The sequence below is a fragment of the Atractosteus spatula genome, chromosome 7 (genome assembly GCF_055471065.1).
Source record: "Atractosteus spatula isolate fAtrSpa1 chromosome 7, fAtrSpa1.hap1, whole genome shotgun sequence".
Taxonomy (NCBI): domain Eukaryota; kingdom Metazoa; phylum Chordata; class Actinopteri; order Semionotiformes; family Lepisosteidae; genus Atractosteus; species Atractosteus spatula.
In genome coordinates, this window is record NC_142712.1 from 15,539,749 (window position 1) to 15,802,649 (window position 262,901).

The 262,901-nt window shown below is 39.0% G+C and overlaps 7 protein-coding genes across 17 annotated transcripts; 6 read left to right on the forward strand and 1 right to left on the reverse strand.

The window, feature by feature from the left end:
• Positions 1-8,068: 8,068 nt before the first annotated feature.
• LOC148830631 (protein furry homolog) lies at positions 8,069-110,041 on the forward strand. Of its 9 annotated transcripts, none has more exons than XM_088920577.1 (62): positions 8,069-8,388; positions 30,554-30,753; positions 39,121-39,174; positions 41,377-41,516; positions 43,256-43,346; positions 43,975-44,054; positions 44,138-44,218; positions 46,297-46,465; positions 47,027-47,119; positions 47,396-47,494; positions 50,182-50,283; positions 51,281-51,384; positions 52,904-53,012; positions 53,365-53,451; positions 54,355-54,526; positions 55,678-55,810; positions 56,085-56,192; positions 57,068-57,323; positions 57,975-58,157; positions 58,998-59,084; positions 61,303-61,562; positions 62,403-62,592; positions 62,809-62,933; positions 64,909-64,966; positions 65,129-65,220; positions 66,077-66,249; positions 66,989-67,149; positions 68,003-68,113; positions 69,531-69,685; positions 70,592-70,691; positions 71,036-71,207; positions 73,760-74,016; positions 74,229-74,375; positions 74,961-75,129; positions 76,599-76,689; positions 77,517-77,599; positions 79,252-79,402; positions 81,601-81,704; positions 82,856-83,041; positions 83,784-83,982; positions 84,521-84,642; positions 85,873-86,060; positions 87,084-87,178; positions 87,655-88,268; positions 89,296-89,393; positions 89,906-90,076; positions 90,371-90,511; positions 92,412-92,561; positions 93,500-93,661; positions 94,194-94,268; positions 94,936-95,106; positions 97,503-97,703; positions 98,543-98,686; positions 99,654-99,820; positions 100,892-101,096; positions 101,624-101,773; positions 102,180-102,278; positions 103,051-103,134; positions 105,557-105,574; positions 106,320-106,430; positions 108,142-108,344; positions 108,627-110,041. In XM_088920577.1, the coding sequence occupies exons 1-62, from the start codon at positions 8,211-8,213 to the stop codon at positions 108,883-108,885; spliced, it is 9,138 nt and encodes a 3,045-aa protein (XP_088776703.1). In that variant the 5' UTR covers positions 8,069-8,210; the 3' UTR covers positions 108,886-110,041. The 9 variants fall into 9 exon arrangements, with proteins under 9 accessions (XP_088776703.1, XP_088776704.1, XP_088776706.1 ...); XM_088920578.1 differs by having other exon boundaries at positions 87,658-88,268; XM_088920580.1 differs by having other exon boundaries at positions 77,523-77,599.
• Positions 110,042-111,310: 1,269 nt separating this feature from the next.
• zar1l (zygote arrest 1-like) lies at positions 111,311-112,925 on the reverse strand. Its single transcript, XM_088920586.1, has 4 exons — positions 112,281-112,925; positions 112,116-112,208; positions 111,961-112,035; positions 111,311-111,454 (listed from the first exon to the last, which is right to left on the reverse strand). Exons 1-4 carry the CDS (start codon positions 112,923-112,925, stop codon positions 111,311-111,313), a joined length of 957 nt encoding a protein of 318 aa, XP_088776712.1.
• Positions 112,926-114,708: 1,783 nt separating this feature from the next.
• brca2 (BRCA2 DNA repair associated) lies at positions 114,709-137,663 on the forward strand. The gene is made up of 26 exons (XM_088922463.1): positions 114,709-114,793; positions 115,895-116,161; positions 116,341-116,413; positions 116,704-116,753; positions 117,956-117,990; positions 118,332-118,443; positions 118,544-118,599; positions 118,875-118,974; positions 119,259-119,969; positions 120,935-125,998; positions 126,108-126,206; positions 127,217-127,286; positions 127,609-128,141; positions 128,886-129,073; positions 129,517-129,704; positions 130,978-131,148; positions 131,475-131,844; positions 132,410-132,565; positions 132,897-133,044; positions 133,544-133,659; positions 134,217-134,418; positions 134,602-134,768; positions 135,099-135,237; positions 135,557-135,813; positions 136,432-136,578; positions 136,999-137,663. The coding sequence occupies exons 1-26, from the start codon at positions 114,709-114,711 to the stop codon at positions 137,395-137,397; spliced, it is 9,903 nt and encodes a 3,300-aa protein (XP_088778589.1). The 3' UTR covers positions 137,398-137,663.
• Positions 137,664-138,153: 490 nt separating this feature from the next.
• On the forward strand, positions 138,154-152,962 carry LOC148830634 (uncharacterized). 2 transcript variants are annotated; one of them, XM_088922280.1, is made up of 10 exons: positions 138,154-138,243; positions 139,508-140,838; positions 141,577-141,701; positions 142,146-142,234; positions 142,400-142,476; positions 143,400-143,531; positions 148,216-149,864; positions 150,784-150,869; positions 151,184-151,227; positions 152,168-152,962. In XM_088922280.1, the coding sequence occupies exons 2-9, from the start codon at positions 139,508-139,510 to the stop codon at positions 151,211-151,213; spliced, it is 3,519 nt and encodes a 1,172-aa protein (XP_088778406.1). In that variant the 5' UTR covers positions 138,154-138,243; the 3' UTR covers positions 151,214-151,227; positions 152,168-152,962. The 2 variants fall into 2 exon arrangements, with proteins under 2 accessions (XP_088778406.1, XP_088778405.1); XM_088922279.1 differs by lacking the exon at positions 151,184-151,227.
• Positions 152,963-154,485: 1,523 nt separating this feature from the next.
• LOC148830635 (uncharacterized) lies at positions 154,486-177,610 on the forward strand. Its single transcript, XM_088922232.1, has 13 exons — positions 154,486-154,692; positions 155,339-155,466; positions 155,578-155,666; positions 158,761-158,837; positions 164,009-164,127; positions 164,238-164,326; positions 165,981-166,048; positions 170,859-170,963; positions 172,649-172,714; positions 173,704-173,828; positions 174,300-174,388; positions 175,639-175,715; positions 176,875-177,610. Exons 1-13 carry the CDS (start codon positions 154,553-154,555, stop codon positions 176,990-176,992), a joined length of 1,290 nt encoding a protein of 429 aa, XP_088778358.1. The 5' UTR covers positions 154,486-154,552; the 3' UTR covers positions 176,993-177,610.
• Positions 177,611-180,093: 2,483 nt separating this feature from the next.
• pds5b (PDS5 cohesin associated factor B) lies at positions 180,094-231,777 on the forward strand. 2 transcript variants are annotated; one of them, XM_088920834.1, is made up of 35 exons: positions 180,094-180,162; positions 202,451-202,577; positions 204,634-204,837; positions 205,002-205,088; positions 205,414-205,511; positions 205,859-205,985; positions 206,376-206,456; positions 207,642-207,782; positions 208,422-208,537; positions 209,211-209,305; positions 209,909-210,054; positions 211,442-211,593; positions 213,847-213,960; positions 214,208-214,289; positions 214,707-214,755; positions 214,849-214,988; positions 215,287-215,402; positions 215,499-215,604; positions 216,307-216,467; positions 216,863-216,986; positions 217,072-217,230; positions 217,793-217,861; positions 219,183-219,319; positions 219,807-219,930; positions 220,728-220,932; positions 221,509-221,623; positions 222,146-222,278; positions 222,554-222,673; positions 223,292-223,354; positions 224,291-224,436; positions 225,903-226,014; positions 228,844-229,277; positions 229,432-229,533; positions 230,182-230,338; positions 230,980-231,777. In XM_088920834.1, the coding sequence occupies exons 2-35, from the start codon at positions 202,470-202,472 to the stop codon at positions 231,013-231,015; spliced, it is 4,359 nt and encodes a 1,452-aa protein (XP_088776960.1). In that variant the 5' UTR covers positions 180,094-180,162; positions 202,451-202,469; the 3' UTR covers positions 231,016-231,777. The 2 variants fall into 2 exon arrangements, with proteins under 2 accessions (XP_088776960.1, XP_088776961.1); XM_088920835.1 differs by lacking the exon at positions 180,094-180,162 and adding an exon at positions 181,415-181,438.
• An 11,727-nt stretch (positions 231,778-243,504) lies between these two features.
• Positions 243,505-255,621, forward strand: kl (klotho). Its single transcript, XM_088920041.1, has 5 exons — positions 243,505-244,369; positions 246,479-246,989; positions 248,241-248,509; positions 251,797-252,916; positions 254,784-255,621. Exons 1-5 carry the CDS (start codon positions 243,647-243,649, stop codon positions 255,104-255,106), a joined length of 2,946 nt encoding a protein of 981 aa, XP_088776167.1. The 5' UTR covers positions 243,505-243,646; the 3' UTR covers positions 255,107-255,621.
• The last annotated feature ends 7,280 nt before the right edge of the window (positions 255,622-262,901 follow it).

The following is a 262,901-nucleotide window of genomic DNA, read 5'->3' on the forward strand; positions in this document are numbered from 1 at the left end:
TTTTTGACATTTACAGAAAGCATCTGAGAGGAAGGGTTTAGTTGCTATCCACTACGACAGTGAGTTTCTTCACTTTGGAAATGACAGTGCGTTCACAAAGGAAGATAATTATAATATGAAAAAAAGCAAGTGAAGGTTAAACAATTACCATAGCAACAAACCAGTGTCCCCTTCTTCTTCCACTTCATTAACTTAAGTAAAATTGGGTATCCTGCAGTTATTCAGTATTATTTTCTGACTACAGTGAAAAAAATGATTTGATAGCATGTATGTGTAAACATGATATTGTGTGATTTGATAGTTTGATATGGTGTACAGTACATGGGTTAAATGACTGTAGATCAGTACGTTTAGTTCTTAAGAGAAAGTACTGTGTGCGAAACTTTATCTAATGTAATTGAGGTCAATTTTGTGATGGCCCCTTCTTTACTCTTTGTCTAATAACACCAAATAACATTTTTAAAAAGATATGTTAGTGGTCATAAAGTATTTCTGAATAATATTGTTCTGGATTTCAAACATTAAATCATATCAGATTGTCATTTATAAACGTCAGATCTAAAGGCACAAACAACCAGGCATGTCTCAGAGCTGTAGTAACATCATAATTAAATTAGCGCAGCTCAGAAGTTCAGCTTTTAGTTGATTTTCAGATTTCTATGGACAATTGCCAGAATTAAAGGGTAAAAAACCTGGTAAGTATTATTTCATACAATGAATTTGTTTACATTCAAGTGAGAAAGAAACTTCTTATCCCATTAACCCTTCATCACAGTAACAAAAAAGGTTAATTAAAAGCTTCTATGGGTGATATATTTAATATTATTCCTATAAAATATTGATGTTTATTGATGCTAACATTACTGCAATATCTGAATACCACTTTTTCTAAAGTGTATGTTGTATTTTTGTAGCCTGCATTGCTTTAATGAATGAGGATATTTGTTACAGAGCAGAAGCTAGATTCATAGAGCAGTGAAAATAAAAAAAAAAGTTACAGGATTATCCTGTATCTGCAATGAATATGAATCTGATGAGATCTTTAATTTTATGAAAGAATATTGCTATACTCTATCATTCCAGAATTTTTTCAAGAATATGTTTGAAATCGTGTAGTTCAATCTAAAACCACCTCGCTTTCTATTTAAGGGCATGAGACATATTTTGACAAATTCAATCCAATCGCTGCTTTCAGTGCTTTTTCTCTGGGAGAATTTTATGTTCTCCAATAAAAACAAAGAAAGGAAATTAATCCTAAAATTATATTGATGTTTGTCCCAGAGCACATTTTTAAAATATATTTGTCCATATTTGATTCTACCCACTGATATGCTCTGAATTTTCATGATTCTGAGGTCTGTGTTTTCCCACTAGCTAAACAGAGAATATAGTGCACACTCCATTGAAAATAATGTGGGCAGTTTTCCCACAGTGGGCCTAAAGAGAAAGTCGAGACCTTGGACTCAGTGTGACATATTATACAATTTATATTGTTGGAATATAAATAGAAAATAAACCTTCACATGGAAACACTGGAAGACCTGGATATAAAATTGTTTGGCTGAAGGTCAGTATGTCAAGAACTGGGATCTCATGGGATATTCTACAGTAGAGGAAGAACAGCTGAAGAAGCCAGTGTGAAACTTTTAATGGTTGTTCCGTATCATCACTGGTTTAGCTCTAGTGCTGAAAGGTACAGTATTAGTGCAGGTCGTACACTAACAACAAAAGCCAGTTTTGCTTATTTTCTGTTGGTGGGTTTACGTTTGCAACAGGAGAAAACCTTATTAAGATAAGACCACTTTATTGGCCATATACAATTTCTTCTATTAGGAATTTGACTTTTTGAATACCCCAACTTGTTCTCCATGAGACACAGACACACAGGGAGAGAAGCTTGGGGTCAGAGCACAGGATCACCCATTTATATAGCACCCCTGGAGCAGCTGGGGTTAAGGGCCTTGCTCAGGTGCCCAACAGAGTAGGATTCCTCTGCCGGCCACGGGATACGAACCAGCAACCTTCCAGCCACAGGCACAGATCCTTAGCCACAGAGCCACCGCACCGCCCCACACGTTATTGATTGTTTTGTTATTATAATTGGCATTAGGACAGATTGTGCTTCAAACAAAACTTCTTGGATGGAATATTTATTTAATGGACAGAATCTCTTAATATTGATCTCTTACAGGGAGGGATATCAGGATTTCCTAAAATGTAATGCACTGAAATAACAAGTTGGTTGCTGACCGTACAAAATAATATGGCTAGTGCAAGTCTTTTATGCTGCAATTTAAGAGCGTCAATGTAAAAGTTAATGATCTTCGCTTGTTTATATAATTAAAGAAAATGTATAGGCTCTGTTTAGCTAGTGGGAAAACACAGACCTTAGAATCATAAAAATTCAGAGGAAATCAGAGGTTAGATTTAAATATGGACAAATGTATTTTAAAAATGTGCTCTGGGGCAAACAATTCATAAGATTAATCTTCAATAATATTTTAGGATTCATTTCCTTTCATTGTTTTTATTGGAGAAAATAAAATTCTCCCAGAGAAAAAGCACTGAAAGCAGCAATTAGATGGAATTTGTCAAAATATGTCTCATGCCTTTAAATGGAAAATAGGGCTGTTTTGGATTGAACTGCACAACTTCAAACATTTTCTGATTTTGAAATATGAATACAGTAGCCTATTACTGTATATAGACTATATGTTTGCAAATTGAATTTAGATGACTCAGACCATAATTCAATACTTGCAGGATTTAAGCTACATTATACATTACAAAGTCAACCTATAAATAAATCATGTTGTTCCAGTTCTTCTTTTCAAATAGAATGTCACATAGAACAAATACTGTAGTGTAGCTAAATTGGATGCTCTGCTTTCCTGAATCTTGATTAGCTTGTTTGTCATTGAATTGTTAAACACTGAACAGGAGAAACCAATCTTGAGATGTTTAAACTGTTGTCAGGGACCACAGCCTGCAGAGCTGTGCTAGAGAACAGTTCTTAAGTTTGTTAAAATCACTCATTTATTTTACAAAAGAATACAGTTTTCTTGCACTGCAGAGTGTCCTGGGCTTAATCTTAAAGTTGACATTGCATGAATATGTTCTCTTTCACACATTTGTGAGACATTGTTTTCTTCTCTGGCAGCGTTACAGTATGTTTCTTATTTGGAATCTATTCAGACCTGGAACATTAGAGGGAGCCAGTGTCTCAGAGTTGTTCACTGAAAGATGAAGAGATGAGGCCTTAACAATGGGTTAGGCCTTCCTATTATTATCTGAGGCCATTAAAATAGGCTGCTGTGCCATAGATGGAACAATCAAATTATGAGGGACTCAGAGAGCACTTTGAGGGTGATGGAACAGAGTGATTACGGTAGACTGGATGATTCATACCGGAAATGAGGATCTGTGTGCTGAATAATGACTCTGTTAAGGGCTGTAGTGTGAATTAGGTTTTGCAGATTGTAGATGTAGAATATTCTGGGCACATTTTGCACAGTACAGCAGCATAGTTGTTTACAGTGTGAGAGGACAACCTTTCTAAAATGTCTGAGGAGGGGGGGGGGATACTACACTGATTTATCTGGTACTGAGTAAATCACATTAATTTTACAAGAAATAATAGACCTTGTCCACTGTGCTGTGAGTTGTTGAAAATAAGCAAATACGTTTTCTCATAATTAATTTTCTAAAAAGTCAAAATTTTAAAATACAGCCAAAGTTATTGTTTGTCATTATATATTTCGGGGTATTATTATATGTGAGAGATTGAGCTTTATATTCAATTCTTGTTTTAATCTGCTAGGTTCACCTAGAAAATAGTTATGAGTTAAGCTATACTGTTTCTATTCATTTAGATATTCAATATAGAATATAAATATAACTAAATCAGAAGCGTTAAAACCAGAAAAGCTGTCTTTAATTATGAATGCTCATTTTTTTTACAATTTGAATATCAGATCACATTTTTTTTACCTATAGTTGTCTGAATTGGTGCCGAAATGATCTAAAAAGCAGTCAGATAAATTATTGTATTGAAATCAGTAGATGAAATGGCAACATCCTCTTCAGTTCCAATTCAATGGACTAATTAATTCCCCCTCTCTGTAAGTTTGTGACATGGCTGTTTCTTCCATTTCCAAGTTGGCCATGAAGTACGAAGGCTTGTGTTGCAAGAGGAAATTAAAACTGATGACAAAAAACATTTTTTAATGTCACCTCATTATTAACCAGAAAAATAACTTTGTTATTGCAATTGCTTGTGTTTACAACTGCAACAATGTAATAGTGATATGGAAACTTTACTGTGTTATAGCTTTAGGTAGTACCTGTATATACAGTACCTGTATATACTGTACAGTAGGTATACTACTGTTATACAGTGTATTAGTCTTAAAATGAGGCCTGATGTCTTTATTGATAACCACATTCTGCTCTCTGGCTATTTGTAAATAGGTAGGAATGCCCATTTCCTTCCCTTAAAAAAAGTAAGTTCTTTGATCTTTCTCATGGCAGAAGCTGTGTTTATTTAATATTTTCAGTTATTTGTAATTTTCCTGATGAGTTGTGTACAGTATATGCTACATCTAACTGATCTCTCACATTGTCAGCTCTTTTCTTACTAAATCCCCAGTATCATATTAGTAAAATTCCTTAAAAATAGGCTTTTGTATTGTTACACTCACAGTAATATGTACAGTTGTATAGATTTTTACATTGTTGCAGTTGTGGACTTTGATACATAATCTTGCTTTTTAAAACCTGGAAAATCCCATTTTTTAAGCAAGAACGGGACACTGGTGAATAAAGTTAAAACATGGTACCTGTGTAAGTAAAAAACAAATGAACAAACAAAGGTTCTATACCTAAAGGACAGGAGAAGAACTGTGAATGCATGTTTCAAAAAAACTTTGAAGGTGTTTACAAAGCAGTTAAATCTTTGCTTTCATTCTGGCTCCTGGTGCAAAATGAAATACAAATTGTCTGTTGGAATTCTGAGTAAACATAATGCACGGTTACAATACGAAACAATGAAATGATCAACTGATCTTGTAACTGTCAGTGTTACAAGGGTTACAAGTGTGAGTTTGTTTGTGCAGAGGGGCGGGGTGCCTTGTAATAGGTTCAGTACCAGCCCATGATGTGTAAAAACACCATCCTCTGATCATACCAGAAGAAAGTAATCAAGTAGTTAAGATGTCTACCTTGGGAAGGTGATTTTCAAAAGCAGTAAGAAGGTTCTAAATATGACATAGTAAAAATATAAAACATATAATGGACTGAGCAGGACCAGTAAAATAATAATACTTAATTAGATGACTGTCTGATCATTGCATTGAGATTATAGTTTTTTTTTACATTCGTTATAGAACATTTTTGGCATTAGATGACAACAAATACTAATGTCAGCTCACATGCACAGAAAACTGGTTCACCTGAGAGCAGTCTATGCTCTGTAGTTACCCAACAAGTTTAGATTGTTAGTGGTTGTGCAATTTATTCATTAGTGCATACTACAGATCTGTTGTCAGTGGAAAAAGCCAGTGATTCCTAAGCTTTTTTTAGCTGTTTGTTTCCTTTTGTAGTCATGTCACACATACAGCTCATCTACAAAATGCTAATAGTCTTGTCCCAAGCTACAAAGCTATAAGAGAATCTTGTATTGGTTATTGCGAAATCCCAAATTTAAGCTCTTTCTGTGTTTATGTTGTCTTCTGGGATTCAGCGTTACTTGTCTACAATTGCTGGGATATCAGTGTGCATGTTTTCTGAATTTAACATACTTTATGCTTGTGATATTTTATGTGTGTGGGGTTAAAGGCAGTGATAGTATGGAATGTTTAGACCAGATTTGACCTCTTCAGATTGCATTCAAGAATAATACACAAAACATGGTGAACAAACATCAAAGCTCTTCTGTTCCGATTTCAGAATCTAAATAGAAGTATGTAGTCTGAGAACCATCAGTGTCAGTATTTTTGGTCTGGCACTGTTTGGTACTGGTTCTAGTCTGTGCCAGTTTGAATGGGGATTCCAAACTGGGATGTAAAAGGGGGAAAATAATGGCAACTACTGTACAGTGCTACTACAAGAAGAAGGTTTTACATGCATCTGCAGTCTAGGCAAAATGCCCTTTTCTCATTTGTCATATTTCATTTACATATTAAGTTCTTATCTATGGTAGATAACGTAGCTTAAATTTATATAATAGCATTTCAAGCATCATAGTTCTGTGAATTGTGCTTAGATTTGAGAGAGTGGACTTTCTACTTGGCTCAAAATGTACAGTAGTGTTACAAAGACATGCACTAGTCTTCTGTCCTTTGAAATGAAATTTTCTTGGCAGTTTATTTGAATAAAGGCAGTCAACAGAGGTATAAAATAACCACAGAGAAACACTTAGGAATACAAATGACAGTTCAACACAGGAGAGATTTCAAATGGGGAAACAATGAAATAGGGTGTCCAGTTGGAATCACAGATAGCTGATATTAATGTGGGTTCTTATTCCAAGCTGGTTACTGGCTTAAGCAGAGCAATTTAACAGCTTCTCGCAGCTCTTGTGTAGATATACCTGTAGGACCAGCATTGGAATACATAGTCAATAGATTGAAACTGGGAACTGCTTGGATTTTGTGATTCCTGTTGTTGTTGATCCTAACATTGTCAGATGCCATTTGTTAGGTGATATAAATGCCACAATGTATCATTAAAACTAAACACTGTTTGCAGAGAAAGCTCTGACAGCTTGGTAATTCAAACTGCCATTTTGTAACACTGACAACTATTCTTCTTTATGATTTATCTCATTGTTGAAGTAGGAGTACACCCAGTGTTTCACAGTGAAGGCACCACGTTGAGGACGAAACAAGAGTGGATGGGTTGGAAAGGAGTAGACTATTTAAAATGAAGGGCAAAACCCGTGTCTGGCATGGTCAAAATTACACAATTTTACATTCCATTTCTGAGTGGTTTGTTTTCATTGAAGATTCCTTTCTCAAGCTCTTTTGAAATCAGCTTCAACATAACTCTGTTGTCCTTTAAGGCAATGAGAGTGACCCAGCAAAAGCGTCTGTCTGTTGTGATTTGTATCTCAGTTGCTCATTAAAGTTTAATCATGATTTCCTGTTTGGCGGATCAAAACTAGTGCAGAAAAGTGCTTAGCTTTTTCCTTTGTTGTTGTTGTTTTTTAGGGAGTGACCAGTCTGTCACTAGCCGCAAATTGCTCAATTTAACATACAGCACACTAACCCTTAACTGTCCAAGATCCTACAGCCTGCCAAGAAAGAATGGGAGAACATATTTCTAAAAGGCTTAAAATGTACAAAATAAGAGAAAATATCTTTTGTTTCTTAGGTCTTTGAATTATTTATAAAGTACAGGTTTCCATTTATTTTTATTCTGTTCAGAGCTATTTTAAAAAATATAAATTCTTTTATTTTAAAACCAGTAAGGCCAGTACTACGCCCTGTAGCAGATATCTCAGAATGTGTCTCCCTTAGTTCTGTTTGCAATGGTTGCTTCACTATTAGACTTAGACGATCGCCTGTATGTGAGATTATTATGTCATTGCATTGTGTTTTTTACAAGAGCGAATGGGGACGATGGAGCAAATGAAAAAAAAATGTATGTGTGTGTATGTTGGGGGATTAACGGAGAATTAGAGTGTGGGTAAATGACAATCTGGCATTCATCCTTGACACAAGTCATGCTTTTGAAAGGTCAAGCTCAGGAAGGCTCAGGCAGTTCCATACAAAAGAATGGGAGGATTTGATGCATGAGCACTGATTGTCCTCAGTAATGTTTTCCCCAGTAAAGATTAAAAGTGTCTTCCTCGGTAGGCACGCTGAATTGCCTTGTGTGGAGCTCTGCAGCAAATTGCAGCGTTTGTCTGTTTTGCTGCCTTTCTGCTCTACTCTCTCCAGCCTGCTGAAAGGAGGAGGGGCCGCTCAGTAATCCTACACCTGCCCAGTTCACGCATGTTACTGTAACTTGCTAAACTGCCCTGACAAGTGCGGTGGTTTAAACATACCAACAGGAGCAAACTCCAGACACTCACATTGCATCTGCCTGCTGGAGAGCTTCACAGAGCTGTGGGGCCGGACAGAAAGCGAAACAAAAAAAACCCCACCAAATCTGCCTCGATGCAGCAGCATTAGACAACTTGAGACTGGAATGCTTTGTGCCATTTCAAAATGTCTTTCGAGGAGAACACTTTGGACATTGCTGAGGCTGATGGGGAGCAGAACGAGGAACAAGATGGTATCGTCTTGGCTCAGATGGCCAATTTACCTGAGGGGATGCTCGCAGGGAACGATTTTAGAGGAATAGTCAGGAGGATGCGCTCTAAGAAAAGGCCTTCCATTCTTGAAGGTAGGAAAAGTTACTTGATTTGGAGGGGGGTTGATGTACAGTAGTTTGGCAGAATCTCTGCGCTAAGAACTGAAGTTGATTCAAGGTGAAACATTCTGTGCTTGACGTGAATCTTAGCAGCTTAGCTCTAGACTGGAATCAGCCTTCTCTTAGACATTTTAGCTTTTCTCTTTTCATTTTATAAAAGGCGTCAAATATTTTTCGTTCCCTCCAAACTTATTTTCTTAATTTCTTAGTTTCTGACATGCCACAGCATCTGGCTACACATGGTGGACTAACATCCCTCACAAATGGCTGTTGTCCTGAAAGTCACCAGTTTTCATTTTACCGCTTAATTCTACAATCTTATTGATTGTGTTGAGATGGATGGTGGACTTTTGGAGTCATCCTAAACTTAAATAGTGTGTAATGTTTTAGAGTTAATATAATACTGACCTCTAAATCAAGTAATACAGTGTAGCTCTGGAGTAGCCGGAGGTGTAGCAGTGATTATCTTGCTCATTACTCCAAGGAGTCAGGTTAGTGCTAGTTCCAGCTAGACTTTTAGTATTTCAGTTTGCTAAAGATTTACAGTGGTAGGCAAACATGTAAAAATGAAAGATACATAAAGATAATCCTAAAGGAGACCTGCCTTTAATGTCCTGACATACTGTACAGCACTGTATTTTCTTTTCTCTTCATAAATGAACTGGTTTTTAGTTCATTTTGCTGGTAGTTTTCCCTTGACTTCTCTGTAGCTACCCCGCAATTCACAAACTATTTGCAGCCTCAGCTCTATTTGTGCCAATGCCAGGTGCAACATATCAGATGGTACCATGGTCATAAGCATGAAAGGGTTTCACTGAAGCGTCCAGCACATTTTTTTTTTCATTTCAGCCTTCAGATGCTCTTCATATTTAAGCTTGAGCAATGCAAGCCATAAAGATAACTGTGAGAGTGCTCCGAGCTTCATGCTGATGTTTTGCAGGGATGGAAACCATTGCTATAGAGTTCTGGGGGCATGCTTCAAATTCCTTCCCTTCATCAGAGCTTGAAAATGTTTGTAATAAGCAGTTAATTTAACCATTTAATTCTTCCCCTTACGTTCCTGTCTTTAAAAAACTGAGATACTTTAAAGAGAAAGGACTGCACGCATCCACATTTCCAGTCCTTTCCTTCTGTAGAGTGGTTGATTAAATAATTGGTGAAAAAAAATGTGTGCCTGTGTATTGTTTCTGTTACTGTACTTAAAACAGTGCTCAAGTATAGAGTATAGAGGTGTTCTGTCTCTTGGTGTGATTCAGTTATTTTCATTCTGTTCATTATAAATGATAAAACATCAAACTATTTTTATTCTTAATGTTGTTGGTACTGTATATTCAAACGTACACACTGCAAAAGTGAGGATATAAGCCTCTCAAACAAAATATCTCATGGGGATATCTGCCGCTACAGCAAGTTTGGAACAACAAAGGCTCTTTCTTTCTGAAGTCTTAAGGAGACTATTGGGTAAACAATCTGATATTTAGTTTTATCACAATGATAAGGCTGACAGGAAAGCAAAAGTTTCTTTTCTCACGTTAACAAATCGTTAATGATCGGGAATAGACAGGGCATGTTTCAGCTTCCACGACTTTTTTTACTGTTGGTAACCGGCGTTCATGTGCAGACTCGATTTGCAATTTGTTGTGTTCTACCAGCCAGCTTTTAACAGCTGGCATCTGCACTCCTTTTACAGAACGTTAGGAATTCTGGAAGATTCCTGCAAAGATTATTCATGCACAACTGGCATTGCGGGAAAAGCTTTTCAAGAAGCAGGATAGGCTACTGTACGTCTGAACATAGCAACAAGTGCAGCACGGCCTTTGCATTCAAATTCAGTGTACCTTATGGGCAGTGAAGAGCAACATTTTAAGAGTATAAAAGAAAAATAGTTTAAAAAAGCTATACATTTTATGCATTTCCACATCCACGATGCCGCAGTGAATTACTGAAATAAACAGTAAAGCACCTCTGCAGTCAAAGCCACTCGAATTTCTTCATGGGAGAAGTCATGCCACAAAGTGACTCGAAATGCTGAGTAATTAGAATAATGTCTCACCATGGCCAATGAAATTTTTTGTGTGGTTTAGTTTCTAATAAATAAGAAAGCCTCATGCGCTAATGTTTTGTAATGTGGACTGCTAAGGGCGTTTTCTGCAGCTGCCCTGAACACAGATGCGAAGTTTCACACCAAACTGCAGATAAGCCAAGACAGCTGTAATATTTCTAAACTTACATTTTCTTTCGACATTTAATATCACTCTGCTGCAGATTCGGGCCAAAGGACAGAACAATTAAATAAGCCGTTAACCCTCCTCAGTCTTTGTCTGGCTAAGACTCATCGCATGCTTCCACAGTCCAATTTCAATTTTTCAGGCACTTTTTTCATTTATACAGTGCCTGTTTCATTGGACCTTGTTTATATGAAAACTACAGGATCATATATAGTGTGACATTGCTATGTTAAGATATTAAGACTTTTTGATGGTTTTAAATTTGAATTTTTCTCAGCACACTGTGAAGTATTTCTATTTTTTTGCAAACCAGATCATTTACAAATATAATTTAATTTGTCCAAACATCTGCAAGATTTAGATTTTTTGTAGAGATGATAACCTGTTGTTATTTTTTCAGTTAAGTTTTGTTTACTTTTGGAATTATGTAAACCAAGAACTGTGTAAGTTTTTAGTTTATTCCGTAGTTGTCCTGAGAAGTTCTGTACTACTTCTTGAAAACTAGGTCATTTTTTTTTCCCAGAAAAGCACAGTGACTTAGTGAATCTCAGTGTTTGGATTGGATGCAGGATTTTTTGTTTGTTTCATTGTGATTTGGATGTTAGCAGTATACAGTATAACAAAAATAAAAAAAAAAAACAACTGTTCTACTATTATTGCTAATCACGTTACACACAGCCTCTGGCTTTTTTCTGCTTTATAGTCTGCTTAATATGTCGTGCTTTAGATGAGTGTTGGATAATCAAATCATATTTGTCTGTTGCCTGACACAAATCTAAAAAAGTAGGTGCAACAGAAATATCCTTTGGTTTCAGCTTTTATAAATTTGGTTTGACGGCTTAGCATCTATGTACTGAAAGTGAAAAAGATGTTATGCTGCTGTTTCTGCTGTGCTAGAAAGTAATACAGTGAGAATCTATTGATGTGAACAACAGTACAAAAAGGATTGAAATTGCATTTAGCTTAATACGTTTAAAATGCATCTGTATAAAAAGCATCCTTTAGTTCATTACTAAGAGAAAAGACAGATGCTTTCTGCCCACCTTATTGAGGGGATACATTACATCATGTTCTGGGAAACAGTCACATCATTTTATAGTAAACACACAATTTTATAAAATTGTAAAACTTCTGATGGTCCTAACTATCAGTCAAGTAGATCTTCCTTTATATAAAATGCAACATATATCGCAGTGCCTGTACAGTGATTGAATTCAATGAAATGTTCTCATCTAATTTAAAGGATTAAAAGGTTTTGCCCATAAAAGCTTTGCATCTGTAAGATTATAATATTGATATAAAAGCATACAGTATGTTTTATTAATCCAGCTTTGATGCTGTGGAATGTTAATATATTAATATCACATTTTTGTTCCAGAACATTCATCTTGTTTACTTCTGTATACTCTCCAAATACTGGAGGGGAGATCACAAGACCTGTGATACGGGTTCTCCAGATTTTTTCTTTCCTTTGTCATTAAACCAAGTACAAAGCAAGAAGAGGCAAGGCATGTCTGCCTTTAACACCTAATTATTTAAGGGGTTTATTTAACAGTGTAATAGGCCAAGCCAGTGCAGCGGATACAAGATTTATTATATAAAAGGAAATTCATAAATCCATAATAAATTCATAACTAGGTGTTTGTAGCACTCTGCTGATTTTTGAATACCTTTGTCATTGATAAGTCTCTTAGGGTGCTCTGTAGCCCCTAAGATAAGCTTGTCTCCTAGTTTTTAAATAATGTCCGACAGTTGTCATTTTCAGGGCTACAAAGGGATGCCTTTCTTCTGACTGTGAGGCAGAGCATATATTTTGCAATCTGCAGTTCAGTTTGGTGGCAGTGTTACTGATTTGCAGCTACATCTCATCCAGTCAGTCGTCCAATAAGAGGAATTAATCCCGACGTCCTGTTTAAATACCACAGTGGTGCCTGCATCATCTGAATTTCCCTTTGGTTGAATTGGTGAAGTCATTTCCTATTTCTGCTCCTGATCCACTGTGTGGTGGGGCTGCTGCGTCGCCAGGTGTGTGCTGGTGATGAATGAAGTGAGTAACATCTTATACTGTATGTGAAACATAAGCTGCAAAATTACCGCACAGACGCAAACAATTGCTGCTAATCATTAACTAGTTTTTAGCATAAGCAGTACGCTCGTAACTTGTAATTTTATTTTTGGAATGAGCTTTTCTTCTGTTTCTACATACAATTACATATAGTCTTGGCTTCTAATAATATTTTTCCAGAGAAAGCTTGTTGTGTCATGTTTAAACACCCAATCTTCGGGGTTTTTTATTTTATGGAACTACATGTTCTCTGAGTTGGGATGTTAAGGAGTGATGTGTTGGTGCTGGGAGAAGTGGTGGTTAGCACTGCTGCCTCTTAACTCTTTGACCCTGGGTTTTTTTCCATCTCTGGAACACCTTATGTGTGGAATTTACATGATCTTCCCCCTGTTGGGTTTTCGCCAGGTGTTCTGGCTTCCTTCCACCTTTCAAAGCCAGGCTGGGTAGGTTAATCTCTCCCTGTGTACTTACAGTATGTGTGTACCCAGGGATGGACTAGTATCCTGGCTTACAGTACGTGCTTCCGTGTTACCCTGACACTTACTAGAAACAGGAGGTTTTCTAATAAAGTACAGATGGGTGATACAGTACAGTACCTTCACAGAATCAACTGTTCTCTGGGTGTGATGTTTATTTTGCCTTTATCAATGCAAACTAGTCTCCTGTGGATATGTACTGTATGGACTACTACCAGGAATAGCAGCTTTGCCTAAATATACAGTAGCTGTTGGCTTGAAAGCTCTTGCATGTTCAGGGTCCAAAGGTCAGCTATGGACTAGCTGGAGAAAATGCAGGGCAAGTGTAGATCATTTGGACTGCCCCCTGGTGAGAGTGGAATTCCTGCCTTGTTGGTCACATGGTTGAGACTTTAGCTTCCTGACCTGCTGCTTGTGTGTACCTGATTGTAATGGTTCTTAATGGCCTGCTGGAGAACTATAGCTTTGCTATCTCTGTGTACAAGAGTCCCCCAGACCACCGTTAACAAGCTATCGAATTGCAGGTAGTTAAAGCATTTGGGTTAATGCAGAAGTCAAGGCAATTGAGTGATGAAGAAGAATCAATACTTTTGATGAGATACATTTTCATGAGGAAGTATCTACTGGATATACAGTAATACACACACTATATGTACAATATGACAGGATACCCAGCTAGTGAATAGAACGAAATGTCTTAAAGGGGAACTGCAATGCTATTTGTATATTTTGGGGTTAAAAAGAATCAACATTGGCAAGTGCATTTCAAGCCACAATAAAGTTAAATGTACATAGTAACTTGTAAAACCTCCAATTTACATCACATAATAGGTGAAATTTATTTATATTGCACAGCGCCATATTGTGCGATTCAGATCGAGGCAACAAAACTTATGGTGACGTGTTGCAGCCTTATTACATTGTAAACAAGCAAACTTGTGAATATATCTCTTTTAATCCAATAGAAATATAGCTCTTAAATTTCAGATTTTAAGTATCTGTTTACCCAACAAATAATACTTGTTAACTCTGCATGCAGATCGCTTTGGAACATTTCTGCGGTGAAACGTCTGTTGCACAACCTGTACTTATCCTCTCGTTCATCGCATTACACCAGTCATTAAGGTGACTAGTGAACAGGAAGGGCTGCATCTTGTCGCAGTTAGTGGGAAGTCTCACTCTCGCCCATGGCAAGACCAAGGTTTTGTGAAAACATGGCCCCTGTACAGTACTTTCACAAAGTTCACAATTTTATGCTTAATTTGAGATTTGTAATTTTTTCCTGTACCGTCAATGAATTTATTTTGGTACCAAGATTTAATAACCGGTCTGAGAAATTGGGACTGCAGTTCCCCTTTGAACAGTTTTAACTGTAGTGCAATGCTGACATCTTCTAAAAATGATCTGGGGACGTTTTTGCAGTAATTGCATTTGTTTCTTACTTGGTGCAAGTGGATTCATTCAATAAAACAGAAATGCAAGCTTAAATGCTGGAGAAACAGACTGCAGTTTAAGTGACAGTTTGAATCAGACAGCAAGAACTCTGTAGCCTTTGTCTGGAGACTTTTCAATCAGAGAGAAAACACAGGGTTTTTGCTGGACCAATACTTTATGCAGCCGCTTGAGTGATTCTGATATCTCTATTGCAGCAGATCCAAATGCCACTGCAAAGCAGGTGTCAGCTGCTTTCTGTCTGTTGCGTACAGTGATGCAGTCCAGGACACCCAGTTTCAAATGCAACAGAAACCTACAGTAATTGCTCCCTGAGCATATTAGATATAAAGCACTATCTCAACAACTGCTTCATGTTGGTGCATTTTAAATGTGTTATGTCAGCCAAGAAATGTGAGCTGGGAGCATTGTCCACTGTAACATAAATATATGTACAATATATGTGTTTTAGGTTAGTTGTATATTTTGGCTTCTTTACATTTTGATCTTGGCAGGAATGCTGATTTTGGTTTATCTCTGATGAGGGATTTAAACATGGCTTCCCTATGATCCAGTATATAAATGTGAACCCTGTGTGGTATTTGACTGCTGTCAGGTTGGCAGTTCTATAGTGCAGTTTGGCTGTATTGTGATCAGATGACTGTAGCAGAGTTATATCCTTTGATTTCTCAAGAGCATTTAATCACTTTTCATCACTGCCTTTCACACCACATTGTGAGGCCTATATTTTCCTAGCCTGCATATGCAATAAGTGTGTCTTCTAAAAGACTAGCAGAATGAAATGCTTCAGGGAAGTAATGGAGCATCTTTGTGAGCAGAGACAGCTCATTAAAGCTGTGTCTCGGCTTTGGGGGTAAATCTCTAATTTGTTGGCTTCACTGAGAAAAGGCTTTCTGAATTCCAAAGTTTTTGACCTCAAGTTTAGCAAATGGGGCAATGTGGCGGTGCTGTGATGTGCATTGCCGCCTCACTGTCCATCTGCTATCTGCAGGGAGTTTGTATGTTCTCACTGTGTCCGCATGGGGTTTCCTACAGAGGCCCCAGGTTCCTCCCATAGTCCACAAACCTACTGGTATGTTAATTGGTATCTGGGAAAATCGACGCTAGGTGTGAATGTGTGTGCCTGTGTCTTTCTGCCCTGCGATGGACTTGTGTCCCCTCCCGGGTATATCCTGCCTTGCACCTGTTGCTTGCTGGGTTAGGCTGTGGCTCCCTTGTTATCCTGAATCAGAAGAAGTGCTCAGAAAATGGATGGATGGGTTCAGCACATTGTGTCCTAGACTCAGTTTTTGAACTCTTCAGGATGCTACCATTGGCGTTACTGTGGCTAGACTTTTAGCCTTACCTTGGCCACATATTAATAATTTTGATTTATATCGATTGCCCTGCTTGTAATTGTTGATTAACCTTGTAAACTGCTTTTGTCTGTGAATTCTTAAATAATCAATAGAATCTGTTTACAGAGACATAGCTTTTACTTTCACAGAGTATGGTGGAGCATACAGAACACAGTATAGAAAGAACAACTGCGTTCCATACATTTTTACACCTTATTTAAGGAATATTTACTTATATTCTGGATTTTCTGCGTATTGGAGTTATGTGACCTTTAATATTCATTTTGCTTTTATCCTGTAGCTTATTCTCTCAGTTACAGTGGAGCACATTGTCTGCTGTTTGATGTACAGTACAAATTAATCATTTAAGATTAAATGCAAGATTAATGCGATAAGCTTTGTACTGTATATTTGGTATCGTGTTCTCAGAAATCATGAATACTAATTTAATGACAACCAGCCCAGCAGAGATTGCTTTTTTTTACTGCAGCACAATAAAGAAATTCAAGGAGATTATGTAATGAAGTCTACGTAGCTGCCTTGAGAGGTCACCTGCATTGTCATAAGGCAGTCAGGACAGAGACTGGTGCAGTGCTTTGTGATACTGTGGAGGATGAAGTTGGTATTGTGTTGTTCTTGTGAGCCGAATGCTGAAGAGTCTCACTAATGCATCGCACTAGAGATCTGTCTTTGTTCATGGCACAGCTGGCCAAGGCAAGGCTCAGAATTTTTTTTTTATCCTCTGATTCATTTCCCAGTCACATGCTCAAAAAAAAGGCATGCTATTGTGGTTTAATGTAAGGTGTAGCAGATACACCTCAGTAACAATAGACAGAGTGTATTGTAGACAGGCAGCTGTGTGACAAAGGAGTGTGTCAAAGATTGTGTTTCTCCTTGAGGTATTTGAATAGGTGTCACCACAAAAAAATCAAATTGCCTTTTCTCTTTATGAGAATTGTGTACTCTTTAGTGCTGCTTGCTAGATTGCTAATCTTTATTTGCTAAGCTATTTGTTTTCCTGCAACAGGGATGTCAACAGTACCTGAGAGAACTTTCTTTGCAGAAGCAATGCCATTCCCTCAGAGGTGAATGATATCATCACCAGCTTGCTTGCATGTACTACTGAAACATACTTTTATTCATGTTTCCCGATAAAAAAAAATCTGCTGGAGGTTGATGAGTCAGTTAGTGTATCTAAAAAAATGATGTCATTATAAAATCCCAGTTTTTTTGGAGCTTAACAAACACTGTGAAAAGAAGATGTCATATACCAAAATCCTAAAAAAAAATGCCTCAGCTCCTGTTTTGAATGCATGAAATGTGGTGTTTACTACAGCTCTACCATCCATCAGGATGAGTACTTGAGGTAGGAGAACTGTAAATTGAAAAAAAAAGAGCGTTATTATATCTGGTGCTGCCTGCTGTTTTTTGCTGCCTTCAGTTTTTTGTTCAATACTGTACTGCATCCCCGCCTCCACAACAGCTCATGCAGAAAAAACAAGCTTGGCATAGCGTAGTGTATTTTAACGAGGCTGAGATATTTACAGTAGCAGTGGAATAACAAGGACGGGAAAAAAAGGGGAGTAAAGCTTAACAGAATGTTGTTGCTGTAAGTGCTCCCTCTCCGTGTTTCCGTCTCTCTCTCTCTTTCTCTCAAGGGACTGGGCTGAGTGATGGGCTTTTTAACGTCACTGCAAGCAGATATATGGGTGCAGCTCAGCTTTACTGCAGCATGATGCAGTTGTGTATAATTCAGCATGTTGTGCTTGGAGACAGGCTGTGAGAGGAAGGGGCAGACCACAGTGCACACACACACTGTATTCATTTGGGAAGGGGGGTGGGGGTTATCTAAATAGCAGAGAGAGACAGAACCTGTGAAATTCCTGCAACAGCAGAAAAAAAACCACCACCAACAACAACAACAACAACAACAACAACAGCAGCATATCAGCCATTCACCGGTGCCTTTCTCAGTGTGGAATCCGAGCTAGTGCCTGAGTATTTGTCAGAGTAGGTTTGTGAAATCATCCCGCGCAGCTCAGCTCCTTCTCTGATTGCTGCAGCCGAGCTGCTGGCATGCAGTGAACTTGTCAGTTCTGATCCACTTCAAGGAGCGGACCTAACACCCCATTATTCTGCTGGGGCGCGGAACCGTGAACAAGAGCATGCTTGGAGACGGAGGACCTCCTGACCAGCCCAGGCCAAAGACAAATTGCAGTGCTTATTAAGAGCCTGCATTAAGAGGATTGGTTCCTCGCCCGAGCTGGCGCGAGATATTTAAAGGGGAGCACATCGCTGCTGCTGCTGCAGGAGGGGACTGACCGCCAGGGGACCAGTACAGGGGCTCTGCAAGGCAGGGCTACCTCTTCCCTTGCTGATCCTCTCATCAGTCAGCAGTGACACCAGCACAGACGTGCGCACGCTACCTGCCTCTCGCACCGCTGGAGGAGCACAGAAGCGTCTTTGTATGCTGCAGACATGGCCAGCCAGCAAGATTCAGGCTTCTTTGAAATCAGCATCAAATCCCTGCTAAAATCCTGGAGCACTAGTGAGTAAACTGCAAGGCTCTTCAGTTCATTGGTGGCTTTTCTTTTCGTTTTTCATTTTAACATTAGCACTAAGGAAAAAATATGTTTTAAAATAAAGGAATTGATGGCCACTGCATGTGATCATTAAATTGAATTTTTTTTTTTGCTGCCGGCTGCTTCTACCTCATCCGAATGTCATAGATGTAAATAGCTCTTATTACGTGCAAAGACTGAGTAATGGGATTAGACTAAATTCGGCTTGATTACATACAGAGCACTCTGCGTAGCTGACCCTTGTGTAATACCCTATTCCAGAATCCAGTATTTCCTTTTCTGATGTTATCAGGATTAACATAGAGGGCAAAATAATAATAATAATAACATGAAAGTTAGGTGGAGAGCTGCATGGCAGGTATGATTTCTTAAGTGCACACTGTGTAGGTGACAAGAGACTGTTTGGGAATTATTTCCTGTTGGAGGACGATTGTTTTGTTTACATTTCTGTGACCTAGTGATCGTCATTGAAAATGGTGGTTTTACCTAACGAGAAGGGCAAAGAAGAAGATCTCTTTAGCTGTGGATGTGTTGAAACAACTATCTGTTTCACTGTCATTCTGTCTTTTTCCATGTGTTTATTCATTCTATGCACAAATGTATATTGCATGCCTTAAATTCATTCTCATATATATATATACAGTATATTTTACTATTTTATGGATGACTCATTTAGAAACTCAATTTAACATGTGTTTTATGCATTGTCAATGAATGATAGAACTTAATTTTAATAGCTTCTATTTAACTTACTGCGATCTTAAGAGAGTAGTACAGCACAAATGACACATGCTGATGTTAAAAGAATTGTTGCACTGCTAAAATGACAGTCCGTTGTTATGATAAAGGGAAGCACGCAGTATACAGTATTGCTTCTTGTGTATTTTCTGAACATTCATGTAGAGAACTGGAACAAATCTGTTGCTTACCATCTCTAGGAATATTTCAATTATCCATTTTCACCTTGAACTGAGATGATCTTCATTCATATTTCCCAACGGACTCAGCCTATTGAGTGATTGGATTTCTCTTTTCTGAAGCGCTTTGATGACAGTTTTCCTCACGGCCCATAGGCTCAGTGGGTGAGCTGCACAGAAAGATTAGTGTTTGTGTTTTCACCTCTCTCCCAGACAAAGGTTTAAAGTGGAATAATAGCCAAGTGCATTATGCAACACAATAGAATTAGGAATTAGTGAAGGATTTATTTTTTTTTAAATGAGGCACCTTTTCTTTTTAATATTGTTCTGTGTTTTATTCTTGTTTTATCAGTACTGAAAATACATGTTGTCAAATAAATGTAACCATCCCCATCCTCACATGACTTAGAAAATTATCTGGAATGACATTAATGGTTATTTGAAAGATCTTAAAACATTGATTGCCAGAACAGATGTACAGTTTGGTTAGATCTGTATCATTAAACTCTTATGTTAGGACAAATATAGAAACTTGTGTAGTATGAATCGCAAACCTGGTTGGAGCACTGTGATTAAGATGTTGATTTGATCGGTGGTTTGTAATGCTTTTAGATTTTTAACCGGTTTTCACATCATGCAGGTGCACTAACACCTCACGACTTAATGCCAAGTGCCATTAAGATCAAAATCTGAGTGCATCACTCAGCAACGAAATACTGTACCTGGAATAGCCCTTTCACCTTTTCGTGTACTGAGGCTGTTGATCTTAATCTCCAGATTCTATTGTGCTTGCTTCTTTCCCCGCCTGCGCCACCTCTAACTGGAAATTCAAACCCATGTGATTGTTTTTTCTTAAGACATACAGTTCCAGTCTGTTCTGTGCAGCAGTGTTAATGACTTCAGAAGTCCTGAAAACAGAGCCAGCCAATTCAGTAGTGATCCTCCCATAAACTTATACAAACAATTTATTCAGCTGAGAACATCTGGCTGTAGGCTCAAACAGTACTTCAGCTTGTGTTTTGGGTTCCACCAGTTTTCCACAAAGCAGCTTATTAAAATTGTGAAAGCTTATACTACTAAATGACTGAGGGGATAAAAATATCCTTTGCTTATATTTCAAAAGCTGCCCCTGCATAATAAATCTTTTTTTTATTTCTTTTCCTATAGATTTGGAACATAACAGAGTGAAGAGATTTCTAAAAGTTTTAGCTATAGACAAGAATATGTTTTGTTTTGGTCTGTGTTCTTCCTTGACCTTAATTTCCCCTGCTTAAGAATGCATGTAATTTATCTTTATCCCTTGTGAAATGTGGAATAAACAAAGAAACCCAGTTAAACATGTTAAAATCCGTTTGTTAAAACAGGTGAACACTGAAATTCCACCTTGTTTCTTGTGTAGTATTGAGCAGGACGTTGTTGTTTTCCCAGGGTGGTGTCATCTGTGGATGGGGGAAGACATAGACCACAAGATGTACAGGGTGTTATTCCTACAGTATTGTCCTCTAGGGAGCAGCACAGTATTCACAGGCCTTTAAGAGGGTGATGATGTAATGTTCCTTGCGCCTGAGCAAACCTCTTGTTTCCAGTGTCACATGTGGTTTCTCAGTATAATCCAGTGCCTAGTGCTGAAAGCAAGCCTGTTAGCCATCCTGCCTTCTTGACACCTACAGTCTTTGTAAACAGCTTCTCAGCTTCATTCTCACAGCAATTTGGAGTGGGTTGAGGGATGGGACAGGGAGTTGTTTCACACATTATCACACTACTTATTTCTGTCAGGATTCTCGCTCCTGACATAGATTCTTTTTCGCAAACAACCTTGAAGGAGATAGACCTGAAACTTGCTCTTAACCAAGAGTAAATGCTTCCTCTCAAAATATTGATCTGAATAAATGAAAGAAAGAATTTTAAATTTATATTCTCATGCTTAGACATCTCTTGTTTGAGACACTAAAGCAGGTCTCTGTGATTCACTACCTGGGTCGTAGTAATTGCTATTTAGCTCTTGATTATTTTAGGTTATTTTTATGTAGTAGTATGTATGTAAGTAGTATATAAGTAGAACAGGGAGTCATTGTAATCAAAAATAAGCAGGATGCTTCACAGTCCATAGATTTTAACACCATTTCAAGCCCTCATTTAATTAAACAAATGATTATTTTTCAGCTATTTTTAAGAGTTTCATGTGCAGTATCATCTGAATGATCTTAACATTTTGAAAAATGTAAAAAATGTACAGTACCTAGAACAGATCTCACGATAATAGTTGATACTAGAAAGCTGAATTCTAGCCAAAGGCAAATCATATTCAGTACTTAGAAAAATCTTTTAATAGTTTGAGCATTCTAATTGGAATGCGAACTAAAGGGAGTGAAATAAGATTTTCCTTTGATATGTGAAATAGTTGGCAAATAATCTTTTTTTGGTTATCAGGGCATCAAGCTCTTCTTTTGCGATTACAGTCACGTTTTCTGTATTGACAAGAATGGAATGTTTTAGAGTTCTGGGATCAAAGCATACAGTGAGGCTCTCTCTTTCACTTTCCCCACTCTTTTTGTTCTTAAGCAGTTTTGAGGTAGAATTCAAGTTTGTGTCTAATCAGTATTTTAACACCATGTTAAACTTGTTTTGAAAAATTCACCATTGTCCAAACACAGTGTACCTACAGTACTGATGTGTTCAGATTACTTGCTCATTTGTCCGGATTCTAACAAGGCAGAAGTGAGCGTGCATCATCATTCCTGTCATTCCTCACCGAAGGACTCGGGAATGTAAAGAATGCATGGAAATTACAGAATGTGTCACTTGTTTTATCGGAGCATCATGAGTTGGGCCATTTTGAAGGATGTAGATGCATAATTAAGTTCCAAGAGACAGAGCACATGTGCATAGTCATCCAGAATCACGTACTGTGTGATTTTTTTCAGACTTTTGTGTCTACAGTGCCAGTCATGGGAAGGAAGCAGATTTTATTGAGTTCTCAAATGGAAATGTTATTATAGCTGTTCTGTACCTGCCCACAGAACCATATTCATTTATTATTTAATAGTTTCTTGAATTTCCATAGAACTTTTCATCCCAAAGGATCTGAAAGCACTTTACATAGACAGTAGGAAGGAGAAACACTTCATCCACCACTGAAGTGCAGCACTTGCACAGGCGATGTGAGGCTGTCATTATGTGCCAGCAGCCCCACGACGCAGAAACACTGGTTTCACAAGCATCCTCAGCAATGAAATGAAGGGGAAATTTTAGGAAGGTAAGATTGTACAAACCCAAAGTACAATTTATGAGGACACTAGGATTGACATCCCTACTATTTTGAAAAGCATCATGGGATCTTGTACAATGTAGTGATCAGGACCTTTTCTTGAATTAATACCAACTAATGATGATGATGATGGTTATTATTATTATTATTCAGGTTCGTATTACATAAATTAATTTAAATTAAATTAATACAATAAATAATTTTTCTTTGAGATTAAAAAAGATAGAAAGGCCCCTCAAGATCTTTTGAACCACAACTAATTTTGTACAGCCACAGCTGGCTTGTGCAGCTTTTCTGAAAGTAAGTTATAGAGTTAAAAAAAGGGATTGCTTTTTTTTATTTTGTACAAATATTTGCTTTTCTGAATGCTTTTGCTGTGAAGGATGTGAAGGATTTTGTGAAATTGCTAAATCAGTGATTGATTAGTTGAATAATTCTGTAGTATTCTTTCTTGCGCCTTACTTTCTTGGCCTCCAAAACTAACTCACAGAAACCTCCACAACTCACACCCTGGCAGTCCTGTTGCTTATGTTTCTTAAGTATCAGAAAAGCCACTAAGGAGACGAGTCCATTCGGCCCCTCGTGCTCATTTAGTTCTGTTTCTCTGCTGTCCCATAGCCAGTACCAGTGGCTGTCCTCAATGGCTGCCTGAATTGTTTTCCACACACCTTGGGGTCAAGGGCATCAGAAGCCTTGTAGTCCATGAGTGCTTGACACTCACACACACCACTTTCACCCTGGGGATTCCCCAGCGAGCTGCACCACGTGTGCCAGGATGACATCAACGGCTTCAAAGCCGACAAAGCAGCCATTGTGCCGCTGGTTTTACTGGTGACAGACCTCCTGGGGTGTGCAGTCTTCTTCAACCTCCCTTGGAAAAGGACAGTTTAGAGAGATCTAACCTTCGTGTCTTTGGGAAGTGGGAGGAAGCCCGTGCAAAAGCTGGAAAAACATATTGGCCCCGCAGTCAGGTGCCCCAAGCTAGAACTGAACCCTGAGTCATGCTGCAGTGTAGCCTGACATTTCCTAACTCCTGTGCCTGGCTTTTCATTTCTGCGGTGCTCTTCGTGCTGTGCTTTGTGCTATTAAACCCCTAGACTGTACACAGTAGGACAGGGAGAGAATCAGTTTAAATATCTGCCTGGAATTGAAAATTAATGAGGACTTCTAAACATACAAGACCTTCAATGAAAGTAAAGCTGTCCAGCATGTGACTTGATAGAGCTGGCTTGTATTCAGCTGCAGTTCGTTCTTTCACGAAGTAAGCTTTTCATATGCATGAGAAAAAAACAAATAGCATTTTTTTTAGTAAAGTCTTGAAATCCTTATTTTTCTTGAAATCCATGTAGGGATTTTTCTACCTATAAATATTACTCTCAGTTACTCAGGTCAATATCCAATTTTAAAGAGGGTATCGAGGGATAGAATAATATAAAAGCTGCTTCTTAAACCATACAGACTTTGACTTCCCCATCACTGTGGTTATTTAAGGCTGCACTCATCTTTAATTTGAATTTTACAGGCGTGTCCCTTGTTAATGGCAGCTAATCCTTAAAGAGCTTGGAACTGCGGAGCCCTAGTCCTGCTGGGTTTATATCAAGGCAAACAATCTTAGTTTTGACCATTCGGACAAATACTACAAATAATTAACTGGTTACTCAGGTTAAATTAAATTCAGACTGTTCTACTGCACAGATCTTTAACCAAAAAACAATTTACAAAAATCCATAAATTCTAGAAATAATTGTGTCTAATGTACTCTGGTCTTTAAAAATAAGTTTAGATTTTATTAACTTATATGTAGTTAAAAATATCGAAACCATTATGGCTCTGTTGACACCTTATTTTAATGTTGCATAGTGATGCGACAAAAAGACAATAACAAGCAAAAATCAAGGGATACAGCTTTAATAAAATATGGTAAGGCAATGCAGAATATGCACAACCTTATTTTGTGATTATTAGGAAGCTGAATTCCTCATGAGCCATTTGAAGTCCAATAGTTTCACATAAAATTGTGAAACTATTCTCAATAAAAAGAAAAGGCTTTATGGGTGCTACTGCTATGAAAAAGAGGAAATGTTTTAAAGGCTGAAGTCATTTGCAATAAATATATAAAGCAACTTTCTCATTAGCCTCTAAAGATTTCTTTCCTTTTCCTTTTTAGTACTACCCAACCAGAAGTCGATTAAAGAGCAGGGCTCTTCAAAGCTCACTTTACAGTATGTTTGAGCATAAGTCTTTTCAAGTTGACTGGTTTGCACATGAAAACATTCTGAAATGTTCTGAAGTTTTTTTGGTGAGCAGTTGAAACTTTTGTTCAAACAAAAGGCCACTTTGTTGACTCATACTGTAACATTGTGCAGGTTCACAAAAAAAACACAAAAAGAGGTGTGAAGTTGCATGCCTTTGAAATATAACAGGGCACAGAGATGAGCACAGCAGGGGAACTAAATTAATTGTGGTTGTACCTGAGTTTACTTTTGAGTCCAGTACACAGTGAAGAATATCTTCAGATGGTTTTGGCACAAATCTTCCTGATCCACAGAAGAAATACAGTACTCCTGCTTTATACCGCAATCGCAGCATGAACTATTGTTATGGTACAAGGCAGAAGTAATTATTTTGACTGTTATGCTGATGGGAGCTGTGATTAGCATTTCTGGACCCTAAACTCAGGCTTATCGCCCAGGTTACTCCAGGTTACTCTAGTAAAATACTCAGCGGTTTAAAAGAGTACAAATGTAAGTCTTTGTGCAGACAGTAAATGTGTCAGTTGATTAATAATATAAGTATCCTTGCTTACGTTTCATGGTGAAATACCCACCTGTACCTGGCCTGTAATCTTTGAGAGACAGTTTTGTATTCCTGCTTTTTCCTTCTGAGAACCTCTAATTACAGATGAATGCTGCAAGGGTGTTTTATTCCCAGTCAAAAGGTTATTCTCTGACTTTTGACACCTGAGTGAATTCTAGTGTTCAGTTGTGTATTTTCATTCAGAAGTGTGGCTGCAAAGCTAGTTTGATTAGTTTTAACAGGTCAAAATGCTGTTTAGAGCATATCATAAGAGCTCATATGCTGTATCGAAGTATATACAGTACCATTCCCTCCCCACTCCATTTTTTTCCTCAGGTTTTCAGATTTTTTTTTCTTTTGGTATTAGAGTCCAGGGAACATGTTCAGCTTTCAGGACCAGGTTTAAACAAGGTTTTCAGTGAAGGTGCTGAATAATGGCTTGGTGTCCCTGTGGGAAAACCCTTGTAGCCTTTGTGCTGTGGAGGCTGAGCAAGGCGTTTGGCTGAGGGTTTTCACACTGTAATAGTGTGTCTCATGCTTGGGGTGCTCAGAGTGGTTGGGCTAATCTGTCAGTATAGTGTGTACTTGTGGATAAATATAGTACCGTAACTATGCCAGTGTGCATGTTGTACCTCGTCACACTGTGGTGCCTCAGCTAAAAATTCTTCCCTGACCTTCACTCTTGGAAGACATAGGCTGATCACAAGGCAAAGTGAGCTACGGCACCAGCCTGTTACTTTAACAGAGGTTTGCATTGGGCGTGCTTATACAAGAATGCTCAGAGCTTTCTTGCTAAGATACAAATGGATTTCCTAAAGAAACGGCTAATGGCAATTGAGGAGGAAGACCGTATGGAACAGTAGTGCTTGGGACTTATTGGATACTGTATCAAATGGAGGTTACTGCAGCCTGTTGGAGCAAGGCCAGTGTTATCAGCTTTATAAAAGGGCTGGGTAGGTACAGAGCTTGTGTTCTACACTAATCTCCCTCCTAACTGAGTGAGGGAGTTCACACTTTGGGGATTCCACAGAGGTTATATTGCAATATACTGTACCGTGGGGCTGTGAGGAACAGTGCTCTGTCTGCGCTCAATTGCTACAAATTTTGGCTAAATTCTGTAGAACAGCCCACGATGTTCTCATGTATTGCAATGTGTTTATTTTGCAAGGATGGTATTTTTGGAATTCCCTGGTCTGTTTTCTGTTGTGGAGAGTCAAATGTGAAATAAGCCGGTTTATTTTTAGATTTGTTTCTGGTATTGTTTCCAGCGTAGGCTGTTAAATTAAGAAATGATAGTAGTATGAGGAACATAAATTAACTCAGAAGGTTTTCTGCATATCTGACATTCACACAATGATGAGTTAAATGCAGTGCATGATTTGATGTTCTATTTTCTTAATTTTTAAGAACTTTGAAAGGACCAGACTTCGTTTGTGAAAGTTCCTCATCTACAACGTATGATTTAAGATCAAAGAAATTCTTGTTTTCCCGTCTCACACAGAAATAAGAACAGCAAATTAAAAGATTAAATTAAATCAATTTATAGGCCAAATTGAAAACAATAGGGTCTAGATATTTATTAGTAAACTGTCTAGGTATTTTAATGTGTCTGATGCTTTTAAATTACACTGAGTACCATTAAAAATAAAATGGTGTTGGGTCTAATTCTTATTTGTGGTGCTTTAAAGCCCCTAAGTTTATGTAAGCTTGGTTGTTTGTGTTACTAAAGTAGCTTTTATTTATAACTACAGTAAAAGTAGCCAAAATGTGTGAATAACAAGCAAGAGCAAGGTTAATTTTATTTTCTTTGTAATGAGTTCAGATTTTTGGTTAAAAAATCTGTATGTTTGTTATTTAGGTCTAGTTTGTTCAGACTTCGCGGAATTACACTTGGGATCTTTTAAATCCATTTTTTACACACTGTAAATCATTGTTTACTGCCTTTCTTCGGCAGCGCCAAGGTGAATTCAGATGCGGAAAGTGAAAAGAGTTAACAGCCAAACCTTTGCAGGATTCGAACAAGTGCTTCATTTAGAAGACTTGAGCACATTTCTTCGCAGCGGAAGTTTGCTGCTACTTCTCGTCCACTGAGTTTTACAAACTGTTGCAGCTATAACAAAATAAAGTTTATGCTGTACCTAGTGGCTTCTCAGAAACCAGAATTAATTCATTTTCACATCCTGCAGGTCGCTCTGAAAAGGATGGGTGTAGACAATACAATAATTCCCTGATCCTTGAGGCCTGTAGTCCATTGTTTTTAGAGATATTGTAAAATATAAGAACGGTTACTAACAAGAGGAAGCCACTCAGCCCATTGAGCCCATTTGCTTAGCAGCTTAAAGATAGCTAGTATTAGTAATGTAGTAGTTATTAGTTTAAAATTTCAGCTTCATGATAGACAAGGTTTTAAATTTGTGCAGGTAACCGGGTGCTTTTTTCCACTGTGTTATTAAAGGCATGTAAGTAATAAACTAGAACTCTTTCTCGTTGTCAGTGTCAGTAATTATATATGGAAATTGGTGAGGTTGTAGAAAGTCAGGAGATTAGCTGAACCAGAACGAGCGTGATATGACAAGTCATCCTAAACCCTTGGAATCGCTCACCTGCACAATGGGAGCCGCTGCTATCACTAGGGAAATGAAGACTTATTATTTGTCCCGAAGGTGATGATGTCACCTTCACTGCTGTCACAGAGGATTACAGTGGAAAGGCCATTAGCTGGCAGTGACAAAGCATAGGCAGGTCTAATAGAGGAATTCTTCTTGTTATAAGCAGAAATGCTATTCCTCATTTTGTAGAATAAGAAGGACCAAATTTTAGATTTAACACCACTGCACAGTGAAGTGTTGGATGTAAATACATCTAGAAGACTTTAGTCCTCCTTTTAATACATACTGCAAAATAATCACAGCTTTTGAGGTTCTGTGATCCAGTGTGCTGTAAGTTGGGATTCATTGCTGAGAAGTGGGTCTGATTGCCTTCGTCTCCAATGCTGCAAGTCCTATGGTTAACACAAAAGCCGTTTTCAGTGAACCAGATGTAAATTTGTAGCTTGTGTTGTTAGTTTTGTTTGTGTGAAATAAAAGCAAGTGCTAATCTGATAAATAAATTAAGAAAACTTGACTATTTTTCCTCTTTTCTGAACTTTCTAGGTTATAGCATTGTCTTATTTTTCTGATTTTGGTTGTCAGATTTTATTACTATTATTACATTTTTTTTTACGTTGCAGAAATCAGTCCATAGTATCATTTTGTCATTTTCAGTAGAAAATAGAAACCAGTGGTAAAGTTGTAAGTTTGTTTTTCACTGCGACCCTTTACACTATAAAGTGATAAATGGTTTGTTCTCGTCCATTTTTTAGGCTGTCTGGTTTGAATTCATATGATTGAGTTTTGAACTAAAAAAGTGTTGAAGTTCAGCTTTGCACAGTGCGAAAACACACAAGCAGAGGTGCCAAAGGGAAAGTAGAAATCTAGCACTTGATTCACTTTTGCTTGGAGAGGGATTTATTCATATGCATAAGTGAAGATCCATCAGTTCAACTGTAAACTCACATGTAATTAGCTTTTAAAAATTCCAAATTGTTAATTAGTCACTCCACAACACAAAATATATTTTATCATACGCTCTTAACATATAAATGTTATTTATATCTGGTTTTATGTTTCAGACATTTAATTTCAGTTATTATACTGTATTTTTAAGCATCGAAGCACTGCATGGGTGGTATAGATTTCAGTGTCAGTATCTTATTTGATACCATAAACATTTAAAATTTATATTTATATTTATTGTGGAGCTGTTTTAGCTTATTCTGTATTTTTAAACATTAGACAAATTTAAAATGGCCAATAACCATTTCAAGCTTTCAAAAATAGCTTAAGAGTATCTGTAGATATGTTCAATTTCTATTTTTGTAACTGTAAGTAAAATACAAAAATTGTACCTTTTTGGCATGGTAAAGAACAACTTAGCAGCTTATGCACAGGAAAGACTTCACTATTGCACAAACTTAAGAGAGTGGAGAGTAGAGGAATTTATTGCCATATGTACATTGGAAATGAACCTGATCAAATGGCTGTATGCTGTAAATACACTTAGAAAGCCAATGACATCTTCATTTTAAAGCAGAAAAAAGCGAATGACCAGCTAGTGCTTATTTCATTTTCTTGCCCAAACAGAGGTTAAGTCAAACAAGTAGACTAGTAGGGCAAACACTATCACTAATATCAGTGTGGTAACAGACTATTTTGTAAATAAAAGGCTGATCTATGTTTTAGAAACTGGTAAGCAAACTGATTTGGAGCAATCTCAGATAGATAATAAGAATAAAGAACTAGCAAAATGTTGGCATAAGACTCATGAAGATTTAACCTTTGCCCAGATTGTAAGCCTAGTACATGATGAATGTTTTTTGTTTAAAAGAGGCTTTTTCATTGTGCCAAAAGAGAAAAGAGCTCAGCCATCAGCCAGTGGAAATGAGCTTTGGTTTGACTCAGGTCTTGATGTGACAAGGACCCTGCAAAAGTTACACATAGCTGAAATGCAAGCAGATGGCTCAGTGGCATAGATGTTTGCATTGTTTCCTCGCAGTGCTGGGGCCCAGAGTTCAATTTTTGAGGTGCTAGCTGCATGGAGCTTGTATCTTCTTCCCGTGGTCACGTGGGTGTCCTCTGGCTGTTCCAGGGTTTGCTCCCAAAATCTAAAAACATACTGGCAGGATAATTGGCGTCTGGGAAAGCTGGCCGTGGTGTGAGTGTGTCTGTGTTTTTGCGTCTGTGCATCTGCCCTAAGATGGACTCCCACCTTGCTCCCGTTGCTTAACTGGACAGACTCCAGCTGCCCCCGTGACTCTGTATTGGATCAAGTGGTGATAAAAAACATTTACAGTATGAGTGAAATGCAAGCAATAAAAATAGCAAAGTGAGATACAGAAAAGCCAAATAAACGGCGAACGCTAATATTTCCGTGTTTTTAGTGCAGCACTCACAGTGAATTTGTCTTTCTGTCCCGTTAGCCTCGCCGGTAGGTAACGGATACAGCAAGCCGCCCATTCCTCCAGCCTCCAGCACGCAGGGCGAGAAGGGACCTCCAGCCATGATGCCCATCAGCATCGACCCGGAGAGCAAGCCGGGAGAGTACATCCTCAAGAGCCTCTTCGCCAACTTCACCACGGTCTCCGAACGCAAGATCCGCATCATCATGGCCGAACCCCTGGTGAGCACGGGGCCGAATCAGACTTCTCAGTAGCCGCTGCTTTTCAGAATGACAGGAGCACCCTGAGTATCTCTCAAATCTAGCAGATAGGTTACAAAGACCTATGGGTGCTTCTTTTAAGTGCTTCTCCAAACCTAACGAGTTTCTGTCATGAATCTTATTTTAATCTGTACAGAAAAATAAATTGCTTCCTTGTACAGCTCAATTCAACTTTCTGGCAAGCACGCATGTTAAAAATAAATGTAGAAGAAAGCAATATCAAGGTTATTAGGTTACATAGCAGATACATCAGAAAACACAGGAACCAAATGAGTACTGAGAAGTGATGCTAATACATTATAGGATTCACTGTCCTTTACAGTTGCTGCTTAATTCTATTAAGAGAAATGCAGACTGAAGCACAAAAAGAAAAAAATTCTATGGATTGAGAGGACACAAAATACCTTAATCATCAAAGGAAGTATTGTGTTTAATAAGGCATAGCTGGAAATTAAGTGCCATGCTACAAGATTTGTTTTTTGTGTAATTTGAGCTAACTCCCTATTTCATTCCTGGAGTCTCCCTCTGACAAGTTGTAAACTTGGTTACAGTATTTTTAAAACAAAATATAAAACTTAGCAGTTTTTGCCTGGGGTTGATAAGCTTTATACTAAAAGGGAAATTCTCTTGCAAAAGTGTTTCAGTTTCTGAGAAGTAATTACCTTAAGTTAAAACTTAACAAACCTTCTTGGAATGCTTTAGATTTATGTTTTACATTAGATTGTATTACTTTCATGGATCATTGCCACATAATTTCAATAAAAAGAATAACATAGTGATTAATAACACTTTTCTTCACAAATGGTTGGACATCTGATTTATATCATGTAGATTTAATAACTCTAAGATATCAGTCAAAAACTGTAAGCTTCTAGTGCAGTTATTTTTTTAAGGATTAGGGGTTTACTGTAAACTTTTCCCTGCATGTAATTTTTTGACAGATGTTCAGGTGTAGTCAAAGGTTCAGGTGCCTTTGGGATACATATAAAGAATATTTTTGCATTATTCTTAAAAACTGTTAAAAAAGATCCTGGTTAGACCAGCTCATTACATTTTACCTTGACTTAAACAATTCTGTTACTGTTTGAAATGTAACAGTTAAGGAAACAGTGGTTTATAATGACTTAATAAAGCATTTATTCTGTGATTTAATGGTTTAAATGTTATGATGGATTGTAGACAGACAGTGTTACCAGTCAATTTGTTGGTGTCACCTCTAAATTATGTGTTTTTAAATGCCGGGAGCACCCATCTTAACTATAGACTTTGCAAAAATGCAAAAAACAAATTCAAATATTAATATATATTAAAATATTTGCTGGATTATCATCAGAACAATGACAGATGCTTCCTGATATTGACAGCAGACTTACACAACCTGTCAACCCACTGAGTCTCTTTTCATGTGCAGATACTGCCTTTATTTTGCCTTTGCCAGTTAACCTTCTCAGCTTCAGAACATTTTCCTCAAAGGTGGATTTGCAACCAATTTGCAACCCATGATTTCAGATTTTTGGCTTGCTTTGCAGTACAGTCATGCAAGATAAGTCACTGCCATTTCTCTAAATGTGGTTTATATACTGTGTGTATAAACCTATATACAGAATGTGTGTGAATTAAACAATTGCTTTGTAATGTTTTGACTATACTGTAAATCACTATGGCTTGTAAGGGATATGTAGTCTGTCAGTTTATAATTATAATCGTACTCAGACATTTGTTAGATTTCATTAGATTGATTCATGCACAGGTGGAGGTTGAACAAGTGTAGGCCGTAGTTTTTGTTTCCAAATTGCAGTTGGAATGATACAGAACAAATGTGTTTTGAGCACAGGCTATTAAATGTGACCCTCAGTGTCAATTGGTCTGTGATTTTCTCTCCGTTTGTGTGAAAACATGAGTGCCCAAAGTGTTCCAAACCCAATTCACCTATACATTTTCTTCATGGAAAAAAATGTGATTCATTTCACTGCTTGTATCAGCCGACAGACTCCAAACCGACAGACTAGAAAGTGAAATACACCAGCCCTTGCTAGTCTCTTCAGTCTATTAAATCTTATTAGAAGCTGCATACATCGAATCTTGAAGGCCAGACAGTTTTTTTTTTATTTTGGTTTATTGTTCATTTTGCCATTCAATCTGTGAAATCAGTCTTGTTTCAGACTATTTCTCATATAGCACCAGTATTGATTTCTGTTAAGAGAATGTTCACAATCAATTTGCTGTGTTCCTCATTCAGAAAGCTTGAAAAAGAACTACATAGAATCATGACTGATTTATTAGGTTATAAATAATCATAGAAAACACATTAGGCTGAAAGCCATTAATGAACTTCCACCAGGGATCAGCTGTTCAGCTGTTTGATGGTATCAGAATCACATGACAGCATTGACCATGAGCTATCTGTTCACTTTTTCATGTCCTATCACTTTACAGCTGCTCTCACGCCTGTTAAACTCCTAAAAGCTTTAGGTCTTCACAGATGCAGTCAACATAGAAATACTCTATACATTAACATCACTAGAATACAGAACATGAAATTGACAATGAACAATCAATTTAGTTCCCATTGCTTGTATTCAGGTTTCTTCTTTTTGTCTTCAATTGGCTAATGTGTAGCAGGGATTTGTGATTGTGTAGGGCTGTATTGTTCTTTGATTTAGGAAGTTTAGAAAGAAAAAAATCATAATATACAGTAGCTTGGGTGATTAATGCATCATGGGGCATGGAATTTGTTAGGCTGTTTCTCAGACGTAAAGCAATCTTTTAATCTTTTAAAAATCAATATAAAAACAATTCTTGTTGGCACTCAGCACTTTATCATAAAGAGACATCTTAGCATTGTTTTTGTTCAGTCTGGAGTACCAGTTGTGCTGTGCCTAGTGTTTCATCATGAGGAGGCAAATTTGTTTTTCATCTGGTGGAAATAAACAGTCTAGATGAGACAGACATGAGACATGGAGAAATGCAAGAAACAAAATGTCACTTCATATTGATTTCTGGCTGCTAAGCAGGATAGATGTTCAGAGAATTAGATTTTTGAATCTGCAGTTTGTACAGGAAAATGTAAAAAAAAAGATAAGTAAAAGATGAATTAGAAATTTAAATACCAAACACTGAAGCCAACAGCACTTGAGAGATGCAAACCCTACCAATTTACCTGTGTGCACCCTTCCTTAAACTCCCTTCTTCCTTAAACATAGTAGAATACTAAAGAAACCTGTTTGCCTCCTTAATGACTGGGCTGTCTGCTGTGCTCAGGACAATAAAAGGCTTGGTAGGCAACGAAACTGTAACTCTGCCTACTTGTTCTCAAGTTCAATTTAACTGAAACTTCTGACCCCCTCCCTCCCCTGCGGCTGCTAACGATAAAGCAGGATTTGTGGAAGGGTTCAACATTTTGTTTAAAGTGTCAGTTAGTCTCGTAAGACCACTTGACCTGAAGGCTGCCGAGATGTTTTATTTAGTCTACTCAACCTTAAACTGTAAAGGTTTTCTAAGCAATTAAGATCCATTAATCTTAATCCAAATTTAGGCACTTTAGAAATGATGAAAAAATCAAAATGTGACACATTTGTTTACTATCATGATGCTTTATGGTAATGTTTTCAATTGGTAATGTACAGTGTTAGTGAGCAAAATGTAACGATGTGTGGTCCTGCAAGCTTCATATATTACTTGTAGAGTAGTACACAGGTTTGTTCCTGTCTTTTGGGAAGGCCATGTTTTAGTTAGTTGGTTAGTTAGCTGTCACTGGAGGCTGGTTGAGTCAGTGAATGTGGGAGAGGACAAACTTAGGCACTAAAATCTGTGATGGGTGGTGTTGGTTGAATTTGGAAAGATCAGCCATCAGCAAAGCCTGGCCACTACCCTATGAAAGAAGCATAAACCAATCAGACTGTGTCCTGTTCCTTCCTCCAGTGGAAACCAGGGGCTGTTCTGAGTCCAGGCTTTTAGCTTCTGATAGAAGGTTGAGAAGCTTGACAGTAGAGCGGGATCTCAGTCTGGGTGTGTTAAAGAATAAATGTTTATTTTGAAATTACAATGATGCAATTGTTCAATAAAAGAAACGCCTAAGAAACCATTGCTTTCCACAGGACAAAGTGTGCAAGGAAGAGGCCAATAAATTGGTGTATTTCAATGCCAACCTTTATTATGCTATTCAAGCAGGTGTCTGGCCTCCTCTACAGCAAAGCATTTCCTGTTATGCAGACAGAAGTTTTTTTTTGTGTTGCAAGGCATGAGGAAATGTTCCCTGAAGCATTAGTACATTCTTGTGATGTGCTAGGAAAGTTCCCCCTGAGCCTGAAGAAGTCCCCTGTTACAATTAATCCAATAGTTGGAACTGTGACTAACAGACCATGTTGCACATATTTTGAATGCTAAGAATTGTGGTTGCGGGGATTGATAGATACCGCAATTGCCTATTAAGGGTTTGCCAATTAAAACAGAGAAAACCTCTTACTTTACACTGCTTCGTGAGGATCCGAGACAGACAACAACTCTCTGTTTTGTTTGTTCCACGCAAAGAATTGTTTACCCAGAACTGCGCACACTTTAAAAATTAGAGCTCTAGATATTGTTCTATCCAAATGATCGCTAAGAATATTAAGATAATTTGTTCTGAAAGGAAAGGGCCACCTTTCCTTTATAAAAAAAACCTTTCTAACATATATACCTATTGTAAAGAATCTCAATAAAGTTATTGAATGTATTGTATCAGGTAACTTTATTTGAAAATGACACAGCATTTTGCAATGCTCTGTAATTCCTTATTCAATATTTTTCCAGCATTCTCTTAGGATGAAAGCTTTCTCATTTTTTGGAGTTGAAAATAAATCCCAAGAGAATATTGAGGAGTCAAAATTAAAAGCTACGCTTTGCTGAGGGTGTGAAATATAGTTCAATTGATAGATCTGGGCTAGCATACAGTCACTGTAAGGAGACTGAGATGAAGACAAATGGCTTTGTTTCAATTATGCCACTGTATCGGACAATTCAAAGTCAAGTACACAGAACAGCTAGTTCTTTAAAATGTCGATACGTGTATTGGATGCAATTTTACCACTAGATTGTTAATAACAAGAAGTTTTTAATGAAAAGCTACATAAGTTTCAATTGTAACTGGGAAATGTTGAATTCTAGTTGCTGCTTCCAAACTCAAAAAGCATTGTAAATGCAGGTTTTTTATATTAATGAATTTGGTTGATGCTTGTATCTAAAGCAACATCCGTTTGTCTTAATGTATACAGCTGGACTTTTAACTGAAGGAATTTGAATGAAGCGTGTCGCTTAAGGGTACAACACTAATGACCCACTTGGAATTCAAACCCACAGATTCACAGTCATATGTTTGGAGCCCTAACTACTACTCCACTAGTGCCTCTCACGGACAGCTTTATAAATAAATAGGTATTTAATCACTGGTGAAGACATTACTGTTACAGCATTAATAGGATCTTGTGCATGCTACTGATTGTAGTACAAACTAATCCTGAAACATACTTTAATTCATGATTTATATTTTATGTTATAAACTCAGAACTGACCCATCAGTATGCAGTGCTAGGGACTTAAAACATTTTTCCAAACAACTAAATAAGAGTTGGTTATTTTATGTAAATACAGTAGGTCATTTTTAATAAATTACAATTAATAGAGTTAACTAATAAAAGTTCATTTTAGAAACTGTTTTTAAAATCTATGTCTTGAATAGAACTGCAATTATTTCCTAGTGATATACAGTAAATTGTATATTTTCTATAAAGTAATTTTATTGGTAGCTATGTGACAATGCAACAGTAGCACTTCCTTTTACTAAAGACTGGTAGTTACAGTACATATGATACAGACTAACTGTGAAAGTGCTATGGGCGTTAGCTGTAGTCTGTCTTTTGCAAGTTAATTTTCAACAGGTATTTGAAAAAATTACAGGTAACTTGATGGAAAAAGGTTAGAGGTTAGCCAGAGATATTATTAGAAGTGAGAATTTTTTGCTATTTATTATGTACTGTATATTCTAATAATAATAAATTAGAATATTTCTAATAATCACAATAATTTACATATATTATTGATAATAGATTGAGCTTTAATGCCTGTGCTTCAGCTACATTTAAAAACATACAGCTGCACTTATGTATATTGTATGAGGAAGTTGAACTCTTATACTGTTGACCACACTTTGATTACTCTGTTTTACAACACTGTGGCCCAGAGTATTCTCCTCTTTTGCCTCTTTAGTGTACAGTATATGGTAATATGCGAATTAGAGATTGGAATAAACTGGAGAAAGCTGTCAGATAAGCCAATAGAATTATTGGCAATAGCCAAATTACTGTTTTTGAGCTCTATAAAACTATTATGAAGGAAAACATATAATGGGCGATGGAGGTTACACCCTTTATAGCAGCATTACATACTGTACTTTTCTAAATGTACTGAATCATTGTACTATTATATGTACTGTCTTGTAGGATGTCATTTTGTTTTTATTGTATTTTTCTACTTGTATGCATGTGTTTTGTCTATGCTTGTCTTTAAATTGGTGACATTTGTGATGCAATATTGGCAAATGAATTTCCCAAGTTTGGAATAATAAAGGTTTTCTAATCCAATCTAATTCTAATAACATATTATACAGTGGTGTGAAAAAGTGTTTGCCCCCTTCCTGATTTCTTATTTTTTTGCATGTTTGTCACACTGAAATGTTTCAGATCATCAAACAAATTGAAATATTAGACAAAGATAACACAAGTAAACACAAAATGCAGTTTTTAAATGAAGGTTTTTATTATTAAGGGAAAAAAAAATCCAAACCTACATGGCCCTGTGTGAAAAAGTGATTGCCCCCCCTGTTAAAACATAAATCAACTGTGGTTTATCACATATTTGGAAAGCTGAGTTCAATTTCTCTAGCCACACCCAGGCCTGATTACTGCCACACTTGTTCTCAATCAAGAAATCACTTAAATAGGACCTGCCTGACAAAGTGAAGTAGACCAAAAGATCCTCAAAAGCTAGACATCATGCTGCGATCCAAAGAAATTCAGGAACAAATGAGAAACAGAGTAATTGAGATTTATCAGTCTGGAAAAGGTTATAAAGCCATTTCTAAAGCTTTGGTACTCCAGCGAACCGCAGTGAGAGCCATTATCCACAAATGGCGAAAACATGGAACAGTGGTGAACCTTCCCAGGAGTGGCTGGCCGACCAAAATTACCCCAAGAGCGCAGCGACGACTCATCCAAGAGGTCAGAAAAAGCCCCACAACAACATTCAAAGAACTGCAGGCTTCACTTGCCTCAGTTAAGGTCAGTGTTCATGACTTCACCATAAGAAAGAGACTGGGCAAAAATGGCCTGCATGGCAGAGTTCCAAGACGAAAACCACTGCTGAGCAAAAAGAACATAAAGGCCCGTCTCAGTTTTGCCAGAAAACATCTTGATGATCCCCAAGACTTTTGGGAAAATACTCTGTGGACTGACGAGACAAAAGTTGAACTTTTTGGAAGGTGTGTGTCCCATTACATCTGGCGTAAAAGTAACACAGCATTTCAGAAAAGGAACATCATACCAACAGTAAAATATGGTGGTGGTAGTGTGATGGTCTGGGGCTGTTTTGCTGCTTCAGGACCTGGAAGACTTGCTGTGGTAAATGGAACCATGAATTCTGCTGTCTACCAAAAAATCCTGAAGGAGAATGTCCGGCAATCTGTTCGTGACCTCAAGCTGAAGCGCAGTTGGGTTCTGCAGCAGGACAATGATCCAAAACACACCAGCAAGTCCACCTCTGAATGGCTTAAGAAAAACAAAATGAAGACTTTGGAGTGGCCTAGTCAAAGTCCTGACCTGAATCCAACTGAGATGTTGTGGCATGACCTTAAAAAAGCGGTTAAGGCTCGAAAACCCTCCAATGTGGCTGAATTACAACAATTCTGCAAAGATGAGTGGGGCAAAATTCCTCCACAGCGCTGTAAAAGACTCATTGCCAGTTATCGCAAACGCTTGATTGCTGTTGTTGCTGCTAAGGGTGGCCCAACCAGTTATTAGGTTTAGGGGGCAATCACTTTTTCACACAGGGCCATGTAGGTTTGCATTTTTTTTTCCCTTAATAATAAAAACCTTAATTTAAAAACTGCATTTTCTGTTTACTTGTGTTATCCTTGTCTAATATTTCAATTTGTTTGATGATCTGAAACATTTCAGTGTGACAAACATGCAAAAAAATAAGAGATCAGGAAGGGGGCAAACACTTTTTCACACCACTGTATATAATATCTCACATTCTATATTCTATTTATTATATATTATGATTTTCATTTTTTAGGAAAAACCATTGACAAAATCCCTGCAGAGAGGAGAGGATCCACAGTTTGACCAAGTAAGACTCAGTTTACTTGAAGTAATCTTTGTGTTTTACTTATAATAAACATGACTGAACAGATCCCAAAACACAAGAGCTAAAGATGTGCAGAATTCAGTTGTAGGTGTTACATTTCCAAAGTTCACCTTTCAGCTTTAAGCATTGTTTCATGCCTGAGATTATATTTTATTTTGCAATTATTATACTTTATTGAAGAAACAAATTATGATACTTTTGGTGTTCTGGCTGAATTGCAAGAGTGATCAACAAAAAATTCTCTTGTTGTTGTCATTTCCCTCAATAAAACCCAGTGTTAGAATACTGAGTAGTCAAACCACAATGGGCTTTTATACTTAGGCATTTGAGTTACAGCTCTAAGGAACAGGTTAGTGTTAGCTGTTTTATATGCCTAATATTAATTTCCCAATGTTTTAGCACTTTAACTATAAAATGAACTATTTTTGAAGCCTTACAGCACAGGCTAGATCTGAGTCCAATCTGACATTTTTTCGCTGTAAAAAATGTAATTTTCCATTTCTGCTAAATTTCACTGGCTGACAGATATACTCCCGAATCAGATTTGCAACAGAATGTGCATCCTGATTCATCCCTGTGTGTGTAGATCTCCCAGAGCAACCCTAGCTAACATAAAAATTGGGAAAATTTCCTTTCACAGACAGCTTGCCTCTTGGGTGAAAGTGAATCTCTTGCAATGGGCTAAATTTAAGCTTTGCAAATCAGTTCATCAGATAAGGGTGTCTACTTTTCTACTAAGGTATGCTGTACATTTTAGAATCACATTGCTTTTTCACATTCAAAGAGAGGAGCAAATATTGTTTTTTTATCTCGTTGTCTGTGAATACAATAAAGAAATAATATTAAGTTTCACCATCTAATGGTATATGGCTCAACAGATCCATTGACAGTAAATTAGTGTGTAGCCATTAATGTTACTAATCAGAATTAAACTGCTCTCTTGATATTCCTGAAAGAAGATTGTGGCAAGATGTTTAAGGCTTTCACAAATACACATAGTGACTTGTAGGGACAGGTGGGGTAAGCATAATATGTGCTCTGTATGAATAAATGTTCATATGTATATACAGTATATATTTTAAAAAGCATACTCATAAGTCAATAGTTTGTGCAGACAGAAGAGACCTTTTGAGACATGGCCAGAGCAAGGAGACCTGGTTTTAGAGACCTGATATGCTCTGGGTGTATGGAGCTCATTGATGAGAAAAGAAAACGATCATTCATGGCAGCAAGGGTGTATGTGTGCGTATGTCTGCTGCCTTTTCAGCTGCAGCACAGAGCCAGGATTCATCCCCTGTGCTATGCAGAATGAAGGGTCCGCTGTTTGGAGCACGGTCTGGCCAGACTCTCCTCCCTTCCTGTTCGCTGCTCTGGATCCCTGTCTCTCCCCACCCTTCCTTCCTGCCTTGACTTAAAGAACACACAGGCCACCTCACGAGCACCCTTCATAGTCATACTCACTGCTAGACCTTGTGGAGGGGACCTGAAGGCTTAACAGTTTCAGTGTCCACAAAATGATTCTTCTGTCTGGCTGTGTTTGTACAGTATGTCTTCCTCTATGCACTTCTGTTACCTATCCAACTGTAAGTCTTACTGTTGCTGTTTTAGCCTCATGTCGGCAGCTGGCATAGCCCACAATGCTCTACATGTCTACATTTCTGTTGCTTCCTTAAATACTTCTGGTTCTGCAACATGTGCTTGCCAGTAGAAACCTGACTCAATTTCTTAGTAAAGGAAGTAAGCACAAGTGAGTAAAATGAAAGCACAAAGTAAGCGTAGTAGTCATACTAGCATGTTTACATTAAAGAGCGTTCTTTAAAAATTAATATCTCAGAAAGATTTCGTACCTCGTAAACATGGTAAAATTAAGGAAACACAGGCTATGAAACAGTCTCCACTAAAATAAATGTGCTTTTGAATTAGGAATTACAAGGATGATTAGGAGGATTTATTAACTGTTTAGAGTTCAGCCAAAGAGTCTATCCCAGCAAGCAATGGGAGCAGGGCAGGGTACCCCCTGGATAGGAAGCCAGTCTGTTACAGGGCAGACACTCACACACCAGAGCCAATTTTCCAAGAAGCCAATCAACCTACCACTATGTTTTTGGACTGTGGGAGGATACCGGAGCCATGTGTTTTACCCCAAAATTGAATTTCTTGTGTTTGTTTTGTCTTGTTATGTAGCTCATCAGCACCATGAGTTCCCTGGCAGAATACTGTCTACCTTCCATCCTGCGCACTTTGTTTGATTGGTATAAACGACAGAATGGACTAGAAGATGAGTCGCACGAATACAGACCAAGAGCCAACACTAAGTCTAAAAAGTAAGGTTTTCTCCACTTCTTTATGTTTTATTTTTTAATTCAGGTAGGCTTTTTCCAAAACTCCTTAACATGACACAGTATAAGCGCAGTACATGTTTCGCTGAGATTTTTATGTTAGTGTAGTTGTTATATTGAACGAGTTGGGAAGGCATCCTTTAATATTAAAACTACATCCAGCTATTGTGTCTGATTGATTATTTCTTCTCCTGAGTCTGGAGATTTTTAGCTCCAAAGGAACTGTTATCTTGATTCAATCGTGACATCGTATTGATGTAATGAACAGCGTATCAAGGATGATTGTTGGGTGGTCCATGTCAATCACACTGTGAACACATGATACTGTTAGTCCAGGACTGGTTAAGGGCTGTGACCAAGGCTTCATCTTTGATGGTATCACTCAAAAAGACCCAAACATCCAACAGCTAGCTTAAAACTAGTGAGGGCAGTTATTGGTTGGTGTCAGTTTCCTTAACTTATATATAGTTTATACATATAGTATATATATTTATATATACTGTATATAGTTGACGTTAGATAAATGCCAAAATACTGAATAACAGGGCAATTAAAATAAAATATTTTCAAACACTTTCTTCCCTTAACATTGCCATCTGTTTCCTAATTGAATATTGTTTTGAATGATTTCCTTGATTCAAATTATTGAATATCTAATAAATGTATTAAAAGATACATACTGAGTATCAGTAATATTCTGCATTAAATTGTGCAGCGAAATCATTAGGTAAATCAGATAATGTATCTCCGTTACTGAAATGGTAGTAGTACATTATTTGGCAGTTCAGTGTTCCAGGAACATTTTACTTTATTCTCTGTGATTGTGATTCAGACACAAGAATATAATTTGGGTAACAGCCCATATTTTACACAGGTGTGTGGCCACGTTAATTTTAAACATAATAACCACATATTTTTCACCTCTGAAATGCCTTACTGCTGTTTTACTGTAGGTATCTATGTTTTGAGTATTTTTATTGATATATAAGACAAATAAGTATTGTTTTAGAAAAAAGAAATATTAAATAATATGTGAAAGCTATCAAAATTTATTGATTAATTAAATATTCATACTTAGCCCTGTGAGAGTTATCAGGCCTTGGTGTATCACAATTCCTGTAGTGACAGGAGTGCAAAGAGTAATGGCTCTGCCCTAGATGGGACACAAACTGGGTGAACTGGAGCAATTGAAGTCAAAGGTGACTTGAACCCACAGACTTCTGGTTAGGAGGCCAAGCCTTAACCACTACTGTACACTGTCCCACATTTATTACTAAACATCTTTATTTTAACATATTTAGAAGTTATACTATTTCTAATAATTTTGTAGGTCCTTTTTAGTATCTGCTCTCTTCTCCTTTGGTTCCCATTAAAAGTTCAGCATTTTTCTATACAGTAGGTCTTTGCTGTACAGTAGGAAAGGATTGTAAGTAATAATGAAATACCAGTCATTTCTGTAATTTACCTTACTTATTCCTGATAAATGTTTATATCTTGTCTTTTTACTGGTAATGGTATTACCTTGGAATTTACAAATGGATATACAGTTCAGGGAGCTCTTAGCAAACAAAATCATTCCTCTGAAGTACCAGCTTTACTGCATTATGGTGGTAATTCTTCCAAATGTCTTGTCTAGATATACTAATTGTAATGGAGATTTTTCCTCACTGGTGGCTTGTGTTTAAATTATAAATGTTAATAATTTTTCTACATTTCTGTTACAGTGATGAGCAACAGAAGGATTACTTACTTGAAAGGAGAGATTTGGCAATTGATTTTATTTTCTCTTTAGTACTTATAGAAGTTTTAAAACAGGTACAGTATGTGTCTGTTTTTTTACTTTAAATTTTATGCATCCTGATTTTTCCTGTTTACATACTGTGCATTTGTCCTTTTACTTAAGTGATTTCTTTGTGCAAAATAGAAAATTGCTTCAGTAATTATATGAGAAGGCCTTAACAGATTGAGTTTGATTTAGGCAAGATTTGCAATTGTACCTAATCCACATACTGTACTGTGGTTTATAGACAAGGGACCTGCGAAAATATCTTTTCTTTCTTGCCTGTGAAACTTCATCAAACAAACACAAGCTGTAGTTAGACTTTTTCCATTGGGTGCATTCTGGTTTCTCATTACTGGTGCCAAGAGCCTGGATACCCTGTTTAAGATTCATGTTTCTGCTCTTAGCTACTTGGAATTATTCATTACCTCTGGTTTAGTAGCATTAATGTTTGTAGGTCGAAGTTTATTGATTTAGACTCAGTTTCCAAAACAGGAAATCAACTTGAAGTATCTAATAAAGTTTTAAAAGCCAAAACTTAACTCTTTTTGTTCATTGCAATACAATATATCTTTGTTTTTATTAGGACTTATTATTGTATAATTTTTTTAGACTTTTTAAAAATCCTGTTATAACTGACTGTTTTTTCTTATCAATGATTAGATTCCACTTCATCCCTTACTGGATGGTTTGATCCATGAAGTTATTAACTTGGCATTTAAGCACTTTAAATACAAAGAAGGGTAATACACCATTTTATTGATTTTAATTCAGACTTTCGGCTTTATGCGATTGAATCGTAAGTAATGTTTCTTTCTGTTTTTAGGTACCTCGGTCCTAACACTGGAAACATGCACATTGTAGCAGATCTTTATGCAGAAGTAATTGGAGTCTTAGCCCAGTCTAAGTAAGTTGTATAATATAGTATAATAATTAAATGTTCAACTGATAGGAAGGATTTTTTTATCTAGGTATTAAAGTGGGAGATTACGAATTATTTTTGTGTTGGAAAGAACAGTGAAAAATGGAGCTCAACAATTCATTTAATTTACTTAAAAAGTCTTTGTCTTTAAAAGGTTCTGTTTATTTATTATGCTCTTATGAAAATATCTAATTCATTACGTGTTACAGTTGTTACTTGGGAAATACGGTCAATTCCACGATTAGCATGAATGATACAGTACATACTGTATGTTGGGTTTTTTTTCTCTTTTCACACATACTGTACATATTTAACTTTGATGGTGTATTTTGATTTTTATTACAAAATCATGATGAGTTTTGTTTGGTGATTCTGGATGTTTACATATTTGAATTATAACAAAATCAATTGTTCATGGTAATGAACTAGAAAGAGCTGCGAATGAAAGATTGAGGTTGAACTGAGACTATAAGTAAATTATGAGAGGTTTGTTTTGGATGAGTCCTTCTCTTTCCATAATAGGAATGGAAATTGGTTTCTGTTTATGTGAAGTTTCCAGATTCCCCCAGCATTGTGTGAATCCTTAAAATAGAGACCTGGTTGGTTAGCATCCTGCATACCAGTACTCTTCGACAATATCTGTTTTGTTCAGGGCCGAAATCATTTCTTAGCTAGGATGAACTTTTTTGTTGCTTGTTATTCTGATGAAATCGGATGAAATAGGGTGTATTAGGAGCTGACATCTTGGTAGATTATAGAAAGTACTAAGCCCATTTTTAATCACTTCATCTGCTTCTTCCTTTTAAAAAATGTGGAAATGATAATACTTTTTTTCCATCTTATTGTTCTTTGTCAGATTAAGAATTGTCACTTCCAATTTTTTTTTTACAATCACTGAAATATTAATAGCTTGTAATCAGTCCTACAAGAAGAATTCAGATTTAGATGTTTTGCTTGTTAGATATGATACCATATGGAACACAAAAATGGAAGCCTTTAAAAGTGGGGGTCTTGGACCCTTTGTTGTGGCCTCCATGAAGATCAGGCTTAGTTTCCCATTTCTGTCTGACTATTGACGTCATCTTTGTCTTTTTGGTGTAGAAAAAGAATGTACTGGGACAGTCAAACATTAGATCCTGGGATGACTTTAGTTTCTCTTGATTGCATACTGCTGAGTACGCACAGTATTTGCATTATTATCCGAAATGCATCAGATCCCCCAGAGATGAAGCAAGAAAATAAAAAGTGGTTTCTATTTTCAGCATATGCAACAGCCTGACCAGCAGAATTAATTTTTACACTCCTGGAGTAATTAGCTTGCACATTCTATAAAACAGATGCCCCAAAAGCTTGATAGAACTGACACAGGAGCCGAAGCAAGTGCTATGTCTATGAATCCCCCTACACAGCTGGTTATTGGTTATGAGGTCTGGAGGAGCACCATAGTGAAGGCAGTCTTAATTCTCCCAGGCTCAGTACTAAGCCCCACAAACAGCACAAACATCCTGCAATAAATAGGAAAAAGAGGGACAAAGTCACCCTGTTTTGAACTTCTACCAAATGCTATTCTAAATATAGGAACACTGAAAAATTCCATCTTAATTTCAATTCCGCTGGATGATTTCAGGATTCCACTGTTATCGGTAGCTGGGACTTTAATCAAAAGCCAAAAAGCAGAGCAGATTTTAAGGGATTCGGCTGTAGCTTGTGCTCTAATGCTTACATTCGAACAGTATCATCCATAGTAAAACTCTAACCTGTGAAACAAGTCATGAAACAGCGGTTCTGTGTTACTCCTGTTTTTATCAGTGGTCGACTGCAAATTTTTTCCTGTTGTTAAAAAAAAATAGATCATCCAAGCACAGCAGTTGTGTAGAAATTGTGCAATATGGAAAAAAAGTTTTTTTTTATTTTGGATATATATATATATCCAGTCCATCCACTGAGCTTTAATACACTTGAACACTGGATTTAGATTTTGTCTCCTCTTCTAGTTCCATGCTTCACAAAAGAAATCTGGTGGAAGCTATTGTTCACTAATTGGACATTGTGTTTTCCCTCAGGTTCCCTGCTGTGAGGAAGAAATTCATGGCTGAGTTGAAAGAGCTTCGTCAGAAAGAACAGAGTCCGTATGTAGTTCAAAGCACTATTAGTCTCATAATGGGAGTTAAATTCTTCCGCATTAAGATGTACCCTGTGGAGGACTTTGAAGCTTCATTTCAGTTTATGCAGGTAAATCCCTCTAACCACTGATGTCTTTCATGTGGAATAACAAAAATCTACTGAATAAAGACTGCATTTGGTTTCAGTGTTAACCTCACTTAAACTCTTTCATTTTTACTCATCCCTTTAAGTTAAGATCTAGATCTTTGAAATTGAGATCTCTTTAATTCAATATGACAGACGCTGAGAACGTGCATCATAGTGGTAGCACTGAATCCACAGTTGGGCTTTTAAAATAAGCATGAACGTATTATTTAACAAGCAGATCTGGAACATAGCCTGCAGTCAAAGTAAGTTAACAGGTTATGTGAAACAACAGTATATTATAGAGCACATAAATATTGCCTATAGCACTGACTGGTCTTTTAGACAGAAAGATAATAATTACTATAATTATTGGTTACTCTCAGTTTTTGAAGCATTTGCATGTAGCTCACTAATCAGGTTCTTTGAAAATGCTTGAGACGCTTGTATTGTACAATGCATGATTATAAAGAAGAGCTGTTTTAATGCAATGAAGTTTGTTTTCATTCTAAAGTAGCAGTTGTGATGTTCCTTTTTTAATGACAGGAATGTGCCCAGTATTTCCTTGAAGTAAAGGACAAAGACATTAAGCATGCCCTGGCTGGACTGTTTGTAGAAATCTTAGTTCCAGTAGCTGCGGTGAGCAATTTTCCTTAAACATTTCTTTTACAACTGAACCATACAACTGGAAATAACTCTTTTCCTTTATTTGTGATGTACTGTACCTGTAGTGTATACCAGCCTCACTTAAATCTTATTGTGAATCCTATCTTTTGCTTTTAACTCTCATATATTTTCTAGTTTCTTGTTTTCTAGCTTTGTTAGGCTTTATTTTGTAGCAGTTTAGCTTGTTTTTCTGGGGTGCTGCCTCCTCACACTGTTTTTAAAAAAGTTTAACTGTTTTTAAACTTTTAGGCAGTCAAAAACGAAGTAAACGTCCCCTGTCTTAGGAACTTTGTTGAGAGTCTGTATGACACAACACTGGATCTGTCCTCAAGGAAGAAACACTCACTAGTAAGTAACTTGGAAATACATGTGAATTAGACCCATTTTATGTCTAAATATCGTTGAATATACCCTGTAAATTATTATAGATATAGATTGAGTTTTCCAATACTGGCACTCCTACCTCTTTTATAATAATTTTGTGGATGGTGTTTTGTTAAGGATGACTTGAAAAAGATCTGTCCTGTTTCTCTTGTTCTGCAAGATAGAGGAACATCTGTTCCAGGCATATCTTAAACAAATAAGACCTACAGTAGATAGCTCTAGTTATGCTGGCTGCATTACTTAACCACATTCACCTTACTTATACCTCAGAAATGTTTCAGCTGTCTGTTCTTGCTACAGTATGTGTTTTGTTAATTACTTTTCTAAACACTAAAGCTGGGATCTGTAAAATCACCTTATGCTCGAGCTTCATGGCTATAAACTTATATGGCAAAAAGAAACATTGAAAAAGAAGCAAATCAATGACAGCAAAATGACAAAGATAGTGATTCGATTTGAAACCATCAGCACTCTTTAAAATATAAAGTATATATAAATATATAAAAAGCACTCTTTGTACCATTAATCCATATCAGAATTCTACCACAGGCAGAATTAAAACTAAAGAATAACACAGTTTTATTTATAAGTGCTTCTCAAAAAACTCAAAGCACTGAACGGTGGTGCCACAAATTGCACATACAGTAACACATGAGTAAAATGTGAAAGACAGAAATGCACAATAGATTGACCCAGTTAAACCAAGAGTCAGGCTAAATTAGATATTAAAAGGTATGGTGAAAAGGTTTTGAAAATGTTAACAGTCGCAGAGTCTCTAATAGATTTAAACCGGGAGGTCCACGTGGTTTCCAGCTCAGGGAGCCCAGTGAACCAGGACTGCCAGCAGAGGCTAAAATTCATTTGTATTAAAAACTAAGCTTTCAAAAGACGTAACATGTCTGCAGAAAACTATTTTTAGACCAGTATGTTAAGTGTTGAATGACTGCTGAACCACCGCCCATACCAGAGCTATGACATATTTCAACATAGCCATATCCTGGATAGTGGGACTATTGCCAATCAACAGTAATCGGTAATAATTTGGTAAGTGTTGCGTTTCAGTTAGACAGGAGAAATCCACATTTTACATAATAATAAACTTAAGTAACTTATCCTTGTTTTTTAACAGTTAGATATTAAAGAGGGCAAATTGCGATTTTTACGAAAGACAGCTTAGCTTTAGTGACAGCACACATTGCAGTTTTGAAAAGATAGGGCAGATAGCCACGATCAATGCCACAGCTTTGAATACCAACATTGAAGGGGGCACATTAGCAACTAATTGCCATAGGTATTACTATAAACCAAACTTGTTCTTGAACACATATGGATAATTTGGATGTCTGTACAGAATTCACACACTACGGCAATGATCATCTAGTCCACTCTCTTCAGTGACAAAAGGATGTGAGGGGGTGTATACCCAATCATCTTAAAACAGAATAAGAAACTGATTATTGAACCAAACACAGTATAAATCCTTAAAAATACTGCCAGTCACCTGAAGTCTCACAGCCAGTCCAGATCCAACACACAGAAACCTCTGCAGTCATCTAGAATCAGCAGCAAAGACAGAGACTGAAAGAAGCCAACCCTGTTAACAGTAGTAGCACTGGCAAAAAGAGTAGCTATCCCCGGCTGGATTAATATGCTCCAGCAAAGAGCCTTGCAGCAGGCAGAAGGTATTTGCAGCACCAAGGCAGTGACGCAAACTTTGAATGAAGCCAGCAGACTGCAGCAATATCAGAATCCAATAGTGCAAAGTACGGAGACTGTTGACAGTCTTAACTAGACTAGGCTAATCATACCAGAATATAGAGATCTGCAGTAAACCAAGAATATCCATTCCAGAATAGATATCTCCAGTAAACTATGAATATCTAATCTGGAATTTAAATATGCAGTAAACTATAAATGTCTATTCCAGAATAGTAATTTGCAGTATCCATGAATGTCTGTTCCAGAGAAGACCTGCAGTAAACCATGAATTTCCAATCCAGAATAGAAATCTGCGGTAAACTATAAGTGTCTATTCCAGAATAGTAATCTGCAGTATCCATGAATGTCTATTCCAGAGAAGATCTGCAGTAAACCATGAATTTCCAATCCAGAATAGAAATCTGCAGTAAACTATAAATATCTATTCCAGAATAGTGATCTGCAGTAAACCATGAATATCTGTTCCAGAGTAGATCTGCAGTAAATCATGAATATTCATTCCAGAATAGAGAACACATTAAACCATGACAAAATCAGTGAATCAGACAAGAATAGAAAGGTGAAGAAAAGTCCCAGCTGATCAGGTTGTGTAAAGAAATAATTCTCTGGAAAAGGCTGAACTTCCAGAAAGACACCTACATAATAAAAAATGAGTAAGTGAAACACTAAATAAAAATACTAGTGAAAATATAAAAACTACTGATGAAGTGCATGTATAAAAAGTGTAATAGACAATGCTGTTTTCTCTCTTTGCTGAAAATACATGATTCTCTGTGACACGTGATGTACAGTAGGAATGGTATGGAATCATAATCTGGGGTTGACTTTTCACCCAAACATTATGTTTTTTGTTTTCTTCTGACACATGAGCTTTTAGGAAGACAATGACGGATTTTAGTTTTCTGACCTTTTCATTTCCTGTCTGTCCCCAGGCATTGTACCCATTGGTGACATGTCTCCTCTGTGTCAGCCAGAAACAGTTCTTTCTCAACAGATGGCATGTTTTTCTGAACACCTGCCTGTCTAATCTCAAGGTAAATACTGTCAAGGTAAAAAGTATTAACTCCATGTTTGGTGAAAGAGAGAATCATACAACAAATACAGTTTGTATACCAGAAAAGTTTCTTAAGGAAAAATGAACAAGAGGATTTTCTGTGTGTTTCCTTCCATTTCACAATAGCTGTAGTGAGTCTCTAGACATTACCTGGAGTGATGTCTTACTCACTTCATTCTGTTCAGCCATGTTTTGATACATGACATTATTGATAGAGCTACAGCTATATTTATGGACTCCTCTTCTTATGTGCCTTATAAATGTGACTCAACAGTTTCATGTTACTCAAAACGATTCAGGTTGTTCAACATCAGTGCTGTACATCCTTTAAATACAGTATAATGATGTCACATGAGGTCTCAGTATTTATGAACTCAAGCTAGTATATACTAGACATTATTATTCTTTTTATAAAACAAAGCACTGAAGTGTTGAGCGGGATAATTGGAGCTGTGAGAAATGTTTTTGTGTTTTTGAATAGAGAAACTTTAAGTGGACAACTTATATTTTCATTCGAGTTGTTTATTTGCCTTCACTATGATTCATCATAGCTTGAGGGAATAACCATCTTCCTTAATAAAATCAAACTGGCGTGGTAGAGTGTTCAAGAATGTGGTCTGACAGGACTATTGAGGACATTATGATTTATTTGCAGTAACTGTTTTTTTTTTAGTTCACATGGTGCTTTATCAGATTACCTTAATGAAAGTAATGTTTTTATATTTCAGTGTATATTTGCCTTAGATCTATTGTACTTCTTTAATGGTAGTTCTGTTCTTTACGTGTAGAATTTTCTTTTCACATCCAAGAGGAAAAGCCATACAGAAATAAAAAACAGTACTATTTTGGAATGATTTGGAATGAATGGTATTTGCATTTTACTCCCTAAATTAGTTTTAACTATGAGAGGTGAAAATAATGAACTCATTAAATCTTGTTGAGTGTGTTAAAAATCCAACTTTTGACTGTGTTTGCAGAATAAGGATCTCAAAATGGCCCGTGTTGCTCTGGAATCACTATACAGACTGCTGTGGGTTTATATGATCAGAATCAAATGTGAAAGCAATACTGCAACACAGAGGTAAATCCTTTTTTCCAAATGTATAATCACCTTTGTTGCATTGCCCATGTAGCTCCTTTATGTTTCACTGAATTTCACCGTGGAGCCAAACTTTTATGTACAGTACCAAAATATTGAACTTTGCCAGATCCTGAAGATATGTTCCTATAGAGGTTCCGTTTTTCACTTTTCGGGTTTCCTTGTTTATGAAATTGCTTCGTGCCATGTTATTCTTTTTCTTTTGTTATTTGAAAACAAATACAATCTTTGGCCTAGCTCTCGGTGCATTTGTGTCTTAATGCATTGTTATTTCAGTATTTTTTTGTTTTAAAATTCTAAAATAAGTACATGTTCTACTTGTTAGTGGATATCAATATGACAGGCCACATTTTGGAGACAAAGCTCTCCCATTAGAAATATGAGGAACATTACTGACGTATTTCATTGTGAGATAAAAGCAAAGAGCAGAAAGTGTTTACATGTGGGATCAGTAACAGAACATTACAGTTGCATAGATACAAAGGCCCAACTGCTTGGGGACTATCAAAAGCTTAAAGACAGGAACATGAAACAGATTTTAAGGCAGTGATAAACACTTAGTGAAGAAATAAGTCTGTTTTCTTGAATCTGAGCCCAGTATTAATTAAGGTGCCCTGACTTCTAGTCAAAAGTCTGAAAATCAGCAAGGTTGTTATTTTAAAGCCTCTTTTTTCTGTTTAAATTCTCATTTAAAATAAAGTATGGTGACTATATACTCACATAGTGGCTCTAAATTACAACTTGATATCGAGGAAGCCTTATTATGTTAAGAAACATGCATAAAAAATAAATAGTTCACAGATTTGAAGTGTCATATTATTGACAGTAAAGACCATTTGGGTGCTAAAAATATTCCTTTGCCTGTACATGTGTATGAGTTATTTATGATGAAGAAATCTGACAAGGGGACAGTCTTTGTATGGGAACACACTGTTTTAAGGCTTGAAGTTCAAAAGAGAGTAGAAGTCTAAATGTGTAGTGCACTGTACTGAATATAGATTGATGGAAGTCAGTGTAATAGACAATGACCCAGTTCTCTACATCAATAATTTACTTCTGCCGTAGAGTTTGCAGAGTGGTCCAGCAACAAGCAGCCCTTGTAAGGGATTTCTCAGAATAGCATAATAATATATAGATTTAATCTCTGTAGATAATAGATAATTTGCCCTCTAGCAGAAAAAATGTAAAAATTGAGCAACTCTGAATGTGTATTGTCTGGTTATAGTTTCCCAAAATCACACTACATTGCAACAGAATGCTATTGAGACTGTTGTTTGAGCCAGAGCTCCATATTGATGTACCTCCTATCTCACTCTACAACCTGATATCTGTTCTCTAAAAGAAGAATGCAAAACATTAATTTGTTGTTTTTTCTAAAACTTGCGTCATTCATAAAACACGTTGAGAGTGCTGAGGTTGTGCTTTAGTGAACGGAGCTGTCCGGTTCTCCAGAGGGGTGGGTTGGGGTGGAGGACTTACCTTTTAAATTTTGTCTGTGCAGCCGCCTCACCTCCATCATCACCACGCTCTTCCCCAAGGGCTCCCGCAGTGTGGTACCCAGGGACATGCCTCTCAACATCTTCGTCAAGATCATCCAGTTCATAGCGCAGGTACACAAAGGGTTTCGTGAACACAGGTCAACCTCAGCAACAACCTGAGGGTGCTGTTCTTCACACCGTTGAGTGTGACTGGACACTTGTGCTGAGTGGCAGAGTGGATGCTGCTAATGTCACTCAGCCTCAAATTAGAAAGCTGAAGTGTCATACAATATATTGTTACAAATGGGGGGTTACGAAACTGATGAAAATCTGGATTGGACCGAGCGGTTTAGTCAATCAGTGAAATAATTATTCATAACCCCCAACTAAAGATGATAAAACCATGCGTTGGTTTTTCCAAGGTTCTTGACTGTGAAGTGAAGAATGATGTAGTGTCTTTTTCTGTCTTCATTGCCTTACATAGGAAAGACTTGATTTCGCAATGAAAGAAATCATCTTTGATCTTCTCAGTGTGGGGAAACCAGCAAGAGCCTTTAGTCTTAACCCTGAGGTATGTAAAACGTGGTCAAGGATAGATTTAATTGTACTGCATTATGTGTTGTGTGATGTTTCACTGTTTACTTGATTTTCTGTTTTGCTAAGTATAGTAAGTACTGTATATAGAAAGTATAGTTTGTGTTCTTTCTATAATTCTTTCTGTATGAGTTTTACTCATTCATTGACAGGAAATTACAGTATGTCTGATACCATATTGGCATTATGTTTCTTTGCTGTGCACATCTATACAAAACGATGAAAATAAGGAATAATTATTTGTTTGATATTCCATATTGCTGTTCTTTCCAAAGATCATAATGCGATTCCATTAACAGTAAAGGCTGTTTCTGCAGCCTTAGAATCACAACAAAGCTCATCTTTGCTGTCTCCTTAAATGGACTTTATAACGAGTTTTCAAGTTCAAGAGGGATGATAACAGACAAGTTCAACCTAAGCCATCAGTGAATTGTAATCATTCCTGGTGTCATTTCTGCACATACAGAATTATAAATACTATACGTAAGCCCCTTCTCTCCTTCACATACATCTCTTTGCATCCCTCCTTCACCCCATCTCCACCTCTGCAGCTGCCCCTTGGTCACTCCTCACTCTGCATGGGGGTCCCAGCCTCCTCGTCCTATGGCCAGGAGGTTGGCCCTCAGCCAAGCAGTTAAACGAAAACACTCAATAAGCCATTCAATACGTTTAATTCTTGGGTGTTGTTATTCCTTGTGAAAGCATAATTATAGAAATATCTGAAATCTGCCATAATGTTTATGAGATTAATATTCAAATGAAAATCATCCCATTGTTATATGCTTGATGGTTGCTCTCGTCAATGAAATAATTCATAATTCACAGCTTGGCTTTTGGGGCTTGCTGGGCTTAAAGGCTTTTTTTCCTGTGTGTTCTCCAGAGAATGAACATTGGTCTGAGGGCTTTCCTGGTGATTGCTGATAACCTCCAGCAGAAGGATGGAGAGCCCCCAATGCCAAACACCGGAGCTGTGCTGCCGTCAGGCAACACTCTGAGGGTCAAGAAGACCTACCTGAGCAAAACACTGACAGAGGAGGAGGCCAAACTGATTGGTTAGTGATAGCTGCACAGCTTTTATTTTCCCAGAACACTTCCCTACAAGCAGCACGTAGATAATCAGGAATAAAGGTCTGTCTGGCTGCCCTCTTTGGCAGCTTTCAGAAGGGCTCATTCTTTCTCTGTGAATCTGCAAAACAATAATTTATTAGTGTTGTATGTCTTTTTTCTGGTCTGTTTTTGAAAATCCCTCTTCAAATATCTGTCCATCGCTGCAGCTTTAGAACGTGGTTCAAAGGCCAAGAAATCTCCACTGATTTACTCATTTTATCCATAGGCTCAGTTTAGGGAGGTAAAACACAAAAATTATCATTTTCATGTTCCTTGTTTATCAATACCATTTAGAATTTGATAAAGTACATACATATAAACGAGCATGTTTTAATCCTTTAAGGGAAATCTGAGTATAGAGTTTACTTTTTTGCAGAAGTTTGGAAAAGACACACATGAAAAATGAATAAATGAGCCAAGTTATTTTTAAGTCTAGTAGGAACCAGTATCACTGGAGCAGTGGCCCAAGGGTTGTTTTTTTATTTGGACTCCCCACCCAGTCTTAAAACCTACCAGACCTCCTTACCAGTACTCACAATTGGCAATAATTGAAATAGTTGATAAATACTGCCATTGTTTAGTATGGGGAAGCTATAAAAAAGTCAAACAGAATGCAGTTAAAACTACAGCATTTAAATCAAGGGATGTTATATTAGTAAGATTTCATTTAGAATGTTGTGTGCAATTTCGGTCACCACATTACAATAAATGCTGCTCTGGAATAAGTATAGAGCATTGTAGAGCAGCCAGATACATTCTTGACCTTAAAGAAATGCCCTACACTGACAGGCTAGAAGAGCTGAACCTTTTTTAATCTTGAACAGAGAAGACTGTCTGGGGAAATAATCCAAGTATTCAAAATCCTAAAAGACAGTGGCAAAACAATCTCAATTGACCCCTTCAGTTTCAAAAGTAAGTCACAAATGGAAACTGCTCATTCTTGTTGGAGAAGGCTAGACCCTGGCTTCTTTCAAGAAATAGCTGTATGAGATCCTTGGATCCATTAGCTACTAACTACAGTAGCTACTAACTACCAAACCGGGTAATTTGCCTGCACTCATTTCTTATGTTCTTATGTTTTGTTTTTTCCTCTCAGGTATGGTATTATATTACTCCCAGGTGAGAAAAGCCATAGACAACATCCTCAGACAGCTGGATAAAGAAGTTGGGAGATGCATGATGATGACAAACGCACAAATGCTGAACAAAGAACCTGAAGATATGATAACGTAAGGACCTTTAATTTAAGATTAATTTCTCAATAAAGAATTGTACAGATTCAAGTTTAGAAAAGTCTGCTTAAAGATAACTTGATGATAGTGAATAATAATCTTTGATTTTTAAAGGGCCTAATCTAAAACATTACAAACATCTGACTTAAATGGCTTTCACCTGTATTTTGTAAGTGGTAATTTATGACTAGAGTCTTCTGTCTTTAATAGGACACCTGATAAACATCTCAATGTATTTCCTCAAGTCTAACCTTGCCTGTGTTTGTTCCAGGGGTGAAAGGAAGCCAAAGATTGATCTTTTCAGGACCTGTGTAGCTGCTATTCCACGCATACTGCCTGATGGCATGTCAAAGCAGGAGCTGATAGACTTGCTGGCTCGGTACGTTTCTGTTGGAAACGCGATCTGAGGAATGTACCTTACATCAGGTTTCCCATACATCTGATACCTTTCAAGCTTCATCTTCAGTTTAGGACTGTAATTTGACAAGGGTGGACTGTACTAATTAGATTTTATAGCTCGTCCCTAAGCTTGTAGAGTCGAGGAACTTTTTTTTTCCTGTCATTATGAACATGCATTATTTTTTTCTCAGTACAAACTACCAGAACATATTTGTCGAATGCATTTTCTTCTAGCTAGCAGTTACAATTGGCAGTGAAAGGGATTCTTTTTTTTAAATAAATCATTGTTTCTTTGTCTCTTATGGAAAAGGTTGATTGTATCTGTGGCCTATTCTAGTTTACTACCTTGTAAGAGAAATCTGTGATATTTGTGAAACAAATAGGTTTTCAGTTATTAAAAAAGTACTGATTATGTTAAATAATATTATTAACAAATTGGGAAGTGAAGCAGTTTGTAGGCTTAGCTGAAAGCTAAGCTTATCTTAGTGTTTGATTTGTAGCTACGAAGCTATTTCATTGGCATCTTGAAAACATAGTTTCTTATACTCAACATCAGTGAGTGCTAAAGTCAAGCAGATAGAGAATTATTACATTGGATTAACTTTATTGTTTCCCATCAAATTCTTAATTGTTTCTTTAACATGAAATTATATAAAGCCTAGTTTTGAATTGCAGTATTGTAATTCTGTCTTCTTGTAGTTGATATTCCCACCAGCCTTGTTTGTCTCTCATTGACTGATGAGATGGGAAAGTTTGGAATAAGGAGGGCCACATAAGAAGACTGTTATTGTTTGCTGTGATTAGTTTGCACATGTGACATGAGAAGGTGCTCACAAAGCTTGTGTGCTTCCCAAGGCTGACAATCCACATGGATGATGAACTACGGCTCATAGCCCAGAACTCCCTCCAGAGTCTGCTGGTGGACTTTGTCGACTGGAGGGAGGATGTGCTGTTCGGCTTCACCAACTTCCTCCTCAGAGAAGTCCATGACACCCACCAGGGCCTTCTGGACACCTCCTTGAAGCTGCTGCTTCAGCTGCTGACTCAGTGGAAACTGGCCATTCAGGCTCAGGGGAAAGGCCAAGACCCAACCAAGATCAGAGCTTCTGAGGTACTGCCAGTGTTTTTAGCAGATATGGGAATGGGTGAACTGATGCTAAAAGAGTTTTTTGCATTTATTTTGATTTATTTTTGTCTACCTCTTTGTGAATTTTGTAAGCACATTGAAACATAAAGGAGTTTAGATATTCCACTCGTGTCTGTGTGATTTTCCTCGCATAGTCCAAAGACATACTTGTAAGTTAATTGGCCTCTGGAAAAAATTGGCCCTGTGTGTGAGTTTGTGTCTGTGTTTGCCCTGCAATGGACAGGTGTCCCATCCAGGGTGTGACCTGCCTTGCACCTGTTGCTTGCCAGGATAGGCTCTGGCTCCCCCGTGACCCTGTATTGGATGCAGTGGAGAGAAAATGGATGGATGAATGGAGGATTAGATGGATAATTAAAAACATCAGACTATAAGAATGCTTAAATCGCCTCCTTGATTTGTTTTGTTGCTAGCTGCTTACCGCTTTGAGGATCACATCCCGTCATTTCTTTTAATGGTTTTAGAAGTCCAAACTGAAACCGTGACATTTATTTCCTCACTGATTCATGATATCCTCTAAAGCATTAACAAAGCAAGTTCCTTTGGTTACTTATTTTCACTGGAAGCGAGTGGGATAGTAAGTGCGGATATCCACTGGGCTCCCTTGCTGTGTTGCAGCTGATACAGAACGGCTCCGGTCACAGGCTGCAGCCGGAGAGGAGCCCCCACTGCAGCGTGCTGCATGCCGTGGAGGGGTTCGCGCTGGTGCTGCTCTGCAACTGCCAGGTCGCCACCCACAAATTAGCCGTGTCCATCCTGAAGGAGATTCGAGCGCTCTTTACATCGATAGGACAAAGTGAGGTAAGGCGTGGCCAAGCTTCTGTATGTTACACTGTTGAGCTTCCAGCACATATAAACAGAATATTTTCTAGTTTTTATGTTAAAATGAACAAGATTAGTTCTTTTCTGACCTTCCCTTCGCCTTCCATTTCAAACTATTCGGATCTTAGTTTGATTTGAATTGGTAAATGTTGGAAAATGTCTGTAGATGTTACAGTGTGTTTGGGAAACTTTTGTACCATATGTACAGATCTAGAATTAGGACATAAAGATCACACGCTCATGATGGTTCACAATCCACAATTTTTTTTTGAGATATGATTAATTGCAGTTAACGTCAAAATGTCTTGATAATATGCAACTTTGATCCTACAGTCATACACTATCATAAGTTAGTATACTCTCAGCATACCTGACTATCCAGAACCACATGTCTGTAATTCAGAACAGTCAGTCTAAAGCAGGGTTCTCTAAATCATTAATTTCTGAAAGCCTGAGACAGTTAACCAAGATGAAGAAATAGGTGGTGAGCAGTTCAGTTAAATATTTCAGAGATCTCTTGGCACAAACGTTGTCTCTACTGTACAAAAAAAACAAAAGACAAGAGTGAGGGTAGCCCAAACAGAGTCAGGATGGTACAGTGTAAGTAAAAGCATGAGACAAGGTTGTGTAGTGTCACCGGACTTAATTAATAGCAATGAAAAGGTGATTAGAAAGGCTTAGGATGGTATTAAACAACCTGAGATATAGTATGCTGATGATATTGCCCTGGTAGAAAAAGCGGGAGATTGAAAAATTGTACGACAGACAAACAAAGATTAATAGGAAATTTGATCAGTGTTTAAAAATGTGTTTCAACAGGATGATGACAAGCCCATGATAGAAGTGATGGATCAGCTGAGCTCCGCCGTGTTGGAGAGCTTTGTCCATGTAGCAGTGTCAGACTCGGTATGTATAGCAAACTTGCTTTTCTTAACACACGTTACTTTTTTACAAGGTGCAGTGTACCCTCTTAAAGGAAATAGGTTTGCTTGGGCTGAAACATTTATAGGAGACAATGTCTGAAAACGGCATCACTTCTGTTGAAGGAAGGTGTCTAAATAGAATTAATGATAAAAATCTATAAGAAATGCTTTTAAACAAAAAGGTTTGGTCATACAGCTTATAAATGTCATTAGTTTTTTTCCAAAAGGATATTACATCAAATTATCATGTGTGTTGAAGGGGGTTGTTTTTTTTTTAGTATTTCTTATCTTTGGTAGAAGAGTGGCTTTAGTTGTTTGTTCCACAAGCATACTGAGTAGGTTAGTTGGTGTCTCAAAATTCAGTGTAAATATTGACGATTTGTTGTTATTTAAAGGTTTTACACCAACATAAATCCCAGTATTGTACAACATTTATTATTATTCATTATTGTTGAACATTATTCTTCTATTTACTAAAATTAAAATGTGTCTGTTTTCCATACAACATGGAAAGGGTTCAACATGATTCAGTTAGTTGCTCTTTTGAAACTACAGTATTGCAACCATTTTTTGTCATCGTAGAGTCTATGCAAACCACTTTAAAATATATGGAAATCAATTCTCCTGGGTATAACGTCACTGCTTCCACTTTCTCCAGCATGCAAGCTCTTCCATTGTGTCAGTATACATGAGGGCAAACCTAGTAATGCCAAAATTTGATAATAAAATGGCTTTGCTGCGGTCAGCCAGAGAATGCTCTGTCTTGAATCCGTCAGTAGTTTGAACCTGGGTCACATGAACTACCTGATATGGCTAGTATTCACCCATGATAGCAATCTGCAGCAAGAGGGATAGGCTGGGATTAGTCAGGCAGGGTTTTCCCAGCTTTTCGTTGAACAACAACTCTCTGGGAGACTTGCAGTGATGTCAGTAAGAGACAGGCGGGTCCTTTAGAGTATTTGGCACAGACACGCCTGTCAGGAGCTGTGCAGTGTGCGGTGTGTCAGTGGACAGTGTCTCTGCAAGCTGGCACATCGGGGGAGAGTGTCTTTGTCTCAGATTCTCTCTTGAGCATGTGTGGAAGTCCATGCCATGAACCAAAGTCTTGAAAAAAGAAATCTGCAATTCCAATTTGGACAGATTTTGAAAAAAAAGTGCCTTTTCATGCTCAAAAATAGGAATAAATGCATTCTCAAACTCTTACAAGTTTATTTTAGATGAATAGGTCAGATCCTGACATCTTTTCCTCCTTAAAAGGGGGTTGTGTGTCTCCCCCTTAAAACTATTTTATATAGTCAAATTATCATCTTTTCTTTGTCGTGCAGTGTAAGGTTTAGCCCTGATCTCAAACTGCAAGATTACTTAAGAGAAATGTCTTTTAATTAGATGATGTGCCTGTGGCCTTACAGTGCTGTAAATTAACCCCATCACATTTCATTTATTACCAAAGCAATCTTGTAATTAATATCTGCCTTAGTATAAATTGCCAATTCTGTGAGAACAAAATTTTGACGGCTCATTTTAAAGTGGGAAAATAAATTAGTGTGCGATACTGGACAGTTGCTGTCCTCTAAAAATGATTTCATTTGCATTCCACTCAAGCTGCCAACATTTCCTGGGAACACAACACGTGGCAAACTACTCTTCTGCCTAGCCTGCCGTCAGAGAAGTTTCTCAAGAGTTACTCAAGTTACTCTTGGAGATGAAATTTTAAAGAACACCCTAAAAGATGCCCCCATCCATTCTATTTGATTCAGTGCTGTATTGTACATGTCAAATTCCAAGAGTGTGCAAGAACAAACACAAATGTTCTGAGCAAAGATGGATCATGTCAGCACCAGCTGAGATTCTGATAGATCTGTGCTATTAACAATGTGTTCACTCACCATATAAAATGTAACTTGTTATGCATTAAGAACATGGCATATCCTGGTTAAATATACAGGGGGAATTCATTAGTTGAAAAAGAAATTGATAGTTAGACAGAGGTTAATGTCCAAGCTTTAAATTTGCATTCCTTTCTAATTCTGGGACTCCAGCTTCACTGCCATACCATTAGAAGTCATGCCCGGCAAAACTGCCCCTGTTTATATCTCAGATTCAGGTAGATGGAAGATGTCCGGAACAGCGTAGCTCTTCAATCATGTGGACAGCTGGGTGGCACCTGAGCTCTAACACCTGGGTGTGTTTAATTTCAACAGACCGCCCTCCCTCTGGGCCACCACGTGGACCTGCAGTGGTTGGTGGAGTGGAATGCTGTGCTGGTGAACAGCCATTATGATGTGAAGAGCCCTTCTCATGTGTGGATATTTGCCCAGTCTGTGAAGGACCCCTGGGTCCTGTGCCTGTACAGTTTTCTGAAGCAGGAGAACCTGCCCAAGCACTGCCCCACTGCCCTGAGCTACGCCTGGCCCTATGCCTTCACCAGACTGCAGCTGCTCATGCCTCTGGTCGACCCTACGTAAGTGTCCACAGTCATTTTCTCTGATCGTCTTTCAGCGTCCATCACAGCTATTGATACTGAGACCACGTGACTGTGGTATAGATACAGTATCTTTGACTGGCAGTATGTGCATTTAAATGATGTTAAAAGTGCTTTAATTACTTGGGAAATTTGAGAGTAAAAACAACATTACAGATTTGCATAAAGAAGTGTGCAAAGTATTGTTTTATTAGCCCTGATTTGCTAGATTTGTACTGTATTAATATTTAAAATCATTACCGGTTTAGTCTCTGTTTCTAATTTTGTATGATCACATTAACATTGCCTGATTGACCAGACATGGAAACACACTAGGACTTGTGTCAGTAAGTCAAGAAAAAAGGTCATGGCAAGTACACTACAAAATACGGTACCTTTCAACTGAAGCAAGGTATCCTTCTTCAGGAGTGGATAAGCAAAGATCACTGTGGGAAGAATTGTAGAAGTTATTCTGTTGTCCCAGTACTTACTAGCAGAAGGAAGTGCTTTGTTTGTAATGAAGGCTTTATTCACTAGATTAAATGTAAACTGTTCAGTGAAGAGCATCAGTATTAGACTTTGGGGTAAAGGTTGATTCCTTGTACCTCATGTAGTCAGTAAACCTCATGCATGTTTCAGTAAAGTGATTGACTATAAATACTGTAATGGACTAATCTGACAAGCAGCGATGACCAAATTAATATGCTGGGATGTGTTCCATTATTTATTGTGTACACATTTCTTTAAAACTGTAGCTGTTATAGAGGATGGAGTCAGGTCTTTATGATTGAATACTTAAATTGACAGTATCTTACTGTTTATTTTTTGTTACGTGTGCAGCAGTCCAGTTTATGCCAAGAAAATGAGCACAGCAAGCAGCGGAGACAACTACGTGACCCTCTGGAGGAACTATCTCATCCTTTGCTTCGGCGTCGCAAAGCCCAGCATCATGAGCCCCGGACACTTGAGAGCCTCGACTCCTGAGATCATGGCCACCACCCCTGATGGCAGCGTGAGCTATGACAACAAGGTGACTTCCTGTCCTGGCTGACTCTCTTTACACATGGCATGTGTACAGAGGTTCTGTACGGGGGGCTATAATAACAGGACAATATCTTTTAACATGGGTAGGGTGCATTAGATTGTGTACTCTCCCTTGTTTAATAATCCAGCCCAGTCTCAGTGCCATGAGCCAGAAGGGAGACTAACGCTCCTCCTTGTTCATCTCTTGCTGGAAATTTTACAGGTGATTGGAACCCCATCTGTGGCAGTACTCCTGAAGCAGCTGGTTCCTCTGATGAGGGTTGAGAGCATTGAAACTACAGAGTCTCTCGTCTTGGGGTTTGGAAGGACTAATTCTTTGGTTTTCAGGTATTGGGAAACATTTCTGGTGTTGTTGGGTTTTTTTTCCTTGATCCTTGTTTCACAGTGATGAAAAAGAAAACCACCCATCCGCTTTCGAGATTTAGGTCTAATACACGGAAGCATTAAATGTCTTAAAAGTGACATTGCCGTTAAAATCTTAAATCCCACATGTCACAAAAAAGACAAGTTAATGGAAGTGATTTGGATTTAACATAGGATTTTCTTTTCGGAGCTTTGTGGTGCAGTAGGAAGACCCTACAAAACGAGTCATTTTTTAAAATTTTTTAAAACAGCTGCACTTCTTTCTTATCGGATCAAATGCTGATTAGTCTCTTGTGGTGTAAATACTGTAAACAAAAAGATTAATAGTAAATCAAGGCCCTTTCTGGACTAAATTTAAAAGATTTAAAAGAACAACAAGGATCTGTTAATATGTAAGGGTAGTGAGCAGCTCACTTGTTCTCACGAAGCAGCATGGTTACTAGTATGGTGTGTGAACAGTGACTGAGCGTGCAAGGGTAGGAATCTCTCCGGTCAGATCCAGAAAACTTGTTTAATGTCTTAGTAAATCATGAATGCCTTAAAAGCCTGTGGGTTAATCACTCTAATGTGTTTTGATAAGCAGTGTCTGAGAAAAATGTCTGACCTGTTCCTCTTCTGTAATTTGTACTATTAGAAATCCTTGTGCTGCTTGTGAAGCTTTGAATGATTAGGAGAATAACCTACCTTGGCAAACCATCCGGTATTACATTAGCTGTATTCTCCCTTTGAATATGCATTCCAGCCCTGTCCAATGTACCACAGTAGGTGTGTGTTTCCATGCCCAAAATGGCATGCCTGACTGGTGAGATAAGGAATACTTCTGTGCAGTTCTGTTGGTTTGTTTTCTTTAAATGCATTTTCCATACGGGTTCATGTAATCTTATAGGTAGATCAGATCTAAAATGAGTGGCTTAGACAGAAGATATGAGGTATTTGCCCAATAGGGAATCTTTTGTTTTCAGGAAGATGTTATTGAAAAATTGATGATTTCAATGAAAATGTACGAGCACATAAGTTAAGCTTACATACTTAGCTGCAGCTAATTTGAACTGATTACCGGAATCTGAGTCTTCTTCTAAAAAGTGAGAATTATACGTTCCACACATTTCAGGCATTCTTTAGATAATTGAAACAGATGTCATACCTTGCGTACCAGCTCACCAAAACATTATTTTTTCTGAAAATTAAAGTATATTCAAAACGTTTTCCAAAAGAAAGAGGCGCCTTTCAAATGCATGTTTACCTGCAACAGAGTAGCAAAATAAAAATCAAGATCTCATGCAGACTATAATTTTAAATTCTGGAAACAGTTCACATGATCAGCGTTTTGTCTTAAGAAGTTTCCGTTCTTCTGCTCACAGTTGAGTTGTGCCTTTAGTCTCAGCAAGAATCTCTTCTTAAGACATGAGCTAAATTTTTAGTAATTACTAAATCATTTTTTTTAATCTTGTAACATAATAACATAAGTTAAGTTTCAGACATGAAGAGGCCATTCAGCCCATTAGGCTTGGTTAGATGCTAATACTTAATTAATTAAGGATCAGGGTGTCAGTTTTGAGAACATGGCTGACCCTTTGAGTAAACAAATGCCTCCTTTCCTCTAGCTTTAAATGTATTGCCTTGCAGTGTCCTCTTATTTGTCCATCCTGTGCCTATATTCCACTTATGTCTATGCTAATATTCGGTTTGTTAGGGTTCCTGGTAAATGATTCCTGGTGTCTCATCATCTCATACAATAAATGTTCAGAAAGCTTTTTTTTTTTAACCACATGTGATCCAAAGCTGAAGGTGCCTGGTTAATCGACGAATCACACACAGAGTTTGCTAAAAATGAATGTGGTAAATTTACCACCCTAAATATCAATGAGGGGCATGGTGACAGCTGTGACACAAAAATGTCCTTTAAGCTAATGGCTGCCTCTCGGGTATGTTTTGGCAGGGAACTTGTGGAAGAGCTTCATCCCCTAATGAAGGAAGCATTGGAAAGAAGACCAGAGGTGAAGTCCATGTGTTGAATATTATAGTAATGTGTAGACGATTAAAGCTGTATCATGTTCAGTAAGATCTGTGCCTTATCATTAGCTTAGTGTATTTACATCATAGTCATCATCATTATTAGAGAATGCCCAGTTACAAATGACTGACTCAATCTGTCACAGAACAAGAAACGGCGTGAACGCAGAGATTTGCTCCGGCTTCAGCTACTGAGAATCTTTGAGCTGCTGGCTGATGCAGGTGTCATCAGTGACAAGTAAGTGCGATGACGTCTCAATGCAGCTCTTCCTTTTGTTGGTAAATACTGTAGTAAAGGAAAGCGAACACGATGCTCGGATGATTTCTTAGAGCTTCCTCTTGGGATTAAAAAAAAAAGGAAGTTTTGTTTCCTTTTCTGGTCTGTCACGTGTGAGAATGGAGGAAAAATGAGAAAGAATGAACTGTAATTAATTCCTTACACTTATGTAGGGTTTTCTGGACACTCCACTGAAAGCGCTTTACAGGCAATGGGAACTCCCTTCCACCACCACCAATGTGTAGCATCCACATGGATGATACGATGGCAGCCATAGTGCACCTGTACGCTCACCACACATCAGCTATCAGTGGGGAGGAGAGCAGAGTAATGAAGCCAATTCAAGATGGGGATTATTAGGAGGCCATGGTTGGTAAGAGCCAGTAAGAAATTTGGCCAGGATGCCGACTAACACCCCTACTCTTTTCGAGACACACCCTGGGATTTTTACTGATAAAATAGAGTCAGGACCTTGGTTTTATGTCTTATCCGAAGGACAGCACCTTTTTATAGCACAGTGTCCCCGTCACCACACCGGGGCATTAGGACCCACACAGATGCAGGGTGAGTGCCCCCTGCTGGCTCCACTAATAGTGTACCTCTTCCAGCTGCAAACTTAGATTTTTCCAGAACGTCTCCCATCCAGGTACGGACCGGGCTCACACCTTCTGAGCTTCAGTGGGCTGCCAGTTGTGAGTTGCAGGGTAATCTGGCTGCTGGCTGTAGCCAATTGTAGCAGTAGCAATTAATTTTAGATCTGTTGTATTTTGTTATGGCCTTCAATCCTGCCTTACTGTTCCTGTTCTGTCCCTGACAGCACTAATGGGGCTCTGGAGAGGGACACACTGGCCCTTGGGGCGCTCTTCCTGGAGTATGTGGACCTCACTCGGATGCTCCTGGAAGCTGAAAACGACAAAGAAGTTGAAATTCTGAAAGACATTCGGGCCCATTTCAGTGCCATGGTGGCCAACCTCATCCAGTGTGTTCCTGGTACTGAGACATCAAGTTCCTATAGCCATTTTCTCTGTACTTCTGTTGTACCTAGAATCCATATTTTGATATCATGTCATTGATGTCATCAAAGTAAAATTGAATTGCTGAGGAAAAGAAGGCTGACAGAACAAGCAGTCTGGGATACAGTGGTTTCATTTTTTTTCTACTAGTTACAGATCACAAGACAGTCAATTCTTGGCGAGGCTGTGTTGAGCTGTTCAGCTCAAAATTCGAATTGTTCAGAACTAACTCTTGGCTCTTTGCCTGACTACAAGCAATTCCTTTGTCCCACTTTTAAAGAAACACTTACAAATCATATTGTATATTCTAATGCATAAGAAACTATCATTTGCTTTATTGTCACCACAACGTAGCTCAATGTTAGGATACATTAGGTATATGATGTGTTGACAGTGATCTTGATAGAGACCTTTTTCAAGGGAAGAAATGTTACAGATAATGAACTTTCTGAAACCAGGTGATGACTCATGAAGAGTGGTAGGTGGTAGTGCTATCGTTAGACTCTGTACCTGATGACAAATGAATAATGATGTCATTTTCTGAGGGAAGCCAGTCTGAAATCATGAGCATTATAAAGTGGTCTTTATTTTGGGAGGTATTTTCTTTACTCTAATGTTATGCCATAACTGAGTCTTCCTCTCTTTCTCCCCTCTTTCTCCTGGTCTGTTTTTCTGGCTCTGTCCTTATGGCCCACTTGCTCTTTTTGTCTCCTCAGTCCACCATCGCAGGTTCCTTTTCCCTCAGCAGAGTCTGAGGCACCACCTATTCATCCTCTTCAGTCAGTGGGCCGGTCCATTCAGCGTGATGTTCACCCCATTGGACCGCTACAGTGACAGGAACCACCAGATAACTAGATACCAGTACTGTGCCCTAAAGGTGAATCACATTATATCCAGGAAGCTCTGTTAGTATAAAAGTCTAGCACAAGCTATGGGTTGCACAAGAGAGTCCCAAGAAGAACTGGAATGTTGACTTTTTTGCAACAACCTAATTTGCATGTCTTACCTAATCAGTCCCCTGTGAAAGGAAAGCAGACAGCCTTTTAGAAGAAAAACACTGCAAGGCCCTGTTTAAAAGCAAAATATTTTGCTGCAGGAAGTTTATTTGAATAACAAAAAAATCCATTAAGGTCAGTTTAAAAAATGTGACTGGCTTTTATCCTGTCAAGACTGGTTTTGTTCTTTTCAAAGAATTAAGCTTAACCTCTGTCCCCATTGCAAGTTCACCTGTCCACCTGTAGTTTAAAAGTATTTTTTTTTTACATTTGGTCTGGAGTGATATTTTGCTTCTCAACAAGTACAATTTCTGCATTTTTCAAATTATTAAAATGCAGAAACTGTGTTAGAAAACTACCTTTTACTTCTAACTCAGACACTGTAGGTATTATTGGAGCACAACTGTGTACACATTTGTATCACCTACAAAGGAAGTATTGAAGGAGAAATAATTTAATTGCAGGATATTCTAGCAATGACATCATGAGGCCCTTGATTTGAATGAACGTGACAAACCTGTGCATGACGTCAGTCTCTGTGTCACGTTAGGAAATTGTGTGTCATGTGTCATGTTAGGAAATTGTACAAAAATCGGTCTGCTGCACATAGGAAATCTTAAATGTGAAGTCAGATCTCAAGCCCCAGAACCTAACCTGTACTTGAAGTCTAAAGCCTTTGTCTTTCACCGAGTCTTGATTTGCCTGCTGTAGCTGACATGTGTTATTTATACCCAGGCAATGTCAGCAGTGCTGTGCTGCGGCCCAGTGTTTGACAACGTTGGCCTCTCTCCAGATGGGTACCTTTACAAATGGCTCGATAATATTTTAGCATGCCAGGACTTACGGGTATGTGACTTATGATTAATTGCTGATATAATTAAAATAAGAGAAATATTGGTTCTGAAGCTTTTTGAATTCAGCCAAATTCTTTCATTATTATTATTATTATTATTATTATTATTCATTTCTTTACTGAAGGCAGAGGTTCGGGGTGTCTTTGTCTAAGCAAATTTAGTCTGCAGTTCCACAGTAAACCTGTGTTCCTGCATGGCTAAAGCACCAGTCCTATAGTTTACTGGGTTGCCCTGTGTGTCACGCTTTCACTATGCTCTGCTGCCCTTCACTTAAGGAACTTGTGCTTACCATTTGCAGCCTCAAGATACCTTAACCATAAGAGTTCCTTCTCGATGTGTGCCATGGCTCAGCAATGGCTAAAAAATGGCATGAAAAATTGAATTAGCAATTGTCAAAGTACATTTTGCCTTCCTGAGTTTTTTTAATTATACTTTGACGGACTTTTGTAACTTAAAAGGTTCTTGTTTTCCAGATTCCTGTGTTGCTTCACCAGTAGAAACCACTGTTCAGAGCTCATTTTTAGCCCTATATAGCAGGCATTGCTGGTTCCAGTCTAGCTAAGAAACCAGGTGACAGTTACTGAGATTCTCAACTCTGTACTCCAATCAATGCTAACTCTTCTGCAAGGCTCTGGGGATTATGGAGGAGTGTGTGTACAGGTCCTCATTTTCCCTGTGCAGGTGAATTGATGATTCCAAATTGGATAGGTCAAATGTGAAATTGACAGATAATTGCTGATTCCATTTTTTTAATGCACCACATATCCCTTCTGAGTCTGGAATTGTGTGAAAACAATTACTGTGGATATGAAAGAGTTTAAAAAGCCTTAACCGTGGAACAGGAAATAGGACTCTTTGATTAAAGTTATCTCACCATCTGTTGTCTAGCACACTTTCTATGAGCACCATTAATACTGCCAGAGGAGCAGGAAACAGGTGAGACAAAGCACTGTAGGTTAAATTGGCCTGGCTTGGCAGAAAACAGAGCCCTTAGGACCAGAGATGAAGCTTTCAAAACTGACATACTCATAATAAACACCTGCAAAGTTACTGCTGTCAGAAATGTTCAAGAAATCTTGTACAGATATTTAACCTTATACAGGCATATTTCTTCTTTTTCTATACTTTCTTATTTTTGCTCACACACAGTGAATAAGACATTACCTGTAATATGTCTTTTGAATGCACAAAGTTTTCATTTACTGTACATTTTTTCCCCTTTTTTCAAAAATCCATTACTCAAAATAAGTGTTAAAATAAGTTTGCAGGATTTTGTGCTTATCATAGTGCTGAATAATTTGGGTAAAAGGTCTTGGAAATCTATTTTCGCATCTTAGTCAGTACTAGCAGAGGTTATGTTTTTTAAATTTATTTTTCCCCTTCTTGCATTTGTCCATACACCAACGCAGGTGCATCAGCTCGGCTGTGAGGTAGTCATCTTGCTGCTAGAGTTGAACCCTGACCAGGTCAACCTCTTCAACTGGGCTGTGGACCGCTGCTTCACCGGCTCCTACCAGCTGGCCTCAGGCTGTTTCAAAGCTATTGCCACTGTCTGTGGAAGCAGGTATTGACTTTGACTGTCGGTCCAGCACTCAAATTTAACAGTCACCTTCCAATGTTTCTTCATTAATCTCACAGACCACCCTGAACATATAAATGGGTAAGGTACATTATATCCTTAAACTATAGCTTCCTGCCAGTCTGATCTTTCGAAAAATCACACTCATTATTCTCCAGTGTAGATGCCCACAAATTGAGTAGATAATATAGCTTTTCACTTTCCCAGATTATAAATTTTCCATTCACACCACTGAGACGTTGAGGCTCTTGAGAGAACATTTTTGCTACTTATTAACATTTGAAATAAGCAACGAACCTGCTTTGAGATTAATTATTTCTTCTTTTAATTACGACTTTAGTAAGTAATGCCTGATTAGAATATCAGACTTCAAAAGGTTCTGTCTGGTAATCAGTTTTGGGGAGATAATGCAGTATCCACTAGGGAGTTAGGTATCAGAAATGTTTCTCATTTCTGTGTCCCAACGTACAAACAGCTTTCTTTTGCTTATAATTGCTGTCTGTGCTGAGATAAATGTCTTCTTACGTATTGGCGCTGTTATATTGTGTTGGCCTTACATTTAATTCAGAGCAATTCATTGCACAATGATGTTTATGTAATTAACTTGCATACTGTAGTAGTTCAGGTGGGTAGCTGCGTCAGCATGCGTAGGCTGCAAAGGAACGAGTAATAGGTTTATTCCATGCTGAAAAAAAGAAGAAAGAGAACACAACGTTTCGGCCGTGGAGCCTTCTTCAGGTGGCTCCACGGCCGAAACGTTGTGTTCTCTTTCTTCTTTTTTTCAGCATGGAATAAACCTATTACTCGTTCATTAACTTGCATAGTTGTGTAAGTAACTCCAGATGTCGTTAAAGTGTGTTGTACATTTATTTCCTTTTAAATTGTTTTCAGAAATTACCCATGTGACATAGTAACACTACTGAATTTGGTACTCTTCAAGTCCTCTGACACCAACAGGGAAATATATGAAATTTCCATGCAGCTAATGCAGGTAAGACAAGGGCTTTTATTGTAGTTTTTTGTCCTTTTTCCTAGGGTTGGACAGTAAAAGCTCTCGATAAAGAATTTCAATTTACAAGAGACTGAACACAATACTTTGCTATCAAAAATAACAAATTTGAAGCTTACTGTGACTGTGTCTATAAGTATTCACACTTATTTCTAAATATCTAAATCCAGAAAATAAAAAAGTCCAAGACAGTGTCTGTTTGAGCTGTGAATACCATGATGTGTGAGAAATGTTTCAGGTATCCATACTAAAATTTATTTCACGAACTCAAAAATCTGCTATTACTGATCCAATCTTACTTGAATTCTATTTCTTTGACAAAACAGATCCTTGAAGCCAAACTTTTTGTGTATTCGAAGAAGACTGCTGAACAGAAACCAGGCAGCATACTGTATGGTACTCACGGGCCCCTGCCTCCTCTCTACAGCGTCTCCCTCTCCCAGCTCTCTATCCAGCTGGCCAGGATGTACCCAGAGCTCACTCTCCCTCTGTTTTCAGGTGAGCCGCACTCAGCCAGCAATCTGTATAGTGCACTGTTTCTCAACCTTATTATTATTTCATACACTACACTGTTATTGGTATTAGAAACAAAACCTATTTCAGTGTTAAACCTGGGTTTGTCTCAAAGTGCGTACAGTAGTGTCCTTGTTCTGCCAAGAACTGAAAACAGTGACACTGTGAGGTTCGCTGGTTTTGTTTTTTGTGTCCGTCAAACTTGATAAACTTCTCTCGTCCTGCACGTAATTCCTGCCAGCAGTCTTGAAGCGTGGCCCGTGTCTTGTGTTTACACACCAAATGTGCGTCGCAACACTTAAATTATTGGTCGTGGGGGAGCCAGAGATTATCTCGGCGAGCAACGGGCACAAGGGAGGATAACCGTGGAAGGGACAGCAGTCCATCGCTGGGGCACACGCAGACACAAACAGGCGTATACTCACACCAGGGCCAGTTTTGCCAATTAAAATACCAGAATGTCTTTGGCTGTGAGAGAAAACTGGAACACAAAGAGGAAACCCAAACAAAGTACTTTTACATGGTAGTAACAATGGCATCATCTATATTTTTCCATAAATTGTGTGTGAATATGCTAATATATGCTATCTTTAGCCTCCAGTTAGGTTTGTATATTGAGTGTGGGAACACAAAAAATACCTTTAGTACATTTGTTACTCATTTGCTTTAAAGACTCAAGTACAGTACAGTACGTGAAGGGTGGCTAATGTTGTCTGTAGTCTCCCACTCACATGGATGAGCAGCCAATTAGGGAGGGAGAGCTCTCTCAGTCTCGTCTACCCACTGGCCGTTGCTATGGTACTGGGAATCTCCGAAGTGGGGCCCAGTGTACTGCTTATCTAAAACGAGGAGTATGAAACATTTTATTCATCCAGTAATTCTGCTGATGATCAAACACAGGTCAAACACTAGAGGTCATAGTATGTTTTAGTGACTAGCTCTGCCAGTCTTTCAAACAGAAACTCTGGCAATACCTTATACTGTAAGTGGTATCGGATATGAGGTTTTACAAAAGTGAAAAGACCTCAAAAACTGTTCACAAAACAATTATGGTATTTAAATTAAACAGAATTTTGTCATTTATCACATTAAGTTTTTACTGAGTGTGTTTGTTTATATTTATGTCAATATATTAAATGTGAAAATTTCAATGAGCATTTCCTATGGTTAGTCTTGAATACGGTGAAACCAGTTCATTTAAAAATAAGTTAATTTCTTATTTTGTACACCTGTCAAATAATATTTTACGAAAGTGTCCTTGTGGGAAAGAGATATTTTTTAATGGACAACAAAACAATATGTTCACTGAACAGGGAGGATGTTGCAAAAAATATGCTGCAAATGAGAGAATCCCAGTCAGCCTACTTTTCTCATTTGGTAGTTTAGAACCTAAGTGAACCTAACATTTTGACCAGCTGTTCCCTAAAGAAGCCCGGAGTTTGGGCCTTAAGCCCCTGACAGGCATACTGGACTCTGCATGAATACTGGAATCCCTTTCTTGTGTAGCTTCCTGCAAATTTGAATCAACCATGTGTTAGGCACAGTAATCGTTCATGCTTTCTGTGCACATCACTTTGCACTTGTGAAATTTCATTTGATATATGACTGTCTGATTTTATCTGAGTCTTTTTGTAATTGGCTATTTCAGTGTTCACCATTCCCTCATTTTTTGGTTTGGTTTCTGCAAATTTAGCTAAATTTCTAAACTTTCCAGGATCTAAATCATTGATATAGATCAGGAAGGGCCATATGCCTAAAAACAGATCCCTGTGGCTCATCACTGCCTGCATAATTTGAGGTTATGCTCCTTAAGACTCTCGTTACCTACACTTTGCTAATCATTAATCAGTTTCAATCCATATGTGACATTGTTTCTGTGGCTTTTAAGTTGAAAAATAACCTGACAAAATATTTTGGAAATCCACATACAATGAAGCATGTTGTAAGCATTGTAACTATTGTCGCTGATGCTTGGTTAGTTCAACAAAACCTTCACTTCCTACATTTATATTAAATATCTCTTAAAATCTCCCCTTGTTTTGTTTGCATTCTTCTAGTTTAATATAACTTTACTAATAACAGATGTAAGAGATACTGACCCATAGTTTTCTGATACAAGTTGGTCTTCCTTTTTATGAATGTGTGTTATATATTGGCTGATCTCCCATCTTGGGAGATTTGAGAGTTGAAGTATCCTAGTTATGGCTGTGAAAAAACCACGCATTATTTTCCTCAGTAGAAGAATACTGAAGAATACCATCCATCCCCAGTTTATTTAAGAGTTTTAGGTTGCGTTAGACCCTGTAGAACCTCAGTACCAGAAATACTCAGTACCAGAGCTCCTTCTGTATATTGTAGCACGTGGGACAATGTATTAATACCCCATTATCTCATAAAGCATTTTTGTCAATATTACTGTTTTAGTAGTGCAAAAAGCCTTTTAATCAATTTTTGCCCCAGTGCAGAGTGTTATTTTAGACTTGCCTAACTTCTAAAAGGTTGTGGCCATTTTCACTGGTTTGCCTTTCATGTCAAAGAGGTCAGCCAAAGATTCCCAACCACCCATCCCAATGGACGTCAGATCATGCTCACCTACCTGCTGCCCTGGCTGCACAACATTGAGCTGGTGGACAGTGGGCTGCTGCCCCCAGTCTCCAGCCCCTGCACCCCAGAAGAGGAGGCCAAGGAGAGGGCTGACAGCCTGGGTCTCTCCCACACACTCAAGGGCACTGGCTGGGGCTCTCTGCAGGCTACCTCGCTGGTGCTCAACAACCTCATGTTCATGACTGCTAAGGTACTTTACAACAATGCATTGCTCTCTCTGCTCATTTTTTTCTTCTTTCCTGTTCAGTTTCCTATGTGTCTTCCATCTTTCTTCCAGTTCTCTTTATTCCCGCTTGCAACTGTTCTCTGCGCTGTTTTTCCTCCCTTTTTGTAATGTTACAGTTGGCATTTAGAACTTTATTTTTTAAAAGCACCTTTCCTATCTTGAAATCCTCTTCACAGTACGGAGATGAGGTGCCTGGGCCTGAAATGGAGAATGCCTGGAATGCCCTTGTAAGCAACGACAAGTGGAGCAACAACCTGAGAACCACACTCCAGTTCCTCATCAGCTTGTGTGGTGTGAGCAGTGACACTTCTCTTCTGCCATACGTAAGTGTAGCATCTACATTTATGGGAAAGAAAAACATTCTGTTACAATAGTCCTCATTGTGTGGCTCCAACACAGAAAGGCCACAGTGCTAATTACAACTCTGTGTTTTTATACTTTTCACTCATTAACTTTTGAAATTCTATGTCATATTGTTTTAAGAATAGAATCCCAAGAATACGTTTTGTGCTTAGTAAAAGTAATATCATAAAATCAAACTTTTTACATCCCTCATAAACATTTCTACTTTATTTTAAATCCTCCACAGGCAGTATTTAGTAAAAGGGAAGCAAAGGGAATAGATAGGATCAAGAGATGTTACTTTTCATTTCCAGTTCATAGATTTTATTCCCAAAATGTATACATTAGTCTTGTGGTTTGTCAAGTTTTTCATTAATTATATTCCAACTTAAAAAGTGAGAAACAACAAATTATTGTTGACAGCTTTAGTTAAAAGTTAGAAAAGGAGCAAAAGATTATACTTTAAATATACCTAAAAATGGGAATCCATGTAGTATCTTGTAACGTCAAGGACCTGTGACTGTTCCACCTGGGTCAGATCCTGATCCTGTCCCTGTTTCTTGCAGATTAAGAAGGTCGTGATCTACCTTTGCCGGAATAATACCATCCAGACCATGGAGGAGCTCCTGTTCGAGCTTCAGCAGACTGACCCAGTGAACCCTGTGGTGCTGCACTGTGATAACCCGCCCTTCTACAGATTCGCTGCCAGCAACAAGACTTCTGCTGCTGCTTCTGGTCAGACACCGTTCCTCCAATCACTGCCATTGTGATTTGACGGCCAGATAGCAACTTTTAATATGATATGACAAGAGCAGAACATTACAACTTGTGTTCATCCAGCACACACAGTTTTGCACAGACCTAGCAATTCAAGCTTGAATCCGTTTTGGATATAGTGTGTGGATTCATGGGTCACCACCAGGATCTGTCTGCTCATAGTGAAGAAAGGAGTCTGGCATTTTGCTTCATGCCCATTCCATTGTAAGAGGGGCTCCTGTACTTCTCTTCCCAGTGAGCTGTACTGTTTATGGAACTACAACAAAGCCTCGCTTAGCACTGATTCACCATGGTGCTCTTTGTCCTGGCCATTTTTAATGACTTGAAATCCACCTGTATAAAAGAAAAATGGCTTTTATTTTATATGGTCCTGGTAGAAGCACCTAGATCACATTCAGGCTTTAGCTGATTATCTACAATTCCTGCTAAAGACAAAATGCAGTGAAAAATTGCATGCCAGCTCTCAGCCACTGAGGGTGTGGCATGGTAACGTATGTTTGTTGTATAGCCAGTACTGTTAGTAAGGGCTCATTAAAAGAAGTCTCAAAACCCGTTTCAGCAAAGAGAAGTCTCAAGGCTCCCAGGATGAGCCATAGCCCTGGCCTTCTTGGCAGATGTAGTCTCCCACTGCTGCCAAGCTGGAAGAGTGAAGGCAGATGGTGGTTAATCTACTTAAGCTCTGACTGAATGTACTGGTGCAGAGGCTAATTTTCTGTATTTCCTGTGCAACCATCATTCAGGAAAAAAGCTTTCTGTATGAAATGGATTTTAAAGCATATCATGTGTCAAAAATATCAGACATACCATTACCAATTACCAAAAAAGCTATTTTTTTGAGGGCTCATACTTATTAAATAACACTCATGGGAGCCCATCCTTTATGAACTCAGGCTATAATGGTATTTATTAATGCTGATTCTCTCTCCTTTTAATACTAAGCGAGGCTTTGCTGTACATGTACAGTACTTACATTGGAGGATAACACATAAATAATGTTTGGTGTTGTTCAGTATAACACTGTCTACATTACTGATATTAATTGATCTGTTAAATTAACTGAAAACATTTCGATTAAACTTTAAAGATGAATCAGCAATGTTTTGATTTTTAAAACTGGTATGGTTGCCCAAGACAGATGTTAATTCAGCTACACACGGACATCAGTAGTCTGTGGGTTGAGGTGATCACCAATCTGTTTTTACAGCACTTTTTATTTCTATATTGGTGTCCCAGTTTTTAACTTCACTTTTTTGTTTTACACCTGCCACATTTGTAATAGTTCAGAGTTTTTGTTTGTGTGCCTTTTTTAGAAATTGTGTTACTTACATGTAAATGCTTCTGTTTTTAAAGGAAATCTGTAAATCTCACCATGATACTGTAAATGTGTAAAATAAGTATTATTGTATTATTTTGTTTTTTGTGCTTAGGAACAACATCCAGTAGCAATACAGTAGTTGCAGGCCATGAAAGTTTCCCTGATACAGATGAAACCAAACTAGCAAAAGACAACGAAGACAGGTGGGCATTTTTATTGGTATTACCTCTGATCATTTTTCTTAGCATTATCAGGAAACAAGAACTTACTACTGGCACAATGTACCAATATACAATCAACCCAAACATTTTACATTAATTTACATACCCTTACAAAATCTGCCTAAATCCCTGTATATTTTGCCTGATTTACTTCTGCCTGTAAATATTATTATTACATGTATTGACTTTTAGAGAACTAGTAATTATTTAATTAGCAGGATTCAAAATGCCCTTTCTACTTATATACTAATAACAGTAACTCATATTAGCCTGCAAGATAAACAAAGACTAATATACTCTAAAACCTAAAAAATGAAAACTGTTTAAAATGTGTTTCTATTTTTTTTTAAAAGCTGTATTATGATGTGCTTTTTCCTTCTAATCCATTATGGCTTCATGTTTCTGAAAGTAAAGAGAAGTACAAAGTGCTCAACATGTTACGTCTGACTCTTTTTGGAGACAAACACTGTCTAGTATCTACAGTACCTCAATTCTGCAGAGTAAATATGATTGCTCACTTAAATTCTTATTGCTCTTGGAAGCCCAGACCCAGTGTTACAACAAACCATAAAAGACTGAATTTAATTCTTGAAGGTTTAACTTACTTTAATGTTACTTCTATTACACTTAAGAGCCTATTTGCTGCATTTAGAAAAAAATAGAATAGAGTTAATAATAATATTGTTACGGCTCTTAACACTTTACAAAAGGCATATTTCCTTCTTGTGAGCAAATTATAAGGTAATTTTAGCAACAGTATGCTGTTGTTCATATGTATCTATGTTTTATTTTCATGTTTTCTGTGCAAGGTTCAGTAATGTGATCAGGGCACACACGAGGCTGGAATCACGATACAGTAACAGCTCAGGAGGCTCCTACGACGAGGAAAAAAGTAAGTCTTTTCTTCTTATTCATGAGCTTTTTTTTGTTTTCAATTGATGTCTGTGGTGAGCTAAATAACTTGAGGAAGTTTTAGTTTTTAACACAACAAATTAAACAGTAGATTTGTGGCTTTGTCCTATAAAATAAGAAAACTGCTTTCTTTACCTGATTAGATTTAATTGGTTATTAGTCCTTTTTTATCATTACTTAAAGAATCCTGTCATTTGAAAGGTGGGTCTCAGACAGATTGTATGTGTTTGAGGGAAAATGAATAATGTCCATACAAAATGTTCTGCTGTAGCAGTCTTGCACAAACATTTGAAATCTTAGAAATGTAACTGCTAAGGCAAAGTACTCTGTGTGCTTACCCGATGAGGTAATTACCCTCTATTCTTGCCTGTTTTTGGAAGTGTCACTGTGCTGTTGGAGAAGCTCCTCCACGCTTTTGTTTGTCGAATGAACTCCACTGACTTGACATTTGTTTTGTGTAGAGCCCTGTTTACCTCTGTCAAGGGAGCCATGTTGGTTTGATTCCTGAGAAGCTGGCCTTTAAACTGTTAACGTTCTCCCACCCCCTCTTCTAAGAATCTAGATCGACTGTGAGAACTGGCAGGACTAAAAAGAGAATTTTGGCATGTGCCCCTGTGGTATCAGTGCCAGCGACCCCAAAACAGCTTTGCTTTATTGGTGCTGAGGAGTCATTCCGCTAAAAACAGAACAGCTCCGATATGTCTAAGTGTTGGCAAAAATACCGATTGTCCGAGATATTCCTCGCATTAATTATAGAGCACACTCAAGTGAACAGTGACAGCCTACCTTTTTAAGAGACTGGAATGCGTTTTGTTGTAACTGCATGCTACGCTGAGAAAGAAGCTCAGTGCATGCCAAATGTTTCTTAGAGAGCCATGACCATTGAAGCTTTTTAGTTTACAGGCCAAATGTGTCCATTTTGGGAGATCTCGTTCGCTTCCTTTCCGAAAAAAAACAATCTGGCGCTTGTTAAATTTAATAATAATTTCTTACACTTATATAGTGCTTTTTTGTACAGTCCACTCAAAGTGCTTTACAGGTAATGGCGACCCACCACCACCACCAGCAATGTGTAGCCCCCACCTGGATGATGTGACGGCAACCAAAGTGCGCCAGTACATTCACCACACATCAGCTATCAGTGGTTAGGAGAACAAAGTGATGAAGCCAAGTCATAGATGGGGATTATTAGGAGGCCGTGATTGGTTAAGGCCAATGGGAAATTTAGCCAGGATGCCGGGGTAACACCCCTACTCTTTTGACCAGAGAGAGTCAGGACCTTGGTTTTACATCTCACATCTCAAAGGATGGTGCCTTTTTACAGTATAGTGTCCCTGTCACTATACTGGGGCATTAGGACCCAAACAGACCGCAGGGTAAGCACCTCCTACTAGCCCCACTAACATCACTTCCAGCAGGAATCATAGTTTTTCCCAAGAGATCTCCCATCCAGGTACTGGCCAGGCTCACACCTGCTGAGCTTCAGTGTGTCACCAGTTGTGAGTTGCAGGGTGATATGGCTGCTGGCTGCTGTTAAATATAGAAAAGGAGTGTCCTGCATTCACAGGATTCTTGGTGTCTCCATGTGCTGTGTCCACACCTTTCACATTGTTTCCATCGCCCCCTTCTTAGGTGACCCGTTGCCTCCTTACGCTGGGTGGTTGATGAACGTGCTGGAAACCAATCAGCCGCAGCCTCTGCCCATGCCTGTTAACGGTGGCTGCTGGGCTCCCCTTGTGGACTATCTTCCTGAAACCATCACCACACGGGGCCCGCTTCACAGGTTAGCGCACAGACCTCTTCGCTTTCGTCCCACTGGCTGCCAGCCACTCAAAATGTCCAATACCTGTGTCAGAGGAAAACGTTCCCAGCATGCAGCTGTAGAGAAAAATGCTAGAAACAGCAGATTTCCTCTTTTAAAGGAACTTCAAACATTTAGTTTGAATTCATTCAGCAATTTTATGTTAGCTGTCATTGTAAAAGGAACCTATTGTAAATTGCAGCTTCAGGGTAAGCTGCTTAAGAAAGCATCCCTGAATGTCAATTTGATACCGATACTGTTATTGTGTCACTATGTTTTTTTTTTCTTTTGCCTTGTGTCTAGAAAGAAGAGCAGTTCAAGTCTAGAATACTTCTTTGCATTGTTGAAAATGACAATGCTTGGATTCTCATGTATACCTTGTTTTTAACTTTGCTTGACCATAAGTAACAAAATGTGAAAAAGTTATGTTCTGCTGATATCTTTATCTAGGAACGTTCTTGAATGCTATTGAACATGGGAAACTACTACTGTACATCCTTATTTGATCAGGTGTTCACATACATTCCTCTCCTAAGCCATCTGAAGAGGGAAATTGTAGTTTAAAAAAGTGAGATTAAAGAAAATATTCATGGCGGACATACTCTTTATTGAACATACAGCACGCAAATTTTAACCATTGAAAAGTAATTCCTGTATTTTTTTTTCTTTGAAGAGTTCTCAGACTTGCTCTGTTAAAAGTATTCCTGCTGTAAGGCTTTTTCTCCTGTGAGGCCTGAATTCTGTGCTGCCATTGATCTCAGACTAACATCTACTTAAAACACTCCCTGGCATAAGCAGAATGCCCTCTTGTGAGACAAATAAAAACACTATGACTCCAGACCTTTCCCTTACTATTTCCCCTTTCTGCCTTCATTAAAAACAAATATTTGATTTTCAGTTAAAGTAAACTTCTCTGCAATATAGCCCTGTCATGAAGCAGTGGTTAGTATTTCCCTGTTGTGTCTCTTCATTATGGGCTGTGCCTTTAAAATGACCCTTTAACCATTTAGAGAGCAGGATCCTCATTCCTCCTGAATTCTGTTGAAAAAAACCTTGCGTGAGACTTTATATGAGCCTTTGTGGGAAACCTTGTGGGAATGCTCTGAGTGAACGCTCTATTCACAGACCACATTTTGTTTACAATGCAGTGTTTATTCAGGACCTTAACTGCAACGGACCTATGCAAATCATAGGTCCAGAAAGAGGGAACCATCTGTCTTGAAGAACTGCTGTAAAATTCCTTAAATAGAGTAATTGTTTAGTGTACCTTTTTCAGTTGTTTAAATCAGAAAGCAAAAAATAACCTTAAAGCTAAAATGCGATCATAAAACTTCTCAAATTCATCTAAAGTCACAAAAAATAAGGGTCAATATATTCAGCATTCATACCTCAAATTCATTGAATTCTTATTTTTATGCAGAAGCAGATCTGCAAATAATCATGATGGCTTTATCACATATCCTCATACACTACTTATTGCAGGGATAGTCTGGTGTGTTTTGGTGCAGAAAAAATATCTTTATTTTATGTAGCGCCTTTTGGAAAGAAAAAGTGTTCCAAATCCCTTTGCATCCATAAAAGGGATAAAATAATCATATGAAAATAAAAAAATAGCATACTTACAGCAATAAAAATAGATTTAACAACAAAAACTTAAGTAGAAACTACTTTATTTACTTTATCTAGTATTTGGATTGTAAAAGTGCTGTCCTTATGCCCTTAGGATGACCTATTCCATGACCTACAGTATGTACACATCAAAGAAACATATACAGTATATCCATGGTATTCATGGCAGGCAGAATGTAGTGATGAATTCCACAGGAATCAGGTTCATTAAGGCTGAAATGATGTGTTAATAGCATTTTTTTAAATTATGGCTGATTCTAACCATGTTACAACTTACTGAGGACTTTTTTTACGTGAAGATAGCACTGCAGTAGTCTATTATAGAAAACACAAAGCACTTGCTGCTCAGAAGAGACTGAGACAAGGGCAGAAGTGTATTGCTATGTACTGAAGGACAGACACCTCAGTATCCTTCTAAATACTGTATGCTCTTTGAAAGACAGAGCCGAGAATCTACACAGCTAGACTGGATTTGTTTTTCGTTAACAAACAGATTTGTATTTTCCCATGTATGGAGACATGGGAAAATGACAATGTGCTTTGTGTTTCAGGTGTAACATAGCTGTGATCTTCATGACCGAGATGGTGGTTGACCATAGTGTCAGAGAGGACTGGGCTCTCCATCTGCCTCTGCTTCTTCATGCTTTGTTTTTGGGTACACTCCCCTTTCTTACTTGGTCCTGGGAAAAGAAAAAGTAGATACGGCTGACATTGAGGGCAGTTAATAGCAGCCACAATTTTAACATGTCCAGCCTAGCTCTGTAGGCAAGCCCTACATTAAAAGCAGTCCAAAACAGTAACTCTTGGAAATATAAAGAGCCATAGGAGAGAAATGAAAAACAACTTCCATTGATGGTCTTTTGGCTTACATTTTCCTTCACTCCAGAGAGTTGGAGAAACACTATGAATTCTTTATTCATTTGGATGTTTTTAAGTTTTCTGCAAGCAGCAATAGTTGAGTTGTTGACTACAATGCAGCTGCTCCTGTGTTTGCTAGACAGTGTGGCTACAGTGTATCTGGCCAGCACTAAAGAACTTGGACTGTGGCGACTTGCTTTTCTTGCTTTCTGAAAACTAAAAAAAAACAACATAAAATTTGTGAAAGAACATCTGAACTCACTCTAAAAGAAAACATTTGTTGAGTCACTTCAAATAATAGGTTAAACTTTCTTTCTATTAGGGAGACGTATAAATTGTACAGTAGATACTTGACTGACACTTAGAACCTATATTTGTACACGCCCAGAGGAAATTCTTAAATTCCAACAGCATGTCAGGCAGAGAGATTTTCTAAATCTGAATGGTTAATTTGTTCATTGTATAATTAAATTAAGATCATTGATTGCCAGAAGGGAATGCTAAATTCCAGATGTCAGCTTAGCTAATGTGATTCCTACTGTATGTGAATCATAGCTCCTCAGTAGATGACTGTCAGATTCTCAAATCTCTTCTTGTATTGGAGGCTTCTTATTATTGCTGCCTAACATGTAATACACTCCTGCAAAATATTTAAAACATCTGGAAAATGCAATGACTAATACCATCCACACATTACGGAAAACCACCTGTACAGCTGAGCTTATCTCTCCTAGACTATTTTCTTCATCTTCCTTGAATGACATTTAATTGTCACCTTTGCGTTTGCAAAGGTCGCTTGAAATTGAACTTCTACAAAAATATCTTATCTCTGATCTTTTTGAACCAAAGGCTTTTTGTTTACTGTCACGCCAAGCAACAAGCTGATCTGGCGTAAACAATAATATTCTTGATCTTGACATTTATTTTTTTTCTCTTCTTTTTGGACAGGACTGGATCACTATCGCCCAGAGGTGTTTGAGCACAGCAAGCGCCTTCTTCTTCACCTGCTGATTGCACTGTCTTGCAACAACAACTTCCAAGTCATCGCCTCTGTGCTGCTCCTTACCAGGGAGATGTGTGAGAGTAAAACCCTAACAGTGAAGGCTAACTACCAGCCAGAATACCTCTACACAGGTATGGAGCACCGGTGATCATATTCCCATCATATATAGAGATGCTTTTCTTTTGTGAATTCTTAGGCTTCCAAAAATGTAAAAAAACAAATATAATTCTTCATTCCAAGGAAGAATTAAAACATCATTTAAAAAGCACAAGTCTTACCGAGAACTATAAAACATGGGTCTGTGTTGGACATACTGTTCCGACACATTCTGTCTTTTCTTGTACAGCTCTGTTACAACATCCCGGGCTGCTGAGACTTCTCAGGCAACGGGTGATTTGTTATCTCAAAGTAAACATTCAAGAGCCTTGCCAAAAACAATCATATGTACGGAGCACATTAGAGGTCTTGATTAAAGCATTCCAGTCAGCTATTTTTATTATCTTGCTCAGAAGTAGCCATATGCAAAGGCGTGGGGTTTGCTGGCAGCAATGTTGTTGGTATTTAATTTGTCGTACCACATGTCTGGCTAATTCTTATTTTCAAAGCCATTCTTGCACTCTCTCACTATTTCAACAACATTTGCAGCCTTGACATAATACTATAATGAAAGGCACACATTTACATGGGCATTTTTACCCCTTTGCTGTTGAGTAGGTGTACTTATTGCATCCCTGACCTCAATTTGCTATAGTCTGGGATGTCCCCACTGCTTGAGATTTGTCCTGAACCTAACTGTATAGTGGCCATACAATCAGCAGGCCCTAAACTGTAACCCCCATCATTCACATGGTGTCTTTTCCTCTCTCCGGCCAGGTGGCTTTGACTTCCTGCGAGAATGCCAGGCCTCCCCAGTACCAGACTCTGGCCTAAGCTCCTCTTCAACCTCCTCCAGCATCAGCCTCGGGGGCAGCAGCAGCAATCTGCCCCAAATCTCCCAGGACATGGACGAGCTGGACACCTCCACTGAGGCCGATGAGAAGACCAATAAGCTCATTGAGTTCCTCACTACCCGGTACTAATCCACTTGAACTACTTTTCTTTTCTTACATTATAAGAAATGTTGTGGTTCACTCTGCACTTTTAAAAACAAGCCAGGATGCTGCAGTTCCGCTGTGGGTATCAGGCTAACGCAGTCTTCACACGTTTTACTTATTGTGTTATAGGGTTTCACATAACCTAATGTAAGTGAGAGCTCTTTGTGTGTTAGGAAAATCAGTACTAAAGCAGAGGTATGTGGCTTGAATGCTAAGTCATGCAACACAAACCCCTTATTTAAATGTTAAGTATTTTATCTTTAAGTTCCTCATAGCAATTACTTCAGTTTCTACATTGCCATCTAGTGTCATAAGTGGGAAATTAAGTTTAGGATGTGATTAAGATGCTATAGGATGGATAAAATGCTGTTAGTAGTATTAATAAGTATTCCCTTTTCTGTTTTATAATTACATGTATATGGTAGTAATTGCAGTATGTCTTTTTTCAAGATTGAAAGGGCAATTTAATGTTTAAACAAGCACAATATGACCGGTTTCTTTTTTAATAAATAACAGAGCATTTGGACCTCTGTGGTGCCACGAAGACATCACCCCAAAGAACCAGAACTCAAAGAGTGCTGAGCAGCTGGCAAACTTTCTCCGGCACGTGGTGTCAGTTTTCAAGGAGTCCAAGTCAGGTGAGAATAATGCTGTTTCCTGCCAATGGTTGCCAATGGTTTGATAAAGGCTCCATATGTGCCATTTACCTTATCTTACTGCCAGTCATTTCTGACACGGTTACAATATTTCATAACAGCGATCTAACATAAACTGTATTTACAACCTACATGTACAGCTGCCCTATTTGAATTATACTAGTGTTACATTAGTGGTTTACAGATAGTAATGATACTGTTGCCAGTGAATGCTGAGGGTAGTTCTCATCATTTGACAAGAGCTTCTAAACTCAATGTTGGTATTAGAACATAAAGTTTGCTTTTGTTGCAAAATACATTGTTCCATTAGAACAAGCTCAGTTTGATCACGTTAATTTCCGAACATTGCGGGCTGACTCCCTAAGAATTAATCTTGCAGTGTGTATTTAGCCTACCACTGGGATATTTCCGTTTGTGTCAGCTGAAAGTCAGCTCAAATCGAAGGTAGATTGTCATTTGTGCATTGATGTTCCTGAATACCTGCTCATGAATCAACAAAGGGCAAAGATTCAGAATATTTGTCAGGATCAGTTTCAGAAAAGCAGCAGGCAGAGGCAGGGAACAAATTGTGAATTTGGAAGCAAGGCATGAATAAAGGCATGTATGAATCAATATATATGTATAAAACCTTGGAAATGACGATGAATTTGATATACTGGAGGTGGAATTCTTCTGGAAGGTATAAGGTTTTGCGGACCTTTCCATTTTCTCTATCACAGAGAAAAGACTTCCTTCTTTAAATTTATAGAAAGGCATTTGTTTGAACTGTTGTAGTAAATTAAAGCATTGTAACACAGAGCTAGTTATTAATGTCTTACTCTTGTCATTGACAGAGCTTTGAAAAGGGTCGGGAACAATATTTCTATTTGGATTAAAAGCAATGTATTCACAAGCCTGCTTCTTTACAATGTGACCTTTACAAGGGCCGCACCACGTCACTAGAAGTTTGGTTGCCTCATTCTGAATCACAGAACATGGCTCTGCACATACCTGGAAATTTCCTTAATTTTGTGATGTAAATTGGAGGTTTTCAAAGTTACTGTGTACATTTTACTGTTATTGCAGGTTGAAGTATACTCATCATTGCCGATTCTTTCTAACCCCGAAATATAAAAATGGCGCTGCAGTTCCCCATTAACTGAGATGTCACCTTCACTGAGATTGGTGCGCAGCTTGCTTCCAGCCTTTGAACAAAGCCCCTTGTCTGTGCAGATTGTCATCTCGAGCAGCAGCTAAGCGATGTGGCCCTGCAGACGGCGCTGTCCAGCTCCTCGCGGCACTACGCGGGCCGCTCCTTCCAGATCTTCCGGGCCCTCAAGCAGCCCCTGTCCTCTCACGCCGTGTCTGATCTGCTCTCCCGGCTGGTGGAGGTGGTAGGGGAACATGGAGACGAAGTGCAGGTACTTCCTTCCGGCCTGTTGTCTGCCTCCTCCCATCCATCCATTCAGGCCGTTCCCTGTTCATTGAGAGCCATGAAACTGTATTTGAAATGGTTCTCACAGTTAGTGTAAATGGACAACAGTTGACACCCTAACCCTAACTTTTTTTATTTGGATTTTTTCACTCCACATTTTCGTAACAAAAGCTTCTTTTGCGCCACCTCTCCCATGTCCAATCATAGAAGAGCAGAGGGGAGGGGCTTGGAATGGTACCAGAGAGTGGTGTCATACAATTGGCTGGTCAGTGGCAGCAGGCTCCTCCCCTCTAGGTTTTGATAGTGTAAACGGACAACATGTCATGTATTACATGTAGGATAGAACTTTATTTTCTTGTCTGTGACACCCGTGGCTGCTGAAACTTTCAAAATTTTATTGTTCTAGCATGAATATAAATAGCAATGTATGCCTTCAGTTTGTGGTAGATTTTGACATTTATTAGTGTTATGTAGAAATAAAGATGTCATAAGACTTTGTGAATATGCATTCAGCTTTCTTATTTTGTTGTCAAAATGGATAGACCCTTTCAACAACACATTAGATGTGACTTCTTATACTGTATATCAAAGATGCAGGCTGGATCTGATCACATTTGTGTGGTTTGCCAATGCTAAAGGAATGGGTTGCTTATTGTGATGGATGATGTTGATTGCATAGACCTAAATTCCTGACTGTTATTATATAAACATCATGCTTTCAAATTATTTTTTTCTCAGTTCATGAGATCAGCTGGGTGTGTCTTCTGATTTTCCTACATGGAAAATGTTTTCAAACGTGCATTCCTAGAAAACAGAAATTGAGATTTCTGTATGGGCTAAAGCACAATTCTAATGATCATTTTTTTAAGTATTCTTTGGTCATAATTTGTATGTTTTCCCTTGCAAATTGTCAGCTGTTTGACTCCAGAGAAGCAAAGCTCTGAGCCTTTTCTCATAGTGCTTGTGCTCAGCAGTTGTCTGATGACTCTGTTACATTTCATTAATCCAGGGTTATGTAATGGAAGTTCTGCTTACCCTGGAGTCTGTCGTGGATAATTTGGCTGAATGTCTGAAGAATAATGAATTAATGGCAGTCCTGACGAGGTACGTCTGATTTTAGCACTAAAAGGTCAGAAGTGTCTTGTGAAAGGTGATTTCTTACACTTTCTAAAGTTTCTTCCTAGTCATTTTCCTGCAAAGCACACTGTCACTAAAGTAGTGCATAACATAATTCCTTCTTACTTCTTCTTATTGACTTTTTTAACATGAAAAGGTGTATTAAAATGCAGCTCGTCTGTAAAATAAGTGTGCCAATTCAAAAAAAAGATCAAATCCAATGTTAACATATGATCTCAATGATCCTCCTTTATTATTTAAATAATACAGAACATCTATACTTTAGAAAGTCTTGGAAAGGCAGTAAAAATGGTATTTAAATAACTGTAAATTGGTTCAGAACCTTTCAATGAAAAAGTGGCAAAAGACAAGGGTGATCTTATAAAGGTGGATGACTGTGTTAGATGGATGTCACAGTGCATAGCTAGCTTGATGTGTTTTATTGTTGGTGATGGTGTTAAAAGCAGGTCATCTTCACCTGATTTCCTAACCAATGGCAAGCTGACTTCAAACCGCAAGAGCACCAGGCAGCTGAACCTAATCCCTGGGCAGAGTGGGGCTGGCATGGGCACTGCAGAACGCAGCAGGCACCAGAGGAGCTACTCAGTGCCCAAGAAGTTTGGCGAGGTGGACCGGTTGTCAGATCCCCCCCGGAGTGCCACGCTGGACAGGATCCAGGCCTGCACACAGCAGGGTGTCCTGAGCAAGACCCGCAGCTCCTCCTCCTTCTCCAAGGACAACATGGCGGACCCCACCAACGTCAACCATCCTGCCAACCTGCTGGCCACCATCTTCTGGGTGGCTGTCTCGCTCATGGAGTCGGATTTCGAGTTTGAGTACCAGATGGCGCTCAGGCTGCTGAACAAGCTGCTGGTGCACCTCCCCCTGGACAAGGCGGAGAACCGGGAGAAGCTGGAGAAACTGCTGGCGCAGCTGAAGTGGGCCAACTTCTCAGGACTGCAGCAGCTGCTGCTCAAAGGCTTCACGTCCCTCTCCACCACGGACCTCACCCTGCAGCTCCTCAGCCAGCTCACCCCCATCTCCAGGGTCCCAGTGGTGGACACCTCTCAAGCCATAGGTAACCACAGGCCGCCCCATTCCGACACTCCTACAGTATGAGTGTTAACGGCAGAGTTTAGTGTGGCGCCCAGTCCAAAAAAAGTTATGGCAAAAGCTAAAAGCACGTGTAGCAATGCAGGAGAGGAAGGAGCCTCGGCGAGCACCAGTGAAAGTTGATCCCCCATCTGCAGGGGCGGAGGCACCGGTATGAGGTTAGCCAGAACCGAAAACAAAACCGAACAAAAAGGAAGTTGAAAAATGCGCCATTTTGTTTTAAAGTCGCACTGCACCGTCATGTAGAGCGGTGCCCAGGCTGGACTTACCCTATTTAAGGGGGTCCAGTCTGGGAGAGCAGGCAGGGAGCGCAAGGCCAAAAACTAAAAACTCGACTTCTGGAAAAAAGGACAAACTGTCCCGGTAGAAATGCATGGTGGGAAAGGTTAAAAGAAAAGAAAAAAAAACCGACGGAAATACAACGGCCTTACGCTCGGGACTGCTGGTGAAAGGTCCTCCCCTACCGGGGGTTACCCTGCTCGTGCCTTCATGGGGGGTTGTTCAGTGTGCTTTTTAAAGAGCCTTCACAGCTGTGGCTCATCCGCGATCAGCCAGAACAGCTGTGATTACGAAGGCAGTGCCTCGCCCTTTATCCAGGACTCCGCCTCCACACTGAACACTCCCCTCATGTGTAGTGCCACACATAGTAACAGACAAAGCCATGAGAAACAGCTAAGCACAGTTAAATTCATGGTTTATCTGTGGGAAAGTGCTATACCCAATTAGAAAGGGAAACATTAATAAACGCAGCACGGTTAGCTTGATAAAACCGTATACCCCTTTTATTCCTGCTACTTAATATCAGTGATTTGTAATACAACGAGAAGAATAAATGCACCAACTTTATGTTCACCTGAAATGTCTGACAGGTCAATGAGCAAATGGGGAAGCTCCCTTCATAGTAAGAGATATACTATGCACACTTATTTATTAGCATGTCCCTTTAGAGAGATTGTAATACCAATTTGTCTTCGTCTATTGCTATCTTTCAGGTTTCCCATTGAATGTATTGTGTCTCCTTCCTCATTTGGTTCAGAACTTTGACAGCCCGACTCAGTTCTGTAAGGACATTGCTGAAAGAATAGCCCAGGTCTGTACTCCAATCACCAAGCTGAAAGGTCTTCTTCTTTATTATAATCATATTACAGTTCTTGTGACTGGTTAATACTGGTTTTATTTCAGGTTTTTATAGACAGAAACATTCCTGTTTATATAATGATAAATTGCCGATAAATGATTAATGATTTATGATAAATTAAGCCTTGTTAAATATCATGTAAAGCAGTGTTTTCATCCACCTTGTCTTGGCTGGGGTAAGTCGCCCTGAGATTTCTTTCAGAACCTCACAGCAGTCCTGCATCTCCATGCAATTTACGAAGGTTGTTTTTACAGCACATCCATCTCATGCAGCCTGATGCAATACTACACTATCACAGAGAGCACTGCAATGCTCCAACACAGCTCCAACAACATGTATTGAAAGGCTGTAAAACTAAGGGCTATAAAATGATTAAATATTCATTGCTAAAATAACCCCAAACAGCTAAAAGAAAAATGGTGCTAGAATTATTTAAGCAATTTTTTTGGCATGCCAAACCCTAGGTCTGCTTAGAAGAGAAGAATACCAAGCTAACCAACCTGGCTCATGTCATGACCCTGTACAAGACCCACACTTACACCAGGGACTGTTCCATCTGGGTCAGTGTAGTGTGCCGGTACCTACATGAAGCCTTCTCTGACATCACCTTGAATATGGTCACCTACATGGCAGAGGTTTGTACTTCTTTGATTTCCATTTTTTATGACTTGTTGTTATCAGTGACATTAAAATTTTCATTTTTATAGACATGGAGAGGGAAAAAATTGATGAGGTGTATGAATTTCTTCTTGTTGTTGTACGGATAGGTGGAATGAATCAAAATACTGTTTTAAAGCTCAAATCTTGGCTGTAAATTATGAGCATTCAAACGTCCAGTAGCATTTGCTGCTCTAGTTCTGTCAAGGTTCACTGCTGTCGGTAGAACAGCCTGTAGGTTTCCTGTAAATGTTTGACTTTGCTGATTGCAGTTGCTGGAGAAGGGCCTTCCCAGCATGCAGCAGTGCCTCCTGCAGATCATCTACAGTCTCCTGAATCACATGGACTACAAGGGGATTCCCGTCAAGCAGTTCAACATGGAGGTGCTGAAGACTATAGAGAAGTTTGTTCAGGTAAACATTTAAAATAGGGGCTATTACAAAACACCACGTGCACGTCAGCTTCACTTAAAGTCAGTTGGTTTAAAACTAATTTTAGTTTAGAAACCCATGTGTGACTATTAAATAGCATTTGTAGAAAACTATTTGAGTTAATATATCAACTGTATATATTAATCATGATTATCATTCTGTATTATTACCTATATTATCAGTATGGTACATAAGCAGTTTTGGAGTCCTTATTTTGAAAAAAGAATTAGTCTTTCAGTGTGTTGACATGTTTTTGCAATGATCTAAACAGCCAGAATGACAGGATTTTAAATAGAATGCCAGTTATATGTATCTGTAGAGACTGCAAAAACTTACTTCAGTTAATAAAATGTTTTCACTTAAGCACTGTGCATTAACAAAGAACTCCAGCATGTGAGAAGAGTTAAACTTAATAAACTAATTGACTGTTGAATTATAAATGGACTACCAGGCAGAGTTCCCCAAATACTATTAGGAGATGGTTTGTTTGAAATTCATGAAGGTGAAACTCCCAGAGAAAATGAGGGAGTTAATGTCCAGCTGAGTAGAGATTTATGAAAGACCCAGCTATGCCATAATCTTCTCTTGAAGAGAGCAGTCAAAGGAAGTGATACAGGAAGGACACAGCCTTGCTGATTATGTACACACTGTCGCATGTTTTGAAGACAAACTAGCTAATAGGTCACAGTACTTAAGTTGTAGTAACTATAGATAGATAAAGATAGAAGTTAAGTATTAAGTTATTTAAATTACATCATAGGCATATATTCTCTCATAAACATAGATTATACGTAATGGGGAAAACTTTCCTGTTGTTAATTTAAAATACTGTATAGATTACAAGTGTTATCACGTAATACAGTATGCAGTGCAGCTCAACTGCTTCCTATTTTGTGACTTGCACTCTTCTGTGCTCACTCATAATCAGCTCCTTTCTTAAAATGAATCAAAAATCTGTTAAAGAATTAAAGAAGTATTTTTACAGGTCCTAGAATCGATTGTATCAGAAGGGCATTTAACACTGATTAATTTGTTTATTGACATTAAAAATGACCACAATTTGACTAAACTAAATTCCACAGTTGTGGAAGTGGTGGCCAAAAACAGTTGAGGAAATTTCAGTAGCATAGTCTTCTGTGATCCTCAGCTGCTGTTTTTTTTTGTCTGGACCTGCAACTGCCTTCAAATCTGGCAAATGAGTCAGAAAGTAACAGAAGCCCCGTTTCAGCAAAGACAATTAGCGTTTTCAGGAGTATACATGACAGCACCACCCAGTACAACTATAAACACACTGCCTGACTAGTTGGCAGGCTCCCACACTGCACTCTTCTTGTCTTTTATCCTGAGTGCTTTGCCTCAGAATGAATGTTTGCAATGTTATGATGAAATGGAAGAGACCTAATTTTATATTTGTTAAAAATGAAACATATACTGTATACTGGATATAAAAGCATGATATATACAGCCAATGGTAATATTTCATATATGCTATTAAATTTGGTGGTTTGAGGTTATATACAGTATGTAACAGTAATTTTGCAATTATACAAAAGATACATTTAGATTTGCAGAATGCCTTTTTCTGAGGGTGCCATAAGGAGGCTACAGAGTAATGCTTTTAATCAGTCTTGACTGATGTCTAAAGTCTAATTAAGTAAAAGAATGTTCAGGAAGCTTGAAGAATTATATTATTCATAGTATTTTCAGTCCAAATGGCATTTGAAGCAAAAATATAAACATAAACTCAAACTGTCTGCAACTTTCCAAACCCTCATTCTAATTACTGTAGGCTTATCAGTGAAGCATTCAAGCTAAAAGGAAATGATGTTGTTCCATTCTGGAAAACAGCTCCTTTACTGCCTGGCTTGTGTTGGTCTCTCAGAGTGTCCACTGGAAGGAAGCCCTCAACATTCTGAAGCTGGTGGTGTCTCGCTGCGCCAGGCTCTCCAACAAGGACATGAGCCGGGAGTGGGATAGCTCTTCCAAAGCTTTGCCAGGGAAGACTCTGGACTTTCACTTTGATATTTCTGAGGTACGCTGGCACCCGTTTCCTGAGCCATCAAGTTCGTGTAAAAACTCTTCCTCTGTTACTCCAGAAAGCCTATTCGGAGCAGAGCATGAGCTGCTGAGCATACACAGAAAATAATGTTTAGAATGAAAAAACTTAACTTGGCAAGCATACCACTGAACAATGTATCTGTATTTTGCTTTTAACTTTTCTTAGTGGGCATGACACCACTTGTTTTGCCTTGCCTAGTCCTTTAATCAGTTATATGAAAGGAAGTGTTACTTTTCTGCAGCTTCGTGTTCAGGATTCAGACAAAACTGACAGATCACGATTTCTGCCTAAACAAGGGGAATGGAGGGAATATAAAACAGTTGAACATCGAAAGAGATCTTGAAGATACAAGCTTAGTAATGTGTGGGAACCAAACTGAGGCTATTTGTGTGGCTTATGAATTCCAGGAAATGATGTCAACCCTCTGCAGCCCTTTGTATCTGACTAAGTAAAAGTTCGTCGAATGTTCAGCTGTGCTGGAAGAAAAAGCTGCAGACCAGTACAGCTACGCAGGAAGCTAGAATGGATTTTGTGTTCTGTTGTGCAAATGTGTTGATCCTTTTTTTAGACTTTTTTTTTAAAGTACATGACTTGTAGGGGGAGTGGAAATCTACTTAATTTAACGGCAGGTGGCACCAACCAAAATTGTGCAGGCACTTCTGAGCCCTTCTGCCGGGCTCCTTTTTCTTGTTCATTCCAGCACCTTCACTGACAAGAGCTGCTACAGGGACTGTCATGGAGTGCTGCCTTCCTCTGGGGATTAAAAAAAAAATTGATAAGCTGATCAGTAATTAGCCCCATTTAGCACTGCTGCAGATTGAGACGAATAATTGTTCTGCGTTCTGCTTTTGGAGTGACTTTTGCCCAGGGCCGCTGAGTCTGAGCACCTGTTGTCTGTCCCCCCCTGGCAGACTCCCGTAATTGGCCGGAGGTACGATGATCTGCAAGGGTCATCGGGCCGGGATGGCAAAAACCGGGTCATAGCCGTGACCCGCAGCACCTCCTCTACTTCCTCAGGGTCCAATTCCAATGTGCTGGTGCCCGTCAGCTGGAAGAGGCCGCAGTCTTCACAGGTAAGGGAGAACCAAGGAGGGAGGGGATGAGGGGATCAGTGTTCTGAGGCGTGAAGCCCTACAGATGCCATTGCAACCACTTGAGATTAAATACCAAATTCTCTCTCCCCCTCACAGCCGAAGCACGTTCAACTAGTGTTTGCTCACTTGACTCTTGTGATATGCCTCTACTAGAGTCACTGCCAGATTTAAACTCTGTGAAATGTCATATAATAATCTGTATCTGTAATTCGAAAACACAGAGGTGGGAAAGTTCAGGTCTGCCGATATTAAAACCTTTTAACATGCTATGGAAATCAGTGCACACAGGAAATGCCTTATTATGTGGGATATAAGTTGTGTTTGTGTGTTCACATGTGAGGTATTTCCTGTTAATCCAATATGAACCTTTACCCTGAAGGAGGAATAAACTGAGATTATGTACTATATGCAGAAGCTCTGAGACTTTAATGTGGAAATTGAGTTGCTTATGAGTGGTTTTCAAGCCCTTGGAGTTCTTGCATTTTAATTTGTAAGTTTGTTTGGTTTCTAGAAGAGAACCCGGGAAAAGATTGTTACTGTGCTTTCCCTGTGCGGACAGGAAGTCGGACTCACCAAAAACCCTTCGGTGAGGACATGATACCTTGAGGGTTTTCTTTTTAAACTTGAAAACTGCACTCATTTTACTAAAACTATAATATATTGTTTCTTTTTAGCTGATTTGCTAATTTGTAATTGGCAAAATGATTTTCATCAAAGGCTGAGGGTTATAGATAAAAATAAAATTTGCTAATATCTGTTACCGGCATTTGAAATATAGTTCTGTTAATGTTAAAAAGCTAATAGTTATATACTATCCTTAATGTTAAAAAGAAGCAATTAATTCCCAGAAGAATCAATGTATAGTGTAATGAGATATATCACATCAGTTTAACTCAGTTCTGCCATTAACAGTATTTCCAAAACTAATCTGTACTTTTACAGGTTATATTTTTTCTAAAATGTGTTCAATTGATTTCAAACTCAATTGGAAGGTGAAAGTCCCAATGCATTTAACATGTGAATATAATCTGAATGAAGTGACCATACTGTACATTAGAGAACTCATTCTAATAAGAGGGAACACCTTATTTGATTCTGGCTGTTGTCATATTACCACACTCTATTTCTCTGTCCTTGCAACTAAACAGTCACATAGAAAGGCTGTTGTTAGCTCCAGAGCTGGACTTGTTTTCTGTGTGTGAAGTACGCAGACTCTCGTGCAGGCCTTCAATGAAAGAGCTCCTTGGTTTCAGGTCATTTTTTCTTCCTGTGGGGACCTGGACCTGATTGAGCACCAGCCCAGCCTGGTGCCCTCTGAGGACGGTACCCGGGACCAGGACAACATGGACGACACCACCAGCGAGCAGCAGTTCAGGGTCTTCAGAGACTTCGACTTCCTGGATGTGGAGCTCGAGGACGGCGAGGTAGGCCCGTCGTTCTGAGAGCGCCGCGACATACCGATGTTCTCTTCTGGCTTTTCTATGTGAAAAATTCGGACTGTTTGGAATTTATTGAATGAATGAGCTGAATAATTCAGCTTGATTTCGACAAAATGAGGAAGATACAATAACATTTTAACCTTTTAATACAGAAGATTTGTATTAAAGTAATAGTATATTTAGAAAAGAAAAGCTGACAAGACTCCAAAATATAATTTTCCTTTGCTTTTGAGCTAAAGCATCTTTAAAATACTGATAGTATTTAGCCCTTGTGCAATAGGTGACTTCTGGAACAACGTTTGGATACAGTTATTGTACACTTCAGGACTTAGTGTAAGTTGCATTGAGTTTAAAACTGGTAGAATACAATAGCCTTCCTCAGTGGTTTTGATTTTGAAGAATATAAGAACAGCATGCAGTGTAACAAGAACGTACCTTAGAAAACAGGAGAAAGAGCAGACTATGTTTATGTTCATGTTTTGTGTTGGCACACAATGTTTTTGTCATATTTCACTTTACAACTGACAGTGCAAATGGAGTTAATGATTTTTTAAAATTCTGCTCTAACTGCCATTCTGTAATTCTCTGTAATGTGGTTTCTTTTTCTGTTTTTTGTTTGTGCCATCCAGGAGCTTCAGGTAAGTTGAGTATTGTGCAGTGCTGGAGTTGTGTGCTGGAGCAGGGAGAGTGTGTGTCAGACATATAGTAGTCTTGTATCACATTTGTAGGTTACGCTGTTTATGTACGTCATAGGTATAGGACAGTGCAGCTCTCGCATTCAGTGCATGCTCATCCAGTGTCTGATTATGATTGCTTTGGACATTGCCAATATGTTTTTCTTTTTGCTTAACAAAAGTAAGAATAATTTAATAATGACTGAGCATTACAATGATGATTAAGAACTAATAGTCACAGGAAAAATGCATGCCAGCACTAGGCCCTTTTTAACATCTATGCAGTCTGCCTCCCAGCTTTTATATTTTAATTTCAGGCGTATGTGTGCTTGTTTGTGATTTTTAGTGGATTGTTTTATTTACTATGAAACATAATTTCAAGAAGAGATCCTGAGGTTGCAGTGAAATATACTGAATATTGATCTTCATATAACATGGTCACCGCAGGATCAGATTTAACCATTTATTTTAATTTATAGGGAAAGGGTAAATATCTGAAGGAATTTACTTTTCACTTTTCAGGGGTTTTTTTTCTCAATCAGATTTAGGATAGCTCACACAAATAAGTCATCATTAATATATACACAGTACCATCTCAAAAAATAGAAAAAATATTGTTAACAGTTTGATGGAAACATTTATACAAAATCTTTGAAGTCAAAAACAATTTACTTATGGAGGCTTTTAACATGACATAGTAATGTGCAATAATAGAGCTATCTCAATGAATGCTTTTGCTAACATCATGCAGTTAGTTTAACAAATCTGGTTGTAGTGACTTAATGCACTTAAAATCAAATATGTACAGGCTGCAATAACCATATGGTTGAGTAATCCCAGTCTGAGCAGTAGAAATGTTCTTTGTCATTTAGATGCGTGGTAGGCTGAGCTGATTATATCAGTCATCTAGTGAAATCACGACAAAGCAGCATAAACATACATTTTTACTCAGATTTCAGGTTTGTCATCAATTACCTATAGTGATAGCCAACATGTACCGAACCACTGAAACCTTAATTGTGCTGCATTCATTTTTTATACTGTTTTAATGACACACTTAAAAAATAAATTGCTAATCCAAAATCAAGTCAGCATGCATTTTCAGTACACAATTCTGTATTAACCAGCAGAACATTCTTTTTTATTGAATCTGAGCTTTTTAAATTTGTTACTAAAGCTCCTACTTCATGGTGGCAACGATAGGTGCTTGAATAAATTTAACTGTGTGCTTGAATTTCTTGACAAAAGTCTGGACTTTCGCAATTATCAGGCATTAAATCCAGTTAATGTACAGCACCTGCATTTTTCTTCAATTTTTCTGAAGTTTCTTTATTTCCTGAAGTTTTTCTCTTAAAATAACATTATCAGCAGGAAGATGCGCCTTGTAGCTTGAGCTGGAGCTTTGCTGAATTTGGACAGCTACTGACAGCCACGGTTTATGTCCTTACCAAAAGTGGCATGGCACCGAATCGAATCAGGGAGTACTGCAGATAGACTACTGGGGTTAGAAAAAATGCAAATATTTAATCAGAATGGCAAAGGCTTAAACGACCAACTGCCATTTTTTGTTGTGCTGCTCGATCGGCTTACCTTGAAACATTCTTGGTAGACTGTGTGCCCGAGCGCCTTTTTTCATGCAGACTGCAGAAAGTCAGGAAACTCGCGTCGCTCAGTGGGGTCGGTGCTGAAAGGTGCGCTGTTTTGCAGGGCGAGAGTGTGGACAACTTCAACTGGGGAGTTCGGCGCCGCTCGCTGGACAGCCTGGACAAGGGGGACCTGCAGCTCCTGGAGGAGAGCCAGTACTCCGGCAGTACGCCCAGCCTCGGCAAGATCAACCACGAGGACTCGGACGAGTCCTCCGAGGAAGAGTCCCTCACCGCCAGTCAGATACTCACACGTTCGCAGCTGGTAAGCCGCTGTTTTCCTTTTCTACCCATGTATTTTAGAAAAATTGCAATAAAGGGGAGAGTCACGTGTAGTGTTTCTCACAGCATTCGTGAAACTAATGCTATAGAGCATAGGAGAAAAGATGTCATAAGTATGGTTTCTTTATTTTAACTGGATTGTCGTAATCTTTGGTATGCTGTGGTGTAACATGTTTGCATTAATGTGTCTATCTTGACACCCAAAGTTAAAAATAAAGACCACACATTCCTGTGGGCCCACCTGTTCCTTGATGTCCAATCAGCACGCCCTTAGTCCCTCCCTCCATCACTCACTGGCTGATTCTAGAAGCTGGCTGTTTGCTTTCATTGTGCTTACAGTGCCATGCTCCAACTGATTTAAATACTGCAGTGTGCCTAGTATGAGCTCCCTGTGTGGGCAATTAGTCTAAAATGCATTGTGGCAAGGAAAATACTTCTCTTGCACTTTTCCTGTCTCTGCATATACTGAATGGTATAATAAGCTTTAGGTTTTAGGAGTAGAAATGTCTCAGTCGTTTTGACAGTGTGTTCTGGTTAATTGCTGGATAGTAGAATTGATTGGGTTAAAGGGTGGCAGAAGCTTAATTTTCAGGTCAGGTTCTCATCTTGGCTTTTGTGTGTGTGTTTTTTCCATCATGTTACAGTACTGTTGTTCTTTTGTCAGGGCTCTGTAATCTCAAGAGTCCAAGTGCAATATTGCTTTTATCATTAAACCTGCTCAGCAAAACGTTGGATTAAAATGTTGCCACGCTGAACTACAAAGGGGAGCGCAGAACCCTCTGATGACCTATAGCTTGGCTTGCTCGATTTGTGTCATTGCAGACCATGAACCTCTCTCCCTCCGAGGAGACGAACCACACAGACTCCCTGTCCACCTCCTTTGACACCACCTCTGCTGATCCGCACTCCCTGAACACCAGAACTCCTAGTTTCGAAGTCTCTCTGCCTGAAGACTCTAATCAGCGGGTGACTAAGGGGTTGATTGGGAAAGATCTGTGGGGGAATGCTAATTTCTATCGCACTCCCATCTTTGCCATATTTCCTGATGCTGCTGAACAGGACATGTTGTAATGCCAGCGTCTGTGTGGGGCAGCTTTTGGCACAGGGGGAGTTGAAGGTTTGGTGGGGGGTTGTGTGGTTGATGGGGGTGGAGGTGGGTAAATTTCTGTGCGGTCTCCTTAGAAATGACATGCCAGGTCAAATAGGGTCTAACCTTTCAAGTGTCTGTAATATCTGCATGTAAAACAAAAGCTTAAGCACTTTAAATAAGCATTTGCACGTCACGCTTTGGACTCTAAATCCTTTTCTTTAGGCTAAGCGCTGCTTTCCTTTGCATCCTCTGGGCTGACTGGGGTCTGGGTACACTAGCTGCAGGGAGGGATTCTTGCTTACTCTTTCAATAAGGCAATGTGCACAACTATTCTGTGGGCAGCTGCATGAAAGGGAAAAGAATCTGCTGGTTTCTTGGAAAACAAATACAGGAGTTGTACACATTGCCTTGTCGTACATTTTTGTACCACATTATGAAGTTCTGGTCTTGAATCTTTGCTGAATTTCACCACTCCTGGGGGCATAAAAAGCCACATGGATTGACTCTGTCCTTTGGAAAAGGTCAGTGAAACCATTAATCCTTTCAATTAGTACTAAAAACCTTAAGCCAGAAATGCAATGTAAATGTTTATTTGTAATGCTTAATGAGCATTATAAAAAAAGTGCTGTTTCAATTATATAACTCTTATTTATTAGTGTTTTTTAGTGCATCAGACCACTTTACTGCTTTGTAAAGTGCTTTCCTGTAACACCTACTGTAACTGGCAGAGGTGACTACCACCTTCAGTTATTAGAGCAGCTAGTGGATCAGTGAAAATGCCATTGTGCTGTGGATTGTAAGCGGCGCCTCTTCCAAGACTGAACCAGCATCCCTCACCATCAGGTTGAAGTCTCAGGCGAGGACGAAGATACCAATGTCCACGAGGATGACCTTTCTCTGTCCGTCAGCGAAGTGCCACCTGGCTTTGAAGGCAGCGACAGTTTCCCATTAGAAATGGCTCAGGGAGAAGACAAAGGGGCTGTAGACCTTGAGCACACAGGCCTCCCAAGGTACACAGCTTCATAGCTACTCGCACTTGAGCGTGTTTCGTCTATAAACTGCACTACATCTCAATGCGTTTTTGACATTGCTAGAAATTAGTCAGACATGAGCATTAGAGTGATTCACAAAACATTTGCTTTGCCACAAAATCATCTGGAAATTAGGACAATTTGATAACTTATATAATTTATTAATATATTGATAAAGAGCAGACAGGAAAGTATAAATTAAAACCTTATTATTTAGTGTACTTTCATAGCAGTTTCTACTTACTTTCAATTCTGAAACGGGCTTGTTTTGTAGTGGAGCTACAGACTGCCTTCACAGACTAAAACATCCTGTTTTGAAGAGGCTGACATGATGGCTCTGCTATTATGCGAGTTGCCAAACCGCGAATTGCCTCATACGCGATTGATGAATAGGGGAAAGATGTCTGTATTACACGAAACTCACGTTGGGTTATACATGATTTCATCCCCGATGTTTACGTTTTGCCTCGCAGAGTAACACAACTGAGCGAGGTGGTCCATGGAGGAATGATGCTCAGTTGCCCCACGTGCTTTGTTTTGGAAGTGCTAATCCTCAATTTTCGTGCTGTTTTCACTAAATCTTCTGCATTGCTGTAAAAATGAGTGGACAAGGTGACAAGAACGTTTCTAAGAAGCGTACTGGTGATAAAATTTCAGGTGGTTTTTCAAGATAAAGTCCTAAATTTACTGTAGTATTTCTTTCTTTATTATGAATTTAACATGTACTGTATTTAAACTGTGTTAACATTTTTATTAGGATAATTATTACATGGTAATAATTATCCTAATAAAATGGTAAAGCTTTGGTTAGCTTTTGAGTGGCTTGCCCCTAACCCTATTTTTCCCATAAGCTCTGTTATTTCCATTGCACGATGTTTTACAGGAACGCATCTTATCGCGTTATAGCAGAGACGCCTGGAATTCCTGTATTGGCGTTATGTATTGTCAAATACAAGAACCAACTGACCGCAGAGATAGTAAGTTTAAAGTAGGTCATGCAGCATGGTACTGTAAGTCCCCTGCTAAGTGAGCAGCGATTTGTGTGGTCAGTTTCAGAGAGGAGAGGGAGGACACAGAAGAAGCCCGGGCCTCTCCACTGCCCTCCCCCTTCTTCTCTGCCATCCTGGCTGCCTTCCAGCCCGCAGTCTGTGACGACGCCGAGGAGGCCTGGCGCAACCACATCAACCAGCTGGTGTCCGATTCCGACGGCTCCTGCGCCGTCTACACATTTCACGTCTTTTCCTCCTTGTTCCAGGTGAGGAGTAAGAGCATCCCCACTTCATGGAGTGGTGTAGTTCAATCCTGTTTTTAGGCAACCGTGGAAACTTATTCTTCAGGCGAACTCCAGACACCTTATCCTAAAATCTGTAGAAGAGCAACAGTGTCTGGTACTGTAGTTAAGAACTACTTCAGTACTGGTCCCAAGGAACCAACATTTTAGTTTAAATTTAGACCAGAAAGCTAGAAGCTACTTTTCCGTTGTCAAATTTAATTTAAAAAATAAATATTTAGAAGTATTTGAAAATTTCAGTGAGCACATATGTTACTCCTGTGAAATAATGGTATTTAGATTTCTTTCATCTTCTTTATTCAACAGCTTGGTTTCAGTTATTTTAGCAAGACTGAAAAGAATATCAAGGCTTTTCTATGTACAAATTAGTGACAGGCAATAGTTCAGAAAACCTTCTGTGTAGCCCGAGTTGGCCTGTGATATGATGAATGATAACCCTTCCCCCAGCTGGTCTTGAAATGTAAACGTGTAAAAAATATTGTGCTTCCCAGAATATACAAAACAAGTTCTGCTCCTTAACCTGTGATGCTGCTGGTTACCTTGGAGATGGCCTTCGTGGGATAGGGTCAAAGTTCGTGAGGTCTTCACAAATGCTGACATCATGCTCAGAGTGCCCCACACTCTTTGTAGATGCAGATACTGTGAGTATTGTGTATGACAATTAAAGAAATACTGCAGTCGGGGTCTTTTTTAATTGTCTGCTCTTCATTGAAAATCTTCCCTTTATCATTGCTATCTGAAAACATTGAAAAAGTTCACTCATTCACCAGGTCTGGCAGTGTTGACTCTTGTCAGATAACTACTGTAGTATAGCTATTCCTGAATGAAAAATAATGCCCTCTGTCTTTTGATCTGTATTATTTTTAAGGGACAATGCTAACACTTTAAAATGTTGTAAATTGAAATGTAGTAATGAAGGAATCATTTAGAAGATTGCTCATTATAAAACATATTTTGACATTAACGGGACCGTCTTCTCTCTCATTGTAAAGATTTCTGAGGATTTATTTTTGTTGTTTGCTTTTTTTTGCTATATTTTACTTCCAGATCATCTCTTACGGGTTATTAGAGAAGATGAAGTTTAGCGTACTTGAGCTCCAAGAATATCTGGACACCTACAACAACAGGAAAGAAGCAGCCATTTCAGTAAGGCCTGCTCATTTACCACAGTGATTTCTCAAGGTTTTGCAGAAAAGGGGCCTTTCAGACTGACTGGCTATAGCTGTCAGCACTTTGATTTGCTATTGTACTGGTCCAAGGACAAACTTCCTCCATTGAAACCTTATTAAGCAATGAGAAATTTAGAGTTGGCATTGATGTGTTGACATTCAGAAGGACTCCTTCAGTCCTGAAGCCACTTCAGTTACCATGAAAGCCTGTTGGGATTCCTACATACTGAGCAAACAGTGCTCTGGCAACCAAGACTTCAATGCCAGTACAAGCAGAACAAGATATACCACCTGTAATTGCTGTCCTAGCAGATCATGGCTGCAGCAGAAAAACACTACTATCTATGGCATTCTGTCAAAATATGTTTGGAAAAGGGTGTGCTAAAGATTCTTCGCTATTAAAGATGTAACGCACAACTGTTTTCCATTCCCAGCAAGGAACAGATTATCTCCCATAACAACTCATGTCAATCACTCCATGATTGTGAAGGGACAGCTGCTGATTCTTGCTTTATTGGCAGATCAAAATACATCTCACTAATAATAGCGGCCAGGACGTCAAAAGACATTTATCGATTAAGAAATAAGACATTTATGGATATAGAAATAAGCTTTTTAATAATTAAAAAAAGGTCATGGAAATCAGTCTGTTCATCTCTTTTGATTAAACACCCTGATACAAATAACCTTTAGATGACCCATAGGTTACTCGAGAAATGTACTGATTTGCAGCTTCCTCGTTTTCACAGTGGTTGAGAAACTGCAAGGCAAGCTTTCCCAAAGGCTCGGGGGATGGAGTTATTACTTATCAGCCAGGAGACTCAGAGGAAAAGGTAGGAAATGTGATCTTGTTATAAAAATAGTGATGTGTACCTGAAGCACTCTGCAAATTTAAAAATCACTGCACAATTTATGATGACACTAGCTGAGTAAATGTTAACATTGATAACATTTGACATTGACATTGAAGAATTCAGGTAACTGGAGCTTAGTTCGATGGTTAATGTGCAGTTTTTAGAGCCGGGTATTGGTTATACCTGAAGACTGGAAACAGTAAATGTTGTGTACAGAGTATTTTAGCAGGATTACGATACACTAAACTTGCTTCTGAATTCAACTAATTCAAAATATATTGGCAAGAAACCGTCCCCATTTTAAATACTGCACATTGTGTCAGTAATCAAAGCATTATTAAGGTTGTATTATTTTTAGAAAGAACTAACTACTGTTGACACAATTCCTAGGAAATCTGGCACTCTGTCCTTCTGCCCAAGCTTATTTTTATTGTATTTATGGTGGAATAATGCATACAGAGTACATATTTCAGGTGATAGGAAAATGTAATTCATTTTTTTTTTAATTTTTTATTTTAGAGAACAAAACAAAACCATTTTACATATGAACAACCATTATTCAGCCTTACATCGCAGGCACAAATTCCTGTTTGTTCCCAGGAAAATGTAATTCTAATGTATTTCTGTGGTAACTTGGAATGATTGTCTGAAATATGCACCAATTCATTTAATTATTTCTCATGCTGAGTTTACACATTGTGTACCTGGAACCTAACAGATTTCCATTTATTTTAAAACAAGGCCCAATTTCATTACTTTGTAGTTCTGATGTCAAATAAATGAACTGTGGTAGAGACAGTAAAGTGAATCATGAGATGAGGAAAAGAGATAAAGGCTTTTAAGGAAAAAACAGCTACTTTCTGTCTGAGATGATTGAAGAAAATTGTTAGTTTTCATTGTTTATTTGCTTTGCAGATACCCTTATTCACAGTGAATTATAATTGTATATTGCTTCAAAGTAAAACACAGAAAATAATAATAAAACGCAAGCTTACGATTTATAAACACATATCATAACAATCAGAAACAGATGAATGCAGGTGTCTGATGATGAGGTAATTACAACACATGCTTAGCAAGGAGGATGATTTACAATATATCAATTCAAAGAGTACTACAGATAAGCACATGGGGTTGGTAATCTTATTAAATGTTACTAAAACAGCAAAACGAGCTAAAAGGAACTTGTTTCCTCTAACGCTAATCTTCTTTCATCCTAGTTTGATAAATAGTGCAACAACTTGAGAACTAGTAGTTTGTGTTTTAGTATTGATTAAGAAAATGCTGCAAATGAAACATGATCTGTATTTTCTATCACTCATGCCACAGTTCGGAGTATTAGAGTTTTTGTGTCCTGTCCAAAGGGTTCTGGATTCAATTCTGTTATTACTAATCCAAAATGACTTCCAGTATATTTTTACCCATTTGTGCAGCTAACGTACTGATACTTTACTTTCCTTTAACATTATTGAACTAAGTTGATGTCATGTGTAAATTAACAAGGATAAATGCAAGAAGGAGCAGCTAAAATTCCATATAATTTGACTAACAAAAAAATGACAGAAAGCCTTCCTGATGTCTAATGTATAATTTCATTAAATGGCAAACTCTCCATGTTCCTGTATAAAAAAATAACAATGTAATTTGGTTCATTAAAGACTGTATTGCTATCTAAATTGATTTTCTACGTTTCCCCTACCTTTTTCTATGATGATTACAATAACTCTTGAGTAGTTCTGTGAGTGAAATACTTTCATTTTTCCTTGTATCTGTCTACTTGGCTATGAGCTTGTATGGATAACCCTAGCTGCCAAGCATTACATTGATTCCTTCATTCTGCTCTGATCAGTTTGACAATGTGACATCTGAACTCTGCTGGGCAGAAAACAGATTTTCAAGCAAATGCACCTCCCAGGCAGGTGCAGTAAAATCCCTCCACTTCAGTTCTTGTATGAAATCCACAGTGTATCATTGGAAGTTTGAATTAAGGTGGCCAAGAGAGGACACGCACAAATAATCAGTCCTCCTTCTAAACATTTAGAAGAAATCTGTGAGATTTAAAACCTGATTTTCCCTTCGGGTTAGTAGAAATAATCTGAACTAGGTTTTCCCAGCAGAGTACCTGTTCATATAAAAGGCACGACTGCTTTCCTGCTTTGCTTGAGAAAGACAAACATGAGGGCAATGCTCTCTCTGTGACTGTTTTGATGTAGCTGTTTGGAAAGCTCTGTTTACACCAACAGCTTCTCTTTTCTTGCATGTTCTATGAAATCAAAACATGATTACTGCTAATACTGTTGTCATCTGAATGGGATTGTGCTTAACTGTGCATGCTCTTCATTGATTTTCTATATTTTCTTCCTCTCACCTTTTTGTATCCTATCACATGCTTGCTGTGTAGCAAATGGAATCTCTGGCAGTAAGTTCAAGAACAGTTTTTCAATCTTTCCTGGCAATCTTTTTTGGTGGGATAAAGAAAAGATTGCCTTTTCAGACGATTATTGACGTCCTGCTACGTTTTCTTTTTAAAAACTTTCTTGTGCTGTTTGAGTTATTGCTCCTCAAAAATGGTCTCACAAAAATTCTGGCTTCCAAGAAGGTCCTGGCTTCTTTAGTTCTGAAGGGGGAATTCAAGTAGTATGTTCAAATCCTTGAGTTCAAGGGCCAACAGTTTGCTTTTTTGTATAAAACAGCACATTTACAGAAACACACCGGGACAAATGTTTTTCAAATGTCTTGCAATTTATCTAATGCCTTCATTTCAAATGGGGTTCAAATTTGAATCTGACATGTCAATAGCTTTATTTTCCTAAAATAAATAAAATGAATCTATTTTAAGGCATATTTTTAATACTTTTCTTATTTTAAATCAAGCATAGTGAAAAAACACTCAGAGATATTTAACTGCCTGTACGTCATTTAGCATATTAATATCGGTAATGTGCTTCTCTGAGAAAGGGATTTAAAGGCATTTAATCTGGCTCAAAGAGGATAAAAAGTATATCTGTCATGCACCAAACATTGTTGTGTGTAGAAGTTATAGCTAAAAATATAATATAAACATTCGTTTGTATTGTTCATAGAAATAAATGTTTGGAGTATTAACTGCACTTCTGTTTAATTCCTGTTTGTAAGAAAGGCCTTTTTATTTGTTGTCCAACCAGCAACTGGAGCTGTGTCAGCGGTTATACAAACTCCACTTTCAGCTGCTACTGCTTTTTCAGTCCTACTGTAAACTCATTGGACAGGTCCACGCCATAAGCTCTGTACCAGAGGTAGGCTGACTTCATTATTCTCCTTCCTCACATACTCACTCACAGGGTGAACAAAGAAATCATGACTACGACTCAGCCAGAACAAGGCACAGTATTCTGCATGAAACATCCTGTTCATTATTTTTCTTTGAAAGTTACAGGTGGGGATTTGAATTGGTTTAAAGTCCTAAAGACTTTTTTCCCCAAAAGTTCATGCTTTAAGGATTTAATAAATAGTGATATTCAAAGAGTTCTGCTGAGACATTTTTCTTTTTTTACACGTACCTCAGATATACAGAGATTTTCAATTCTAAACGAGTTTATTTACTTTTCACAGTGACCTTTATCAGGAGTAAGTTGCTTCCTGATATAGGAGCATGAATGATTTAGTTTGAGAGAACAACTGAATACTCTCTTTATAAGTCTTTCCAAAATTGTCTTGATACCCTACAGTATGTGGCCAGTTTGGTCTTTAAGCAATTTCTTGCTTTTGCCTTTATTTTTTTCTGTTTTATTACATTTTCAGCATAGTGGGTAACAAGTGGGTTGTGGGTTCAAGTCCCTGCTGCAGACACTCCTGTTGTACTGTATATTGAGTGAGGTACTTTACTCCTGTTGCTTGAATACACCCACGCTGTATGAGTGGAGATCAGCATTGTGGGGGGTCCTTCCTCAGTCACTCAGTAGACTGCCATCCCATTCAGAATGAACTATGGCCCATTGGGCTACTCTGACTCCAAAAGAACTCTACCATTCGATTTTTATTTTGTTTCAAACAATAAAATGATCTTATCAGTTAGTTCATATACTGCATTAGAATTAGGCATATGAACTCTGCTGTGAGGCTTTAAACCTTAAGAACAAAAATGCACTCACCAAAAATGAAAGCTTCTTTCTTTTGCTGGTTACTGCATAGAAAAATACATTTCATTTTGAAGGTGGAGTTGAGCTTGGCATACTGTTTTTCACATTGACAAACTATAGGCATTGAACCAAGCCAAAGTACTTGTTTTTTTCTGACATTTCATTATTTAAAATCAAAAGCCACCATTATTTCCTAGTAAGATAAATTAAAGTACACTTTTAGATCCTCTGAGCTGTGCTGAACAGGGGAAAACATCCAGGGTGGTAAAAGGTACAGTGCTCAGAGAAACTGACTGTTTACTTATCCTTCCACAGTACTCTTCCAGACACTTGTAAATTGTTTAGTATATGAATTGATTAGGTGTGCTTCACCTACAGTAGACGTTATAATTATGGTGTGATTCTAAACCATACTACATGAATAGCATTTTCAGTTCCTTCAATTTACGGCAACTGCTTAGTCCATGACTTGGTTATGGTTTCTAACTTACTAGGCAATGCGGACAAGGTAGGATGAACCCTGGATGAAACGCCAGTCCATTGTAGGCCATATGTATGGGGGACAATTTAGAGACATCACTTAGCAGAGTCAGCATGACTTTGGACTGGGGGATCATACTGGAGCTCTCAGAGAATACTCACACAGCTGGCAGACATTTCTGTCACAGTGCAATGTTTGGAAAGTGTTGGGAAAGGTACAGTATATCTAGGGTCCCCTAATTAAAATACTGTGCTTTTTCCGTCAGAGTAAAGAAGTGACAAGATGTCGCCAAAGGGCAGTCATGCTTCCAGGAAAAAAGTTTCACACTTCAAATGTTGCTTGTATAGTGATTTACTAACCTGTGTCCCTGCTCTGTGTCAAAACCAGCTGTTAAACATGTCCAAAGAGCTGAGTGACCTGAAGAGCAGTCTGAGGTCCGCGGCTGTCTCTATGGCCAGTGACCTGGCGGCCCAGGAGAGCCCTCGCACCCAGCCTACATTCAGCTCCTCCGAGACCGCTGTCCAGGCCGTGTTGGAGTGCCTGAAGAATAACGAGTTCACCACCGCCATCCGCTACATCAGGGAGTGTCGGTGAGAGCTTCTTAGACAGACACGCTTTCATTCTCGTTTCATTAAGACACAGAGACAGCTTCACATGTGCTTGCAGGCACACAGTGTCCATTTGACAAACAAAGTATACAACTTTCATCTTATCAGGAGACAGAATCCTTTTTTAACACTCCTCTCAAAATCTAGACCTCTGTCAGAAAAGCGTGGAATGGCATTAGTTGATGATCACATCGAAATTCGTGGTATCCATACCCACAGGATTTGGCATACTCTGATTCCATGTTTGTTCCTTTTTAATGGCAGGAGTGTGTGGCCCAATGACATCTTTGGAAGCACCACAGAAGATGAGGTCCAGACACTACTGAATATTTACTTCAGACACCAAACCCTGGGACAGACAGGCACGTTTGCACTAGTGGGCTCCAAACAGGACCTGTCTGAGATCTGCATGAGGCTGATGGAGCTGAATGGAGAGATTCGGGACATGATCCGCAGGGCTCAGGGCTACAAAGTCATCACAACCTTCCTCCCAGACTGCAACGTGTCCGGCACGAGTCTCTGACAGGAGGAGTGGAGTGCCCAGCTTTTGTTCCCACCTGGAATTGCTGCTGCTGTGGAGAGATGCCCCATAAAGTCTCTTCGCTTCTGGAGAAAATCGGACAAGCTGTCCAGAGTCTGATCACCGCTGATTTCGGATTTTTTAATGCAAAGTCGTCGGATGTGCAGCAATACGGTGTGAGCAAAAGCAGTGTGAAACCCTTCACAACCTAAACTTGGCTTTTATTGCACTAATGTTATTTATTGCATCACAGAGCGGAGGCTACCACGTGCTACTGAGATGAATGACTTCCGCACCTAACAAGGATATACCAAAGTTCTATTAACTTATTCTTCTGCAGATATTTACTATTTTATTTGTCTGGGGAAAATGTGCAATGCTTCTCTCAAGTGAAAGACTTTTACTATACAATTAAAAGAATGTGTTTTGGAATTCTAATGCTTTTGGCTACTTGAAACTGAAGAACTGTGTTAACAGACAGAATGACACGAAATATTTTTTCACTGCTTGGTTAATCCTAAGAGACTGTGTGTGTGTGTGGAACGAACTGTTAACCAGACTCGCAATTAGTGAACACTGTAATGCATCAAAATACATGAACTACTCCAAAACAAATCAATAGTGGAGAGCTACTGTTCTACAAGCGCATACTATTCTGTTAGTCTTTCATCACTTAAAAGACTGATCCTCATATTTTATACAGGTGTTGTTTGCTTTCTACTGTGTAGTCAGTTGCTCCTAGGTTTTTATTTGCATTACTAAAAAGCAAAATGCATTTAACTTAAAAGTAGATTTCTAGAATGAAAACAATTGTTCATGTCCAGTCTACTTAAACTGCCAAGCATGCATACTTTATGTATTATGAATTGTATTAGAATATTTATGAAAGTTATTCGGAAATTCTCATTTTAACTGAAAGATGCATCTGTATATAGTACAAAAAGAGTTTTGCTCAAGCTGGTAAGATTTTATTTTTTAATTTGTGCAGTAAAAATACAGAAATGTGTGCATGTAAAGAAATGTTGCACATTAAAAAAAAGCTTCCATTAGGAAGAGTATTTATGTATGTTTTTCACCTTGTAAATACTTTTACAGCTTTTGTGAAGTAATTTGGGTTGTTCTGTACACTTATGTAACAAAGTAAAAAGATCACAAATAAGTTTTGAATGGTTAAATGTTCAACTCATTTTCCAACCTCAAGGGTCATATTTACTTGAAAAAAACTAAATCAGACCTGTATTTGGAAGTGAAAAGGCAACAGATCTATTCTAATAGCTTCTTTTAAAACAAAAAAAAAAAGGCACATGCTCAAGAAATCTGAGCAGCTTTAGAAAACTCACAGTAAAAGCCCTCCACCTTCTATCAGAAAGCCACTCATTACTGGTCCTAGCCCACCCAATTCCTATCCCAGAAGCATAGTGGACATGAAGGGGCTACAGGCTTAATAGCATGCAAACTCCACCAAGAAGGAGGTGCCACAGTCTCTTCAAGAGCTTTGAAGCAGTAGGACTGACTTCTGTGCTGCCTCAGTAACAATGTTGGTTGTTCACAAATAACCATCTTGTAAGTTAAGACAGAATATCCTCATTTAAAGCTTACCAATTTGCTCCATCCAATAATGACAGCATGGCCTGGAGAGCCCCTGCATAGATCACACAAAGTTTCCTAAACCCTGGGAACATTCATTGATGAATTACACTAAACATGTTCCAAGCCTAGGAACTCTATTCAACTGAAAGGCTGCTCAGCTACTAGTGCTGACTGATCTTAAATTGCACTAAATTGGTTTCAATTCCTTAGAAGTTTTGGACTACTCTATAAAACCTGCTTTAGTAGGTCTCTCCAGGACAAAAAGTTGGAGACCTTTACCATATCAACAGCTGGTGTTAGGCTTGTAGCTATTTCAAGTTACATTTAGCGTTTTCCCCACAAATAAAGGCTATTCTGCACCACAATACAGCTGTGGAGTGGTAATTGGACTTAAGGAAAAAGGTTTTGGAACAAAAGCCACCAAGTACAAGAAGCAAGTGTTATGGGCAACCCAGACCTTCACTCTCATTGAACTGGATGGGACTTGAAAAAACCAGCTAAATTCAATTTCACAGCCTCCTTTTGATTCCGATCTTAAGCACCTGTGTAATAGTTGTCCAAAGAATAAAATGTTTAAGTACTACTGTAATGTCATTTAAAATGACAGAGGCATCTAAATCAGTCTCCACATGGCTTAACGGGGAATTTCACATCCTCACAGTAGAGAAGATCCCCAGGCCTCATATAAAAGAAGCTTAAGTTTGCTGTAGTTTATTGCACATTTTATTTACACTTTGCATTTAAAGATACAAAAATAGAATCAATCTCAGCATAGCCAACAATCAGGTTATAAAAAGCCAGTCTGGAAAGTGCCTGTGTACAAGTGGGTTGGTAGGTCTTAGACAATGTACTTGAAGCTGTAAGTGGTGTCGCAGGACAGCCTCTTTCCCTTGCAACGGCCACACAGATCCTGGCGGTGAGGCCTCTTGATGTCAATGTGCCTCTTCTTCAGCACGCAAGAGCAACGATTCTTGGAGCAGGTCTGCAAGAACAGGACATCCCAAGTTGAAGCAGTGGCAATCGTTATACACTTGTCCCATTTACAAGAAGCTACAAGGTACCATCCAGGTTCATAGAAGCACACTTTATTGCTCCTTCCTGCCCGTCATTCTTATGAAGGGGCAGCCAAATCAGGCTTAGTAATTTCACCTTCAAGCACCACTGCAATAGAGGGGCAGCTAAATTTAGTCTAATCCACACTAGACATTAATCCAACAGTTTGGCTCTTTACTGCCACAGATGGAGCCGAAACAAGTCGCACAGTGGAAGGTTTAGTAGTACGAAAAACCAACAAAAAAAAAAAAAAAAAAAAGATGGACAAGGACGAATGGGAGCTCGCAGGACAGCAGCCTTCCCCGTCGGCGCCATCGTGGAACAATTTAACCCCCCGGTGAGCTCGTAGAAAGGTCATTGCCAGCAACTACTGCTGCATGCTGTATTGTTGCGCATTTGATACTGTACATTGATTGATGGCTGCAGACAGCGTACCTGGCAAAGGATAGATTCCACTTTGTAGGGATTATAGCCCTTCTGACACTTGCGGCACAGTTGCTTGAAGTACACCTGTTGCAGAGATCGTTAGTACCATTAACGCAAATTAACTAGGACTGGGCTAGCACATTACCGCACGCACGCCAATTTACCTTATTGGTTCCTGAGATGCACCACACATAAGCGCTTTCCCATCGGATATTACACTGGCTGCAGTGGAAGAACCCATACTTCTGTTCCAGAAACTACAAGCAGAGGTCGGTTAATTTCTCTGAAAACAAACCACCAAAACCGAGAAGGGGGGCGGTGCAGCTCACCTGGAATCTGAATTTCCTTTGCTCTTGGGAGGTATTGTACACTTTATCGACCTGCTGCCGCTCATCGTGCTTCGGCTGAAATTCATGTCCATCCTCCTTGGTCGGTGGGAGAGTTTTTGCGCCTTCGTCTCGCTCGTCGGCATCCGAATCCGAAGAGAAGTCGTTCTCCTTATTTTCTTTATCAGCCAGAGTAAAGAACCTCCTATCAAACACCGGCGAGTAGATCGCAATAGGTCGAGAAAAACGGACGTTGTTCACAGGAGTGCTGGGCATGAATTTGTTTTTCATTAGCGAAGGGCTCATAGCTGGGCTCCTCGGGGGAGCCCATTTTCTCTGGCGGTAGAAGAGCGTCTTGGGTCCGAGAGAGCACTGCACAACAGCATCTACCTTAGGGTTAACTTGAACCCCGATCTCCTTTGTATTGGCTTTCCTCAGTCGAGGCGTGAGGTTCGGGTTTACCTGGGAGAGGATTGCTTTCAGTTGAGCTCTTTTGCAAATATCCAGATAATCCACAGCTTCGGGGGCGATGTAGGTTTCGCCCTTTTTATTCCAGTTCTGATGCTTTGGTTTCTGGTTGTAGTGGGTATACGGGCCATATCCTGGATAAACATTATAGTTATATGGCGGCAGTAGGAACCCTTCCATCGCACTCAGATACAGAGTGATTCACCAGCCTGTTTAAATAAGGCGTTCGATGAGCATTTGTGATTTGTGACGTGCTAATTGAGGTAATCACATTAGTTACTAAATCACAATATAATTGCGTGACGTGTTAGCTAGATGAAGAGTGTGGATTGGTCAACGGAAATAGAAAATGAAATGAACATACTCTTATTATTAGTTGTGCTAAATATTGGTTTCAGTAATCAATTTTAATATTGAAGACGTACAATATTTCTTCCCGTAAAATCATTTTGAAACGATACAATGTCAAATAATAACAGTAAAATAACAGTAAGACAAAGCTTCTTGTTAACAGTGTATCACTCACAGACGTACAACAGTTAATCGAATATGAATTACACTTATCTCTGATAACTATTTGTCTGATTAAATATTCAAGTGCCTGCATTGTATTTCGGCAAAGATATCACCGGTAGCAAAAAAGACGGTAAGGCTGAATCTATAATGTTGTGATACAAGTCGTTCATGAATAGGTACTGTGTGTTCATACCACAACGCGCTCTGCCTTCTTTAATATACTTAGAAAAATAGTTTCACAATTCGCTCAGTTTTCCTACATCCAGTATCCATTTTAACTCATCATTAATTTAACTGAAGTAAATAAGCAAGGTGCATTCCACAGAGGATAGAAAGTTAAAGGCTACAATAAAAATCTGACCAAAAATCAAGAGATTGATCATCATATTAATAATTCAGGTGGGTAGCTGCGTCAGCATGCGTAGGCTGCAAAGGAACAAGTAATAGGTTTATTCCATGCTGGAAAAAAAGCCTTCTTCAGGTGAAGAAGGCTCCACGGCCGAAACGTTGTGTTCTCTTTCTTCTTTTTTTCAGCATGGAATAAACCTACTACTTGTTCCTTTGCATCATATTAATAATCCCGCTTGATCGCCCTCACCACCCTTTACGCATCTCTCCTTAGGACGCAAATTCTGTTGTGAACATTAATTATGTTACTGCATGGACGTTTTTAGAATGTGCCTTGCTTTCACTTGGTGGGTAGTTTATCTCTTTTTTAGCACTTGTCCCATCAGGTGCTAATTTATTGAATTGAATTCTCTGGGCTGCAGTTCACAGCGCCTCTTCACGTTTCTTGTCCCGCCCACTGCCGCAAGGCCGGGCTGTGATTGGCTACAAGGAACACCTTCCGTGTGAGGCTGTGGCGCGCGGTCTGAGACCACTGCGGCGCAGTTTGTTTTTGGGAGGCACAGCGGCAGTGGAGGAATGTATTAAACTTTAGCTTTTGGGACCTGTGATTGCGGCGATGGTTCCACGGTAATGTTTGTCATCGATGTTTTTCGCTAGAAAATTAATTGGGTGAGTATATTGGTGTCTTAACAACATTATGTGGTTTCCCTGTTTAATCAGTTTGTTGGTTCGGGGATTCGAATAAGATGACCAGGCTAGTAAAGTACAGATGGCTATGTGCCGTTTTAAGTGATAGAGAAACTTAAGCATTAGTATAAAACGTACTGTGTAATACTAATACGGAACTGTTCTTAACCAAGCCAAAGGCTATCAAAATTAATGCGAATCAAAAAGTTAAATATAAATTACCCTCCGGTATTTCAACTCTGCCTGTGTTATACTTAACGTTTGGTAAACAAAAATACCGCTTGCTATCTATAAGTCGAGCTTTTTAAATGTTGTGGTGTAATGCTGTGCTCTGTAACGTCTCTCTGAACAGTCTCTAAGAAAACCTGATCATGCACATTGTTTCCTTTGAAGGTCCGATGCTTAGGCAAACATGACAAGATTTTCTCTTAATAATGAAGTGGAAGCAAATTCAAGAAGAAACATTTTTGAGTTGTTCACCCACCGCGTCAGTGCAGGTAAACGATTCTGCAATCCATGTGGCCAAAGACAAACAACAGACCACACGTTGTGCTTTCAAATGTTTGATCCTTATGTAGGACTGCGTGTTTCCGACAAGCGAGTCTATAAGTACTCATAGCTTTAATTAAATAAGGATATTTATTATATTCCTTTTTGGATGTGCAGCAGACCAGGATTGATGATGTTACAAAACCCGGGGCTACTTTTTCAGTGCGAAATGTAGTCCACTTTCATTCTTTTTAAATTCACGAATTCAAGATAACCGCACGAGCAAACAAAGCAGTTTGCTTCTCCACAGCTCTACTGCGTCTTGCCAGATGTACACCCCAATTCGGAAGTGAATTTAGGGAGCAACGTCTGCTTTAGAGAGACATAAAACTTTGACATCACCCTGACAGTTTCCTTTCTGGTGTGACACTAGGGTAGTCCTAACAAGTGTCCAGTGACCTACCCTTGATAACCAAACAGCCCCAGAATATGACAACCTTACAGTACATCTCTAACTGGGACGTTCATCCATACAAACTCCACATGAGTAACAAACACTATTGTTAACACTAAAGGAGCCATCAAAAAAGTATTTCTAAATCTAAAAAACCTGACTTTCTGATTTCATCGTTACTGCAGTTAATCTGTTATGAGGGTATTGACATTATCAGTATTGATTTTATTAATGGGGGGGGGGGAGAGTGGCACAGTGGTTAGCACTGAAGCCTTACAGCACTGGGGCCCTGGGTTCAGTTCATGGGGTGCTCTCTGTGTGGAATTTGTAGTGTATATTTTCTCTGGGTTTGCTTGGGTTTCTTCCAGGTGCCCCGATTACCTCCCACAGTCCAAAGACTTATACTGGTAGGATAACTAGCTTCTGAGAAAATTGGGCCCTGGTGTGAGTGTGTTTGCATGTTTGTGTCTGTGTCTGCCCTGCAATGGACTGGCATTCCGGCCAGGGTGTGCCCTGCCTTGCCTCCATTGCTTGCTGGAATAGGCTCCCCTGCGACCCCATATTGGGTGACGCATTAGAAAATGGATGGATGGAGTGTCTTTCTGATCTCTTCATTATACGGCGTTACTTACTAAACCCTTTTCTCCTTATGAAGAGTTGGGCCCCCTGCACCCGCACTGGTTTGAGGATCTCACTGCTGAGGCGACGGCCCTGGGCGCAGTGGAGGATGGGAATGGAGTGTGCAGGAGCTCCGTGTGCCGCTGCATCCCGGGCAGCTGTTCCGGCTCGCTGATGGAGAGGGCAGAGGTGCACAGCCAGGCGGCCTCCACGCCAAAGATCCTCGGGGAGCAGGGCTTTCGGTCCCCCGAAGCATTAACCCCCGAGCAAAGGCCTGTCTCGCAGGCGAGAGCTGGTGGGTTTGGTAAGACATCGCAGTTGCTATGCTGTGTTTAACTGGATAATACAAAACCTAACAGCTACACTCAATGATTGTGCTGTAGTCTTAGTCAAGGCAAGGTGCTGTAGGGTGTAAGAAAAATATCCATTTTAAAACATGAGACTTTACAGTATTTTGTCATGTTTCTTCCCTTGGTTACACAGGGACTGCTGAAGGGTCTAAAAGAGAGCCTTGGTTCGATACCAGCCCAGGTTTATTTGGATTGTCAAAGGACAGGTACCATTGTCTGTCATTGCATGTCCTCACATGTTATTAATTCTGCTTTAAGATAAGAAGCAACTGCATGTCGAAAGATCGCAACATACATTTGGTTTTTGGCCCATGTGAAAGTTTTAAGCAGTGCACGTTCTATATAGAGAGAAAGTTTGTGGATAACTGGTAATAAAAGTTAACCTATTTTTATTTAGTTACTGTTGTAACTTTGCTTTGTATTAAAGTGCTAGATACTGTAGGGTGTTTAACTGCTTTACATTGTTTTCTCTAAAATGCATTATTTTACATTTCAGCCCAGAAATAAGTCATTTTTACAGAAGGCCTCTTCCTACAGAAAATTATGGTAAGCTTGTGCTTTCGCTTCAGTGGCTAAGTTCATGCGGGTTCCAGTTGAAGACCTACAAAGTACAGTTAAGTTTGTGCAAGGTAACAAACTTAATAGACGGAAGAAAAAATAAGGTGCCTTGGTTCTCCAGGACCAGGGTCTTAGTCCCCTGACCATCAATGCACATTATATTTAAATGGATATGTATTGCCCAGAAGGAAATTGTGGCTTGAATTGTGAAGCTCCAAGATCATTAATGATAGTAAAAAAAAAAACACATTTTTAAACAGTATCACAAAAAAGCAACATATGGTGATACATCTTATTCATTAGGGTAAGAATGTGTTATTGAGCTGTATTAATAATACATCTTGCCCATTAATCTGCCTGTGGAGGTTGTTCAGTTTTTTAAATACTTAGTAATAAATAAAAAAATAAACTTTGCAGAGAATACCAATTTCATTTGTAAGGAGGCTAGTCACCATACATTTTTGATTGGGAAGCTGAAAGGGTTTTGGATGAGAGAAAATATTTTACGGAGGGTTTATAGAATGCTAGTAGAAAGAATCCTTACTTTTGGTATCACTGTGTGGTATGGTAGCCTGAGAGTAAGAGAAATTTTTTTAATATTGCTAGTGAAATAATTGGTCAATCACAGAAACAGCTTGAAGAGCTATATTATATTGCAGTTCACAAGAAAACTCAGTTATCATTGATGACTCCTCTTACCTGCTTCATTCCCATTTCCAGCTGCTACCTTCAAGGAGGTGTTTTAGAATGCCAGTGGCCAAGAAAAACTTATTCAAGAAATCCTTTGTTCTCTCTACAGTTGGTATATTAAACACAGCTAAATGACAGTTTCCTGTCTAGGACTATTGTTTGTTTTTATGTGTATTTATTTTATGTTGAGTGTTTTTGTAGTTTTGTATTGTGATGCCAAAGACAAATTTCCCCCCTCTTGGATGGACAATTAAGTTAAATCTTATTTTATCAAACTACGTAATATGTATGCATCCATGTAATATCATTATTAAGAACATCTACAGTACTGCCCTGAATCAGCTTATTTAATGATTAAAAACGCATGCTAGGTGGTATAAAACCATTAAGTCCTGTCTGTCCATATCTTTGGTATATACCAGTTGTTAATGTTTCCACACGTGAAACACATTGATCAGGAAACTGAACTCATTTCTCTTCCACTCTTGTTTTTCTTCTAGTTGGAGACTTATTTGACACACCAAAGGGCTATGTGGTAAGCATGTGATAATTGTATAGTTCCAAACATCATTTTAGGCTTTATTCCAATTTGGTCATTTATGCTGATGCTAATTTCATGTTTTCATAATTCCTGGGCAGTGTTTTAAGACTTGGGAATTTCATAAAATTATCAGTGCATTTACTAAATCGCAGTACTTCTTTTATGAGATGCTTTTAATGCATAAATACTTGTATATATTTCTTTACATAAGCAGTGCATTTCTGTTAAAATTGTTTTTCTTGGCACAGCTAAATCTAGACCTAACAAGTCCCTTTCCTCAGTATGAAATAATGGAATAGCATAAAAGCGGGTACTATTAATGTATTTGTTTGCAGGATTTCTCCAAAAAGCGCATTTCAGAAAGCCTTGGAGCTCAAGTGGACCCCGATATGTCATGGAGTAGCTCCCTGAACACCCCCCCAGCTATTACACCAACGCTTATACTGTGTAAGATGAACACAGCCTCCTGCATTCAGTTTCTGTTGAGAATCTGGCCTGTAACAGGTTGATTGAGGGTTAAAATATGAAATATAACCTTCTTTTTCAGCCAAGGCAGAAGAGAAAAGTTGCCCCAAAGGGCTGTCTGCGCAGAAAAGTGGCATCGTAAGTAGTAGTCTAGCATGAATGTTTATATTTGTGCATAATTATTACTGAAAAAAACATTCTAATTATGCAAAAAAAAAATTGTCAATTAAGTGAAATAACTTTGTTTATTGAATTTGGTAATTCTTTGTTGTAAAAACAGGACGAGAAAAACACAACTTTGTCTAAAACTGGTGTACATTTGTCCAATACAGAAGAAGGTATACCCTTCCTGTCTCACATTCACAGCTTCACATTTATGCACCTTCTAAGTGTTCTAGTGAAATGTTTTGCAGTTTGTGCGCAAACTCTTTCCCTCAATGGCCAAGGAGACTGATCTTAAATTAGGTGAGCTAGCATCGGAAAAAGACGATTCCACAAGAGCTCAACTGCCAGGTGAGTGTCTGCTTTCAAAGCTGAGAGATAAACCAGTTTCACTTCTTCCCTGCATTGGTAGAGCACTTATATAAATATCTGAGGCTTGTTACAAATATGTAAGGTTGCGCATTTGAGGAGATTTATAGGTACTTTAGTAATAATCCAGAATGACATTTTTGAATGTGCTCAGCAACATTGTTTGATATAAATGGATGCTTTAGGTTTCTATATCCCGCCATGGTGGTGGTATAATTAAACTCATTCAGCCGAAATCTAAATGAATCTTTTTTTTTTGGAAATAGATGTGAACAATGAGACGGATGATCCCGTGCTAAAGAATGGGAGCTTTCAAGATGAATTAGCGGATGAGATGAGTAGTCCTTGGAAGCAAACGTTGCCAGATGCCCTTCAAGACGCAGAAGTGCGGAAAGTAGTGGCTAGCGTGCTGGATGGAGCTGAAGATGTCCTGTCTGTCTTTTTCAGCAGCAGCTCCACAGTAAGGAGGGCTAAATCCAAAGACGGAGACAGAGGGACACCGAACACCAGTCCTGTCAAGGACTGTTCATTGATGGCACCCCCAGCACTTGTACCTGGCCCTTGTAATAAAGTCCAGAATTCTGAACTGGCCACAGAAAAGGACAAAACCGAAAAACCGACACATTCCTCTATCCCGGTCGTTGAGTCAGAAGCTCAGTCAGAAATCACGGACTGCGGGAATTCACAGTGGTCTCAGATCAGCTTTCCCGATATTTCTGACAGTCAGCTGGTCTGTCTTGCCGCGTCTCATTCCTCAAAGAATGACCCAGCATCCTTAAAGGGTCCAAGGAGAAGCAGTCAAGCGGGATCTCTGTCGCTGGAGCCTTCGCCAGGAGGCTGCTTAGCAGTGTCTTCTAGCACAAAAAAGCCCAGGAAGTTTGTGTACTCTTTGCAAGGCTGTCCCCTCTCCGGTGAACCAAAATGTATTGCAAAGCAAAAGAGTGCAGGACACCTGCAACCTGCTGTTTCCCATTCAGGTAGGATGTGTTTTATTGGTCTCTGCTTTGCTGTTTCACATCGTATGCAGGATCCACTGTTTAAGTAAATTTGCTCATTATTTTTAAATAAAGTGGCTGTTTGAAAGTTCAGTAACATAATGCTCTGTGTGTTTAAATGAATAACAAACTTGATTGAAAGCTATCTCCATTTTATGTGAAGTGGTTAATTTGGTGCATCGTGCTTCCAGAATCATATATTTTGAACTTTTGCAAATGTATGTGCAGTGTAGTAATTTCGTGAAAAAAATTATAAAACATTAACATTTAAACTATAGTTAGCAGCCATGTCACCCTGCAACTTACAACTGGCAACCCACTGAAGCTAAGCAGGTGTGAGCCTGGTCAGTACCTGGATGGGAGACCTCCTGAGAAAAACTAAGGTTGCTGCTGGAAGAGGTGTTAATGAGGCCAGCAGGGGGCGCTCGCCCTGTGATCCATGTGGGTCCTAATGCCCCAGTATAGTGACGGGGACACTATACTGTAAACAGGCGCCGTCCTTCGGATGAGACGTAAAACCGAGGTCCTGACTCTCTGTGGTCATTAAAAATCCCAGGGTGTTTCTCGAAAAGAGTAGGGGTGTAACCCCGGCGTCCTGGCCAAATTTCCCATGCCTCCTAATAATCCCCCTCTATGAATTGGCTACATCACTTTGTTCTCCTCCTCCACCCCCCGACGGCAGGCGGAGTGACGCGCTGGTTTGAGTATTTCTCGGTCGCATTTAATGGCAACGTCAGCTCAAATGGAGACGGGCGTGCCAACAAGCGGACCCCGCTGATGCGGGATTAACGCTAGGATGAGAGAGAACATTTAAACTATAGTTGCGTTTTTTTAATATTTTTTTATGAGTCATTTAGGTTTCTGAAGTTTTGATAAAGGGAAAATAAGCAGTTAAGATTATATTCTATTTTGGCAGAGGGAGTAATTTTTCTGAGTTTTTGTTTCAGGAACCTTATGGAATGAGACGGCTGTTGAAAGCACAACCCCTTCCAGTGAAAGAGCTACGGCTGAAAAGAAAACGGATTGCACGCAGTCAGCTAAGGAGTATGGGCTGTCACAACTTTCCACAATCTTTGCAGATAATTTTAGTCAGGAACTAAATGATTGTATGACCCCTTCCAATAGTGTAGGTCCTGCTTACAGTGACCTTCTAAAGAGTTTTCCAGCAAAAGCTTGTCGTGCTACATTCGGGCAGGGGAACAAAAAGATAGCGATAAATAATTTGCAAAATAATAATGCACCTAAAGAAAGCTATGCAGCATTGAACAGCCAACAGCACTTGTCGGACCTTACTGTTGTACAACAAAGCAACTTTGTAAGTCCTTCCCAGGTTGCAAGAAGAATCAGTGATTTGCCTCAAGGGTTAGAATTAAACAACAGTAGGGATATATCTGATCATTTAAATGGAACACTTAAAAGCCCAAAGCAGAGTTACCAACCTACCAAATCATCAAGTGATGTATCCTTTTCAAATGAAGAGTCTGTGAACTTTTTGCAGCTTGGTTTTAGAACAGCAAGCAATAAAACGATTTCTCTTTCCCATGAGGCAATAGAGAAGGCAAAAGCGATTCTAGATGAGACGTACGAAAATGATATGAGTAACACCTCTCCTAAGAAAAAGAGTTTATGGCATTCACAGCACCAGACATTATGCAAGGAAAATGTTTTTTCTATCTCAAACACTGCCAAGGATTTTGTAGGCCCTGCAGTTACTCATGTTACCACAGAAAGTGCAAAAATCTTGCAACAGGATAAGATCTCCAAGAACCTAGAGAGCGCTACAGACACGATTAAACATGATTGGATGCAAGATGACAGTGGGTACAATACTTTCGCTATTAGCAGATCTTCAAAGTTCAGTTTTTCGGGCTTTAAAACTGCCTCTGACAATCCTATACAAGTGTCCTCAGGAAACCTTGAGAGAGCCAGGTGTTTGTTTGAGGATGTGGATGAAAAGCTTCTGCAGAAATATATCTCTAGTGGCTGTGTTGATGTAGAGGATGACAGAGAAACTGCAGTTGAAATTCTGCAGACAGAGCCCGCTGTAAAACCCTTCTGTACAGGATCACCTTCGGGACAGCTGTCTTCCCAGAAAATGCCAGACACTTACAGCTCTTTGACAGAAAGTCAAAGGGCAGATGTTATCGAACTGTGCAATATCCTAGAAGAAGCTGACACCCAATATGAATTCACACAGTTCAAACATTATAAGGAAACTTCAGCTGGTACTGAGGATGTGCTATCTCGTGAGTCACATGATAAAGATACAGAACATGCCCCAGCACTTGTGTCAGATATGTTAACAGTCAGTTGTGATGGCAATGGAAACACTGACTCCAATAGAGAAATACAGAAACTGCAGCTGATGGAAAATGACACATCTGACAAGGCAGAGGAACAATCTAACGGAAACGAAGAAAAGGGAGGAAATGTATCCGTTTTGATCTGTAATTCCCTGGGAACTAATGAATTAGTAGAAAAGAATTTAGCAAACATGGATATGATGATGACTCGTAATCAAGAATCCCCAGAATCAGCTCTGCCCACTGGTTGTACTTCCAGTGTGGCACGGTTTGAAGGCTTTTGCTCCGCTAGAGGGGTGAAAATCGAAATATCTAAAGAGAGTCTTAAAAAGGCATCACAGCTCCTTAATTTAGATGTTGGTTGTATGCAATCACAGGACTCCTTAGATTTAAAGTCTCCAATTCCCTTTTTGGATTTTCAGGGTAATACTGCCATCAGAACGATACATAATAGTAGCCGTCCTAATGTGAACACATGCAACCAGACTGAAGCACAGTTTTATACTGAGAGACCTAGTGGAGTCTCTCAGTCTAGTGGTAAGAATCTCAGCCATGACGTCGGGACCAGGGAAAAGCTGTTTCAAGCAGGTAATGGTTCCTCATCAAATAGCAAAAGCTTTTCCAATTGTGAACAACAACTGTCTTGTGGAGAGTCTGAAGAACAATTGAGATTTGAAAAGCCTAAGGCTTTGGACCCTTTCCCCTTCAAGGGTAGTGGTCTGGAGACTAGGAAAAGCTCTGAAGGCCCCAGGAACAATCAGTCAGAAGGTGTTTTGCAGCCTTTGCAGTTTTCATTTCATTTGGAGGATGATGTGGATAAAAAATTACAGACTCCCCAAGAGCAGACAGGAGATGGGAAGGATTCTTATCAGTCCGCAAGTGGGAAGAAGGTTAAGTTCCAGGAACAATCTTTTGCCAAAGTGCCAGCTGTGTCTTCAGATGCTCATGGTTTCAAAGCCAACCTGGGTTTCCAGACTGCCAGAGGAACTGCTGTAAGAATTTCTGAAAAGTTTTTGAAAAAAGCAAAGGACATGTTTTCTGATTTAGAGGAGAAGACAGAAAGTGGGGAAGAATGTCCTGAAACATCTAGGACTGGAACTAAGGAATATTTTGGAATTTCTGAAGCCAGTAAATCCAGTGGTAAATTCAGCATAACTAGAGGGAAGAGAGCTTCTGTTTATGAGGAAGGACTTGAGGGATTTAAAAGTATAATAGGAGACAATAAGGGGATATCAGTTCTGGAAAAGCATGCAAAAAGTGAAGGAGAAAGTTCAAGACCTGCAAGCAAATGTGTTGGAACTATAAACAACAATTCAAGGTTTAGCACAGCCAGTGGGAAGAATATTTTTGTATCTGAAAAAGCAATAAATGTGGCCAAAGCAGTGTTTAAAGAATGTGATGAAACTGCAATGCTCGAATGTGCGACTGATAGGGAAGCAGAAGTGGAAAATGTTTCAACTGGATTCCCTCTGGGAGAAGACGGGTGCATCTTTAGCACAGGTAGTGGTAAGGAGGTTTCTATGTCTAAAGATGGTCTTCAGGAAGGTTTGACTTCACATGAGTGTGGTAAGACTGAGACTGTAGAACCTGTGGCAAAAGATTATAAGAATTATAAAGGGAAAGGTACAGTTCATGGCATACGAATGTCTGTTTCTGAAAAGGCCCTTCACAATGATAGGACTGTGCTAGAAGAATATGATGGCAATCCAGATAGTGATGTCAGTGTAGAAACAGGAGAGACTGTGAAATTGGAAAACGGCGTTGCCCCGAAAAATCTTGGAAAATTCAGTTGTGGTTTCCGTACAGCCAGGGGCAACAAGGTTTCTGTGTCTGAAAAGGCTCTTCAAGAGGCTAGGAATTTGCTAAATGATATTGATGAAATTGAAAATACAAAGCCCGATGTAAAAGCTACAAGTTCTGCTGAGAATCTTCAAGTGAAAAGTAGCTGTGGCTTCAGTACAGCTAGTGGCACAAGGATTCCTGTGTCTGAAAAAGCTCTTCAGAAAGCTAAGACTGTGCTGAAAGAATACGACGACACTCCAGATAGTGATGTCAGTGCAGAAATAAAAGGAGAAACCGTGAAAATCAAAAATAGTGTTGCCCAGAAAAATCTTGAAAAATTCAGTTGTGGTTTCAGTACAGCCGGTGGAAAAAAGGTTTCTGTGTCTGAAAAGGCTCTTCAGGAGGCCAGGAATTTGCTAAATGATATTGATGAAATTGAAAATACAAAGCCCGATGTAAAAGCTACAAGTTCTGCTGAGAATCTTCAAGTGAAAAGTAGCTGTGGCTTCAGTACAGCTAGTGGCACAAGGATTTCCGTTTCGGAAAAAGCTCTTCAGAAAGCTAAGACTGTGCTAAATGAATATGATGACTCTCCAGGGAGTGATTTGTATGCAAAATGTAAAGGAAAGATTGTGGAACCAAAAAGTAATACTGTCCAGAAAAATCTTGAAAAATTCAGTTTCGGTTTCAGCACAGCCAGTGGAAAAAATGTTTCTGTGTCTGAAAAGGCTCTTCAAGAGGCTAGGAATTTGCTAAATGAGTTTAATGAAATTGAAAATACAGAGCCCGATGTAAAAGCTACAAGTTCTGCTGAGAATCTTCAAGTGAAAAGTAGCTGTGGCTTCAGTACAGCTAGTGGCACAAGGATTTCTGTTTCAGAAAAAGCTCTTCAGAAAGCTAAGACTGTGCTAAAAGAATATGATGACACTCCAGATAGCAATGTCAGTGCAGAAATAGAAGGAGAGACTGTGGAATTCAAAAACAGTGTTGCCCAGAAAAAACTTGAAAAATTCAGTTGTGGTTTCAGCACAGCCAGTGGCAACAAGGTTTCTGTGTCTGAAAAGGCTCTTCAGGAGGCCAGGAATTTGCTAAATGATATTGATGAAATTGAAAATACAAAGCCCAATGTAAAAGCTGCAAGTTCTGCTGAGAATCTTCGAATGAAAAGTAGCTGTGGCTTCAGTACAGCTAGTGGCACAAGGATTCCTGTGTCTGAAAAAGCTCTTCAAAAAGCTAAGACTGTGCTAAATGAATATGATGACACTCCAGATAGCAATGTCAGTGCAGAAATTAAAGGAGAAACTGTGGGACGAAAAAGTAGTATTGTCCAGAATAATCTAGGAAAAGTCAGTTGTGGTTTCAGCACTGCTAGCGGCAAGACTGTTTCAGTTTGTGAGAAGGCCCTTCAGAATGCCAAAGCAATGCTTGAAAACTACAGTGAAGATGAAAACAATGACCCCAATACTAGCTCTCCAGCCCTCTTTGTGAAGGACATACATGGAAAACAAAGGGAGGAGCCGAGTTCAGAATGTACAGAATCTTACAAGAATAGGAAAACTGTTACAGGGCTGACCACTTTAAGGACATCCACGAAAGAATTTGGCTCTTTTACAAGGGCTGACTCATCAGCTGCATTTGTATTGGAGGGTGGAAAAGGAAAGTTAGAAACCATTCAAGAAGGGGCTTCTCTCCTCAACTTTAATTCTCACAACTTTGGGGACTGCACAGACACTCAGCAAAGGTACTTGGAGCAGGAGGCCATGGAATGTACCAAGGCTTTTTTGGAAGATGAGGATCTCACTGAGGAGAGCTTTCAAGAGTCTCTGAAGACGAATAGTCTTCCTCGTGTTCCAGACCCACAAGACTCTTTGGAAAAGGGCTTTAGAGGTGGAAAAAGACTTCGACCCCAAGATCTTGATTTAAAAGGTTAGAAATGACCTAAAATACATTTCTTTAGTTAGGTTATTTTACTTATTATTGTTATTGGGGGGGGAAAAACCCTTTTAAGGCATTATTTGGTGACTTTTTTCCACAGAGGAACCTCCTCTTAAAAGGCAGCTCTTGGCAGAATTTGACAGGACCTTGGATCGTTTCAAACACCCTGCGCTCAAGCCTTGTAAAACCTGCCCAAACAGTAAGCAGCTACATCTCCACAGTCTAAAAATAACCTTGCTTTTTATTTTTGCGGATGCTACAGCTGGTATAATATCTAATATCTTTTTAAATACTAAGATGAATATTTATGTATCTACATAGAAGTTAGAAATATCTGTGGGCCCATTATGTTAGCTACATAGTTAATAGTGAACAAGGCCCTTTTCAAAAATACTACAGAAGAAACATGTCCATCATGGTTTGGCATAAATAGAGTACTTTTTGTTAAGACTGTGCCCTCCAAATATATTCATACAGCACCACTGATTTATAGAGTTAATAAAGTTGCTTCCTCAAAGAATTCCAAGTCTTTTGTAGTAATCATAATAGAACTGCATAGAGCAAAGTCCCATTTGACATAATTTAAGTTCAGAAACCACAAGAGTCACATTTATTCATACCTCTGTAGTATTTGACCAATACTATGCACAGAGAATTTGATCTCCTTCCATCTGGGCATCAATTTAGACTACCTAGATTCAAGAGCAATAGAACTAAGCCGTCTTTTATTCCCACAACTACTAACCTGCTCAATTTGGACAATTGACTGTATATTTTGTCTATATTTATTTATATTAAATAAATGTGTAATATCTTTACCTATCTGCAAAGTTTCCTTCTGGGAAAATTTTTTCCTAGTTGTCAGTTTCCCTTCTGCAGTAAGAAACAAGTTGTCAGTCTTAATTTTTGACTGATGGATACGTTTGGGACATTAGTTGGATTTTGTTGTGAGTGAAAAGCATTTTATCTTGCAGAAAAAAATAATGAAAGTGCCTTCCTTGGAATAAATACCTGTTTGAGTTATTCCAGATAAACACATAGTTTTAGCTTTTGTGCTAAATAAAATGGCCAAAGGAAACAATTATATACCTTACATTTTGGACTTCTGCTTTCCCTGCATGTTAATTCAGGGCAATGGCATGTGACTTGGCAATGAGACATACTCCCTCTTGTGTTATAAACATATTGCTGTTAATTATTTTGTTGCAGGTGTTCTAACAGACCGAGGACAGGGCAGATATAGCGTCCCCCTAGAAAGTATGATTTCTCTTCCCTTCGGGTAAGTTTCAGTAAAGCTAAGATTTGGAGCATATGGCTTGTAACTGTCCAGTGGCACCCACTGTTTTTACTTAGCTTAAAAGTAGAATCGGGCTATATAAAGTTCAGGGCACAATATTAATTTTTAAGTCTTATAGTACAATGTGTAATGTAAATTGCCCCAGTAATTTATAGAAGATTCCTTCTATCTAGTTTTAGGCAAATGGAGTACCTTGGTGTTAATAGCTTTTTTCACTCACATACTTTTCAGAAAATTTAAGAAAATGAAAAACAAAGGGAGTTCTGCAGTTTTAAACTTTTTACTTTTCTATTCCTTGCTCTAGCGATAAAAAGAGAGTTTGGGACATCACCCTGAAGAGAGCGGAGCCGCAGAAAGCTCGCCCGGGCTTGGAATCCCGAGAAGCACCTCCGGCAAAGGTCAAAACCGGGATCTTTGTGCCGCCATTTAAAAAGCGCTTGAGCTCCGGGTCGCAGAAGGGCAGCGCGCCGCCTGAGCCAAGCAGACCTCCCAGTGTTTTTGTTCCTCCCTTTAAAAAGGCACCGAGCTCTCTTAAAGACGCGGAAGAAGCGCAGCTGGAGAGGCTGGTTCAGACGGACCCTAAATCCACCCCCTTGCGTGAGACTCGAGAAGGGTGGAGTCCGTCTGTCCCTCCTTGTGAAACGGAGCGGGCTGTTACCAGAGATTCTGGACATAATGAAAGTGCAGCCGCCCGGGAGTTAGGAGACGGCAGCACACCCTTATCCCACCCAAGCGCAAGTGTCCGGAGACAGGCAGGAGCCATACTCAGTGTGAGGAGTGTGGAATCTGTGGAATCTGGGAGGCCTTCCCCTGAAGAACACAACGCCAATAGTTCAGGTAGCCTTCACAATCCAAGTCATCTGAATTTCCAGACCATTTGTGATTCTGACTCCAATGCTGTTCATTAATGAAAACCAAACAGTCTGAAGGACAGTGAGCAATTGTACATTAAATAATATTCATAAACTTCCCCTCTAAAGTGCCAGAACCTCACAGCAAACAACAGGTGTCTAGTTTGAATATCTTTGGAGGTTTTACCAAATTCTACAGAGGTGTGAATAAATGTGACTCTTTGTGTTTTCTGAACTTAAGTTATGTCAATGGGACTTTGCTCTATGTAGTGATATTGAGATAACTACATAAGGTTTGGAATTTGTTGAGCAAGAAACATTTTTCAGTTCACTATATAAGGTGTCTAGTTGTTGCCATCCCTGCCAGAGGAAGATTGACAAAATTGAATAAATATTTGTCTATTTTTGGGTGACGGATGTTATTTTGTAAGATACCTGTAACTGTGGTTTACAGCAAAGAGTACTTGTAGAAATAGTGGAGGGATCTGCTCATTTGTCATCCTTGTGAATATGCTGTCATAAAATCACAGCTGTCCTACTGTACAATCTCTGCGTTCACCATTACTGCAGAACCAAATGCAGATCTTGGGTTTTGTCAGCATTTGGTCCTACATTCACTGCTTGTCCTTGAAATAAATAGTCATTCTGATTGAAATTGAAAGCTGGTGATGGAGAAGCCCAAAGACGAATGTTAAACATCATTACGAGGAGCTATTCCATGTGTTGGCAGATCATCTGATGATTCAGAATCTGGACTTTGCCCGAGGCATGCAAGAAATGAGGATTCAGAAAAAAAAGCGGCAAACCATTAGGCCTCTTCCGGGGAGCCTGTGCCTGACGAAGACCTCCGGGGTGTCCAGAGTGTCGCTCCGCGCTGCGGTGGGAGGAAAGAGCCCAGCTCAGCACACACACCAACAGGTACACGGCATCTCCCTGTCTTCCATCACACCTACAGTAGGCAGACGCCTGCTTGCGGTTAAACAGACGGATTTGCGGGTCTCTTTCCTTTTTGACATCACAGATTTTTGGAATGTAAAATTACATTTTACCCATGTTTCCTTCTGCCCGTTTTAATGTAAGCCTTGTAATGTAAGTTGAAAAAAGGGATTTCCTGCCTTCGAGCGGTCTTGATATGAACATATCCAGTAATGAGTATAGAAGTTCCCTTTCAGTCCTTTAGGGTCCCGTTTACCATTCCCAAGTGTTTTCTGTAATTTGTTCCTTAGTACATGGTCCTTTTTGATTTCTTCCAAACCCTGCATAAGAACCGTCCCTTTCTTTTAGATCTGCTTTTTTCAAGTAAATTTGTCAATCTCACGCAGATGATGAGACTCTTTCTACATATGTGTCTTCCTTTGCAGTTGTACGTGTGTGGGGTCAATAGGTGTGTGTTGGAGATAAGCAGTGAAAACGCCGAGTCGTTCAGGTTCAGCTGCAGAGATCACTTTGGAATCGAGTTCTTCTCGGCTGGTAATGGGGTGCAGCTTGCTGATGGAGGCTGCCTTATACCTGACAACAAAGGCACAGCAGGGAAAGAAGAGTTTTACAGGTACTTCTGACAGAATCCGCTTTGCTTTCCAGTAATAAAGCACCTTTTAAGTAAAGCACTATTTATATCAGATGGTAGTGGTAGATGGGTGGTGCTTTTAAGTTAAAATGCAGATACAATATTCATGATCATGCTGAAATATAAATAGTATAAAATAGTGAGGTGTGACATACAGCACGGCTCCGTCAGGCCCATTAGGCCTATCGTAATGTGGTTTAGTTCCTAGTCAAACACAAAATAGACATCAGTGGACTGTTCAGGTCTAGTTGTAGATTTGTTTTTCTTTTGTTCGAAGCAAAATTAGTTTTTTGTCTCTAAAACAGTGAAAGTGGACTTATAAATATCACTCCGTTAATGGTGTTATGACATACAACTGACAATGTTCAGGTGTCTGTGAGGCAGAAGTCTCTTTATTTCATACTGTATGTATATGGATGTCCGGCCTGCAACCACCGGACTTAAAAATAAGTAGCTAAAGATGGTCTTTTAAACCGAGCAACCAAATTACTACGACACATTCTAAACAAATGATAAGACAGCAACACATGCCAATATTGTTATTAATTATATCTAAGTTGCAAACTAGACAACAGTTAGTTCTTTTCATGTGTTCTGGGCATATAGCCAGCTTACCAAATCCATGCCCTTTATCTTACTGACCAAGGACAGGCAGCATCTTTATATATTTGAGCGCAAAGCCAACTTCAAGCCACTAAACTGCATAGTTTGAAAAAATACGAAAACAAAAAATGATATTATCTCACTTCCCAGGTGTCACCTTATCTCTTTACTGGTAATCCATATTCTGAGAGTCTGGGCAAGTCTCACAAATGTTGAGCAGAAGGCAGGACTGTGGAAGCACAACTGGCTCAGATGCCAGTTCATTCCAGGGTCACAGATCAAAGGACAGTTTAGAATAACCAGATAGGTTTAGTCAGAATCTCTCTGCTGGAAGGATATATATATAGGGAGGTAACTATAGCATTTGGTAAAAACCACACATGACCAAGGGAGAACATGCAGACTCCACACAGACAGATACTGAAGGCTGGAATCAAATCTAGGACTCTTGCTCTGAGGCTATGGTTCTAATTGCTATGTCATCTTGCTTCCCTGAATTTCAGTAACCTTTGAGAGCTCTTCTAATGATAAACCATGTAGAGTCATTTAAAAATGTTCTGTCTTCAGGTAAAATGTCTTTGGTTCCTCTGACACGTCGTTTACCATTTTGAGCCATTAAAAAGTGGGCCTAAAGCCTCGGATGTCTTTTCAGGGCTTTGTGTGACACGCCAGGCGTGGACCCCAAACTGATCAGCGAGAGCTGGGTTTACAATCACTACCGGTGGATCGTGTGGAAGAGGGCAGCCATGGAAAGAGCCTTTCCGCTGGAGATGGGAAGCCGATGTCTAACTCCTGAGCAGGTTCTCCTTCAGCTGAAATACAGGCATGTTGACTATGCCTCTTTCTAAAGTAACGCAAAATAAGTTTGGAATCTTGAGTGTGGAAAGTAGTTAAACAGTACCCAACAGTCTCTCGTTGTCATTTATATTTGGCATTGGAGAATGATATGCACTTTATTTACCTTGATGATGTACAATTTTTGGTCAATTTTTCAATTTAATTTTCATTAATATTGTAAAATTTGTCATTGCTTCTGTAGTACTGCCATAGAAAGTATGCAAAAACACTATAGCAAAGATCCTACACTTGTGTGAGGATTCCTTACCAATTTGTGCGATTTGTGCGTCGGTGTTGTTTTTTTTTGGTCAGGTATGACTTGGAAATTGATAACAGCCAGAGGTCGGCCCTCAGGAAGATCATGGAAAGGGATGACACACCTGCGAAAACCCTGGTGCTCTGCGTCTGCAGAATCGTCTCGCTGGGGTCACTCCAGGCGCACGATACGCCTGGAAACAAAGCCTTGCCATACGCCGAGGCCAAGACAGACGGGCCGGTGGGGGTCATTGAAGTCACCGATGGGTGGTACGCCATTAAGGCCCTGCTAGACGCCCCGCTCACAGCCATGCTGCGGAAAGGAAGACTCGCTGTCGGTGGCAAAATCGTGACTCATGGGGCTGATCTGATAGGCTGTCAGGACGCCTGCTCGCCCCTGGAGGCGCCTGAGGCCCTCATGCTGAAGGTGAGTGGGCGAGGACAGCATCTTCCTGCTAGCATCATTAGGTACATTTGCAGCCATTCAAGGTTAAAATAGGACTTGCAGGTATTTCACTTGTAGGTGTGTTAGCACTTGTCCTAGTAAAATAGTTGTTCAAGAGAAGTTGTCCTAGAGGCGAGCCAGGGAAACTATGCTCAAAGAGCATTTTGACACTCAACACACACAATATTTTGGCCTGAGAGAGTAGTTCTGTGTTTTTATCTGGGCAGACATGATTGTTTTTATTCAGCTTTTCACCATAATACCCCCCACACACACTTTACAAACTCTTTCTCTCACAGAATCATTCTTAAAATTAGCATCCTTGAAAGATGCAAACAAGACAATGGCTTTCATGTAAAAAGATTGAAGGTTTTGATGTAGGTCTTAAAGTTGAGGGAACGTTTTTACTGTACAAATAAAATTAGTTGTCAGTGCGATATGGATTAGCAAATGTTATTCCCTCCTTCTGTAAAGCCTTATTAGAAGGAACTAGCAGTGTGTTTGATCAAATCATTGTATTTAACCATCTGTGCTGTCGTGATTTCAGATTTGTGCCAACAGCACTAGACTAGCCCGCTGGGATACCAAGCTTGGTTTTCACCGAGACCCCCGTCCCTTCCATGTCCCGCTGTCCTCCCTCTTCAGTAATGGGGGTAGAGTGGGATGTGTTGATGTAGTGGTGCTCAGAACTTACCCAATACAGGTATGTTAGTTAAATAAAGGTAGGTTTTAAAATGTATACCTTTCAGGAAATTTGTTCCTATAGTACTGTTTTCTCTCTTAAGATGCCCAAGCAATTAAGAGCAATATCTTCACAAATGAAGATTAAATGAAGCCATTGAGTTTTTATGATATGAAGTTAAGGAAACATCTCTTAATGGGATAAGTGACTTGCAAGTGCTCTGTGTTTGTACAGACCTTGTGTCAGCTCCCTAACAGGACTACTATAGCAGTCAGGCAGATCCCGATGACTGTCCATAAAGCCAGTGGTTAATTAAAAGAGCAGTGTTCACAGTTTTATTTCCTGTTGACAGTGGATGGAAAAGAAGGCAGATGGAGTCTTTGTGTTCCGTGGTGATCGTGCTGAAGAAAGAGAGGCTCGAAGGCACAACGGAAACAAGCAGAAAGCCATGGAAGCTTTGTTTGCTAAGATTCAGTCTGAATTTGAGAAGGAGCAAGCAGGTAAAAAAAGTCTAAAGCACTGATATTCATTCCAGACCCTGGAAAACAACTATTTCTGTGATATTTATAATTATATTGTTAAGGGTAATTATTTTAATTGGATTGTTGCACCAGTTTCCAGGTTTTTACTCATTGAGCCCTCTGGGATGTAGAATGACTGGTCTGGAGTCTTTTTCCCCTACTTCCAGTGTTTTCAAGCCACAACAATGGATTATGCATTTTGTTTCTGTTTTAATTAGTGTAGATCTGCATTCTGTTCTATCTGCTTTTCAAAAGTGTACCTTAACTACTTTTTTTTAGGAAAGAGACGGTGAGTGTCTGAGATCAGTAAAGACGTAGCTGTCAGGCTAGCTAAACAATTTGATAGTGTATTTATTTCGAGGGGCAGTGAGCCTCAGACTGTATAATGTGAAACTTAATTCAAAATCCTTAAAATGTGAGGAGAGCAGAGAATTATGTATTGTTAAAAATGATGGAAGTTTTTTTGCTTCCACTGCAGCAGAAACAAGTGAAATCAGGAACAGAAGGCAGAGGTTTAGTCATCAGGAGATCCAAGCACTGCAGGAGGGCGAGGAGCTTTATGAGGCCACTGAAAGTGATCCAGCATGCCTTGAGGTAATGATTCTAAATCGAACCTTAATTTGCAACTGTAAGGAAGCAAATTGACACTTTTTTTAATTAATTTGAACAGTTGTATAACTATACAAACTATATAGTTCAAGTAGGTAGCTGCATCAGCATGCGTAGGCTGCAAAGGAACAAGTAAAGGTTTATTCCATGCTGAAAAGAGAAGAAAGGAAACGCAATGTTTCAGTTGTGGAGCCTTCTTCACACCCGAAGGCTCCACAGCCGAAACGTTGTTTCCTTTCTTCTCCTTTCAGCATGGAATAAACTTTTACTTGTTCCTTTACAAACTACAGTACTGTATATAGATATGTAGAAACATATTGTGGATATGTAATGAACATAGTCTCAGCCTTTATCTCTAAGCTTTTAATGTAATTAAAAAACCCTTATCCTACTGTGTGTCTAGTGGTTCATTTACATCGTAGTCTGAGGCGCTTTGCATTTGAAGGAGGAGAAACGTTGTACTTGGGATCCTGATCAAATAAAACAAATGGAAAACATTCTTAAATTACCAAACTGACGGCTTAGCTCCTTGTGTTTGACAGGCTTGTTTAAGTGAGCAGCAGCTGGTGACACTGAACAACTACCGACGGGCTCTGAACGAGAGAAAACAGGCAAAACTGCAGGAGGAGTTTCAAAAAGCCATACGGTCAGCCCAGGACAGGGAGAACAGCTGTCCTGAAAGAGATGTCACTCCTGTGTGGAAATTATTAGTTGTTGACTGTAAGAATCTGCAAAATAACACTGGTAAGATCCATTTTTTTTTGTTTTTCCATCATTGCCAAAATGATGTAAAAAGTCACTTTTTAGGAATATGTATCTTTTTGTATGTTCAAATGCAATGTCTACTAAATGCTTTGTTGAATTTGTTTTGGGTGTCAAGTCATGGGTCTGTAATAATATAATTTTTTCTTCTGCCCATTTCTTCAGCTTACTTTTTGAATATCTGGCGCCCGTCAACGGAAGTCTGTTCCCTGCTGAAAGAAGGCTGCAGGTACAAGATATACCAGCTGGCAACATCTGAGACCAAGAGGCGTATCGGCAACGCAGCAGTTCAGCTCACAGCTATGAAGAAAACACAGTTTGAGCAGTTGCAGGTAGGGAAACCTGGTGAGCCTTTTTTCTTTTCTTTTGTATTTTAGAGTCATCATATGTAACAGCGTAAGTGTGCTTGCAAATGTCAAGCACTTTGTCTAGACTGAATCGGTTTTCTTTCCGTCATCCTGTTAAACTGGTGGCCAATGAGCAATGAGTTCCATTTTTTGCCCTCCTACCTTCCTTCGCCTGTCCAGTGTCAGCTCCCAGCTTTGAAAATGAAAGGTTTGTCACACTCCGGTGTGTTGAAGTGTCCTGCCAGAATAGACGCTGAAGGAAAGGATTAAACTGCGCAGCTGCCAGAGAAATAAGCAAAAAATCTATTTTTTCAGGTACCCCCGGAATTGCTGTGTCAGCTGTACGCATCCAGAGAGGCCGTTAGTTTCAAGAGCTTGTTGAGTCCGCGGTTCCAGCCCATTTGTGGAGAGGTGGATTTGGTGGGTTATGTCATCTCCATTACAGGAAAGCAAGGTAGGTCCAAACAGGCAGGGTGGTCTGAGTGCTTATAAATAAGAAGAGCTCATTCCATTGTCTTGCATGTCTTTAGTCATTGAGAACTGGCATAGGTCGAGCCCATTATGTATGGAGAGTTAAACTAACAAATAGAAAAGAGACACAGGCATAATAGCGAAGTGAGAAAGATGGTATAATATATCTATCACAAGCTAAAACACTTTTATATGAATATTTTGAGAGAATTAGATACTAGGACTTTTTTAACAACACGGTCAACAAAGCAGGACAGGTTTAATAACATCAGAAAACTATTTTCCCCTGCCTTTCTGCTTAGGTGGTGCTCCAGTGGTGTACTTGGTCAATGAGAACCAGGACTTTGTGGCGGTGAAGTGCTGGGCCGGTCTGAGCCAGCTGGCATTGGAGGACATTATACAGCCACGTGCCCTGCTTGCAGTGAGCAACGTGCAAGCGCGACCCAGCCCAGCTGCAGCTGTCCCCACTGCCTATGCTGCAGAGCTTTCAGTCTTCTCCGCAAACCCTAAAGAAGCGCATCTGCAAGCGGCTTGCACCCTGCTAAGGAGCGCGGCCCAGGTAAAACTAGCCAAACGTCTAAGGCATGGATCGCTGTCGTGCCAGCTGGAATTGCTAATCATGCTTGCTTCGTTCCTCCAGATGCCTTAGTTTCAGTCTTAAAAAACGGAAGAAGAAACACCATTGGAGAGGGAGCAATGAATGAATGCCTAAACATAAAACTATAACAGGCTTCAATGGAGGGAATGAGCAAAATAAGCATTAATATTTAAGAAGTAACTATTTTTATCCCTGCAAATAAATTCCCTGCAAAACTAATAATCAGTATTAATAAATAACTTTTTTTTTAATTCACCAGCAAAAATAAGATGACATAGGCCAAGCAAATCCAACCCCACCCTGACAGCACTCTGCCGGTTGTGTGCCTCTGCTTGAGGAATACCAGTAGTACCAATCACAGCTGGCTGGCGACATCTGGATCCTGGAGTTCTTTAGTGTTGTGTAACTTTAAGGGTGTGCACAAGGAAATTTCTGCAATTTCCTTCACGGGATCAATAAAGTATCTATCTATCTATCTAAGATCGTGATAAGGATGTCTTAGGAGCTACTGAATGTGCTGCTTTTCTGATTTTAACTGCTAAAATCTCTATCGCTGCTTTATTCTTTCCTTTAAAACAGGGTATTGAATGCTTTTTTGAGGCCGCTGAAGAGAAGCTCAGCAAGTTCATCAAAGAAGACTTCCCATGTCAGTCGCTAAAAGACCTCAGTTCCATCCCCAAAACGCCCATTATGAAGCCCGATGTACAACGGGAGAGCAGCAATCTTGTAAGCACTGCTTTCTTATGTGATAGTTGAGTGATGTTTATAGGGTCGTATATGTATCACTTCAGTCCTCTCCATTTCAGAGTGAAAACAAGATGATGAAAGTTTACCCATTCCCTTCTGTGTAAAGGCTTTTCTTTGCAAGTTTGTTAGTAATTTTTGTTCCCTGATGATTAGTTTCATTTAAGCAAAACAAAAGCTTAATTGGGTTCAAAACAATTCAAATGGGTAGAGAAAGTTAATTAAGGCCTTTTAATTGATGTCAAATAAGTATTCAGTTATGTTTGCTGAATTTTTCAGGATTTTCTCAACCATTGTCTCTTCAGTAGTTTTCAGAGGAAAGTAACTACATTATCAAAATCCAGAGTTGGTAGTTTCGCTGGTAGTTTTGTTCCTTTAAGTCTATTTTTACCTTCTCCACAGGTCCCGGGAAGATCTCCACAGCAGTCGCTCTGTGCTTTTGAGCACCTGACCCCCACATGTGGCAAACCACCCCTGCAGGCTGGCCGCTCGGACGACAAGGGCCCTAAAAGCTTGAAGAGGAAGAGGGGCCTAATCTATCTGTCCCGAATCCCATCCCCTCCCCCGCTCGCCCCACTGAGGAGCCCCTGTGTGAACAAGACCTTCCAGCCCCCGAGGAGGTGCGCGAGCCCCCTGGCGGTGGCGAGGGGGAAAGAGCAGGGCCGAAGTCCGGGCCCGGCGCCGGAGGCGGGGGGCGAGTGGGTGAAGGACGAGGAGCTGGCGCAGATCAACACCCAGGACCTGCTCGCCGGCTTGGGGGACGAGGCCAGAGGCGAGGGGGCAGGGAAAGACGCCGTGTGAGAACGAGGCGGTGGGGGAGCCAAAGAGACTGGACCAGGGGAACGACGCAACTGGAGCGAAGAGTGGCACCTTTTTTCTTCAAAATGGACGCCGCGGCCGTGGGAACAACACAAGGCCAAAAAGACACTAGCATGCAGGAGGCTCCACAGAAGAGGGCAGGACAGTCAAGCCACTGCTGCTTTTAATCCACATACTTCACAGTTCTGTGTGTATTGTGCTCCATGAATAGTTTCTGGTTTATTTCACATTAAATGTCATGTGTTCTGTGAAGTTCTTCTTTGTTTTTTTATTCCCAAATAAATAAACCTGCGCCAGGTATAATCCCTGCTTAATTATTTTTAAGTTAGTCTAATTATGTTTTGTTAATAGTATATGCCCATACAGTGGGATTTATATTATGAGGTCCATTTTTGTATAATTGTCGCTTTTTTTAGTCAATTTAAAAAAAAATACTTGCTTTATAGGATGGCAATTTCTTAATCTTATATGGAATTGATTTTTGCTTGAGATTTAGTTCAAGATAAAAACAGATTTATTTGAAAATTTAATTTTACAAGTAATGAACGTTTTATTTTTGCGTCTGTGACAGTCGGTGAATATAGCATAATCAGTATGCTACAAAACGCAATACAGCGGAAGACATTCAGCTACTTCCAGGTTAATCTCAGTTGCTAACGTCATTATTGTTGATGAACCTTTGCAAACTACAATTCCCAGTGTACACTTCGCCAGTGACGTAGAGGTATTTCCTGTTATGGAAAATGGCTGCTCGGCGTGATGTAGCCTTGTAAAACGATTGAGTAATGTGGGAATGGTAATGGTCCCGTTTTTTCAGCGTAATATAGGGTAAGTATGGATTAAAAAAAACATTTAACCCAACGTGCAGTCTTTAAAAGCTTACTGCGTGTGAAATAGCGAGTTTATTTAACTTACTAAGAGCGGTAGTCGTTTAGGTAACGTCTTGATAGGCCAAAAATTCCCAGTACGGCAACTGTTGACAGTTTATTGTGGTTTTTCTCTTTATATGTCAAACTAAAATATCTGAAATATCTGACGTCTGAGTGTCTGACGGTGAATAGGAAAGTAAAAATGATCGATAGACAGGATAACGATGTGGAATCGCTGCTGTGGCTGTTGCGCTGAATGACTCGGTTAAGAGCCGAGTACTGAAAAGTTAGATAACGACGTGTATGAACTCCACTGCTGTCGCTTTAAGTATTTTGTTTGTATATTTTTGGCCTAATTATTCTGAAATCCACCACAACTTGGTCTTGTTTCTATCCCTGAAAAAAACTCGAATTATCAACGGTTAAACTTTATTACTAAAAAATATTTGATCGTTTTCTAGGAGAATTTAGCGCGCATCATCATTATCTTGCCCGGTGAAAATTCCCAAGCAGAAATAGTCATTTATTTTTGTGACTAAGCGTTTAATGGTTTACAATTATTTCTGCATCAGTACATATAGATTGAAATGTGTGTCTGCTCAGTCGGGTTGTACTGTTTCGCTTGTAAGTCACCTTCACACGATGTATTGCAGCTGGACGAGTTGTATTTTACATGATGGCATCGCAAAATGCTGGATGATAGGCATTAACGAAATATGGAACAAGTAAAGGTTTATTCCATGCTGAAAAGAGAAGGAAACAACGTTTTGGCTGTGGAGCCTTCTAAAGGTTTGACACCCGAAGAAAGCACCACAGCCGAAACGTTGCCTTTCTTCTCTTTTCAGCATGGAATAAATAAACCTTAACTTGTTCCTTTGCAGCTACCTACTTGAACTATTAACAAAACATTACATACACGCACAGTTTAAAAGGCTCTTGCTTGTCCTGCTTGTGGTGTGCATTTTAGTAGATTGCAAACAAGAACGTTTTGCAAGTCAGTCCATTGCTTCAGCTTTTACTTAGGGGTGCGCCTGGGGAGTTTTGTAGCTACATGATTTATCTTGCAGTTTATTTTTATCGCACCTATAGCGCCTGCGCCTTTTTAAGCTTGGTATCATTTTTTATCGATGTATACTGGTGTTATTGAGAAATGTTAAGATACTATTTTGTGGTTGTCAGGTTTGCCCTTTTCCGTTTCCTGATTTCTCTTGCTTGCTCCACAGATGCCTAACAATGATGACAGTGTTTCCTCTTCGGAGCACGACGACAGAGAACCGAAGGAGCCTTCCCTGAAAAAGCTTAAATCGGCAGACGCAGATCCCGAGCCGGAGGCGCAAAACCTCCGACGCGATCTTGATGTAGAGGGTCAAAGCCAGGGGCTTCTCGATTTCTCTCCCACCGAGGAATCCCAGGAGGATGAGGCTTTGGGCACCTCGACCACTGAAGGCGATGAGTTGCAGGAGGTCGTGGAGGCAGAAGATGGGATTTCGAGCTGGGTTACAGAGGGCAGTGGGGCCCGCGGTAGCACAGATGTCAGCTCCACAGAGGGTGAAATCAAAGAGGGGCACGATCCTGAGGGGCTCACAGGGGACATGGCAGCTATTGAAAATGTAAGTGGGGAGGCGTCAGGGCCTGTCAGTGAAACCTCTGCCTCAGATCGACGCGTTACCCTCCCGGGCAAGTGCGGTACGAGTAGCACTGCCTTTATTGGCCCCAAGTGCCGAAGTGAATATGAAGCACCGAAGACGGACATTGAGGACAAGCTGAACGAGTTCTACCGAGAGCTGGAGCAGATTGAACCTGGCGATTCCAGCACCAGTGAGGATGTGCGTGCCTCTGACGGTAGCTCCAGGAGACCGCAACGCCAGAGAGGGCCCAGGGCAGACGGCCAGCCGAACGCTCACAAGAACCACAAACCCAGCGCGCACCGTCGGTCTCGTCCGTATCGGGACCAGTGGCAAGACCGGAGATACAGACCTAATGATTATGGGCCTGGTGGGTTTCCCAGCTGGGACAGCCCAGAGCCTCCTTACCACCAGCCTCAGTGGGAACAGGCCCCGTTGTTCATTGTTCCTCAGGGCCCCCTTTATCCAAGATTTCAGAAGTCGCCTTATTGCGGCCCTCCAAACTTCCCCCCTCAGCCTGCTGGGCCTTTCTACCCCCCAGGTTATACATCGCCTATGAACTCCTACTATGACTATTCTCGGAATGACGGCTCTTGGCAGTGGGAGGGTGCGGAGTTCCCCTCGGCTTCTGGCTGTCCCGAATATGATGGCCAGGATGTCTATTATGATGGTTCCCAGAGGTTCGTTGGTAGTGCCTGCCGTCCTCAAGGGTACAGGAACTACCCCAGCAGCAATGGCAATGGCTTCTCGTACTGTGGGGAAGAAGCATGGTCTCATCCCCCTGAACCCAGAGCCTCTGATGGCTTCCAGTCTGGCCAGCGTCAGGAGGAAAGATACCCAGGCCCAGAATACGACAAGCACTCGGAGTCATCCCCCATTTTGATTCTGATGAGGGGCCTTCCTGGATCTGGGAAATCAACACGGGCACAGTGAGTACTTGGAGAGAGTGGGGCGGGAGTGATATTCCTCACTGGAAAAAAAAGAAAAGGAAACGGGATCATTTCAGGTGTGTCGTAGTGGTATTGAGATGGGCTTTTGCTAAGCTGTTTGTATTGATCCTCAATTCTGAATTACCAGAAGTAACTAAAAGAGATGGACAAGCATTGGGAAACTAGTTATCAGATGATGGCTTTTTATTGTTCGTGCTAATGTATATTGCAAACAGTGTGTTGATGGTTGTGTGCTGTCTTGATTCATGCCTCTGCAGTGGGCTTACAAGAATTACACAGAAGAAGAGGCCCTATGCCCTTTGAAACATGGATCTCCTCCAACTGCTTTTTAAAACAAGCCAGGGCTTTAACTTTGCATAAAGAAGTGCCTAGTGTTCAGTTTTAAAAACAGCTCTGCGTAGCTTTCACTTGGAACCACCGATTCATGATTCACTGTTGATTCAGCTCTTCCCATCCACTCTGTTGTATCATGTGTTCGCTCCACCTCTTTCATTTGGAATTGCTGGTGCTGGTTGCGCTAAGGTGCTGCACTGGAATGGACTGGAATTGACATGTTTATTAACACTTGATCATAATATTGTAAAAGGAGTTTCATACTTGTACTTGAAGTTGGGTTTGCATGACTATAGCATTAGAAGACTCGGGTAAGAGATTAATGATTCTAATCGTCGTCAATTCATTTTTTAAGTCCTGACACATTGTGTTCCTACTTTGCAGGGAGCTGCTGTCTTCTGGTCCTGACGGGATTGTTTTAAGCACAGATGACTATTTCTGTAAGGAGAAAGGATACACTTATGACTCTGCCTTACTCGGGGAAGCCCACGACTGGAATCACAACAGAGGTATAGGATCTAACTGCAGGCATCGCGCTTGACATGAATATCTGCTTTCTGTTTTATGAAGACTTTCCAAGTTTGCATAGTCAGTTTTTCTTCTAAAGCAAGGGCATTTGTACCCTTGCATATGTGGCCTCCAGAATCTGTGCTTTTTAAACCGCAAGCTAGCACATATCTCCTGCTGATGCTGTGGACCGAGACTTTGCCTCAGTGTTGCATAACTGTTTGTAAACAGGTTTTACAGTTAGCGGTGACATAAAATCTCCATAGTACAAGGATCAAATGTTTCTGAAATAACTGGCATTCATTTTATTTACAGCTATTTTTTTGAATTAATAGAAACGTCTTACATTTTACAATCTCTTCACCTTCAAATGTCCCTAGCACTCTTTGCAGATATGAGCAAGTGCTGGCTGCTAAATCCAAATTTATCATTTTGTATCACTGCAGCTAGAGAAGCTCTGGATCAAGGCCGTTCACCTGTAATAATAGATAATACTAACTTACAAGCTTGGGAAATGAAGCCGTATGTGGAACTGGTAAGCTTTTCTTATTGCTCGAGGTTTTTTTAAGCTGTGACAAGCCTCGTCAATGTATTCGCAAGTGTTGGGTAGATTTTACGCATCAGACCACTGTAAGAAAAGACAGACTTGCAGAATCATTTTTTCTCTCTTTTAGATGATTGACAGTCTTTGTTTTTGCAGGCGTTGGAAAGAGGGTACAGAGTAGAATTTCATGAACCGGATACAAGTTGGAAATCAGATCCTTTGGAGCTGGAAAAGTAAGTAATGTTACCCAATGCAACCCATTGTTGGTCCCCTTTCTGAAGATAGCTTGTAATCTTAATTGAACTTCCTATTTTCAGATTGAAATTAGTTTCAGTTGTTCATCTGCCTTTGCAACTGCAGATGGTCACATTTGAGAATTTTATTAGTAATGTACTAATTTGAGTGCTACAACAGCCATGGAAGGAATAAATGTCCATAATAGTAAATGCAATCTTTCCACTCACAAAGAAAAATATGCAGCTGTCAATGAATTGAAAGCATGCCTTTAAATTCTCATTCATTTCAGGTTTTGAAGGAATTCAGATCTTTAGACACTCTTTGCTTCAATCAGAAAGTGATTTCTATGAAAGAGTAAGAAGTTATTGAAGTTTTATTTTGTTTTGGTTGGTGGTGTTTTGTCCAAGAGCTGTTGAAGGGTACTCACTTGTGATCTGTTACTGGGCAGCGGAGCACTTTTGGCAACAGACTGCTCCAGCTACGGTGTTCAAGGGAACGTTTCCGCAGGTCTTTCCTCCCGGCGGCTGTCAGGGTGTATAATGCTGGCCTAGGCTAGGACTGTTAGCCCTTCATTTGCTGTCTATGGATTTGGACAATCAGTCTATATAAACCTATGCACACTTTGTACATATTTTATTGTTTTTACAGTGACTATGATAATCACATTTTGCACACACCTATGTATTTATTTTTTATGTATTTTTATATTTATTTTGTTGTCTTTTGTTTTATAACTATTCTGATGTCTGTTTTTGTTTGTCCTGGGCTGGACTGCTGTAACACATCAATTTCCCTACGGGATTAATAAAGTCTTATCTATCTATCTATATCCGGTGACTTGACGGATTGTAGCGTGATGGGCTGGTGAGGATTCAGCGCACTCCATTCAGTGTCTGACTTCATTCTTCTTCCTCTGCAGGAGGAACAAGCACGGAGTGCCTGGAGAGAAGATTTCGCATATGCTGGAGCGATTCGAACGGCCCGTGTCTGTAGATATTGTACTGAACTCGCAGGAGCCCACTCATAAAACCTCATCGCATCACAGACAGAGGTGGGGTGGCACAGCAGACCCCTGAGAGCCCTGACGTGTTTCTTATCACATGAGCACAAACACATACAGCCTAACACATACAGCTGAGATCCATCTTTCAGTAACCAGTGGATTTTCGTGGTGATCTTTTCTATTCTTTGTTGCTATACCCCCTCCAAAAAGTATTTTCACTTCTGCGCTGGTGAAGATCCATTTAACAGTGTGATTATATTTTAACCATTTTAACCAAACATCTTGACATTTCTAAGCAAGACTCATATGAGTCTGTTCACGGAGGTGTCCTTTTCATGTTTTCTTCCATTGCTGCAATTTCCTGAGAGTCTGTCAGTCCTGTGTTGAAATATGTACTGTTTTGGTGTCTTGGGCAGCTGTGGAATTCAAGAAATGGGAGAAAAAGTTGTAAATGTCTCTATGAAAGACAGTGGACACATGTCCTTTAAAGTAATACTGTATTCGAAATCCTAACATGCACAAGCAGAAATATTTTTGAAAATGTATTTTGTAATGCAAATTTAAGAAAATCTTAAGTTTTTTACATCTGGATGGTTAAAACACATTTTAATTTTATGAACTTCCAGTATTTTAATACACCACTCTGTTAGTATTTGTTTTTATTTTCAGTACTTAGACTTAATACTAAAGAGAATTTTTTAGAAGAACAATATAAATTTGCACTATTTTTTGTCGTAGATCCCGTTCTGCTGTGGATACAAAAGATATATTCCTATTGTTTTTTTTTTGCAAAAAAATATTTCAGGGTTTGTCAAGCTCAAGTTTTATATGTATATATTACTGCAAGGTTTGATATTTATCTTTTTGTATATATGTACAGCAATACAGTACCTCCAGAGCAGAATGGACACATTCATACAGTACTGCAGTTTAAGTGCAGAATTCAAGACACTTTAAATGTGGAACAGCATAAATCTGTAGTTGGTGTTTTAAAAATGAGCTGTAGTTGTCCTGGAGACTTGAACGTCAGTTTTACAGCTTGAAATTTTTTAACATTTTGATGTGTATTTTATTCCCCCCCCACTAAGAATAATCAGTCTACTGGTCAGTTGATTTCAGCATTGCTGACGACTTAGTTGGGAAATCTTGAACTGAAATGGCACTAAAGATAGTTCTTCTGAAGGATTCCACCATTATTGTGCTGTTAACACCTGTGTTCGTTTACAAGTTACGAGTTTCCTTACTTACTCTCTTCTTGGAGAAGGAATATTCTTCTGTGTGAAATATTAATAAAGATTAACATTCTGTGAGGAGGTGTAACCACTTACCTCCTCTATGATTCCTTCAATCACATACTGTATTCCTGAGTTTGAATATTGCAAAGTTGTTGTTTTTTTCATTTGAAGAGCAGAACCAATAGCAAACCACATCAAAGTAGTCATCTGAGAGAATGCCTCATTCTTTTCCAGCACAGTAGGTCAGTTTAGGGATCACAGTCCTGTTTTGTTGACTCTGTCCCACCAGGCTTTGCATTTTAATCTGTGCCGTCATATACATACGGAGCTTGATTATTCACTTTACTACCTGTTACATTTTGCATGTTTTTGTTCTAATACCTGCTTTATAACAAAAAATCTACTTCTAGGAAAGCATGGTGATATTTACCTTTTGGGTACTTGCCATTATTTGAACTGGAAACAACTTAAAATCGTTTGTCAAATCAGACTAAGACTAATTAAAATAAATCTGGTGTATGTAAAATTTAATACTACATCTACAGTTATAGACCACGTTCTCCCTGCCTTGAATCAGGTGGCATGATGTGTGATCAGATGCTCACACTTTGACTTATTACGAGTGTTCTGATGGCAGTGCAGATTTCTTTTACTTAATTTTCAGGTTTTTTTCAGTCTCACTAATGTTTGACAGGGATTAAACAATCAGAGTCATGTCCACTAGGATATTCACTCTGGTTGGAATGTGTTTTTTTACCAGGAATGCTTATTTCTTGACCTTACTAACAGATGTTTTTGTTCGGTGTCAAAATAAACTGCTTTTCTTGTATTTACTGTAGCTGTAATGGAAGGTTTGTATCTGGGTGTCACAACACTTCCTTGTCCTTGGGGTTGGTGATAAATGTAGAGAAATATCCTATAGGAGGTGATCTTTACTCGAGTACTATACTAGCTGTTTATAATGGGTTGAAGACTGAAAAAGAAGCACAATCTTCAGAATCAAAGAAGATCAACAGAAATGCATACAATCTACTTAGAATATTCATAACCAGTAGTATTTTATTGTGTAATGGAAATCTCTTTTGTACATGGCATTCTGTGTTTTATGTAATTTAAAATTAAACATCAAATAATAAGATTTAAATTTCAATTGAAGTATATATCCTGTTTTCCCTTAACACTTACAACTCATAGTAAATGCAAAACAAATCTTCATTCTTAAAGTTTCTCAGTTTGTGTGTATTTGGGATTAGATATGATTTTTTTCTTTTTATAATGTAGGTGGAATGAAGCTGTGGATGTCTGTGCTAGTGCAGTAGTGAAACGCAAATTTGTATTTTTTGATTTTGGTTTTTGTGTTAATCAAAAAAATTTAGTTCATATTTCTCTCAGGAAAAATATTTGCAGTTTAAAAATACTGTTACTGTGGTAGCTTTACATTTATTGTTTGAACTTCTGAATATTAGTGTCACAAACTTGACGGATGTTATAATTGTAAATATTAGCTGTCAAGAGGAGCTCTGTAATCTTTTGTAGTCATTCTGAATGTTTTTGTCTTTTCAGTTTTTTTTTTTATTTACAATGTTTCCGGATTGTAGTAACTGTTAAAAACGTATTAGTACTTTTAGGACGTAAATATGAGTAAATTCCCTTACAGGAGTTTTACAGCACAAATGTTAAGAACTATAGATTTTCAACTTGATCTTCTAAGTAGAACCTCTTTAAGGGCTCCAGTTGCAGTAATTTGCTCTCTTTTACATTGTAACCTATTTTAATTTTTTCCCCAAGTAAAAATGGTAAAACAATTTCTTCAATTTGTATTTTGTTTAGTTTTTCACAATATTACAAGTTTCCTGGATGTCCTGTGTAAATATTTATTGCAACAGGAACTTTTACAACAGACCACACTTGAATGGATTCACATACTAACTTTAAAATGTATTGTTTTTATAATTGTGTATTGCAAAATGTTACACAACATTACAAGAATAAATAAGACAAAAGCACAGTTTAATAAGACTCTATTGCACGGCAAGACATGGAGCTGCAGTACATATCTCCTGATACAGCCACCTACATGCTACCAAGGTTTGTATATTCATCTTATTTGTAAGGGAGCTCATTGGTAATAGAGATGGGCTTAAAAGACAAGAATACTGTTCTGCACTCTCTTTAGGGGCATTTACTGGACAACATTTAGAGTGTGTTCAAAGAGTAAGACCTCGCACAGAAATAATTGGTATGTAGAAGGAGTAGGTAGTATCTAGGCTTTGAATGCACCTATCAGGTTTCGACAGTTTCTTTCATCACTTGGTCGGAAGAATTGTTTTATTTAAACACCAGTTTAACTGCATTTACTTTTTGTTTAATTAATAATGCCAGTGGGCGAGAGAACTTCCCAAGTCTCCTGTGGTAACCAGCTCATGTGAACAAACAGGAATGCTGTCTGAAAATTTCATCAGCTTGTACAAATAATACCGAAAACCTATTTTAAAATGTTTTGCATGATTTTTATGTTTTATCTTGTTTAGAAATAGGTCGTTGATATGACTGTTGTAAAGAAAAATATATATCCTTTGTTTTCATAGGAGGAATGCAATGGAAAGTTTTTTAAAAAGACTAATCTACATTAACATGTCTGGAATGTAGAAATAACATGTAGAAAAGCAATGTCAATTGTGACTTTGACAATGTCAATGACTTTAAGTTGGTAACATTTTAGCAGACAGTTTAAGATTCACCTGGTTTATTATACCTGATGTTTGTTATTAATGTAAATAAGAAAAGTACATAGGGATTATCCCACTCCAGTTAGTCTTTTAATCACTTAATTTGTAAAGATGGGGAACACTCAAGTAGTTGTTCAATTAATAGACCTCATCCTTAATTGGATTTATAGATCCTTAAGGACTGAAGAGTATTATGATTTTGGTATCAGATACTTTAAATTCTCTCTAAACATCATCTGCTTAATCACAAATTGTTCCAAGCCTTAAGAAGTTGAGAGTTTTATGGTCACCTATAAAACCTGCTGGATTGGGTGTCTCTTAGACCAGGGTTGGAGACCCTTGATGTGGGCATGCCTTTGTAGTCCATGAAGTAAGCTGCATTATTTGCTATAAAGATGTGACTACAGATAACCATACAAATGTAATCTTTGATCTGTAAAATTATTAGCTGCTGCCGCTGCTGATGGAATTCTAGGACACTCTTACTACCTCCCCCCAAAAAAATAACTGAATCCCGCGGGGATACATATAGAACCTATTGCATGTCGAAATTTTGTGTTGGACCCCAGAAAAATTTTGACCCACCCTCCAATCAACAATCTGATAGTCTTCCTCAAGCTAGAAATTGAGATTTTGGGCACAAAAATCTGCCATCCATGGGCTATGTTTGTAATTTCTTATTGGCAGAGAAGTTATCTGGTCCAGATGTGCAGGCTGCTTTAATTTCAGGACTGAGGGGTTAACGTTCACTTATCTTCTTGTCTGTAGGAATAGAGTGCAAAAACCGAGGTCTAGGAGAAGAAGAAGAAATCCCAGACGGAAAGGGCAGCAGAAATCGGAAATCGCTGCCGGCTCAGAAGTGGGGCTACGGAGAAGGACCCACAGCAGCTCAGCCTCTGCCAGTTCTGAAGAAGAAGGGTTACTTGCTACTAGTTGTGGTGAACCTGCAGGGGGTGCCGCACTTGTAGAACTGTCTTGTGAAGTACCCCATGTAAACTTTAACAGCCAGGGAGTACAAAGCAGTGCTGTATGTCATGATCCTAACACTGCACAGATGGCCACGGAGGAAAGCCATGCTAAAGATCGATATTTTTCATGGAGCCTTGATCGAATCTTTGCAAAACTGTACAGCTATTTTGGGAAACCTGTAGCACAAAATTCAGAAGAAGCTGACAAAAGAAGTGGCAGTTCTACTGGGAATAATGCCATCATAGAAGAGTCAAAGGCAGAAGATCATGATACGGTTCATAAAAGCGATTTTAAATGGACTTCAACAAGCATGAATCAGGATAAAGAATTCAAAACTTTTGAAGAAAATGAAACCAAAGGTTCAGGTTCTTATACCAAACAAGACAAGGTCAGCTTTGCTGCAGAAGTGCCTTTTACGAAACATTGCGGTGGTTGCACTGGCATTCAAAATGAAAGAGACAGAGTAGCAGTTTTGAAAAAATCCAAAAAACTGGAGCAATTTATTTTGTCTGATATGTGTCATGAAGATTCATTGGCTACAAATGCTTCTGAGCACCCAAAGACAAAAGGAGTTGTCCATTCTGAAAAAGACCCAGACAGCTCTGAAGATTATACATTGCAGGAAGCCATATCCTCAAACAATGACTGTGCTCAGTTGCACATAAAAGAATGCTCACATACACAAGTACAGGAAGAGAAGCCTTGGCATTCACAAGGAGATGATTGTTCTACAGTGGCGTCAGAGCAAAGGAGAAGCAATAAGATGATCAATGCAAGATCTTCAGCTCTACAGAAATTCAGGTGGCCTTACAGTATTGCTCCAATGTTTCATTTCGCACAGGAGAGGAACACCATCTGCAGGGGGATTGATGCAGAAGAAAATCCCCATTTTGAAGACGGGGAACAAAAACGTCAATCGCAAATACCTACAGCCAACCTCCAGGTGAGAAGCAAATTTACAGGAGGGAGTGAGATCTGTCGAGACGTACATCCGACAGTAGGCGTAAACCACGATACCATCCGCATTAAAGACGGGGAAGAGGATTTCACAGCGCAGTCTGCAGGATCTCTTACAGAAAGCACAGAGCCTTGTCAGTCGGTCAAAGAGAATGGGACTGCAGCTTCTCAGAACGTTTATGATGAGATCCACTTTGATTACAGAGACACTGAGGGGATGAGAAAAACGGACGCATCTTCAGACTTGGCTCCAGGCGAGCCAGACGTTTTATCCTCAGTTTTCGAATCTTCTTCTAAGGAGATGTGTGAACCTGCAGTCCCAGGTGATCCGTTTTTTGGAACAGCAGAGAGAGATTCTGAACGCGACACATTTGGACACAGTGAACGCCAGAGAGCTGCCTCCACCTCGGGAGGATTGCTAGGAATCTGTTTGTCACTGGAGCTGGCTTTGCAGCTTGAGGAATTGTTTGGACCCATTGGTGTGGAGCTGGGTAAGTCTGCGGCATTCTGCAGTTTGTCTTCTGTAGAGGCCATTGAACCAACTAGTTCTCGAATACAAGGATAACTGTTAATCGTGTAAAATTATCTTTAGATTTTCCCAATTTAAAATTCAAAGTTTAATAATGACATTGATAAAAACCTTTAAATATCGCATTAAATGGGACTGGGTAGTGTCTTCAGCAAATTAATGTTTTGAGAAGGCAGTGAATTGAGGCTTTCTGTTCTTACTGGCGTGAAACCACACTGGGCAGATATCACAAGCCTGCTGTTATTTAGCATCTTCACTATGGGCAGCCTGTCAGTGGTTTGTCAGAGATAAGCATAATCATATGACCTCTGCGTCTTGGTTTTGTGAAGAAACGTTGGTCCCCCTTTCCATTTCATCTAGAGGAAATGTTTTACTTTGTATTGCAATAGATGCACGTTACCTATTCATCTAGAGAAATGTCTAGTCTAACTGTTATCCCCATAATATCTAAAGACTTCCAATAACAACTGGTAAACAGAACCTGAATAAGGGAAAAGTGTCATTTATATCTTCCCCTGTTTCTAAATCATATTATTTACTTCATTTTCCCCCTACTCCTGTAGCTATGTTCATGTAAGCTTTCTTCCTGGGACTGCACAAGAGCACAGAATAAAGCATTAACTAGCTAACCATAGATGAAACAACTTGTATGGGTTATTGTTAGTAAAGTAATAGTATTAAAAAAATAGTTATAAAAGTGATACCATTTCAAATGACGGGTATTTCTCTCAAGATGTGGAATTCCCCTTTTAAAACACAAATCGATACTAATCTGGGTTATGTTTATGTGTGAGAATGGATAAATTCTCCACAAGTGAAGATACTTTTGCTAAATACATTCTGCAGAACTATAATTGGACCTTATGTATATGTAAATACAGATTCCTTGCTGCCTGAAGATTATATTGTGCCTTTGGATTGGAAATTGTCACAGATGATTCATTTACAGTGGAAGAAAACATTAGAGGTATGTCATTATTAATGAACATATAATGTAGATTAAAGAAAAGGGCTACATTTTAAAAAGGACTTTTCATTTCAGACTGTAAACTGAAGATGTTTAAGCAGAATTATTACACAGTCATGTCAGGGAGTACCTATTGTCAAAATAAATTCCCTTCATACTCTGAAAGCAAAACGCTGAATAAACATGTCTCACCTTCTGTTTGACTGTTTGAAAAGTGAGATTTAAGATGACACATATCATAAGCAAAATATGAACACTTAAAAAATACGGAAAAAAAATTGTATTCAATTACCTATCTGTTGTTTGTGTTTTAGGAAAGACAGAAATATACCGTTACAAAGTGACAACTTCCAGACAGGTATTTTTTATTTTTGATTTTTTCCCCATTTTAATCCTGCTCATTACCTTCCAGTTTACTTGCCTGTACTTCTTTAGCCTTTTTTGCTTTTAATCTTTTAAACTCGAATAGTAAAATACACATTCAGGGTTTCCTCATTATCTGTTTAATTTATGCAAACAGCACATAATAGCTATTTAGTATGAGAATCTATGTACTGTAGCTATGAATCTATATAACAAGGGAACAAAGATGCAGAAGAACAAAGCATGCATGTGTAAATGTCTCAATAGCAATTTTCTATGACAGGTGCATAATGAGCTCCCATGTACAGGCCCTACAAGAGGGGGGGCCAGCAGGGCCATTGGGCCCGGGGCTCACCTCAGCCAAGGGTGCGTGGTCCTCCACTTTAACCCTTTGGCTGTTTCCCGACTTGAGTCGAATTTGGAACTTTTACCATATACTGCGATGCTTGACTAAAGTCCACGGCTGTGAAAAAACGTCCCCCTTTCAGTGCTGAATCTACTCTTCTTTAGGAGTTTTAAAAAATGCCTGCCTTAATCTTCCCATTATGCCATTCTTGACATTAAAATATTTTTTACCCCTCTTCCCAAACAATGAGGGAGCCTCACAATGTGAAATGGCCCGGGCCTCATCTGAACTCGGAGGGCCTACCCATGTACAGTGTATGTCAAACCAGGGTATTGATAAAATGGTCAAAGATGCTCAGCACTGAGCAAGCAAATGTTTTCAGCAAAAAAAAAAAATCAAAACCTGTTCTTAGCAGGATAGGATAAAAGAAGAGTTTCTTCCTGTAGCTTTGAGAATATACTGGATGAATTGCATGCAGTATAAGGGATAAATCTCCACTGTTAATCACCATCTTCTTAAGGGAGTTGGGGTGAGACATGAATTGTTCACACAGGGAATGGTGGAAGTATTGGGCTTTGTGCTTTTTCAGGAGCGTGAAAGTGGCTCGTCAGTGAAGAGGAGAACTGGGTTCAAGAGGGATCTGAGGAGAGGAGCAAACTGAGCGCTCAGCCCAAGGGGATGAAAGAGCACTCCAGGAAAAGCTCCTACAGTCTTGACTACACTGGGTGATGGCTTGGGTGTCTCACAGTATATCACTTGTTGTAAATGCACCTGCATAAATGCATAAAAGCACACTGTTCTTTTATTGCACACAGTTCTTTCAAACAAATTACACCTTGCATAAAAAATATTTTTAAGAAGCCTTATGAGTTGCACCAAGTATATTTAAAGATTGTGTGTGTACATTAAAGAAGTGTTCGCTGTAAAAAAACAAATTAAGGATTACAGTATTTATCGCAGTGACTCGCTTGTCTTTTATTTGTTTCTTGTATTGGAGATTTTTTGTTTCGTACAATCTTCAGAAGACTTGGTCTGATTTTTCAGTAAACTGGCTCTGCCTGGGTTACTCCGGACAAGAGCCTTTGAAAGATTAAAGCATTTTAGAACACAAACCATCTACATAGACTCCCTATTGTTTTGCTGATTTTCATTTATATATATGATTTTTTTAGCATCAGACCTAAAGAGCAAAGAGAGAATTGCATGGATTTTTCCAAAAACCGATTGTTAAATTAAAAATGCAGTGCTGTGCCGTAACATGACTGTTTACATATTGTTGCTGGACAGATACATGTTCTGTGATTCACCTTGTGTTACGGCTGTTCCTCTGCTATGTATTACCATGCATTGCAATTTTTCTGAGAAAATAAAAGCGTTGCAAGCACGCAGGTCTGTTTCCTATTTTCTATACAGAACAGCAAAGTGTATTCACACCTACCAAATGACTATATGTATGACTGAAATCTTGTTTGTCTGAAAGTGCTTGTTCACTTTTCTTCTGCTGTTGCATAACGATTCATCCCACACCCATTTCCCTCTGCAGGGACAAGGTTTTGTGTGGCAAGGCGATGCTCACTGGCTGCTGTCTTGCCTCACTTCTGTGAGCCTGGGAGGACTCACAAATCCATTGTGGCAATATCCGGATTGTGATAGATTGATGTGCTTCTGCTTCGTTTAACCTTGATTGTGTGAGCTGGTAGAACTCATAATCCTGTGGTTTCCTGTATTCAGCTGTGCTTGGGGTTTTGTGTGCTTTCCCTTGCTTGTGAGTAGGTGCATTTAAACATGTTTCAATTTATCAAGGATAACACGAAGTTAGTCTCCCGTGAAAGTTTTGTAAAAAAAAAGTCAAAAGAACACTAGCACTGATATACACTCCTTGTTCAGGGGAATCACTGTCACCCATGGCTTTATTCGTCCAGGGGCTCTTAATGACTATATTTGAATAAATTGATCATATGAGCATTGTAATTGCCTGCAGTATAAAACCCAATGGGCTGTGACTCTTCAGGAACAGGAGTGAGTGTCACTGAGATATAGTGCCTTGCAAATGTATTCATATGAAACGTTTTCAGATGCTGCTAGATTTTTTATTGCAAACTCTCATGCTTAAACAGAAAATATCTAAAGACAAAATTAGTTATTTGTCAGCAGATATCTTACATTCAAAATACTGCCAAAATACTGATTTTGGAAGTATTCAGACCCGCCACATTAGTATTTGGTAGGACCACCTTTGTCGCAATAACAGCTTAAAAAAAACAGTCTTTTGGGGTAGGTGTCCATCACTGAAACAAGTCCCCTTGCCTGTTCTTTACTCCATGCATTTCTCTCCACTTCTAACAAGATTCCCAGTCCCTGCTGATGAGAAGAATCATCACAGCATGGTGCTGTGGCCACTTCACTGGATGAATTGTGTTTCCTGGGACATGGGCAGTGACTTTCGGCCAAACAGCTCTATCGTGGTCTCATCCACAAAACCTTTTCCCAAATCTTGTGCTCCAGATGGGCTTTGAGATGTTTTTTTTTTGAGTAACGGCTTTTTTCTTGCACCCTCAGATGGAGGCTAGTGTTAGCTGAGCTCCTGATATACTTGAATGCAATATTTTCTTCAATCTTGTCTGATTTGCTCTTTAAGCCTGGTGTCCATAATTAGTCTCTGATAAGACATTATACCGAGATCCTTTGTTTTTTTGCAGCTGGGTTTCACACGTGGTTCGCTCGGCATTAAAATGTAGATAAGTACCTCCTTTGGATAACCGACTTTTACTGTTTGCAAAGTGGTTTATTCATCCCGAGCACTTGCAATGTGATCGATCTTCGCAGTACTGAATTCTACTGTCCAAAGAGGTCACATGATGCATAAAATACGTTCTGACGCATCTGATGTGTAACAGCAAGGAAAACGAAACTTAAGACGTACTGGATATAATTGCAAGGAATTATATCCGATAAACCATAGATCAGAGTGGCAATGGGCGATGATTTTGTTCGTGCATTTGACCACCTCGATTTGGGGTCGAATGGCAGACGACGCCGACGACGACGACGTCCTCGACCACAGATGTATATCTTGAGAGGTTTGCCAGGATCGGGAAAGTCAACTCTTGCTAGGTAACCGCGTATAAAGAAACATAACTGTGGCTATAACAGCAGTGAGTTCATGATCATTTTGTGAGAGATCCAGTCCGCGTTAACATTCTTGTCACAAGACAGGTGGCCATAATTCAGACTATTGTATTTTACATAAAGCTGATTTACTCAGTACGCAACCTAGATTGTTTTCTTTCATTTCATTAGAGGAAATAAATGTCCCTTTTTAAAAAGTTGGAATAACAGATCTCAACTAGAGCTAAAGCTTTAAGGCGCTTTTTGGCTGTTCCCGTGTTTTTGAAATTCTAGCCTCATTGTTTCCATATTGTTTCTGTTTAGAATGTTATATGAAGATGTTTTCCGTTGTCTTTAAAAATAAGTTTTTTGGAGGTTTCTCAATTCAGCATATTATTAAATACGCTTTATTTTTCTTGTTATGTAAACTAAACTATTAATGTTACCATTGTGTAATAAACTGCTTTAAGAGGTGCTATTGCAAACCATTTAAAAAAAGTTTATTTCGTCGCCATTATGAGTGGAAAAGAGAACGTTTAAGTACAAGTATTACGGAGAATAAACACTTGAAAGTCCAGTTTAACTTAGTGTGTCGCAGTAAAGATTTATCGTACAGTAATATTTGCGGTTCCATCTTGTTTTCCTTTTTAAGACAAATAAAAAATACCTATGGCAATGCGTCCATATTCAGCACCGATGACTTTTTCAGAGAGAAAAATGGAGAGTATAAGTTTAAGCCTTATTTACTGAAAAAGGCCCACAAGTGGAATCAAAGAAAGGGTATGTTTAAAATCACAATTTTGTCAAACAAATTTGAATTATTTTACATATTTCATAGTATATAATTAAATGTTTTTATAGTCTTCCTGACTTGTTTTTAAAAACTTTAAGCAAGAGAAGCTTTGGAAAATGGAGAGTCTCCTGTTATCATTGATAACACCAACATTCACCTCTGGGAAATGAAGCCATATGTTGAAATGGTAAGGAAGATTATTTTTAAATTGTAATAAAGTTTAGAACAGTTGAATTATTATTTTCCTATCATATACACCTTTTTTCAAAGGAGGAAGTTTAAAAAAATAATGTAAAAAATTCAGTCAGTATATACGTGGAGACATGATTAGTAATAACATGGAACTGTTGATTTGGTTGTACAGGTCAATCAGTATTAAACTAAAGTCTCTAGTGAAATACAAATTAAATTTAATAACTGCACTGCTTTTCATCTTTAAAAGCAATTGTTCCCAACAGCAAAAAAAAAAGTTAAATTCTAATATGTTTATACTTGCACGGTTTAGTTCACAAATTGTTCTCTAGATCCCTTTCTAGCATATTTACTCATTATTTATCTCATTGCCATGCCAACGATGGGGAAAAGAATAGCAAAACTCTTAATTAACAGGGTGTTCAGTCTGCTTTTCAAACTTGCAGATTGTTAATTGTGGCTGCTGCATCGGTGCATTTCAAACATTTTGCCTAACTTAAAAAAAATACAAATTCAGAGAACTGATGGTTTAAGAATCAATCAAAATGGATTATGAAAAATTAAAAGTGTAAAAATAGTCCGCTGACAGGGGATTTTGTGTTCAGGCTATCCTAAGTAACATACAGTATAGTATATCTTGACAAATCACAGAGAGTTATCCTGTGGTTACAGGAAATGCAAAGAAATTATAAAAAGCTGTGGACTTCATTATGCACAGTAACCAAGATAATTTATCTGCATTAAGATACGAATCCAAAGTGACAGTGCAAAATGCCAAGCTGTAAAAGCAACTGTTGCAAACTATAAATCTTCAATATTACTGCAAACACCAGTATTGCAATTCAAATCAAAACCCAATGCAATTGACACCTTTTTCACGTCTGAACCACACGACACTGACATCTTTACGAAAGCGATCTAGTGATTTCTCGTCATTAGACCTAGGTATTTGTTAATAATCAGACTGGGTAAAACTGTCACAGAAACCCAGGTGAGTACTCAGTGAGCTCCTCCCCAAATGTTATAAGATTTAGACTTTTTATTAGCTCCTATGAAGATGAGGACACAAAATGCATTAATGGTGACTCATCTTTTCTGTGCTTTGTGGTTGAGTTTGCAACAAACCGCACAAGGTATGACATGCAGGCTTATTCAGCCTTTTTTGACTGAATAAGTGTCTGATTGGATGCATTGTTCCACTTGGAAAAAAAACAACCTACAGTAGCAAAAAATGAATGGCTGTGAATCATTTCCCTGGTAGGAGATGACACCTTAGTTTAGACTATTTTTTCTATTGGGGGGGTTTCTTGTTGTTTTTTTTAGTTTAACTATCCAGTGGCGAGCACATTCATGTTAAAGCCCAGTTCACAACATGCTAAAATCTACACATTTTGAACATTATTTTAAAATTGGTGAGATCTGTGAATTTTTTGTCTCAGTTACTTTTTAGGGACCCTTCAACTATAAACTTTTTGTAGTGTTTTCTGTTAAAGTCTGCACAATGTCAAAGTTTAACCCATGTGGAAAGAAAGGGTTTACTTGAAAATAACTGTGGGAGGACATCATTGCAGTTTTTCATGGTAAGGGAAATGTCTTAGGGAGTGGAAGAGATGAGACAGGATGAGCTATGTGCCAGGTGCAGGGAATAAGCATGACTCAGACTGACTTTCTTATACTAAATTTGCTGAGTGAAAGCTTGTCAAGCTCCATAAACAGCTCGCATTGCTGGAGTGCAAGATCATGCAGCTCATGCATGTTGTTAGCTGAAGTAGAGAACGAAAGATTCCACCTCATGGGCTGCCCCCATGTTTCGGTGAATTTCACTAATGTGAGCCAGACTACCAAACAATAAAGATATATATTTAAAAAGAAATACATATAAAAGGAAAGTTCCAGCCTGGTATTGTCAAGTCCCTTCCTAAACTTTCCAAAGAGGATATATATGTTATGATGCCTATGAAACCATGATCTTTCAAGTGTTTCATAAAAATGTTACTGGTATTAATTAAGGATGGTAAAACATTTTGAATAAGTGAAATTTCCTCCAGCTTGGAGAGTGTTTCATGGTTCAATTCAAAGAGCAGTTATTTGTTTTAAGTATTATTTTCAATGTACTGTACATCTAAGTGCAGGTATGTGTATTGATTATTATGTGTATTGATCAGCATCGTCAGAAATATTATAAACAGGAGAAAAGAAAGTCTGCAAATGATAAGATTTGAAAGACAGTATATGAATTACCCAATTGCTGTATTCTAACACTGAATTAAGTGCTGAAATGGCTACATTTTTAAACACATCCAGCACACATATATATATACATATATACATAGATATTTTTTTTTGTTCCCCTTCCCTCTGCCTGGCACACAATCATCTTCTCGGTTTCACTTCCTGCCCCGTTTGACACCCCTGCAAAAACGACGGCTCATATAACATAAAACAACATAAGCAACATAAAACATTGAAGAACTGCTTGTCTAGACCAGGTTACAATACAATGAACATCCTTCAGTTGTTTCTAGTGCAGAGTATAGTTGTAAAAGCACAAAGGTAATATTGTCAGGTGAGGAAAATTCATGAATTGTAATAGATGGTTCATAACTTCCAAAAGTAGTGCAGTTCAGCTGGGTTACAAGGCTGTGGAAACTGCATCAGGAAAGTTTCTGTTTGAAATCACAATTCTGCATAGGTCCAAATGGGATATGGACAGTGGAAATGTTTTCTCTATTTTGGGTTTGGGTTTTCTCTATTTTCTCTATTTTGGGTGTTTCATGGTTCTGTAGGTGAACAATGCCTTTAACAGTACATCTGTAATCAAGATCCTCTCTTCTTCAAACACTGCAAGAGTCACTAGAGTATGAAAGAACACCTGATTTAACTGCAAGAAACATTTTGGGTTTGAGCAGTGCATTATTAACTTGAACTGTGTAGTTTACAATTTTTCAACAGTATCATTCCTGCACTGTGTACTGCAAACAATTATGTTTTTTAAATGCGCTGTATTTTCAATCCAGTGTTTTAACAAAAATAAGAGATGTGCCTTATTAATGACTTAATAATCGCTGCTCTTTGTCTTCTTATCACAGGCTCTCGAGTTTGGGTATTATGTCAATTTTAGAGAACCTGAAACCAGCTGGAAGAACAACGTGTACAAATTGCAAAGGTAAAATGTAACTGATGGCTCCCTCATTCGTAAGTCGAAGGCAGTGCTTTATTAAAGTATCTTCCTTTCCCAGTAAAACCAACTACGGAGTTCCAGAGGAAACAATTCAGCGCATGAAGAATGAGTTTGAGGAAGTCTACAGCATTCATGATGTACTCCAGTCAGAGAAACCTCGGAGATACTGAAATGCAGTTTGCACACAAACATCAGACAGCAGGAATCCTCCCCTGAGCTGGCTACAGATACAAGATAGCGATACTGAAGATTCCGAAGAGCCTTAATGAACCTTTACATGAAACATTTCCAGATATATTTTTAGAAAAACACAGCTGTGGATAATGGTTCTAATTTTTATCTCGGAAATGAAAGATAGCACATTTTATGGAAGAAAACAGCCTTTTATATTTCTAAACCTAATTATATTTGTGCTTACTTGCTCTATGAGAGTTTTTTTTATTATACACGTCTTAATAGTCCGAATGTTCTGACATTTTTTTAATGTTTTTAATCATGGAAGCATTAGTCTGTACTTAATATAAAGCATCTAACAAAACTATTTCAATTTATTTTTATTAATGTTTTTAGGCATTATAATGTCTACCTATTGTTGCCAGTGCTACTGATATAAAATACACTCTTCACAATATAAAGTGATCTTTGACAGCCATTTAATGTTGTTACTTTCATTTTATCCTTGTAGTGGTATCCTTTCAGTTGTATTATTTTAATTAGCTCAGATAGCGCTGCTAATCAAACATAAATTCTATTGAAACGTAAATGTTTGTAGGGGAATTGAACACATAATACTCAGTTCATCTGATAGTATATACAGTACTTACTATCTATACCACAGAATTATTCTACAGATAATAATACCAAGTTATGTACACATCATGCCAACATCATGCTGACGGTCCCTAAGGGTACAAAAAGGGAGACTGTCCTCTTTCACTGAAAGGAAACCAGCCATCATGATGTGACATTAGGCAGTGACGCCTTAGTAATTACGAGAAACAAACTAATGTCTTCTTCCTGCTGTGGTCTTCAGACAGCTTGTTAATAGTATAGCTATTGCCCAATTATACAAATACAAAAAAAAACAGTAGGTATCCGGTATCAGTCATATAATTAAGCTACAGAGTTTTAAGTCTTTAAAATTTCCTTTGGAAAAGCATTTCTGTTTTAATTAAATGAGTTTCTCTATATATAAATCAAGGTGGATTTATGTGTTATATTGGGGACTAAGCTTCTTTAAATTCTTTTTATTTGGATTTAAGTTACAGATGGCACAGTGGCTAACATTGCTACTTAGTAGTGCTGGGGCGCTGGGTTCAGTTCCTGGGGTGCTATCTGCACAGAGTGTATATGTCTCCTCTCACAGTCGCTTCTCAGCCTTTTGGCTAAGACCAATTGTACAGTCTAAAAGAATACGGGTGGGTTAACTGGCTTTTGTGAAAACCAGCCCAGCTGAGAGTGTGTGCAACTGTGTCTGCAGTTGACTGTCATCCTGTCCAGGGTGTTTTCTCCCTTGTGCCCAGTGCTTGCTGGGATACACATCTCTGTATTGGGTAAAGTGGTTAGAGAATGGAGCTCCAAGGAGAATTCTGACAGTCTGTCCTTATAAATTTTAACGACACCACAGAAATTTAAAGTTGTCAATGCTATTCATTGTCTGTCCAGCTAGGAGATACAAATCTCTGCCACACTAACCCTCAAAAGCAATTTACAGTCCTTAACCTAAACAAAGCTGCTTAATAAGGGCTGAGTTAGACTACATAAAGGCAAGTGTAAATCAATTCCTCCTTAGAACAGAAAGTATTAAATGTTCATTCATTTCTTGTCCATTCTTGAGAAAATATGTTTTGCAGATGTTTTACATTCCAATATAATACTTCTTTTACTGCTTTTATATTTAATTCTTGTCTTGACTGTACTTTACTTAATTGTTCTGTGTTTAGCAATTTGCTTTGTTTCTGTTTTTTTTCTGTAGTTCTTTGAAATACTAAACTGTCCTGTCAAATGAATTAAGGTTAATTTAATTTCATCTTGTTTTGAAGAACATATTTTCTGGAATAACTGCCATCCTTGGAGTACCTAAGAAGACTGGTGCTTAATTGGAAGTTGTAGGAGTGATTTGTGCTTGTTAAGTATGCTGGGAAAAAAAGCCAATAAAGATACCAGTTGGTCACTAATATCTTTCTTTTGAAGTTATTTAACTCTCAATACGTTGTTTACGTTTTCCGAAAGGAAGAATGTAAAGGTCCATTTTAAAACGTGTATCATGAGTGCCACCTGGTTAAAAAACACAAGACAACGGTTTAGTTTCGGATTCGTTCATTCTTTTCTTGCGCTCAATTATTTTATCGTTTTTTTTTCTTTAACAGCTAAGCGTTACGACAGGTCCTGTTGTAAAGGGAGAATTGTCATTTTTAGTTTTAAAAATCCTTCTAATCCTTACTCCACTATCATAAACTATAAACTACTGCGCTATGTAAATATATTTGCTAACCATAAGCTTTAGCACTTAGTGCAAAAACAAGTTAGCTTCATCTGCTTTATTTTTGACAGCCAAATTAATCAGTAAATATAAGAAGTACAACTGTCAACCTAATGTGCATATTAATCTTTTTGTTCACCATTAAAACCTTACACATACACTGTTCGGTTATTATATACAGCTTTTCTTTTTTGCTTGATTTTAGGAATTTCATTTTAATAGAGATTTTAGAAATCGGCTATCTTCGATACAAATCCATTGCACGGACACAGTTAATAGTAAAGCTCAGAAAACCTTTATTAAAAATAAAGTGCAAAACATGGGCTTTCAGACGTATTAAAACTGCAAGCCAGACCCACATTTTCTGCTCGCTTTGGTACCAATCTGGTTTGCACAGTGCTTCCTCTTCTGTCTTTTCCTCCCAATTTCGTCTGCCGCACACCCTTTTATGGTATATAACTCGTTTCGGTCGTCTTGTACAGACAGCATCACTGATAACATTGTCACCTCACACTTGAAGAAGGTTTTACAGCCGAAACGTTGTTTCCTTTCTTCAGCATGGAATAACCCTACAGTATTACTTGTTCCTTTGCAAACTACGCATGCTGACGCAGCTACCCACCTGAACTATTGTCAGCTTTATGTACAGTACATCGCTTGTTTGTGAGGTACTGTTGTTAAAATAACTCGCTATTTATCGGTCATATTTTTATAATTCGGGCAAGATTTGGGGTTTTCTTTATTATGATAGAATTCCACTCCATAGTTATAATTTCCTTAATGTATAAACAATAATAATACAGTTGCATTTTATTTGCAGTATTGACTTTCAATCTAAATTACCTCTAAAAGTGAAACAGTGCCTAAAGCCATACACTTAAAGGCAGTAAAGGCATTCACATAACTAGAGGTAAAATTGTAATTTGCAGTAGGCTACACTGGCACGATTTTTTTCTCTTTCAATAGTAACGTGTATTTAACCATCATAAAAGTTGGGCTGGAAAGTTTGGTTATTTACGCACCTTAAAATCGTAACGTTAGTCACACAAATGAAATAAGCCTGAATATTGTGTGCTGCCAGCTACTCCCCAAAGTGTGCGCATTGATCATGTGATATTAAAATCTTCAGCTTAGCGTATAAAATAGCAAGGGAAACGAAAGTTAACCGTACCTGCTGTTCAGATAGCACAGCCGAAGATCTGCATGTCCGCTATCCGAAGAGAAACTAATGGGTGACGATATGTTTCTTAAACTTTATATTCTGAGGGGTTTGCCAAGGACATTTAAATCTCAACGTGCCGAGTAAGTAATAAAATACTGTCTTCTGTTACCTGAATGTGTATTTTTTCTATTCTGCGTACAATTTAAACCAGGAATGCAGTGTCAGAACCTTACTACCAATATATGGTAGTCCAGTCCTCACTCATTTTAGAGCAATCATTGCACTTAGAAAAGTGGTACTATGGATTTTGAAATTTGAACAAGACGGTGGTTCTTGTTTACCGAATAAATATGTTTCCTCGCTGGGACTAAACAATTAAATGAAATACTACAGTGATGTAAATTTTCATACCCTCGAAAGGTTCTGTAGTTGTAAATCTACAATTGCTTGCTATTTGTCCACTTGGCTACGAATTTGCGGTGATTCATTCATGATTCTTACATACAAAAAACTAAATAAAATATTATACAACTTTCCTTTTTATGCATCACCATATTTAAACGTAAGCCTACTATGATATTTTTCTTAAAAATGCATTTTAAAGGACTGTAATCTTCACATAATGCGCCATTTCCTGAAGTGCTGTTTTAATAAGAAAACTACAGTGTACATAAGAGTGCTTAGTGTTTTCTCAATTGTTTATATACAAATATATACAGTATGTATGTATATGACTCCTTAAATTTCTTTTAAAATTTGAGTATTGGATTCTAGGCTGCAGTAAAGTACTTCGAAAGCTACTTCTGTGTTGATTATGTTGTCATTAGAATTAAAAGTTGGGAAAATATAATTACAAATTCATTTCCTAATCACAGTTTGGTAGTTTATATCAATCAAAATGTGATGTCATGTACAATAACTTTAGCTCTATTTGTTTATTTTTAAAATTTGTGTTTTAAAATTAAGTTCTGCCATGAGTATTTTTGATATATCTACCGGCTAATACAGTATAAAATAAAAGTCACGTTTCGAACAATATTTTGATTTTTATTGTATTTTATTTCTTAAATTTATTTACAATTCAGCGTTTCTGTGTAAAAAGGGGAAAGCTTTACATTGCTGGTGAACTAAACTCATATGCATTATATAAAGGATTCTAAATGTCTGTGTATCTTTAATTTTTTTACATCTAATGCTTGAATGAGCAGTGTACAGTAGTTATTGCTGTATTTAAGCCATTGATAAACTCTGTGGAAAGCTCTTTGAAACCTCAAATAAGGCAATGAGTATAGTAACCTCAAAAGATTGATCAGGCAGTGTCCAAAGACATACTGTACTGTTAGGTTAATTGGCTTCTGGGAAAAAAGTGGCGCTGGTATGTGTGTTTGCCCTGCTGTGGACTTGTGTGTCCTTTCTTGCATCCTTAGCCATGGCTTCGCCCGCAACAGTACTGGTTAGAGTGGTTGGAAGAAAGATGTACAGTATGTAATTTAAATGATTTTCTTTTATCAGACAATTAAAGGGTGAGCATGGAAAGGTACTGAGCAGTGATGACTACTTCAAGAGAAATGGAAAATTTGACTACAGTTACCAAGAACAGGACAAGGCACACCGGGAGAATGAGAAAGGAGGTATACGTAAACGTTTGCTGGAATTTTAAAACATTTATAGAATTGGAACATCTTTGCTAGTGTAAAATGCAGTCTTTAATTGTGGTCTTACATTTTTTTCAAATAAACAGCATGGGAAGCCATGAAAAGAGGGATATCCCCTGTAATCATTGACAACACCAACATCCGCCTGTGGCATATGAAGTCATATGTTGAAATGGTAAGGAAGACTGATGGAAAAGAGAGTTCTGAAGTGTAATTCTGTGAATACACTTGACATTTTCTAGTCTGTTCTTTTTTTTAAGCAGAGTTTTTAAACAATGAAAACAGATGGAATGCAGCTGAAGTATTTTTGTGTTTTTGAAATGAAAATGGAACACAAGCAGTGGCGATTATTAAGGAACCCGAAAGGTTTATTCCATGCTGAAAAGAGACGAAAAGAAACCTTTCCGCTGTGGAGCCTTCTTCGGGTGTGACAATTGTTAGGCAGTTCTTTGGCTTCTCAAGGGGATTTCCGATGTCTGATATCGATTAAAAAAAGAACCGGAAGTCAGACATTTTCAGTCTGCATTTTTTTTATATTACTGAACTGGTTGAAAAACACATTTTAACCATAACTGATTCAACTCCATAACAGAATTTTACGGATCTGTGCTAAGCTGGTACTGAATAAATAACCTAGTGTCACAATGACACAGCAGTATTCTCTGCATGACACCCACGAAAATTTTTTAGAGGATTAAAACTTGCCTAGCTTGACATAGACACATCATGAAGGATGAACCAAACAGCTTTTCATTCAGTCCAGTTAGTGGCAGGACTAGTAATTGTTACTCACTTAATTAGGAAAATGTTTTATACGGGGGCATCTTTAAAACACCTTCAAGGTGTGCTGTCATCATAGTATGTATTTTGTAAATAAAATTCTAAGGGTACAGATAAGGTCAACCCAGAGGTCCGCTTCAGAGTTCTTATCGAAACAAAGTCACAACTGGAAGTGATTAAGGAGCTCAAATGGCAGTTAAATTACTAAGCAATGATTTCATAAAAATGGGACTTTTTTAATTACACAGGAATTTTTAAGGGCTGTATCGTGAGGGGCAGATAAGTATTTTTCTCTTACATTTTTAATATCCAGTGTACAGATAAAAGCTGAAGACTTGCAGGTACACCAGGGATAGCACTCTTTTATTGTACAACATGTGTTTTGGAAGGGTGCGAACTTTAAGTTATTTTATTGTCTGTTAAAGTAAGGCCTGAACGGAAAACAATTATGCAATAAACATTGGTAATGACTCATCTGACAATCCTCAGAGAAACTAGTAAAAAATTACCTCACAGTAGTTTTTAAAAATCTGTATGACTCATAAAACTTCTCTGAAAATTGTACAGGCAGTATGTTGACCAAGCAGGTTCCCAGAAAAAAATAAGCCCTGGTTACCTAAGATTCTGTGGTGGAAGATGATGCTGTTTTCTTATTGAGGTTTGTCCATAGAATACTCAACAAATAGAGCAGTGACTTGTTTAAGAGGCAAGGAAAATGTATCAGTGCTCAGTACTTTTCTGTCAGGAATTTGTACTGAGTACAATTTGCATTTTTACTGTACTACCTGGTTGATTGAAGGAGTGCCTGAATTAATCTTTGGAGATTCTTAAAACAAGTCTGTGCTTGCTAAAGCTTCTGTGGTGGGAGATTATATACTACTTCCATCATATTGTCCCATCAATTACACTTTCTTAATACTTTAGAGCTTCTTTTCCAGATGTGAAATACCTTACTTTTAATATGGAATGTGCTGTAGGGCTTTCATGGCCTAATAACAGTATTGGTATAAAAAAATAATCTAAGGTTTTCTGTATTTTTTTTATTGCAGGCTGATGAGTTGCATTATACAATCGAGATCTTGAAAACAAGAGAATGTAGTATTGAGGAATTATACAGGTACAAAATAATCTGTCTATGCCTTTCAGTTTCTCATTCCTTGATGAAAAAAATCTGTATTTCCTACCAAAATTATAAATTCACTTTGTACTGGTATTTTTCCACCTGTGCTTTTATGTCGGAGGAATATTCTAGGAGGGTATCTTGTTATTACAGATCAAGATTATTACAAAACTAATCTGGCTAGTTTGGAACATTATACCTGAGTCTATACAATATTGGAAACATACAGTTCTCAGCAAAACAAGAAGAGAATACCTCTCAAAGTAGGAATGTCCACTTGTACCTGTAATTACAGCTTCAGCACATAACAGCATCAATTCCACAGCTGTCTGAGGGTACACATCCAGCAGTAGGTAACACAGCTATGTATCAAATACGATAGCAGTGAACTCCATCAAATGCAGAAGCAGTTTACTGAGAACGAGATCTGTAACCTTTAATTCTGTAACATTAAAGCTATTTGAAGTGACACAATAATTATTATTAACTGCTTTAATAATTAGGTTTTGCCTTTACTAATACATTAGTTGTGAATTATTAAATATTGCTTCTTATGAGGTCTCTTTTGCCAGTCTTTTTAATCATAAATGCCAAGGAAAAAGGCTGGTCTTCCACATCTTTATAGCTCTCAGAAATTGTGGCATGTGTTAGGCCTTCATATAGGATGGATCATTTCTATTAAATGTCAAGCAGTGTAGTTAGACTTTGTCTTCTCTGAAAAATCAAATTCAAATACGTTTTGCTAAAATGTCTAGTATTTCCATATTTTATGACAGTTCTTGTTTTGATGATCATCTACAAAAGGTTGTAAGTCATACTATTTGATGTTAGGGTGTGTACTCGGTTCTTGCTAACAAGTAGATCCTCATGCTTGCATCTCTGAATAATGGGGGATTTGTTATTCCTTGTGACTCCACCAAGGCTAAAAGAACTGTGAACCACTCTCTCAAGGAGAGATAAGGGTTGTACAGACAGCCATAAAACCATTTGGCCATGAAAAAAGTAGGCCTGGTGATTCTCAAGTCAAGAGAAGAGATTCACCAACACCCAAGATGAAGCCATAAATCTGGGGCTACTACTTAGCAAGGAATGCCAGGAAGGACTTTTGTAAACTGTAGTCTCAAGAAACTGAGCAAACATACCTTAAAATCATATATATATATATCATATGTACCACAAACACCATGTTTTGCCATTAAATGATATTAAATTAAGAAATCACTTGGTTATACCAAAAAGAGACATAACCAACTGCATTTAACCTCGTGAAACAAGGGATGTTTGAACAAATACCTGTGGACATCACTTGTTTGGTCTTAAATTAAAGAGCAATTTATAATAAAACAGAAGAAACAGTCAGAATTCTGATTGCCACAAGCATTATTGAAAGGATATAGGATTAAAACAGATTATTCTGATCCATCCACATCAATTGAGGGTCCCAGTTAGGAAAACCAAGTCACCCCTCTAGTGGCGAAATGGGAAGCAGCCCCCTCCCATTGCTTGTTCAGCTAATCAGAATTTTGACCTAATAAAATAGCATCCTTCGTTCCATATTGATAAAAGGCTGTATGAAGTACTGTCTGTATTGTCACATTACATACTTCATTCCCTTACGAAAGTTTAAATCCAAAATATTAAATTAAAATACATCATAATTATTTCAGGACGAAATGGGCTATGCTTGTTTGGTATCAGAAGAATGGGCAAAACAGGAGTAGTTCCATATTGTAATTATCAAACTTGTATGAATTACTCAGAAGAAGATATGAGTCTTCCCAAATACTGGACATTTTAGCCTGTCTCTCCTGATAGAAACAATAAAAAATCCTGAAGGAGAGAAGTGCAACTCACAGATTTGAATTGGCCAACCAGAAGCCCGGCAGGCAAGACATTGGAATGTCTTTGTCTGAGGCTTATAAATAGGGCATGCCAAGAACCACACCTTGGAAGTTAGATCCATGAGCACCGGTGTCACGCCCTCTACTACTTGAGGGTGCTCCCACTCTGTCCTGTTCCTAGTTTCCCTGTGCTTTGCTTGTCCTTCCGGTGTGTCTTTGTTTGGGGCTATATATTTCCGGGTCACCCTTTCCTCCTCGCTCAGCATTGAGGGTTCGGATGTCTTGACACCCACCTAGCTTCAGGTCGTCTCTTCCGTGACCTGAGGGCATAGGTGTCTACTCGACATCGTCTGACCTGCTGAGCCTGGGCTAACCCCTGTCTTGCACACAGCCTTGGGGGACACTGATGCTCAGAGTCAGGGTGGAGGATGAATTGGTGCCTACCCTTACCACCACCGTCAGAAAATCCAGGATCCAATTGCAGAGAGGGGAGCTTAGTCCTAGGTCCTGGAGCTTGGTGACAAGCCTTGAGGGTACAGTGGTGTTGAATGCTGAGCTGTAGTCAACAAACAGCATTCTCACATCTGCTCCTTTCTTGTCTAGGTGTGAGAGAGTAGTGTGTAGAGCAGTGGCTATGGCTTCCTCAGTTGATCTGTTCTGTCGGTATGCAAATTGCAGTGGGTCCAAGCTGTCGGGCAGTGAAGAGGTGATGTGATGTGTGCTTTGATCAGCTGCTCGAAGCATTTCATGATGAATGATGTGAGTGCAACGGGGCGGTAATCATTCAGGCAACTAGCTCTGGTTTTCTTGGGGACAGAACAACGGTGGTTTTCTTGAAGCAAGAGGGGACTGTGTAAGACTGTAAGGGGACTTGAGTAAGGGAAAGATTGAATATGTCTGTGAAGATGTGTGCCAGCTGGTCTGCGCAAGCCTTCAAAACAGCGAACTTCAGGATAGCGTCAGAGCCAGGAGCTTTGCGTGGATTAGTCTTCCTAAAAACTTTATACACATCAGATCTTGGGACAGACAGTGGGTTTTCACCCGGAGGTCAGGGGAGGGCTTTGTAGCCATCAACAAATCTCCACGGATCAGGTGATGCCTACTTCCCCGCTATTCAGAATATAAGCAATAGGAACATACCAAGCTCTCTCATTTGCACACCTCTTAAAGGAATAGGTTGCATTCACCTTGTGCTTGGGTTCAATGCTTATAGCATAAAATAGTTACCAATGAGAGTTTATTGTAACTTTATGCCTTTCGCCTCGAATTAGGATTCGAGTTTATTAACACTGTTCTATATTTTAGCAACTTGCACTTTTCTAATTGTTTATTTTCAGCTATCTTCTCATCTCTTTCCATAAGCCTTTGTTTGTATTCATTTTATTTCTAATGAACTCACCCTTTTTAATCAACAGAAGCAGTTCTGATTTGAATTCACGCAGATCATCCTCACCGCTATCTTGAATTTGGGTCGTTAAGCATTGTGTTAATTATCACATTAATCTGGCCATGTTTTCAGAGGACATGGTCGTATAAGGGTTGGTGTGGTGATTATCACTAGATCACAACACCTGTTTTATACCTGCTCTTGGTATTTCGGAATCCAGGGACATGTGCTTTGGGTTTTGTGGTCAAAAAGTGATTACAAAAGGATCTAAGGTTTGGTCACATGTGCTATTCTCTCAGAATATGTACATGATCCACTGGAGGTTCAGGTAACCCTCCAAAACCATATGATTCACAAGGTAAACTAAAATATTTTGACCTCTCTAGCCCAGATAAAGAATACATTGTTTTTCCCTTACTAGGTCATGGAACCTTCTTTTAATATGCAATGTTGTGATTTATTTCAACCTTTCCTTTAAAAAACAACAATATTGCATTGTTTGAATTTTTGTATTGTAGCTCCCAAGATACAAGGTTGGCAGCATCCAAAACCTTTTACAAAGTGCAGCTTTAAACCTTTGCTAAATATTGATGCCTTAATTACCCTGCAGAGCTCTCATCATAGGCAAACAGGAATACAAATTTTAATGTATGTGGGCATTACACACCAGACGTTTTCTCATCAAAGGCATAATGTTGAATTTTCTTATCAATGTTGTCATAAGAGTGGCGGGACAATGGCAGTGGTTAACACTGCTCTGTTGAAGAACTGGGACCCTGAGTTTGACTCCTCTGGTGCTATCTGCGTGATTTTTGTAGGTTCTCCCCATGTTCACACTGGTTTCCTCTAGGTGCTCTGGTTCCTTTCCACAATCCAAAGACATACTGGTATGTTAATTGGCTTCTGGGAAAATTGGTCCTATTGTTAGTGTGTGCCCTGTAATGGACTTGTCTGCCATCCAAGGCACATTATATCTTGTCCTGTGCCTGTTGCTTGCTGGGATAGGCTCTGGGTCCCCAGCTCTTCCCTGAACCTGTATTGGATAAAGTGGTTAGAAAAGGGATGGATGCTGTCATATAGTTGAAATAAAGTCATAGCTATTGATTGTTCCTCACTCTGTGTACTGTTACATTTCAACAGGAGTGTTGACATCCTCTGGCTAAGTGATTTAGCTTAAACTAAAACTATCCGAAGACACGAGGTACCTGTTAATCACAGGAGCATGCCCTGAGGCTACCCAGCCAAACTCCACCTGCTATTTCCAATGCCAGGAATAGAGAATATAGAAGTTCCAAACTCTTCAGGACACAGGCTGTGTTTCCTCAAGGTTTTCTTTGCATAATTGGAAAAATGGGGTCTTGCTGTGTGCTGTGCATTATACAGTATGTACTGCATTGTGTGCTCTTGCATTTGTTTTGATGGTGGGGTCTTAACAGACACAAATTCAGTTAGCTCAGATTATTACCCACTTCCATTGAGATAATTAGTTGCACAATTACATGAATTGGAAATGAATGGGTGGCTGCAAGTAGTTGAAACTACATTTATTGCCCTTTTTTAATATTTATATCCTTAATAGGAGACCAGGAGGCAATATACCAATGGATGTACTGCAGAGAATGCGGGATAATTTTGAGGAATATAACAATGTGGATGATATACGAAATGCGAAGGAGCCCTGGAGGTATTTAAATTCATTTCAGAATTAAATATCTTGCACTAGACACACTGTAGATATGCTAACAATTTGTAATGTATGTTTGCGTAGACTATATCTGAATTTGGATATATTATCCTGAATAATAGGAATTGAATATTATTGAATATTATTGTTTCAGGTATCAACATTTGGAATCATCTAAACTGAAATTGATTTTATTTATGTTGACAGGTGAAGGATCACATCTTTAAAAAGCTATAATTTTTCCATATCTGCTTTACTTAAAGATGATGTTCCACTAATGCTATTTTTATCTAGATGGCTAATGTCTAATTTTGTTGGACAACAGATCAAACGGTTGTTCCATGTTCTGTCTTCAGCAGCAGACAAAATCCAAATAATTACTGGACAAGATTATTTTTTCATGATAAATATTTTGGGCAAACTGATAAAGCATAGTAGAAGAAAAAAAAACAATACGTTGGAAGATTAGAGTTTTTAAGAAAAATCTTTCCTGTGAAATGTCATAGTACTAAATATCTATATGGGTAATAGATATGCAGCAGACCGTGATACTGACCAGGCTGACAATAGCTTCGAGTAGAACTGAAACTGACAGAATTGTTATAAAGAAAGGTACATCTCAAAGGATTTTGAACAAGAAATAGCCCAGAACTGGGAAATATCATTGACTAGAAAAAAAGACTGAGTTTGACAAAAAAATGTAGGTATGTCAGACACACTTTCCTGTTTCAGCTCCTGTGGCAGTTCCATGTCCAATTAAATTGTAACAAAATCCTCATTGATAGATTCAATGATACATAGTAGCTGTTGTATAAGACCATGTTAAATTATCTTACCTTACTCTTTAAGAGGGAGGGGGTTGGGCACACAATATGTACCGTATACCTGACCATTTACTCTTGTTCAAAGATTTTATTTCCCGTTTAGTCTGTCCTAGTCTCTTACTCCATCTTTGCAATAAAACATGTCGCATCTAAATCAAAAGAGTTAAAAAAATGTTTGTTGTCATTATCGTTATCTGGTGGGCATCATCTAAAATGGAGCAAACACAGGTTAAATCCATGCTGGAAAGTAGAAAGAAGAAACACATCTTTTGGCAATTGAACCTTCTTCAGGTTCTCGCTATCACAAGAAGCATGCAAAGGCTTGAAAGCTGAAATGTCATGTTTCTTCTTTCAGTGTGGGATTAACCTCTAATATGTGCTTTGCAGCCCAGCACACAAAAACACAGCTTCTCAACCAAACATAATCTAAAATGAAATTGGCTGACACATATGTAAATGTGGTTCTAACTCTTCATATCTGAACTGATTGAAACATTAAACCCTTATCATTGCCTTGCATTGATTAAAACCTGATGTCCATTAGGATAAGTGCGTTTCTAAAATGTATTCTATGCCTTTCATTCAACCCACAGCTGTACAGTACATGTATTTGTTGTGTGCCTCAAATACAGTACATTTGTTGTGTGCCTCAAATACAGTACATCTTATGGAAAGTTTTCTTGCCTTAGGTACAGTATAAAGAAAAAAAAATACTAACTAATTTTGAGATGATATGTTTATTTGCATATATCACTCTTGCAAATGAATATTTCTGCCACCTGGAAATCAGTGAACGGGGAGGCTATGACTGATGGTTTTCTTAATGTCCACTGGAAAATTAAATTTGCAATCCAATGACAGAGACCACATCCCGAAGCTCTATCTCATGAGAGGTGTTCCAGGATCAGGAAGAGCAGCTCTGGCAGGGTAAGATCTTAAGATCTTAAATCTTAAAATGTGATGAACATCCACCTACCCACATGCATGCACATGTATGCTAAACATGGTTTTAACTCCTCATGTCTAAACTAATTGAAACATTTAAGCCTTATCAGTGTCCTGTGTTGATTAAATCCTGATGTCTACTAGGATATATGCTTTCTAAAATCTATTCTGTGCTTTTCTGCTGATACAGTGTTATGGTTAGAATAAGTTCACTAGAATGTATCAGAGCTTATGTATCAGATGTTAGCTGCAGTGGTGACTTGTTCATATTGTTACGTTCAAAGATTTTATCTTTGATAAACAGGAACCTTCAGATAAATGTGTTTAGTGAATTTCCACATTGTATTCTAAGAAAACTGTAGTGAGCAATCATGCTGGTAACCGTGAAGTTTGTAGTTTATAGTATAGCAGTTATGTAAAATATATATGACTTAATGTAAGGAGAAAGTTTTAGGGTTTACATAAACAGACTTAAGAAATTGTATTTTAATTCCTAATTCTTTAATAGATATCCTGTTTCCAGTCTGTACCAGCCTGGTTGTCTGTGCTATTTAACTTATCCATTTTGTAAATATGCAATCCATTTATAAACATTTTTAAATAGTACTGAAAACATACAATTATTGCTTTAGTTATTTAACAGTAACATTGAATATTATCCTATTAATATAATATCCATGTAGAAAATGGTCATGCTGTTAAAAACATAGGATCAAAAGGACACATGAAACCTGGATTAATGTTTTAATTTAATTTTTTATTTTAACAAGACAGGTATTAAGTATAAAAAGACTGGTAAATATGTTACACAATGAAAGGACTAGTTGCAAAGAGCCTGCGATGTCTCTCATCTTGGAGGATCCTAAGAAATCAGCTTCAATCATTTGGCTGGGCAATCTGTTCCTGCCTTGCACAAGCCGATAAATAATTTAAATGTGCTTTGTTTAATTTGGTCTTTATTCTTCTGTCAGGAAGATAAAGAAAAACTTTGGTGGAGTAATAATCAGCACTCGCACGTATTTCACCGGCAGAGATGGAGTCTACCGCTTTCGACCTGATTTATTGCCAAAAGCACACGAATGGATTATAAGAAGAGGTAGTATTACTCTAATGGAACAAGTAATAGGTTTATTCCATGCTGAAAAGAGACGAAAGAAAACGCAACGTTTCGGCTTTGGAGCCTTCTTCGGCTGTCAAGAAGGTGTCGTCTGAAGAAGGCTCCGTGGCCGAAACATTGTGTTTTCTTTCTTCTCTTTCCAGCAGGGAATAAACCTATTACTTGTTCCTTTGCAGCCTACGCATGCTGACGCAGCTACCCACCTGTATTACTCTAATGCCTACCAAAGTTTTTGTTTATTAACTTAAATTTTTATTTAATTGAATAATTTTATGATGTTATTTTCAATTCAAACAAAGGACCGCCAGCTTGTACTTTAGAGATAATGTGAATTTCTTCATTAGAATAGTAGGATTTTATACAGATAAAACCCTGCCATACTGTATTTCTAAAGTAACGTGCAAGAACAATGTGGATTGAAGTTTTTTTAAAGTGTTCAAACCTTTACAGCTGAAAAAGCCATGAAGGAAGGAATTTCACCAGTTATCATTGATACCACCAATGTCCTTCTCTGGCACATGAAACCATATGTTCAAATGGTAAGTGAGTGTGATTTAAAAATATTGTGTCATTATCAGAACATATTTATAGCCAAACAACAAATAATGTACACAATGTGGTCATATACATTTTCTTTCTAACCTACAGTATGATGTCATTATATTAAATAGAACTTTTTGTAAAATAGGAACTGGGAGATATTTATTGTGTAATGCATATTGAAAGTTATTCTACTGTATATATAATGGTTTGACTGTTGATGACAGAAGGTCATCAGGGGAGAATTGTGCAGCTCCTTTATGTAGCAGCACAACTGAAAATGTCTCAGCATTACTAAGTAATCACCCTTTGTTGTATAGAACTTAGCCCATTTATCCTTTAGCACTGACAGACTTGGGAGCAGTGTATCAAGTCTCTCAGGTCCAGTATGTACCATTCAGAATGGATGGTCTAACTGTTCAAACCTACAAGGGGTAGTGCTGGCCTTGTCAGTTCTGACCTTTTGAGGTGGAATGTTGTCAAGTAGCAGCAGACACCGATGGATCAATACTTCCATTTTTTGGGCAGATGACCTTACAGAGTTGGACCATCAGGTTGACCTAATATTGACATCTTAATCGGTTGGCACTACCACTTTGAATCCCAGACATTATTGGCTGTTATTATAGCAGTTGTGGCTGAGGTGTGAAGCCTCTTTGAAGGATGGATTTTGCTGGGTGCTCACGCTGTGTTCTTGAATTAGTCTTGACCTTGTGTTCCCAGTGGTGAGCCCATGTGAGACAGTCTCTGATGGATCAGTGTTGAAGGGCTCCACCTCTTCTGTGTACTCCACTGGTGTGGGGGCATGCTTCAACTTCAGGATAATTTAGGATTATTCTATTCTAGACACCCAATACTGTGTAGGGTGTGTTGTTGTTCAATAGTCAGTCCTCTAATTAACAGCACCAGATTTGTATTGTTTGTTGTGTGTTGTAAATTGTTTTAATTTATTTTAATTGAGCAAAGCATACCAATCTGTATTCTGTTTTTTTTTGTTTAGTTACACTGATGATCACCAGTTATTCGATGTTTTGTTGTAGTTGTGCCTTTTCTGATTCATCCTGTTTGATCTTGTTATGAAAAGTTGTTTTGAATTATAAACAATTCTTGTTTTATTTCAGTTGTGGTTAATGACATTACTTAGTGTGATCTATTTGGTTCATTTTATTTGTGTTTAATCTAAATGTTATGACTTAAAATACAGAAGAAGCTGTGTTGCTGATTATTTCTTATTGATATTTTCTTCCAGGCTCTTCGCTATTATTATAAAGTCATTTTTAAAGAACCGGAAGGCAACAGTGAGAAGGATGCTACGAAATTGTACAGGTAGATGAACTGCACAAAGTATCTTCTAATTTACCTAATTTAAGAGACTCCAGATCTAAAATAAAGAAAGCTCATATGGCTTTATATGAATCTGATTTTGAATCCTATGAATTTGATGCTGTTCACTTGAGTGATTCATAATGCAGAAAACCTCATCTTTCTAAACATTTCTTGCATTGATTGGCAATTTACACTGGCCTTTTTTAACATAACATGTGGGGCTTCTAAATGGCTTGACTGTTGTAGGTGGTTATATAGATATAATTAATATTAATGAAGTCCAAGATATTCTAAAATGCTTTGCATGCAGAAGGGGGGGCATTTATCCCTCCTACTGTATATTGCAGCACCCATTATGCGCCAGCTGTCCCACTACACAGCAGGTCAAGTGAATTAAAGGAAAGATGTAGTTAGGCCAGATTGAACAAGCTTTTAATTGGGATGTAGTCAGAATATTAAGGCTAACACCCCTGCTTGTCATGGGATCCTTAATGGGAACATGTAGCCAAGATTTCTGGCTTGTCTGAAAGACAGCATCTACTCAAGCTGTGTCCCCAGTCACCATTCTGGTGCATTGGTTTGGACGTTCTCATCCAAGAGTGCCACCTACACCAGTTAGAGCAACAACTTCATTTTCCTTAGAAGTCTCCTGTCCCAGTACCAGGAACATTCTGCTCCTCCCATCCAATTCATAGTTACTCAACAACCAATCACAGTAATGAACAGTCTCTTATTTTGCTAAAATTGATGAAACACCTGAATTTCCAGTACCAATATTGCTTTCGTATAAGCTCTTTCCTCGTGTTTGTACCCGTGTGCTGCTTTTCTTCAGAGTCACACTTGGTACAAAAGCCTTCCTGCACAGAGATAGTGATGGACTTTGCCATTGCTGCCAGGTTATCAAAGTCAGGCCTGAGGGTCATGCTGTCTTATTTCCTGGTTTAATATTGCTTATGTAGGTCAACTGCACATGTCGTTGACTGAGAAAGCAGAGAATGCCTTGAACGGAATCAGATATGTCTTTGTGATGAACATCATCTACCTTCTGCACTTCAGCTTCAATGCATTTGTGTTTGTGCACGTGAGAGGCAGTGGGTGTGCCAGGGTACTTGGAAATCATGCTGGTTTTGTGAAGCATTTCAATTTTTCATTGAAACAGAAGATCCGGCTGCAGAGTGCCAGAAAGGGTAATAACGAACATGGTGAAGCAGTTCAAAATGGTCAGATCACAATGGCAAGTGCTGAATTCCAAGGAGCCCTGGAAATGTCAGGATTGAAATCCGATTAAAAACCTTCAGTAAAGCAGCAAGGCTTTGCCACGCTGTCCTCTGGCTAATGTTTTAGATGCTGGATGGTTTTAATACATCTTCACAAAAAAGGACAACTTTGAATATTTCTTGCTTCAGGTTATGCTAAATATAACAACTTTGAGTATTTGCAGTATTTGCAATGGGTTTTAAGTGTGGAAATGAAAGGGAGTTTTAATTATGCAGGTACATTTTTGTTCTTTTACACAAACAAAAAACATAGAAGAGAATCTGAATTCTGATGTTCTTGAAATAAGTTTCACTTTAAATCTTAGGCATTACAAATCTGATGTATGGAGTTTGTAGATTTTATTTTTTGTAGTAGACTGGAAGGCTAACAGGTATAAGCTAAACTTGAGTTACTGTCCTGTTCTGAGTTGTTGCCTGTTTCAATATGTCAGATCTACCATGGGAAATTCTAATTATTTAATTAATTAAGTCTTTTTTTATTATTTATTACAGCTGTGATATAAAAGAACCTTCTAATGTAGAAGCATTTGGTTAATTTCAGTAATATGTGAAAGACTTTTCTCATTCCAATACATTGATTTTTCCTTTTAGGTTTTATATTTTTCAACTGTTTTTAGTCTGCAGGAGCTACCAGTATTAACCCATTTATTCATGTTTTATATTGCATTTTTGTACTCTTGGAATATTTTGACCAGTTTGTTACTGTTAAATAAAGTTCTACTAAAAAAATTGATCAATTCTTTTGATTAATTATTTTAAAATACAATAATTTCAAGAATTGTAAGATTAAATACACCGTTAATACTTGGAGTTTTGTTGTTTGTTTTGTGTTTTTGAAATGTTTTAAGTAATGTTTATTGCACAGTAACATAATAAACTTTTTTATGTACTTCCTATAAAAGTAGCATCTCAAAGAGCTGTGCACTAGGTGTAAAAAAAAGTTATAAAGACAGCAATTTACAAAGTGAACACATATTAGAAACACGGGAAGTTAGAAGTGCTGAACAAGAAACATGGTCATTAGAAAATGGTGAAGACACAGACCCTTAAGTAAGCCTTTCTGAAAACCTGTTGCTTTATTGCAGTCAGTGGCATAATAATCCCTAAATTGCATAAAGAAATAAAAAATATTTTATTAATGAATGAAAGTACAGTAGCTCACACTGTTTTAAAAGTTTTAAGTATTTTACCAATGTACATAAATACATCACGTTATTTTAATCTATGATTCTGATTCCAGAGTCATTCTGTTCCTCGGATAAAAAAAACAATAATTATTGTAACATTTTCACAAGTACATTCTTGTACTGCGTCTTTCGGGTGAGACGTTAAACCGAGGTCCTGGTTCTCAGTGGTCGTTGAAGATCCCCGGGCATTTATCGTTAAGAGTAGGGAGTTATCCCGGTGGCCGGGACAAATTTCCCCCCTCGGCCTTTACCGTGGCCTCCAAATTGTCCCCATGTATGATTGGCGATTGGCTTGCACTTGCCCTGTGATAGACTGACGCTCGGTCCAGGCTGTACCCTGCCTTGCGCTCGTTGCTTGCAGGGTAGGCTCCGGCTTCCCGCGACACCGTATGGTATAAAGCGGTTTTGCCAAATGACATGAGACGACATTCTTGTACTTTCTTGAAGGCAAATATTTTATTAGTTTTTTCTTGTTTTGTCCAAGGATTTATTTTCGAACGTAATAATATTTAAACCGGTGGTCAAAACCGTAGCAAACCTAAATCTATTCAGATGCACCAAAGGCAGTTTACTGCCACATGAATCCAGGAGAAAGTTAGAAAGAGCACAGGAAGTAAAGGCTGCCTGTGTCCTAAAGAAAAGGTTGAAGAGGTTCCGGCAAATTAAGAGCCAATACAAATAAATATTTTAAAACAGGAGCAATGATATTAAATAATCCCAGGCTTTCAAAGGTTTGATAAATCACTTTTTAAAAACGCATTGACATTAAAGTTTATATTTTAAAATGAACGCAGCCTTTTCGCTTTTGAGAATCCATATATATTCTGTCATGCAATATATTACGAATACATTGGTGATTATTTTCAGACTTCACAGATCAGACCTCTTTGGGACCTCTGCTTTCCTGCTCTGAGCCACGCATTCTTGCTGCCAGTCAAGAATAATTATTGTTTCCATGTCTGTTTTTTTTTAATACACAACACATATAGCTGAATAAAACAATGAATTAAACGCCATTCAAAGGTGAATTGAACAATTTTACAAAAAAAGAAAGTATTTTTAACCATTACTATATGGCACTTCTGCTTCTTATCTAGTATTTTAGGCACTTAAGTCAAATCCAGTTAATTAACAAGTACTGGTTGTGAACGAGGGCAAAACCGTTTGTAATAAATAACAAGCAAAGAGATAATGGGATGGAGCAAATCGGCCAGAAAGGTATTAATAAAGGTACTGGGATAAATGCACTCTGTTATCAAGTAGTTTAGTATTCTGAATCATCACAGGTCTGAACAACATAGATTTAATGAAAGTATTTTTAAAGCAGAATTGCTTAAATACTCCGAATGCACTATGTATGGAAAAGAACAACACGTAATGGTTGCATACATTTACAGACGGTTAAAGCAAAATATTTAACCAATGGGATTTTCAGCCTTTCGTGATGAACACCTTTTCAAGAAATACCTGTCAGTAAGCCTCCTCCCCCCCAATTTAAACATAAAATGTAAGTATATGATCATTATGTGAAGTGTGATTCTTCATCATAAAATACGTTATACAGAGCTGCAGGTCAAAATGAAACAATTGCGCAAGATTGATTAATGTGACAATACGCAACTACGCCCGGTGTGAATTTCATTTTGTGTCTGGAAGATGCTGGAGTAGTCACTGGGTAACCCGAGGTGAAAACCCTCACTGAAATTGGAATTAATTTATGTGCAAGGTGTGTGTCAAGTGAGAGGGACGGAATAGTTATCTCACTGCAAAAGGAGAGAGTCTTGCAGGCGGCGCTGTGGGTCTGTGAAAGAACTTGGGGCTGCGCTCTGTTGGACATCTTCCCCTAGGTGGCGCTGTGCCTCCGCGACTGTCTGTTCTCGGTGGCTCGATTGGTGCAGCCGGAGACAAATTGGCGCCATTTTGAAGCCAGGAGGAGGATCAGAGCTGCAAGAAGACACGATTGGCTGTTATTCATCAAACTAGGTAGGATTAATTAACACCAAATGCTGCAAATTTCAAATCAAAAGGTGTATAACAACAATGGTCACGCAGGGGTGCTTAGAAGTGCAAAGAATAGTGCGTGAAAGACTGTTAAAAGAAGCGTTTGTTGTCTGGCGGCTGCTGTCCGCTTTTCCTGCCTGTATGGTGCTTGCAGCACCGGGGAAGAGAAAGAGACTCAACGGGTTCACCTCCCCCCCCCCCCCGTCTCTAAATGTGAAATATATGTTTATTTCGCAAACATATTTTTTGCATTAAGGACGGGACTTCATATGTGGGCTCCGTGCATGCTCTTTGATATGTATATTTCTATCTGAACGTGTGATTGTATTGCGGTTTTGACGGTGCTCGTGTGTATGAGAGCTGGCCTGGTGAGAGGTGTCCGTACCACGACAGTATGTTTTCCTTAATTAGCGCTTGCCTGCTTCAGTCGTACTGAACAGTGGCAATAACAATCTCCTAAAGACCCGGTTTTCACGGTTGCGCGTTTCGCAGTAGTTTGATTTCGACCGGAATCCAGTTGATGATTAGCTGGTGCATGTTTTGTTTTGGGGTTTTTTTTGTCTTCATTGACCGAGTCCCTGGATTTAGCGGTGTGGCAAAAGAAAAACTCAAATCCCCCCCCCCCAAACCAAGAAGCAGCAGTGGCACGGCTGTGTGAAAATATGATCAGTTATTTGGGTTAATCTTGGCATTGTGACGGTCCGGTAAGTCTCGGGAAGCCATCGGCTGCCACGGCTGCCTGCTGCTACACACGTTGTTGTTGCCCGTGAAGCTACACGACTGGGCTGGACGGCGATTGCTTTCATCGGGTGGAAATACGCGACGAGTTGTCCCGTCTTTTGAAACCCAGTGCCCCCCCCCCCGGAAAGGTCCACGCGTCTCGCACGCAGGGAGGGAATTTGCGTGGTTTTGGCGGTCCGTGTAGCACAGGCTGGGGGCGGGGTGGTGCGAGAGAGCTCGCCAAAACTTTGTTTTGAAACGCGACCGCCGGGCTCCGGGGAGATTACGTTACGCGACCTGGTTGCATTTGTGTCACCTCTCTCGCTGCACCGTTCTTTTTATTGGGGGGGGGGGGTCCTTTTTCGGCAGATGAAAGGCGACCCCCCCCCCCCCTCCGTATTTCCGCTGGGACGGTGTTTTGCGCCTTTCAAGAGCACGACCCCACGTGAAGTCGGTGCGGTGCGGGAGCTCTGCGTGGCGACCCGGCGCAGCGGGAGTGTAGCCTGCGGTTCCTGCGGCGCCAGAGCGCGGTGTTCAGGTGTCTTTTCTCACCGCCGTGTAGAATCCGCCGACCTTATGCTCGACTCGACAGAGTGACCAACCGTAAATGTTTTGTTTTCATCCGAACGAAGGCTGTTGCTCTATGTGGTGTTTGGCTTTGCAGCGTTGCTCCGTGTATTCTGCCTTGACCTGTCTTCTCCTTTGCCGGTGTCGGGGGGATTCCGGATTCGCCACTTGAAACGTGGAGCTAACAGTAACGTCTACATTTTCTCGAAGTTAAACCCCTAAGCTCTTGTTGTTTGGCTTTTTAACGTTAGTTTGCACGTTGATATTTTGTTTAAAATATTAGGGGTCCATCAAGGCGCTTCGTCTATTAAAGACAAAGTAATAGCTTTTGTCAGTGTCCACCAGTTTGTCTTGTTTCCTGATCAAAAGTGTGATATAGGTTGTTAACAGGTTTTCAGTCCAGATGGGCTTGTTAGGACTTGAATCAGCTCATCAGTGGCTCATAACTGCACCAGTTTGACAGCTTCTCCCTTCTGTTTAACTGTTTTTTTTTTTCCCCAAAGACATATACCAGCCCTCTGGGACCAAAACTGAGGATCCCTGCTTTGAACCTGAGAATAGTGTTAAAAATTCCCTCAAATATATTTTGTATAAAGCGGTGATCATCATAAATGGTGTGCGAGGATTGTGTTTGACCAGCTGTATGGCTTCTGCAGGATAGCAGCCAGGGAAACGACAGTCGTAGTTAGTACCCTGTTCTCACAACTCATAATCGCAAATTGAGTTAAAGTCCGGGGTAAGCCAGTACTGTTGTATCCTTGGGTAAGATAATTCACTCTGGTTGCTTCTGTAAAATGATCAGCCACTCAAATACAAATCTAGCTCTTTGGATGCTTATATCGGCCAAATTAATAATGGTGCAAGTGGATGATTTCAGTGGTTATCCCATTTTGTTGAACTGTCCGATTACAAGAGGTTTCCATTGAGAAGCTCTTGCTTATTTGGTTGCTTGATATTTGTTAATCCGAAAATCACCTCAGCTTGTTTCTGAAGCCTGCGGAGCTTCTGGATATTAGCTGCATAGTTTGTACAAGACCCTTACTACGCTTTGTGTAAAGATGCTCTTCCTGGTTTCCATCCTCAGTGCTCTTCATTTTTAGTTGTCAGGTGTGACCCTATGTCCATGTTTCAGTGTTGACGGGGAAGTAAGTTCACTGTCTCACTACTTCCGTCTATCCTCAAAGGCTGGCGTCCTGCAGGTGTCAAGCAGTGTATTCTGGTCACAGATGATTAACACAGATGGCTTGACCCTTTAGCTGAATCATCAGGTGAATTAAGTAAGTAAGATCAGAAGTGTAGTAAAGACGAGCAGACAAAGGGCTGGAGTTGGCCATCCTTATGATTGTTCTCCTTGCTGTGTTTTGCTGTCTTGGACTGTAAATGGCTACCTCATCCAGGAAGTAAGAATGCAGCAGGTCTTGAACACTAGCAGCTAATCCCAGATGTGTAGATACCTTTAGATTACTTTGTGAACCCAGGCACATGTCTCGTGAGCCCTGGCAATAGAAATAGATTTTGCAATTGCTCTCTATGTTGAGATGGAATAGAGCACTTCACGTTAATACAATGCGCTTATTCACTACCAGGTTAGTACAGGGAGAGTTGTGCAGTGAATAAAAAAAAAAGCAAATTCATTGCCTACATTGCTAATAATTCAGATTGCTGAGAAGAGAAGCATTGTGTCTGACTGCTTTAGGGCTTAAAGTGTTTTAATCAAACAGTATCATTCCTAGGTTGGACAGATAACTGCAGTATTCTGTTGTTGTTTTGTAGTAAGAAAGAGTTCAGATTTTAAAAGGTACATGATAATATCAAACTTTCGTTAACAGAACATATTGGAATGCTGCATTTTTGCTCGTTCTGAGTTGAGCCCCAAAGGGATTAGTGTCACTGTGGTTTCAAGTTTTGGAATTTTGGAAACTCATCCACTGCCTATAGCTTTATCGTTACAGGGGTATAACAGTTGCAGTGGTAGATAAAATTTAGGATTGCTGCAATTTGTGTGTAATTGTTGGACAAAGTATTCTTTATCATTTGCTGTTCTTGCATTGTTTTTTTTGTAGCTGCCTTGCCCACATTTGCAGTTGGGGGAAAATGTAGGTGTTCAGATTGAAGAAAAATGTAATGTCATCCCCTCCTTGTACATATCTCCATAGAATTCCTGGTCTAAGTCACCTTGATGAGGAGAAACGAAGTCTGGAAGTTCTGATTCAGTGCTGGGTGTCACAGTGATTCATTTCCCAGACAGATTATCTGCTTTTTTTGGAGCTGTGCTTTCATGGCATTTTACAGTTTGTGCTTTTGCTGCAAGATCTTGGGAAACAAGCACCAACACAAACGAAAAATTCCTTCACTTCTGTATAGAAGCTCTCCTGGTTGGTGGTTTGTACTGTATTTTTATCATGTAGTTGGTTGCAGCATTGAAATAAAGTTTTAAAAATCCTATGAAAATGACACATCATGACACATTTTAAGTCATGATTGTTGAGCAATTCAAATTCATTATATACAAAGCAGGTTGTGATATGAGCATGGTTTCATATTTTCCTATGAGAGTTCATTAAGGAGGATAAAGTTGTATTATGTATTCAATGTTTCTGTGCTTTTAAAGTATTTATAAAATATGCTTAATTTTCTAATGCATCTTTGAGAACAGTAGTTTTACAGCATTTTTTAACACTAGGAAATTAGTATTTTAAATAATTGTTAAAAATATTAATTGTTACTGCACCTCTATATTTGCATATCATTCACAATATTTCGCTCACAGTAACTGGGATATGAATTTTTGCAGTCTTGGTGGTTCTGTACTGAAATCTATTATCTTTGCCTTCTTTTCATTTGCCTATTAAATCACTTTGTGAATTGATGGCCTTGATTTTGTGTAGACAACAGTAGCACAGTGGTGTTGATGACTGGAGATTTTGACACTGTAAAAAAAAATATTAGCTGAAACCGCTGGTTGAGTCCTCCAGTGATGTGTTAATTCTGATGATGCCTTGTATTTATAAAGCATTTAGTATGCTAAAGGCACTTGCATCTAGGGGGAGACCCAATTAATTCACCACTGAATTGCATTTCAGGTGGAGAAGTGAGAAATGAGGAAAAACTTCACTGGTTGAATTAAGGAAATGTTTTTGGTCGGCTGGATTGTTCAGTTTCAAAGTGAAAATGTTGTCATTTTTAATGATTTTTAATGACAAGGGATTTTTAAAGTCAGGAATTCAGTTCATCTCTGAAGGGCGACACCTCCTGAAGCACAGTGTCCCTGGAGTATCCCAAGTCTCGTAGTCTTAGCTACACTGCTTTGATAGGTGCGCAAAGCGTGATGTTAACGGCCCATTTCTCAAAGATCACTTTTCTGATCAAGAACAGAACATTTGAGTCTGAAGCAAATTGATGTAAAAAGAGTTCACCATATCATTTTCAAAATCGCAAAAGGTCAAATTAAGGGTAATGTAAATTAATATTTTAAGTCTCAGTCTGACACTGTTGATATTTTCAGTACATACGATCAAGGTAACAGCATGTAGAAAAACATTAAACATTTCTGGTTTGAATGAACAATGGTCTGAAGGTGAGGGCTTAGATTTATTGTATGTAAATTCCTTGCCTTGTACATTTTTTTTTTTAGACTTAAGTTAATTGTTAGTAAAATCCTTTAAGTAGATAGTTTAGGTTAAGGTTTTGACTGTATAGTGCAGGAATGGCCACGAGACATTAATCTGCTGCTAGCCTGGCTGCATTGGCCGAGACTCTGTTACATGCCTTTTGTTGTTCTCTGTGGACCCTGAGCACCTGCTTGTTAGTTGGGACCCATTTGAACAGTGGAGCTCTTTGTCTTGAATTTTTTATTTGACTTACTGAAATTTGGTCAGTCTTTCCAAAATTACAACTATTGTATATAAATAACATCTTCCTTTTTGCACAGCAAAAAATGAAACTACTGAGCATCCGTATAAGTCACACAATACCTCACCTGTGGTCCCTGATAGCCAGTAGATTTATTACCATTTATCTGCTCACAACTGGCAACCCACTGAAGCTAAGGAGGTGTGAGCCTTGCCAGTACCTGGCTGTGCTGAGTTTGCCGCTGGAAGAGCTGTTAGTGGGGGCAGTAGGGGGTGCTCACCCTGCGGTCTGTGTTGGTCCTAATGCCCCAGTATAGTGACGGGGACACTATGCTGCAAAAGAAATGGTGCTGTCCTTCGGATGAGACATAAAACTGAGGTCCAGATTCTCTGTGGTCATTAAAAATCCCAGGGTGTATCTGAGAAACAATAGGGGTGTTAACCCTGGTGTCCTGGCCATACTTCCTGGTGGCCTTTACCAATCATAGCTTCCTAATAATCCCCATCTTTGAACTGGGTTCATGACTCTGTTCTCCTCTACAGTGAGTGCTAATGTGTGGTGAGTGTACTGGTGCACTGTGGCTGCCCTTACATCATCCAGGTGGGGGCTGCACATTGGTGGTGGTGGAGGGGAGTCCACATTACTCATAAAGCACTTTGAGTGGAGTGTCCAGAAGAGTGCTATATATGTGTTAAAGATATTATTAATTATTATATCTTGGAACTGGGTTTTACTCCCTTTAAGTCTCCCCACCACTTTAAGAGAAATTGGCTGATGTAGGACATAAGTGTCTTAAGGATTTTAGTTGCAGTCAAAAAATAGTGGAGACCTTCGTCAGTCCCCTGCGTTCCTACAACTTCAGTTTTTGTAGCTGTTTGTGAATCTGTGCTAACCAATGTCAGAAGGCAGGTCTACTTTTGACCAATGTACGCAATACACACAGCTTAACGGGCCGTGCTCATGAAGAAGATCGCTTGAGTGAGGAATTATGACTGGAAGCCGTTTTCTTCTATTAAAAATGTGCCAGTCGGTTTCAGTTTGCAGGCAAGATGGAAAAAATCTAATTTTCGCATTAGTGGGAAGATGTTGGTGGGCTTATCTTGTCAGTTGCAGCAGAGCTTGTACAGCACGGCAGTTAGAAATGTCTCAACGGAGAAGCAAGCAGACGCTTTGCTGACTAGGTAAAGGCTCTAGAAACTGCAGACCGTGTGCTCGTGTATTAACAGAGCAAAGGAAGGTGGTTACTTTAAAAAAATCAGTGCTCCTTTTTCCGTTTTGACACCCAGCACAGTTCTGATTTCCGCGATTTTGATCCCAATATCTAGTTCAGTTTGATTTTACCATGGAAAATACTCCCAAGTGCTATACAGTACGGCTTTATATGTCCAGAAAAGAAAATTACAGCTCAGGAATAAGACTTAATTAGCAGTTAATGTTTTATTTGGCTTTATGCCTTTGCTCCCTCGTGTTTCTGTGCCCTTATTAATTCTTTCGGGCTCTACTGCGTTCTGACTGCACTGGGCTTTAGCAGGTCGTCACACTGCGCTTTCTGCTGGGGTATTCTCATCAGGGAGCTTGGTGATGTAACTCTCAGGGTCTCCCTGACGGCGCGTCCCCTGAAAATGTGCCAGTCTGGGCTTTCTGCCCCAGTGGACGGTGAGTTTGTGATGTCTTAAACAGCTGGGCCAGCTCCATTCCTGAAGGGGCGGAGTCTCTGTAGTCCCCTTTAGGTTTTACACAATTAGCAACTGATGAAAAACCAAAAAGGACAGGTTATCCAGGAGATCAGTTTTGGCTCGGTAATTCAGGTCCCAGGTGGGATCAAAGTCTCTGAGCACTCTGACTCCTGGGAAGAAATTGTCCTTCCCGGCTATGGAAATACCCTTCTGTACAGGTTAATTTCTAAATCCATCATCAGCTCAATGACTAGGGTCGATGGGTGGGTGTCTAAGCAGGCATCCCCACAACTAACCTCCTGTTCTCTTCCTTTAGTGACGGCATTTCAGACAGTGCTCTGGCTCTGTGGATGTAGATGTAGTCAGTCGGATAAATCTGTTGACATTCCTTCACTGGGGCATATTGCTATTTTCTTCCTTGAACTGCATTAGCAGTTTCCATGGGAACGGTCCACTTCTTCCAATTCTAGGTCGCGATGGAGTTAGACCCTCCCACAGCAAGCAAAGAGCCCACGGTACACCCTGCATGGGACACCGGTCCATCACAGGCCACATGCTCGCACTCACACCAGGGCTGGTTATCCCAGAAGCCAGTTAACCTGCCAGCTTGGCTTTGGACTGTGGAAGGAAACTGGAGCATGTCGAGAACATGCAAACTCCACACACATAGCACCCCAGGTCCGTAATTGAACCCAGGGCCACAGCACTGCGAGGCAGCAATGCTAACCACTGTGCCACATTGCTGGCCTCCAGCCTTTAGTGGAAATCCACCTTTATTACCAACATGGAAATAAAGATTCTCTTTGTGTAGCAGCTTGATCCATGAATCGGAAAATTGTTACCGTTAGCTGCAAAGTGAGTAGTATAATCCATACTTGAAAATTTAATCTCCAGCTATCTGTCCACTCAAATGCTAGGACTGTAAAATATCCAGCACCTGGTACTCCCTTGAGAAACGTAGCTGCTATGCAGTGGGAGTTCTGATTCACTACATCATTAGAAGCTGTAACCTCCCCCCCCCCCCCCCCAAAAAAAAAAATCTGTACTTTCCTGCAGTGTACTAATCAATCTGCTGTTCCAGTATTCAGATGAAAGCTGTTGTGAAGAAATGGCCATGATCATCTGGTGTTGTGACAGGCGCTTTTCCTGCAAGCCTACCTTCAGCCTCAGAGGCACAACCACGTTTCATCCATTTTACTGGCTTCAAAAGCTCTTCATCTTGATTGCTATGTTTGCAAAGCAGCAGCTACAGCCATGCTGGGTAAAGCTGAAGAAGCATAAATCACTGTGGCTGAATAAAGGAAAGTGATGTTAGAAAGCACAAACTGAGGAAACATGGTGGAGATTAAAACATTGAAACCCTTGCTGGACTCTCAGCATTTATAGTTTCTTTAGGAAACGTCCAAATTGTTGTCTCAAAGCACCATGACTTGGTCAGTACCTTGCTGGAATGATCGACCACTGTGACAGGGGTGGGGGGTGTTAGTCCTTGATTGTTTCAAACCTTCATCTTGACTCACTTTAATATATATAGTTCAGGCTTATCTTAAAATACTTACATTTGCTACCAAACTATAGAGCGAGTCATAATAATTCTCTTCAGTGCTCATGATGTATTTCTCTTCATGGCAGGAATTGCCACTTACTTTATATAATGGTTGTATTTTATTTTCATGACACTTCACTTGCAGTGCTTGAGCTCTGATTTATGTCCTTCTGATGAGAAATCAGCAGGAGCTCTTCTCCTTTATCTGTTGCCTTATAGGTTTTTGTGCTGCAGCAGAACAGTAGAGAAGCCTAAACAGAAACAGGCCTTTTCTGCTTCCTCAATTTCGAAGACTAGTCAGGCTGGTCCGGGCTCCACAGTGAGCTGGTTTTAAGGGCCTGCTTGGCTAAAGATTGTGTGGTGCACTCGGAGCGGGGGGGGGGAAAAAGTCCTCTCACCCATTTGTCAATTCAGTTTCCGTTTGTTGTCCTCTGAGAATGCAGTGTTTCAGTTTTGCCCTGGGCACAAACACTCTGAAAACCATATATCCCGCCTCCCTGTTCTGTCTGCCAACAAGACCTCAGGTGCTCATTGGAAGATATTTGGTGCAGAATAGAGAAAATAACTTGTTTTCAGTTAGGGGAGACCACCAGAGACAGGGGGGGAAAGTCCAAATGGCGTTTTTTTAAAAGGCAGTGGAGGGTGCTTTTGGAAATTCGGGTGCAGCACCTGCATATTTGCTGTGTTTGTGGCTCGTCAGACGGCAGGTGTAGCCGCGTTACTATGCGAATGCTGCGTTTCTATGACTTCGGAGGATTATTATAATTGACTGCTGCAGGTCTGTCAAATGTTCAGGGATTTTGTGTGACAATAAAGCAACTCAAGCTTACCTAATTACTTAAATGTGGCTATAACCAACATTATTTAAAACGTTAATTTATAACAAGTGCACACATTTAATTTTCCTGAAGGTAGTTAAATATCAATATTCAGGAGTATATATCACCCACAAACATTGATAACAAGCTGTCTATTAATGGGGCTTTCACGTGAAAGTAGGTGACTGGAAAAAATCCGCTTTTAATATATCTTTTAATTGAATCCGTGACATGCCAGTCTAGAACCAAATGAAGTTCTGTCTGAGTGTCTTCAACATCTTCAGCACCCAAGAGGGCACTCTGGCGTCATGACTCTGCTAACAGTGTGGAGACTGTGCCGGCCCACCCACTAAAGGAGACAAACCCATAGAGAGAAACACCAGGTGAAGAATACATTAAAGGAGGAAAGGGAGTGAAAAGATGATCAGGAAGATGATTCTGCCCTGCTGGTTGCTCTGGTGTTTAATTTCTTCCCAGTGGTCTCCCTAGGCAGGGCTCTGTGGGGTCAGCCTCTAACCCCCTGAGTCTTCACAGATTTCTCACTCTTTGTCGACATCGCTTGGCTTTTGACCCCATCAGTTCCGTCTTTGAAACGGAAAGCGTTAGTGTACCAAGGTACAGTTCTATTGGAACTGAACGTTGAAGTAAATCGTGCCTTTGTCCTGTGTAAGTATGTTTTTTGGGTGGTGGTGACATTTCTCCCCCTTCTGATTTGAATTCTGATACTCCGCTGCCTGAGTACGCCGGAGTACGTGGAAGCCGAAGAGGGTTGCTTTTGATGATTGGATCCTGAGCACTTCCATTCTTCTGCGAGGAAGGCTGCCGAGTCGGCGCGCCCACGAGCACAGCGTGTGTCCCAAGATTTTTCGACTGGAGTCAAATGTCGGTCTCTCGCAATGTGCCAAAACCTGCTCCGATTTAGATTTGATCGGTGTATTTTTTTTTTTCTTTCGAGCAGTGATTTACAGAACGTTAGGTTCTAATAACCGAACTCTGTATCCCCTGGCTCCAGCAGAATTTTCCTGGAGGTAAAGATCAGGGGTTTTTCTGACATCCTAGAGTACGACAGTGAGTGAGACATTAGTACATCACTGAACAAAACTGAATCACATTAGCATTATTGATCTTTTTTGGAACATTTTGCTGCGTATCCTAATTCCTTCTTCCACATGTGAGCAGCTTTTGCTTCTTATTCTCCATTGTTTTTGACCTGTTTCTTGTATTGTTTACCCATTTACTATTTTAGCCTTCTGCTGTCCTCTCTTTCCTTTTGGAATTTGACCAAAGCAAGCGGAGGTTCTTTTTCACTTTATTCTCAGCCTCGCCTTTTCTCTTTGTATATTTCAGCACTGTTGCTAGCACTATAGAAAGAGGTACAACTGCGTTCGTGTTGGTGAAGAAACATTCAGACAATAAAGTTTACACTGTGATGAATAAAGCAGTAACAGGCTTTTACCCCTACGAGGCATTTGGGTTGGCGGCAACACTGGTGTGCTCCACCAGCTCTCTCTCTCACTTTAAACTGATCCTCTGGCAATTCTTTATGCAAACAACTTTGATTTGCAGACAATTCGGAATGAGAAGAAAAAAACCCGACATAAAAGTAAGCAGGACATTGATTATGTATGTGTTTTTCTGTATGTTTTGTGGGGGGAAAAAGCAACAGAATTCATGGGTGCACCTTTTTAAAAGCTATTTGACCACTTAATACCGGTGCTTTGGAAGAGCTGATATTAGACCTCGAAGTTTACCTGAATCGTTAACTGACCACAGCACCGCATTATAAGATCATTCCCAGGCCAGTGCTGGGGAGAGTGTGGTTGCGAAATTGAGGTTTAATTCTAAGCTGCTGGATGAGAGTACACATGAAGGTGGTTTATAGAGCTGTCATGAGAACAGCACCAAAAAAAACGATTATTTTCATTGCAGTTATTTCAGTGTGTTTGCTTTTGTAGACACAAGTAAAACAAAATGCAAAGGGCACTCTTAGTGAAGGCAGCAATACACGTGTTGAAAACCTGAAACTCTGAACTGGTGTGTTCAAAAGCTTTCATTATAAAATTGAAGGGTTTGAGTCGTTAGCATCTGAATGTCGGGCATTTCTGGCGTTTGCTACCGGCTTGGTGACGTCACCCAAGTTGGTCAATTTTGATTTTCTCATTTAGAGGTGGTGGTTCTTTCAAATTGCCACAGCCTGAGCCCTTTTGTTTTGTTCTCAACAACACTGTGGCCTTCAGCCTCACCAATAAAATAAGGGGGTTACGTAGTTATTTTATTTGTGTCTCTTTTGTGAAAGACAATGCAGAGAATTCTCGTGTCGCAGAAAGCCGAGGCCTTGTCCCTTGGCACTTTTTTGTTCCCCTGAAACAAAAACAAGTTTGTGATGCTTAACTCAATCAAATAGCCGGGGATGAATCCGGTTTCTTTACAAAGGTGAGTGCTGTTACAGGTAGGCATCGCAGAATGTTTTTGAGATTTAACACCATTATTTGTTTTCAGCCAGGGATTTAAGTGGTTCCAAAGATTGTCAAGGCTTTCTGACAACATGAGATTATTGAATTGGAATAATAAACTTAAATACAGCTTTGAAAGGAGATTAGCTTCCTTTCTAAATTTGCCCCTTTGAATCTGGGCAGTTACAGACTCTTTTATTTGGGTCTAATTGTGTATTCCAGTGCAGCTACAAGTTGGTAATTCATAATACATTTCCATAGAGGTTTGTTGATGTGGGTTTGCCAAGCACACTCCCATAGCCCCCTGTAGATGTGTTGGAACTGCAGTATCTGGCATTTACTTTTCACATTTACATTCCTTTACCGAATAGGAGATATTTGGTAAATGAAGGTGAATTAAAACCGGTGGATTCTTGACCCATGTAGTCAGAACTAAACAGGCCTGAAATCTAACTAAACCCAACTAACTTGAGTATGTCAGGCTGTTAAAAAGGTCATTCTGGTGAACTGTCCAAGAGAAGGTTTCTCCTCAGCCCCCTAGTTCATCAGATGCAACTCATCTGGGCTGCAGAAGTGATGTGTTTTTGTCTCTGTGCTGCACTCGTGTGTGCCCAGTGGCTCAGGGCCCTTGGGGACAGAAATAAAGCCCTGACAGATTTGTATATGCAGTCACATAAGAGAGCTTTATAAATCAAAACCAATGTGCTTTTAAAAACCTATCAAAAAAAAAACATTTGAGAGTGCCATTAGTTCACAACAGTGCGTTCTTATTAAGCCGGGAACACAGTAAATTTGGCGGGGGTTAGATAATTTTGATGTTTGGTGGGAGCTTCTTATTGGAGTGAGAAAACATGCGTATAGTCCAGGGCAAGCGATTGCAGACAGGACTAAAAGATAAATCATTTACAACTGTTAGTAGCAGAAAAGTAGTCTTTGAATGGCCAGTGTTTTGAAAATGTTTATTTTCAGGGAAAAAAACTATAAAACGAGATCGAGACCACTTTCAATTTCAGACTCCATCCATCTCTTTTTTGCATTACTCATCTGCTTGCACTGGTATCAAATCCAGCAACAAACAAAGTGATTATCCTTATCAGAATAAAATGTAGACTAATATCGGTACATTCCCAGGTACTGAGACATATGGTAACCCTAAACACATCAGCTTTTTGTTTTTTTCATTGAAGTTCCAAAAAATGCCCTTCTGAGCAGAATACTCCATTGGCTGGATTTATTTAGCGTAAAGGAAAAGATGGGTTTTGTTTTCGGGCTTTGATTTTGAACATAATGAAATCTGAGTTCCCAGAGGAAGTTTGGCACCTTAGCAACATATCAAATTGCAGCACAGTCGTGGTCGTGAAACTTGGCAACAGACGAAACAGGTTACTGGGTTCTCCGCTCAGGAAAGCGAGTGCTTTGAAATGTTTCGGAATACCAGATCAAGTGAATCACTTAACTTAGTGATGCGCCAGACATTTAAGTGGACTTGAAGTGGGGGCATTTATGAATGTGGTCTCTGGTGTTCACACGTCCATGAGGGCTGTGTCATGTCCTTTCGAAACGAACCGCATGATGTATGATTCTCAAGTGTAAAATGGATGGGTTCGCAGTAGACGCATTGCGCTTTTTCAGAAAACGGCCTATTTTAAAAGTGACTGGGTCTGATAAATGCAGAGATATTATTGTGTTGGAATTGTGAATTTGTCGGCAGTAACCACTTATTGGGAATAGCAGAATGTTTGTCAAGGGACACTTAAGTGGAAAACTAAGGGGAACTGACCAAAGGCCAGTATTATTTTGAGTAGATGAACCCTAACCCTACATAGCCTACACTCTTCCAGTGCAGTTGATGTGCTTTGTAATAAAGTATTTATGTCGTCTCCCAAAGAAAGCTCTCACTACTGATACATATTTGTGGAATGTTCAAGGAAATGACTTAATATGAAAAATGTTTTGAAAATGGACTGGTATGTGAAGCGTAATTTGACAGACGTTATGTTGTATTCTGCATTGTAGGAGAATTGCAGCAGCTGCAATCTTCCTGAAACCCCAGTTGCTTCAAAGCTGTTCTGTGCTTCCCTTGAAACTGATTAATCTGCTCCCTTTCAGACACTGGCTTGTCAGATCCCTGCTCTCCGGCGGTGAGAAAGCACAGCTGCAGATGCTCAGAGGACTGAGTGCTGGGCTACTGGGAGTTGTTCAAGGAGAAATTGAGTGGACAAATGAGAATTGGTTTCTTGTTTTGTTCTGTTTGGCGGGTTTGGTTTTCCATTCCTTTTTACACTGGCTTTCCTGTAGCAAGGTCATGTCAAGAAGGCACTGGAGTCTGATTTTGTAAGTTGTTTCCAAATGAGATAAAGTGAATGTCAAAGTGTCTAATGAGCCGATATGTAAATAGAGCTAATCCGTCTCTCAGTACTGGTTAAAATGTGATTCCTCAAGTGTCCTGCCATTCTGTTCAGTCCTGTATAAAAAGACTTTGATCAGATTTTTAAAACTAGGGAAATCTGTTCTCTGTTACTTCAATTCTGAAATAGTGCTTTATTAATAAGCATTCTGTCTACCCTTAGTTATATCGTTTTTTTGCATTTCTGTGCCCTTTTTTGTCCTCATGTTTTATTCAAGTACTTTTGCATTGCTTTGATATGTAGGCCTGGTGAGCACAATTCAGAGGTTTCGGCATTTCAGTTCGTTTCTCTCGGGAAGATGTAAAGCATATTAAATATCAGCACAGGTACAGAAGTCCCCATCTCGTTGTAATTCAGCTTGCTCTCGCCTTGCATTTTTCATTTAGGGGAGCACAGGGGGAGCGGAGCATTATGAATACTTGATTAGCTCTGTACTTGGCCAGGCCCTTATTTATAGTTGTTCTACTTTCATGTGCTGATCTTCAGGGCTGCCCGCAGTGTGGAATTGTTTGCAAATTCCGTTTCCATGGGAACTGGAGGTGGACCTCTGCTTTATCATTTTATTACATTAGCTGAATACTCCACTGCCCAGCATCTTGCACTCAGAGCGGCCCTAATGAAAGTTGAGCAGCAGTCTGTAATTATCAGGACAGCAGCTTGAAAATGAAGAGCGATGAGCAGAAAATGGATAAAGAGCAGACATTTTTTTTTTTTACAGCAAGAGGCTCATCTCTAATCCAGTTCTTACTCGGCATTGATGTCGAGCGTTAAATGAGAGCCTTCACATTTACAATGCCTGTAGAAGGTGTAAGCGTGTTTTCTAAAGTAACACATTTTGAAATCAAGAAACATCCAATCGGAATTTATTGAATCTTTTATTTACACATTGTAACACACATAAAAAATGCTCAGACATTCTGGAACGTGTTTACCTAAAAAACCTAGAAATCTGTTCTTGCACTTCTATGTACCTGCCATTTATTTTTCTCTGAAAAGACTGGGAAACTCCCAGTGATGTTAATTTTATTTTTTGGTCATTTTTGTGAAATTGTGCACTCCATCCATACCAGTAGAAAGCTGCTTATTCCCTTCGAGGTCCCCACAGGAAAACTATTAGACTCTTGCATGGTACTCACACACAGGGACAATTTAGAAGCATCAGTTCATCAAGTAATAATAATAATAATAAATATAAGATTTTACATAGAACCTTTAAAAGGAGCTTTTCTTTACAGTAATAAAAGTTAAATCTAGGCGTTTATACAACTAGGATAATTTTAAACAAGGGTTTTGAATGTAGTAGATAGAAGATGCAAAGAGCAGATGGTAAGAGCCTTTCTGAAGCAGAAGGCTTGAGTTTGGTTTGAAAGTGCTCAGGGAAGCTCTCTGGGATCCTTGAGGATGGAGTTCTGGAGGTTTGGTCCATAGCGAGAGGAGGTCCTGTCAGACATAGAGTGTAGACAGGCTTGGAGGACAGACGAGTCAGGTGAACAAAGGTTGCAAGGTGAGTGGTAGGAAGATAATAAACCAGATAGGTGCTCAGGCGCCAAGCCATCTAGAGCCATGAGGATGGTCAACACCGAAGCTCATAGGAAGCCTGTGAAAGGATTTCAGCAGTAATGTGATCACTTGCACGTGACCTGGTCAGTATTCTGGCTCTGAATTCTGGACATACCGGAGTTTGTTTTAGTGTGAATTTAGATTTCCAGGCGAGTAGGGTATTGCAGTCATCACTTCTGGAAAAGACCAGCTTTTTACCTGCAGTCACATGTGGGTCAAACTTCAAGGCTGAATCATGTATCACCCCCAGGTTCCTCAATTTAGTTGGAAATTCAGGTACAGTGAAGTTTGTAGGCGGCTTGTCAGTGGGAGGCAGTGACCTATTTGTGATCCACCCAATTAAAATATTTTCACAGTATACATCTCCTCCATTGGAATGTGTTAGATAAGCATTTATGTGTTAATGGCTTAGCTGTTTTTTTTTAGTGATTTGCATGAAATCCCCTTGAACACACCCAATGAATGGGGCAGCTAAGAATTGCCAGTCAGACTCCCTGCCTTTGAGAGGTTAGAAAACGGGGACACTTTGCTAATGAACTGCTGGTTATCTCCATGTACAAGTAATGCTGTCTGGTTTAGGCTCTGCTTTTCAGCAAACTGTGGTTTGTCCAGTCTTAACAAATACAGTGTTTTTCAAAGGAAGAACAGTGATTTGTTTGATTTGTTGAAGATTGGAGCAAGAGGGGGTTTAAATGCACTTAGTTTGGAGGGGAAAATAAACTGAGTAATTTTGTCCTTTCGGGTAAGGCCAATTCCAATGTGTAAGAAATGGCCTAGAGAAACACATGCCAGTGTGAGTGACTGAAGTCATGAACTGATCAATGAAAAGAGACTGGTAAATTGATTCGGACTCAAACAATGGATGTGCTCAAATAAACTGTTCTCTGAAAAACTGCTCAGTGCACATCTCATTAAATCTGAAATTGACTTATATACTTTAAATAGAAAATGATGCATTTTTCATGCGTCTTTAATTTTTTTTTATTGTGCCATTTTTAATTTTTCTGTTTTTTCAGCATTTTGGTTTTTAATTACATGTGCAGCTGGAGGTTTTAAAGAGATCAGCAGTGCAGTATCTGGCTCCGTTCCCATGTGCACTGATATTAGGTTTGCTCTGCTTGATAAGAATAATTTGGCAGTGAAACTCTGGTTTTTCATGGTTTCAGCAGGCGATGGCAGCACAACATCCTAGAGACAACACCGTGTTGCAAACCCTGCTAAATGTTTGGCCAAGGCGTCTGAAGGCTGAGCATATAAAACAGGGGTGTGTAGCTAGCTGTCTGTTTCCCACCAGTTAACGCCCAGACTCGTCAGAAACTTCTCATCAGGCAGAATGACAGAACAGCCTGATTAATTCCCACTCTTCATTTCATTACTGCCTCAGTTATTTTATTCTGCAGTATTGGCTGGAGGAGATAAATGCAGTAGATCCTTGGGCTGATTCCACAATCGAGGAAGATCTGTATAATTTCTGCGGGTTTTCCAGACTTTCGGGACTGAATAAAAGTCTGTCGAGAGGCTCATTACTGATGCCCTCTGACTCTGCGAGAGACAAAAAGATCTTGGGATTCTCTGCATCTGGTGTTTCAGTGCTCCAAAACCAACTTCTTGTTCCCCAAGGAGCTGTGGACTCTTGGATCAATCGTTTCAAGCCACTTCTGATATAGGGGTTCAGAATGCATCACTTAGGGATTTTTTGCATGTCCTTGTTTCTCATTTTCTCTTGTGGGGTGAGGGCATGCAGCGTTTCACCTTGCTCATTTCTTGCCACTGGGAAGATTATTCATCTTAGCAATGTGTGTAGTTGATGCTCCTGTGTTTTAATTGGGCTTTTAGCCCTACGCTCTTACTATGTTGCAGGTGCCAGTAACGACACCCCCGAAAGACAATTGCTGGACGTATTATTTGGTCGCAGTTGTGACCCTTTCCATAGCAGTCCATGTTTAAATCATCAGCTGCTTCAGATTTGGAACAAAGCTGATGAAACCATTAGGTGAATGAATGAGGTCTAGAGTGATGAGAAAATTGGAAGGCCTCTAGTTCTGAGCATCGACGCTATTTTGATAGGTGGGTCAGACTGCTGAAGAATGAGGACACAGCTGGTTGACAAGCTACTTAAGAATTGGATCTGGGCGCTTTTCTTTGTTGGAAAGAACAGAGGTCATTGCTGGGAGGAGTGGACTGCAGCCCTTTCTACTGGGTCTCAGTGTTAGAAGAACGTACTGAAGCATAAGCTTTTCACAGCCGAAAATATAGAACAGAAGAAGAGCAGTGGAACAAGCTCATAGGCTGATGTGGTTTTTATGTAAAGAAACCTAAGTATCGAAACTCCTGCGATGGTCTTTTGTGTCTCATTTCATGTTCATGTTCATCGTTAAAGTGTAGTGCCTCAATATTTAATAACTTTCATGATTAATCTGTAAAGCGAATAACTTTTTCTAAGCCCCAGAAATCGCTGCAAACAAGGGTTCTATTTTTGACCAAAATAGTGACCAAGGTCCAGTAGGGCCCAAAATGCATTGTCTAGTAGACGGGAAATCACTTGGAAGTTGTTCTTCACTGTTACCCTGGGGAGAAAGTGGTGTTTCTGCCATTCCTTTTCTCAAATGTGTTAAAGGTTCCATGGGCTGATTTTTCTAAATTTCAGTCCGAGAGACAGCTGTTTAAAGGGGAATTGCAGTGCCAATGTCTCAGACCCAGTTTCTTGGGTTATTAAGTCTCGATAACAGTAAATTCATTGAAGGTATAGAATTTTTTTTTACATATTCCGAATTAAGCACAAAATCGTGAACTGTGAAAATACTGTATGGTTGCCATGTTGTCGCAAACTGCTGCTCTCGCCAGGGGCAAGAGCGAGGGTTCACGCGAATTGCAACATGAAGCAGCCCTTCCTGCTCGCTAGTCACTGTAATGACTAATGTTCTGTGATGTACAAGCAAATAAGTACGTTGTGCATTTCACCACATAAATGTTCCAGCGTGACCTTCGTGCAGAGTTAACAAATTGTATTTGTCGGCAAAACCGTCTTGAAGTCTAGAGGATTAAAAGAAACGTATTTACAAGTGTGTTTGTTCACAATGTAAGAGGGAAGTTTTGCCTCATTCGGAAGGGCAGAATATGGCATACAGGTTGTAATAATAATATGACAGAATATTCTGATGTAAGTTGGAGGTTTTACACTCTACTGTGTACATTTTACTTTCATTGTGGTTTGAAATGCGCTCATTGGCGATTCTTCCTAACCCCACAATCTAAAAATAGCGTCGCAGTTCCCCTTCAATCAGAGGTGAAGTCTTCGGGTCGGGTCCAAGATTTCACATCCAGCACGTCTTTGCCTTTGCTGCGTGTGCCAAAGCTCCTTCTCTGTGCTCTCCCGGCCTGCGCAGGCAGAGGCAGGCGATAGATGAGCTGGGAGCCCGTCTGGCAGATGTGCTGAGCAGGAGAGATGTCAGCAGTCGCCTCTGCTCGGTCTCATCCATCCGCCCAGGCTCCTGTGGGGACTCGGATTGCATTTGCCACACAGCGCGCGGTAAATTTGTCTCCTCGCATAAATATTTAAGAGATGCAGCGTTGGGGGAAAAAAGTGAAATTGATGTTTGCAATCCCCTTTCTTTAGCAGATGTGCTCGTCCTCGTGGCAAAAGCGAGGCTGAGCCGCTTGGCTCATTTTTCAGTGTTTGGAAAGGGGGAGCTGTAATATTGATGACCCCGTCTGCACCCTGTTCAAAGAAGCGCATTATTTTTTTGGGTTGTTTTCTGAATAGCCTCTAGCTCCGCTAGAGCAGGACTGCAACATTGCGCTGTGTGTTTCCCAGAGTCTCCTTGACTGCTGCACCACAGAAGTTAATGCCCCAATAAATTTTATTTTCTTGCAGAAGAAATGAGCTCCTACCTTGGCATGTGGCGCTCTTGGGAAGGCGTGTCTGAAACAGAAATAGAGAAGGAGAGCTTTTTTGTGCACTTAGGGTACACTCTGAGCCTGGTTTTTATTCATCTTATTAAATTAACCCTTTTTTCTCGTTTAATGACACAAAAGCATGCTTTTGTGCCTCTTTAGAAAAATGGAAATAAAAAGCATTAGGCCTGTCCGCAAGATTGCTTTGCAGTTCCTGGAGCTGTTAAAAGATGTCCTACAGTCGTATCAAACAGTACTGTTTTTCACTTGCGTTGTCTGTTGAATGGATTTTTTAAGAATCGCAGATCATGATAAATTCCTCAAAGAGTGACCCTAGGAAGGAAGAAAGCCAGCTCTCCAGGGATCTAATATCCTGTTTGAAGTGACACAGTCAGTGTGCAGGGGTGTCTCTCCACCAAGTTCTCTTCAGTCATTTTAGAATACCAACTCATTTTCACCAACAGCAGCTCTTGTATTGATTGCTGTTAACCTCAGACTGTTGTACAGATGCCTGAAACGATTGCTGGGAGACTTTCATGTTCAGCTGTTCACTGGGGGTTAGCCGATGTTGGAATATCAGGTGTTTACCACCGTCTGATAAACACATTCTCTCCAATGGGTGGTGATTGGTACATTATATTTTTAAAGGGTTGTACAAAATTTTTATTTTAATGATAAGGAAATTTAGGTCAGTCTTTTAAGCCCATCAGAAACGCATCTGCATTCATATCTATATATTTTATTGTGCTGATGTTTGTTCATTTCAGTGGAAATTCCATCCATCCATTTTCTGACTGTTTCTTCTAGTTTAGGGTTGTGGAGGAGCCAGAGCTTATTTTGCAAGCAGCAGGTGTGAGGCAAGGTTGGCCATCGCAGGGCAGACGCTCACACACGCACACACACACACACACACCCACCCCTAGGGCCAGTTTCCCAGACAGCAGTTAACCTACCAGTATGTCTTTGGACTGGAGCAGCAGGAGGCAACCCATGTGAACACAGGGAGAACACACAAACACCATCCAGATAGCACCTCTCATCCGGAATTGAACCCAGAGCACAAGTGCTAACAACTGTGCCATCATTCTGCCAAGATGGAGATCCATGTCCACATAACAGAGCTGGGGCATGCAGGCATGTAAGATAAGATCATTTAATAGGCCATATACAATTTCTTGTTTTAGGGACTTGTCTTTTCGCATACCCCAACTTGCTCTCCATGAGACACACTGACAGGGAGAGAAACTTGGGGTCAGAGCGCAGGATCAGCCATTTATACGACACCCCTGGAGCAGATGGGGTTAAGGGCCTTGCTCAGGGACCCAACAGAGTAGGATTCCTCTGCCGGCCGCGGGATACGAATTGACAACCTTCCAGCCACAGGTGCAGATCCTTAGCCACAGAGCCACCACCATTGTGCCAATGTCAGACTGTCCAGATTGACATTGTCCCTGATTGACATTGAACCATGTCCAGATTGTTTCAGAGATGGACTTTCCCCAGTAAGCTATTGTCCTCTTTATGATTGTGTGCCTTCAGCTTCATTATTTCTCCAACATCTCTGTTATACCTTGTCTTATTTTAATTGCATTCTACTTTTTTAAAGTTTCATTTTTGGAGTCCACTGTGTAGCTATTTGACTAGGTTTTTGAGTTCTGAAAATGCAATACAAGTAGAAATGGGCTTGTAATGAAAGCCCATCTTTTAAATGATTTAAGAGTGGGTAAAATTGTCATGTGGTCATATGAAAGCTTGAGGGATTGTTTCATGTGTGCGGTAAAAAAAAAAGACAATTTGGACGCTGAACGCTTTACAGTATCCATGTGCTAGAGTGACACCTTGAGGAGAGTGATGACACTGCAGTCTGTTACAATGCGCTGCTAGACCAGGGATTCAAAACACCTGTCTTTAGTGTCTGGACTCCAGCAGGCTTCCGGTGTCTTCTTTCTTTTTAGACAGTTCATTGCCTGGGAGACGTTTGAAATTGATCCAGTTTGTCCATTCCTCACATCCTTCAGTTGTTGCCAATTTGCCATGTCATAAAAAACCCTTGAGATCTAGATTTGGGAACCCCTGCCAAGAGTGATTTATACACTCTGTGTGACTCATGGTCCCTTTGTACATCTTAATAAGAAATCTGTTTGACTTTGCTTTTTCTTGGTCTTATTATTTTGCTTATTAGGCAATTATCTGCAAACTGCTGCTCCAAAACCAGACTCTCAAAGCTTCATTCTGATTGCAGCCCCTTTAATTTATTACAAGCTGTGACGAGGGAAGGAGCCTAAGCCTACATTTTTTCTTTTTTTTTTATTGTAACTAGTAAGGATTTGTGAAGTCAATATATTTGACTGGTGCATAAGATTCAAAAGGATAAGCTGTAAGAATGAATTTGTTTTAGTTTTTTGTCAACCCTCTCAAATTGATTGTCACTGCACTTCCAGCGCATCTAATCATCGAACTTCAGTATTTTGATTTGAGTTTAACCTTTGCTGTTTGGACATTTAGATCGGGCAGCTATTTAGCAGATTTACTTATATAAAGTAGCTTGATAAGTAACAACATTTAGAACAGAACCTAACCTCTCTTCTCTTTTGGAACATCGATCCCACAGTTATACCAGTGCTTGAACTAAGAACGTCATAGACAGTTTACTGTTCTTTTTATCAACCGTGCCTGGAAAGTAAAACCTGCTTGCAGGGCTTGAGGTGGGCAAAGGTGCAGCTGTTATGTTGTGACTGTGGACTGACCGGTAGCCCTGCTCTCTCTGTCTCTCCAGGGGGCACTGAGCTGAGACCATGGCTCACTCCAAGGCCAGAGCCACCGATGGCAAGATCACCTACCCACCGGGGGTCAAGGAGATCTCTGACAAGATCTCCAAAGAAGAGATGGTTCGGAGATTAAAGGTGAGTGTGACCGCACCCTTGCAGTGAAGGAAACCATTGTGTAAGAGCTACGCACTGCAGTGCTGCTAAAGTGATACTTTTCTCATGCAGTTCCAGGTCTCCAGTCCTTCCACTGGCTCCCTATTGCTGCTCCCATACAATTCAAACCTACTTTTTGTCTCCACCTCTCTTGCTCCTGTCCATCTTCAGTCTCTGGTCTTTCCCTCTCTGTCCCTTCTCCAGCAGACATTCTGTGCCTCCTCTTTTCTCCCACGTCTAGATCCTGTTCAGCATCCACCTTCACTCCTCGATTTGAAATAAACTGCCCACAGAAATAAGAACTGCTCAGTTCCTGACGACCTCCCTGTACCTGCCCAGCATTCTCCTGCTTAGACCCATGATCTCTCAGCTGATCTTCACAGAATTACACTCAATCTTTATAGAGTCTCAAATTGCTAGTATTAGTTGCTAATTATACTTGTTCATTGTAAACATGGAATACTAACAGGCTGTTCACTCATTGGTATCTGCAGTGTTTACTGTTTGATTGCTTGCTGTTTCATTTTACTTAGATGATACAAGTGTAACTCTTCCAGCTAGTGGCAGCTTTATTGTGTGCGCTTAATGTCAGCGATCTGTATTGTAAGTTGCACTTGATATTATTTATTAACCAAGTGAATAATAGTCATACGAAATGATCACTGCTGAAGGCATGCATAGCTCAAGAAGATTCACTTAAGGTAAATCAGTCATGCAACATCTACTGCCAACCCCATAGAGCATACTGATTAACTAAAAAATAAAAGGAATAGTGGTAGTTCTCAGTCTGAGGTTATTTTACAGCTTCTTGTACAACCTGTAAATCCTGGTGTCACAAAAACCATTTTCTGCTTCATTCAAACATTTATTGAATCCACAAAAAAGGCTGATATAAAGTTTTTTTAAAGTGTATCCTTGACGTTAATAGCATAAAGTAGCTTTTACCTCCTCACCCTTCTGCCTCTTATTGTAGAATTCATTTAAAGCATCTCTGTAGGATGTTGCAGTCATCTCATCATTACGAGAGAGTCTGATTAAAAATCTTCATAGGCAAATAAATAGAAGCAACCTATTGCAAGTTTCCAGAATCAACAGTGGAGAATCACTGGAGAAAAACTGAAATGAAATGAAGCACTTTTTTAACATTGGTGAGAGTCTGTAACTTCCTGCCTAGCTTTATTATTTAGCCTGTATCCTAGGTTCATTTAAGAAATGAATGTATCCTAGGTTCATTTAAGGCTGAGTGAGATTCTTGGAAAATAGTAATCGAACAGCCAGAATCAAATATCCTGCTCTCATTAGTTCTCACAGTCATAATGTTCTTCCAAGGATGCCCTTTGTTGTTTATAGCGCCACGGGCTTTGTTACATTACATTGAGAGGAATCCTGTCTCTGCTATGATTTGCACAGAAGAAAAGACCCCTTTCCTGTGATAATTAACTTAATGTTATGGCTCTTGGAGGAGTAGCTTTTAGCCGTGGGTGTTATTTACGCATTTCTAGATCACCATGTTCACAGTCCTCAAGGTTATCTTATTGTTTCATTATTATGTTGGTTCCTTCCATCATTTTTATTCATTACTCATATTCACAGGCAATTTCAAAAGCTCAGATGTTGCAGTTTGAAAAAGGACTAAAATGATGTGATGTTTACGGCTTCTCTTATGGGTGACACTTTTCGTTTAGACGGTACTTAAAATATACATAACAAAACATTAATGTATTTTTGTGATTATTAATTTCTAATAAAGGTACAGCTTGGCTTTTTTAAAGATGTTATTTATGAGAATGATGGTGAAAACAAGGTCATCAGGTGTTTTCCTACAGTGGCCAGGTAGAAGAAAGTATGTCTGGCCTGTTTCTGACCTTTCTCATGTGTCCCAGTGCCTGTTAGAGGATACTGTGCTGCCCCCTGGAGGATGAAGAAGTTAAAAGACTCATGGGAACTGACCTGCTTCCCTGCTGCTCAGTGGAATCTCTGTCAGCAGAGTTCATTCTGCTTTATTTGATGCTTAGAGGTATCTCTTTGTTTCCTTTAGATGGTCGTGAAAACCTTTATGGACATGGACCAGGACTCGGAGGAGGAGAAGGAGCTCTACCTCAACCTGGCCCTGCACCTGGCCTCCGATTTCTTCCTCAAGCACCCCGATAAAGATGTCCGCTTGCTTGTGGCTTGCTGCTTGGCCGATATCTTCAGGATTTACGCTCCAGAGGCACCGTACACATCGCCAGACAAACTGAAGGTACAATTCTTCTGCTCGGTTTCATAATGCCCGTCCAAACCTGATTCTCTCAGATACGCTGAGAGAAAAACACATTTTCGAAGGATGAAAAAGCATTGTCTTTATCTTCTGTTACAGCACCAGGTCTAAGGCTCTGTGTCTGTATTCTTTCTTTTGTGATTCAGGATATATTTATGTTTATTACAAGGCAGCTGAAGGGACTAGAAGACACAAAAAGCGCACAGTTCAACAGATACTTTTATTTGCTTGAGGTAAGTTTACACGTTTCTGTCAAGTTTTAAGTAGGGTCCAGACTTCCCGATAAGTTAACTTTAGAAGAGAAGTATTTTTGTTTCCTTTTGTTAAAGACAAATGTATTCCTTGTGTCTATGCTTGATGGAGCAAGGAGTCTTTAGAATTTGTTTCTCCGAGGAAATAGCAGCTCCTAAAATTCACTCTCTCATTTGTAAATGTGAATAATTTGCGACAGTCTGACGTGATGCAGATTGTTGTGTGCTAGAAGATGAAACAAGTAATGAAGACCTTGAGAAGCAACTCAGAAAACACATTATCAATGACACTGTATTGTTTTTGTAGAATATCGCCTGGGTGAAGTCGTACAATATCTGCTTTGAGCTGGAGGACAGCAATGAAATCTTCACACAGCTCTACAGAACACTGTTTCAAGTGATAAAGCAAGTACCAAAAAAAAGTTTTCTCAAGTGCAAAATATTTCAGGGTGCCTAGAATCAATAGTCTGTTATCTCCCATTTTTTTAACAGTTACATAATGTCTAACATGTTTTGATCTGTATATTTTTAATGGCATCACATAGGGGAAAACGTTTTTGTTATTCATTTGCACTGAACACATTTCCACGTTCTTTTTCCTTTAACTTTGGTAATTCCTGCTTCTTTACCCTGTGTGTGCCCACATAAGGCAAATGCCTAATGAACGTTTGGGAAAGGTTACAAATTTGTGGTTTAGGTGATTTCAGAATTGAAAGGGATTTTAAACTCCTCCTTTGTTGCCCCCTTTTCAGCAATGGCCACAACCAGAAGGTCCATATGCACATGGTGGATCTGATGGGTTCCATTATTTGTGAAGGGGATACTGTGTCTCAGGAGCTGTTGGACACTGTTTTAGTGAATCTGGTACCTGCGCATAAGGTAAATACAGTTGCTTTGTGATTTGAAGGTGCCACATGAACATTCATAAAATGCTGAATGCATTAATACACAATTGGTTTGATTTTTTTGTTTTAGAAAATGGATAAAACCATTTTCACCATTACACAACCATCCTTTTACACCCCAGATTTACAGATATAACTTCTTATTATACATGAGAATTTAATGTAACCTTGTTCTGATTTGGTTTGATTTTATGCATATTAAGCCACATTTTGTGTCTTTCGCATTAAGTCTAATTCAAATGAAGGGGGTTATTTGTAAGCATTATAATTACTTTTTTATTTTCAAAAGACCTACAATTATGGAATTAGACTCCTCTTACAAGGAATTGTTTTGGTAATTGTTTTTTTTCTTTTCTCTGTGCAGAATTTAAATAAACAGGCTTATGACCTGGCCAAAGCTCTGCTGAAGAGGACAGCGCAGGCCATTGAACCGTACATCACTAATGTAAGTGAGAACTGATACTTTCTCTGAAAGTACAGCTGGTTTGCTGTTCAGACCAGAGGTGAATAGCTGAAACTCTTTTTAGCTGCTTTCTATTGTAGCTTTTTCATGTTAGCATTCAGGAATATGTTAATCCTTCGTGGAAGAGATCAAAGAAAGCCTTTTTATGTTTGTGCTCTTACTCAGGACTATGCTGTAAGTCTCTTGTTCTTTACCAGAAGTGGTGGTTAGATGATTTAACCAGTATAGGTATTCGAGTACAAGTATGCCTGTAAATCAGTGTCTCAATTAAGTCATTTGATAAAGCCTGGAAGCCCTTGTCCTAGTTCGTCCTAGTCTGTAAATTATAGATAGATCTATGGATCTTGAAGTGTATATTTAATTATGTAATTGTTACATGTACAATGTTAGTTCTAAGCTCAGTTCAGTTCCTAACTCTGAAACATTCAGTATGCCACAATAATGCAGTCAAAATAATCTTGTGGTCCGGATAAATAGAACAATAATGTATGTTGTCAAATGTTACCAATTCTATTTCATGAGACCCAGATCCTTACATTCAGAGAAAGGTAACATAACATTGACTAAGTTTCTTTTTAAATTCTAAATGTTCTATTTTTCCCTCACAAATTCCTTTCGTGTATATAATATTTAAAACGGATACAGAAATGTTTGTTTAAGGTTTTTATAAAAGTTGACTTTTCATGGTGCCGAGGTACAGTTTTATTTCATGACGTGAGGAGTTAAGACGAGACGTTGCCTTTTCTCCATTAACTCAGGAGCCACTGCGTTGCCAAGGATGATGTGGGGAATTGTGCTGGCAGGACTCGTTGCAGGCTTTAAAAGCAATGCTGTTGTTAATCCTGCCTGCACAAATTTATCATTTTAACTCTGGTCTCGAGGGAAGCCAGGAAATGCCTTATGTTTTTGCTTCAAATGCTCCCAGTAGTGTCAATTAAAGCCTCTGTACATGGAGGATTTTCATTATTACACAAGAGGCACAGTCTCTTCACGGCAATGATGAGGCTGCACTTGATCTAATTATAATAAAAAACTATTGGATGTGCTTGGCTGTGAGTAGAGCAATCTGCATCCTTTGTTTCCAAGGAGCTGTGATTGTTAAGTATATGCTGCGGTTTAATGTCTTGTATTCATGAATGTGACCGTGCTACCTTTCTGCTTTTGTAGTTTTTCAACCAGGTGTTGATGCTTGGGAAGACATCTGTCAGCGATCTGTCGGAGCACGTCTTTGATCTGATTCTGGAGCTGTACAACATAGACAGCCATCTGCTGTTGTCTGTCCTGCCGCAACTGGAGTTTAAACTTAAGGTAATTGCTGCTGTCTTCTAACTGTATAAGATTTAGAGCTGTTTGCTTTATTACGATAGTGGACAATACTGACATGCTTTTCTAGAATGATGAAAGTGCTGGTAACAAGGACACATCTTTTGTTTTTCATTAATTTATTTAATTTCCACTTCTGCATTTCATTTGGAATATAAAGATGTTTTAATTCCTTCCCCATAAATACATTCATAAACACGTTTGTAAAATTCTGGTTGTGTTTATTTAAGGAAGAAGAGAGCAGTATGTTACCTCAGTCTGAAGGCTGTGTGCCTGAATGACCTGATTGCACAAATGCTCTGTGAGAAGCGCAGTAATTCCCCAGCAGGGACAAGATAGACACTTTTACCGCATCTGGAACTGTGTTACAGAAAGTAGTAGTTCATAAAATGTAGTTTATTTCATGAGCAGGTACAAAAGCTAGATATGTCACCAGTTTATACTGGGTTTTCAAAAGAATAGCACAGTAGTAATCTGTGTGAGGCTGAGCATAAAGTCAGATAGCAAACCTTCTTTCCTTGTTGAAACTAAATGTATTTTCTTAGTTTTGTTACCTGTCAATGTAGTATGTTACAATTGCACTCTGGACTTTGAACATTTCAGAAATACTATATCTCTTTGCAGAGCAATGATAATGACGAGCGCTTGCAGGTTGTAAAGCTGCTGGCCAAAATGTTTGGGGTGAAGGATTCCGAACTGGCAGCTCAGAACAAACCCCTTTGGCAGTGTTACCTGGGAAGGTGTGCTTATAATTTACATTTCCTGTGGATCATGCTCTTGATAGAATAATATAAGACCTTTACATAGCTGCATAAACTCATTTAGGAAGCAAAAAGTACTTTGATTTTAATGTAATGCTGATATAGATTATTCAGAGATGTGATCCATAGTTGTATATGGCCAATTGTATTCTGCCTTTGATATGATGTTGGGTCTGGTATGAAACCTTCGATCGCTCATGCATGAAGTACTGTTCAAAACCTTTGTATTCTTGAATGTCTGTGTGTAGTACAAATTCCCACTTTGAATGTGTGAGTAGTAGTTAATCGTTCAAGAAAGGGTTGAAGAGTTACCTATTGACAGTAGTTAAATGTGGGTGAACTACTCGGTTGACTTCAAATTTCCATCTTAAATCTAGTACAACCGTAGTTTAATCATTATTATGTAATGATGGTATACAGTGTAGATAATAGTTTCATAGTAGACTGGCACTGAAAGCAGTGCACTAGTCAGAAATGTAGCTCAGCTCCAAGTTTACTGAGAGCTGAATTAGTTAAGTGGTGTTCTATTTCTGCGATCCATTTTAAACTTTATTACACATAGCAAACCTTTGCACATACATTAGTAGCAGTTTATATTAATGTATTTTATTCTTTCAGAATTGATGACAGTGTTTTTTCCTATCTGTTTCAGGTTCAATGATATCCATGTCCCTATACGCCTAGAGTGTGTAAAGTTTGCAAGCCACTGCCTTATGAACCACCCAGATTTAGCCAAAGACCTAACAGGTATTGCAGTAAATCGCTGTCTATAAATAACAAGGAAGACGACAAGATATGTGCTATTTTCGGTACATAGGTACATGCTGTCTGTTAAAGCGTAGCACTAGTTCAATATCCACTTTTCTAAAACATTTTTCTGAACTCTAAATATTACATTCTTATCATCTGTTCCTGATAATGGGTACAGTACATTGTTTTGGAAGAGCTTGGATACTACATTACTCTTTTTTTACCATATTTCATGGATAAAATTATTCCATGAATCCATAAATACTTAGAAAAAACAACTATAAATTACTATTAAGTTGGATCTTCCATGAAAAGGTTAATAGACACTGTTAAGATGTCTTTATTTCTTGCCAAGCCTTGGGACCATACAAAAGCCAGACTCAAAGCCAGGGCCTGTGTTCATAAGCTTTCCATTTGTTCAGGCTGAAGTCCGTACTTTTTACAAAATGGTTTATCTTTGTTAAATATTGACTTTAGAAATATGATCAAACAGCTGAAATGAGAGGTGTCAAGTAATGCATAAAGAATAGTGTCACAGCTGTAGTCCATGTGGTTTTGCCTTTGTATGTACACTTATTACAATACGTCAATGTCTTCCAGAGTACTTAAAAGTGAGGTCACATGACCCCGAAGAAGCCATCAGGCATGATGTGATTGTGTCCATTGTAACAGCTGCTAAAAAGGACCTGTCCCTCGTCAATGACCACTTGCTTAATTTTGTAAGAGAAAGAACATTAGATAAGCGGGTAAGACCTCTTAAAATAATAATGGCTAATTAATGTGTTGTTTTATGTCCACCTATTTTTGAATGTTAATGAGTCAAAGTAAAACATAGTAATAGATACAAACAGATGCGTTTTTTTCTTAATATATTCATTTTTCCTGTATATATATATGACAGGATTCAAAAATGCAAAGAAGACCCCTCTCACTAAGAGTAATATAAAATAGTGTAGTTAAAAAGTAGATAAAAACCAAGGTAAATGTTATTTTTAACTAAAAGTATGGTGCATTGTATACTGTGATTGCAAGTGTGCTTGGGGTGAAATGTTTGTATTATGAAATAAATGGGGACATGGTACATTCTCCCTTAAGAGATATTTTTGTAGGTTTGGAAGAAGCTGTTAATTTCATTTTTTGCACTTTCTGTGAGTAATATTGTCTGTTGCTTAACAAGACGTGGCAGGTGGAAAATGAACATCCCTGATAATCAATATGTATGTTTGAACATATGTAACCACAGAATTATATCAATAGGACACTTCTGTCTAAAAGGAACATTTACATTTGGAATTTAGTCTGTTTGATACTTGTTAAGATTTATATATGAAGACATTGCCATGTGCTTTAAGTCATAGCCCTTTTGTTCCAATTTGTATCACGACTGACTGATCACTATGGAATAGACAATATGTTTTTTTTGAGTGATCATATTTTTTGTTGTCTTCAACTTACAGGAGAATTATGCATCTCTGCCTTCTGCCTTTTATGAAATTGATTGATCTTTAGCTCTTTAGCTTTCATTGTATTTCATCTCCAACATGAAAAATAGACATTACAGGAAATTTCTTTTACCCTTTTTATCAAAGAAGTTGAGGTTTCTTGTCAAATTATTCCTGAATAAGACACGCTTAAAATAAGTCATTGCTCCACTGTCTTGATTGACACTTTACATTTATTTCTTTTGTCACTTTCTGGGAGTAGTCATGCTCAGACTTCAGAGGCACAGAAAAGGAAGGAATAAATAAATTGGACTATAATTCACATCTGCACCAGTTTTCATGTGCTCCCAAGGGAGACACAGAGAAAAATCTAGTTGAGCACACTTGATAGATGTGAATCAGAGTGCTCTGGTTTTATCTTAGGTTTCTTCAGTTCTACATCTCTGAGAGAAATCTATTTACCATAAGACATAATGGATCACTGAACTTGTTAAATGTTTTATGGATTCAAAAAACGACTTTTCAAAGTATTTGCCAGTGAAGTACACTTTGGTTTCTATGCTTTTGGTTTAGTGTTGGAATATGTTGTTGTTTGTGCTTGTTACTTCCCCAAGTGGATGAAGGCTCTCTCTCTGGTTTTGAAATGTTGATTACATTGGCATGCTGTATGTGTTTTTTCTATTTCTCCCAGTGGAGGGTCCGAAAGGAAGCGATGATGGGGTTGGCCCAGATCTATAAAAAATACTCTTTGCAAGGAGAGGCAGGAAAAGAAGCTACCAAACAGATATCATGGATAAAAGATAAACTACTGCATATATATTATCAGAACAGCATTGATGACAGGTGAGAGCACTCTGGCATTCATTGAATAAAGAATCCGGCATTCTTTCAATTCCGGAGCTCCACATTTCGACAAGGGCTTTCACTTTCCCTGTCATGCTTATTGCCCAATGAAACCGATTCCTTACAATCTAACTACTCTTACAGGAGGCATTTATTTGTCTATAGGGTTGCGAGAGTGTGGTAAAGCTCTCCAGCTGTGTTGTAAAACCGATACCCTGCCTTCTTTCGGGGAAAAGGCTAGATGAGATCCATGGATCATCTCGGTGTGCCAAATGGCATCCTCTCGTTTATAACCGCATTTATGGTTATAGCAGGGTGGGGCGGTGGCTAAATGGGGGCTTTGAATCAAACTGTTCGCCTGATGATGGGTATTTTAACTGTCACTGAAAAAGCAAACTGCAGTTCTGAACGTACCAAACTTGCAACACTCTTTTTATAACCTTAACCATACAGTAGAATAGAGGAACAAGGATTGGGTTAGATATGATTCATATTGTTTTATATATATATTTATATATATTGCATTTTTCTATGGGTGTTTTCAGCTTCCACAATGTACAGCTGACAATAGATTTCCCTTCACACGTTATTTGTAGATTGATGTGATTAATGGCTACCACACACCTCCAGGAAACCTGCAAATTCTCTTTCCTATTGCAGTGAACATACTAAAGGATTGTTCATCTTTCACTGCTAATGACTTGCTGCCATGTGGGAATGGCTTTTATTACATTGTCAGTTGTGGAGAAAAATTGTGTTCTGGTGAGAAAGAAATCTGCTCTGTTCATTAAGTAGTATATCTGAAAGGTAACATTTTGATTTAAAAATGAATTCTATTTGTTATAATCCCACAATCCCAACAAAGTGTTGAGTTTACAGAGAAATAAATAACCACTTTAAAACTCAATTTTAAATACTGAGACAAGGCAACAAAAGACAAAATAGCAATTGCATAAAGCTCTGAGATATTTGTACAGCAATTCTTGCGATTTGAATTAATGTTAGATTTCCACTGTTAGTCATTTCCTGTTCTAAAACATATTGTCACCAAATCAAATTAGGCCAACACAGCTATTTTGTTTGTGTCACTACAGCTCACCAAATGTCTGCCTAGCCTACAAACTGAGCGACAAATGACATCCATAAACAGGAATAACCAAATGAAAATAATCTGTATAAAAGTTCACTCATCATTGATAAACACTATTGTATGATTAAAACTCCATTTTAACCAAGAACCAGTCATGTGAAGGACAAGATGTGGACAAGACAGGATTGTTTCTGACTACCTCTTGATTTTCTTCCTCACTCTGTTGGTTATGGTTTTGTCAGGTTTGCGTATTGCTTAAGGCTGAAAGCACAGAAGAAAAAGCGAACACCTCAGGTTGATAAGATTATAGGCTTAGGACTGGCAGACTGATAAAACATTTGTAATCCTTCGCTTTTGTAGATTAAGAGGATAAGCCTTTTTAAATTGGTCTAAACAAGAGATTAAATGCCAAGAGTGTTAAAGATCCTGATGACAGCGAGGAGAGCTTTAGCAAGGATGGCTGAATGTTTGAAAAAAAGTGAAAGATCTTAACCAACCAGTCATGTTTAATAGGTCCTTAATGCACAACTGACAAGAACTTGAAGGAATTAACACACCAGATATTTGGGGTGGGATGCAGAGGGAGAGGTTGGCATTAGATTACTCAAGATCTCTGCGGATTTAAAATGTGTCAGTAATATAATACCTTCCAGTTAAATCATTTTGTAATTTAGGGAAACATATGTCAACTCCATTTCTGTAATGCAGACCTTTGGATACAGTTGATACTGATTGATATCAGAAGAGAAAATAGTTTTTCAAGATAGAATTACCTATCTAGGTTTGTCATTTCTCAATAGTTGCAGTAAAGGCTTTGGCTTCCAATTTTAAATTTACATTCCATTAGGTGAGTTATGTGTAGAACTATGTTTTAAGTTTATAGTTAATTGGATTTGTATAACTCATTTCATCCCTAAAGAGTTTTACGTATACAGGAATGGATCCACTTTATCCACTGCTGAAGTACCTAGCAGGGCCACTGCACAGCAAATAATTTGTTTTTATAGAAGAAAAGACATTTTGGATGTTAAAGCAATATCTTTACGTTTAATGTTTTTTAAGTGCCGAGTCATCGGTGTTGACTTGAGACACCAGTGTTGAACTCTGTCCAGGTTACGTGTTAGTCATATTTTGTTTTCTCATAATTCTTTGCTTTTTTTCAGGTTGCTAGTTGAACGGATATTTGCTCAGTATATGGTTCCTCATAACCTGGAAACTACGGAGAGGATGAAATGTCTGTATTACCTTTATGCAACACTAGACTTCAATGCTGTAAAGTAAGTTCAGGTTTAGATATCATTGCCTCATTCACAGATAAATCCCTGTCAACTTAAGATATTTGAATGGTATTTTCTCATATTTGTGATTATACAAAATTACTTCTGAAAACTTAAAACAATCTGAGAAGACTGTACTTTTTAAAAAAAAATCTTGTATTTTACAGTAATATTGAATAAAACTGTGCTTTTTTATTTACTTCTTCTTGAATTAGACATTCATTTTCAGTTTTTCTGTTTCACACAGAGCTTTGAATGAAATGTGGAAATGTCAGAACATGTTGAGGCACCATGTTAAAGACCTGCTTGATTTAATAAAACAGCCAAAAGTAAGTTGAATAGACTTGTAAACAGCTGTAGTTGTTAAATTCCACTAAATAACAATGTTAATTTTTATTTAGGTTTTATTGCAGAGATGTGGAAGCATCTCAGAATACATGTTCATATCATTTAATACTTCATCTGAACCGTAAAATTTGTGTTTATTAATTTATTAAGAATGTCATTGACAATGCATAATACCTAACTGCGTATTCACTTCATATGTTGAAGGCTAGTCACCTTTTGTATAAGTGTCCTTTTTAAGTGCATTAGGTGCATTTGATAGACAAACCAGACATTCACCCACATGCCATAGGATCTTTGTGTGAAATTATTTGTCTGTCAGTCTTGAAGTAGCTTCTTACGGATATCAAGACAATTTGCATAACCAAAATAATGCATTCTATTTTTTCTACTTTTTTTAGTCGGAAGCTTCCAGCAAGGCTGTATTCTCCAAAGTGATGGTCATAACAAGTAAGTTGTTCGCACAAAGCTTTTTCTTGCGAGATTTCTCAACTGCACTTCCCAGCCTGGTACGGAAGGTAACTGAATGCATTGCTCCAACAGGGAACCTGCCAGATCCCGGGAAAGCCCAGGACTTTGTGAAGAAGTTAGCCCAGGTTCTAGAAGAGGACGAGAGGATCCGGAACCACCTGGAGACACTGGTCAGTCCGACCTGCTCCTGTAAACAAGCCGAAGGCTGTGTGGTAAGTTTTTGCTGTGGATGGAATTCTCATTAATTACATCAACAGATGCACAATAAAAATAGAATATGGCAAAGTAAGTTGGACTCTTTGCGTGACATAACCTGTATTCGAAGATCCTGCGTTTCAACAACATGCAGCAAACTTTGCGACAGTTATGCACTGTATTAACTGCATGCAGATAAGAAAATTGCTTTTATTAATTTATCTTGAGGAATAATGCTGTGCTCAAACGCTGCTTCTTGAAAAAATTAATTTAGGTTAATGTTTGGTTTAAGTAAGATTTGTTTTGTTTTTCCAGAGGGAAATCACAAAAAAACTTGGAAGTCCCAAACAGCCAAGCAACCCATTCCTGGAAATGGTGAAGTTTCTCCTGGAAAGAATTGCTCCAGTTCACATAGACACTGAATCCATCAGGTACTTTGACTGTGCTTGGGACTGACTTGTCTGTTTTGTTTTATACTGATCTCATATCTGTGCTCAGACACTGTCTCTCTCTTTCTCTGATTTCAGTGCCCTCATAAAACAAGTCAACAAGTCCATTGATGGCACTGCTGATGACGAGGATGAAGGGGTGCCTACAGAGCAGGCCATTAGGGCTGGCCTGGAACTGCTGAAGGTAAACACACAGCACTGATTCACAAGCGATTCCACAGGGATTCAGAGCACCAGTGTGCTTTCCTGACCTTCACAATGCCCTATTCAAAACCAAATATGCTTTTGCAGCAGAAACCTGAACTCTGCCAGTATAAGTAATTTTGCGCTGTATCCTTCATAGTGCAAATCCACCATTTGAAAATGGACTAATTTTTCTGGAAATATCCATGTTGATTTTTTCTTTAAATATTTCGGGAAAATGTATTAACCTGGATGCCATAGAAGCAAAAACCTCATCTTATTTTTTAAACAGAAAATTGTCAGTTATTTTTGTTGTATAATTGGCTATTCCAAATCGAGCAGACAGATTTTTCATACCTATACCTTAGCTTGCAGGCATGACCCTGAGACCATACACTGGAGAACAACAAAGTATAGGCAGACTCCTTAGAGAGCTTCTTCCTTTAACATGTATCGGGTATCAGAGACCCATACTGGAAATTTAGCACTGATTGAAGGAGAGGCACATCCATCATTAATAGCACTGTGTTTCCGCAAGTACTCTTTCTTCTGAAAGGCTCTGGTTGACTAATACCTCCTCACCCTCAGCAGCACTCAAGCCACTTGGGGGAATCACATTAGCAACTTACAAAAAAGCAATTGGCATATTGGGCAATTTAGCAACTGGGCAAGAGCAAAGTAAGATTCTTCTGCATTTTTTCAGGTGCTCTCGTTCACTCATCCTGTTTCATTCCACTCTGCGGAAACCTTTGAGTCTCTTCTGGGCTGCCTAAAGATGGATGACGAGAAGGTGGCAGAAGCAGCGCTGCAGATTTTTAAGAACACTGGGAGCAAGATGGAAGAGAGTTTTCCCCATATCAAATCGTAAGTGGTATAAAACCGCATTCAGCACCAGAGTGTGGGTACTGTACAGCCCTCTCCTAAACCTGTCGTGAATGGTCGCAGCCAAGCCCACTGTCTTGATGACCACAAAGTGTGTGCTGCCTGTTTTAATGGGTGAGTGGTTGGTTGGTTTTTTTTTGTTCCATTTTGGGGAGGAAACAGGCAGCTGGGGAAGTCAGTGAACAGGAGTCCTCAGTGGACTTCTCCACCAGCTGATCTCTTCAAAGGCTTCACGGACACACAGTAGCGTGGTGGTGCAGAAAAGCTCACTTGCTTCCTTTGTTGTCTTATGCGGGTGGTTTGTAATGCGGTAGAGGGAATGTACTTAAATGTCTTTGGTGTGGCTCTGTTAAAATGCTTACCCTTTCATCTTCCAGGGTACTGTTGCCAGTTCTGCAGCACAAGGCTAAAAAGGGTCCACAGCGGCAGGCCAAGTATGCCATCCACTGCATCCATGCCATCTTTTCCAACAGAGACACTCAGTTTGCACAGATATTTGAGGTAAGTAGCAAGGCAATGTTCTTTTTTTAAAAAAGAAAATGCATGTATTTATGCATTTCAGTTAATTTAAGATCTTCTTTTTAAGCCACTCCACAAGAGCTTGGATCCAGCTAGTCCTGAGCAGCTTATCACTCCTTTAACAACGATTGGACACCTGGCAATGTTGGCTCCTGAGCAGTTTGCAAGTCCATTGAAATCACTGGTAGCAAATTTCATCGTAAAGGACTTATTAATGAATGATCGGGTAAGTTTAAAGAGTGGAAGAGACTTAATCATCACTAACATTGTTTTGCGTTAGACCAAGTTTTAACATCATATAAAAGTTAGGGCATTCTCTGCTATCACACTGATCAAAAAACTTCAGTACAAAAATGATTTGTGTGGTAATTTGCAGATTTACAGACATTTTTCAGTATTGTTGGTATTTCTTTATAGTGTTTATAAATAAGTGAATTTACTGTTTAAATTCAATAGTTTCAGACAAAATGCATGAAATAGCTGATTACAATCAGTCTGTTTTTCAATAAACTCTTTAGATGCAGTTAATGTATTTTACTACATTCTGTTCTAACTAAAAGCAAGCATATAAAAAGCAAATACTAAAGATGTGTGAACAAGCTTTTCGTAGAGCTAATAGTAAAAATATTAATAAAATAATAGTAAGAATGGAAAAAAAATAAATAATAACAAAAGTGTTCCTTTTTTAAAGCATTTGATTAAAAGAAATTGTGATTGAAGTTTGAGTAAGTTGCAGAATGACGTGTGGTGTGCAAGATTCATTCTTATGTACCTATTTTTCTGCAAAGATCCCTGGTAAAAAGACGACAAAGCTCTGGGTGCCGGATGATGAGGTCTCTCCAGAAACACTTGCAAAGGTAATTTTCCATTCAGCATGAGCAGTGTATGAAGTTGTTAATTCTTCTTTTTTGCAGTCTCACTTAAGGATAGATCCAAAATTATTCACAGCAGTAGTGGCAAACCCAGTAGTCACATGCATATCTCCCTGAGGATTTTTAATTTTTTAATTTTGAAAAAAAAGGTTAAACATTAGTACTTAAAGGCAAGGTTTAACTTTTCAATAGGGCATACTTGTGAAAAGCTACATTGTTTAATTGTTTACACGGGAAAAACAGTATAATTATAATCTCAATTCATATGTTGAGAGTGAAAGACTGAATAGCCTTTTCTTTTAATTTTTTGTTGTTTTGCATTTAAGGCTTCAGGAACATAGCCTTTCGATTCCTTGGTGTGACCTATTCTAAATTTAAAATTAAACCTAATTTTTCTAAATCTTCAAATTCTGTGTTCATGCCTCACAGAATAAACCTGTAAGGTATCACTTCCTGCCTCAAGGGCACTTCTGGTGATTATTGTAGCCACCTGCATTGTTCTCATTAAGCTAATATGGCGTGCGGAGTACCTGAACTCACCTACACTGCTGTGCAAAGATTTTTAGATAAATTCACTTAGGCAGAATCAGGATTTACAATAGAAGTGTACTATGAGCATCAATAATTTTCTCAAACCTCCACTAAGGATGATAACAATTTGAATGTTATTACAGCTTGTTTTGAGTGAGGAGAATGCAAACTGGCCATTAAGAAATCATTCATCAGGATCTTCAGAAATATAAAAGGGTAAACTTCATGAGAAGTTATAATTTGTTGTTAACAAAGTCAAGTGTGGTAGCAGTTAATCCATTCTGTTTACCAGCCAAATCAAAGGGAGTTCCTCATGAATCCATCTTGGGTTCCTGTCATCATGGCTGTAAACCGAAAAGCCTAATTTTGGACTACAAAATACAGATTAGCTTGCTGGTATAGGCTTCAGCACTCAGGGACTGGAAGAAAATGAATGGATGGAAAAACTAATTAGCTGGTAGCGAAAGACACATTTGTTTTAAATTTTAGCAAAGATCAACACAGAACAGTGTTTCTGCACAAAGAAGAAAAAAAAATTGAAAAGAGATGAACAATGCGATGTGCCTGAAACTTCTGTGCAGCTGTGCTTTGTATTTGGTCAGCTGTGTTGTAGTGACAGTGTCCCAGAATCTTGCTGGGGTAACAGGGGTTACTTGCACATGAGGCAGATGAGAGGGGCCTGCTTCCTAATAAATTCATACAAACTGGTTATTTATGCCCAAAGACCTTTTCTACTGTGGCTGTTCTTTAGTGGGTGGTTTCTGTTCTGTTCCAGATTCAGGGCATCAAGCTGATGGTAAGATGGCTGCTAGGAGTGAAAAACAATTCAAGCAAGTCGGGGAACTCCACATTGAGAATGCTCACGGCTATACTGCACAGCGATGGAGACTTGACAGAGCAGGGCAAAATGGGGTATGTGTTTATATTCAGTATGCAATGGAAGTGAAATCTTTGGCTCTTTGATAGTTTGAGCCCCAGGGCAAATAATCGGTACATTGAGGTTCTGACAAATTACATCAGCTTCATAGGAAAAAGATTATCACTTTATGTACACCATTATCTCTGACAAAAAAGTTTGTGCCTTGCTTTTCTGCTGTGTGATTACAGATTTCCTTTAGTGTTTTGCTGAACAGAGATATAAATCACATGCTTGTAATGATATCGAAAAATGTCATGATCTCTCTCTGTAACGATCAGTATCATTAAAAGCTCACCCTGCCTGGCAAGAGATTGACTCAACATGCTTCCCTCCTGTCAAGTGTGCTGCAGGATTCCCCGTTCTTCTTCAGCGCAGAGCGATAACTTGTCACATTCTTCTCCACCTGTTGTCGGAGCCACGCAGCATGAGGTTGTGCTGTAGACTGACCTGCCCGTCTCGCTACACCTCTATGTCTTGCAGGAAGCCTGATATGTCACGTCTGCGGCTGGCAGCAGGGTGTGCGATCCTCAAGCTAGCGCAGGAGCCCTGTTATCATGAAATCATAACCCTGGAGCAGTACCAGTTGTGTGCTTTAGTCATCAATGTAAGGATGCAGCAGATGGCTTTTTTTCTACATGCTGGCTCTTGATTTTTACTCTCATTTTAAATGTGCTTGTTTTTTTTCTTCTCCCACTCCTATAACGGCATCTGATACAAAAATGTTTCTTTTCATGTAAGACAATTTGTGGTTTAGACTTCATCATGAACCCTAAAGATGTTATGAAAATGAAAATTGTGAGCGTGTGTAATTACACAACAAGCAAACTAAGTGGTTACTCTACAGTACTGTAGTTAGGTATGATTAATGATGTCTAACTAGGTAAGCAGTGCTTTTTATTACAGAATAACAAGCCACACTGAATGTTAGTTATTGTTTCCTTTGTCATTTTTTGGTGAAACATTATAGTAGGGGTGACATTTTTGGGATACAGAATGAATTTTAATGTTTCTCCTTCAGACATAATGGAATTATTTTTTTTTTTGTATGACTTTTCGCTATATGAAAAGTTTTATGGGAAGGAAATACATTCGTAAAATGAGTTACAGCTGTATTGACTTAGTGGTCTAAAGAGAAAAGCTGTCCATTAGAAAAGTGATATGCCGGCAAAGTACATAGCATATATATATATAGAAATCATTAATACTGAAGTGTAGTGATACATGATACAGACTCTTTGAATTCTTTGTATGATATAAGCCCAGGGGAAAATTATAAAGAAACAAGCAAGTTTACTGTGGGAACTTTCAGAAGGAGAAAAAACTTGAAACAGCTCGACTCTTCAGTGCCCCTTTCTGACATAGCTAGACTTTGTGTTTGCCGTTTTTTTTTTTAATCTGTAGGATGAGTGCTACCAGGTAAGACAAGCTTTTGCTCAGAAGCTGCACAAAGGCCTGTGCCGGTTACGGCTGCCCCTGGAGTACCTGGCGATATTTGCTCTCTGTGCCAAAGACCCCATGAAGGAAAGAAGAGCCCATGCCAGGCAGTGCCTGGTGAAGAACATCAACATCCGAAGAGAGTACCTGAAACAGCATGCAGCTGTCCGTGGTAAGAACTGAAAGAAAAAATCACTTGCTCCCTCTGCCTTCGTGTGCGGTGGCTTTCTTTCTGTAGTCAATCGGTTATTCTGAGCTTGAGACTTCAGAGAACTTGGACGTGTCAAGTACACCGTCTTAGCGCTGTGTCCTGGATTGGTTCACCATCTGTGCCGTCAGCTAGCCCCTCATAAAATTCTCTTACCTGTCGTGAATGATGTGGGTGCACAAAATGCGACAGAGAAGGTTTTGTGTCCTTAAAATGTACCATGATTTAAAAATAATGTTTGAGTAGACTCTGAGAAACAGGTCTGAAAATGGGGGGAAAAAATGTAGAACAATAATTGAATTTAAAGAAGCAAACAATGTCAGGAGAGTCTTTCAGGGTATTAATGCACTGGGGAATCGCAGAGTACCTCTTGTCATTATTATAAAAGTCTTTCAAGGAGATTTTTAACATGACAACTGTTGTAGTCTGCAAAATTACCAGTAAAAAAAGTCAAATGACAAAGCACCAGCCTTTTTAGAATTCTGTTTTGGGCTCATTTTTTTCTAATTTCCTTTGTTTCCCAATTTTTGTTACTTTTAGAAAAGTTATTCTCACTCTTGCCAGAATATGTGGTCCCATATACAATCCATCTCCTTGTGCATGATCCTGATTACGTCAAAGTGCAAGACATTGAGCAGCTTAAAGACATCAAAGAGTGAGTTGGATTGCAGACAACCTCTGCTTTTTTGTCACATTAATACATGGATTTATGTCAAGTTGTGCCTGAATGTTTTTATTTTCTTGATGATTCCTGGTTTGCAAGAAAATAATTTATCCACTATCTAAAATGTTATTGCTGTTTTAGCATTTGCTTAAAATTAATGATCATGTAGCCGAAGAATGAAAAATGTATGACCCAAGGAGTAGTGAGTGAAGGTGGGATTGAGATGCTGCAGAACCATTAAGTATAAAGATATCCATTGCGTTGCAAAACCATAAAAGAACTACAGAATAATGCTGTTACACTCTGTTTTTTTTAAACAAGTGTTCTTAAATTATATTACATGGATGTAAATTATTTAGATTTACACCTACTGTAGATTCTGCACATTTTAGGAGCAAAGGATACCATTGATTCCATCTACTAATCTCTAAGAAAGATTATTATCCATGGCCTGTGCTGCTACAGTATTAATATTCATTTATTTCCCCTTCTCTCGTTTCCTTTTATCCCCAGGTGTTTGTGGTTTGTTTTAGAAATCCTAATGGCAAAAAACGAGAATAATAGCCATGCATTCATTAGGAAAATGGTAGAAAACATTAAACAGACAAAAGATGCCCAGGGGCCGGATGATTCCAAGTTAAATGAGGTATGTGCATTGTTTTAGCTTTCAGACTAATATCAATTCAAAACATTTGCATCTGAAGTCTAATTTTCAATCACTGGGCACTTTCCTTAGTCCCTATTTCTTTTTTGATTACTTGCCCTCACTTCGCAGACATAATCAGTCCAAACAATCAATTTAGAGCTTCCAACTAACACCACTTTTTTAAGACGAAACCGCCCTTCCGGTCCTTTATGTTGTGCTATTGGGGTTTTCTGTACATTTCACAACTTGCAACTTCATTTTTCTTTTTTGTCCAGAAACTTTACACAGTGTGTGATGTGGCTATGAACATCATCATTTCCAAGAGTACTACATACAGCTTAGAGTCTCCTAAGGACCCTGTGCTCCCAGCTAGATTCTTCACTCAGCCTGACAAGGTGTGTCTCTCAAGTAAGCTCCTGTCATTCAGCCCAGTGTGTTCCTCAGAGGTGCTTGGAGTGTGTGCACATCAGCAGAGGGGGCACCGTTCACACTGAAAAGATGTCACTTGTTGATTCATGTGCTTATGTTTTGAGTTTTTATCAAACATATTTGCCAGTCTACTGTCAGAAATTTGCATGTTTTCTCGCACTGTGTTTTAAATTTAAATTACAAAGGATGGCTATAATAACAATAGAAGGTTAAAAACAGTGAGGACATACCTGTAATAGGTTGCGAACAGCTCAGCCATATGTGCAAGTTTCTGTTATTCCAAGGTAATTCATAATAACCTCTGCTTAAGGGATGAAAATCAGTGGAAGAGAATGTGGTAACCATCTTAAATCTCCCTTCTTGATAATGCAGGATCTTACTGCTTTAATAGAGTGATTTTATGCCTGAGCATAGAATCATATCACACATAATTAGAGCATATATTTTGCACACATAATTCAAGGTCACTGTTGTGGTATCAGATTAACATATTGTAGTAGTAGTAGTAGCAGGATCGTTTTGAGGATCCTGAGATATCTTAACTCATTAATGAATTTGAAATATCCTTTCTTATTCCGTTGCAGAATTTCAGCAATACAAAAAATTATCTCCCTCCAGAAATGAAATCCTTTTTCACTCCAGGAAAGGTAGGACCTTTAAACCATACTACTGTGTTTAAAATGTATATTTCTGTTTTGCCAAGGATGTCTTGAACATAAGGAACAAACTTAGCAGCAGGAACTCTAGATGTCACACTGAGAAAGTCTCATAATTTTGTCCAGCCCTAATGTGTAGTTGGATCCCCTTGGACTTCACTGTTTCTTACCAAATCATATTTGTTGTTTAATGTCTGGTTCTATAATATTTGTTATTTTGTAGCCATAATTGGAATATTGCTCAGGAGTTAAAACTACATGTAGATGGTAAATAATACACTACGCATATTTTTTTTATTTTCAGTGTTATAGTTTCAATGTTATATTGATCATGGCTTCTGAGAAATGTGTGACTTAAATGAATTGGAGGAAACCAACCAATTTTTTTAATTTTCTTATCTAGAATATGTATTTTAAAAATACTCCATTTGACACTAAGGGTTCCCAAAAGACCAAGCCATAACAATTGAATTTTTTTTTCAAATTTTTCACAGGCTTTCCTTAAGGTGGTATTATAATAAGGTATCATTTTAAAAGCCTGAGAGCTTTGTTACCATGGACTTTTCAAATGTTATGCTCCCTCGCAGCTTTATAGTGCATTCAGTTGACGTTAAATCACTTCTCGTTGTCAGTACAGTCACGGCTACTTAATTTATTTTTGAAATTGTATTTAATTTTATTTTTAAAAGTTTCAAAATGTCATAATAGTCAGCTAATGTCTTAAAAAAAACATCACACTTATCCAAGGTCAGCTGAGCCAAAAGGCAGAAAATGCAGCTGTCATAGTCTCCCACATACACTTGTCATTGAAATGAGCTGCAGGAGAGTCAGGAACAAGCCTTTGAAGGGCCCTAGTGTGCAGGCTGGGCCCCCAGCACACCCCTGCAGGCCAGATAGTGAATTTTGCTGTTGTCGCTACTCCTGCAGCCTAAAGCAGCAAACGTCCTGGGGGCTGTGAACAAGCCCCTGTCAACAGCAGGGAAGCAGTCCCAGACCAAGTCGTCCCGCATGGAGACGATCAGCAACGCCAGCAGCAACTCCAACCCCAGCTCTCCTGGAAGGAGTAAAGGAAGGTAACTGAGCACATGACACTGGGAAAAAGATCTTTCTTCTCTTGTCACACCCCCTCCCCCATAAAAATCATATTTTGTGTGAAATGGTTGAACTATTTTATGAGGGTTCTGGTTTCTTATATTCCACTAACGATGGTTTTACATAGTTGTAGTTTTACACCAGAACTGCTAAAGCCAACATTTCCTTAGTTTATTACCATTGCTTTCTGTAAGCAGAAAAAACTTTAAAATATTCTAAAAAAATGTATGAGACACAAGAAAATTGATTTTTTTTTCAAGAGGTCATAGTTGTGCATTGTCTGGACTCTTGCAGTATGTTGTAGGTTTCTAAAACTTTGAGATGAGCTACCATGTAGATTAGGGGAGGAATTTAATTTAAAAAAACAGATTGCATTCCTGAAGCTACGTTTGAGGTCACAATGAGGGCTGGTTTTTACGTATGCAGTGATACAGGCAGAGAGCTGTTTATTAGGTCTTATTTTTTAAGCTTTAAATTTTACTTTATCAGTTATTTATACAATTTCTTTGAAAATTGTAATTTTATTTCTCTTTCACTTGCTATTCTCAAGTCTTATGTTTATATATATAAATATTGATTTGTACATACCCACAAATAACGTCAGTATAACTTATTGCTTCATATAAAATATATAACCATCCTTGTGAAGCTTCCTTGTATTTTCTGTTGTTAGGACTATCAAATATAGACTCTGTGAAAGGCATCAACTGTATTTCCACAAACCAGAATATTGTTCACAATATATTGATATTGTGTGTAAGGATATTGTGTGTGGGTGGCATAAGAGAAATGCGGCAGCACAAATATACTGAAAGGCATTAAAAACGCCAACAAATAACTACTGAAACCAGTAGTATTTGTTGTATTTTTGGTGCCCCTCAGTATGTAAACATTTATATACAAACCCAGAACAATTTTTCTCTTTCAGAAAGAGGCCATTTCTTTGTCAGGTTTCTGTGTAATCACACACATTTTGGAATTCTAAATGATTTCAGAAACTCTTGAATACTGTATGAATGTCCTTATGAGTTATGATGCAAGTCAGTGTGAATTCAGAATTTGTGCTCATTCTAAACAAACAAACATCAAATCAGAATCTGGAAAGCATTTTCCAAGCTAATAAGCATGTTATTGTTATTTATGTTTGTTTTAGATTATATTGAATTTGCATATGACATGAATGTCTTGAAATACCAAATTATAGTTAGCAGGTAATTCAGTGAGGCGTTATGTACATGGTATCCATGTTCTGTCCTGTTAAATTTCATTCTCACCGTGTGCCCCTTATTACAAAGTATTTCTAAAAAAGTATTTCACTAAAAAAATAAGTGTCAGCTGTTATGTACAAAAATAACCTTTTGTCCACCTTTGAAACTACAAGTCAAGACCTTGGTCAGTGAGCAAGTGTTTATCTGAAAAAGTACTCGTCTTGTATGACCTCCTTCAGGCTTGATAGCACAGAAATGGATCACAGTGAAAATGAAGACATCACGATAATGAAAAGCTCTCCGATGCCAGGGAAGAAGAATGACAAGCGCGACGACTCGGATCTCCTGAGGGTATGGTATTTTAATCTCTTAAAAACAGCCTGGGATTGTGTTACTCAAACGTGGGACGCTTGGCAGACCAGGGAATAGAAGTTCAAGTAGGTAGCTGCGTCAGTCTGCGTAGGCAGCAAAGGAACAAGTAAAGGTTTACTCCATGCTGAAAAAAGAAGAGACACAATGTTTCGGCTGTGGAGCCTTCTTTAGACACCTGAAGAAGGCTCCACAGCTGAAATGTTGTCTCTTTTCTTTTCTTGGAATAAAGCATGGAATAAACCTTTACTTATTCCAACCTAGACAATAGGCAGGAAGACAGAATATAATATTCCAGTTGGCTTCTAAAAAGTTTTGTAAATTTATTTGTAAAATGCAAACTTCTAACTTGGTGTATAAAGTCACAGTGCAGTCTTGCGCATTTAGTTTTTAATTGCTAAGTGAAACTAGAATTTCATCCTGGCAGTTTTTAAATCTGCCTCACCTTTGGGGCTCAGGCATCGTGCTGGGAAGCCTGTTCCAGGTGCCACAACTCTTTCTGTGAAGAAAAGTGTTCATGTCTCCATCCTAAATGAAATACACACATCCAAAGTGTACTTGTTTCTCTCCTGAGTGTGCCATAGTCCCTCTACGTTAACACTGTAAATGTCTTGTAGGATCTGTATGCTAGAATCAAAGCCCCTCTCTAAAATGACTAGTTTATTTCTAGTCTTGTAATCCTAAGGGTCTGAGAGTTAATCACCATGCCACAGTGTTGTCCCTCTGCTCAAGTAGTAGTTGATTCTGTTTTAATCACCTGCTGGTTTTCTCTATTATTAAGGTAAAACCTTAAGTCGTGATACTATACAGCAGTGCAGTTGTCTGCCAAATAAGTGTAAATGTCCTCCAAGCAGTTCGGATAGTGTTTGCGAAATTCTTTTCCTCCACTCGCTGATGTAGAAGGACTAAAACCTTATTAGTTCTACTTTTTCATCTTCAGGTGAGTCATTTCTTTTCAGAGAACATGACTAACATGAAAATGAAAAGCATTCCCACGCTGAAAAGAGTTCTGCATAAAGGGTAATAAAGTTCTGATTTTTTAAGTACAGTTGTGAAGAGTAATATGGTGCCTCGTTTGTATTTCATCCACATATTTAGTGAAAATCAAGAGACTTAGTACAATTGTTTTTGGACCAATAAAATATACAAAATCTGATTATAGGAATATTTCCTTATTTCTTCATTTTAACTTAGCTTATCTGTATATTTCCATCATTCTGATTCTAAGATTCATTGAACTCCCTTTTTACTGCTTCTGACTTTGACCTTTGACTTCACTTTCAAGCTCAAACTCCACATAAAAGATAAGCCAGGTAAACAAAATTATATGCCTCAATCGTGTCTAAATTTTGCAAAAACAAAACTGAAAGAAAATACTTTTTCTTCCCACAACCCAGCATTTGTGTACCCTGATATTGAAAAGCCCCTGATGGTCTTACTTTTCGGAGGGTTGGGCATGTTTAAAGTGAGAATCTATCCAGAAAAATTGCATTTAAACACTTTACCAGTGAAGACAAATATTAGTATATTAGCTCTTCAGGTTAGGTGTTGACAGTAAAGCTTACCCAGGGTTCCATTGAAATTTTGATTTGCAGTTTGCAACTGTGCACTTCAGATTCTGGATTTGTTCTTGTTTTCCCGTTTCATGGGTTGTAACCAGATTCCCACAGGGTGTTTTGAAAATACAGCCCCTGGCAGGGTGCTTGTGAAAGTACAAGCCAGCATACAAAACATGTACCTAAAAAGGATTACGTTTTAAAAAAACACCCTCCTCATGCATTTTTATTCTCTTTGCATAAAACTGTCCTGTACGTGTCTATGCTGACCCTTTTTTTTGAAGTCCTAAGCAAATTTTAAAAGGAAATTACAAGGGCGTTCAGCAGCTCTTTGCCACATTTTATATTTTTGATGTTTAATTCATAGCTTACAAAATATACAATTCTGTCTAACTGAAGCGTTCAAAGTGATGCCGACTTTTGGATTAATGATTGAGCTTTATTTAAGTATAAAGTCATGGTGAATTATTGACAGCTGATTAAGCTCCTTTCTTGTTATAATTGAGAAAAACACAAGGGCCAGAAGGGCCACAAGGGTTAAAATGTAATTTCCTGTGATTTAAAACAATATGAAATTGAAAAGTGCCTTTTCTGGAGTCTACTAAAACATCAGAAAAAGATACATTTCTTGGTATTTGAGCAACATTTTGTTAAATTAAAGGTGGGTGCAGATGCAACTACAGACATTGGCCCATGTTTAAGCAAAGTATAACAAAATTATGAATGAGTTCTTAATTATGCAAGTACTAACAATTAGACTTGGAACTTTGGTTGGGATAATTTGCTTCTCATTGAATTGCAGTTCACACCCAAAAGAGGTTGTGTCTGCATTCTGTACCAGTCTTCCCAGTGCGCTCAGGTATTCGGTCTAATCTGAAATGTTCACTAAAGAGGTATTTTTAACCAAGCCATTAGCAGTGGTCTCAGTGTTCTTAATTTCTGCATTTTGAATATTTTTTATGGCCGTTTTTTACAACCGTTTATCGCATGTTCTTTTATCTTTGTGCAACTGCTTGATCTGAGAAAAGCCCTTTATAATTTTTTTTTCTTTTTGATTTGTTATTTTTTTCTTTTTTACCCACCCACTTCAGAATCGACAGTTGTTTCTAGCTGTGAATAGTTGAGCTGCGCAGCGATGCTCGTGACAAATCCTAACTCCTGGCCAGCTCACCTGTACTGTGGCTTGTTTTTTCTGCTGTGCGCCACCTCTTGAGCCAGCCGGGTAATTTCTGTTCTCATCGATACTCCGCTGCAGGAAGGTGACAAACCTCGGGGCCGAAAACGAGCCGCGGCCTCCAGTCAGGACGACCGCTCGGGGCTGGAGGATTCAGCTCAGGAGCAGAAGCCCAAACGGGGGCGCAAGAGGCCCGCCAACAGCAGCGTGGGGGAGGCGGAGGAGCAGCAGTGGGCAGAGGAGAAGAGGATACAGGATGGCGCCCTGGAGACAGAGGACGAGCAAAACAGCCCCCCCAAGAAGGGCCGGAGAGGCCGGCCGCCCAAGTCGGCCAGCGGCGGCGCGGCCAAGGAAGAAACGCCCAGCAAGGGGCGGAGGGGCCGCAAGAAGACGGCAGCCCCTGCCGAAGAGGAAGCGGAGGAGGACGAAGAGGAGGAGGACCGCAACAGCGAGAACATGGAGGTCAAGCAGAGGGGGGGGCGGCAGGCGCGCGCACCTCGGAGGTCACAGCAGAGGTCTGTACGCTTATGAGTCAAGCCACACAATGATGGCTTAACTAATAAGGAATGGGTGAATAATTCCTTAAGCTGAAATTGTTAGACGCATGGCGCATCAGGGGCCATCTGCCTAAAGACTGACTTCTATTTTTTTCTCCCTGTTTCTTTGCAGGGTAGAAGCTTCTGAAGCCACGGACGAAGCAGTCGAATCCACTCCGCAGAAAAGAAGAGGAAGACCTCCAAAAGCAGCACAGTCCCTGCCAAAGAAAAATGCGTGAGTGCATTGGCACCCCTTCTCTCAGAACCTAAAAGTAGATTTTTGTTTCACAGCGAAGAATGCCGTTTTTGTCCGTCTTAAACTGGAATCGTTTGAGAGTGTAAAGCTCAGTCTTGCACAGAAACTGCCGAAGCCATCAGTAGCATAGGTCATTTTGGCAACTTGTAGTGTGATTTGTTTTTTTCATAATATTACAAGAATTTGATATTAAGTATGGAGAATTATATATGTCACAGCGAGAGTAGGATTATTGGTGTTTGACCGGTCCTGGGTAACAGAATGTTCTTACTGCATGGTACCCACACAGTGTAATCGATTAAAGCTGAGGTGGGTGGAATGCTGTTGCTGAAGAGCTGCAGCTCATTGATATTCATATGTGGTTTACTTTCATTTTTTTCTTCCTTTTTGGCAGTTGTTCTGTACATGAATTTCAGCACGACTCTAGAAACAACATTAATTAGAAATGTTGTAGTTTTACCTATTTTAAGGTGTTGGATTTATTTTGGAGCACATGAGCAAGGAAATCTAAAAGGTAGCTTTAGTTGCACATACCGTGTCACAAGATGCGTTGTTAGTTGCTAGGCTGAGGAATGAGCGCGGGGACTCTCCAGGCTCTTAAAGAGGTGCTCTCACTCTGTGCTGCAGTCGGGGGTCTCGCTCCAGAGCAGCAGCCAGTAAAGAGAACGACTCGGCTGACGAGATGGAGGTGTCTCAAGCAAGCATAGAGGACACGGCACAGGAAGAGGAGGAAGATGAGGACGAGGAAGCAGAGGAGGAAGAGGAAACCACCGGATCGCCCAAGGTGCATTTTCTTCATAAGCAGATAACATTTTAGGGAGGGGTTCTACTTTAGAGTCTGACATAAATTATTTCCGATTATTATTATTCCTGCACTTCATCCTTAAGTAGAGTTCGGAGAATTCATCTAGATGAAAACAGGCTTTGAAATTATTATAATAAATGTGTTTCCGTCTTAGAAATCAACATCTAAAAGAGTGTCATCTGTTATAAAATGGGGAGAAAAGTCTTATTTTCTTTATGTATTTGGTACTGACATGGTTAGCAGACATGATCCATCATTGAGTAAATATGGCAATTTCAGATCATCAAAACCCTCAAATTCAACTGTTTTTTCCTGTTGTTGATTCTAAAAATGGTGGATTCGACAAGGAAAAAGCTCCAGTCAGAGCCGTTCCCTGTAACATTGCATTGCAGCAGTAAAGTTATTATTGTGTGTTTGACCACTTAGTATCAATATTAAATTGATCTGTAATTTCTAGAGATGATCCACTAATGTAAAGATAAAAACATTTGGAAAAGAAACCATAGATCCTGCGGATCTTGTGATGTAGGAATTGCACACCACATCCTAAAAAAAGGTGTTTTAACAGCAGAGAACTTACCAAAACCTGCATAAAATCATCAGTCTGTTGTACTTTTCAGGTGCGGCGAAAGACAGCCAGGAGGGACCGAAGATGAGCGCTGGGATATTGGGGAAAATAATTATTGGCACTTGGGCTGTAAGCTTCACAAAAGCCCAGAACGGAGAGGGTGAAAGACTATGAACAGCCTTGCATCTGCTGACACTGTTTATTGCAGTCTTTAATGTCACAAGCTTTTACCACACACATTATAATATCATTATTTGTGGTTTGTTGTGCATTGTGATGTGCGCTGGCTACGTAGAGATCTAAACTAAAGAGAAAAAAAATGTAAATAATCTCTTTAATTTTTTTTTCATTGTTTTATTTTCTGATTTGGGGGGAAATTGTATAGCTTTTATCTTTCAGCTTTAAAGTAAACACCCAATTTATCTGTCAAACTGAAACTCAATGATGGACCTTAAGCAATATATGTCAAGTGTTTTTTCCGTACCTACTTTTACTGTGAAATGAGATCAAACAAAAACTTATTTTAGGGTTTTCCTTTTTATATGTGACACTGTATTTTCCTTTTTCCATGAATTTGTTTACTCTTGTGAACATTAAATGTGTAGGTGCTAAGGTGCTTTTGCTTAAAAAAGAAAAATGCTGAAAACCAGTTTGAAGATAAAAGGTAAAAACATCAAAGTATTTGTTACATTTTACACTTCGGTATTGGTAACAGAATTTCAAGTGAACTTAATGCATAGAAATTTTAATTTCTAATATTTCGTTATTGGCAGTACATTAAAGAATTGCTTACTAACTTCCCCAGTCAGTTTTTATCAGTCTGCTGTACCAATAAAATTCTCTATATAAATTTGTTGTATCGCTGTCCTACAGTTTGTAGGTCACAGGGTTTTCAGGGTTTTTGCTGAAACAACACAAGGCATCAAAACTGGTCCCGTGGAGAGCATCAGGTAATGAGGAATTTTGTTGTTACAAGCGCAACCCCAGCCCTATAGAAAGCACTAACTCTTGGGGTTGAGTAGAGAGGTGCAACAAAGTTTCTCCAAAGAAAGATTTAAGACATGGATTGCCGAGCCACCAAATTGGCCAGAGCAAGCCCAAAAGGGAATTTATCCAGAATATCAGGGTAAACATCTCTTTTCTTGCAACCTGTGGTGGGACAGCTTTAATTTAGTAGCCAGGACCTTGGTTTACCATTTAATCTGAAAGACAGCAAACCATGCAGCACATTGTCTCTGGTTACAATACTTGGGCATTGGTTTGAAAATTGGGGTCTACCAACTAAACACCATTTATACAACGTCTTTATTTGCTTTGCACTGGGGCAACTGTTCTTCCCTTTCTCTTGCTAAGGCTCTGGGAGCAACATGTGAGGAGAAATAGCGGCAAACGTCCGTGGCGTGGTGATGAGAGACGCGTCAGATTATACCATCGCCAAACAAGGTGCAATTCACCATGCACATACATCAAACAGTAGGGGAAAGCCTGCCGAATTTCCAGGAGTAAAATAGGTACAGTTCATACAAAGGAGCACTTACTATGCACTGGTCAATGGGTAAGGAAAGCAGGGGCAGACGGCTGCAATATTTATGATGAGGTTCGCAGGTACAGTAGCTTTGTAGAAAATCATTTCAGTATAAAGAATACCAACACCCTGGGAATTTGTGATTTGTAATCATAGTCTGTACCATTAGTTTATCGGGGGTTCGTAAGGGGTGAGTAATTTAGTATTCCCACAATTTTGTAAGGTGGCAGTGGGTAGGAGCATACAATGTGTGCCATGCACTAGTGACTGCTGTTTCGGGTTTTTCCAGCAAAGCCTGATTCCTTTGGCTGGCTCTAAAGCTTGCTTGTTTTGGCTTGGGTGATCATTCTGTAAAAGGCATGCTTAGTAAAATCATTTAAAAATCCTCAGTTTGAACCAGAGCAAGGCATAAAGTCAGTTCTTGTGCAGTTCTTGACAATGCTAAAAACACACATAAGGTCTTTTACGATGCTGATTGATGGGTTGAACACGGATTTTGAAGGTTGTTGTAAGTTAAGTTTGCTGGAGCAGTAATTGATGCAGCAGACTGCATCCGGCGTTTATTGTTCCAGAATTCATTCAAGGACTTGAGATGACAGTTTTTTTTTCTATTTTGAACTCTTGTTACGTGTTGATTTCTTTTTTTATCGGTTATGCATGTTTCCACATCTATATTTTATTTTCAGAAGCTTTTTTTATGCTTTCCTGCTCAAGCACTTTTTATTTTCCTTTCTACATAAAGCTACTGGTATTGGCTTAGTTGAGGGGGGCGATGGTCTCGAGAACGATAAATATAATGTTAACGTTACTTGCACTGCACCAGCGGCAAAGTGGTTAGCATTGCAGCCTCATGGCTCTGGGGCTCTGGGTTGAATTCCTGGGGTGCCCTCTGCATGGAGTTTATATGTTCATGCTGTGTTCATGTGGGTTTCCTCCAGTTTCCTCCCGCAGTCCAAAGGTATACTGGTAGCTTAATTGGCTTTTGTGAAAATTGGCCAGCCCTGGTAGGAGTGTGTGCGTGTCTGTGTTTATGTCCGTGTGCCCCGTCATGGACTGGCATCCTGACCAAGGTGTACCCCACCTCGCGCCCATCGCTTGCCTGGTGAGGCTCCAGCTCCCCCACGACTCTACATGGATGGATGGCTTAATTACATCAAAGAACTCCAATAGAGCTTCGGTTAGAGTATTTTCACACTAATACACTGTAGGACTTAGCTGGCCATCTCAGTCATGTGGGTGTGGGGTACTTACAGAAAGGGCATTCCAATCAACCGACCTGTGTATGTTGCCAGACTCGTGACTGCAGTTTAATAGATGGTAACTATTAAGAGCAAAGCTCAACTAATGTAACTTGTTTTCGTTCCAGTTTACTGAGTTGAGCTGCCATTCCTCTCTCCAGGCCTCCCCAAGTAGGAAATGGAAAATCACAACCATGTTACTTGGTTGCTACCATCAGGAAACTTATCTCCTCTCACGTCAGCATTGTCATGTTTTCTGCTGACTTTCGGTCCTTCGGGCGAGAAAAAATACTTAGGAATCTGCACGGTGGCTTCATGAGTTTGGAAGGAGATGCGGGCTCACTGCTTTTCAAAATGCCCTGTTCTAGAGAACACAATTTTGTTTGTAAAGGAGAAAATGTTATGTCACTGAAGCATAAGAAACTGGAAAACCTGTTGCTGAGCATGACGTCTTAAAAAAAGAAAACCTTTAAACCTATTTTTATTGCGCACAATTTGAGAGTTGAAAAAGTGGTCAGAATTCCACTGTTTTATGAAAAGGTAAAATTGAATAAAATTAGCTTTTAAGCAGGAAACTGCTATTTCATCTTCCAGCTGCTGTTAAAAATAGGTGTTATTGCTCTTTTTCGTGTGTGTCTTTTAAAGCTTGCATGAGCACCAAGGCATACTTGCGTTAAGTACTTAAACTCAATAAGGAAAGCGTAGGCTAATCATCACTTAGGAATTTCGATACCCAAGGGTGCACCATAGTCTGTGACTAACCAGCCATGGAGAATGGCTCCAGTTTTTCCAGCCCTGAAGGGATGCAGCCCTCCAAGGTGAAGTCTGAGCTTTTTAACAGCACAAGCGCACACACCTGGACTGTTCAATGTCAAGGTGACTGAGGTAAGAATCTTTGGTATATATAGTGTTTACTCTCAAGGAAGAATGCAGGGGTTAAAGAAATCCCAATAATCTATAATGCAGCTATAGATATGATGTAATACATAGGTGGTAATTGAAGACAAAGGTTCATTTTAAAATTATTTGCATAATTAAATATGCTTCAGAATCCTGCAGGTAAAGGGGTCAAAAAATTAGTTCAAATATCAAACCCAAAGGCCAAAATATAGTGGAAAATGTTCAACATATAAGAACAGAAAAATCTATTATTGCATTTCAGCATCTCGGTAATTTCCATGAAAAATGTGTACATAGTTCTCAAGAAGAGGGGTTGTGTATATACACTAATGGCATTGTAAATCATTTGACTATTAACTGGATCATTCTATGTAATGTTCTAGTCCTGTAGCTGATTTCAAAATGTAATATAGCAGATGTCATCTAAACCTTGTAAGAGGTTACGTTTATTTGGCTGGCACATTCATTTTAAGTGACTGCCATTTGCACCTGCACAACTGGGCATTTTCCGAAAGCAATCTGAGTGAAATACCTTAATTGTACAGCATTGTCCCATCTGGGATGTCAACCCACAACCTATTAATCCTGTGCTGTAAACAGTACTCTGCACAGCTGCTGAGGAAGTCTCTGCAGTTTTTCTCTTGATCCACATCGGTTAGATTTTTATCAAAGTTGAAACCCTGCCTTCACCGGTGGGGGTGGTTATTTACCAGTGGGCTGGCACTGATGTAAACGGGTAACCCTGAGGAAAGGGGAATAAAAACAGTCATCTGGTGTATTGACTGCTTACATTTCTGGGTTGGAAATATTTTAAAAAGTTTAAACCATATAGGACTATTATCTGCTGCCATTTACTGTAGATGTAAAATTGAGATTTTTAATCCCTCACTATGAAAGTTTTCGTTTATACAAGTTTTAGGATATATGAGATGTACTGGTAGTAATTCCCGTTTTTTCATTCAACGATCAGATTTTAACTCCCTACAAGCTGGGCTCTCGTAAAGCATTGCCAAGATTCTTCTTTTCTGGCATCTTTCTCGGATGAGGATTTTTTTTATTACATTTTAACTTTTTTATAATAAAGGCTTGTGTGTTAAGTGCATATAATACAGGATGGTACCTAATGATTATGCATTTGCTAACAACTGTAATGATGTACAGTAACAACTGTACTGTAAATAAGCAAGAGTGTTATTGTTTTCTTTCCTATCTTTTTCTACATTGACTAACAACTTTAAGCTTGTTTTTTGAATAATTAACCAGGAATGTTAGTTAGGTACCATTATGGGCTGTTTTAAAGTGTACTGTGTGTTTGAGGGAACATTTTTGAGTTCTGGATCCATTCAGAGATTATAACGAAGTAATGGGAATTTAATTTCTGGTTCATGAGTTTTTACCAGTTTTCAAGGAACAATTTAAGTTTGTATAACAAGGGATTACCGTGCAGTTTCCCAGGGGTCTCCTGAGTGGCTCACCTAATAAAGCTACATACCCTACAGTCCAGACTTCGGCCTGTCATCAGAAGACTGGCCTGAATTCAGGTCAGGCCAGGTGCTGGGTGAGCTCAAACTGGCCAGGGTATCCTGCTCTTGAAGCAGAAACCCTTGGAACAAACCTGGTACTTGTGAGTTTGCAGTTGTCCGTGACAACCACATCTCTCTCCTCTGGTTGATGGTGACGACTGTGAGACATGGTGGATGGCTTTAACAAGTGTAGGACCTCATTTGTAAATCTGTGTTTTGGTCACCACATTTCAAAAGGGACATAAATGCAAGACTGACCCACTGCTGTCAGTCTGAAGAAATCCAACAAGGTTCCTGACTAAAGGAGTTGTGCACTCAGATCTTTGATTACTCTGCTTGCTGTTTCTGAATAACCCTGGTATTTAAATAAGCCAAATGCCCTTTTTCAGAACCTGAATTCCTAATCTCAGATAAATTGTGCTGGCAGGCCTGACATGACTAATTGTTGATGCTTTCTGTCCATCTAGACTGAATTGTCTTACCATGACACATGTAAGCTCTCAAACGATCCCTGAAGGGAGCTGGTATTTAATAAAATTATATTATCTGGAACATTGTGTTACTGGCATGTATATATTCACTGCTGCAGTTCTATTAACACCGGTTATGCTAGGATCGTTCTCTCATTTAAATGAACGTTTAAAATTTACAAGCAAGGTTCCTAAAAAAACTTACTTCAGTATTTAAACTCTTAGATTGGACTTCGAAATAGAGCAGTTTTCCTCAAAGGCCAGTAGGTTTATTTTTTGCCCATGAAATGTGTAAAAAAAAACTTCCATGCAAGCTAATGGGGAAATTATTTTTCAATTCAAAAAATATTTCATTCGAGGAGTCCTTCGCAGCCAGTGAAACTAAGGTGTGAGTATGAAAGGACAATTACACTTGAGAGCGGTTTTTAGTTTTTAGCCAACAAAAACATAAACATAAGCGTATCTCTGCCTCCTCAGAAAAGACTGTAGCCATAGCACCAAGTTTTGGTTGCCAATGAGTAGCTGGGTAACAGCTACATCAGCGTTTGTGTGCGCAGACTTCTCATCCACATTCTGTGGTGCCATAAAAGGTTTAAAATATGGCAGCGTCAGAGCTCCCTAGCAACACTGCATCAAGAGCAGCAGTAGTTTCCTCCAACTAGACACACCTGCCTTCTATAGCTCAGAGAAGGAGGGTGAAATAAATCCACTCTGACCATGTTTCTCTTTGCTGGAAAGTCAACTTGTGTTTCCCGTAGAAATGTATTCAAAAAAGGGGCAAACCTGGCCTGAGGATTGAAGCCAGGCAAATACAGGCACCTAGGTGTCAGGATTAAAATGAAAGTTCTCACTAAGAAGTATATGTGCAAAGGAAACAACATTTTTTATGTCATCTGCATCTATTCCAATGACGCCCCTCCTGGAGACTGAGTTGATACTTCCGGTCATTTAATTAGCAATACCTTCTTTATTTTAAGGTTAATTAATGCTAGTTACATATTGGTGAGGAACTACCATATGGAGCCTTGTCATCGGATAATCATACAGCCGTAACCTGACGACCAGAAGCTCATCGTGCAGAGCTGACACACATCCAAAATCTAGTTGTGATGAATATGAAGCAAAGATTTAGTTTTTCACTGCTTGGCCTTGGAATTATGGTACTTGAAGTGCATAGGTGATGAAACTGACAGAAAATAAAGCTTTAATTAACAAAAAAAAACCAGTATTGAGGACAGGAGCAGGGAGATAAAAAGGACATTTTGGTGTGTATGCCATTTGTGGGCATGCAATGTTGTTTCTATGAAAATACAAAAACGACAGCAAAAGGCACAGACGATTGTTCCAGAGGGATGGTGTTTTATTTTATCATATTTTTGAGTTGTTATTGAAGCAGATTAATTGGAGCCAAGTGGATATAATTTATGATTCAGGCTGGAATGAGCCAGGGTTGCTTCCAATGCATTTATAATTGCTACTTCACTGGTTTATATCAGCATGTCTAAGTTAGTGGTCTTGTAGCTCTGATTTATCCAACTGCGTCACTTATTGTTACTTTTTCCTTTGTTTTCTTTCTCTGATTTTTTGTCAGTCCTTTCATATGTTGGCTGTTTGGACCTCTGAGCAGTGAAAGAGAAGAGACTGGCTTTCATTTTAGTCTTGAAAGTTCAATGTCATGTCGGTACTGAATACATGCCAGTGCTAAAGTGTCTTCATTTTCATTACAACAATGGAAAATCTTCAAACTCTCATTTTGAGGAGCCTGTTATCGGTTAAAGCTTTGGTGTGTTTTTTTTGACAATGGGAATATCTCTTTAAACTGGCTTGTCCACAGTACTTTCCTTCTCTCCTCAAGTAGAACTTGGACCTGAATTTATAGGCACCACAATGGGTAAGATGGAGTATATACAAAACACAGGCAGGGAGCCCTTATAGAAAGTAAATGTAATCTTAATAATTGTAGATAAAGTAAAACAACTTAATACAAAAAACAGCTTTTTTCCAAGCAGGGAAAAGGAAAAGGCCGATGGTATTACAGTGTTACAATAATGACAGTTAATTTCCTAACAGTACCACAGATTTGCCTAGGTTTGCTTTTTGGATTTCAACAAAGCTCAGTTTTATGAATCCCTTGAATATTAGAAAGGACATTAGTCTGAGAGAGCACTAAGTAAGTGACCGTTATCCACATGTTTGTAAAATCTGACCTGTAAAAATAAACAAGTCAGCTGAAACAGTAAATTAAAAACTGTATCATTTGTGTTCCCTGTATCCATGCACATGTGAATTAGATTTGACTTCATATGGAAACGTCAAGCAATCTTTCACACAACATATTCATTCAGACCTTAAAGGGTTAATTTTGTTATAAAACTCCCACAGATTTGATGGTTAAAATGACAGTAAGGTCTTATGATTCATCCTCTTTTTGTGAGTTTGTGTGGGGGTTTATCTCATTGATTTATGGCTTTGACTTTGTTTAAGTGTCCTTGCCTGCTGGGTTTATTTATCTGCAAATGTTCATTAAATCTTTTAAATTGCACCTAGATTAAGACACACTATCCCTGAGCCACTTAGTCTTAGTACATACATTTTCATTAACAACTGAATTACTTCATTACTGTTTTTGGCATGAGGAAAAGCCAACAACAGTTGTATTGTCTTTATTACACCTTCTTTACAGATTACCATTATGAACTAGAGCAAATCTATTAGAAAAACATCAACATTTCAAGTCTTAATCCCTTTATTTTGAAGGATGTTCTTGTGTTATCTTGCTTCATTTCTCATGTTGTAATTTCCTTTTCTGATGACCTGGTCCATCATATATCTTCCATTAATCTGTAAAAAGGGTTTTAAACTACTTTGTTATAATATTCCAAATATAGCCAGATAAAGATAATAATTACATTGATTAATGTGTACGGAGCACAAGATTTGGAGATAAAATTAATTAAACGCTGGGTATTACATTGAAATGAATTAAAGGGACACATTTAATATCCAAAACAAACAAAAATAATATCAGTATCAATATTACCAGCATAATAGTATTTCCTTTGATTAAGCATATTCTAATACAATGGGTGCTGTTTTTTTTTTAATGAGTTGAAAATATTCAAGAAGTGAAGCAATGGGTTTTGTTGTCAGGGTTAGAATTTCTGTGGACTGCAGATTCTTAATGTTTCCTCCTCCAAATGTTACATTTGTTCTGGAAACAAATGTAATTAAACTTTCCTTTTCATTAGAGTACCTTGTACCTGTGGTCTATTTTTTTTCTTCCATTTAATTTATTGCTGAGCACTTTTTCTTTTGTGATCAGCACAGAGAAGCACACTTTCCGAAGAGGTCACAGAACAGCTCTTAAATGTCACAGAATGAGAAAAAATAATCACCTTGACAAGGCGTAAGACAGTTTCATCTGAGATATTTTGTTTTCCGTTTCCACTGTTTTATGAGTGAGGTCACTAGCTCCTTCCATTTAATTCAACAATTAAAATTTCCATATAAGCAGATTTTTCTGTGAGCTACAGAAAATCTGATTTAAACATTAAAGGTGGTTGCTCCTGAGAGCCTTTTTTGTAAAGAATCCATTTTGTTGTATGTGTATGGGAACCCTACTTCACTGCACTGGATACCTGTTCATAGGACAGGTTATTGTACTCTAGGAAATAATACATTTCTGTGGTTGTGCACTATGTCATCAAACATTCCAGAGAGTTTCTGAAATGACTTTAATATGTACAAGTGTTAAGCTGATGTAATTCTTCCTCACATAATGAATCAGCTTGATCTACATCTCGAGCATCAGTGGACTGTGACTGAGGCTGCACAGCTCTGAGCTTGAATCCCATACTCTTTTCTGGAGGAAGAGTTATCTGCCCTTGAGATAAGACTGGAATCTCATTTTTCCATCAACAGTAAGAGAGGAAGAGAAGCGCGCGATAAACAGCAGCAAGACAAGTGTAGTTGTGCGGGTTTCCACTTTTCCTGTTTTTCTGCTTCTCAATCTCAAACCTTCTTTCATTAGTAAATACAATAGGACATTATTTCATTCTAGGTCCTTGGACCACCATTGATACTAAACAGTATGTACATACTGTTTTTTTGTATAGTAGGATATGAGGCAACTGCTTTCCATGTTAAATGTTTGCCATAACTCAGTCACTCCTTCGGGTAACTTAAGTGATGCAGCAGTCATGTCTTCTCACACAATACCTTGCCTTGCTTTGCATAGGGGCTTACAAAAATTATTAACCCCCTACCATAACATAACAGTGTCTTTTTTAGTTGCAGCCACTTACTGAATGGTACATTCATTACATTTTTTTGAACTTTCAGCAGCTTTAACCTTGCTATTCAGTTCATCCCTCATGTTTGTCTCAGGTCTGAGTAAATTATACATATTTTTTTAGTTTAGAATATGTCGGCTCATAGGCTTCTCTGTTTTACTGGTACTGTACAAGGAGATCATTCTCTCTCATCCTTTTTCTCGCTTCATCAAGACAAGAAAGACAACCAGTTCTTGTGAGTCAGGTTACTTGCCCCTTATTGCTGACAAGACTTCCCTGTGCTCTGTTCTCACGTAAAAGCCAGAGCCATCTAACTCACAGTTGAAGATGTTGACAGTACAGGCTCTGAAACTAGACCTCTACCCTGTGTATCACTATATAACAAGCTCACTTACACAAAAGCACATATCCTCAATTTAACATTCAAAAGCTTTACAGGCATAAACAAAGTATAACAGTGTTGCCAAAGCAAGAAAAGGTAACAGAACACCACATTTACAGAATAATTAGCTCTCTGGTGCGTGCCGGAAAAACGATTTATTTAGCTTTATGCAGTTGCTTCTATGGTGTTCAGAAAACCTGCGCATGTATGACAGCTGGCCAGGTGAGACTGAAAGGCAGCGTAGCAAATTTGATAAAATGTTCAAAAAGCTTTTTAATATTTTAAGCGCTGCAATTTGCTTTGATATGATGCTTTAACAAAAAAAACTGAACCAGATATACTAAAGAAAAAATATTTTTGTAGCGAATGCGCTAAAGAAAATTGCGTTTCAGAATCAGGGTTCTTCTTAGGAGTAAGCAGAAGGACCCTGATAATTAGCGAATTATGAAACGATGTTTTTTTTTAATGCATTTTCTTTGCTCCAAAATGATGTTAGGTTGTTAGCGAATCGATTAATGCAATTAATACGATCTTCTCTCCTTTTGGACTAAGCCTCTGATATGCATTAGGCTTGTTTGCCTTAAATTTGAAAGGTTCATTTTAAAGCTTCATCCTGTTTGCAGATGGCTTATCTGTAGATTTGTGATTGGTATCCTAGGAAACGTAGCAGCCTAGTTTCAGTCTGCCTGATAATAATCCTCAAAGTTTATCACAACAGATGTCAAGGTCCGGTAATAAATTTCCTTTAAAAATATGTAATGAAATATGTACTGTATGTACATTTTCAACTTTAGATTGCCGTTATTTAAGTGCGTCTTAGTTGTGTTGCTAGTTAGCATAACTGAAAGAACTGACGAAAAAAGAAATGTGTGGGTGAATGCCCTAGCAATTAAAAAGCTTCTGTTCATGGTAAAGTTCTGCTGTTATTTTTCAGTTTCAAACTTTATTTCCCATGGCACATCTCAAGCTACACATCCTTTGTGTATTTCTTTATATTAAATATGGATACAGAAAAAATATGAAGTTATAGTAAAATATACGTATTCCTTTTTAAACCAGGTAGGTCAATTAAGAACACGTTTTCATTAACAGGGAGACATGGAGACACTTATACACTTGCTCAACGGAACAACAGCAGTTATTAAACACACCGAATAATGCTACTGTATGTTAAATGGATACGTTAAAGAGCTACCATATGTATAATTTGTACAAAAAGACGAAAATACAGCTGTTCAGAAATGTACGGTATCTGTGCCAAAGCATTGCTTCTGTTTCAGTCTAACGTCCTTAAAACCTATATGGGAAAAGTACAATTTGATATCTCATTGATCTCATGATATCTCAACCAGGATATCAGTGTTCTTTCTAAGAGTGGTAGTCAGGTATACTGTTTACATCTTAACATATCTTCCAGCTCTGAAATTTGTCATATGATTTTAATTTAAAATAATTGAAACCCCTGCACCCATCTCAGAATTAATTTTACTTCACTTCTTCTTTTTCTATATTTAAAAGAAGAATAACATCTGTACTATGTCGGGATATTTCGCCTTTCGTTTGAAAGAATCCTGTTTATTTCCAAGGTCTTAGGCTGTACACAAATATTGCATAAGTGAATGCTTATGGTTGATTTCGTATCTTGCTGTTTGCTGTCTTGACACAAACCACATTCTATGACACAACACTTGACAAATGGCCTATGTCTTATAATAGTTGCAACAAAAATGTGAGATTAATATAGATCTTCCTTTTGACGCATGAGTGATGCACTTTGAGAACGTCGGCACAAATTTCTTTTTTTGTGAAAAGTGAACGTTGCAAAATAATCCATTAGGGACACTTCACAATATTAAATATTTTCCTTGAATCAATAAAACTGTTAATAACTGTTAACATCTGCAAGGATAATCACCTTGTTACAATAATAACCAGTGAATAGGCATCACAAACCGAACGAATCGATTTGGGTTTTATGATGTTTTATTAAGATATATAAAAATCAACTTCCTAGATCTAGTGTACAATTGTACAGTTATCATTGGAAGGTTTAAGCTTTTATTGTTTTTACTTCCGTAGGAAAAAAAAACAAAGAATAATTTTAATTTCAAAGAGAATTTTCTTATTTTGGAACACGAATGGGTACCACTGAAAAACGGCTCCGCTGCTAGGGCAGTCTTAGGTAATGATTGATAGATTACCCAGGTCTACAGACGAATGGCTCTTCTAGGGTAAACTGCCATTCAAGTACATGACAGTTCGTCCTGCGGCTTGAACGAGTGCGTAAGAAAGCAAGCCACATGCCTGGTCTTACCTAGACGATCACCTCTTCTTCGAATATAAAGAAATACCTGTCTATCTCTTGACAAAATACCGAAGGCCATTAAGTATGAAGTTAAGTTTTGTGCACTGTCTTGTCCTTTCTTTTGGAGTCCTGAGAGTCGCTGGAGGTCCAGGCGCCGGACAAAACACCTGGGAAAGGTTTAACAAACTCCCCTTTCCAGAGGATGAAGCCTTTCTTTATAGCACCTTTCCAGAGGGTTTCGTGTGGTCCGTTGGAAGCGCGGCTTATCAGAGCGAGGGGGCTTTTGAAAAAGACGGCAAAGGTCTGTCCGTGTGGGACACTTTCACCCGGGGTGGCAACAGGATAGCTACAGGAGACGTGGGCAGTGACAGTTACCACAACATCCACGGAGACATTCGTGCCCTCCAAAAACTGGGGGTTTCGCACTACAGATTTTCGTTTTCCTGGCCACGTATATTCCCTAATGGGACTCGCAGCAGCTTTAATGAAGCCGGGGTGAGTTACTACAGAAACCTAATTCAAAGACTGAAAGAAATAGGAGTTCAGCCAGTTGTTACGCTCTACCACTGGGACCTTCCGGAGAGTTTACAGCGCACTTACCAAGGATGGATCAATCCCGTTGTAGTGGACTTTTTTAAAGATTTCGCCGATTTTTGCTTCAGAGAATTCGGGGACGATGTTAAATATTGGATCACTATAGACAATCCTTTCGTTGTGGCTTGGCATGGATATGGCACCGGTATGGTTGCTCCTGGCATCAAAGGTGATCCAGGGCTGCCTTTCAGAGTGGGTCATAACCTCCTGAAGGTAATGCACACATTCAGTATTTCTGATTTTCTTTTTTGAAAGTACCTAGGGGTTATGATGACTGTGGCGTAGTAATAAATTCCTGCTTAAACACTGAATTGAAAATGTTGTTAATACAAGCGTTTTGTAGATTCAGTTTGATAAAATGCTTAAAGAGAACTGTAGTGGCTTACAGAACGCAACGAGAAATTGTATGACATTATTTAATTATTTCACATAATATATTAATGTATTATTAATGTGTGAGATGCCTTTACTGTATGGCATTATTTAGTTTGTTTTAGTAGTAACCATACATATTCTAAATTACAAACCTCGGGCACTGTACACCTACTTTGCTTTCAAAGACTGCGGCTACACAAGAGATGGTTTTCAAATAGCTCCCAAGCGTCAATCTTGAAAAGCAGCCGGACACGATGAAACAGCAGAGGAAATATACTAGGATGAGGTTTCTTACACAATGTAAAACACGATCCAGATAAGGTAAACAATTAGAACAATTATTAGTACCAACGAGAGTGTACTGTAAATCGATGCTAGAGGAAGCCGAATTTAAAAATGGAAACAAATTTAAACTTAACAAAATTTGTTATAAAGTCATGACATTAAGAAATCTGCAACCCTTTTGCTTCCTGAGTCACATGTTAAAAAAAACCCCTCAAATCACATAAGATGCAGAGAAAGGTCACCTGTTAACACCTGTTATAGACATACTTACTGCATATGAGGAGGTGTTATCAATTAGCGAAACGTTATTGTAATTAGGTAAGTAGGATAATTGTAGAACCAAGCTGTTGTTGCTTAAATGTACATTATTTGATTTTGGAAATTAGAAAACCGAATTAACCGATTATCAGAAAATCTGAGTTACTGGTAGTTTCATTATTGGAAAAATGCCATCCTCTTAACGCAAGAACCTTCCGAATGTTGGCCGCTTTTGTTTAAACTACATCTGTAAAATAGATGTGACTGTGACCCCTCAGTAATAACGACATTTATTATTAGAAGGAGAATGATGGCCGTTTAATGCGATTTATAAAACATTACACTACTTCTCGACATTATTATGTATCATTCATTTCATTTTTAGTTTACATATAGATGCTTCATCTAAACACTGATCGTTCTGCATGCCATAGTCTTCTCTGCTTGAAGACATGACTCAATCGAATATGCCAGGAACCTTAGCTGTTGATGATGTGAGTGATCAGTCAGGGAAACGAGCCTTTTCCAATCTCTCTCCTGGTGTAAGATGTCTGCTTGAAATCACATTAAATATTCTCTCTATCCAGTCAGTCATATTCGACCTCGTATTAAAGTAGCAACACATCCTGCTGCGTGCCTCAGAATTTGATCAGGTTAGCAGGCAAGATAGACTGAGACCCATCAAACTGCACTTTGTCCCAAAGGCAGCGCTTGATCATTTGAGATTATGATCACAAGGCAAAAGTCTAAAACTGATTTAGGCATAATATGCATGCTCTCAATAAGGCTATATTTCACATCTGTAATAAGCGTAGACAGTATCTTCACCTTGCTTGGACTCATATTATAGAAACAGTAGGCCTTCATTATTAATTTTGTGTATACCTAAAATATCATGTACAAGTAAGGTTTTTATATTATGTATACATTTGGGGCAGCACGGTGACGCAATGGTTTGCATTGCCTCCTTCTAGCACTGGGGCCTTGGAATAATTCTGGATCTGGGGTGCTATCAACTATAGCACCTATGCTGTGCTCTACCTGTGTTTGCATGGGTTTTCCCCTAGTGCTCACATTTCCTCCCAGTCCAAACACATAGGGGTGGGTTAATTTTGGCCCTGTTGCGAGTGTGTTTATTCGAGTGTGTGCCCTACAATGGACTGGCATCTCATCCAGGGTGTACCTTGTCTTGCACCTGTTTGTTTCCAGGGTAGGCTCTGACTGCCCCATGACCCTGAATTGGATAAAGTGGCTAGAAAATGGATGGATGTATGCAATAGATTTTTTTAATACGTTAAAGACATTATAGCCAGTAAGTACAGTACATGATCAAGTTATTTCATACTGTTTTAGGGCATGATAGGAATTAGTGTAATTTTTGTGCTGTTTTCTCTTTCATGGCAGGCACATGCTGCTGTCTGGCATCTTTATGATGAGCAGTACAGGCCAAAACAGGGCGGCCAGGTCTCCATCGCTCTGGCCTCCCACTGGATAAGACCCAGCAAGACCCGAAGAGAGAGTATCCAGGCCTGCCAGTGCTCTCTCAACTTTGTCCTAGGCTGGTTCGCCAAGCCCATCTTCATAGACGGCGACTACCCGCCGTGCATGAAGAGCAACCTGTCCTCCAGGCTGCCCTCTTTCACCGAGGAAGAGAAGCGCGCGATAAACAGCACTGCGGATTTCTTCGCCCTCTCTTTCGGACCCGTTCTGAGCTTCCATCTGATTAACGAGAGCCTCAAGTTCGGGCAGACAGAGGATCTCGACCTGCGCAGGCTGCTCTATTGGATAAAGGCTGAGTATGACAACCCCAGGATCTTTATCGTGGAGAATGGCTGGTTTGTCAATGGCAACACCAAGACAGAGGACCCCAAACACATGTACTACCTGAAAAGGTTTATCATGGAGACCCTAAAATGTGAGTCTTAGGGACAAACCTAATCATAGCAACAAGTAATGGGTTTATTCCATGCTGAAAAGAGAAGGAAAGAAACACGTTTCGGCTGTGGAGCCTTCTTCAGATGTGATGTGAAGAAGAGCCTGAAGAAGGTTCCACAGCTTGTGTTTTTCTTCTCTTTTTAGCATAGAATTAACTTTTACCTGTTCCTTGGCAGCCTATGCCTGTTGACGCAGCCACCCACCTGAGCTTCTTGAACCTAATCATAGTTAATTCAACACCATGGTTGTTGTAAAGCATAGCTATAACATGATAGCCAGTGGGAAAATGACCTGACCTGCTGAATATCATAGCAGCAATGCCGTAAATTCAGTTTCTCAACTGTGGTAATTATCTACAGTATAAAAAGACGTCCTTACAAAATGTAGTTGTCATTTTCATCCAGTCTAGTATTTTTCTTCTTGATTAGGTAACATAGGAAGGTGTTTAATTTCACTGCTGAGAGACAATTTATATATTACAGAGCATCAAATGAAATGTAGAATTTTATTCATCCACGTAAGTTTTTATGAAAGTAAACTATATAGATTTTGGATATTGATTGAATGTGTATGGTGTCATATGGTTGTCCATGACTGACTGTAATATACTAGAGTGACTCTGTTGCATAAGCACTAATTTACCTTGTTAGTAAGACAGTTGGGAACAGGAAATGAGGTGAGGTATCCTGTTGAATATCATCAGGAAATCTTGAGGTCCAGTTTGTATTGTGCCCCACTGTGTTATTTGTGGCCACATGTGTTATGTGCCTGTGACCTTCACAACAGACCCCTATTGATGAGAAGCATTATAATGAACTTACCCATGTCATGTCAGTTCAATAAAACGTTAGTTCTTCTGCTACAAAAACAATTCTGTGATTTTCCTGATAACAGCATGAATTTGTTGCAGTTCTAAGTGCTGCATTTCTTTTGATGCTCAGTATACCATACATTAGATGCAAATAGGAATGACAAGATGAGGACTGAATTAGAATTCTATGATTTGCTCAATAAAGTATGGGAAACTTTACAGTAGAGAAACATTGTTGGAGGTAATCTGCTAATTTAAATTGTTATTTAGCATTTCTTTATGAATTATGAGAAGTTCAGACATTCATATGCCCTGTTGGATCTACATCACTATTCTTTATTATCACTTAACCTTTATTGCAGGTACAGGGCCTGCTTCTTAGCCATTGTGACTCAAAACATGGTTTCTCTTTTTCTGTAGCAATAACGTACGACAATGTTCGAGTGATGGGCTACACTGCCTGGTCTCTGGTAGATGGCTTTGAGTGGTCCAGGGAGTATGGTATTCGCCGGGGTTTGTTCTATGTGGATTTTGACAGCCCAAATTTGAAAAGAGAGCCCAAGACCTCAGCCTTATTCTACCAGAAACTGATTGAGAAAAATGGCTTCCCTCTGCTGCCGGAGAACATGCCTGCCACAGGAGTTTTTCCCTGCAACTTTGCCTGGGGTGTAGCTGCCAACTCCATACAGGTAGGTAGATATTAACAGGAGTTTTGAGTGTGTGTGTGTAATACTGAAAATCTAGATAAACGCTTTTAACACACGATCTCCCCCACAGCTGAATAAAGTCGGTATTTTAGCGGAAGACATACATGAAATTCCTAGGCTCAAACACGCTTTGCTTTACACTTGTGCTTATAACCAGGTTTCTTTATTGACTCACCAACTACAGTGTACAAAGAGGAATGAGGAATGCAGTCTTTTAGTTCCTTGGTCCTGGGATAAATTTGAAAAGGAGCTTGGAACAAATCATTTGGAACTTGGCGTTACTTTATATCAGAGTAAGACAATTTTTTAATAATGTAATGGGATAATACCATAAGTATACCAATGCTATTTAAAAGTTTAGATCTTTTACTCATAGTAAGCAAGCTTATATGAGTACTCTCTTTGCCAAGGGTTAGGAAATAATACCTTCATGGATGATTAGATACTCTCTTTGCCAAGGCTTAGGAAATAATACCTTCATGGATGATTAGATGGCTCTTGAAAATAGCATATTTTTAAAGTTTATGGTCTTGTGGAACATTATAGTACAGATAAAGTAGGAAATTGTTTGTTAGACTCACCTTCAGGTTCAGCATTGATGTTCCGAACAAAATACAATTACCAACAACAGCTGTGAATGTGTTAAGCATTGGTTTTACAGGAGGATTTAAAACATATAGTAATACAATTTAACACGTTGTAATAGGTTAGACCATGACCTGGTTGTTTGAAAATTAAAAATAAATAAATAGCACAGCACTGTCGGTAAGCATGGGATGGGCAAGGATACTTTGTTGAGTCACTAAAATTTAGCTTACTCGGTCAAATGCAAAGAGCGTTAAGGGCAAAAGCCTTTATTTGCATATAGTGAGACTTTGCTGTCATGAATAGAGCTATTGAGAAATAATTTACCGAAATATTCTCTGGGTTTGAACTTTTGGAATCTCAAATTCTTATCTGACTACATCTCTCAGTTTCTTAGAACTTCAGCACTTATAACTTAGAACTTTTCGTAGTATTCTGTGACTACAGTACGTCAGCTATATAATAATTGGGAAAGTTAGGTTACACTTAATGTACATTTCTGACTTTAACATAATTTAACACAGATCAGTTATTCACATCAATTGATGGCTGTTTAAAAGTGGCTTCTGATTACCTTCGTACAAGTCTGTGATCACTCTCTTTTTAAGAAAACTCACAAGGATAACAATAAATATTGTTCTAATTGAAGGAAAAAAAATATCATATCTTTTTTTTTCTCGGTAGATGTTAAGTGAAAATATATATGATGCCTTTTAAAACACAAACAATTGTACTCATCTACAATGCACTCTACCATATTGAAATTATGGTAATGTAGTGAGGTACAGTTCAATTGTGGTAATTAATTAATAGGCTGGATGCACATACCATAAGTGCAACATAAATGCAGTTTACATCTGGAGAACTGTATGAACAGCAATCTGGCAATTGTGTTAGTGTTGTGGATGATTCAGGGTTATCTATCCCTTTAGCTGCAGGTAGAGAAAAATGTGTTATCTGATTGATCACAGATAATAATGACCTGACCTTTACCACAACCTTGCTGGTATGTTTAAAAATCTTCCCAGGAGAGAAAAGGTTTAATACCCCCCCTCACTCACATTTCGATCCCTTTTTATCGCAAACTGTGGAATCAGAGAGAGCCTGCTGAATAACTTTATTTTCTTTGTATAAACTGAATGACCCCAGCAGAATCGAAAAAAACAGGAGCATCTTTCTGTTTGTTTGATTGGACTGCACTCGTGTGTATCTGAGTTCATTTACCCCAGCGTGGAGATGTAAAAGGAGGAGAGTTAAACAGCTCACCTGAAACAAATTGTAGAGGTCTATGAAGATCACACAGTGTACGGATCCAAAGATTTCCCCTTTACCCGTAACTTTTATAGTTGGAACTTCACTGGATTGAGCATATGTTTCCAAGTGATCTATCTCATTTCTTTTATAAGAAATATGCAACATAATTTAAATTAGCTTGCTGTAGAATACGTACCCCAAACACTTTTTGGGTGTTGTTGCATTTATTTAAGATGTAACTATTTGTAAAAGACAAATTGCCATTCCCTGAGATACAAGCAATAGAGGGACTAGCTCAGAGCTCAGGTTATGTCTGACTCTGACTTCAGCCCTGACATCATTAGCTGCAGCCTGGATCATACCACGTGTTAACGGTGACAAGAATCCCATGGTGGGGACTCACATTTAACTCAGTCCTGCTGGGTATTTCTGTTTTTTATTTTTTTATTTTGGAGAACAAAACAAAACCATTTTACAAATAAACCACAATTATTCAGCCTTACTTTTACAATATACTTTCAACTATTACAAGCAAAAATGGTCTATTCCTGTTTCTTCCCCTAGTATTTTACAATTATATAACTTTTAAACAAAACTATATACATTCAAAATGAGGAAGATGTATACATTTATGAACATGAAAAGGGAGGAGACTATATAAACGTACCTTCTTAAGTTTCAGTTATTTTGTATCTCAACAAACTCCGACCTTAAAGGTTTAATGTACTGAACCCATCTAGACCAATATTTGACAATTTTTTTCATTTTAGTGAAAATGTTATTTTTTCCATTATATATATTTCCTTTATCAATTCAATCCAATTCATTCATTGTTGATAAATCTGGGAGAAGCCACTTTCTTGTTATAGCTTTCTACCCTGCTGATATAAGGATTCCAAACAAATATTCGTCAGTTCCCCTCCAATCAAAGTCCAGTTTGACAAAATATAAAGCCTCAAATGTAAAGGGTACATTCCTTTCAAATATAGTTTCCAGGGCCTCATGTAACTCCTTCCAGAAAAGCCTTATTTTAGGGCAGTTCCAGAATATATGCCAGTGATGCTGCTGGGTATTTCTATCGGAGTAAGTTGGCCAGAGTTCCTTTGGTTCACACTGAAACAGTGATCCCATGGACTGGGCCACTGCTGGCACACAGCAGTGAGGGATGTGCCTCTCCTCCAGTCGGCACTGACATTTTTGGAAATCTTTGGGGAGCTTGTAGTATATCAAAAGAAGAATAAGTAAATGAGTGTGTGTCAGTGCTGTCAGCCCTTCTTTGTTCCTTTTATCATTACAAGGGTAGTCACCGAGACAAAAATGACAACTGCCTAGTACAAATTGAGCAGGTATATAATCACTTCCAGTTTATAAAAAATATAGAAGCATGTGAATATGGTTTTTTTGTGTCTTGTGCTGGTTTTGTTTTCCAGGTGGAGGTGACCCCCTCTCAGTTCATTGATCCTAATGTTTATATCTGGAATGTATCAGGGAATGGGGAGTTGAAGAAGCTGAGCGAGGCCAGGGTGTCATCCCGTCGTAAAACACACTGTTCAGACTATGCAGCTATCCGGTACCAGGTCTCTCAGATACGCAGGATGCATGTCTCTCACTTCCACTTCTTCCTCAACTGGTCATCCATCCTCCCCACGGGCAATGTGTCCGAGGCCAACACAACCCTCCTGGGCTATTATAAGTGCTTTGCCGCTGAGCTCCTCCAAGGAAATGTGACTCCTGTTGTCACTTTGTGGCACCGTACTGCAAAGCACTCTGGGTTGCCTGCCTCAATGGATGCCAAGAAAGGGTGGCAGAGCATGGAGACAGTGCTTGCCTTTGTCAAATACGCCAGGCTATGTTTTAAACATCTAGGGGGTCATGTTAAGATGTGGATCACCCTGAACGAGCCCAACATGGGAAACCCTGAATACATGGTTGGCCATCATCTCCTGAAGGCCCACGCCCTGGCTTGGCACGTGTACGACAAAGAGTTTCGGGAAGCCCAGAAGGGGCAGGTGTCCCTCACTTTGCACATGGACTGGGTGGAGCCGGCCTATTCTGTCTCCCGGGATGACGTAGAGCCAGCCATCAGGGTCCTGGATTTCCGCATTGGCTGGTTTGCGGAGCCCATATTTGGGGACGGGGATTACCCAGAGGGAATGAGGAAATGGCTCCAGCAGCGCAACACCCTAGACTTGTTCGGCTACCACCTCCCTGTTTTCAGTGAGAAAGACAAGAAGCTTGTGAGAGGGACCTATGATTTCTTTGCCTTAAGCCATTTCACCACCACGCTGGTCTTTGAAAGTGTGGAGGAGAAGTTCCATTATGACAACAAGCTCGAGGTGCACTACTTACTGGACAATACCTGGGTGAGGTCTCGGGGGAGAGTTCCTGTAGTGCCCTGGGGCCTGCGGAAGGTGTTGAACTGGGTGAAGACAAAGTATAAGAATGTGCCCATCTACATCATGGCCAACGGAGTGGATGAGGATCAGGCCCGGCTGCAAGATAACCTCCGCATTTACTACATCTACAACTACATCAACGAAGCGCTCAAGGGTAAGTGGTACCTGAAACTTGCAGGCCGGTTATTTTCCAGGAGCCTCTTTTTGATGTAGATGTCACCGGATACATCAAAAATTGAGCCTTGTAACAAAAAAAGTTGAATATGTTTTTAAATGTTTGTTTTACTCTTTTATTGTTGTGTAAAGTCGAGCCTTCGCTCATTAGGAAACACTTGGAACAGCTACCTTGTTGATTATTACACTGTGTGGCGTACATGATTTTAAGCTGTAGAAATAAGCTGGTTTTAAAATATTTTTCTATAATTGCATTTTCCCATCACTTTCTATACTATCTGGGCAAGATAACCTACACAATTGTATAGCGTTAAGAACTGTGTGGAGATCTCGTTTATAATTTGCTTTGGGGCTCTGACTCTTTCCAGTAGCTAACCTGCACATTCCTGCTTGAACGGAAAACACAAACGTCCCTAAAGTACAACTTAATCATTAAGCTGTTTGACGTGCTTGCCAAGAGTGGACTCTCACGAACCTGCACGGTTTCTTTGGGGACCTGAAGCTTTTGAAGTCCCTGCTATTCACCTTCCTAAAAGGATCTACTGTACAATGTTTCTCTAGAAGAAAACCACAGAACTACGCAATGGAACTGACAAAGGAAATGGGACCAAATGCAAAAAAGGGATATTTCCATCTTTAAGTTTTCATTTTTCTGTTAATCATGGGATCCTTGCTTGTAACTTATATATAAAATGATAGGACTGTAAAATTATTTTTTGTGAAGTATGGTATGACTGTAATGCTCCGTTGCAAAGCTATGGCTCATAAATATGATAGTCATTACCTCAAGTGTACGACAGTACATAAATAGCAAATGAGTTCCAGCATTTTCCAGGAGATGGCGCTATAAACCCTTACGCGTTGTCCGCTAGGACTGCAGGATCTTCCCTGATTGTAATAGTTACTAATCACTGTAATCCTTTGGGACGAAAAGTGTTATATAAATGCCAGAGTGCTTCATACAGAGGACAGGTGCCACTTCATCCTGAACTGAAGTGCAGCACCCACTTAGATGGCATGTAACATGGCTGTTAGGCACAAAGAGCCACACTGTACAGCATATCAGGTGGAGAACTGAGGAATAATTGAATTAAAGCGTTCGGACAGGCCAGATTCTGGCCAGATTTAGCTAAGACTCTGGGGTTAACTTCCCTACTGTATCATGTCATGGCTTAGATTCTTGTTTTTTATTTGATTATTTGTTTTTCATTATTACCTAAATATAACTGCTATTGGACAGAGCAGTGACCCAGTGGTTAGCATTACTATCTCTCAGTGCTGGGGCCCTGGGGTGCTATCTGCGTGGATTTTGTACGGTGTCCCTCTGTTTGCGTGGGTTTCCTCTAGGTGCTCCTTTTTCCTCCCACAATCCAAAAACATACTGGTAGGTTAATTGGCTTCCGGAAAAATTGGCCCCAGTGTGTGTGTGTATGTCTCTGGTTGTGTGTACCCTGCGATGGACTGGTGTCCCATCCAGGTTGTACTCTGGCTTGTGCCCATTGCTTGCTGGGGTAGGCTTCAGTTCCTCGGTGACCCTGAATTAGAAGAAGTGGTTAGAGAATGGACTGATAGCTGAAATAAATAAAAAAAGTTGCTGAATTAGTATAGGACCAGAGATGTAATAAATACCTTATGTGTCAAGGCAGAACAAATAATAAATCCTGTTAGTCTGCTTCAATCCTTACACATCCTCTCAATCAAGAAATATGTTTTATGGAACAGGTTCGCAAAAATCACAAATAAGAGGAGCAGACAACCACAATAACAAAATTTAGTACAATAACTGAGAAAAATGTATCTCACACCTCAGGTTATTGACTCACCGAACACTGTGTCCACTCTTTCAGCTCACCTGCTGGACGGGGTGAACCTCCAAGGTTACTTTGCCTACGCCTTCAATGATCAAAGTGACCCTGGCTTCGGATTGTACGGGGTCGTCCACGATGAGCTCGTCGTGAAATCGTCCCTCGTGCACTACAGGAACATCATCGACCACAACGGCTTCCCCAGCACTTCGGACGCCCAGCAGGAGTGCCTGGAAAAAAATGATTACTGCCCCGAGTGTCTCTTCCTCACAAAGCGCCCAGCGATTGCTTTTGTCTCCTTCGTTGGCGCAGCGTTTGTGATCACAATGGGACTCATGATCTACTACTCGAAAAGATACAAATAGGGCAGCATGCCAAAGTTGTTTTTCAGGAACTGAGTGAGCTTACTTAAAGACCGGCACAATAATCACTGCAGCAACGCTTGCACTACCTACTACTACAAATCACAGTTCTGGCCTGGGGAAGAGTGTACTGTGAAAATATGAAATGTAGAGAAGGCTTAAATGAAGTGATACAGACCTGCGCATTAGAAGAAAAAAAATCACGGACACGTTTTTAAATTCATCAATGCAAACCCTTGATTGCTCAAGAAACTGCTGGATTCTAGATGTTTTTTTTTGTATTGCCTTACGACATTAAATTCTAATATAAAGTATATATTTAAAAAAATGTTTGTGTTATTTCTGGTTGTTTTAATATATTTTTAGACTGATATTGTTTATTTTTGTTTCTTAAATGTACATTTAATATTTAATTTAAATGTCTGCATGTGTAAATGGGTCTCCCTAATAAACGCCTGACAAAATTTGTCATTAACGTGATAGAATAATAAAAATGTATTTTTTGACGAAAAAATAACCTTCATCAGATTTATTTTGTGGTAGTTGTGGATGGATGTTTGCCCGTTATGCCTTCTGGCATGTAGGGGCAGCAAAATCCTGTTGCTTTTCCATAAGATTAGTTTTTTACAGGACAGGGCTGTTAGGCTTGTGCCCAACCTCCAACATGGAGGATCTGGCACTCAGCGTGGGACACAAACCCACTACCCTGAGATTAGGAGTCTCATGCTCTACCAACAGCACTAGTAAGGGCCATGGTAGTTTTGGTAGATATTAAATGGTTACAAGATACTAAATGATAGCAGTAGATTAACTGACTAGTCCTGAATTTTTAGGTACCTGAAGAAATACTACTGCCTAGGCTTATGTAACCTAAACCTAGCTGGGCAGTGTGGGGATGGAGGACCTCTGAGGAAAATCAGGTTGAAGTGGTGCTGGAGGACCAGTAGGTGGCACTCTTCCTTCTCAAACAGGATTTCTAAACCAAATATCTCAGTATAATGACTGAGGACACTATGCTGTAAGAGCTCCGGTCCATCTCCATCATATATTAATAAATACCTATTCCACAGCACCCCTAGGGTTTTACTGCGGTGACCCGGCTAAATACTACTTTGGGGTTGCACAACGTGACCTCCCAAAATTCTCACTTCTCTGCCTGATCTGAGGCGGAGCTGCTGGGATATAAAGGATGCCATGTGAAACCCATGAGCGTGCTGCTCCTCAATGCTAGATGAAGAAGGTTCCTCCTATATATGTAAAACATTTTGGGATCCATCCCCTCCTAGTTCACAGTAACATAGATCCACGGGGTCCCTGGATTCAATTCCGTACCTGGGGAACTATCTGCATGGTGTTCGTATGTTCTCTCTGTGTCTGCATGGGTTTCCTCCAGGTGCTCTGGTTTCCTCACAGTCCAAAGACATACTGGTGCGTTAATTGGGTTCTAGGAAAACTAGTCCTTGTGTTATTGTGTGTCTGTGTTGCTTGCTGGGATAGGCACTGGTTCCCCTGCGAATCTGTACTGGATAAAGCGGTTAGAAGATGGATAAAATAATTTGTGGAATTATTTCTGGGATTTGGGGTTCAGAACACATTAAAATTTAAAAACCTCTGTCAATCCCAGCCTTTTATTTGGAGTATGCTCGTTTTTGCACTATGGGACCTGCCATTAAGTTTCAGGTTTGTTAATTGTAATTTGTACAAGAGTTAAGGTTTTTATAACCTTTGCCCTTTATGTTCTTGCTTCCTGAAAATATTCAAGTGAGAAATAGTCTTTACTGTTTTATTTTTTCGCAGAAGAGCACATCTTTCTCCTTTTTTTTGCAAAAGTAAATGTAGTAATGTTTACTACAACTCTAAATTGTTTACAAAGTAATTAAATACAGTACACGCCACAATCATAAGTTACTAAACAATGGGTTTTTAGGCCATTAGAGGTGTGAAAAGTTGTCCTCTCTGGCTTCCTGGGTTCTTCTCAGTTTTAATTGCGATTGTTTGAAGGTCTCTCTAGCATATTCGCCTAGCTAATTAGGTCTGTAAGGTCTTAAAAGACTGACGGCGTTCACTCATGAGGCATCTTAAGCAACATAAATGTTGTATGGATGTAGGGTGTAATTTAGAGTGTGCCGATTTCAAAAACATGCGCGCATGCAGTTTTCAAGAGATGATTAGCTTTCTTTCTAGAGAGACCCCGCCTCTCCAGCTGAGTTTCCCAGATGTTCGTTTAATTAACTACACGTGCAATAAAATAATAAGAATGTATTAACATCTTCACGGGAATCGTCATTTCACAGGTGCACTCGTGAAGAGGTTTCAGTGTGTAGTTTATTAAATGCAAAACAATGTGTTATGGTGCTAAACGTTAACATTATACAATTAAAATGTCCGTAGTGCTATTGCTAACGCAGTCTGAATTTTCAAGGAACGAGTGGCGGTGAGTAAATTGATTTTGTTTGGAGGGGTCATCTTATACGCAAATTTGTATGCTTGTCGTAATGTATAGTGTATGTTATAGTTTTTGTTTTGCATTAATTTTATATAACAGTGTCCCGTAAATAAAGTCTAGAGACTAGCTTTCAGTCCTGGTAATACTACGTGTAGATGAATCAGTGTGTAACTCATTTGGATTGCCTGTTCCTTGCCTTGGTAGGCTATTGTAGTGTTTTAGCTAAATTTACCTTTCCTATTTACAATTACGGATATTTTGGTTCGTTTTCGCATGAGAGAGCAATGGGGTTTTAAAATAAGATAGATTGACCTAAGAGCTCGATGTAGCCAATTTCCTTCTGTAAATTTGATTATTTCAGCGTCGACCGTTTTGTACTCGATGGGACGTTTTCCTGTGTTTATTGGAAGTACAGTCTAAAACTGTAAACATGTCTTAAAAAGTCTGTTCTAAATGTTAGTCAGTCGTATAGATTGCAAGAGGTGTGCAGTTTTACGTTGTACATTAAAGCAACAATATGTGCTTTTGCTCACCTGCATTTTAATTAGTTCAGAAACGGGTTGTGTTGCGTTTGCTCTTACAAACTGGTACTGTGGGCCAATGACAAAAATGCAGCTAAGAGTGTCTTTGGATAGTACCTGTTTTGGGGAATATGTAAGTTTTTAAAACGCAAAACGACAGTTCTTGTTCCTGCAAAACGTGTGCTGTACAATATTTTAATGTATATTTATCCATGTGTGTGAACGTTACTATTTGATTACCTCGGGTCCATTGTTTTCTTACTTCTTTCCTTGGATGTTGGTTGCGTATTCTTGAAAAATACTTTTTAAACCCTCACAACCTTTTGGCATGTAACCTGTTCGATCATGTCAATTATCCATGGCGAAATGTGCAAGCGATTCATTAATTGCCATGTTGTTGACTTAATTAACATTTCTTACTAGTATGAATACATTTCAAGTATGTATGCATGCAGTCGTTTCAGAATTGACGTACAATCAAATTTGAAAATTTGAAGAAACCCCATTAGCCGAGGAATCTTTCGACTCCTCTTTGTTCAGCATTTCTGACGGTACCGAAGGAACACACGAGTGATCTGTGTATCTTTTGGATCACTTACCACAAGGGGGCACTCGATTGCGTTTTCTTCGCTTTAACACCAAGATAATTCATCCGTTTTCTAACCGTTTCTTCCCATTCAGGCCGGTGGGGAAGCTGAAGCCTATAACGGCAAGCAACCTTCGCAAGGCAGGGTAAAACCCTGGACGGGGCGCCAGTCCATGGCAGGGCACACACAAACACAGACGCACGCACTCACACCGCAGGGTCAATTTCCCCAGAAGCCAATTGTTTTTTGTGTGTGGAGTGTGGGAGGAAACCAGAGCACCCAGAGAAAACATGCAAACTCCATGCTGATAGAATTGAACCCAGGGCCCCAGTGCTGTGAGGCATCAATGCTAATGACCGTGGCACATCAAGAAAATAACATGCTGAAGGAGGCTGTGACTTGGACATCCCAATCAAATTGAAGCCCAGACCAGGCTGGTCCCTGCATGTCTTCCGTGGATGCCATTGTATCACAGCGGTCAGTGGAAGGTAAATGGACACATAGAGCTTTCACAGTGATCTCTCCGCCTGCTGGGTGCAGGGGAACGGTCTAGACCAGGAGAGCTAGGGGGTGTGGCTGCCAGGCATCATATTTTTGGGGGGGCCAGAAAATGTCATTTTGGAGAAACAGTGCGCCCCCTCCCCTCTGTCCCTCTTGTTTCTTGTCTAGAGCACAAAGTTAAAAACTGACTCGTTTCCTAGAAATACATCGTAAAGCGCATCCAGAGGAAGATTATGATTAAAAAAAAATAACAGAGGCATTCAACAAACCTAGAGTTGGAGACACACGAGATATTTTCAAAAGCTTAATTTTGAGGAGGGAACACCAATAACGTTAAGATGCATGTGCTTACAAAGACATAATAAATATGGACACCTTACTTGATAATAAATTATTGCTACAACAACATTTAATAGGAACAGTTACTACCTATTAGAACGAACTAATCTGTCTTTCGCAAAGATGTAGGATGGTTTCAATGGATCGGTTCGCATGAATTTAGATCTGTGGAAAAAAAGGAAATCGTCGTCAAGCAGGCGTAATATTCAATATGCAGTGTAATTAAAAGATCTTGATTTGCAATTAAAATTAAGTTGTGTTCTCCTTTGTAACAGACGAAGACAAAAATAACTTTAAAAATCAACACAAAAAATCATATTACAGGCCTCTACTCGAAAAAAGTGAAAACTTTTTATTTACAGTATAGAACTTTTCATCCTAAAGAATGCAAGAGCGCAATAAGTATAGATGGGACCCATGTCATTCACCACTAAAGTGCAGTACGTACTGAGGAGTGAGGAATATCTAAACCCAAGTCGAACATACAAAAGTACACTTTTTTTAATTTTTATTTAACAATAAAAATTAGAAAATTAGTAAAACACAAAGGGTGATAAAACTTTGATCAGGTAGGTTCACTAAAATTCTGAATTGTTTCAGTCCGCGGTATGTGAAACAGTACTGTAGTTTATAAATTGGGACTAGAATCTATACGCCATAGAAAAGGCTTTCAATTCCGTGACTTTACCATGCGTTTTCATTACGTGATGCATGTGTGTACCTGCTCCCACACAACACAAAAGCAGCAAAGAAACGACTGACGAATCTAACTTCATATTTTATTTAAAGTGGCGCAGTTAAAAATTTAAAAAGGGACAGCGAAAAGCAACCTGGAGTACTCGCTCTCTAAACTGCCAAGGCAAAGGAAGCTATATTACCACCCGTTACATAGATTTTTTTTTTTTAAATCTGGAGTCAAAAGAAGCAAATGCATACTGTACACCACCACCCTAAAAATAATACGATACCAACAACGTACGGGGTTCTGTGTCAATAACCTACTTGTTATTCTATTACATCGCGAGAAAATGCTATTCAGCCCGTGTATGTTTCTCGTAATACAGCCCAATACTGTCTTTCCTTTTACTAATGTGTCCATTTCGAGAATGACCTAAAGCTATATCCTGATATTTGGTTTATTATACCAGTAGTGTGTATCTACGGCAGGTCTAAATAATGACATTGAGCTCCCCTACGTAACACGAATCTAAGAATCCCATCAACCTGAAAGTGAAATGTAAAATGAGAGCCTCTCCTAACGATTTTGCCGTTGGATTTTAATTTTCACAACGTCCTTGGAAGGGATCGAGTTCCCATATAATAACGTTCTTATAGAAAGGTGCAAAAAATACACATTAAAATCCAAGGCCAGGCCACACAGTTTGTAACCTCGCAGAGCGGCGTTTAAACGCACAGTTCCGATTTTTTTGACGTTATTTACATATAAAATTAACCATTTTTAACTCAAACAATCGCCTAATTACAACTCTAGCATTTATCAATTTGCATATCCATATCCAGCATATCCAGTTTCATTGGGATGAAACAATTGGTAACTATTTTAAAGAGCAAAATATGTTCCAATAAGTGTTCTCGTTTAACTTGAAAGCCTAACCATTGCACAAATTCTATTGAGCCTTTATAAAGCAAAACATTTTAATCATTGACGCTTTTATTGTTAGTATTTTTTTATGCCAAACCCAAATGAAATTAAAATATGTTGCCAAGAGCATGAATACCTTGTAATCCTTTGGAAAACAAAAGCATTTCAACTAAAGCTCTCCATCTAACGTCTCCTGAAACTACATGTTCTGCACATGTATACAATAAGAAATATAATCAGTAATAGAAATAAGAGAAACAAATGGTTAAAAAAACAATGGAGGGAAAATACCAAATAATTAATCAATTTTTTTCACATCTGTATTAAACACTGCATCTTCATATTAAAGGTAAAAAAGGTGATGGAAGCAGTACGACCAGCCTCTGGGCATTAATGACCTTGCCTCACCTCCATCTTGGTCTCACCTGTACCAGCTGGGAGCGGAGCTGGGATTTTTAATGACCACAGAGTTAGGACCTCGGTTTTACATCTCATCCAAAGGACAGCGCCTTTTTACAGTATAGTGTCCCCGTCACTATAATGGAGCATTAAGACCCACATAGACCACAGGGTGAGCACCCCCTGCTGGCCCCACTAACACCTCTTCCAGCAGCAACCTTGGTTTTTCTCAGGAGGTCTCTCATCCAGATACTGACCAGACTCTCACCTGCTGAGCTTCAGTGGGCTGCCAGTTGTGAGTTGCAGGGTGATATGGCTGCAAGATATATGACTAGTAAATCTAGTGGTACAGCAGAGTTATCCGGAAAAGTTAAGGTTTTAAGTGTGAAATAAAAGTTCCAATGCTTCTGCTCTTAGGTTCTCTACTGTCTAATTTTACAACCGCTCTAAAACTGTAAAACCCTGTTGGGCACTTCATATTAAATTTGGAGATGCATTATGATAGAACAGGGGAATGAAGTCATAACTTCTGTACATCACTATTACAAATTTGTCCTATGCAGTGGCAAAGATGAAACGCATCACTTTATCCCATGTTTAAAATAAAAACAGGTAGCATTTGCCAATGTTTCTTCACCTCAGGCCATTTAAGAAGTCATTTCAGTAGAACTAGAAATTCGCCACATAAAAAAAATGACATTGAACACATTTTCTTTAGTTCTTAATTGTATTATGTACAAGAAATATCCTTGCCTTTGCTTCAAAGCACTGCATTTTACTTTTGTTTTCCAGTTGGAATACCCATGTACAGGACTTCTGTGAATTCACTGCATTTAATTTTCTCTTGACTGAAATATTTTCCACGTGGCTTTCTGGAGGGGAAAAAAAAAAACCCTCTCACTTCTTACATTTTTGCCATTTTTTAACTAACGAGTCTTTAGGTAAAGCAATTCCCTTTCCCCCTCCCGTCCCCAGCAGACTTTCCTGGGAAAGGCGGGAGAGTATTCTCAGGCTTTCTCTGAGAGAGGAAGTGACCTCTTCAGCAGCAGCTGGTTCCAATCCTCCGTTTGTATCCATCCCCCCAATCCCTCATCCCGCAGCTCTACTGCCCTTTATCCCAGCTGGACCAACCACAAAAAAGCAGCTCTCTGACTAAACACAACCAAATAAATAAATGCTAACAGCAATATATACAGACTATACAACCTCGCGCTCTCTCAGTCTGTTCTCAGGACAATAATAGGTCAACATGATCGTAAGTGTCTGTATTTAAGAAAATGTTCTCATACTTATACTAGGTTTGAATGGAGGAAAAAAAAAAGGAGTGGGTGGATAATAACATTATGTTTGACATCTGTGATGTTTTACATTATGATCTATTTATATAGCCTTCTGTGACCAC

Bases quoted from the DNA above. Each gene is read 5' to 3' on its own strand.
- pds5b (XM_088920834.1), top strand. From the start codon at position 202,470: ATGGCTCACTCCAAGGCCAGAGCCACCGATGGCAAGATCACCTACCCA. The intron at 217,862-219,182 runs GTAATTTTCCAT...GTTCTGTTCCAG, and splicing joins CTCCAGAAACACTTGCAAAG to ATTCAGGGCATCAAGCTGAT. The intron at 219,931-220,727 runs GTAAGGATGCAG...TTTAATCTGTAG, and splicing joins TGTGTGCTTTAGTCATCAAT to GATGAGTGCTACCAGGTAAG.
- LOC148830634 (XM_088922279.1), top strand. From the start codon at position 139,508: ATGCCTAACAATGATGACAGTGTTTCCTCTTCGGAGCACGACGACAGA. The intron at 142,477-143,399 runs GTAAGTAATGTT...CTTCCTCTGCAG, and splicing joins GATCCTTTGGAGCTGGAAAA to GAGGAACAAGCACGGAGTGC. The intron at 149,865-150,783 runs GTAAGTCTGCGG...ATGTAAATACAG, and splicing joins ACCCATTGGTGTGGAGCTGG to ATTCCTTGCTGCCTGAAGAT.
- LOC148830635 (XM_088922232.1), top strand. From the start codon at position 154,553: ATGGGCGATGATTTTGTTCGTGCATTTGACCACCTCGATTTGGGGTCG. The intron at 164,128-164,237 runs GTATACGTAAAC...TCAAATAAACAG, and splicing joins CCGGGAGAATGAGAAAGGAG to CATGGGAAGCCATGAAAAGA. The intron at 166,049-170,858 runs GTACAAAATAAT...TATCCTTAATAG, and splicing joins AGTATTGAGGAATTATACAG to GAGACCAGGAGGCAATATAC.
- kl (XM_088920041.1), top strand. From the start codon at position 243,647: ATGAAGTTAAGTTTTGTGCACTGTCTTGTCCTTTCTTTTGGAGTCCTG. The intron at 246,990-248,240 runs GTGAGTCTTAGG...CTTTTTCTGTAG, and splicing joins TATCATGGAGACCCTAAAAT to CAATAACGTACGACAATGTT. The intron at 252,917-254,783 runs GTAAGTGGTACC...CCACTCTTTCAG, and splicing joins CATCAACGAAGCGCTCAAGG to CTCACCTGCTGGACGGGGTG.
- zar1l (XM_088920586.1), bottom strand. From the start codon at position 112,925: ATGGAAGGGTTCCTACTGCCGCCATATAACTATAATGTTTATCCAGGA. The intron at 112,209-112,280 runs GTGAGCTGCACC...CTCTGCTTGTAG, and splicing joins AAAGGAAATTCAGATTCCAG to TTTCTGGAACAGAAGTATGG. The intron at 112,036-112,115 runs GTAAATTGGCGT...TCTCTGCAACAG, and splicing joins GCATCTCAGGAACCAATAAG to GTGTACTTCAAGCAACTGTG.
- brca2 (XM_088922463.1), top strand. From the start codon at position 114,709: ATGACAAGATTTTCTCTTAATAATGAAGTGGAAGCAAATTCAAGAAGA. The intron at 119,970-120,934 runs GTAGGATGTGTT...TTTTTGTTTCAG, and splicing joins ACCTGCTGTTTCCCATTCAG to GAACCTTATGGAATGAGACG. The intron at 133,045-133,543 runs GTAAAAAAAGTC...CTTCCACTGCAG, and splicing joins ATTTGAGAAGGAGCAAGCAG to CAGAAACAAGTGAAATCAGG.
- LOC148830631 (XM_088920577.1), top strand. From the start codon at position 8,211: ATGTCTTTCGAGGAGAACACTTTGGACATTGCTGAGGCTGATGGGGAG. The intron at 76,690-77,516 runs GTGGGCATTTTT...TTTCTGTGCAAG, and splicing joins GCAAAAGACAACGAAGACAG to GTTCAGTAATGTGATCAGGG. The intron at 93,662-94,193 runs GTAAGGGAGAAC...TTTGGTTTCTAG, and splicing joins AGAGGCCGCAGTCTTCACAG to AAGAGAACCCGGGAAAAGAT.